The sequence below is a fragment of the Meriones unguiculatus genome, chromosome 14 (assembly GCF_030254825.1).
Source record: "Meriones unguiculatus strain TT.TT164.6M chromosome 14, Bangor_MerUng_6.1, whole genome shotgun sequence".
Classification (NCBI taxonomy): domain Eukaryota; kingdom Metazoa; phylum Chordata; class Mammalia; order Rodentia; family Muridae; genus Meriones; species Meriones unguiculatus.
Window position 1 is genome coordinate 70,594,189 of NC_083361.1, and position 288,358 is coordinate 70,882,546.

General features: G+C 43.0%; 3 protein-coding genes across 5 annotated transcripts in view; 2 read left to right on the forward strand and 1 right to left on the reverse strand.

The window, feature by feature from the left end:
* The window catches only part of Adamtsl3 (ADAMTS like 3), a 276,853-nt gene extending 208,712 nt beyond the window's left edge, over positions 1-68,141 (forward strand). The window contains exons 18-30 of one of the 2 annotated variants that reach the window (XM_060367463.1): positions 6,990-7,182; positions 7,287-7,466; positions 17,533-17,686; positions 24,330-25,404; positions 26,553-26,680; positions 29,233-29,361; positions 48,335-48,517; positions 49,950-50,066; positions 53,408-53,591; positions 54,941-55,145; positions 59,726-59,823; positions 64,958-65,186; positions 65,690-68,141. In XM_060367463.1, the coding sequence (XP_060223446.1) occupies positions 6,990-7,182; positions 7,287-7,466; positions 17,533-17,686; positions 24,330-25,404; positions 26,553-26,680; positions 29,233-29,361; positions 48,335-48,517; positions 49,950-50,066; positions 53,408-53,591; positions 54,941-55,145; positions 59,726-59,823; positions 64,958-65,186; positions 65,690-65,728 (2,914 nt within the window). In that variant the 3' untranslated portion in view covers positions 65,729-68,141. The remainder of the gene's footprint in view (positions 1-6,989; positions 7,183-7,286; positions 7,467-17,532; positions 17,687-24,329; positions 25,405-26,552; positions 26,681-29,232; positions 29,362-48,334; positions 48,518-49,949; positions 50,067-53,407; positions 53,592-54,940; positions 55,146-59,725; positions 59,824-64,957; positions 65,187-65,689) is intronic. The other variant, XM_060367462.1, reaches the window with a different exon arrangement.
* A 7,622-nt stretch (positions 68,142-75,763) lies between these two features.
* On the reverse strand, positions 75,764-93,854 carry Saxo2 (stabilizer of axonemal microtubules 2). Of its 2 annotated transcripts, XM_060367465.1 has the most exons (6): positions 93,389-93,524; positions 93,118-93,168; positions 92,275-92,422; positions 90,688-90,867; positions 88,686-88,888; positions 75,764-78,373 (listed from the first exon to the last, which is right to left on the reverse strand). In XM_060367465.1, the coding sequence occupies exons 4-6, from the start codon at positions 90,708-90,710 to the stop codon at positions 77,430-77,432; spliced, it is 1,170 nt and encodes a 389-aa protein (XP_060223448.1). In that variant the 5' UTR covers positions 90,711-90,867; positions 92,275-92,422; positions 93,118-93,168; positions 93,389-93,524; the 3' UTR covers positions 75,764-77,429. The 2 variants fall into 2 exon arrangements, with proteins under 2 accessions (XP_060223448.1, XP_060223447.1); XM_060367464.1 differs by lacking the exons at positions 92,275-92,422; positions 93,118-93,168 and having other exon boundaries at positions 93,389-93,854.
* Efl1 (elongation factor like GTPase 1) lies at positions 93,584-213,456 on the forward strand. The gene is made up of 20 exons (XM_021644397.2): positions 93,584-93,682; positions 94,423-94,535; positions 96,590-96,657; positions 101,036-101,120; positions 111,910-112,043; positions 113,538-113,675; positions 115,146-115,360; positions 123,310-123,433; positions 124,590-124,666; positions 125,251-125,387; positions 125,883-126,005; positions 128,287-128,386; positions 134,997-135,148; positions 135,348-135,514; positions 142,864-143,002; positions 189,038-189,169; positions 190,731-190,878; positions 198,336-199,306; positions 208,813-208,997; positions 213,112-213,456. The coding sequence occupies exons 2-20, from the start codon at positions 94,445-94,447 to the stop codon at positions 213,298-213,300; spliced, it is 3,375 nt and encodes a 1,124-aa protein (XP_021500072.1). The 5' UTR covers positions 93,584-93,682; positions 94,423-94,444; the 3' UTR covers positions 213,301-213,456.
* Positions 213,457-288,358: the final 74,902 nt, after the last annotated feature.

Consider the following 288,358-nt stretch of genomic DNA (forward strand, 5'->3'; position numbering starts at 1 on the left):
GTCAGCCAGGCCCACCTGGGAAAGGGGAGCATCATTTGAGGAAGTGCCTCCATCAGATTAGCCTGTGAGCACATCCGTGGAGCATTTTCTCAGTTGCTGATTGACGCAGAAGTTACAGTCTACCGTGGGCAGTGTCATCCCTAGGCAGGTGAGCTTGAGCTCTATAAGAAATGTGTACTGATTATGAGTTTGGAAGCAAGTCAGGGAGTAAGCATAGTCTCCTCCATAGTCTCTGCTTCAGTTCATGCTTCCAGCTTCCTGCCTTGGACCTGGCTTTCTTGCCCTGGCTTTCTTGCTCTGGCTTTCCTCTATGTGGGACTATAAAGTGGTAAGATGAAATAAAGCCTTTCTTCCCCAAAGTTGCTTTTTTATCACTGTGTTTATCACCAGGCTCATTATTTCTTGTCACTCTTCCCCAAGTAGTATAATACAGCAACTCTTTTTAAAAATGTATTCATTTCTGCACAAGCACTATGTCTGCATGTACACCTGCACGCCAGGAGAGGGCATCAGATCCCTTTTTTTATAGATGGTTGTGAGCCGCCATGTGGTTGCTGGGAATTGAACTAAGGACCTCTGAAAGAACAGACAGTGCTGTTAACCACTGAGCCACCTCACCAGCCCAATATAGCGACTAAAGAGTTACACAGCGTTCACATTGTACCAAGTGCTATGGGGAGCTTAGAGATGACTTAAAGTGCGTCGAAGGCTGTGCAGGTATACAAAGGTGATGCCATTATGGGTGTGTGGGTATACAAAGATAACACCATTTTATATAAGGGACTTGGGCCACCGTGGGTTTCAGTGTCTTCCGGGGAAGGTGGTTGTCTTGGAGTGCTTGCTGGTACAAGAACGACTTTATTTGGGGGATTGTAGACTGTGAATCTGATGAGAAGCTGCTCATAGGAATGATGCCTGGTAGTAAATGGGCAAACCAAAGTGATCCAAGAAACTTACCCAGTTTCTGAGTCTTCTTCTCATTCCAATAGTGAAATCAGAATCAAATATTTTTGAAAAAGCAGGGGTTTTCTGTGAACCCACAGGGACATCATTGCCCTGTTACTGTATGTAGACAAAAATGTTATTCTTACCGAATACAATTGAGTTTGTGTCTGTGTCTGTAGCCATAAAGTTAATCCCATATCTGTAGTGTTTTCCAGAAGTGCTCAGAGCACAGCCCTGCTTTCCACACTGTGCTCATCTGTAGAGGAGTGTTAAGGGCCTCACAACACATACAGAAATCTTCTACGGACCTTAAACCTGTCACACAGAGGAATGAATTTGTAACTACTGTCTGTGCTATAACATACATTTCTTTGCTGTTTTAGTCAATAACTTCATATCCCTTTAGAAATGTGATCATGAATATGGAACGTATAAATAACCTTGGTTTCTAAATATGAGAACAGAATTATGAGTTTTTAGATAGTTGGTAACTTGCCCAAGAACACACAGTAAATAAACTGCATGATACAAAGTCAAACACAGAATGGAGATTTTTTTATTAAATACTATCTAGTCCAAACGCTGTGTTTTCCAAACCACAAAAAGGAAGCTGCTCCTGGTGGGACTGAGCTCTTGGTTTCCAGAAAAACTTTGCTGCCTGAGATCTCTAATCTCTACATTAGCCAACTCTGTCTCTGTCTCTCTTTCTCTCTCTAAATTGAAAGATGGTTATAAAAGAAATTATCTACCTCTGTGCAGATCTTAAATAGCGACTACAGAATGATGAAGCATGAAATTCTCATAGCCATTAACTGAGACAAGTCAAAAGAGAAAAAAGACAACCCAAGACACTGGGGTCCTTTCTCTCTAGATTCACACATCATTCCCAACTGGCATGAATCTAGTTTTCACCAGGACTATGTTCTCTGTTTCTGGTCCAGGATGCCGAAAGAGACAATGTAGGGCAATAAATATAGACACAAATGTTATTCTTCATGAATACAGTTGAGTCTGCTTCTGTGTCTGTAGCCACACCAATAAAACTGAGTAAACCAGAATGTTCCACAGCTTGAAGGCACATCCCCAGAGAGCAATTTGCATTATCAAGGATAAGTGGAGGCCCCAGAACATTGACAAAATTCTTATTTTTATCTTTTAGAAGTCTATACGTGTGCTTGGAGGTGTGCACACTGAGTGATGTGTCCTCAGAGCTCAGAAGAGGGTGTCACACTCCCTAGAACTGGAATTACAGGTAGTTGTAAGCTGGCCAATGTGAGCTTTAGGAACTGAAGTCAGTGCTAGGAACTGAACTCGGGTCCTCAGCAAGAGCTGAAGGGTTGAGATGTTTCTTTCTTTCTAACTTTTAGGGGGACCACAGTGTGACTCTCTCATATGGAGCCCTCCAGTTGATTTTCTTTTACTTGGGCACCAAATCCACTTTGTTTCTTTGGCATAGGCTTAGATTCCCAGGACTGCCTCAACCAAGCCATAGACTAAGTGGCTGGAGGAACAGAAATTTATCATTTCACAGATCTGGAGACATGAAGTCTAAAACCACAGTCAGCAGCTTCGGTTCCTTCTGAGGAGATCCCTTTCCAGGCCTCTGTCCTCACTCACAGCCTCCAGCACTCTGTGGCTCAGGAAGAGCCTTCTTCCTGTGGTTTTGGATCACTTTTCCTCAGCGTGTCTGTGTCCAGACTTCCTCTTTCCATAAGATACAGCTCAGGTTGTCCAGGGCCCACTCTAATGGCCACCCCTTAACAACCATCTGCAAAAACCATTTGCAAATAAATTCTTGGTTACAGATATTAGAAATTATGTAATTTCAGCATCTTTGGGGGATGGCAGGGCAACTCATAGGAACATAAAAATTCTTTGTAACCTTCACCCTAACCCTTGAATCATATCTTCTATGGCCATTGCCCTAAACACACACACACACACACACACACACACACACTCACACTCACACACTCACTCTGAGTAATTTGCTTTGGAGCCACACCCTGCTTGCTACTCACTATGACCCCTGCTTCTTCATGCTCATTCATGCATCCTTGTCCTTTGCTCATACTGATTCCTGGACTCATGGACTCAGGGTCTTTCTCTACCAGGACATTAGTTAATTGTCTCCTTTAAAAGGAATCACTGACTCACTTATCTCATTGGCAAAGTGAAAGTCAATAGTATGAAAATAGGAAACCGACCTCAGACACTTCAGAAAGAGGAACTTTTGATGGTCCCCAGAAAAATGGAAAAGGGTGGGGACATAGCAGGTAGAGGATGGAGCTCCACACCAGCATTTCTGTCTCCTAAAGATCTGAATGAGAGAATATGAGTTTTTCTGTCTGTCTCCTAAAGATCTGAATGAGAGAATGAGTTTTTTTTTAATCTGAAAATAAAAACAAACAGTGTAGATTTTAGGATTACCAAAGCCCCTTGATCTCCAATATTCTTTTTTTTTTCCTCTGTGATGCTGGGGATGGAATCTAGAACCTCATAAATTTCAGGCAAGTCTCCTCCCCAAAATTACACCCTCAGTTTCGTGGAATCTTTGATATGGGCTGATGGTTTCAAATCGCATTTTGCTCACATTTTGCGTTGATTCGTGATCTCCTGTGGGTTTGATGCTCCTCAGCTTAAAGTGTGATTAATTCCTTCAAAACCTTCACTCAATAAGTTAAAAGCATCCCAGCTGGAACCTGCCAACCCCATCGGTTTAGCAGCACTGCCCATTGCATGCCTTCTGTCCCACTGTAAGCATGGGACTCAGGGAGCTGCAGCTCAGAGTCCGCACTCAGCATCAAGAGAATCAGGTTTCCTCCCACTGGCCCAAAGGAACATTCAAATCCAGAAAATACAGTATGTGCTCAATGAGAATCACATTGTGACCATAGTCAAGTAAAAGAGCTCATTAAATCAAATCCTGGAAAACTGGGCACTATGTGTGGGGGCGACCCAGTCAGATTTGGTCAAATTCTAAGAATAACAACCTTTGCTAGAACCATCCAGGAAAGAAAAGCAGGATGAGTTTAACGCATGGTGTCCTCCTTCATTTGACCACCAAAGCATGGCAAGACTTGACAGCTAATCTGGAAGGCTTTTTGTTTTGTTTTGTTTTTTTGTTTGTTTGTTTTTTTTTGTTTTTTTTTTTAAGGATGCTTGTCTGTTCCTGCATCAGTCCCCCCACACAGGGTCTCTTCTGTCCTCACGGCCTTAGCCAGAGTTGTCACTCGCCCCATCTTCTGCAGCACATGCCACGGAGCTTCCAAGCTCCAAATGGAGCAGATAATATGCACTGGCCACCCTGCAAAATTAAGATTCTGTTTCCTTTATACAAAAGGAAAGACTGTCCCTCATTTCAGAGTTGCAACTTTAATAACCTTTTCAAAGATTGAGAGTTATGTTGGAGAAAATCCAGGGGGAGGCAAAGGTTCCATGCCAAAGTAAAGGTAAGTTTACAAAAATGTTTTAGGTTCTAGAAACCAGTGGTGTAGGAATAACAGGGATGGGGGGTTGCATAATATTTTCCATATAAATATTTACTGACTCCAAGGGCAATAGCAGTAAAATATCACCCCAGGGTGAAACTTACCGCTGAGACTGGGATGGACTGTCTGCAGACCTTTGTTTACCTAAGGCAAACGCAATTGATGTATTAGCCTGGGGTCTCCCAGGGGGACGTTGTGTGTTTATTTGCTTTTGTGAGGTTGCTTCGCCTGGACTGTCCTGTAGCTGCTGCATGTTTGCTGTTTTACAGAGTTTGCTTTTTCCAGGAGAGAGCCAGAAGTCTGTAGAAACATAGAGGGTTACATAATGCTCCCACTAGTCTGAAGACAGCCTTCTCTATCAAGGGTCAGACCTTGATAGGGAAGTAGAGGACAGGCAAGAGTGATGTGTTTTTGAACCCACCTATGACTCATTTGTGGAATTAAAACACATACACACACACATACACACACACACACACACACACTATAGTTTGTTTTTAGTTGATAAGAAATTGTTGCCTCCTTCCTGGATAAAAATAGTTCCATATCCAATCCCTTGGGGCTATAATTGATTTTTCTAGTTGCATACTTTTGAGAAATAATCATACTGAAGTCATTCCTAATGCTTATAAGTTTAAGCTGAATAGTTCTAACAGTAAAGCAGATACATCCTAAATAATCAGGTATGTAGTCATGTTGTCAACAGAATGTTGCGTGTGTGTAAGCATGTGTGTAGTTTGTAGACTCTTCTCATGCCCAAGGCTACAGACACTTAGATATGGTCAATGATAGTCTGATTGATAAAACTTTCAGTTAAAATAGTGGTGAAGCCTCATTGTTTGCTCCAAATACAGGCCTTTAATAGAGCTGGTATAAAAGGAAGAAATCAAAATTGTATACCAACAGCAAACTCACGAAAACAGCTATACAAGCTTGCAACAGAGCAGAGTATGACTTGATGAGAAAATAGGCCCTGTGGGGTCTCTCTACAGACTCGGTATAGTTACAGCAAACGAGCGTTCGGTTCCTGTGGGGAAGAGAAAGGAGAAAGGAATGGGAGGAAGAAGAGGAAGAGGACGACAGAGAGAATGAGAAGTAGAATCTTACACTTCCTTCAAATCTCACCCAAAAGTTGAAATTCCGAAGCTCAAGAGGAAATCTAATACAAATGAAAATAGTCAACAGACTCAACGTCTGGGAGATACGTTTTTTTAGTGAACTTGTTTTCTGCTGATAATGGACAAATACATTGAACGTCAGGAAAGTATAAAAACAGATCTACTGTTACTCAGAGCTGAATGGTTGTGCGCTTATCTGGCATGTGGGAAACCTTTAATTCAGCAATGCAATAACACACACAATCAATGCATTGTGGGTAATTACTGCATGTCCACTTCAGCATTTAGTGACTGCTAATGCTGCATCACACGGTGGACAGGTTTGTCCCTTACCGCTTAAACCTTTATGGTCTTATTTCACTTTGTGAAATTCCTCATTTTTCTTTTCTGCATTACAAAACGCCCTGGAGTCAGCATCCTTTTAACGTCCATTTTAAGCATTTTAAAATTGTTCACTCCTGACGTATCTCTGTGGTAACTTGTTAAGAATTCATGTTCCCTAAAACTCAAATATCCACAAGTAAAATAACCATAGCACACAACATCTCACTAATCAGATGGGCGAAGACTTTTATAGATGGTGTTCTCCAGCAGTCAGGAAATGGGGCGTGTAAGCTTCGGGTGGGTGTGGAGGCTGCAAGAATCTTCACCCAAGTAAGCTGGCGATATGAATCAAAAGCTGCTGCTGTAGTTTTCATTTTTCCAGCTGTTTCCCTAGGAAACTTGATTTTTCCCAAGATCTTATTAGAAAAGAATCACATTATATATGTGCTGTAAATCCAATCCTAACATAAAGGAATTTTCTCAAGGATATTACAAGTAATGAATCCAGGTGCCCTGAAGATTTTCTGAGATGTGTTTGTAAGCATTTAAAACCCCTTTTGCCGACTCTGTAAATCATCTTTGCACTGGGGCTCAACAACAAGTCAAGGTTTTAGTTTTGATTGGATGGTGGCAGGGCAGGATGGGGGAAAAAGCAACCTGCTCCCTGTCACTCAGGACCCTGCCAAACAAGTGAGATCTTTAGCCACTTCCCTGGCATTTCATCCCTTTAAATATCATGTCTCTGTGTTTTAATCAAATGTATTTGTGGAGATACCACAGTGTGGAACCCGTGTAGAGGAATAAGGTCTAGTTCAGTGGTTCTCCCCTAATGCTGTGACCCTTTAACACAGTCCCTCATGCTGTCGTGGTCCCCAACCATAAAATTATTTTGCTGCTACTTCATAACTGTAATTTTGCTATTGTTATGAATCGTGATATAAATACCTGATGTGCTGCCAACTGGGGTCGCGACCCACACATTGAGAAACATTTGTCTAGAGGTCCAGCGAGGCGCTTGAGGTGATCTGTGATTGTTGTGTCTTACCTCATTGCAAGGTTCGCCTTTTATCAGTTGCTCTTGCCTTTTTCCCCCACTTGGCTTCTGATCCAGATGGCACACGGGCTCTTGGGGACCCTGCTCAGCTCCCTGCGGTGTTGGAATCCAGACCCGAGATGTATACTGCGTCCATCCTGAGGAGTCGCCAGCCGCTCCGGAGGAATGCAGAGAGGAGAAGCCTCACGCCTTACGAGCCTGCAACCAGTTTGACTGCCCTCCTAGCTGGTACATTGAAGAGTGGCAGCAGGTGCGGCAGCCTGGCAGCCCGTGGCCCGTTCTGCTTACGGCGGCGGCGGCCCCGCTTTGCGTTAACAGAAAGTAAGCCTCCCGCTTCACTGCCTCTTTTCTTAGTGTTCCAGGACGTGTGGCGGGGGAACTCAGACCCGGAGAGTCACCTGTCGCCAGCTGTTAACGGATGGCAGCTTTTTGAACCTGTCAGATGGACTGTGCCAAGGACCCAAGGCATCGTCTCACAAGTCGTGTGCCAGGACAGACTGCCCCCCACAGCTGACTGCTGGAAACTGGTCAAAGGTAAGAGCCATTCCCGACAGCACAGCCTCCTCCCATCTGCTCCTCCTTTGTTTCAGCTGCTAAATATTTCCCGAAGGGGTTCACACCAGCCCTAGCCGAGGCATGGTCACTCAGAAGCCAGTTGTGAACCTGGAAAGTGAAAGAGAGATGATTTCCTGCTCTTTCTCTCTCTCTCTCTCTTTCCCCTACCCTTGTGTGCATGCTTGTGTGTGTGTGTCTTTGTCTATGTATGTATATGTACCGAATCTTATGGTAGCTCATACTTAAAATGGACTTGCCCTCAAGAACTTTCAATTTCTAAATTATTTTATTATTTTAAATTTTTTTCAGAGAATTTTTTTAAAAATTTAAGTGTATTGTACAGTGGTGGTGGTGGCGGTAGTGTGTGTGTGTGGCGCACACACACAGGTGTGTACAGAGCCGGAGGTATCAGCTACCCCTGCACTGGAGTTATAGGCATCAGTGGTCCACCTAACGTGGTGCTAGAAATGGGACTTGGGTCTCAGCAAGAGCAGCATACACTCTTAACTACTGAGCAATCTCTCACCCTGCCCCCGAACTTCTTCGTTCTTTGTTACAAAGTCGAAGAAACTTGGTTGGGCTTCTCTTTTGCATTTTTAATCTTTATAATTGGTATTTGGTAGAGCCAAGGAAACATATGAGACCTGAATTCGGATATTTCTATCAGTATTATTTTATAGAGCCGTGTGTATTAACTATTTATAAAATGATAAATGTTAAGTTATAACTGTTCATTCTAAGTTTAATAGTCCTATTTCTGTAGCCTTACAAGCTTGGTCACTCAAAGAGCTGAACACTGCTTGGTCACTGAACACTGCTGTACTGCTTGCTGGAGATTGCAGGAATGAGAGACGACGTTTTAACACACGGTCTGAGATGAACTCACACTTTAAGAAGGCAAACAGATGAAATGATGCTCACAATCATGTAGGAGGAGCCCAGCACAGGTGCCATATGTATACAGATGTGGGAAACGGGGAGACCTCCATTTCTACTTCCGTACTAGGAAGAAGATGTGGCTTTAATATTGCATTTGAAGAAATGAGGGCCACTCTGGAAATGAGGCCAAAGTATATTCTGGATATTATCTGAGACTTTCAAGATTATGAGTCTCATGGGACTTTAGAACAAGATGCATTAAGGAAGTGGTGGGAGGTGGGATGGAAGCTGAGGCTGTAGTCAGATAGGAGAGGAGTCGGGTTATTTGTGTGGATTCCTGTTGTCCTTAAAGGCTTGGCAGAAGCATTTGACTGTTCAGAGGCTAAGACGGAGTCAGGCAGCCTGGGTCATGTGTTAGAGCCAGAAGACAGTGGAGACTGAAAAGCCACAGAAGTTTAAGGTTGGATTTAGAGTTCTAGGAGATAATGAAGCTGATGGAATAGAGAAGAGTAGACAGCATTTTTGTTTGTTTTGTTTTCATTAATAAATGATTCACTCAGATAATTTTGTGTACAACTTGAATATCCTTAAAACTAGTACAGCTGGAAATGTTTATGTAAATGCCACAGTAGTGCCAAGAGAAATAGGAAATGACTGGGAGGAGTAAATAGGAGGGGTTGGGTCTGAAAGTGATCAAAACACTTTGTACGAAATTCCCAACAAGTTAATAAGAATACCTTAAGTACAGTTTTGAGAGAGACTTGGGAAATGTAATGGGTACATTTGATCATTGACTTGACAGTGAATGAGCAAAACAGAAGGAAGATTCTATATCTCTGTCCTAGAGAGCTAATGGATGGAGTGGCACTAATATTAGAGTTAGCTAGAGAAGGAAAAATATGTTCAGAAGGTGATGTAAAAGGAAGAGGAAATAGACCTCATTTAGAAACACTTACAGCTTGAGGGTCCTTACAGATCATGGTAAATAACTGTAGCCCAGAGGAGATTTGTGCCGAAGTTGTGAATATCGGAATCAGCGACCTGTAAGTAGCAGCTGCAGTCACGAATCATGGATACCATGGCATCTAAATGTGTATTGTCAACAGTTCCTTTAAAATCACGTGTAAACTTTTCAAGAAGCAAAATTGTGGTAGCCGCCCTGTTGTTTAGTATCATCTAATCCCTCATAGAACACAAAATAAAAATAAAACAATTAGGATTACCAAGAAAAAGGGACACAGGTAATTTTTACATGTGACACAAGGGGCAAGGAAGGGCCAAACCAATAAAATAGAAGAGACTACAAACTCAGCCACTAGATGGTGAAAAGGAAGAGAAGTTGTAGGGCCACTGAACACGCAAACCAACAGCACGTACTCAGACAAAGAAATGATTCTACTCTGATTGGAAACCCGAGTGGAGACCAATCAGTAAAGCCAAGATAAGGATGTGAATGAAGAATGACCACACAGGCCTCCCACAGATCTTCAGAGACTGTGCTAGAAATTCACATCTGGAAGGAGGGTGACATGGGATGCTGGGAAAGAAGATGTTCATTTCCTTGGGAGCATCCAGAGAAGACAAACCTCAAAACTTTGGCTAAACTGTGGACTACATTTTAACACCAGAGACCAGAAGGAGTCTTCACCGTGAAGGCAATAAACATTCTGAAATACTCTCCCAGCTCACAAGGCTATTCTCTAACAGCACGGAGAGCTGACTGTTAATGTATATGAGAGCATCACACAACTGCAAAAAAAGATCACTACAAGGTAATAGTAGCATACCAGCGTAATAAAATTTTTGACCTTGAAGCACATGAAAATATAACTTAATGCTACAAAATGAGCTGAAAGAAACTAAAAAATAAACTACGGAAATATTAAAATATGAAATCTGATGGAGGAGATACATAGAAATAGAGTGATGCAGAAGAATAGCAAACAGGCTTCAGGAGAGAATGAGACATCTAAGGGCGAGTTTCTTTCAAAATGTATACTAAACTAGAAAGAACTTGGGAATGACTCGACATAAACAGTGTAATTAAAGATATGTGCAAAGAATCGAACAGAATAGAATCCAAGTGAAAATGATAGCTATGAAAAGTAAAGAGAAAATAATATAATGAATATGAAGCACCGAGAAGGAAAATCACCTAATAACAGGATAGAACAGAATAAGAGACTAAATTTGCTACATTGAAAGAATACGCCCTACACTTGGGAAACCTGGGTATAATGAAAACAAAACAAAACTGAAAGTATTCATTATTAAGACACATCTTACTAAAATGATTACATTTTAAAAATAAAGATGTGTTTTTTGAACCTGGACAAGAGGATCAAGTTGCTTGTTAGAGAAAGAAGATCAGACCGGCATCAGACACACAGCAATACTACTTTATCCTGGAAAAGTATAGAGTAACATATTAAGATACCGAAGAAACAAAAAATTTGAGTGAAAGATTTTACACCCTGCCCAACTGACCTTCAAATTGAAAGGCCTTAGACAAACATTTGCAGAGATACAAGAACTCAGGGCATGTCATTACTGCACTGTTTCCTGGGAAATCTGCTAGATATCTTCGGTGAAATCGTAGAAGTTTCAGCACAAGATTGAGGCCCTGAGTGTGATAATTGAGGACACAGATTATGTCACCTCTCCCACAGTCCTGTAAGTATTTTATCCAGAAAGCATGGGGGCTGGGAGAAGCATCAAACATACCTCCACAATTAAAAAAAAAATGTTCCATGGTTGTTTTACTACCATGTTGGTTCAGTGATAATTAATAAAAAATGATACATTTATTATATGGAAATTTTAGGTGTTTATTTTTTGTTAAACATGACAGTAAAGGCTTCTAAAAAATTCATCCCTCTCCTTTGGAATTCAACAACAACACCAAACCACAAAGAAAATAAGTAAGAGAGAAATTCTGTCATCAATGAACGAAAATAATGGCTGCAATTCCAAACCATAAGTTATGAAACACACCTGCCAAACGCCATAAAATTTGGGGTCAAAGTGAGAAGCAAAGTTGAATGATGACAAATATTTCCTTGGATACCAAGAGGGATACAGACTTCCACAAGAATAAGTATGGCTGAGCTCAAAGGCCTGTTCAAAGTTCCTTAGTTACAGAGATGGATTGAGAACCATGTGCCCCCTGTGTGAGCAGCAGAGACTGTCCCTGCAGAACTGTGGGAGAGCGAGAGCGGGAGGAGAAACCACACTTATATGCCTCCTTGTGGAGAACAGATGTCAAAGATGAAATGCTGTGAAGGGGGAAGTGGAAGCAGCAATAACTGACTTGTAGCAGCATTATGTAATTTAAAACCTCCTTTCCTCACAACCATTAAGATGCTGTCAACCCCAACGGAGCCATGAGTAAAGGAAATAAACCATTTGATGATAGGGTCGTGATGACAAGCCATGGGAAGTGTGTCAGCTCATCCTCCACGTGCATTCTGTTCACCAGCAGGGAGACGCTTTCAGAGATGAAATTTGTGCATGGCAACTATGAAAGCTTGAAGTAGAAAGACTCAGGGTGTAGGCAGAGCGAGAGTCACAAAGCAACCGCGTAAGGTATTTCCCTGAGAAAACTGAAAGCAGGTTCTGTGTTCCCAAAGGTCTAGGGGTAAAAGGGCTTAAAAGCGAGGTCTGAGATTTTAGGGTGATTAGAAGAGCATAGAAATAAGTGGAAAGGCAATGGGAACAGGTGAAGAGAGGAGGCCAAAAATAAAACCTTTTTTGAAAATTTTTCTTAACTTCTTTTTTATTTAAAATTTTTTGTCTTTTGCTCATATTATTTCCCTCCGCCTTTTCCCATTTCTTCCCCAATCTTACTCACCTCCCTACCTAACTTCATTCTCTCTCTCTGCCCTCCAAAAAATAAAAACAAACTAAAAAAATAATAAGTTCACAAAAACCCAGAGAGTTCATTTTGTGTGTGCTGTCTAATACATCTATGAAAGAAATGTAAGTCGAATCAGCATAAAACAGGTGAGACAATGTCCCAACCAGAAACCTATGCCACCACATAAAACCTCTAGTGCCAAAGGGTTGTCATAGAGCCCTTCCCCAAGCATCAGAAGCTACTGCCAATGCTGTTGGTTATTCTCCGCTACCTGACACTAAGTCCTCTGCTGAAGATACAACTTATTAAGTCGGTGAACATGGAGAAACTGAGCTGGTACCCACCGAGAAGCTTCACCCCTGCTGACTAGAATTCACAGTGCTGGAAGGTACTTTGCAGGCTACAAAAGAAGAAAAGCAATCCTTGATATCGTCCATCTACAAACCCTGTGACTTACAGCAGAGACCTCTGGCAAGGTCCAGTGGGGCAACAGTAGAAAAAAATCTCATGAAAGTAACCAACCACTTTTTGTTTGGATTTAAAGCCCACTGCAGCAGATGGAGCCCCCCACTCAACACTGCTAAGGTGGCCCAAAAAACTGAGAATAGGTCTGTCATAGGCCTTCATGGAAAACCTACTACTGCCATTCTGCTGAAGGAACATAAAATGATGCATCGTTGTATCGGTATACCATTGCCTCGCTCAACCCTTATCGGAGAAGATTCTTCTTGCAGGAGATGAAAATTAACAGAGACCCACAACTGGACGACGTGCAGAGAGAGACTATGGTGCACTCAGCCCTAAATGAAATGTCTAAATTTTGAAATTATATATGTATGTATTAATAATAAGTACACATTAGAAAATTGTACAATATCTAGTAACATTCAAAAATAATAAGAAAAAAAATAACGGAAACTAGCAGAACCGAAAGTTGCTTCACAAGCAATAACAACAAAATAAGAAGTTGTTGTCATTCAAGGTATGGTCCACATGCTAGAGTGGATGGCATGAAATGATTTTGAAAAAGAGCCACCAAGCAAGATGGACATTGCTCTTTAGAGGCACTGATGGGTGTGAGCATCATTCCTCACCAGTTTTTCCTAAGAAGAACGAAACTAAAGGAATGGGAAAATACTGAGTTAAAATAGGAACTATGTAGTTCCTTTATAAAAAGAAAAGTTTATTAGCAAATCATGGAGTATTATATGCTATGAAAATACAGAGCAGAAAAGGTAAACAGATCGATGACAAAAGCCCCTGTCAGGCCCTGTATATTGTCATGAGCATTCAACACAAGAAGACAAAGGAGCAGGATTTGGGGGACAGAAGGCTTGACAGGGAACAGGGGTCTTTCATGAGACTGTTTCTCCAACCAAGGACCATATATGGATATAATCTAGAACTCCTGCTCGGATATAGCCCATGGTAGCTCAGTGTCCAAATGGGTTCTCTAATAAGGGGAACAGGGACTATTTCTGACATGAACTCAATGGCGAGCTCTTCCACGGCCCCCCTCACAAGGGAGGAGCAGCCTTGCTAGGCCACAGAAGAGGACATTACAGCCAGGCCTGAAGAGACTTGATAAGCTAGGGTCAGATGGAAGGGGAGGAGGACCTCCCCTGTTACTGGACTTGGAAAGGGGCAGGGAGAAGATAAGAGTAGGATTGGGAGGGAATGAGGGAGGGGCTATGGCTAGGATTCAAAGTAAATAACCTGTGATTAATATAAAAATAAATAAATTAAAAAATAAAAATAAATAAAAGTGGAAAAAAATTTAAAAAGTAGGCTTGACAGGGTATTCTCTGCAGAGTGGCTACTCTTGATGTGAACAAGAGAATAAGGTGAATAAGGTCAGAGAACCATCTGGTATGCCTTCTTGATGAACCCGGAGGATGAAAATGGGATGTAAAGTTGACTTAGATCACAGACATCAGGAACTCGTTCACCTTTGTTTGTTTTTCCTTTTGTGTTTGTGTGTTTTAAGGGAAATAGTGGTAAAACATTTATGTATAAAATAAAACCAATCAACTAGGAGTTGATAGAGCAGAACAGGAAATAAATACCAGAAGTCCTGACGCCATCTGGATGATACAATGGAAGCAGCCATGTCTACACATATGGATCTTGAGAGACATTCAAATTACATCCAACCATACTTTTTCCCCCCACTTTATTTTGTTCACTGATACATAAATTGTGAAGTGTGTGTATATATATATGTTTAAGGCATGGTAAGCATATCTATTTCTTTAAAGGTACATCAAATATATGCCGTTTCTTTTCGGCAAATACAAGACAAACCCTTCTAATTCTGTTAAATGTACAGTCCATTATTGTTATGCATAGTCAGCCTACTGGACGAGAGCACCCCAGAACTTCCCGCTCCTCCCTGTCACTTCGCACCCAGTTATCAACCCTTCCCCATTCCTTCTGCCCCTGCCCTGACTCCCTGGGCTGCAGCATTCTTCTATGGTGCTTGTCATTCTGTGCTGGTTTATTTCGCTTAACACAGTGACCCCCGGTTTCATCCACATTGCCACAGGTGACAGGACTCCACCCCTTTGTGTGTCTGAGTACGTTTTTCGTGATATAGAGGTGCCATATTTTCTGTATCCATTTCTCAATGGCGGGCTCTTATGCTTTCAGCTGCTGTGAGCTGCACAAACATGGGAAGGCAGATTCCTTTTCAACATACTGATTTCCTTTCCTCTGGATAAATTTCTTTTGAGGAGCTTCCATACTGTTAGCCATAATGGTGACATTAATCGACATCCTTCTGGACCTGTAATCTGGCAGGGTCCCTTTTCTCCACACCCTCACCAACATTTGTTATTTTTTTGTCATTTTGAGGAAAGTCTGTCCTACAGGAGTAAGGTAATATCTCACTGTGGTTTTGCATTTCTTTGGAGTTAGTGATAGTGAACATTTTCCACGTGTTCCTTGGTTATCTGAACGCCTTCTCTTAAGAAATGTCTATTAAGCTGGGAACTATGGTGCATGCCTATAATACCAGCACTGGGGGAGGCAGAGGCAGGTGGATCTCTGTGAGTTTGAGGCCAACCTTGTCTACAAAATGAGTCCAAAAGAGCCAAGGCTACACAGAGAAACCCTCAAAAAACAAACAAACAAACAAACAAATAAAAATAAAGGAAGGAAGAAAAGACTCATTAGGACTGCCTGCATCCTCTTCCTCTGTGGTCTGGCAAGGCTGCGTCTTCAGGGGCGAGTGATCAAAGAGCCAGCAAAGGCTGCCCCTGCTCCCCTTATTCAGGAATCAACATGTAGACTGAGCTAAGCTGCCAGTTGGCTACGCCTGAGCAGGGGGTCTAGGTCCTCTCCATCCATGGTCCTTGGTTGGTGCATCAGTTTCTGCAGGACCCCTTGGGCTCAGGTTTTTTTAGCTTTGTTGGTCTCCTTTTGGGGCTTCTGTCCCTCTTGATAAGCTATGGACAGATGACAGAGGAGAATTCCCCCTTTCAGTGGACTAGGGGAAGGGGATGGGGGAAAGAGGGATGGAGGGTGGGACTGGAGGGAGTTGAAAGAGGGGCTCCAGTTGGGATATGTAATAAATAAAATGTAAAAAATAAAATAAAATAAAATTTGTGAGAAAAAAACAGCAAAAGAAAAGTAACATCAAATAATAAATTCTTTCATTGAAAAAAAGAAGAAGAAAGAAATGCCTGTCTAGAAGATGTTGACCATTTATGAGTTGTCCTGCTTGGATTTGCTTACTGAGATTTATAGTTGCTAATATGTACTGAATGATGCCCTCGTAACAAACACATAGTATAGAATCATTTCTCCTTTTGTTGTGGGTCATCTCTTTGCTCTGAGAATTGTTCCCTTTGCTGTGTGGAAGCTGCTTGGTTTGATAAAGTCTCATTTGACTGTAAAGCTGTTTTCTCTACATTTAGAGTCACATCCAAAAAGCTCTCGTCTATTCCAATGTCCAGAAATGTGTGTTCCCTTGTTTTTGCAGTTCCTTTCAGATCTTATTTTTTTTTCTTTAGTCTATTATGAGTTGAATATCTGTAGATGGTGAGAGGTAAGAATCTAATTTTCATTCTTCTGTATGTGGATAACCCATTTTCCCCTATACCATTTAGTGAGAAAATTAGCTGATTATATATGCACAAGGTTACTTTTATTCTGCCTCATTACTCTGTATGCTTTATATCCATACTGTCCTGTATTGACTAATACAGCTTTATAGTATATTCTGAAGCTGGGTACTGCAAAGCCTCTGCCCTTCCACTTTCTCATGTTTGCTTTGGAGATATCTATCTATCTATATCTATATATCATCTATCTATCTATCTAACAAGTTTTAGGATTTTTTACAGTCCTGTGGAAAGCATTCATCGACATTTTGAAGGGAATGACCCTGGGTGTGCAGATTGCTTGCTCTATTATGCATAATTGATGATATTCATTTTTCTGTGATCACGGGTTCTCTTTCCGGTTTCCCGTATCCATCTCAACGATTTTCATCAATGTTTTACAATTTTCATTGTGTAGGTCTTTTACCTTTTGCTTAAATGTATTGTTAACTGCTTAATCTTTGTAGCCTCTATGAACAGTATTGCAGCAATATTAATTTTGCATATCAGTTTTCCACTCCCCTTGTTATTGTTTTACCATATAAATATACAGTAAAATGTATATTAGAGGGCTGAGGAGATAGCTCAGTCAGTAAAGTATTTGCCATGCGAGCGTGAAGACCTAGGTCAGATCTCCAGAACCTACATAGAAGCCAGATGCGGTGGTGCACATCTGTAATCCAAGCATGGAGCGGGGGAGACAGCTGGATCCCCAGGGCCTCCTGGCCAAACTGTCTAGTCAATTGGTGATCTCTGGGCTCGGTAAGAAACAGTGTCTCAAAAAAAAAAAAAAAAAAAAAAAAAAAAGTGGAAAGCAACAGAGGAAAACACTTGACCTCTGACCTCCACAAGCATGTGCATACACACACACATGAATGCGTTTGTGTACACACAGAGAGACACATACTCACACACATATACACACATAAAAAAGGAAAATAAATTAGGCATCACTTCTAAGTCAGAAACAGAATCATAAATTCTGTCATAGATTACTGTCAGTCACTTGCTAATCTCAGAAAGAAGGGACTAAAGACAGGAAGAAGATAAGGAAAGGGGGAGATGGATGAAGAAGAGAGAGGAAGGGAAGGGAGAGGAGGTGGGGTGAGGGGCTCTCTGTGTAGTGAAAAATCGGCCTTGGAGAGGAGCTGTCCTGGCCAGGCTGGCCTGCGCATGCTCCGTCTGACCTGCACCCCTCTCACTGCAGTGCTCTGTCACCTGCGGCGTTGGGTTCCAGAGAAGAAAGCAGGTGTGTCAAAGGCTGACCGCCAAAGGCCGGCGCGTTCCCCTGGGTGAGGCACAGTGCAGGGGCCTGCCAGGCCTGCCCCTCGTGAGACCGTGCCAGATGCCCGTGTGCAGCGGTAAGTGTGCCGCGCGTCCGTGCTCCAGCCTCTGCCCTTTTTCTTTTCTCCTTTCCTCTTCTCTTCTTTTCTCGTCTCTTCTTTTCTTTTCTTTTCTTCCCTTTCCTTTCCTTTTCTTCTTTCTTTCTTTCTTTCTTTCTATCTTTCTTTCTTTCTTTCTTTCTTTCTTTCTTTCTTTCTTTCTTTCTTCCTTTCTTCCTTTCTTCCTTTCTTCCTTTCTTCCTTTCTTCCTTTCCTTCTTTTTTGGGTATCACTGTAACTTTTATCAAATGTATTTAATTGTACATTTTCCCTATTTATTTATTCACTTGATGACCTGATCCCAGCCCTCTCCCTCTTCTCCTCCCAGTCCCCACCCCCCCACCCCCTCACTGCCTCTTCTTCTCCTCAGAGAAGGGGAGGCCCCAAGGGCTACCAACCTACCTTGGCACCTCTCCCCCGGGGCCTGACCAGAGGAAAGGGAGCCAGAGGCAGGCATCAGAGTCAAAGTCAGCCCCTGCTGTCTTCTCTTCCTTTGCATCCTCAGCCCCTCTCAGCTCCACGGTGGAGAGCCGCCCAAGCAAAACTCCACAACTTGCTTTTAGTGGTGAATGGTAGAATGGGGGAGGCCTAGAAAACATTTTAGGGAAAATCTGTCTTAAGGAGTGTCTGCTCATAACTGTCCTTGTAGGGATTAGGCTAAACTTCTCCTTGGCTTTCTTTGCCAGAAATGTATCTGTATTCACAATATTAAAACTAGAAGAGCTGAATATTTGATAAGAAGTCCTTTCATGGATTTTTTAAAAATTCTGTATAATTCAAAACCAGGTAGTATAAAAAACATGCTTTACATAAATGGCAGTTTGGATGTCTTGCCAAATAATTATAAATCATAAGCTTGCTATGACGTCAATAGCATGCTTTCGTGCTACTTAAAGCTGATGTCATGAAGCATGTCAGTGTACGTGAAAGGATTATATCTACATGTGTGTGTATGTGGCATGTGGGAGGAGCACAACCAGTGAAATTAGGACTGTCATGGCAGCAGCCACAAACAGCAACAGTCAGGTGACAGTGAGAAGGGGTCCCCACGGTAGCAGCTTCTGGGGCTTTCCTGCTTTTCTTTTTATTGTCTTCATTCCCCTATAAAAGAGCACACAGATATGTCAGGGAGCCCCGCTGAGCTCGCCTGTAGTGAAAAAACAAAATAAAAAATAAACTATTGTCATTTTGCTGTTGCAAGTGTGTGTGTGTTTGTATGTGTGTGTCCTTAGTTTATTGATCTTTTTCCTGGAGAAATTCACAAAACAAAGCAATGCAAACACTGCGCTTGTCTCACTGATTTTCAGTGAGACTTGTGGATGCCCTTCCACAGAAAGAACCTCTCATGCTTATCTCAGTTAGTCTCCCTGGCAATGCTGAAAGTCAGACATTACCCTCCTTTAGAGAGAAGGCATGCAACACTGAAGTAAGGCCTGAGTTTTCCCCTAGACTCCAGGACTGCCAGTTGGACCCTTTGGCCTGTTTGACCACAAGTCTGTCTGACTCTTGAGCCCAAGCTCTTAGCTGCTGATTCATGGACACTAACGTTTTTCTCCCTGGGAATACTTTGAGAATATATTTTCAAAATCTTGACATCCTAAAACCCTGAGATTCCAAGTTTTAAAGCCTTTTGGAAATCAGGAATGTCTGCGGTAAATGGCACAGCATGGTGTTTGTTTTAGTCACTTACCTACCCGATTTTTATCAGTAACTAGGCTGTAAAGTGCCTTAGAGGAAAGGGAAATGAATGTCATAGCCAGCAGCCTCCTTGAAAATAGACAGAATACCACATGGGGATACATTGCGGTCATCGGGACTCGAGATAGACGGGATTGGATTATCAATCATTACGGCATTCGGGGGAGGGAAGAATTTCACAAGCATTAGGGAGGAAAACCAAACGAGAAAAATCAAGCATTTGTCTTAACCCTACTATAGTCCCTAGCCTGTTGACCGTGCAGGCCGTAAAAGCAACAGGAGACAGAATGACCCTCACAACAGCCAGCCACCCTGAGCTGGCCTGCAGTTCTGCCACTGTCTGCTCTCAGACCATCACCTCTCATAGATGGCTTAGCCGTGCTTGATCTGCTCCCTCTGAACATTGTCTCCCTCCAGCACTGCATCCACCATAGGGCCAGGGGAAGAGCAGCGCATGCACTCTCCCAGCCTCTTGTCTCTATTGCTTCTGTGTTTTCTCCCCTCATACGTATGCCGTCTTAAGCCTTCTCTTCAGACATTTTAAGACTCACTGTGTAGATCTTCAAGAGACTTTCTGCTTTACTGCAGGACTCAACCTAGGTCCTATCATCCTTACCAACATTTGCCAATACACAGGGCAATCAAGTTCCTTATTGGTGGCCTTTTTGATACTTAATATCCCCATTTCCCAACCTCAGCCGTTCCTCCATGCCATCACCACGGTGGGCTGACACTGAAACTTCCTGCCCTTGTGACTTATTCAGTTAATGCCTCACTGTGCCCTCAGGAGCTTCCATAGATCCCTGTTAGTGCCCAACCTTCTGCTTTTGAACTAGAAATCAGTCCGCTTAGCTGGCTGTTCTGGTCATCCGCTTCATCAACGCTGTTGCCTGATATATGCCTTTCTCTAACCTACTGTTCACCTTAACCTTAGAATTACTTTCAAGTGACTTTCTTGTCTGCTTTTGGTCTCCTGGCTTGAGTTACTGGGATTTAGAAGAATAAATAATGTGACCCTGCCAGTGAGGCAGGCATGTTTATGCTGTCTAAGAGAAGCTGGGAGATAGGGTGGACACCCCACATTTACTGAGAAATCGCTAGAAATTCTCCAGAGCGGCTGCTTTCCCATGACCACGCTGCCGTTTGGTTGAGAGTGAGCCCATCTTTTACCCACTGGAAACAGTGAGGCCACATTGGCACAACGTCCTTTTGACGTTCCTCCCTCTTTCACATCAGATCTACTCTTGCTCCTTCCCCCAAACTGGAAAATATCTGATCTTACATAAGCTTGGCCTCTCCATAATTGAAGGCTAAGGACAAGGAACGCCAAGCCGAGCTGTGCCGTGGCTCCTCATGAGACACTGTCTTTACAATATCTGCACTGAATGGTGTGCCGGGTTTAGGTAAAGTGCATGTTCTTGAAGATGCTTGCTTTTTCTTGCACTTTGTTTTGACCACTTTGGAGTATAGCAGGGTTGGAGATGGGTAGGAAGGATTTTCTGTGTAATACAGTTTCACTGGAGCTTCTGGACCCCTAAACATTCCCCACAAGGCACCCCCTCAGGCTCCTTAAAAGTCCCAATTCTTCACGTCACCGTGTCTATCAGCTGATGCTGTTTTCACCTTAGGACAACCCACACCCTTACCTAGTGTTTCTGAATTTGCAGTTTGAGCCTAGCCCTGTTTGTGAACTCTGTATAGTCAGTCATTCATGATCTTCAGGACAAGGTTGTGAGGCAGGGACAGCCACTGTTTTTAATTTTTTAAGAAAGAGACTGGCCAATGTCACATGGTGAGGCACTCGGAGACCTAGGCTCTGAACTCTAGTGAGTTACTCATGGCCAAGGTCAGACATAAACACAACTGAGAAGAGCTTATTAGGGAAGGAAGGATTGTGGGTAAGAATCCAAAAGAGAAGGTGATGAATTTACCATTAGAGGTCACTGGGTCACCTTTTCCTTAGAGTTTTAGTGTGATGATAGGAACAGAAGTTGGGCTGGAGTTGATTAAAAAATAAAAGAGAAACAAATAAGTATGAGCTATTCTTTCAGGCTGATTTGGGCCATTCCATAGTAGTGAGGTTTCAGGAGCATCTTAACTCATTTAGAAAGCCCCACCCACAATAGCCCTATAGCCTCTAATAAGTAACTGCCAAAGAAGCCTGGCAAGAGTCCAGAAACAAACTCTCCACATTCTTGACATAGCTTCAGATGAGCTTGTCCTGCTAGATCCCATGCCTAGTGGAAGGAGAGGAAACCAGTACTAGCCAAATGGCCAGACTGACAGCTGGAGGGCTCCAGCAGGGTGATAGGAAGGTTTTAAGGGCCAAATCATGGCCCAAGTGCATTAGGAAGTGGCAAGAGTCAAACGCTGGTGGAACCAAGTGTAAATTGCAGCTAAGATGGCATGGGACATAAATCTGGCATGTTCCTGGGGTTTAGAGTCATGGCAGGGTTACAACAAATAGTACAGGAAGTTACTGAGGCATGTGCCGTAAATATCATCTATCACCTGGAGTTGGCCTTTATATGAAGCTCCCTCAAAGACCCAGAAGGAGGACAGAGAGAAGAAAGGTATTCTTTTTTTTTTTTTTTTTTTTTTTTTAGAAAATCCAAAGATGTGATTCTTCTCACACCCTGAAATAATGGGACAGGTAGAGTGATGGGCTGGTACCATCACACAGAAGCTCCTCCAAAAAGATGCTGTCCATCCCTGACCACTCTATAGAGTAGATGGTAATGGCCTGGTTTCACTGGGCATGGCCAGTGTTAGCGTGTTGTATAGTTCCAGATGCGAGAGAGACAGAGAGCCCAAAGCAGATCAGCCTCTCCCCACCTCCGCCTTCAGAAAGGACATGTAGGTGGCAGGGCTTGACCAGGAAGCTCACAGACAGTCTAGATGCTCTTTCTTATTCCCCTTCTCTCCTCACCAGTAGTAGCTCATCAGCTGTCACTGAATAGAAGAAACTGAGCCAAGAGTGCCTTTTTCTACCACGTTGGTTTAATCCAGCAGGACACTGCAAGGCATCTGCCCTCAAGCTAGTTGAGCATTTAAGTCAGCTGAAGAGCTTTCTAAAACTCTGATGCCTTAACTGCACCCCATAAATTAGAATGTCTGGGAATAGAAACAAGAGTACCGAGGTAGGTGAGTAAATAACCAGCATCTGCTTTGTTGATGGGGTCCCCTGCGGGGCTCATTAAATCCTTCAATCCATCATTGCCCATAGCAGTGAGAGACTATGAAACCATGAGGGAAGCCTCTCTACCTTTTTGCTTTTGTTTTCCATCATTGTTAAGGGGCAGTAAGTTCAAAACTTATGTTGTCAATCATAAAAAAAAAAAAAAACAATTTGTATTCCTTGTTTGGCTATGGCCAGTGTGACATCCCCTGTGGACACTATTTCATCCCTGGGAGGAAGCATACAGACATGTGTGTGTGCATGCTGTTGCATAGAGGTGAGCTGAGGGTCTTGAACAGAACCAAGGCCATCTTGAGATCAGTAGGCCTGAACTTTTACTTGGCTCTGCATGGACTTTGCATGTCAGTTCTCTACTACAGAAATAACAGTCCTCACGAACCCCACCCATGGCCACCCACGGGATGCCAGAAGTTATTCTTATGAACCAACAGCCCCACAGGCACCTTACAGTTTGTCCCAAGGATATGAAAAGGCCATATTCTTGGATGGTTTTTCACCCAGAGTGACTCTGCCAGGGCTGGTAATAGGGTAATAGCTTTGAGTAAACCAGTTTCAAGATTTTCTGAATGTTGCAACACCTTTGAGTGAGTTCAGGCTCGCTGCCACCACTTGCCAGAGCTTACTAGCCCTCCATCCCACACCCTGTCATCTACCCAGGGACTAACATATCAGACTTCCTCCAACATCACCCCAGAATACCTGAGTTTCCCCTCAGTAAAACAAGGGTGAAAGCTGCTATCTTAGGGGACAGGTTTGGGGTTGTATCCCCTTTGGTCTCAACCCATTAACTAGAGTCAGTGTCTGGGACTAAATGAGGCTCAGTCCCAACCCTGGGTTCTGGGCTACCTTTGCCATCTGGCTGGTAGTTGAAGGCATCAAATACAAGAGCCCACGTGTGCTTGCTGCCAGGAGGTACATGTAGCCTAAGGAAACGGACTTAACTGCCACACTCCTCTGGTGAGTCTTAACATCGTTCTCGTTTGGAAGGTAGGACAGAGGAGACTCATGGAAACTTAATGGCATATTCTTCAGGCAGAGCCAGGATTCAAACTCAGAGTCATCTGGCTATATTTAAAGTGCCTGTTCTATTACACCAGTCTGATTTTGAACATACTCCTTTACTTCCTCAGACCCCCGAGGTCATTTAGATGACATATTTGGGTTAGATTCAGAATTTGGCTCACCCCACCCTCCTTCTCAGATCTTGGAAATGTATTCACTCATCATCTTTCATATCTTCCTCAGATTTGGTGTACCTGTGGTCCAAACTAACCCTGACATTTAGCGGATGGCCAACATCCTGCAGGAGCTTCCTGTTGATAGCGACTTGTACCTAGCCACTGGGGACTAGTCAAGCCATCCAGCACTCCATTGTGGCATAGAACAAACATCTGTCAGCTAGAGAAGTAACCTTCCCTTCGGTCTCATTGAGACGTTTAACCGTACGATTCCCAAACCCAGGCTTCATGAAATAACTTACATATTTTTAAGCGACATGTTCAAACATACATTCATCCTCACTAAAGTGACAGACAGCTGTGAAGTTACCCAAGGTATGGATGTAAGATATTTCTCATGTTTAAATCTCACATTTTTTGAATAATTAAAAGAGAGAGAAAGAGGCATTAGTGGGCCCAGATCACTCAGCCTCAGAAATTTTCAGTCAATAGCCTTTGTATGGGAGCAGTTTCTTGCAATTTCCTTCCTTTTCTTTTTCCCCTGCAGAAGCAAAACTCGGGGCAAAGACAAGACTTGGAGAGCGGGGTCCCCAGATCCTTGGTGTCCAGAGAGTGTATATTCAGACGAGGGAGGAGAAGCGGATTAACCTGACCGTGGGCAGCCGAGCCTACCTGCTGCTTAATACGTCTGTGATCATCAAGTGCCCCGTTCGCCGTTTCCAGAAATCTCTGATCCAGTGGGAGAAGGATGGCCGTTGCCTGCAGAACTCTAAGCAGCTTGGCATCACCAAGTCAGGCTCGCTGAAAATCCACAGTCTTGCAGCCCCTGACATCGGCGTGTACAGATGCATTGCCGGGTCAGCACAGGAAACGGTCGTTCTGAAGCTCATCGGGACTGACAACCGACTCATTGCACACCCGTCCCTCAGAGAGCACCTGCGGGGCCACCCTGGGGTGGACCACAATGAAGCCAACAGTTTGGGAGCCACGTGGCATAAAATGCGCCAGATGTGGAATAACAAAAATGAGCTTTACCTGCACGATGGTGAAATCAATAACCAGCCTTTCTTGAGAGCTCTGTTGGGGCCGTGCAGGAACTCCGCAGGAAACGCTAACTTCTGGGAGCTCAAGAACAGGCAGTTTGAAGCAGCCATGAAACAGGGAGCATACAGCATGGACGCCGCCCAGTTTGATGAGCTCATCAGAAACATGAGCCAGCTTCTGGAGACGGGAGAGGCCAGTGATGACCTAGCATCCCAGATGATCTACCAGCTCGTCGCTGAGTTGGCCAAGGCTCAGCCCATGCCTGTCCAGTGGAGGGGCATCCATGAGAAAGCTGCCCCCGAAGCTCAGCTCAGAGGGCAGACGGGAAGAGTTCCTCAAAGCCCCTCAGTAAAACACTCTGGCAAGCTGATTTTTAAGCCAAAAGGACCTGTGATCAGGAGGCAAACCCTACCCCCTTCAGTTTCCTTTAACAAGACAATAACTGCAAGGATTGGGAATACAGTATACATTACAAAAAGCACGAAGGTCATTAATATGCTTTGCAATCTTATCACTCCCTGCAGCGAGGCCACGTACACGTGGACTAAGGATGGAGCATTGCTGCAGCCCTCTGTGAAGTGAGTACACGAAGAACAGAGCCCCTTGGTGGCACCTTATTGCTGCCCATTTTAGTTTTCTTAGAAACATTTTCAAATGTCTTCTCCTAAGAGTGTGCTTCCTCCTATTCTTCTTTATCTGCCTAAAGAAGTTTATTTCTACTTTTGTTTTTTACGTGTGTGTGTGTGTGTGTGTGTGTTATGCAAGCACGTGCGTGTGTATCTTTATGTATCTGTACAAAATCTAGGAAAAACAAATGAGAAAATACGAGCAGGACATTTGGCTTTCTGAGACTGGCTTAATTCACATATTGCTAAAGAGTGAGAAAGGCCCATTAAGGAAAAACTCCTGCTCAAGAGAATAGTCATTGGCCTAGGTGGAGACCTCACATTCAAGTTTGGCCAGTCAACCACCTGAGCAACAAACTGTCCCTCAAGGAGGAGAGTCGCCCCCAGCAGAGCAGGCCCACCTTAAGCCATGGTGAAGTGACAGGCAGTTAATAATTGCTTATATAAGGTACATTACTTTCCTTCCCAGAATGCCTGTCCTCGAGGACACTTTCTGCAAATCCCAGTATGACTGCAGCAAAGTTCTGGGTCTGACTCAGAGAGGTGGAACTGTTTTTCTCTTACCCTGTCTCTGGCCAGAACCTAGCTGCTTCTTCTCCTTCTCCTCCTCCCCTTCCTCCTCATTCTTCTTCTTCTGATGATAGTTTACACTCTTTACTCTTTCCCTAAAGCCTCCTCTCTGCCACATGACTGCATCGTCCACCATGTATCTGACATTTGTGTCTGCTCAGCTTTCTCCTTCTCTCCATCATTCCCATTCCCCTCTTCCTGGCAGCTGCTGATAGGTACAGCTTGCCTTCCAGTGCTTTTTTGTTTGTTTGTTTGTTTCTTTTAAACTCTAATAAGGTCAAAATAGAAGCCAGTAAGTACATCCACATCCCAGCCTGCTGGAAGGGCATTCTAAGGCAAGAGGAAAGCCTCTCCCACTCTTCCAAATACACAGTTTCTTTGTCTAGGGAGGGGGCTAGACATGATTACGTTAGGGCTCCATGCCAGACCAAAGCCTATAGTTGTGCAGTCTCCAGTCTCCATAACCCGCAATGGCCCTACGGCAACCATGTATGTCGCTCGTGGACATTTTCGCTATAACTCTTCCACAGGGTCGCTTTGGATGAAACGGGGAGGATGCAGATACGGAATCCTACAAGGAACGAGCAAGGGATCTATGAATGCTCCGTGGCCGGTCATCTTGGCTCAGATGTGGAAAGCTCATTGGTGCTGTACGCGGGTAACGCCTCTGGGGGAAACCTAGAGCAGTGTCTGGTGGTCTTGTTGTTGCTGCTTTGTCCATCACCCAAAATGCTAGAAACTCTAAAACCTGAGTGTGTATCACAGTGGTGCAGAGGGCTCATTTAGGCACAGGTTGCTGGATGCTGCCTAGAGCGCTGCCTTAGTAGGTTTGGGATGAGTTTGACACTTGACCTTTAAACCTGTTCCTAGGTCACAGCAGAGCTCTGGAAACAGTGGCTCTGAGGCTTGCTTCCAACAAATTGGGGGTTAATGAGCTGGAGCTTAATTGGCAATGCCGGCGTTATAGACTTTTTAAAATTCCATCAGAGAAGGAATAAGAATCACTGCTCTTAAAGTTGGCCCTTTCCTCTAAGTGACATAACTGCCAATCCTTCACCAACACTGCCTACCTGTGGGCTGTAGCTTTGCACCAGCATATACCTTCCCGGGCACTGAACATTGCCATTTTGTGTCAAAATGCATTTTACGGTAGAAGATCTTTTTTTAACTCTTTAAGTTGTAGGCAGCAATTCCTTATGGCAAAATCATATTCTGGGACTAGAAATAAACAAGAGAGCCACTCCTTTGCTCTCTTCTCTCTTTTCTTCTACTCTTTGTGTCACACATGGACCAAGGTGAGAATAAAGACCCCGTCAGCAGTCAGAACCCAGTTTGGCCACCTAGATGCTAGCTGAGCTATGTGGCTGAGCTATGGCTCTTGTCATCCAGAAGCTGAGAAAGTTGGGCCTGTTGGTGTACAAAGGTTCTTTGAGTCTGAACAACCAGAAGCTAGCTGCCTTCCCAGAATCATCAGGCCTTTGTTTTCTCCTGGACTGTTGTGCCCTGTAATGATAAACTCCTTTTAAGCAGACACAGATTCAGGTAGTTTGTGTAGTGAACAGGAGACCTCCCCCACCAGTGCACCAAAGTCTGTTCTTCAGCTCATCCCCAGATGACCTAGACTTCTGAGAGAGCTGATATGAGCTCCTCATGAGCCAGAGGATGAGCTGTGACAACTGAGGACTCCTTCTGGCCAAAGGGTTCTCACTGTTTCCCCACTTCAGGGTCGTTTTCTACTGGCACAGGTATTCAAAGAAAGAATGGAACCTTCTGTAGCCCGGGCCTCTTGAGATCAAGAGTGCTTGTGTTCTTGTTCTATACTCTCCTTGTCCACCTCACACAAACATGCGCATAGATGGACAAAGCATATGTCCAGACCGAGCTAATTAGTGAGTCCATTAAGTAAGTATCGAATTTCTAGGAGTGAAAGTCCTTGACTGAAATCCTGACTCTGTCACTTTGCCTTTGCTTTTTTTTTTTTTTTTCTGTCCACGTTTTATGTGGCTATCGGTGTCACATTAATAAAAATACCAAATTCTGACTTCTCCTCCAAACAGTGGGAATGCACTTGAGATAGCATCACAGGATTTCATAAATGAAGAAACTCTGCAGTATAGAGAGGTCTTAAGGAGGTGCCCAGCAGCTTCCCATTTCAATAAAAAAAAAAACCTTTCAGTAGTGACAGTTTTACTGTGGATTTGAATTTATTTAGATAGTCTGGGAAGAGGTGTCTCTGAGCCATACGCCATGGGTGAACGGCTCTGAGATCACTGAGTACTTTTACTGGGATTCCTACTGAAGCCCAGCAGGGGAAAAACAATTGCACATGTACATGGTTAGAAGCAAGTTAACAAGAGGTGTGAGCTCTGCCTTTCCCAGCACAGCTTTGAATGAGCCTTGAACCCAACATTTATTCTGTAGTTAGCAAGTCAGTTCTAACCTGTCTCTGACCCTCAGAGAAAGCAGTATGCGCAGTGTTTTAGGAACTCCACTGTTGTTGAAGTGTCTGGTTGTACCACTTGTGCACTGGCAGGCTTTGTGATTGTTACTTACAGAGCAGCTCTGCTCTTGTTGCTACTCAGCAGCAAGCACCGTGTGGTGCTTTGTGCACGTGTTAACTGAGCAGAACCTTGGCTTAGTCTTACCTTAGTGGGAGAGGCCTTGGGGAGCCTTCTCCATCCAGGATAACAGCTACCAAGGGCAACAGATAGATCAGGATGCACTGTCCTCCCTCACATCCCTCCTTCCATGGAGTGGCAGACGGTCACATCGCTGGTGTTTTAGGCCTGCATCAGTTCAGCCAAGGCCACCTGTGACAAAAGCTGTTCTGCCTTGCCGTGACGTTTTATATCTTGTGAACTGAATCTTTGTTAAATTATCAAGGAGATGTTAACCTTAATTTTGGTTATGAGGCTAAAATATCTTCACTATGTATACAGTTGTTGCAATGTGCCTTTGAGTGTCTCCATCCATCCATCCGTCCGTCCATCCGTCCATCCATCCATCCATCCATCCATCCATCCGTCCACCCTTCACCTATCTGTCATCTCTGCAATGAGCAAATACCTCTAGCTGTGCGTGAGCCTGTCTGTGCAAAGCACCACAGGGGATGTAAAGGCCAGTACTCCTCCCCGATTTCAGTGAACCAATGATGCTTGTCATTGAACAAGAGCTTAAACCTAACATACTTTCTGCTCCCTTTGACTTAAGAGGCACCTGTCATCTTGTCTATGGAAAGAAATGTCACCAAACCGGAATACAACCATCTGTCTGTCACTGTGGGAGGCACTGTGGAGGCAGCCCTTCAAGCAAATGTGACAATCCACTGTCCAGTAAAAGGTAAGTATTATCATTTCCAGTTTTTTGGCCAACTAACTGCCAGAAGGTGACAACTAGCATTTTAGTGTTCCATATACCAGCCTGATGGGCACAGCATTGTGATTTCTAGTACACTCGCCATTTACCTAACTCTCAAAAGTGAACCCGTGTCACGGATAGAGAGATGGCTCAGTCAGTAAAGTCTTTGCTCTGCAAGCATGAGGACCCAAGTTCAGAGCTGAAGTATGCACATAAAAAAAAAAAAAAGGCTGGGGCACAGTGGCATGTGTCTGTAGCCTCTGCTCTGGGGTGTGGGGTAGGGGATAGGATACAGAGGCAGGTAGATTCCTAGAGTTTGCTGGCCAGTTGGTTAGCTAGGTAGCCAGTGAGAGACCCTGCCTCAAAAGATATGGTGAGGAGTGATTGAAGAAAGCACCTAGACTTCTACATATATAAGCACCTGCACACACACATATGAACACACTAGCATGTTCTCTCTCTCTCTCTCTCTCTCTCTCTCTCTCTCTCTCTCTCTCTCTCTCTTTCTCTCTTTCTCACACCCACAGGCAGAGAGAGAGAGATAGTCTGAGAAACAGGATTTTTAGATATGTCTTCCTAGTACACAAAGGCTCTACTGGGCAAGGCCAGGTTAGGACTAAGAATGTCGGTATCTTTCTACTCAGACGTCGTCCCCACTGTCCCTGAGTGGGCCTCAGCAGCCTGTGTGTCAGTGGCTTTTCCTGCTGTGTTTACTAATGCAGGCACACCTCCTTTATACAAGACTATTTGCAGTGCTAGGCATGGACCCTTGGGCCTTGCTCATGCAAGGCAAGTGTTTTACCACTGAGTCCCACCCACAGCCCAATAGACCCATTCTTTCACTAACAGAACTAACATTTTCAGCCCGGGTCTGCCTGAACTAGGGCTGTTTTGCCACTCTAAGCCAGACATCCCTAAGTTTTAACCTGGATTCTTGAGCCCCCAGAATATAGGCAAACAATATATTCTTCACACTTCTCTAAGTGTAAAAGGGGCAGGTCGTTGTGTGAGTAGCTTTAGATCACTTCCTTAAAGCGACATAAATGCTGAATTGAGACCTAATATTTCAAAATGAACTTTCTATATGCCCTTAATTTATGTATGTGCATTGACTTAGTTGTCTGAACAGTTTTATCACCCAGTTTCCAACGATTGTTAAGACATCCCTGTATTAGCAGCCATCTTTGATGTTCTCTGATGATTCGGGGAGCCTAGATGTGTAACTTTGACTCTTTGGCTGGGGAGTTGTGGAGAAGTGTTTACTAATCCCATATAGGACACCACACACACACACACACACACACACACACACACACACACAGGTTTAATTCTAATCTAGTGTGAGTTTAAACCATTGAGTTTCTTGGGGTGATTTACAGGAGCATGGAAAACTCAAGCAGTTACCTCACCCCAAAACCCATCCCAGCATGGCTGACCACTCACTGAAGCTATGGGCCAGGCGCTCTCTGCACAATGTGTAGGCGGTCCTCCCAAAGAGTCCCCGCTACTCTAGCACCTGCTTCCTGCTTCCGTGACCTTGGGCAGGGGACTTTGCTTCTTTTACTCTTCTGAGTGCCCAAGGTCTTGTAGGCTTGGTTAACTTCCTCTTCTCTGCCAGAGAATTCAGGAGAACCAGTTATACCATGCAGTGTGTCTGCAGGGGCCCCTGAGGCTGCCCAGGAGCATGATGGGTGTCTCGAAAGGACCCAGTCACACTCATCCAGCTCCCTTCTCTCCCTTCCCCATGATGGTCTCCTACTTGCCCTACTTCTAAAGGCATATCTTTGGCTCATGCACACTGGAAATTTGCTAACTCCCGAGCTATTAGTTTTCAACTCCTGGCAGTCCTTGCAGTGTTTGGCCCATGCAGACTTTTGACAGCTTTCCCAGCCTCCCGACTGGCTCCACCCACAAATATGGGAAATTTTCTGGCAACATGGACCTACCATTACAGAACAGGCCAGCATTCTCTAGCCAGGGCAAGGAGAAAAGCAGAACAAAACTGTTCCGATGCCAAGCCACAGACTTCTCCAATCTCTGTAGCCCTCCACCTGCAGAGGAGTCTGAAAAATAGACATGACTTCTATTAAGAGAAACCTCAACTTTTTGTGTTTCTTTTTAAATTTTATCTTCCCAAAATCAAATTGTGGGGGGTGGGGGAAGGGGCCATCAAAAGGCTTGTGGCCTGTTCTTTGCTATCTTAAGTCAGGGACTAGATAGAGTGGAAACTGTTTTCACACACACAAAAAGTCTCCGTAAAAGACCATTAAACACAGCTCAGGTCTGGTCTCTTATCCACTCAGGCAAAATGTGAGTTGTCTAAACTTCTCCCAACTTTAGTGGCCTCTCCTGCCCTGAACTATTATACTGCTGGTCTTCCTCCTCCTCCTTTGCCTCCTCCTTCTTTCCTTCCTCCTCCTCTCCAGTGAAGCTCAGAGTTGGGAGTGTTCACCTTTCCCCACTATTTACTTTTTTCTAGAAATAGTCCCTTTGGTCTTTAGTGCCTGGCAGCACTCTGCTTTGGACGCAGACAGCAGACACCCGTCCAGGGTCCTTTCCTTCTCACAGGGATCCTGCCCCTGGAGCTACCACAGTCGCATCGCGTTACATGCCATTTTAGACAAACCTGTGGTGAAGTTAGTGTTTCCTCGTGGGCAGAAGCTACAGCCAGCTTAGCTTTCTATGGGAAGCCATTGTTTTAAAGGCAGGTGGTGAAGCTCATCAGAAGTCAGAAAATGTGGGTTGATGGACAGTTCTGTAACTAGAGAGAATCCAACCAAGGGTAGCCTGGTCTACAAAGCAAGTCTAGGACAGCCAAGGCTACACAGAGATACCCTGTCTCAAAAATAAATAAATAAATAGATAGATAAATAAATAAATAAATAGAGTTGGAAAGAAGAAAGAAGGAAGGAAGGAAGACTTTCACCCCTTCCACCACCTTATGTTAAGGATTGGAAACAAAAAGCAGCAAATACCATTGTTGTCTAAATGTTTCTTTCACGTGAGCACATGCCATAAACACTATTTATCATATAATTATCTAACACGACTTGGGGGGTGCATTCCCCCCATGACATGTGAAGGTTGAGGACAAGTTCAGGAGTCAGCACTCTCATTCCCTAATGTGGGTCCCAAGGATAGAATTCAGGGCCTCAAGGTTTGGGGGCAAGCACCTCTGTCAACAGAGACATCTCACGAGCTCGTCCTGTAATGTTCTTCTCTTGTTTGTGAACCATTCTCTAAGCTCACCAGATGCAGCTGAGGGGAATTACTGGTGTGGAGGTTTTACTGTGTGTCGGTTCCTCTTTAGTTTCTAAGCTTTCCGGGTCCACAGACGAATGGGCATGAGCTAGAAAAATGATGTTCCCCAAATGGATGGAACTGTCAAAGCTCAATGGCCCAGACTCCAAAAGTAGAAAACCTCCAAAGTACCAGGTACACTTGACATCTGTTCCTCAGAGGAAAGGGAAATCCCTCAAAGGGTTGGATTTCCTTTGAAATTCAAAGTAAACTAAGAGTGCAAACAGCATAGGATACTAGTTAGGAGGTACAGTATAGACATTTGCTTAGGAATTCTGCAGCATTGGGCCTCAGCAGAAGGTGATCCAGGTGGGACAGAGAGGACACCAACAAAGGGCATAAGGGCAAATGTGTACAGGTTTAAGCTCCTTCTAAACTAAGCCCAATCATATGAGTGAGTAAGGAGAATTTCCATCAAGAACATAACGATTTTTTTCAACACCTACAAATAGTTGATTTATTGGGGTTATATTTGTTTGGGTTGGTTAAGGCAAAGTCTCAGGTTGCCCAGGCAGGCCTTGAACTCGATATGCCATCAAGGATGACCTTGAACTCTTGGTATTACTGTTTCCTCCTCCAAAGTGCTTTGATTACTACCATGTGCCACCGTGCTTACCTTGTAACTATCTATGTTAGACCATGCCGAGGCAGAGTTTGATGTCCAAGGTATTTACTAGTTAGCATTGTATGCAAGAGGGAAGCAAGCAAGAAAGGACTGGAGACAAAGGGAGACTGTGCAATCCCATGAAGCTTTGCGGGCCCCAGGAGGGCTCTAAGATAGAGGTGACTCACTAAGCGGCTGTGCTGTATCCCACAGAGGCCAGGGGGTCATTTACTTGCCTCCCTCAGTTACAAAGATGGGTTATAAAGCCAGAGGACTCAGAGCAGTGTGGTGCTGACAAGGGACAGACAGAAAATGGAATAGAATGTGGACCCCACAGCAGATTCAAGTAAATAGAAAAACCCAGGAGCTTCTAATGACAAAATGAAAAGGCAAAAGGCAAGTGGCTAAGAAAATGGTGATATATGATAATTGATTATAAATATATAGAAAAAAATTCTCTGCCCAGAGTTGCTGAATGTCTGAAATATGAAAAATTAAAATTTCAATTAAAATACAAGAGATATGTTTGTTATTTGGGAATGACAAAAATACCAGAAGTTCAAATCATAAATAAAATGCCTATTGCATTGTGGTGATTGGAAAACTTTATGAATGAACTTGAACTGCTTCATCATAGTTTTAAAGGTTGAGTTTCACAATATATGAATATTTGATCAAATTTGCTATTAGCATTTCAAGACATTGTCAACAAAATGTTTAAAGCTACATTTCTGGGAGGAAATATTTGTCATACAGTATCCACAATATATAAATGATTGCTATGAATCAAACTAAGTGCAAACCACCAAATTAACAGTAAGCCAGCCATAGGAACCAGCAGTGGTCGGAACTGAAACCCTAAGCTAGGAAGGATTTGCAGTGTCTCTGTTCTCATTGGTAATGAGATTAAGACAGAGATGATGCCCCTGTTGCATCTGTTACACTGGAAACTTTAAGAGTTTCACACTACCAAGGGTTGGCAAGAATATGGAAAAATCAAATGGCAGTTACGGCCATATGTTGGAAAAACAAATATAGAGGAAGTGGATGATCAGAACCAGAAATTCTTTTCATGAGGTTTGCCTCCTTGAGGCCAAGGGAGAGCTGTCAGGATGTTCTCCACAGCCCATTCGTAGTTGCGGGGAAGGGTGCAGAATCGTTTCTGATCTGAGAGAAGAGAAGGGAAGTGTATAGTTAGAACCTTGACCCTAGCTATAATGCTTACTCATTGTTTGAAAATGTCTACAAAACAGGTCCAAATATCCCTTCATCTGCAGACATGAGCATGTGAGTATCACCCATGGTTCTCCCAGCCCTGCCTCTGCCTGGCTGTCTCCCATGTGTCTGCCCACTGTCTCCCTGGCCATTTGTTCTCTGCTATAGAATGAGTCACTGGGTGTCCGGAAGGAAATTACCCTGGGCCTTGGGTCCTTGGCAGAAGTAGGACAAAATGATAATAAAGGAAGGAAAAGCACCAAGGATACATAGCCAGTTGGAACTGGAAACTGAGTATCCTTAGTTCTCACCTACTATTGGAAATTTTTGAGGAGAGAACCCAGGAGCGTGGGCAAACGCTTTCAAAAGAGGGGAACGAAACGTCCTTCATAGAAACAATTTTTGCAGCTAAACTGCTAGTCCACGAAAAACCCAATTACCTATGTTATGATTTGGAAAATCTGGTTGTAGTAAAAAGAAAAAAGAAGCAAATGATGTAAGAATCTGCAATTCAGTGAAGCCAGAGTTTGATAGGTTTGAAAAGGAGTCTTTCATTTATGTGAGAGCTGCTGTTTAAGACAAAATAACATGCTAGCGGGAAGTAGGTCAGTATTGAAGGGGAGGTTTGGGAGGTGTGGCTAGCCTTTGGGAAGAGCGTGTCTTAGATCCTCATGGTTAGATCCTCATGTCCTCCGAACATATAACTTGTACATGTCCAGAGGTCCGCAGGTAGTAGCGCCCTGTGGAACAGCCTGGCTCTGGCCCCCATCTTGCCTTAGAAGTGGATGAGGCCAAAATACATAAAGAAAGCTCTCTTGAAAACTAGTTAAGATGTGGCTGAGATTTCTAAAAGTATAAAGTTAAATATAAAAGGGTCTTGGCAGCCTGTGAGTCCAGAACTCCTCTTTTACAAAGCAGACTTGTTAGTTCTATGAAACTTGGGTCTCCAATGTATAATGTATTTACTTAAAATAGCTAGGTCTTCTTGATGAATTTTTATCGATATGTGGTGGTGGCCTCCTTTGCATCTTCTAACTTGGGTTAGGATTGTATTTTACCAGGGATCAGGATATCTATTCCAGCCTCTTAGGGGGCTTCTATTCACTTGACTAACTGACTCTCATCAGCAAGATGTTTCTTAGAGGTAACAGATAATTGAAGCCAGGGTTCTATTTTTTTTTTAAGAATTATTTTTCCTTTTATTTATGTGAGTGTGTATGTGTCCACATGAGGCTGTGTGCCATGTGTATGCAGTTGGCAACAAGAACCAGAAGAAGCTGTCCAGCCCCCTGGGGCTAGAATTGCAGGTGCTTGTGAGGTGTCCCACATGGGTACTGAGGGCAAAGTTTGGTCCTCCGGAACTGCAGCTAATGCTCCTCACTACAGAGCCATCGCTCTAGCAAAAAGGGTCAAGGCTTTTTTGTTTGTTTTTTTAAATCCAATCAGCCAGTCTGGTTCTTTCTATTGGTGAGAGTTGAAGCCATTTACAAGTAAAATTATTATTATTGAGAGATGCTTTGTAATTCTTCCAGCTTTTCTTGGCTCCTCTGGTTTGTTATTATTTGTTCTTTTCTTTCTCCTCATTATTGTGAGGCGCTTATACTGGCTTACTGGTTCGATGTGATAGATTGCCTCCTTGTTCTTTCTCGTCTTTTGATAATGCATTCGTTTCTGTACTCTGGTGGTTGAGACTGCCTTTTTTTTTTTTTATCCCACTCTGTGTACTAATACTTTAAGTGTCTTCCGCAGGGCTGGCTTGGGGGTTGTAAGCCACTTGTCTTGAAGTGCTTTTTATTTCTCCACCAATTTTCAATATATCTTTTCTGGATAAAGCAACAGTTGTGGTTGGCGGTTGTTTATTTTTAGGGCTTGAGCCATTAAGGTCCATGCTGACCTAGCTTTCATGAGATGTTTGATTCCATTCTGATGTGCTGTCTTTGTAAGTAAGTTGGTATCCTCCACCCACGCCCATACAGACACACACAGACACACAGACACACACACACACACACACACACACGTACAAGTAGGCATGCACTGAGAGAGAGAGAGAGAGAGAGAGAGCTTTGCTTTGTGTTTTTGACATCTTATGATGTGTTCTTGAGAAACGCTTTTTTGTGTCTGTCTGTTTGGGGTTCTAAACGCTTCTGTGTTTAAATGTCTATTTTGGTCTCTAGATTTGAGGGAATTTGTGCCATAATTTCATTGAGCAGATTTTCTTTGCCTTTAGTTGTCATTGCTCTCAGCTTGTGATTCTATCCTAATTTGGTCTTTTTTCCGCTAAGGGTTCTATTGCTGTGATTTAACATCATGATCAAAAGCAACTCGGAAAAAGAGGGTTTATTCTGCTTATATGTCACATCACTGCTCACCATCAAAGGAAATCAGGGCAGGAACTCAAATGTTCAGGAACCTGGAGACAGGAATTGATACAGAGACTGGCTTGCTCTCTATGACTTGCTTAGTCTGAGTTCTTTTTCTCTTTCTCTCTCCCTCCCTCCCTCCCTCCCTCCCTCCCTCCCTCCCTCCCTCCCTCCCTTCCTTCCTTCCTTCCTTCCTTCCTTCCATTCATTGCTTTACAGCCTGATCCCAGCCCCCTCCCTTCTCTCCTCTTAGTCCCACCCTCTTGCCCCCTTCCCCCATCTCCATGCCAACTGTGGAAGGATTTGCTGAAAGAGGTGGAGGCAGAAGGATCACGAGTTAGAGTACTGCCTGCTTTCTTACAGCACACAGGACCACCAGTCCAGGGATGGTACCACTCACAATGGGATGGGCCCTGCTAAACAAGCATTAATTTTCAAAAATGCCTTACAGACAGACCTACAACCCCATCTTGTAGAGACATTTCCTTAATTAATCAGATGACACTAGCTTATATCAATTTGATGTAAAAAACTAGCCAGGGCATTTTCTTGATCTTAGTGCAGAGCACATGCACATGGGTAGGCACTGGGGTTTTTTTTGTTTGTTTGTTTTTGTTTTATAATTTATTCATTTTATATCCCGATTGTAGCCCCCTCCCTCATCTCCTCCCAGTCCCACCCTCCCTCTTCCTCTCCCCCCTTATCCCCTCCCCTAGTCCACTGAAAGGGGAGACCTCCTCCCCTGCCATCCAACCCTAGCTAGTCAAGTCTCATCAGGACTGCCTGGATCCTCTTCCTCTGTGTTCTGGAAAGGCTGCATCGACTGGGAGTGGGGAGTGTGATCAAAGAGCAGGCAACCAAGATCATGTCAGAGACAGTCCCTGCTCCCCTTACTTGGGAACCACATGAAGACTGAGCTGCCTATGGGCTACATCTGAGCAAGGTGTTGAAGTCCTCTCCATGCATGGTTCTTGGTTGGTACCTCAGTCTCTGCAGGTCACCCTAGGCCCAGATTTTTTGGCTTTGTTGGTCTCCTTGTGGAGCTCCTGTCCCATCCAGGTCCTTCTATCCTCTCCTTCTTCCATAAGACTCCCTGCGCTCTGCCCAAAGTTTAACTGTGAGACTCAGCATCCGCTTCAATCCCCTGCTGGGTAGAGCCTTTCAGAGGACCTCTATGGTAGATTCCCTCTCTGTTCCCTCTCTTCCACCACTTCTGCTGTCTATCCTGTTTGCCATTCTAAAGAGAATTAAGCATCCTCCCTAGGGTCCTCCTTGTTGTTTAGCATCTTTAGGTCTGTAGATTTTTAGGTTTTGTTTTTTTTTTGTTGTTGTTGTTGTTGTTTTTTACATGTTAATCTTGATCTTATTCTTCATCCCTGATATTTTGTTTTGCAGACCTTACTGGTGAGATTTTCATTTCCAGTATTTCTTAGGTTTTCTTCTGTGTTTCTTTCCACTCTATGTTGCTTCTTCTCCAGACCTTAGATCGGCTTCATTTGCTTTTTCAGATCTCCTCTAACGTTACTAACTATTTTTATTAGTAAACTTCTGACATCTTTATCTAGCATCTTACCCATTTCAGTGTTTTGGAATTTAGTAGTTGAGGAATTTGATATGCTGGAGGAATCATGTGGCTTTGGTTTTTCATTATTCTTGTGCTTTTGTGTCATTATTTGCACATCTATTGATCTGACTATCTTTTCCGGTTTTAAAGTTGGAGAGTTTATTGATCAATCTTCTCTTCTGGACTCAGTCTCCAGTGCTGTTGCTCCAGTAATGTCTATATGGGTATGTTGCTGTGTGAGTATAGATTAAGTAAACCAGTTCCTTAATTTTGGAAACTAAGCTGGGCAGTGATGGCACATGCATGCCTTTACTCCCAGCACTCAGGAGGCAGAGGCAGGTGGATCTCTGAGTTAGAGGCTAGCCTGGTCTACAGGGTGAGTTCCAGGACAGCCAAGGCTATACAGAGAAACTCTGTCTCAAAAACCGAAAGAATAAAATTTTTTGGGAAACTATTGGAAGCTATTCCTACTTCGTTACCATTGTGTATAGCAAGAAAATAAACATTTCGTTCATAGAAATTTTACATTTCAAATTATTTTAAAAAGAAAACCAAATAGGTTATGAGAAAGTCAATGGTTTTGTAACTTTATAGGATGTTAAAATGTATATAATGTTTAATGCATCATTACTAAGATACAGTTCTAAAAAGTATAACCTTATCAAAAATGGAGGTTTAAGCTCTCTACCCCTATCATTACCTTTTGCTCCCCATTGATACAAGTGTGGGGGGAGGGAATGGAGGTAGAAGTTACCTACAAACTACTTAAGTGCCCAGTGTGTGTGCAAGCAATTGGGAAATGTGTACCTCATTTGGACTGAATTCTCATGCTTGGAGTTACAGGCGATTAATGAAGACAGGGACAGCCTCTCATTCACAGGATCATAGTCAATGCAAAAGATCCATATTATAAAATTTAAAGGTTTTTTTCTTAATTTCAGTTTTTTTTTTTTCTGTCCGGGTTAAAATATTTTGAATATGCCTAGGAATTTTGTTGTTAACTTGCCAAATTATTAGCTTTCTTTACTGGGTTTACTAATGCCTCTTTCAGGAAAGGATCTTGAGAACATACTTGTGGCAAGCAGGATTATAGGGCTAAATTCCTCAGATAGCCTCATCACGCCATCAGTTCTCGTTCCCATCGATTACTGGTTCATATTATACATGTGACTCTGAAATGTCTCTCAGTCACAGATACCTTTGATAAAAGAGTGGAGGGAGAACAGGAAAAGAAAGGAAAGGAAGTGAGGGAAGGTGAAAAAAAGAGAAAACCATCTTTATCAAAATACATTTACTTACAAAGTTTTATATATAATTTTCAAAAGACTAGAAACTTTGTGTATTACCTGCTTACCCCTATTTTATGAACTGAACATATTGGGGTTTTTTTGTTTTTTTGTTTTTTGTTTTTTGTTTTTTACTATTTTCTAAGTTAAGGTTAATTTTTTTTTCATTTATAAATTTTAAACATATACTTGAGAGTATTTTCAGCGTCAATTTAGAAAGCCATTCACAATCCTTAGGATATCTCCAAGTATGGATGCAAATAAAGCCTGTTTAAAACGAGTTCTTTGACTTCAAAAGCCCCTCCTCCTGCTTTCTATTCATACGATTTAGAATCCTCTTGCAGATCATGCCATATGCATTCTTTTTAAGGCAGCTTCTAAGGAGTGGATAATAGCAATTTGTCTACCTGTAGCCCAGCGTTAGGTGAGTAGGTTACCAAAATCGCCGCTCACGAGGCTGAGCCTTCGAAATGCCCACCTTTCTTAGCGTCTGAGCTTCCGTTCGGGATGTTCCTCCCCATGCTCAGCCCTTGGCGTCACTGGCTCATGCAATGCGTGCAGAACCACAATGCCATTCGTCCAGTGCCGTGTGCACTGCCGTAGCTCATGTGGTTGTGTCTGGCATGCACAAGCCCTTAACTTTAAATCTAATTCTTCAAGGGGTGACTGGAGGGCTCTTGCCTTGGACGTGGAAGGACTGCCATGGACACTTTGCGACCTGTACGCTAAACCCTGGATAATAGTCTGCAGCAGCTCATAGGATATGACTGGCAGTTAGGAAAAAGTTCCCAGTCCTGAGTGAAGCGGAAGCCCCGTGTCCTGAGAGTTCAGAAATGACCACGCCATGAAGAAAACTTGGTGAAATTTTCCTCCACAACACAAGAAAAAAAATCGGCAGCCTTTGGGGAAAGATCTTTAGTCTCAGAGTTGGGGAATAAAGGGCATGACTCAAATGATTTCTAAAACCTCAGAGGATATTGCTGAGGTACTGATTGCACCAGTCTGTTGGCATCATTTTTAGAAAAGGCAGCGTACATCAACATTTATTCAAAAATGTTCTGCAAACGGCAAGAGCCATAGTTTCGCAGTTTGAGTTTTGGATATAGCCTCTGGGATGGTTAGGCTCTTCACCACCAGAAAGGACAAGAGTTTGCAGTTAGCTCTCAAGGACATTCCTCGAACTTCCCCGGATGCAAGGGGTCCTGCAGCTGAAAACTTCTTTGTCATAGTTGTCTTAATGTCTTGTCTCTGATACCGATGCTGTGAGCTGCTCCTGTTTATTGTTACATTTATTGGTGTTGCCTACGCTGTGTTCAGTAAGTTTCTTAACTATACATTGACAGCATCATTTCTTTCATGACTCCCTGGGGACAGTCAACATTAGTATAATCCTTCATTTGTCCTAGAAGAGGAGGTAAAAAAGAATCAAAGGATATTGTGAAATCACTGAAGGAAACAACAGGTAGCCGAAACATTCAGGGATGCTATGTGTTTACATGAAGAGCCAGCATCTTAGAGCAGTCTGCCTACGCCAGGGATTTTATGGTGTGGAGTATTTCATAGGCCTTTCAAGGATGGAGGAAATTTGTTTTTGAACAGTAACTACTTTAAAGACGCCCTTGAGGTGCAGGCTCTGTGCAGTACAAGTTTCACGGCCTCTGCAGAGCTGAACTTTTTTTCCACGAGAGTTCACCTTCCAAAAGCGGGTTCAGAGTTGTAGGAACAGACTGCCAGGTATTCCAGAGCTGTGAGTCTTGTGGGAATGGCCTGTCTTTGAGGTTAGGCATATAAGTATAAGTCCTTTCTGACACGTTAGAGTTAGACATTCGTAGTTAGACATTCGTAGTTTTGAAAGACCGCAAAGGGCAGTAGTATGAAGAATCCTGCCTCCTGTCTGTCCTCTGGCCTCTTCAGTCCTTTGGAAACATTGGCAGATGTCTGATGTTTTTAAGTGCTAAGTCCCTGGGCTGGCTTTTTGGCAGGAGGGTTTTTTCTCTCCATTCACATCGAAAACCTCACCACACATAGCTCTGTTGTACTGTGCTCCTAGCAACTCTGGACGTTCACAGACTGCAGAGTCGACATCACGCTCTTAGCCAGCCACACAGAGGCTTATGTCCAAGTGTGTTTGCCTCTAAGCTCTGCCCTGTCAGAGTGTGGACACCGCAGCAGAACCTTTTGGACTCACTTTCTGACTGGTCCGCGCCTCCTTGTTTTGGGCTACTGCATTAAACTGCCCAGACTCTTCTGCCCCAGCCAATCGGAAGCAGAACTGGGCTGCTTTCCACAAACCAAGGCACTCATCAGTACAACAATTTAAAGATGGAAGAAGTTGAAGATCTGAGGATGGGGCAAAAGTATTCTATCACCTGGTCATCCCTGCTCTTGGCTCTCCTTTATCCATGGCCAAGCATTTAGATTGCAGTAGGAATTCTAAATTCTCTCTCTGATGTATAGGTCTTGCCTATCAAGTCGGTGCCCAGGCCTTCCAAGATGCTCCAAAAGAAAAGACTTTATCCTCCTTAGAAAGCCTGAGTTATTAATATAGAGCCCCAAGAACTTCCCTGGCTTCTCATTTGTTTTATTCAGGCTGCTTTAACAAGCCTCCCGAGGGAGGCCGCTGCTCCAGGACACCTGAGGCAAGTGAATCTAGCTGGTTTTTCCAGGGACTCTGTGTTAAATCAGAAGCTGTCAGCTGGAGCCCTATCAGATTGCTGAAGGAAAAAAAGAGCTGTTTGGGGGAAATCTCCCCCTGGCTAACCCTCTTGAAAGCCAGTTTTCAGCATCCCAGCAACATTTCAATCCAGCGTTGTGAACAGCACTGTTAACATGTATTCCTTGGAAAAGGTTCTCAAGTCCTCAAGGAGGTGTAATCCAGCCTGCTTTTTAGGAATTGTGGGATGGGTTTAAGTGTATGAATTTGGGGGAGATACAGATATTCACTGCTATTGAAGTGGTTACTCAGCATGATTCCATAAATACTGATAAGAAAATGAAATCAGAAATGTGAGTATTGGGAGAGGAAAAGTTACAACCCTCTCAAGCGATATGCTTACGTTAAGGAAATGAAATGCAGTGTTCCTAGTCCCACTTTTCTTTCTAAAGATTTATTTTTATTTACGTGTATGTGCCATGCATGTCTGTGTGTGTGCACATAGGTTCAGGTGCCCTCAGAAGCCAGAAGAGGGCAGCAGAGCCCTGGAGCTGGAGTTAAGGACAGTTATGAGCTGTTACATATGGGTCCTGGGACCTAAACTCAGGTTCCCTGGAAGAATAACAAACACTTTTACCTGCGGAGCCATCGCTCTAATCCTATGATTGTTACCTTTTTAAAATAAATAAGAAAATAATTGAAAACCCGCCAAAATTCAGTCTTCCAATAGCATCTGGCTAAGATGCTCAATCCTCATTCAGAAAGGCAAAGAGGATGGACATCAGAAGAGGGAAAAACAGGAAACAGCACAGGAGTCTACCACAGAGGGCCTCTGAAAAGCTCTACCCTGCAGGGTATCAGCAGATGCTGAGACTCATAGCTAAACTTTGGGCAGAGTACAGGGAATCTTATCAAAGAAGGGGGAGATAGAAAGACCTGGAGGGGACAGGAGCTCCACAAGGAGAGCAACAGAACCAAACAAATCTGAGCACAGGAGTCTTTTCTGAGACTGATACTCCAACCAAAGACCATCCATGAAGATAACCTAGAACCCCTGCTCAGATGTAGACCATGGCAGTTCAGTGTCCAAGTGGGCTCCATTGTAAAGGGGACAGGGACTGCCTCTACATAATCTGATTGGCCTGCTCTTTGATCACCTCCCCCTGAGTGGGGGAGCAGCCTTACCAGGCCACAGAAAAAGACAATGCAGCCACTTCTGATGTGACCTGATAGACTAGGATCAGAAGGAAGGAGAGGAGGACCTCCCCTATCAGTGGACTTGGGGAGAGACATGGGTGGAGAAGGGATGGTGGGATTGGGAGGGGAGGAGAGAGGGAGGTATGGGGGGATACAAAGTGAATTAACTGTAATTAATAAAAATAAAAAATGGAATAAATAAATAAATAAGAAAATAATTGAAAACTTGCCAAAATTCAGTCATCTAGTAGGGTGATGGAAACAAGATAAATAAGCTCCATGACTTCCTTTAAGTGTTTGCACTCAGGTACTACCATAGATTATATATTGATGACACATTAGGTAATAAATGTGTGTTCACATGTGTTTGTTTGCTACCACAGCCAAACCCTCCAGCAAGTATAAGCTGCTTCAGAGAGAACTTATTAAGAAATGCGTGAGAGCTGTCTGCTGCTGCTTTTAGAGATGTTCTGAATCTAGTTGCGTGGCTCTGAATCTCGCTTTCTGTGTTTAATAGCTATGACCTTAGGAGAGCTTGAGTTTTCTACGTGTATGTGTGCAGAAGAAGCACGTGTTGTCAGCATTCTTTGGCTGTTTAGGAGGCAGCCTCGTTTTCCCAACACAATTTAATGGCGATCAGTATATTCATTTTGTATTGCTGCTGTAACAAGTTACTGCAAATGTATAGGCTGAAGACGACACTGACTTATTGTCAGTTCCATAGCTCGGTCAGTAGAGTGTGGCTGAGCTGACTGTTGGTCTAGAGGATCAGAGGTAGGTGAAGGTATTGGTGGGAGCAAATCCCTGTCTGGGGACTCGGGGATACACCCCCTTCCCCTTGTTAGCAGAATTCAGTTCCTACTCACTGCTGGACCCAAGGTCCAACTTTCTTGTTACCATCAGCTGGAGGCAACTCCCTGATTTTAGAGGCTACCTGCATTCTTTGGCTCAGGGCTCCCTTCATTTCAAAATCATCAGTGGTAGACCATATCCCTCATCCATGTTCAATCTTCTCAAATGCTTCTTTGGCCTCATCGCCCCTTCTTCATTCTGTTTTAGACCTAATCATTTCTGCTCTGCTTTTTGATCTTCAGGACTCATAGGACTGAATTGTTCCGTCCAGATAATCATCTTCTTTTAAGGTTATCTAACTTGTGAACTTAGTCTTATTTGCAATGTCCTTTCACAACAGTATTTACGTTACATTTATTTGAGGGTGAACTCAGAGGATGAGAATCTTGAGGTAACACCTTTTAAAGTCCCCCAAACTCAGGTTGTCTAAAGCCACAGAATTAAAGATAAAATCCCCAAGAGCCACCAACTCAGACTCAGACGCAGGTTTTGAACCCCTCAAATATTACATCTAAACATGATAACATTCCTGTTTTTATTTCACATTCCTTTCACACTTAAGGCTGCTGGAATCCAGTGTGATATCCAAAGTTAACAAACTAAGAGAGAATGCAAGCAGCACCTTCCTTCCAGCAGCTTTTCCATTCTGTTCCCTTTTCTTTAAGGAGGAAATTTTTTTGAGAAATCTTTTTTTTTTTTCAAATATATTTTTCTCTCATACATCCTGACCACAGCTTCCTCTCCCACCACTCCCCCCAGGCTCCACCCCCTTCACACACACACACACACACACACACACACACACACACACACCCTACTCTCTTCCCCCAGATCTACCCTCCTTCAGTTTCCTGTCAGAAAACATCAGGCCTTCAAGAGACAAAAACCAAACATGACAGATCAAGATACAGTTAGACAAGGCAAAAGCTCTCACTTCTAAGGTAATGCAACATGAGGAAAAGAGTCCCAAGTGCTGGCAAAAGAGTTAGAGATATACACATTCCCACTGGAAGGAGTCTCACAAAAACATTAAGCTAACAGCTACAGCATATATAGAGGACCTCGTGCAGACCCTTACAGGCCTTGTGCTTGTCACTTCAGTCTCTGTGAGCCCATATGTGCCCTGCTTAGTCGATTCAGTGGGCTGTGTTCTAGTGTCCTGCATCTCCTCTGATTCCTACACTCTTTCCACCTCCTAACTCCAAGAGGAGAGACCCCACGGAGAACTTCAATTTAGAGTTTCTTTCCACATATTGACTGGCTGTGGGTCTCTGCTTCTGCTTCCATCTGCTGACAGAAGCCCCTCTGATGACAACTGAACAAGTCTCCAGTGTATGAGTATAGGAGAATATCATTAGGAATCATTTCATTGGCGTTTTGTTTTGGCCAGTTGTGTTTGGTTCTACCCTAGCCCTCTGGGCTAGCTTGGCTGACCAAGTAGTATCAGGCATGGGCTTCCCTCCCATGGAGTGGGCCTCAACTAGACATTGGTTGGCCACTCCCACAAGTTCTGTGCCACCATTGCCCAGCACATCTTACAGGCAGGGCAAATTATAAGGTCAAAAGATTTGTGGCTGAATTGGTGTCCAGGTTTCTCCTTCTGCAGAGTACCTTCCTGCACCAAAGAGAATAGAACTTAGGGGTGAGGGCTCCATGCAGACACACCAGCCCTACTTCTCTCTCCACTCAATAAGCTATGTATCCGTTGTCCTTGCCCATGGGGCCCTGCTGTCAGTTTTCAGAGAACAACCCTCCGTAACAAGGACAGGGAGTGGTTTGTTTGTTTGTTTTGCTTCTTAGCACTATTTAAAAGTTAAAACTAGATCTATTTTACACCCCGAGTGTGTGATATATGTATACATGTGTGCATGTAAGTGGAAAGGATTTGTCTTTGTATGCCTGTGGAAGCCCTGAGAGACTTGAATGACCAGCTTGGCATAGTGAATGGAACAACTAGCCCTGAATTCCTAAGGCTTAGTGGAGTCCCGGGCTGTAAGACAGAGCACACCGTGGCCACCTCCTAGGAAGGAGTGGCTAGGAGAATTTGAAAGTGCCACCAGGTTCTTGGGCCGTGCCTTCTGCTGTTGGGGTCCAGAATACACTGAAATAATGACCCTAGACTCGAGTATCATGCAAGCAATAAAGGGGGTTTATTCTGCAGCATGCTGGGGCCATCACCTTCGCAACATGGCGGTGGCCCCAAGGGTTGCAGAAGGCCTTTTTTTAAAGCCAGAGAAGAGAATTCCTACTGTGTCCATGTAACCTCAATTAGGATTGCCCAGTGCCCCATGGAGGCTACAGGACTCTGATCAGGACTTAGGTGCTTTTCAAACCATAATTAAGCAACGTTATCTTCCCCAGGCCAAATGTCATGGCTGTTTCTGATCATTTGCCCTTTTCCTGTGTTTTTTCCTGCAATTCTTAGGCCTGTTCTGTGTAGCAAGAAGATGAAGCCCATCATGGAGTTGGTCAGGCTTATGCAGCCAGGCTCTCTCTCTGTCTGCTGTAAGGTGTCCTGTAATATCATGATGATAGTGGCGAAATGGTTTTTTTTTTCAGGAAGTCACTCCATGTTCTCTCCACCGGAGCACTTTAAGAGGACAGGACATCCCTCAAGCCAGCTAGTAGTTCAGTACCAGGCACCACGTGAGGTACCCTTCACTCTTAAGTGTCACGTGAAGTTGTCCTAAGGTTAAATAGCCAAGAGAAAGGCTAAGACCCGTCAAGATGGAGATGGAGATTTTTTTTTTCAGCTCTTATATCCTCCCTGTGTCCAGGCTTCTGTGATATTAGTCCCTGAAGCCTCTGCCTCAAACTGGCCAGACTCAAACTTAACGCTTCCTTTTTGCCCTCTAAAATTGTACTTTTTAATAAAACTCATTAATGAAGAAAATCTGTTTCTCCAAGGGTCATGCACTCTTCTCCAAGGAGGTATGTTTCCATTGCATGTGCACAGTCATGAAGTTCTAGAATACATAGATTCCTTTCCAAAGTCTTCCTGGTAACAACTCAATAGTAACTCAACTTCGCCAACTGCTTCTTTTTAACCTTTTCCCACTGACTTCAAAACCCTCTCCATTCCCAGAGTGAAACAATCCCATTGGCTCCTAACTCCTAACATAATATGTGACCGATTACATGGTTGGTCCCACGGACCAACCAACACCTTTGCCGTACTACGATTCCTCATACATAAGCCATTAAAACAGAATCAGCCATTCCCTATTAGGTATGATTTGGGGTTAGTCTGATGCTTGTATTTTTATGCTAGTTACTGGCCCTCAAGATCTGGTTCCTGCCTGGATAAACCTCTCCTGTTGTGTAAACCTGCCTAAGACACTATACCTGATTGGTTTATTAAATGCCTAAAACCTGCGCAGGGCAGAATGGGGTTGGCATGGCCAACGTTCCCAGGCTTTGGGTTCAAAAGAATTGTAGGAAACAGAAAAATGGAAAGAGAGGAACCAGGAGAACACCCCATGGAGAAGCAACCACATGGTTAGGGAGGAAGGACTCTAGGGATGGTGTGGATGGAAAAAAATACCAAATAAAAGCAAGTATTTATAAGATTATGGATAGAAAAATAGTCCAGGTGAGGATGGTGAAGGAGGATGGTATTGGAAGAGGGTTGGGAGGTGGATGGTGAGGTTACTGAGACAGCTCAAGGTAAATAAGGCGATTATAGAATTTAACAGATGTCTGTCTTATTGTGATAGCGAGTTATGTAATACTGCCACGGTGAGCATAGGGCAAATAATTATAAACACTATTTAGCCCAACACCCACCTTTTTAGTTACTGCAACACTATGACTTGCCCATTTCCTGACCTGTGCTCCAAACGCTGAATGGTATTTGTCTCATAGTTCTACGTCCCTGTTCTTAAAGGAATTGCCTTTGTCATATTTGTTTTTGTTCCAAAGGTGTCCCTCAGCCTAATGTAACTTGGTTGAAGAGAGGAGGATCTCTGAGTGACAATGTTTCCTTGCTTTTCAATGGATCCCTATTGTTGCAGAATGCTTCCCTTGAAAATGAAGGAGCCTACATTTGCACAGCCACCAATGCTCTTGGGAAAGCAGTGGCCACCTCTGTGCTCCACTTGCTGGGTGAGTGTCCAATCCTAATTGTTCCTGATGTGTCCTGTAAAGTATAATAAGCAGGGCCCAGATTTGTTGATATTGGATTCAAAGTGTGAATGGCCCGGGTATTTCACAATTCTCACCCCAGCTAGCACAACCCAGTTAAAATCACTTCCAACACCCTGTCATACCAGGTGTCTTCTCTGAAGGTGGTTACTGTGAAGCTACTCTTCTGCTTAAGTGACATGTACTTTTCTGCCCAGAATTAAGACTTTTTATATCCTGCCTCTATGTCTGTTTAATTCTCGACCCTGATTGTATATGTACTATGTACTGAGGTTTGATTTAGTCAAGATGAGTTCTCATCTTGTGAAACACACACACACACACACACACACACACACACACACACACCCTTTCCTCTTTGGGGCCTCCAGGCATACTTCTCTCCCTGTAAGAAACAGCCTTCACTGCTTCTCTTACAAGCACCAACCGCCTTTATTCAGCAGGCGCCTGTAATGCCTATCTACTATGTGAATACTTAGCCAAATTAAAAGAAAAAATAGAGAAATGTTATGATCTCTATTTAATATCTGTCAGTTCTTGACACATAATGCTTTTCAACAGTCCCTTCCTTCTCACCTAGTTCCTTAACCAAAAATATAGGTCCCTCAGAGGTAGGGAGAATTCTGATATTTCCTTTGCATCCCTGAGGAAACAACACAGTATAAAGCAAGCTGTCAATCAAGTGTAGAATAACTTTATAATATTATGATGGGGGAGGCTATCATAATATAGATTCCCAGTGCCTTAAGCCCAATGCTAAGCACAGGATGTTAGACTGTTGCCTTTTCCTGCTGGGTATGGTATTTGTAGTTCATCAGCTCTTGTCAACAAAATGAGCTGTAAGAATTAACAAAAGACACCCTGTGTCCTACAGAGCTTGGAAAACGTTGAGAATAAACCACACAACTCAATCAGATGGGCATTGCAGATTATTTCTTATCTTGCTGTTTCTCCAGCACCTAATACAGGTTAAGCGTAAAGTATGAATTAGTAAGTGAAGCTGAACTACAGCATAAGACCATTCTCCTGTCTCAGAGTTCCTGGAGTGGGGAGGAGCTCAGTCTCATCAATCTGCTTCCTCTGGTTCCTTTTCTAAAAGGGATAGATGTATTTTTTTTCTGTCTTGTAAGGAAGGCCGACCTTATAAACATGCAGAAGTGTCTCATGCTTCATTTAAGGGTACATAACTCTACCCTTAAATCCACCCCAACACACACACACACACACACACACACACACACACACACACACACACACAGATACAGCACCTACTTCCAGACCTGTGTGAACACTCTATTAGAAGAAGTTCATTTTCTCTCCATAGTTCATTTTCTCTTCAAGACCACTCAGACTGCAGCGAGAATTTAAGATATGCTGCACATTGTTTTCTCAGAACGAAGAGGACAGGGCAGTAACAATGCGTTTCCTAAGGCACACAGAAGGCGAGTTCTTCAGGCATCCAACAACAGAGCAAAGAGTAACAGCTCAACAGGAGAGCCTCTGCCTCAAGGTCTGGAATTTTGACTTTTTACATATTTCCTTTCTGAGTCATGTATTTTTCTCTGGGGCACCTCTATGCTTTTCTTTTGTAATGTATTCCTGGACATTTACTCTGTTTGTTTTTTTGTTTTTTGTTTTTGTTTTGTTTTTTTGTTTGTTTTTTTTTTTCTTGCTCCTCAGTCTTTGGCAGTACAACCCATTCTTTTCTCAGTGGACAGTTTTGAAACAGGCAGCCCACTGAGCTCATATTCCTAATACACAGCTGTTCCTGCCTGGGCTGCTTCTGTTCCATCAGGCCAGTCCTCATGGCCTCGTGCTCATGGTCTGTGCTGTCCCATGGTGACTTACTTCTCCTCCTGCTTCTGCTTCCTCTCTCCTCACCCCTCACCTCCTAGTCTGTCTCTGACCCCAAGCCCAGGAACCTAAGCTCTGCCTACTTCTCTTCTGCCCAGTTACAGGCTTCTGCATCTTTATCAAACAATTAACTTTAAATTAGGTAGAGCAAAGTTTACACAACAAAAACCAGTGGAAGAGGTCTGTTATCTTGTTTCCTTTTGTTTTCTATAACCTCCCAAGCCCCAAGAATCATGTTGGCTAAGGACTTTCTCTCCCACTCTATTCTTGGCCCCTTGCACTGCTAAGCATTGTGACTGCTTACACAAATTTGAGAGGGAGATTTACTCATCTCGACTGCAGCCAGATATTGGGGACCAGTAACTAGCATTAGCATATATAGCACCAGACCAACCCCCAACTGTTAGCACAAACTACCGATTGAAAGTAGCCTGAAGTAAGAGAAGCAAAAGAGCATGCATGTCATGAGAGTCCAAGAGGGAAGGGAACTGGTGAGAACCAACCATCCGGGGCTTTGAGGGTCAGGTTAAAATGTCAAGGTCACCGAGGAGTCCTGTCTAGGAGTGTTGGGCTATGAGTGTCAGGCTTTTCAAATGCAACTGGAAAAAATTTTGGCAGAGCCTATTTCCTCATTCTGATGCCTTCCCAACTGAGCTATTTTGGCCTGTCTGTGGCAGAACATATTTCTGATGAAGAACTTATGAAAAACATAAGGAACTCCTTTAACAGTGGCCACCATTCCTCCACTGCAAAAGGGGATACAAAAACCCTCGACAGACAGAAAAGTGGCATACAAGTGTGTTGTATGGCCCTGTTCCTGGGGAGATCTGAACAAATGAATGTCTACTCACCATAGATATGGAACTGACCAGAGACCAAAATAAAGATATCAACAAAGTCCAACTTGGAGAGTCAAAGAATTGATTTACAGGAGCATGGGCGAGGGTTACTTGCAGAAGTAGGAGTGACTCAAAGGCAGCTGCAACACTGACCAGCCACCCCAGCATGGTGACAGCTCATGACAGCTGTTACCTTGGAGCTCACTGCAGGACTTTCAGGCAGCCCAACAGACCTGCATGTCTCCTCAGGCAGCCATACTGATGTGAGTGTCCTCGGCAGACCTTATTGCTTATCTAGCCTTGGGGGAAAAGGGACCTTATGCATCTGATTGATTTCAGAGACTTATGTCCCTTTAGAAGTTTCTGGGTCTCGCTGAGTTTAGGAAGAAATTGCTATACAAGGAAGAGGCAATGGAGAAAAGCAGATCAAAACCAGGAGATGCAAGTTCATGCCTACTAGAATAGCCAAAACAAAAATACTGGACTAAATTCCAGCAAGCAATATTTTAATTAAAGCTGCCATATGATGATGAGCTGAGACCACACTGGAAAACTGTTTGGCACTTTTCATAGGTATTCATTCAAATAGAATGAAAACATGCTCACAAAAAATATTTGTACATGAATGTTCAGCCTTATTCACAATAGCTGTTGACAGCAGAATGAAAGACTATGGAGTATTCAGAAATTGTGTATTATTCAGTAATAAAAGAAGATACAATATTGATATTCCCAATGATATTAGGGAATCCCAAAAATAGTGTACTAAGCAAAATACAGAACCCCAGGAGAAAGTAAAACTATGTAACTAATAGTTAAAAAAAAAAAAAAAAAAAGAAAAAGACAAAAAAAATGTAGTTGCCTGGGAGGGGAAACGGGTTCAAACAATTGTGAAGCTTATACAATTGAGATCTGAGCACTTTGTTGTACATAAATTATACTTTATAAAAGCCCAATGTCTTAAAAGAGAGGCACATGCATCCTGCCCTGTGACCTGGAGTTAGTTACACATGTAACTCCAGTTAGAGAGCTACTCCAGTCTCTCTGACACAAAATAGACATCGTTGAACTTGCTTAGCTTCATCCAATCTCTGCCTCTGTAAATAAAAACAAAATTAGTAGCCTCATAACAGAACATGAAAGAGTCAATAAAAAATTATTTTTTAAAGTGTCTAACCCAATACCTGTTAATCCTGGAGAAAGAGTTTCAGTAAATTAAAAAAAAAATGTTTTTAAATAAGCTGTAATTCTGAAACTCCAACTGGAGAAATAATTTATGGTTCTGCTGTGCAAATGATGCCATGTGCAATTTAAGGTAAAAACTCAAAACTCAGAGTGGAAAACAATAAGTTAAAGAAACCGTTCCATTCTGTGAGAGATCATGTGGACACAGCTGGTAGCTATCAATTATTCATGATTATTGCAGGGAAATTTGGCATTTTCTGTAGCCATCCACAAACCTGTCATCATTGTGTCCTACCTCATCTTTTACCAAGTGTCAGCCGGCAGGGAAAGGTAATACAAAAGCTGGGATTACTGGGGGTGCCTGGCTTGTACTTGTCTAATGGAAGCCTCCATTCTTCCCTTTCCAGATGTTTCCAGAGCAAATTATTTATTCAGTTTTAGGACCGATGTGATGTTTGGGTTAAGAATTAATGGAAAAGTAAGAGTGGAATTCAAATGCACCTCACCTTCCTGCTTAATCCCTGGCCCCTGTTCCTCCTGCTAAATCATCTTCCATTTTTTTGCTTGACTATTTTTGGAAAATGGATGATGGCATCAGGGCGTCCCTAGAGCGGCCTTCCTCCCTGTCCTGTTGGCCCTGCTGAGGGAAGGCTGGGGAAATGCTTCCTTGCTACACAATTCCTCCTCCCTTTCTCTTGGGTTTTTCTGGTAGACCTAGCTGACCTACAATGACCATTTCCCAGGCTGTGCTCCAAGGACCCCATTCTGGCCACCATTTCTGTTTGGCAAGTACAATAGTTACTCAAGAGAAAGCAAGTGTCACTCTGTGCAATGGTGTTCTCTGTGTGTGTGTCTTAAAATGCAGCAGGTAGCTGGCCACAGAACAATTTGTGGTGGTCTTTGGCCCTGTTGCCTCCAGCACATCATCCTTTCTTATTTGGGGTTGTTGTGACGTTTCATTTCCTTTCTGCAGAACCTTTTTGGGAACCTGGTAACTGGACGCATTGTTCTGCCACCTGTGGCCCCTTGGGAGTCCGCCTTCAGAGGCCCCAGTGCGTGACGGCTAGTGGGCAGGAAGTGAATGAAGCCCTTTGTGATCCTCACAGGAAGCCGCTGGCTGGGTTTCAGTCCTGTAACACCCGGGATTGCCCAGCAAGGTATGTATGTGTAGTAACTTCTTTAACAGTACATTAGGTTTTGCTGATTTTGGAAGGTCCGATAGAAACTGGAGAGATGGCTCAGTGGTTAGAAGCACTAGCTATTCTTCTAGAGGACCCAGGTTCAATTGCCAGAACCAAATGGCAGTTCATGACCATCTTTAAGTCCAGCCCCAGGGAATTTGATACCCTCTTCTGGCCTCTGCAAGCATAAGGCACACACATGATGCGTAGACATACATGCAGGCAAAACATCCATACACATAAAATATATAAAAACTTAACTTTTTAAAAAAGGCACAGTAATTTGGACTGTGCTCAGTAGCCACACTCAGAGAAAGTGTTAATATGAGATAAAGGATACATAGTGGTACATCAGTGGTACATAGCATAGCAAAAAATTGACCAAAAGACACAAAAATAAAAACTAAAAAAAAAAAAAAACAAAAAAACAAAAAACAAAAACAACAACAACAACAACAAAAAAAAACAATTAACAAGTGAAGAGGTGTTTTTGTAGTTTTTAATTTCAGATCCATGAGGCAGGTCTGATGTTTCAGCCCTAATTTTCTGATTTAAAAAATCGAGAGTTGGGGGCTGGAGATGTGACTCTTCTTGCTCTTGTGGAGAACCTTGTCCGGGTGCCCAGCACCTCTGTTCATGGCCTCACAACTGCCTCTAACTCAGCTCTCTCTGGTCTCAGTTCCCAGCACCCATGTCCACGGGCTTTCAACCTGTGTCCTCAGCTCCAGGAGATCCAATGCCCTCCTACACATCAGTGGTCAGCTACACACCCACAGAATGTGCATGTGCACACACACACACACACACACACACACACACACAAATAATACACATTTTAAAATAAATAGGAGAATCTTACTGTTACACAGTTCCATTTCCTATAGCAATGTTCACACCGTGGGCGGCTCCCATGCTTCAGAAGAGTGTGAGAAGCAGAGGACGCCATGGCCGCTTGGAGGCACGTGCTTTGAAGGACTGTGGGCGTCGCAGGCATTCTACCGGCCGTACCTTTTAGTAACCACTGTCCTTTCTAAATGGAGCATGTCATACTGAGAGCCAGCCTCCGGAAAGCAGCCATCTTACGATACAAAGCCCACAGGGGATCTGACCCTTCGGGGTGGACAGTGACAGCTCTCCATTAAGCCTTACAGGTGGCACACTCATCACTACACTGGCTCTCTCCACCTAGTGACACTGCGTTCCTCACCTGTGCTGCTGCCCTATCCCGGAGCGACGTGACTCCCTGACACCACCATAGTGCTAGGATCAACAAATCAGCCCCTTCACGGCAGTGTTCACTAAGGTCCTGTAGCTTCTGTCCCCAGGTGGTTCACGAGTGTGTGGTCAGAGTGCTCTGTGTCTTGCGGTGACGGATTTCACGGTCGGCAAGTGACATGCAAGCAGACGAAAGCCAATGGGACGGTACAGGCAGTGTCCCCCAGGGCATGTGCTCCTAAAGACAGGCCTCTGGGGAAAAAAACGTGTTCTGCCCGTCCATGTGCTCAACAGGCCGTCGGCCCAGGAAACCAGGTAAACTTGTGGGTTGGCAGTGTTATCTGTAATCAGTAATTTGTCACCAATGAACTTTAAAATCGTTTTAAAATATTTAGCTTGAAGTATTGTTCAATATTTAAATGAGAGATAGCTTATGTTTGTGATTACATGGATGAGTGTCATGGGCTGTATCACATGAAGTAATCCAGACACAGAATACGAAGACTTGTACATGAATCTAGTCAGGTATAGAAAGCAGTGAATAGAACAGTAGTTTTAAGTTGCTGAGTGACTGGGAATAAGGATGTGATCTTAAAGAGTCCAAAGTAGTACAAGATAAATACACTGTGGTGAGCTATTATGCAAAAGAATATTTATAGCTAATAATGCTGTATTACACCCTTAAAAATTGATAATGGGTCATATTTTCTCTTTTAGTGAAACTAGATTTCCCCCTCATATAATATATCTTAATTGTGGATTCCCTTCCTGCTACTCCTTCCATTTTCTTCCACATCCCCTTCCATCCAGATAAATAAAATATAAGATAAAACTAAAACATTGGAATAGGACAACACAAGCGGAAGGAAAAGAACCCAAGTAAAGGCATAAGAAACAGATATAGACACAGAGACCCACTCGTTTGCACACTCAGAAATCCCGTATAAACACAAAACTGGAAGCCATAATATACACACAAAGAACCTGTAGGGTAAAAAGAAAAACAAAAACATTTATTAACCTATTAAGATAAAAAATAAAATTGAAAAAAAAAGACCCTGATAAGACATTATGGGACATGGACTCACCAAAGCTTACAGTGAGGTCATTTTCTGTTGGCCATCCGCTGTAGGACACAGCCTAACCTTAAGAGGAGTTTGTTTCCCCAATGAGACTCTCTTGGAGAAAACTAAATTTTCACTCATCAATTGGAGATATCTTCTGGGTTAGGAGTGGGGGCATGTGTCCCCTTCTCCTTTCAGCCCTGGCACCTTATCTGGTGCAGACCTCTTCAGGCCCTGTGTGTGCTGTCTCAGTCTCTTTTGATTTAGAGCCTTGTTTCCTGGGTGTCAGCCACCCACTCTGGGCTCTTATACTTTTCATTTTCTCTTCCACAGGGTTCCCTGAGCCCTGAGGGGAGAAATTTGATGGAGACATCCTGTTTAGGGCTGAGTATTCTAAAACCTCTCAGTTTGTATAATGTCTGGCTGTGGGTCTCTGTATTTGTTCCCATCTTCTATAGGAGGAAACTTCTCTGAGAATGGTTGAGCAAGGCACTGATCTATGAGTATAGAAGAATGTCAGGATGGCAAATTTCAGACTAATCTGAGATATGAAGCCAGTCCACGCTACCTAGGAAAACACTATCTGAAATTTATATATATAAATTTATATATATAAAGAAAAATTCCTAGGAATTTTGTTTCCAATGTATAGAACCTTATAAAGAAAAATATAGTATATTGGGGCTGGAGAAATAGCTCAGAAGTTAAGAACACTGGCTGCTCTTCCAAATGGCAAAGGTTTGATTCTCAGAATACACATAATGGGTCACAACCATGGACAACTTGAGTTCTGCGTGATCCAATGTTCTCTTTTGGCCTCCATGGGGATCAGGCACCCACGTGGTGGGTGCACGTGTGCACATACACACATACACACACAGGCAAAACACTCTCTATGTCTATGTCTATGTCTATGTCTATGTCTATGTCTATGTCTATCTCTCTATCTCATATCTATATCTATCTATTTATCTATCTATCTATCTATCTCTATATATAATAAAATGCTAAAAAATAGCTGTTTGTTATTTCAATGAGTAAGTGGAAAGTTGGACAAATAGAAGACCTATTACTTTGGAGAATAGAAATATCAGCACTATAAAGACCCAGAAATGAATTTATGAATGGAATACAATTTTAATTAAAGTGACAGAGTGGAACTTATTATGATTCTGATCTTTATTCTGGGAACAAATAATGACAAAAACTTTCAGGAAGACAAACTCTGAGCAGCAGGGAGAGCCCTCTCTCATCCTATGCCAACTAGGATGCTAGTTTGTCTGGAGCAATCACAGCACTGAACCAGTTCAATCGATCAGTGATTTCAAAGTTCAAGGGCAGTAAATCAAGTAGGAAGATTAGTATTGAAGAAACTAGGTAGCATAAAACTGCAAAATGTTTTTCAAAGAAATTAAAGGATATCTAAAGAAATAGAAAGATTTCCTGTGTTCATGGGTGGCATGATATTGCTAATACCAACACTCTCCAAATTTATCTAAAGATTCACAGCATTGTCTACCAGAAATTGGTAAGCTAAATCTAATATAAATCCATATGGAACTAAAACCCATAATATCAAAAGCAAGTCTTATAGATTAAGTTGGAGGGCCCAAACTTCTGCTTTTAAAACTTTCAACAAGACACTGCTGTTTTAACAGAACACATACATATACACCTCTGAAACATAATAGAATCCAAAACTAAACCATTTGATTCTTGGTAAGCAAACATAATACTTCATGATGGTTAATCTCAGTTGCCAACTTGCTTAGCTTAAAAAAAGCACCAGGTACTTGGAGATGTATCTGTGATAAAGATTCCAGTGATTAACTGAAGAGCTGAGGCTTCTCCTGAATGTGGGCAGCAGCATCCTACAGGATAGGATCCCAGAAAGAATACAAAAGGAAAAGGGGAAAAGCCAGCTGAGCTTAGACATCCCCTGACCCTACTTTCTGATTCTCTGAGAAATCACCCCATTCTTGCTGCACCTGCCGGTTATTCTTGTTGCCTGCCTTCCCTAGCCTGAAGGACTGTACCTCCTAAAACATGAGCCAAAATAAGCCTTTTCTCCCCCAAGTTGTCTTTTGTTGGTGGTTGGTCTCAGCACTAACAACAGGAAGTGATCTTCTTTAACACGGGCTTCATGCAGGACAACTGTGCACCCACAGAAAAGCACAAAGTCATGCTCCCTGCTTACAGGGAGTGCAGACAACACGAAGATCACAATGACATTTAGGAGCCAACACTATAAAATTTAAGAAAAAATAGACATATGAATCTCCATACTGTAGGAAATGGTATTTTATGTAGAACACCAAATGCATAGGCAAAACAATAATGAATAATTTGAATCATATCAAAACTAAAACAATCATCAAGACATTAACAGATAACCTACAGGATGGGAAAAATATTTAAATGACAGGTATCTGAAAAGGAACTTATGTCTAAAATACATCTGAAAAACAATCGAATGAAAGCATGAATGAGGGGTTTAAATAGCCATTTCTTGATTAAAAGTGACAAACGGCCAAGGAGGATCAACAGGTGCTCATGACTAGTTATGTGAAGAAATTAAAACTTAACCCATAAGGAGATACCGCCTACAGCCATCTCTGCAGCATTAGTTTAAAAACAGATAGTTTAAGAAGAGGATTCAGAACCGGAGTCTACAGGATTGTAGTGGGATGTAAGGTGGGGCGGCTCCCTTGCAAAACAATCCCCAGGTTCTTAAGAAGTTAGACACAAACTTGAGGATGGCCCAGCAGGTTCATTGCTAGGTGTGTATCCAAGAGCGATGAAAACACCACACAAATATCTACGGATGAGTGTGTCCACCGAATGACTCACAATAATCAAACAGTAGAGTCAGTACAGCAGTAGCACCACTGCCAGAATGATGAAGCAAGCGCCAAGGTACTGCCCTGTGGCGCGTCAGCACAAGAGATATCATTTAAAGGAATGTGGGGCTGGTACACTCTACACTACAGACCGACCTTCGGGCTCTCAGGACAAACACAGAAGACAGACGCAGGACTCCACTGTTGTGCCCAGAGTAGGTAAATCTGTCAAACAGAAGGCAGCTTTGTGGGAATGGAGGAACTTCTGCTGAGTGCTATCGGGTTTCTGTGAGGGATGATGATAACGTTCCAAACTTGGCTGTGGTGTGGCAAATTTGAAAACCATTACAATGTGTGTTTTAAATGCTTGATCATTATATGGCGGGTGAATTCAGGCCCAGTGAAATATAGCTATGACATAAATTGATTGTCTGAGAAAAGCTGGTTCAGTAAGGTAAGAAAAATAAGCAAAATCGCAGACTGCACCACAAGAACATGCACCACAAGCATCTGAGCTGACTGGGGAGCTCACTCTACAGTAACAAAAGTGTAAAGGACTTTTCCATGCACAGTATGATTATAAGGAAAATGGTATGGACATTATGGCAGTATGAAAATTCAAGGGCTGCGAAGCAAGCTTGAGTTGTAGCTGAACTTGCCTTAGCACAGGTGCCTCCATCTTTGATCAGAGCAGAAACACAGAAACACAGATGGGCTTCACTGTTTTAAATATAGCCATTTCCATACTTAATCAATTCAGAGTTCGTCCCATCCTTTTCCCTTCTCTCTGAGGTGGTCTGAGTTTCAGATGATGAAGTGGGGGGGGGGGTTTAGGTCTGTCTGCAGAGCTATCATCCACCCCTTCTACCTCGCCACGGGGACAACTGGTCCCTGTAACTTGTGGCTGATCCACCTCAGCACAAATCTCAGTAGAGACCATGTGCCTGAGCATTCAGGGCGCCTGAGACACTGTTCTGTGCTTCTTTTCCAGTGTCCTGGACGTTGCGTGGGCCATGCCATGAGGATGCAGCAGCACCACACTGTTTGTGCCCACGACAGCTCCAACTTCAGCTGTGAGGGCAGAAGGAGGTACTGACCCCAACCCGGTGTAGCGTGCACCTCCCCTTGCATCTTCAGGAACCAGAACTGCCGGATATGGAATCTTTCCTAGTTTCTATCACTTCTCATGACTGAAAATTTCTATTCAATTAGGATTTATTCAGAATCATCCACAATAGTATACATTATACTGAAATACTATTTATAATCACAGTTATTTGGATGTTAAACATAAAGAGAAAGTACTCTAAAAGGAAAAAAGAAGTAGCACTCAAAATAGATTTTTTAAACACACACACACACACACATTTGCTCAAGCCTAATATTTAACTTGGGTTTATAGGTTAAATATTCCCGTTTTTTATTTATTCCTATTTAGAAGCTGTGTTGATTTGGCTATTAGCATAAAGATTTAGCAGAGAACAAAAATAAACTTTTTAGTTTTCAAAGGGGCTCTGTTTTCTCTTGCATGGAAGGCTGAGCAGTCATGTGGTAGAGTAGACTTGACTCATGTGAGCACCTGGAAAGCCAGCCTCCACCTGCTGGCTGGCTTTACTACCCTACAAGATAACATTGCAGTCATCAAGTGTGAGGGAACATGCAAGTTATACAGCACCAGGGACTTTTCATTCTTTTATTGTGTGACCTGTATAAATACCTGTGTAAATCTACACGTGGAATGTTACCATGCTTGTGAACTTGAACTTAAAATGTTATGACTAGTGAGTATACTGAGTAGTCCCACGCACAGGGGACACCTCGTAAGTGATTCTTTCATACTGCTCTACACACTGAGTCCTGCTGAAGAAAGTGGATGACCTTGACTGTTGGCTTGGTCACTGTTCCGAGCCTTCAGTAAGGTTTGGCAACATAGAGTCAGCAGCATTTCTTATCCCCAAAAGGTGATTCCAAGCCAGAACCATTCTCTTCAAATGGAAAATGTTTGGAGCTGCTGCCTTCATTCTCAACAGACAACTTAGTTTCCTACTTGCTGAGAAGATAGAGACCACACACAGATTTGCACCATCCCAGATGTTTTGCTTTGCAGTCATAAAGACATCTTTACAACATAAAAACATATATGGATGGAGCCTTTTATTTTAACATACCATACATATTTTTCTGAAACTTGGTTTTATATTTAAGAATGTATTGTAAACATGATCTATCTTAGCACACATACTCTATTTAAATATGATATTTAACATTCCATTATTTCCTGGATGGTGTATTGTTTCAATTTTTGCCCTTATAAACACAGGCTGCAGTAAACATCTTAGAATGTATGTGTCTTTATGCTCAGGAAGTTACATTTTTATGGGGTAGACATTTATAAATCAAAGTGAATTCATAAGCATGTTTCTTTGGACATTTCCAAATTACCATCAAATTATCTAAACAATATGAGAGTTATCCCCATTTTCATTGAAATTAGATAAGTTTTTAATCTTTCAATTTTTTCAATAAATGTGATGGAGTTGTTTTCTCTAACATTTTATATGCATTTTTGATCCCTTGTGTACTTTTCTTGAATCTACCTTTCATCCTTTTCATTTCACCCATTATCACCCTTGACCAGACCACCATCACTGTAATGCAGGCTTTACTTGCTCCCAGGGAGAAGGCTCACCAAAACTTTTAATGTGGGGCTATGCTATGCACGTAACTCAACTTCCTCTTTCACTGCATTCTCCTCTCTCTCTTTTTTCCTCCCTTTTTATCAGTCTGTCTCATATGTATGAAATATTATATATATATAATCTTGGTATACCGTACTTATAGCCCTTGAATATACCTTACAGGCTCAATCAAAGCAACAAAAACATGGTGCAGAAAATGTAAAAGGAGAAAAAGAATGCATGGAATGATCTATTAAGGAGATTCTGACTCTGATCAAATAGCATCTTACACAAAGGATATGGAAGTGAAATAGTAGAGTAGATTTGCTTTGAATAGTAGACAGAAATTTCCCAGAGCTGTGCTTGTGTGTGAAGTGCCAGGTGCCTTCCATTTGCTTTGTATGGCTTTTCTCTGCTAGAATGGCTGGCCTGTGTCATAACCTGGTGTTCTTCAGGTTCTGGTGTTATTTGGCCTCATATCTCTGGTGGTTTGTGAATAGGGTACTAAGCTCGTTCGTAGAGAGAGCTGCTGAGAGGAGTAGCTCTGAAGTTTTAGAACCATGTTTCACCTACAGATACCTGCTGGACTGGTATGCTTGCTCTCTGTGGGTTTAGGGAAGGTGTGAATTAGAAGGTCCAGAAGGTGGCCTTAGATATCCTTTCTAAAATGCTTAGAGAAGCAGATCTAGCAGGGACACCCAGAAACCACAGCAAGGCCTCAGTAGATGTGAGACAGTATTTTATAGGAGATCACGTTGGTGCCTGGAGCAGAGAGTTGGTGGTGGGTAAACTGTCTGTTGGTGCCTTCTGTAGCCCGGGAAGGCTCGGGAGGTGTGGGCTCCATTGAATGGCACTGTAGAAGGCCTTGGACCTGTAGGAGTAGAAGTAGCCCAGGCCTGTCCACAAGAAACATGAGAGTCTACGGTCTCTGAGGAGATGATGCAGACACAGAAAGCTCCTTAGAGTGATGTTTTCCAAATGCGCCCAAAAGTCAGAATTTAACGGGAAATTTTCCCAGGATATTTTCTGGCAGGCTACATCTTTGTAAAGCTGTCTGCTTCTGTCTATTCTTGACAAATAGCCAAGCTCGGGCCCCATTGACAGCCCTTCGAATCAATAGCTCCATCTGGCTCATGGTGCAAGGATTATTTGAAGTGAGGATAGAGCGAGAAATTGAGGCAAACTAGTAGAACCATCACTTCATGATTCCCACTACCATTATGTATATATCTGGAAACACATGAGGCCCTACTGCATTTATATTGTTGTCGTCTATACAACCTCCATCTGACTTGAATGTCCCTGCTCTCAAAATTCAGCCTTTAGCTGAATCAACTTCAGTCTTTGTTTTTCAGCCTCCAAGAGTTTCTGGCTTTGGCCTCCCTGTGCCCCTCATCCTTTTATTTAGGAAGGGCTTGCCTTCAACCAAGAGGAAACACTTGAATTACTTAAATCTCTTTAGGCCAGAAACAACAAAAGCCAACTTGGAAGGGTTTCGGCAAAGAGGAAAGGGCTTTATTAATAAGATAGGATCACCTAACACATGTTAACATCCATTTACTACCCTCTTAAATCTATTCTTCGCCTATTTGTTCAGTTGTTTTTCTGTAGGTATCTGAGCTCTACAGTAGAAGGCGGCCAGGGAGTACCCAGTCTGCTTTATTGGTCAGAGTGACTCAACTTTGGGGCGTTAAGATTTATACCCACTGGAGAAAACAAAAGAAGTTAACAGGACAATCCTCTCTGGCCCTTCTTCCCTAAACCTTATAACCAATTTAGTGGGACAGAATTGTTTTCTAGTTAAACCCTTTGATGGTGTCGCCGCCTACTGGGGAATCCAAGTATTGTGTCCTACTTTGTGTAACACTTCTTCACAAGCCAGACTTTCGCCAAGTTTCTCCGTTTTCTTACACACCCAGTCATATTTCAATATCCCTTCAGAAAGATGCTGTATAAACTGTAATTCAGTTACAGTAGTGACCAGGGAGTCCATTAGAAACAGATGGGTTGTAACTGGAAAGCAGGAAGTTGCTGCCTTTGTTTTTCTTCTCATCTCTGCAGCTTTTTTTTTTTTTTTTTTTTTTTGGTATTTGGCTTTATTACTGACTTTTTCTAAATGGCCTCTGACCTCTTTGGTTGATGTGGCAGACACTATTATCCCAAAATCATGTCTTGTTCCACATCTTCCAGATTTCAAAGAGAAAGACAACTACGGAACCACCTCAGGTTAGAACCTGGTCATCTTTGGAAACAGAACTGCCTCCTACCTTGCAAATGTACCCTCCATGGCAATGTGTCCTAGAACATGGGGCGGAGGGAGGGATTCCTCAAAGTAGATCTGCTGAGAGGCTGTCCTCTCAGGTCATTATCTTTCCAAACATTAGCAACCACTGAGCTTCTTTTCCATTTTAGACCCCACTTTCCAAATAAATTTTGTCTCTGAGCTCACTGGTGATGAGTCTAGGTGTGGATGCATCTAAATGTGCCTGTGACCACACACTCCTCGGCAGATATGCTGTCAGGTGTATACATTCCTGTTCACAGATGTGTATTTCGGGGCTTAGCAATAGCAACAAGGCTTGCTAGCAATTTTGAAGTGGCTCCGCACAGTAATAACTCTCTTCCTTGCCTAAACTGATCTGCTCCAGACTTCTAGGGTAGTCCATTCTTGAAATACGAACTGATTGGGTGTTGGAAGTCCCTGGGAACATGTAGCTTGTCAGCCATGCCTCTTTTGTGAGATCATGTTTCAGGGGAGAATGCACAGCCTCAGGTATTGGGTAACGATGTCACCGTTACTCTAAATGGTATGGCAGGAGATATCTTTCTCTCTCCCTCTCTCTCTCTCTCTCTCTCTCTCTGTGTGTGTGTGTGTAGAAGAGTTACAGGCCTGTTCCTGCATGTCCAGCTCAGGTCGTGGTTTAGGATAGAACCCTCTAAGATTCAGACAGTTTGTCCTCACCATCAGTGGAGCACCAAAATCCTTCCTGGTGGTGAGGATTTCTTTGGTGTAATTTCACACCCATTGATTCTCCTTGCATACACCTGAGCGTGAGCACTCACCACTGGCTTCTCACAGGGCACTCCTCATACTGTGGCAGCCAGCCACTTGCTGGTTCTCTTCATATACTTTTCAGCTGCATTTCGATACTTCATGGGGTGCATTTCTCCCATTTCTTCTTCATAGCCGTGTGTTTAATACATGAAGCCTTAAGCAAATGCTGATTGGCTTTTTCTATGTCTTCTTCTTTTCCTTGTATCAGTATCTTTGCCAATTTCCAGAGCCTTCCTAGCATATCTCGTGATAAATGGGTGGACTGTGGGGCCCTTCTCGACATCTAGAGCCCAGGTTGTATTCTGAAGTATCTGTCTTTATTCTGGTCAGATAACTGTCACACTGCTCTGCTTAGCCAGCCATGCACAGCACAAATTAGTTTTTGGAGGAAGCCTTTGGTAGGTAGAACTCATTGGAGGAGAAAAAGCTTGATTGGGGCAGGCAGAAAGAGGCATCTTCTCCAGTTTTATGTTACTTCTTTTTATTTCAGACGTGCCTTTGGGAGAAACTGCACCTCAGGGCCCTGTGAGGCATGTTGGCGTGTGGGGCCCTGGAAGCCCTGTTCAGCAGTCTGTGGCAGGGGCTTCCAGTCCCGCAAAGTCGACTGCATTCACACAGCAAGCTGCACGCCTGTGGCTGACAGATACTGTGCGCAGATGAAGCCAGCTTCCTGGAGGCATTGCCTTGGGCCTTCCTGTGATAGTACGTACCCATCTCAGGTATCACCAGCTCCCCAGAAGCCTTGCCAAAACTGGGACACTAATGTGCCTGCCTATCCAAGTCACATGGGAGGGCTGGGGGTGCAGGCAGCAGCACTGATTCTTCAGAGCAGTGGCAGCCGCTCCACACACACATTTTTTTAGCAGTCTCCTCTGCTAAGACTGAGCCAATGGGCTCCTATAAGTGAGCAAATGTCCTAAAATTACATAGTGAATGTAATTGTATGTTACTTTTCAGAGGTGAGGGGAGGCAAGTATGAGGTTTTCAGAAGTTTTCCAAGAGGCCTATGACCTTGCAAAAAGTAACCTCTGCCCTCAGCCCTGAGAGCTGTAGGACAGAGGGCCTGTGAGAATCTCAGGGAGTCACAGGAAGCCAGCTGACCATGTGGAGAAGGGATCCCACTGCTTTTCTGAAATCGGTGCAAATAGTAGCCCCAGGCATGCCTCGTTTCTTACTCGTTCTCTAATGAACGCCATGCTATAGATTCTTTTCTCTTTTGCAGGAGACTGCACGGACACAACTCACTACTGTGCATTCGTAAAGCACCTTAATCTGTGCTCTCTGGCCCTCTATAAACAAAGGTGCTGCCAGTCATGCCAAGAAGGATAAAGCTTTGGCAAGGTTGTGATGCTGCTGTGGTGAGAAATGAAAACTATCAAGGCTCTTTCCTTCATGCCCCTGGTTCAAAGCCATATACGTCTTAAAGTCTCTAGAGCCTGTGCTCGAGCAGAGGTTGATGCAGACACAGTGCCTGCTACAATTTTGTAAAGTTACCTCTTCCAGCAGTTGGTTTTTAATTCCAGTTTCCATAAACGATGCATTCTAGGATTAACATAAATTCATCAGCGGCCATGCCCTTGTACTTGGGCCCTCGTCATGAGCACATCATCACCTCCTGTGATTTGTAGACCAGCAAATAGTGGCCCATCCCAAAGAATCTGTAACTGAGAACTTCTCTCAAGTTGTAGAGTTTCAACACATTTGTGCAGTATTTACTTTTTAAAGGCTCTGGTCAGTAGCTGTTCAGATGTTGGCACTAACGGCATTTTTACAGATCCTTATGTTTATTATGTGAAGAAGAGGCAATCTCTCTAGACAGCTTGTAACACCAACTGAGCCAAGGATTCGCCACAGATGGCATCTTGTCTTCACTCTTAAAGCACCTATGGAAGAAAACATAGTAGACATGGCTGCTATTTTCATAACTACAGAAATCTATCTGTGACCAAATGAGGCATCTTGAAAATCAAAGAAGAAAACCTGACCTTTTCTACTGATTTGATTTGAAGTATATTCAAAGCTTCCTTTTAAGAGCTGTGAATGAAACTTTTTCTAAGTACTGTTCTCTTGCACACAGAGATCAAAGCCTTATTAGATGTAATTTATGCATACAATAATATTCCTGAGGATTTTATTTTGGAAAGTTTATATGAAAGTAACCTAAATAAGAAACATGATAGTTGAAAGAATTGTTTATGGTAAATGATTATTTTAATTTCAGCTGATATTGTCAATAAAAACAAAGTCCATTAGGATGAGGGTGGAAATGACAATTTGGGGGTTAGGAGCTCGAGCTGGGATTTGGGTAGTGCTTTGGGGAAGAAGGGCTGAATTTATTTTGGACTAGCACTCGGATTCAGTTAGGCGAGAAAAGAAGTTACACTATGGCTAGGACTAGATCTGACTTTAAGGTTAGGGCCAGTTTAGGAAGGGGTTGGCCAATGCTGGTGTTTGCAACATTGGAGTAAATTTTGCTGCTGAGAAAGGTTCAGGCTTGCATTCAATTTTAACTCCTCCAACTGATTCGACTATGGGGACCTTTCCATGGCATTTTCCCAGTTGTGGCTTTAGATGCTACACAACCCCAAATCAGTGATCCTGGCTTCTGTACCCAGTGTCTGGGATGCTCACACACACAGTGCCCACAGCCTCCTGGCACGCAACCTTTCCTGAGGCAGGTTGTGTTGGACCTACCTCCTGATCAGCATGTGAACAGCACACTGTGGCTTTGGGTCTGTCTGGAGAGAAGCTTGCCGAGCCTCTCTGCCATCCTCTAAACACAGGTCTCTCTCACATTCCAACTTCAGCCTCACCGACACTGGGATGAACACTACTGTAGGTGGAGGGTTTGGTGGTCTGGAACAAACAGGGGAAAGGAAAGAGCACACCAGCCCTTGAGTTGTTAGTCATCAATCACATTTGATTGCTGAACTTATTAAATTAAAAGAAAGATCACTTGTAAAATACTCTCTGTATATATTTATTATATGACTAAAAAGTGCAATATTTTATTTTGTACAATATGTAATAAAGACATGGGACATATATTTTTCATACTAACAAAATTTCTTATTAAACTGCTTTACCTTTGTATTTAAGGTTAAAAGAACGAATTTTCAGTTGTTATTGTACTTTTGTCTTGTTAACATCCAAATGGCATTCCTGTGTACTGTATTTTACTACTGTTTTTTATAACATAAGAGATAATGTTTCCCTTTGATGATCCTTAATTCAAAAATAAATTCACTTTTAGTATCCAATGGCATCCTTAGTGGCTTCTCTGTGTTGTGTTTTTGGTAGACGTTGGACTGCCCCTTTGTTAGTCCAGGAGGTCCCTTAGGGAGTTTGCTATTCCCGATTGTCCTCTGTACGCATTACAAGATTGAGAAAGCACAGAAATTCACACCGATTCCAAATCTCAGTCCTCTATGTCTTTGTGAATTTATGTCTTTGTCCATTGTGTCTTTGAAAAATGCCAATGGCAAAATAAGTAGAAACCTGGATAGATAACTGACAGGCAGAGAAGTAGGTGACAAGTCTGTCGAGAGCAAGGCATAGTAATTCTTTGTATTTTTGGAAGACTTGTTTTAGGCTCACAGTAAATTTGAGCAGGAAGTACAGATTTCAAAATATGCTTTATCTCATAACATGTGCAAACCTCCCCTACTAGCAATATCCCCTCCACATTTCTGTATTTACTGTAACTCGTGATCTATATGGATACATCCTAACTGAAATTCTGCAGTTTCTACTATGGTTTGGTTTTGGTGCTGCACATTTTATGGGTCTTGGCAAATGTAGAACATGTATACATTTTATTATCCTAAACATCTCTTCTTTTGCCTCTTTCCCTCTTTAATTTTTGTTTTTTGTTTGTTTGTTTTTCAAGGGTTTCTCTGTGTAGCCTTGGCTGTCCTGGAACTAGCTTTGTAGACCAGACTGGCCGTGAACTCACAGAAATCCGCCTGCCTCTGCTTCCCAAATGCTGGAATTAAAGTGTAGACCACCACCACCTTGTCTCACTTTAGTGTTGTGAAAGATGCCTGTTTTGTGTGTGTCTATCTTCATTTCTTGAATGTGTATGTCCAGGCGTTCTTGCCCCGGTACTACTTCTGGTCATTTTTAGAGATCACTTGTTGTATTCACATGGGTGTATGTCCCAGTCCTGTATTCTGCTCCATAGATCTATTGTCTGTTCTTTTACCGATGCAACGTTGTTGTCATTTTGGCAAGTCTTGAGGTTGATTACTGTCAGCCCACAATTTTGTTCTTTTCCCTCAATGCTGTTCCACCATTAAGGGTCTTTGGCCTCTTTATAGTAATGTTGAAATCATTTTTTCAGTATCCATTGTAGGGGTTCTCTGCAAACACCATAGCCAACAGTGTTGATCTGATCCATGTGAGGCAAGAAAGAAGTCTAGTACACCTAGACTCAGTAGCAGATAATGGTTCAAACTTAAAAAGTCTGACACCAAATTGTTTGTTTCAGGTATATTTAAAGACAGTACAATTTGGAAATAGTTTCCTGGTGATAATTAACTCAAAAAAATGTACAACAGAAACCTAAGGCAGGTTACTTTGAAACTCTTTGTAAACTCATGACCTCTTCCATAAAAATGGGTTCTGTTGCTCTGGGGAAGAATCTGGTGTGGTCTTAGTCACAACAACTGCACAAAGACCACCAGGCTATAAATTGCATCCGCTCTCATTTGTAAAGTATATGAGACATTTCCCATAAAGATGGGCTCTACAGATTGAGAAGGCAGGCTCAAAGTAAACAATGCTCAAGATAAGAGTCTGGGGAGGGTAACCTACAAATTAGCTGAAGTTAACATAGGAGTCTGGGGAGCCAGGTGGGGCCTGGCCATACAGATGTTATAGAGGTCACTAGGCTACTAATCACATCCTCTCCCAGGGACAACCCTGCATGTTTAACTTTTCCGGTTTCCCTAATGCTTATCTGTGAGCACACAGACTTAGTGTCTCCTACACTCCATAAAGTAACTTGCTAAGGTTTTGATGGAGATTATATTGAAACTACAGAATAAATTGAAAACTGTCATCTTGATAATATTGTGTCTTCCTATTAGTTAATGGAGAATATCTCTATTTGAATGTTATTTTACCAGAGATTTGTAGGCTTTTTCACATAGATCTTGAACACATTTTGTTCAGTTTATATTACTTAATTTTGAATGATTATAATGTAAATAGAGTTGTTTTTAAAGTTCAAATTGCACCTGCTTCCTGTTGGCATGTAGGAAATAAACCTTTCCCCCCAGAAGTACTGGGGATTGAACTCAGAGCCAGGCAAGTGCTCAACTGCAAAGCTACATTTATAGCCCAGTAATTGACTTTTGTATGTGTAACCGTATAGACAACATTATAATTATTTATTCTTTCTAGAAATTGTTGTTTAGTTTTGGGTGAACTGTTTTATGTAAATTAGTGTCATGAGTGAACAGACTTCCCTCCAATCCCATGTACTGCTGGCTGCTTTTTCTTGCTTTGCTACATTTGCCTAGAGTTCTAGTCTGTTAGAAATAAGTGTGGAGAGGAATTCTTGCCTTGATCCTAATGTAGTGGGAATGCTTCAAGTTTTTCATCACTAGGCATGATATTAGTTAAAAAGTTCCTGTGTGTATTCTGTGCTGCTAAAGAATTTTTCTTCTTGACAATTACTGAAAGTCTTATAATAATAAATGTTGAATTTTGATAAATGCTTTTTCAGAATAGTCTGCTTATGTCATAGATATTTTTGCCATAGAAACAAGCTTTATATTTTACTTAAATTTATTTTTATGTATTAAATAAAACTGACAAAAGAAAGAGGGAACAGAACTCCAGGTGTCCACGCAGTGAGAACAGTGAGAAACTCAGCAAGCCTTTTTTGATAGCAGTCTGGAAACTGTAAGTTTGCAACATCTCCAACAGTCAAAATATGTGGGGGGGAGGGAGCTGAGTACATGTGTGTGTAGGTAAGAGACAAACATTTTCAGAAATCAGCTTTCCCTTTCACTATAGGCTCCAGGGACTGAACTCAGACATCAGGCTTGCAGGACAGGAGCTCTCAACAGCTGAGCTAACTGGCCAGCCCTCATTCTAGGGAGTCTCTGTGAATACTACTGTTGAGGGAACTAAGACCCTAGGCTCAGAAAGTAGAAACAGAGACTTTATAAAAGAATGGTAGTCATGGGCTTCGGGTGCTGATGTGCTCATGGACATGCACGGTTGTTAAACATCACCTGTGTCAGCTGGGTTGGTGCTTACCTGTTTCCTCTGGTAGCATGCAGACTACCTTCTAGTACCATGAACACTAGTCAGTAGGGGTAAGGCTCTAGGTAGGTACCAACTTGACTTCTCTGTGTTCAATGAGATGCATAAGTATTACTTTCAGCAACAGGGCCTCACCATCAGTTTGTGGGAAAGAAAATAGCCTTACATGTTTAGGGGTTTCCATGGGGACTTTTTGGCCAATGACTCAACTAGATTCAACTCAACCCCCATTCATGGCATTGGGGGTTTCACTTGGTGACAAAGATGTCTAGTTGTGGCTTTGTCTCTTACATTATTTAGCAACTTCATTTGGAAGACTTGCTGTATATGTTTTAAGAAGATTCTACAGAGTAGATTTACATACGATCCCTCAAAATGGCCTTTACAAGTATGACAGCTCACACTCCTTGTATTCCTTCCCTTACCTCTCTCTTCCATCACCCTCCTTGTGTACCCTTTTGTTCCCATCTCTCCTTTTGTCTTCCCATATATATTCTATTTCCCATTCTTTGGGAGATCCTTCCCCCCACCCCTGGTTTTTCACTCTATACCTACCCTGTGTTTATATGGATTGGAGCATGCCTATTGGAGGTTAAAGGCTAACATCCACATGTAGTAGAAAACATGCAATATATGTCTTTGAGGGTATGGGTTACCTCAGGATAAGGTTTTTCTAGCTTTATCCATATCCTGGTAAATGTTATAATTTCATTTTTCTTAACTTCTTGTGGTAGTTTTGATAGGAATTGCCATCATACATCCATGTGCCTGAATGCTTGGCCACATAGAGAGTGGTCCTATTAGAAGGTGTGGTGGACTTGTTGGAGAAAATATCACTGTGGAGGCAGGCTTTGGGTTCTCCTATGCTTAATCTCTGCCCCGTGTGACACATAGTTTCTCCCTACTGCCTGCAGATCAAGGTTTGAACTGTCAGATTTTTCTCCAGAATATGCCTGCATGCTGCTGTTTCCCTGCCATGATGATAACAGATTAAATCTCTGAAACTGCAAGCTATCCCCAGTTAAATGTTTTCTTTGTACAACTACTGCTGAAATCAATCTTGAGGCTTCTCAGAAAATCAGAAACAGATTTAACTCAAGACCCAGCTAGATCACTCCTGGGCATATATCGAAAAGATATTCCACCGTAACACAAGGACACTTGCTCAACTATGTTCATAGCAGCTTTATTTGTAATAGTCAGAAAATGGAAATAAATTAGGGGATGAAGGAGGGGGCTATATAGCTGGGATACAAAGTGAATATATTTAAATAAATAATAAATAAATGAATAAAAGGGGAAAAGAAATAAAAGGGGAAGAGTAGATATTAGCCATAAAGTACAGGATAACCTTGCCACAATCCACAGACCCAAAGAAGCCAAGGCGGCCTCAAGGAAGGATGCTTGAGTCTCACTCAGAAGGGGAAATAAAATAGGCATTTAAAGTAGATTGAAGTAGAGAACTGAGTAGGAGAGGGGATGGGGAAGTAAAGGGGTGGAAAGCAGGTGTAGAGTAGTTACACAAGGGTAGGGGCCAGGAGGGAGAAGAGAAATCACTGGGTGGGGAGGCACCTCTGAGACAGGGGAGGCTCCCAGGAGTCTGTGGTGGTGACCCTGGCTGAGGCTTCTAGCAGTGGGGAATATGGAGCCTGAAGTTGCCACCTCCTGTAGCCAGGCAGGCTTTCCAGGGGAAGGGGGGTGGGGGGACGTCAACCCACCCGTAAAACCTTCAACCCAAAATTTGTCTTGCCTACAGGAAGTGTAGGGATGAAGATGGAGTAGAGATTGAGGGAGTGGCAAACCATGATTGACCCAGCTTGAGATGCACTCAAGGGATAGAGCTAACCCCTGTCACTATTCATGACACTCTATGATTGCAGGCAGGGCCCTAGCATAACTGTCTTCTGAGAGGCTTCATCTGGCAGCTGATGGAAAGAGATGCATAGACCCACAACCAAATAATAGGCTGAGCAAGTTTTGTGAAAGAATGGGAGGAAGGATAGAGGGAGACAGAGAGGTCAAGGTCACCACATGAAGACCTACAGAGTAAACTAGACTGGGCCCATGGGGTCTCACAGAGCCTGAACCATTGACAAAAGACCAAGCATGGGCTGGACTTAGACTCCCTACACATATGTAGCAGATGTGAAGCTTGGTCATCATATGGGTCCCCTAACACTGGGAGAAGAGGCTGTCTGTCTCTGTTGCCTGTCTTTAGATCCCTTTCCTTTCCCCTAGCTGGGCTGCCTTGTCTGGCTTCAGTGAGAAGGGATGTGCTTAGTCCTGCTGTGACTTGAGGTGCTAGGGTGGGTTGGCACCCATTTCTTGATTTTAATGATTGATATGGGAGATCCCTTTCCAGTGTGGGTGATGCTACCCCTGTGCAGGGGGTCCTAGGTTTTTTAAGAAAGTAGGTTGAACAAGCCATGAAGAGCAAGCCAGTAGGCAGTGTTCTTCCATAATCTCTGCTCTGCTCCTTCCTCTATGCTCCTATCTTGAATTTGTTCGTGATGGACTATAAGCTGTAAAATGAAATAAACCCCTTTCTCCTCAATTTTCTTTTGGTCATAGTGTTTACCACAGCAACAGAAAGCAAACTAGAACAGAAACTGGTATTCAGACCATATGGTATTGATGTGACAGACCTGGCCATGTGTTTGAATTCTGGGATGGAAAAGTCATTGATTGTTTAATGAGCTGTTCTGTGGGAGCTTGAACGATAAGAGTGTTAAGTACAGACGATGAATCCTGGCTTGTGAAGTTTCAGAAGGAAGTAAAGAATGTCAGGACTATTTGTGTGATATATTTGAATTAAAGATCTGTAGTTTCTGGGTCAGGTGAACTGAAGAATCAGCTTTGATTAATTAGAGACAAGCATCACTGAGGTGAAGGCTTCAAAGTGTTCTCTTAAAGTCAGTACAAGAAGCTGTGGTCCACAAAGGTCCAAGGCTGTATCTCAACCTGGCAGCTCAACTTGGTGATGTGTAAGAATGTTCCCATGTTGTGCTAGTTTGGGCCACGTAGAAGCTGAAAGACTGAAAGGGTTATGGAGAACAGCTGAAGCTTGGCCTTGTGAGAGCACAAGAGAAACCATTGGTTAAGCTGCAATCTCTGGAGTAGTGAAAGCTCCAGAATTAAGGATTCCAAGAGAAAGGCTAAGGCTTAATGTCATGTGACGGGCTTGGAGTCCTTGAAGAGAGGCCAGGAGGCCACTGGGGAAGGTGAAACAGTGCATGAGATCCCAGCATATTAGATATGTAAGAACTCAGGTATAATCAAGGATAGCAGCAGGTGTGGAGTAGAGCTGGCCTGGTCCAATGAGACAAGTTGGGTGTGGTGCAGATGATAGACAGAGACAGAGAATTTTGAAGCCCAGAAGATCATGAGTGAGTCGAAGACATTGGACACTGAGCTATTTCTACTGATGGATGTTGGTTTTGCTTATTTAATTGTAAATGTGCCCTGGATCTTTTCTCTTGGAATAAAAAGTATATGATTTCTGTTTAGCAGAAGCCCATAGAAACCCATAGTTGAAAGACTTTTGATTTTTAACAGATGCTGAATATTTTAAAGAGAGTGTTTGAATTTTTAAAGACTGGGACATTTAAAGTTGTACTGTTTTATATTGTGATACGAACATGAGATCTTGAAAATAAACAAAGAATAGGTTATGGTTTAATAGTAATGTATTTCTGTATAAAATTGGCAAGTGTTCAATTTCATGGTTTAGTTTTTTTACTTCTATATAGTATATTTTGATCATATTTTTTCCCTGTCCCCGTCTCCTCTTAGATCCTTCTCATACCACTACTCCTTCAACTTTATGTTCATGTTCTCCCTTCCCCATTCTCTCTCTCAAAAAAAAAAATCAAGAGAAACAACAACAACAAAAAACAGATTAAAATAATAAGAAGGAAAAAAAACAAGACAAAAAATGTATGGTTAGGGTTTTTTTTTTGTTTTGTTTTGTTTTATCAGCTTAACACAAACTAGGACCATGAAGAAAGAGGGACTCTCAGTGGAGGAAATGCCTCCATCAGACTGGCCTGCAGGCACTTCTGTGTGTATCGTCTTGATTAATGATTGATGTTGGAGGGTCTTATCTATTATGGGCAGTGCTTCCCCTGAGACTATCATCTAAGTTCGTAAGAAAGCAGGTTGAGCAACCTTCTGCTTCAGTTTCTGCCTCCAAGTTCCTCCTTTGGGTTTTCTCTCTGAATTCCTTTTATGATATAGACTATAAGCTGTCAAATGAAATAAACCTTTTTCTCTCCAAGTTATTTTTGATCATGGTCTTTTTTCACAGCAGTGGAGAGCAAACTAGGTTATGGTCCTTCCTTCTGTTCTTCATCCTTATTTCTTCCCATTTATCTTTCAAGATTCAGCTCAGCTGACGTTCTTTAAGGGAGATGTTCCTGAACTCCCAGCTGAATGTATTATGTTATGGCTCTGTTCCAATTTCTATTTTCACACCTATCATATTTGGTTACAGTGAGACAGACAGTATGCCATGTGTTCTAAGGAAGACTGCTTCAGAAAATGCCAGGAGATGTCTTCTTAAGGGTGACCTCTGCTCAGAGAGAAGACCAATCCAACCAAATTACAAAGGGATTTGAATATTAAACATTGGAACATGGGCCAGGATAATGAGAATGGTGTAATACTACCCAATTTTTAATTTTGATTATTATAATAGTATTTTCTATTCTAAAATAATTGGTATCTAATTATGTATAGGTATATCTAGATGGGAATTTATTTAGAAGTTTTATCTCAAATAAGATGATACAGAAATGACTTCATGAAAATCAATACATTTTATTAAGTGGATTACACATAGAAACATTTTTCAGATATTAATTTTTATAATAAATGCAAATACTGATGATTACTTTCAATTAATTAAAATATTTAATAAAATATTAAGAATTCATCCTTATGACATATTCTTAAATGACTATGAAACATTATAATTCATTTTAAATTAAAGTTAATCTTATTTTCTATACATGACCATTTATTAAAACACTCAGTTACAGCTGGATGTGGTGGCACAGGCCTTTAATACCCATACTTGGGCAGCAGAGGCAGGCAGATCTCAGTGGGTTCAAACCCAGCCTGGTCTAAAAAATGAGTTCTGGGCCAGCCAGGGCTACATAGTGAGCCCCTGTTTCAAAAAGCAAAAACACTCAGTTGATTTTAGTTCACTAAAAACTTTTGGCGTTACACTATTTCCATGTCCCTTACTGCCATCTCTTCCCCTTTTTTTTGTTGCACTTATCTTTACACTTTTAGTCGTGAAAAAGGTAGTTATGGCCCTTACTAATGAACAATGATTCTGGATATGGCCACTGTATGCACCTAGCTTTATCCTGAAGATTTTTGTCAGAGCTGGAAATCTTCCCTAAAACTGTTCCAGCAAATATTTTTTTCTTCTTTTGAAAATATAGCCATTAATATCAAAGTATTTAAGTTTTCTATTCTCTGCCATAACTTGTAGGGTACTTATGAAGCTATAGTGGGCAGATGCCTATTTCAAACACATGCTACTCACAAATGAAAAGCAAGTTAGATTATTTTACAGTCCTTGCTATATGGAGACTAGATAATAAGTGTTAAGTTTGTTAACGTCCTTATTTGGAAAGAAAAAAAAACTACAAAAAGTATCTGAGGGTTTGTTAATAGCCCTTTATGTTTATATTTTATGTATTCAAATGTATTATATGATTTGATGATACCAACAAACTTTTGTGAGGTACACAGAATGAATGTTTTTTATACATGATGACAGAGCTATGTATGTGAGCAGATTTCTTATAGTGACCCAAATAGAAACTGAAGATATTAGTACTTGAACTCCAGTCCTCTGATTCCTATAGGACCTATAGGACCTCTCCTTTTCAAGCCACAGTGCCTCTTGGTATCTTGAACAGGGCAAGGAACAGAGTAGTAGTCTCTGACTTGGGGAGGTGGGAGTTCCCATGGTTGGAAGCTGTCACGGAATTCAGTGCTTCCTTTAAACTGAGTGCTTTGGGTCACTCTAGTATAGGAAGGTCTGCAGATTTTTGCAGTTTCACCAGAAAGACCCTGAAAGTCATTCCAGTGAGTGGTGAGATCCTCAACAAAAACTTGACTTGTTCCATGCTCTGTAGATACGTTGAAAATGAATGAATGAATGAATAAGTAAATCCTGGATATTTTTTGGTAGAATAATCCATATCTCATCTTCAGTTTTGTTCTATACAGTCCCAATGTATTTGAGAATTGACGATGAGAACAGTGTATGATTGCAAAACTATAAAATGAGATGTAAATGATAACAGACCTAGGACAAGCTATGAGACAGCATGTGTAGATGAGCATGCATATCATTTAGCTTTCAGAAATGCCTGTTAAACAACAATCTTGGATTAGAAGACTGGCACAAATAGACTGCAAGTTCCAGGCTAGCCTGTGCTAAATAGGAAGGCCCTAGTTCAAAAAGCTAAACAAAATGACAAAGAGCATTCTTGGTTAAACTATTAGTTTAAAATGGACTTAAGAATTCTGATCTATATGTTCCAACTTGTTTTAAAAGCTAAAAATGATATGGCATAACTCTCATAATATTTTTCATTATAAAAAGTTTAAGTTTCTCTTAAAAAAACTGAACATTCATTAACTTTCTTTTAAACATTAGTTGATTACTACAAGGCTTCCACTGCAGGACTAATCTTGCGAAAGAATTTATGTCCTTGGGAATTTGTATTTTCAAATATATAACCTGGAGGGGAAGGATAGCTAGCCGGGCAGATCTCTTGGTTCTTCGGTGTGTAGTGTATAGAGTACATGGTGACATCATCAAGTGGAACGGAACTCTTAGGAGCAGCATTCGAAGGTTTGCAGCTCTCTGTTGGAATCAATTCATGTGGCACAAAGTGAGATCTGAAAATGCTCAAACCATCAAATTTTCCAGATGGGTTGGGAATCTGTTGCTGCTGCTTAATAGGACCTTGACGACAACTTTCCCATGCTGGAAAATCTTCCTTCATGGTGCTTTTTCCTTGGAAAGGAAAACTGCTTTTCCTTCTGTGAGAAACTGGCCTAATGGCAACAACTCGGCTCGTCTGATAGGGAACATAGTCAAGGTGGCTGGTGCTGTTTAACTGCATGCTTCCTGAAGGGGGCACATACTCTGCTACTTTCTTGACTTGGGGAGGTGGGAGTTCCCATGGTTGGAAGCTGTCACGGAATTCAGTGCTTCCTTTAAACTGAGTGCTTTGGGTCACTCTAGTATAGGAAGGTCTGCAGATTTTTGCAGTTTCACCAGAAAGACCCTGAAAGTCATTCCGGTGAGTGGTGAGATCCTCAAAAGGCTGGTCAGTTGGCTTATAAACTTCCTTTGGCCTTGCAAACTTGACTTCTAGCTGATGAGGTACATAATCTCGACGATGGCTTGTATCACCATTAAAAGGGCCTGCAGAACACTTGAGCACAGAGCAGGGCTTAAAGCTTTGCCTAGGCTTTATCTCCCGGGGAACATAGTCATCTTGAAATGTAGTTGAGTTTCCGAATTTCACATCTGGGGGGTGGTAAGCTTGCTCTGGTTTACAAAGTTCGCATTTCTGAATATCCCAAGCTCTATAAGCATCTTGAAAATTAGAACAAACAAAACATTTTTAAATACTGAACTATCTTCAAAGAATCCTGGTTCATTTCTCTCAAGGCTAACCATCCTCTGATTTCTTTTAGATCCACAAGCACAGCATCAAGTATGAAGTTTTCCTCATATTTGTTCTCTTTTGTTTTTTTTTCCCCCCATCATTTTCTACTCTCAGATTCATCTGACTACATACAAGGGCATTTGATACACATGAGTGTGACTTTGGATAGAAAGCTCAATAGACTATGTTGTGCGTGAAGACAGTATACTATGTATTGGCTAGGATTATCACTGTACCTCACTGTACCTCATATAAATCTAGGCCTTAAAATAAGAAGCCTCCAACAGGAAGAAGTCAATGCCTTCATTATGCATTTTAGAGCTACCCAAGTTTGCAAGGCCAAAAACATTTACAAGTCAATTGATCAACTTTTTAAGTATCTTACAACTCACAGGAATGGCCTTCAGAATCTTTAAAATAAAAATTTTAAAATCCTACATACTACACACACCAGTCGCTCAATCTGAAAGAGAATTTTCAAATTTCAGTGTGATTCTGGTCAAAGATAAAGATTCTATGGATTATTGAGCTTTAAAGCAGTCTGAAGAGATAGAAGATCATTTAGAGACCAGGAGCCCAAACTGAGTGAGTTCAAAACTGTATGTACAATTTAGAAGTGACTATCAGAGCTAAGATCTGAGAGTTAGAAGTTCAATATTGAGGAAGGGGGCTACGAACTGGATGTAAAGTGAATAATTAAAAAATAAATTTAAAAAATTTACCTCATCCAAAAAAATACATTTTAAAACGCCAAAATATAAATTATAAATGACAAGTATTTTACAAGCTAGATAACGTAGTAAGCTGAGAAACATAAAATTTACTGTATCCTGAAAAGCATTTTTAAATACCAAAAGTTAATTTATAAAAGGTAATTTTTTTTATGTATAAGGTAAGACAATAGAATGTGAACCAAAGTCTGGGGAATGACTACCGGAATAGTTAAACCTTGAGTGTTTACTATATGGCTACTAGCTACGAAAAGAATAATTCCCCATTCATAGATATTCCTGCTGAGGGTTAGGCCAAATGATTAAGCTACTGATATTTAGTGAAAATAGAAACCCAGCCAAAAAGCAGAGAATCTTTAAATTACCAGAATCCTATGAAGCCCCATGGAAAGAAAAGACCAGTCTTGTGACCCCAAGGTTTAAAATCGAGAACCAGATGGAAGAACATAATAGAATGGCATGAGGTAGTGTTCAGATTGATGGCAGATAGAAGTCATATTCTTACACACTTGTATAGAAACAAGTAACTGGAGAAGGCTAGTCAGGATAGCAACAAGAGAAGAGTTATGATGGAAGCAAAGATTATTATGAGTGAAATCATGTACACATTAGCTGGAGCACACCCCTCCAGCTACCTCTGTACCTGACAATGTTCCATTTTCAACTCACATGAATCTTGAGCTACCATGAAGGAATATATGTTCTTTAGAAACTACAGTATAAAATTATAGCACTATATTCCAGTAACTAAAAGGAAACCAGAGATGTTAGTGAAGATCTATAGTTTCACACAGTCATACTGGGAAAGCCTTTGCTGCCTAAGTGTCAATGCTTATTTTAGGTGAATATGTGAATGAATAAAGTATTTCCCAATACCAGAGTAACTTGAACTTTCAATACAGAAATTGTGGTACATTTACACAATGGAATATTACTCAGCAATTAAAAACAAGGAAATCATGAAATTTGCAGGCAAATAGATAGAACTAGAAAAGATCACCCTGAGTGAGGTAACCCAGAAACAGAAAGACACACATGGTATACAGTCACTTATAAGTGGATATTAGCCATATAATATAGGATAAACATACCAAAGTCCTAAAGAAGCTAAACAAAGAGGACCCTGGGGAAGATGCTTAATCCTCATTCAGAAGGGCAAACAGGATAGATATCAGAAGTGGGAGAAGACAGGGAACAGGAAAGGAGCCTACCACAGAGGGCCCGAGAAAGACTCTACCACCAGGGTAGCAAAACAGATGCTGAGACTCATAGCCAAACTTTGGGCAGAGTACAGGGAATCTTATGGAAGAAGGGGGAGATAGTAAGACCTAGAGGGGACAGGAGCTCTACAAGGAGACAAACAGAGCCAAAAAAGTCTGGGCCCAGGGGGCCTGCAGAGATGGATCAATCAACCAAGAACCATGCATGAAGAAGACCTGGACCCCCTACTCAGATGTAGTCCATTAGCAGCTCAGTCTCCATGTGGCTTCCCTAGTAAGGTGAGCAGGGGCAGTCTCCGCTCTTTGGTCACCTTCCCCTGGAGAGGTGGCCTGACTGGTCACAGAGAAAGAGGATTAAGACAGTCCTGATGAGGCCTGATGGGCTAGGCTCAGATAGTAGGGGAGGAGTACCTCCCCTATCAGTGGACTAGGGAATGGACATGGGGAGGGGAAGCCGAAGGGTAGAACCAAAAGGAGATGAGGGAGGAGGCTACAGTCAAGACACAAAGTGAATAAATTATAATTAATAATAATTATTATTTTAAAAATTTTTTTTAAAAAAAATAAGAATATGGAGGGGCAGAGATAATGCTTGGTAGTATGAAGTAGTATACACATTATTCTTTTAAGTTTCCAATCTCAGTAACAGGATTATCATAGAGCAGGTGTTGGCAAATGCTTTTCTATAAGAGCTAAATAGGAAATGTTTTGTGTTTAGGCTTTGAAGCTTAAACACAAGTCTCTAAATGTACGGTGCCTGTTGCAACTGCTCAATTCTATCAACGTAGCAAGAATGCAATAGTAGGTACTAAGGAAAAGAATGGGTGTGTCAATCCAGTTACATTCACAAACAGAAAATGGTGGGCTGGACTTGGCCTGCATGCCAGCTTGTTTCTCTTGCTTTAAAGTTTACAATACAGATTTTTAACAAATCATAGTCCACTTTTGAGAAATATTATTCTGATTTACACATGCAGGTTTGCACCTTAAGGATGGGGACGCACAGAATGAGATGCATCTTTACAGTTATTTCGCTATGGGAACACCAATGCTCCCCAGTGTCTATGAGCTCACTAGATGATTTCTTAGTGGATTATGGTTTTAAAAGCATACTACTGTTGACTGAATTGTTATGCCACATATGACTGAGGAGTAACAACTAAGGCACAGTACATTTACAATTCCTCTACTATGTACATTTATAATAGGTTAAAAAAAAACAGGGTGAAAACTGATAGCATCTTTGATCCAAAAAAAAAAAAAAAAATACTATGTTGTCATTGCACCTATATCTGGAGACTTTTTTTTTCCTCTTTGTGAAGGTCAAATTCTTTATGAAGAATTTCTCTTAAAACTTCATATGACATTTACTGATAATTCTTTTTACTTGTGTGGAAAAGACTTTATGAAATATATTTTCACTAATGTTCAATATGCTTGGGGGACTCCATGTGTGCCCTAGCCTTCAGCAGTTTCGAGACAGAACTCCACGATCTTCTGTTTCCTATGGTCTTAGTCTTCTTCTGCTTTTAATTTGTTTAATGTATGTTTTTTGTTGTTTTGGGGATAAGGTTTCATGCAGCCCAGGCTGGCCTTCAACTTCCTGTATAGCTAAGGATGTCTTTACCTTCTGATCCTTCTGCCTCTACTTGCAAGGTACCAGGTTTACAGGGGTGTGCCACCATGCCTGGGTTAATAGTGTCTTTCACATTAAGCAATCTGTATGTTTCTATGCAATTGTAAAATTACAGATATAACCTGCTTGGGATTTTAAAGCTTTCTAGGTTCATATTTTTATATCACTCCTTATTTTTGAATTTTTTTCTATTAAATATTCAGGTAATTCTTCCGTTTTTTCCCCCCATCTTCTGGTTTTCCAAGTACATGCACATTAGGGCCACTTCAACATGTTCTGAAACTTTGTGCATACCATGCTTTCCCCACCATACATTTGGTTTATAATGATTTATTTGAAGTCCACTGCTCCTCCCTGAGTGTACTCTTTTCTAATCACTTATTCAAGGCATTGTCATCTCTATCATTTTTTGGTAGATATTGCATTCTCCTTTTTGTAGCTTCCATTTCTTGGTTAATTTTTCCATTTACGTTTCTGACCATCAGTTATAACTTTTTGATTTTTTGATAGATCCAATATCTGGCTACTTTCTAGTTGGGTTTTCCTCTGGTCTCATGACAAGGTCTTTCTCCCCTTTCTCCTTCCCTTCTCACTCCCCCCTTCCCTTTTATAATTTGAAAACTAGACATTGCATGTACCATGGATACTTAATAATACCTATATTCAGAAATGAATCCACATTCATTTGCCAGAGCTTTATTGACTGCAGTTTGGTTCAATCCAAAATTAAGTTTGGGTCTCTTTGTTTTTAGTGGACCAGTAGCTTCAAATATCTTTGGTATTATTTCTGCGTTCAGGTTGAAGACTGGGAGGTTTCTCATCTGTTCCATTTTTATATTCTTATATATCAGGAAATGTGTATCTCCATATCCTGCCCTTTCCCAACAGTAGGTTGATGTTATTGAGTCACAAGTGAGGTGGTGTTGCTGTGTGTCCTGGGAGCAGTGTCTGTTGCTCTTCTCCAGCTTTGACCACTCTGAGTCACAGAGGCCGAGCTTTGCGATGCTCCTGTCCCTTTATAGTAGCTCTCTAGTGCTTAGTCGCAGGGACATCTCCTCCTTTCATGTTAACGAAGCTGTGTTTTGGGTCTTGTTTCCTTTCTCTTGTCACCAAGCTGCAACATTCACTTTGCACCAATGGCTCTGCAGTGGTACTCATGCTTTTGTTCTGTTAGTGGCCTTGTGATCTCAGCCTTCTCAGGGATTCAAGGCTAGTTTTGATTCCATACATTATGTACCCAGCTTTTCCTTGTTTGATTGAGAACACTCCATTTTTTGCATCTTAATCAGAAGTTGGAAATCCTAGATCATCTTTATCATTTTAAATTATACCTGCAATTCTACAAATTTAGTTCCTCTAAGATATCTATTTGAACTGTATTTCTTAAGCTAATTTTAGTAAATTATGTTTTTCAAAGAACTATGAAAATTTATGCAAATTATAAATTTTTGACATAAGATTTTTAATCTCTTGTTAATGTTTGAAGAGCCACTCTAAATGTTATTTAAGGCAATGAGTGATCCAGATGGGCTTGAATATATCACTGTTTGCTTTACCTCATCTTTCTTCCCCCTTCCATATGACTTATTCCCTACATGAGTGTGAATTAGTATAGGTTTTCATTATGCCTTTTTTATTATAATTTTGCTAAACCTTTCTGCATTTTTCAATAAAAATGCTTAATTTCACTCATTATGGGCTCTGTCTGACTCAGGTGGCTTGCTGTTTTGAACACTTGCAGAACATATATCAATCCTGTATTTGTTTGAAAACATACCATGAGTTTATGAAAGCAACATTAACTTTATCTATATATCCATATATCATTCTTAAATTCATGCATCTTTCTGAATCATTTTCCTCAACATGAGACCATCATTTACTCCTCTGTAGTTCTGCTCTATTGCTATTGGAATTTCTCAGTTTTTGTTAATTTAAAGACTATTTCACTGGTTATAAAAAGTTGAGATATAGCATATTTATACATTTTTCTTGTGATATTTTAAACATTTCTAAAGATTTTTATATGTTTGATCATATTATTTTTTCCTCCCCCAAGTCCTCCCAGATCCTCCCCAGTTCCCTGCCTATTCAACTTCATGTTCTATCAAAAAATGCAAAAACTACCAACCAATAACACACACCCACACACACCACCACCACCACCACCACCAATCAAATACTCCTGAACATGAGTCCTGATGGGAGTGTGGTTGATATGCCCTGTGTTACTCAATTGGAGAAAACTGATTTTATTTTACTCTGTAAGCAAGTATCAGTTGCAGATAACCTTCTCGTTAGGGATCTTTGTGCTCCCTTCCCCTTTTCCATGCTGGGATTTGTGTAGGTCTCATGAATGCTATCACAGTCTCTGTGAGGCCATGTATGCACCAGTTCCATCTGGAAGATTTGTTTCCTTGGCTCTTAAAATCTTAAAATCTTTCGGCCTCCTCTTCCAAATCAATACATAAAATTTGAGGGGAGGATTTGATATAGACTTCCTACTTAGACCTGTGTGCTACAAGATCACTATTCCACTGGGTTCCAACAAAAAGCCTAGTTCAATTCTCTTTCCAGAGATTTTTTTCCCCCATAGTTTTTCTTTGTGTTTATCTATTTGGAACTTAAATATATGATTCTACCACAAATTTTGATGGTTTCTTGTGCATTTATTTCTTCAGATATTTTCTAATGTTTTACTATTCACAGGATGTTGTGTAAAAAGCAGTAACAGAAACTAAATCCTTTTTAGTTTTCAGTAGGAAAAATTTTGTTCCTTTAGATACTTAGCAGACAGGGTGTGGAGCATATCCCCTCAATCCAATTAGGAATTGAACTAGGTAGACACAGTCATGCTCTGTGTTTAAATGTCTAGAGGACATGATTTGGGTGTTTGTGGAAAACTTTCATTCTAATGCGGCTGTATCTACCAAGTCTCTACTCCCAAAAAAAGGTTCTTGGGTATTTCTTTGAATTTTTGGCTCACTCTGTTAGCTCATCAAAGAGTGCAAGTTTCACAAAGAAACAAGCCATTTATATGGGAGTTTTGTAGATTGCAAACTGGATCTGCACACATACCAAGTGTTCATTGTTTTTCCTCATAGTAAATTGACTCTCTCTATGCCAAGTTCAATTAGACTTGGCAAATATACTCACAAAATTAATAGCTCATCTATAAGGTGGTCAGCACTGTATGAAATTTTAGTTCTTTTTCTGCACAGGCTGTCTACTATTAAAATAATTAATTTTTAAACATTTTTTATAAGTTATTATAAAAGCAGTGATTTCCTACTACTTACACCACACTTTTCATGTTCAGAAGAACTTATAAAAACGTGTAATGAAGGCAAGTTGGTGACACACATCTGTATTGGCAGGACTTAGGAGATGAAGAAAGGTGGATCAGGAGTTCAAGGACAAGCCTCTGTTGTACAGGAAGATAGAGGCTGTCCTCAAGCTCCCAATCCACCTGTCTCCATCTCCCAAGTCCTGCCATTTACAGGTGTATGTCATCATGCTCGACTACATTAACATTTTTATTTTATTTCATATTCTTATGATATATAGATATGCCACAACCAATTACTAAGTACAAATTTTTGAATTGTTCTTCTAACTTTTGACTTTCTTAACCTAGCCATCCACTAATAACATGTCATGGTTGTGAGCAATGCTAGAATCAACTTAAGAATGTATAGAATCTCCTTGAGGTAATTATTTTATTTCCTTCAGGTATAAATCTTGATTAGATATTGCTGGATCATATGGAAGTTCCATTTTTAATTCTTTGAGGAATTTCTAGATTGTTCCAGTAGCAGCTGTACCAATTTTCATTTCTATGCAGAGAAGTACAAAGTTCTTTTTTTTCTTACCAACAAGGGTTCTCTTTTATCTTGATAACATTCAACAGAATAGATGTGAAGTGTATCTTACCTTGTTTTTCATTTGCATTTCCTTATCTCAATGAATCTGAGTATCTTTTCATGTACTTATTGGTCATTTGTGTCTTCTTTGGGAAAAGGTTGGTTTATGTACTAAATTGTTTGAGTTTCTTATATATTTTGGATATTAATCCCTTATCTGATATATAGTTTGCAAATATTTTCTTCTTTATGTCTAGCTTTTTAGCTTTATATAACCTCCCCTTATGTGCTTTTGCTTTTGTTGTCTGTGCTTTTGGTTCCTATCTAAATCAAATCCCAAAGTCCATGTTTCTTCTTAGAATTTTACAATTTCAGGTCTTATATTGAGTCATCATTTACTTTTTTTATGTGGTATAAAGATCCAATTTTATTATTTTTGTATGGGGATTACTCAGTTTTCTTAACACCATTGAAGATGCTGTAGTATTTTTTCATTTGTGCATCCATAGCTCCCTTGTTTAAGATTAGTTGGCTGTGTGTCCTTATATATACTTTTGAGCCCTTGATTCTGTTTCACGGGTCTGTGTATCCATTCTCTTGTTTTAGCATACTAATATGGTAGCCTTGTAATACAATTGGAAATCAGGAAATACTATACCTCAGACTTTGTTCTCCAAACTACGTTGGCTATTAGTCTTCTGTGGTGTCTATGAATTTTAGAATTGTTTTTGCTATTTCTGAGACAATGCCACTGGAATTTTGGTAGGGAATGCATTCAACCTGTAGACTGCTTTGTCTGAGTATCACAGACCTTTTAGTGATACTATTGCTCCCAATCCATGGGTCCAAGAAAGCTTCCTTTTATCCATGTTATACAGTTTTCAGCGCACAGATTTTTTTTTTAACATCCTTAGTTATTGGCTATAAAACTTCCGAATGTCAGCAATGACTCTCCAGTCTAGATTTCGGTATTCTCCGTAGCAGCAAGCACAGAGCAGAGTTTGACCTCTATCAAGTCACAGTGATCTGCTCTGAGCTTCTACATTTTACTATAAATGGATTTCTAAGGACAGATACATTCATGATCCATGAAAGCTGTATTCAGAAGGTAAATCTACGCGTACTGCAGGGTGTGCTCCCCCCTACAATACTCTACTTCTGCCTTCCCTCTGCCCTCCACTCTTAGACTGTAGACATACCTGCTCTCTTCAGATTATACACACAGAATTACAATCACACATAATTAAGTACAGTTGAGGTAGTTGTTTCATGCCTGAAATCTTGGAACACTATAGTGTCTCTCTGTTACATATATGCACACACCATTGAAGGATATCAATACGACTGTTTTCAATATATATTACACAGAAGAAAATTACTATGGTTGTATAAATGACAAAGTAATTTTTACTTTTTATCTTTTAAGTCAAAATTATCTTTTATGCATATCAATATCTCAGTAATTTGCTTGTGCTATATTTGTATATACTTACTTACCATTCATAGTCTTTATAACTTGTCATTTCTATAGCAGTGTATGTACTCAGTTTTTAAAAAACCAGAAAGAACATTATTCCTAACTTCCCCATTCTATCATGGTATATTGTACCTTGCACTTACTTACCCATTTTATGGTAAAAGTTTTAAAAATAGCCATTAGCTTTTACTTAATTAACTATGTATGCCATTATTCTTGAAAAAGGTTTTATATTGAAACATATCCAATCAACTATTGCACATAACCAATGGGAATGTTATAAGCCTTTATGAGCAACTGTGTTACTAATGAGAGAAACAGAATAGCTCATATCAAGATGGTCTGTTTTTAAATAAAGACTTTCAAGAAAACTTTAAAAACTTTTAAAATCATGTAGTCTTTTGGGAAATAAAGAAAAAAAAAGAGGTCATTCAGTTGCCAATGCTCACACTTGTAAGTGAACTGCTAACAATGAGAAAGTATTCTCTAACTTTTTTCTTGCTGCAAGCAAGGCTTAGCGGAGGGGCCCCGTCATCGCCTGGCACTGCCTCCGTGGGGATGCACATGCTGATTTTATTTTCAAGCCCAGTATCAAGAACCACCTGCTTATAGATCAGAGATTTAGCCTTCATCTAGCCTTTGGAGCGGCAGTTCTCAACCTGCGGGTTGTGACCCCCTTGAAAAACTTCTATTTCCTAAAATATTTACACTATGATTCATAACAGTAGCAAAATTATAGTTATGAAGTAGCAACAAAATTTTTGGTTGGTGATCACCACAACATGAGGAACTGTATTTATTAGAGGGCTGCAACATTAGGAAGGTTGAGAGTCATTGCTTTATAGTATAAAAGTAATATTCTGGTTGTCAATCTATAATTTGTTAGTTTTACAGGTTGGTCTGGACTTTGAATCAAGAGGACGGTTGCTACTTTATCTTTTCAACAACTCCAACGGAGTTTCAACACATTATAGGATAGGAAAGGATGAAAAGGACAATATTAACTAAATGTGAAAAAGTGGCAAGTATAACATGTACTCTTGTTCAGTGACATCCTTTATTATTTAATATGCTTTGAAATATAGACAACTTAGTGGACACATTTGAAGAAGAGTCTAGGACTCCTAGCTCCCCAGGAGGCAGTTTCGTTTGTATATAACCGGGTTTTGCTAACAATCTTATTTTGATCAAGGAGAATTTTCTAACCATTGTGGCTAAGTATGACAGCACAAGAAGATTACAATTTGATCGTAAAGCTCAAAGCTGGAATTTTTAGGTATGGGGCACCTTTGTTTTTACAATGACAAGTTACCTTTATAAGTTGGGACAGTATCCAACTTTCCTCTTTTAACTTGTTGTCTTTCCACAGGCCGGACTTTTACCACAGGCTGTACTTTGTAAGGATTAAAATCTCGCTTGTAGGTAGTATCAAGATCAATATCCCCCTGTTTGGGTTTATATTCTTCTGGTATGTGGCGAGGTGGTTTGACTACTTCATAAGGGCGATAATCTGACCTGAAATATATATATGTGTGTGTGTGAAACACAGTCTCACTGGTTTATCTGTTTTGATTATTTCAGTACTGAAATCTTCAATTTTGTCTTGAACAATCTAAGGATATATTTAAAATGGTAATAGTTGATTTGAAAGAAGCAATTAAATTCTTTTATTCTTTTATCCAATAACAAGAAAAGATGCAAAAAATTCTAGTTCTAAAAAACTGAAACAGCTCCTCAATTTAATCTTAAGTGAGTAAAATTCTCAAGTATGTGGATTTTTAAAAACTATATAACATAGAAGGAAATATCAGAAGAAATATTTGATAAGCTGATAAATTTGCCAAAATTAGCATCATAGCCACTTTGTCAAAAGCCACATTTACCTACATAGACTGTACTTGGGCATAGTTTCCTCCGATGGAAGTCTTAATATCTTTCTGTTCATTGACAAATTGATCACCATCTGTGGTTGAGACAGATGTGAGCCTGCTAAGATTTTGGATTTCTCAGAATCTCTGGCTGTGGATGGGAATGAAATGATAATCTAGACATCCTGTGCCTTATATATATAACATTATTGTGACAGAAGTGGCACTGAAGGGGCTGAGACAGTTCTGTGGAATGAAGAAAATCAGACTCAAGGCTACCATGACTGCCTGAATCCAAATGTTGGCTCTGTCATTTAATGATTAGATAACCTTGGATAACTTAGTTAACCTGTCTGTGCCCTAGTTTCCTCATAAAGTTGTATAATAATATCATGTACATCATGGAGTTATTTTAAATATACACACTGTCAATCCCAACATTACCTAACTGTGCTACAATTATGCTGTTAAGATCAAACGTCTTATACAAGTACACACACACACACACATATATACACACACACCTGGTCTCTTCCTGTATTACAGAAACATGCAGTATATGATGACACTTATTCTTTGTACTACAGATAAATTACCCGTTTACTTTCTAGTCAATATGATCAGCATGAGCAAATCAGGCAAGAAAAGATCCCACTTTTAGGAATGTTGGGTACCTACTCCAAGTAATAGGTATTGTTTCTGAAAATGGAATAGTGAGAAAACAACAGATGTACTTATGTTGGTATAGAACACTGAAACAAATCTAATAACAACTAGAAAGGTAGTTTGAGAAGTTATAAGAAGGAAGTTTACTTGGCCTCAAAAGCTAAATTAACAAAAAGGTAGGGTGGCAGAGATGACATTACAAAAGAAAATTGAGTTGATATTTACAGACTGGATGAGTATTAGCTAGGAAAAGAGGGAGGGAGAATTCCAAATAGGGAAGAAAAACTGAAGAAGCAAGCAGGGTTTGATAATTCATGCAGTAATTATGGAAAGAATTGGGTCTATGTTAAACAACTGAAACATTTTAAAGTATTTCAATCAGGGTCATAATAGGAGTAAATCTGCATACTTGAAAGATTGCCTTGTCAGGCTAAAGTACTGGATACCAATCAGAGACGCAAAACTAGAACACACACACGCACACATACACACACATATCAGGAAGCAGAGGCATTCCTCTAGATGGTAGTAACAGTGCAAAATACATAAATATGAGATATTCTAAGCAATTAAAAAAATCAAAACTTTTTGTTTTCCCTTTTCTTCTCTTTGTTAAAGTAACTTAATTTTTATCTTTCTGCTTAAGTTGTGAATTAATTTCTTGCTTTTCATATTAGTTCAATTTAAATCAAATAGCAAGTTAAATTTAAATAGTAAGAGAACTTTATTAAGACCAGAAGAGTTGGGCAAAAAATAAGGAAACAATTTCTCAATATTTACTTAAATGTGGTTACTCCTTCCATTCTACCACGGTAAGCTTGAAATTCTTGCTTTGGTTTAAGACTCTGAGGTGGAAGAACATCACCATATTTTGGATATTTTTCCAAATACTCTGTCGTGGGGCAAGATATGCCAGAATGTTCATAAACCCTTGTGATTCCACATGGACAACGATGCCGTCTGTACAAACAAATAAACGGAAATATTATTTTTCCTTACAAATATCTCGTGTGGTTATTTCATGTTAACAGGATCCCAGTGAATTCACAACTTCTGAATTTTAGCAAGGCTTTCCCCTCTGCATTGGTGTTTATGAAAATAAATTACACTGTAGCCTTACATAGCAAAAACTGCGTTTGCTCATAATAGTTTAGTGACTTATGTTACTGAAGTAGAAAAGCTAACACATGAATTTCCTAGTTGTCTGGAAGATAAGTTTTCTGCTTAGGTTTCACCTACAACAGATACTCGCATGTGACTTTGAGTCAGAATATAGCTACAAAAGGAAAGAGACAGAGAACAGCATCCATTTTTGGTGGTGGAGGGCATGGAATATAGTAGAAGCCAAGAGAGACTGGAGCTGGGAATTGTTAGGCAGCATCGTGATTAGACATCTCCTTGTTCTCCCACGTGTCTAAGAAGCTGTAAAGTCAGAAGAGCCAAGAGACTCAGCAATGTCCACTGAAAATGAGGCTGTTGGAAAGTGCTGAAGTGATTTTGTCCTATGCAGAGTCCAAGATACTTTGAAAATCCAGGAGCAGAGTACATAGGTCATATATGTATATATACTGATAGAGCTGCACTGATTAAAAAACACAAGTCAAAGCTTTGGAATTTGTCATTGTTTTTATTGTCCATGAAAGCAATGATTTCACAGTGTAACATACCAAAGATTGTGGACAAGTATAAGACATAAAAGTGCAGACAAATTACAAGCCTAACATTTACAATCTTTAAAGGAAAATTTTCTTCCTTCTACTTTGTAGTTTTGCTAGCAGTTATGGCTGTTTACACTTGTCAAACTTTTCTGTCTTTTTGAAAAAGCGCTCATAGAAATGATAAAAGCAGGTTCTCTAATGGGAGATCAAAATAAGTGAATTTTAGTTTCATAAGAGAGAAAAGATGGTATTATGGTTTGAATCTGAAATGTTCACATGTTTTGAGCCTTTGCTTTCCAGCTGATGGAACCATTCTGGAAGACTTTTGGGAAGCTGGCACCTACCTGTTAGAAGTAAGTGGCTAACAGCAGCCCTTGAAAGATTATAGCCTGGCCCTTACTTCCAAAGGCTTTCTACTTCCTGTCGGCCAGCATGTAACAAGCCTTGCTTCATGTTCCAGGAACAAGAACTCCACCCTGCCTGACTGCCACGGACTGCACCCTCTGAAACTGTATGCCCAAGTAGACCCTTCCTCCTTTCTTTCTATCTGGTTTCACTACCACAGTGATACAAACGTTTCGAACAGATAATCTTCAACAAAAAGAACAGGGAAAGATCTTCTCTCTTCCCTTCCAGCAGCAGGACAGGAAGCAAAAGATAGGGGTGTGGTGAGGTGGGGTGGAATGACAGTGAAGAACCTTTCCCTTACCTGTCCCATGGAGGTAGTCACATTTAAAAACCATTGGCTGAGTGTAACTATGTATGTTATAGTAACTCCCTGTTTTGTCAAAGATCCTTGTACGGCAATTATGAAAAACGAAAGCAGCAGAGCCACCGCTCTTGAAGGAACTAAGCTTCTGCAAGAGACATTTCAGTAGAACTTATCAGTCATGGTTCAAAGCTTAAAGGGGCTTCCTATGACACTGGCAGTGCCCCCTTCTTTGGAAAGTGATATTAGTTAAAGACTGGAGAGCCCCCACTATAATGATTTCGTGATTGCTGGATGTAAAAATAACTTACTTTGTAAATTCAGATTAAAATACACTTTTTCTTACACTGCAGATTTTGCAGATTTATGCCTTAAAATTATTTTTCCATCCATGCCTACATACAAACAAGGTTTATTATGAAAGAGGCAGAGACACTGGCTTTCAATCCACATGTATTGTAGGTGGTTGCCCTTAGAAGGGGATTAGAAATACAAAGGGCTTGGCATTACTCATATTTACTTAGCAAAGGTGATCTAATGCCTGGGTCAACAGTAAGGCTGAGGAAAGGAAATGTGTTTACTGGCAGTGGAGGGTTGTTAGGCAGAACTTACAGAACAAATTCGAGATTTAGACCTTTTTTTTTTTTTTTCTGTCAGAGCCCAAGAGAACACTGTCTGGACAGGAATAAGAATACGGCTTAGAGGTTGGAGAGCCCTGGGTTGCAAACGGAAGCCCTTGGCCAGTGCTCTTTGAAATTAACCACTAGAATTGGTGGGTGGGTGCCTGAACTCTCCCAGGACAGAATCCATCACTTACCGGCCACATCTGCTCATACCACTTACCTGGCCTGGACTGTATTTTAGTTTAAATCTCTGGGTAGGAAGCCTCGGGGACTGCAAAGAAGAAAAGTTTTGCCCCAGGAGCCAGTACGTAGAGAAAAGGGGTGCACTTCGCAGAGGGTAAGCGGGAAAGGGGAGAGAGGGGAATGGTGGGAGGGGGGTGTCTTCGCCAGGCCCTGCCACTTCAGGCTAGAGGGTCCTGGGGCTGCGGGTGTGGGCAGCGAGGTGGGAGCTCGCGGCCCCGCCGACGCCACACCGGCCGGCCTCTTCTTACCCGCAGGTGCAAATCTGACACAGACACAGGGGCCTCATGCTCTCTGCTCCGGCGTCCCTCTCCGCCAGGGCTGCAGCCGGTACTTGAGAGCAGCCACGGCGTCCGCTGTCGTCAAGACAACCGCGGGATCCCCACGGGGGCGGGAATCGACGCCACTTCCGGAGGCGTCCTAGGTGCGCGCGGGTCAGAGGTCGCAGGCCCGCAGGCTCCGCCTCCCCCGGTGCCTGAGACTTCCGGCCTGAGCTCTTCCGGGAGCCCTGAAAGCGTGAGTGAAGTGCGTGCGGCGCGGAGCCGGTGAGTTGGGGGTCCTGCCAGGGATGCCGGCAGTTAGACGAGGATGGGGGCCCGAGGGGCTGTGTCGGTAGGGCCGGGCGAGCAGGGCCTGGAGCGGCTGCACCGCGTAAGGACCCAGGACCCCCAGCGGCAACGACTCCCAGAGCCGGAACGGAGGAAGGGGCGTGCAGATCTCCGTTTGCTACTGTGTTTTTTGTTTTTTTTTGTTTTTTTTTTTTTTGGAGAGAGGGATGGAAGTGTCACGCACCTGTTGTGTTCATAAGCACGTGATCCGAAACTTCTAAGGACACTCAGTGCAGTCACAGGGCCGAGGTTCTTACGTCCGGGGAAAAGCCAGTGAGCTGGATAGAAGGACAGACTTTCGGAGGGACTCAAGCGGGATGGCCACCTTTCCTGTGGTCGGCTTGGGCCGGAGTACCTGAGTGGGTGGTGTCACGTAGCAGGGCGTCTCTGCACCCGGCTGCCTCCCGGTCCCGGCTGCGTGATTCATCGCGGCGCGGACGTGGGAACTCCCAGCGCCCTCCACGCTCCAGTGTTTGCTGCAGGGGTGTGTGGACTTTGCCAGTCAGGGGCAGAAGGAAACAGATGGCTAAACGACACTGGGTTCTCCTTTGAGGACTGTCGGGCGGTCCGTAAGCCTCGGCATCCACCTCTCAGTTTGTGCGTTTGTTTTTCCATGGTGTTGCTCTTCCTCCCGCCACTGGATTTTCTTCCATTTGTAATTTGCATTTAATTTTTAGTCACAGATTGAAATAAGTGACCATGGTGCTCAATGGCATTGACAAGATGATTCAGCTTCAGAAGAACACTGCCAACATCAGGAATATCTGTGTTTTGGCTCACGTTGACCATGGTGAGTCTCTTCTACAATGGCCTTTTATTAACAGAGGAGACATGTTCTCTATGTGTTTTATCGGAATGATGGAAGGGACGCTTGCTAGGAAGTTGTGTGTGTCGTCTCAGAGAAGTGTGCTGTAAAACGGTTATCAGTGTTCTAAGAGGTCTGCCACACAATGCTTTTAGATTTGAGTTTTTGTTAAAATACGGGAACGTTTTTGAAATGGTAAAATGGCTTTGGTCTTGATAGAGTGTTTCTTCTATGGATCCTATTTAATTCATCACATCCTGAGTTAGCATCTGCTAAGTGTTTTGTTAGATTTTTTTGGAGCTAGGCATTTATGAGGAGGCCACCTGCCCAGCTGTAAAGGTTTTAGGAATTGGGGCAACATGATGAGATACAGCAGCAGGAGGTTGGGTAGGGGGGACAGGGACTGGATAAGAGTTTTGAGAACTGGAAGGTTAGGTAGCCAGGCTGGGTGAAAAAAAAAAAAAGTCAGATGTACCTCTTGAGGAGGAGCTGTAGGTGATAGGTGGGGACAAGCTTTGCAAGTAGCGGCAGGTAAAAGGGCAGAAGGGGACATGTGCTACTGACATGTGGGGTTCAGATGGCCGTTCTGACACTATCCCATAGACATCGTAAGCTCTGAGTTCTTTTTAAATTACTTTACCTATTTGAGCTTCCGTGTACAGCCTGTGTGAATGGTCGTTAACATTTTTATTAGCGTGTAGGGAGCTCTTAGGGAAAAAAAATAAAGCAAGGACAAAGTACTCCCAACTGTAGATTAGAATAGACTGGTAAAGGTGCTTGGGCGGGTTAAGAGGCAGAAAAGAGGCTTGGTGACTCTTGTCATTAATCTGAGCTCCAAAGAGAAGGCAGTACACAAACAGAAAATGGATCGCTTTGTAGGAAGCAACAACAGGGACTGAGTTTTATATACCAATGAAATCTCAGTGACCAGCTTACCCATGGGTTCTATGCAGATGTGTCCATGTTTGGGGAACGTGAGGTCCAGTCAAAGGTTTCACTTTGTTTCTTTTTCTTTTCCTTTTTGTTTCTGTTTTGTTTTGTTTTTGCTGTGGGAATTAAACTGTATGTATGTATCAAACTTTGTTGTCTAAGGGATTAGGCCTTGCTTAATAATGCAGAGTCCTTATTTGTGGTACATTCTAATGGGTGTATGTTTGCCATACTTAAAATGAATTCTACTCTATTGCACAGCAGGAAAGCGATAGTCTAGGATTATATACTAAAAGACATTATTTAAGATCTACAGAGGTCCTGTTGATTGGTCTTTGATACTGTTCCACAGATTGCACAGATTATATATTTACAGACTACAAAAAGCTGGATTTTAGGAAAAAGGCATTATTTGTTAGGCCTACCCAGCTGTGAAAATTGAATATGCACATGTCATTCTTTAAACACAGGTCCCAGTTTAAGCGGCTTGAAATTGTGTTAGCTTTGACAGTAGTATAATAAAGGTAACTGTAAATGTATATTTGATAATGCAAAGATTTTCTTTTATTATAAAATAGATTCCATTTTTAGTTTTTAACTGGGTAGCATTGGCTGCTCCAGTGTAGCCCTCTTAACAACAGGAAGACATTTTCTTACTATTAACTGGCAAATGTCAGCCAGGGTCACACATAGATAAATGTTACAGAAGACGACGTGTGGTCATTTCCTGGTGATGATTTACCCAGTATACCCTTCTGAGCTAAATACGGTGGCTGTACTTTTGTCAATCTAAGCTTTTAGGGCCTGTTTTAAGTATGACCAATTTTGTGGGATGGTTGGTAAATGATAATAAACTTGAATGATTTCTTAAAGCTAGACTTTAATAACTAACACAAACATTCTAAGACCTAGTTTATATTTTGATACCCAGAGTAGTTTGCCTCATCAATTAAGTTTTTAAAGTCCGACTATACTTAAAATTCCTGTGCTTCAAATTAATCTTGACAACCTTTCAAGTGGAACTGGTGGTGTCTACAGGAAAATGATAAAGCACTATAGAATGCTAGCCCATTTAAACTAATGTATTGTAATTAATGTTGCTTTAACAGGAAAAACAACCCTTGCTGATTGTCTCATATCTAGTAATGGAATCATCTCCAGCCGCCTGGCAGGGAAGGTATGTTGTTAGATTTGGAAAATGCTTGTTGCATTTTAATAAAAATTAACTATCTATAGTATTATGATCCAGTTGCTTTGTTCTTTAGCAATGTAAACATGTAGAAGGAACTGACAACCCATTAAGTTAAGATAAAATAGATATTGAGAAAAGTTCACTTCTGTATTGCTTTTTGTTGCGTTGTATGAATCCTATATTGTGTAAGTGCAGAAGTGACTTGTGACAAGTCAGCTGTTACATGTTCTAGAGATTTCATGGGTGAATGAGTTGGCTGGTTTGAGAATAAGGCAGAAAAGTCATTAAGTGATGAAAAAATAGCAAGAATAGCAGTTTCCATGAGTTGTGCTTGTTTGAATGGAGCTTTTGCTTTGAGATCAACAAAATGTGTCAAATTACATAAGACCTTGAAGATTAGCCTAAGTGACCCACGACCAAAGGAAGGCTTGAGGATCTTGTTGAAGATACTGATATAGGGACTGGTGAGCACAGTAGGTAAAAGTGCTTGTTGCGGGGCCTGATGCATTGGATTCTTCAGATTTATGTGGCAGTAGGGGAGAGCCACTCCCCCCCACTACGTCCTCCTCTGACCTCTATGCAAGGTGTGTGTGCAGGTACACACACACACACACACACACACACACAAAGAGTTTCCTAGCTCTCAGTTCAAAGATATTAGAATAGTTTTCTATAGATTAACAAAATAATGAGATATTTCTGTGTGTAAGGAAGGCATCTGGTACCTAGTCTGTAATTATCAGGATTGATTAGGTGAGATGGGAAAACAGAGAAAAAAAACTGAATCAACAAAGTAGATGCAGGAGACTTAGAAGATAGGAATGGAAATTTGAGACCATCTGTGTGGAAACCAGAAGGTTGGGTTTAACAATGAAGCACTCAAGTTCTCCCATCTTGAGACGGTAGAATGACAGTAACCAAAGTAAGAGGGAAGAAAATAAAGTGTAATTAAGTGAGGTAGAAAACAGAGGCTTTATAGAAAGCACTAGTGAAGTAAAAAAGATGACAACTAACTAAATAGAAAAATGATGGCCCCACTTAAAATATACACCCAACATAAACTGGACTTTAATAACCTGTCAGTGTTGGTTCGTCAGTCGGAAGAATGTAACATACCACACAGTAATGAAGATGGAAATATTAAGAGAAGTTATTGGGAGGATGTTTGTGGGAACTGCTATACTTATTAAATTTTCCGTAGACATAAATTGTTATAAACTATAAAGTTTACTAATTAATAACAGTGTAGTAAATTAGTAAAGTTTACTAATTAGTAACTGTTTTAATTAATAACTAATTAAAACAGTTTGTGTCACTGTAACCAAAAACCTTATTTTGCTTTTTTATTTTTAATTTTCACTGTTGAGACATATTAGGTATTTTGACCAGCTTAATGCTGCTTTTGTGACTCACTGTACTTAGGCAATATATGAAGTATAGCATATATAAAGGTTTTTTTTCTTTTCAAGACAGAGTCTTTTTTCTTTTTCTTTTCAAGACAGTCTTTCTTTTCAAGACAGAGTCTTTTTTCTTTTTCTTTTCAAGACAGTCTTTTTTCTTTTTCTTTTCAAGACAGAGTCTTTTTTCTTTTTCTTTTCTGCCTCCCGAGTGCTGGGATTGCAGGCGTGTGCTGCCACGCCCAGCAAGAGAATGAATGACTTAAAGATTAGTAGAACTGACAATATCAGCAAGATTGAGCAAGAATGAGAAAGAAATGATGGTAGGAAAGGAAAATGCTAGAGATTGAATAAAGGGTATAATGAACAACTTAGCATGTCCTCTTCCACTGTGGCCTGGTAAGGCAGTCCCGCCAGGGGGAAGTGATCAAAAAGCTGGCAAGTGAGTCTGTGTCCTATGCAGTCCCCACTTCCCTTACTAGAGGACCCACATGAAGCCTAAGCTGTAAGGTAATTGTAACTTGGTGGTTTGGATTGGCTGGGTATCGCAGTGGCTGATGACCCGGAAACAGATACCTTTATGAGAGCTTCACTGATTGTAGATCTGGCATTTCAGATCTGTAGAGAAAAGATAACTTCAATAAAAAAATCTTTGGGAAATTATTTAACTGTGAAAATAATACTGGACCAACCTGTACTTAATATCAAACAAAGCTACCTGCATGTACTTAAAATGCACAAAAGGAGGAACTGAAGCTTTTAGAAAATAGTAAGGGATGTTACTTCAGTGACCATAAGGTTAGATATATTGAGAAGGTAAAAAGTACTATATAAAGGTTGGTTAATTCAGCTACATTAATGAATAACATTTTTATCAAGTATGCTACAAAGTGAAAAAAGCAGCAAAAATGCTTTGGGATCAGGGAAAATGTAACATTTTTTTTTATTATACTTTATTCACTTTGTATCCCCCCATAAGCCCCTCCCTCCTCCCCTCCCAATCCCATCCTCCCTTCCCCTACTTCACGCATGCCCCTCCCCAAGTCCACTGATAGGGGAGGTCCTCTTCTCCTTCCTTCTGATCTTAGTCTATCAGATCACATCAGGAGTGGCTGCATTGTCATCTTCTATGGCCTGGTAAGGCTGCTCCCCCCTCAGGAGGAGGTGATCAAAGAGCAGGCCAATCAGATTATGTCAGAGGCAGTCCCTCTTCCCATTACTATGAAGATTCCCTGCTCCAAGGCCCAGAAAATATTTTCTACAAAATCATTGAAGAAAATTTCCCCAACTTAAAGGAGAGGCCAATAAGAATACAAGAGGCCTACAGAACACCCAATAAATTAGACCAGAAAAGAAAATCCTCCCGCCACATAATAATCAAAAGAGTAAGTATGCAGAACAAAGAAAAAATACTAAAAGCTGCAAGGGAAAAAGGCCAAGTAACATGTAATGGCAAACCCATTAGAATCACACCTGACTTTTCAACAGAGACTATGAAAGCCAGAAGGGCCTGGACGGATATCATGCAGACCCTAAGAGAGCACAGATGTCAGCCCAGGCTACTATATCCCGCAAAACTCTCAGTCCTCATAGACAGAGAAAACAAGATATTCAATGACAAAAACAAATTTCAACAATGTAACAAACATTTAACTGACAACTAATAATCAGAGACTCTAACATCTATCCAAACCAAACCTGTAATGGAAGCAGTCGATAGATGGACTTTACATGGGATACTAGCAGAAGAGGAATGCTCAGTAGCTAAGTGAGGACCGCAGACTGTAAAGATAGTCCCATTAGAAGTTGGGAAAGTGTATATTGAAAAGATAAAATGATTTAGAAATTTTTGAGGTCATGAAGAAACCAAAACAGTATTCTGCTGTTGAGTGTAGATTAGTCCAACTACTTTGGTGAAAAAAAAATTGGAAATATCCGGTAGCATTGAAGATAGGTGAATGTAGTAATTCAGAAATCATACTTTTGGGTAGTATGTAAGAGATATGATCCCAGATTCTTCTTCTTTTTTACATTTATTTATTTTAACTCTATGTTTATGGATGTTTCTGCCTATATGCCTGTCCTTGTGCCATGTACATACAGTGCTGGTAGAGGACAGAAGACAGCACAGATCCCCTGAAACAGGAGTTAATGAATGGGTGTGAGCCACCGTGGGGGTACTGGGAATTGAACCAGACAATGCTTTTCTCTCCATCTCTCCAGTTCCAAGCCAGATTTCTTATCAGCTCATTTACATTACTAAAAAGCAGTGAATCTACATGTCTCACTGGTAGACTGGATAAATAAATGTGGTATGTTTGTGAAGGAGAATCTTATAATAATGAAAGTGGTTGAGTGGGGTACTTAAGATTGAGCAATGAAAATGTGATTTAAAACTTCTATTTAAATAAGGCTTAAAGTTTGCATTTCAAAGTGGTATTTTGCCAGAGCTGTGGGAACGGAAGCATTTCTGAAAACTAGGATGGGAAAGCATGGCAATCCCATATCAGCATGTTATTCTCAAGTATGTTGAGCGGGAAAGCTACCAGCTAAGTTTTGATGTTGTAAATAGTTTCTACACACATTTAAAAGGCTCCCCGTGCCTCTGAAGGCCTTCTGATACTTTTGAGCATCATCAAGTACCTCTGGATAGGAAAGGAAGGCTGCAGTGTGATGCACAGAAAGAACTCTAGATCCCTTGGAAGATTTTCTTGAGTTACCTGATCCTTCCTGGCTGAGATGTAGATGAGCAACACTCTGGGGAAGCAGTGTGTGGACATTTGTGTCAATGCCTTTCCGTTTGTCTGTGCGTTCTCTTGACTGACCTCACTTCTCTAGCACCCTAGCACTTAAAACCCACAGAGGGCTGTATATAGCAGCTTAAATGTTTGAAATGAAACTAAGCCCATTTTAATGTTGCACTATAGTCACTGGAAAGTAAAGATACATATGTTCTATTTTTCTAGTTAAGATACATGGACAGCAGAGAGGATGAGCAGGTCCGAGGGATCACCATGAAATCCAGTGCCATTTCACTCCATTATGCAGAAGGTAAGCCCATCTGGGCTTTGTTGTTGTTGTTGTTGTTTGTTTTGTTTTTTCATCTTTCATGCCCTGTCCCTTCTCTCTGAATTAATCACATGCCTCGGTTTCTTTGCTTTATGTTCCATGAATTTCATTCTGGCCTCTTCAGATGATCTGTTGTCAGAGTCAGGCTTGGATGCAGATGGGGACCTCTGACTGGCTTGAGGGCAGAAGAACTGGCAGTTCACAGCTGCCTGGCTCCAGCAGGTGCCTGTGTGGATTTCTTCACAAAGAAAGTCAGGAACTAGGACTTAGCTGGCTCATCCTTAGCCTTCCATTTCTTGGCTGGATCCTTATTTTGCTCCATGGCCTGCATATGAGATTTGGAGTCTTAGTTATGTAACCGGGGGTTGCTCTGACCACTACTTTCTGTTACTCTACACTCTGTACAAGATAGCAGTACTATTTTGCTATCCCCAAATACGGATGTCATTCTGATAGTAACATGGGAATTCTCTGACAGAAATGTATGTTCACAAAAGGTTTATATTAGTGAAAACATGCCAGAAACTTAAAGGTCAAGAGGAGAATGCCCAAATGAATTGTTACATCCTTGCTGTGGAGCATTATATAGCTTTTGAATGCTTAATTACATATAATTATATAGGTCATATATTTATAATTATGTAGGGAATGGTCTGTTAAGAGACAGAAAAACAAATTGCAGAGTATTTCTGTGAGGTATAAATGTGTATGTATGCAGATAAAGGCTTTTGGGAGATACATGTTAAATTTCCACAGTAGATATCTTCAGAAAGTGGATTATGATAAAATTTGTGCTTTTCAAAATACTTACTTTTGTACCGTTAGAAAACTTTATACGAAATGTGTGTCTTGAAGAAAATAATAAAGAGTTATTTCCCCCATGGAGCGACCTGTGGTTCATCCCTCACCGTGTGTATCTCGGCCCCACACTGTGCTGTGTGGTGCTGGAGGCACTGATGGGTGTGAGCCTTTAACCCACCTCTGTATCAAACTAGCTTGACGACTTTTAAGCACACCAGTCCTCAGTGTTCAGTATTTCAGCTGTTGCTCACCCTTTTTTTTTATATGCGACCTTTCCTATTTTAAGGTATCTATTCCCAGTCTGTGGCCCAGAAATCTTGCCATAGTATTTTATAGACTTGAAGAGATTGTAACCTTTCATCTTCCATTCTCGTGTTTTTTTGCCTTCACAATTCCTCTAGTGTCAGTTTTAGTTGTTACGCCCCAACTTTGTCTCAATTCACTTTTTCTGCCCTTAGCTACTTTATTGAGTTTCTCCTTGTGTACTGTAAAATTTAGTTATTTCATATCTTCATTGTCTTTCTGTTAGAGACTGTGGGAAAATGGCTTATAGAACCCTGAGATTGAGCAGTCTTAACATGTTTTGTTAAACTCTGGCTTTGGGAAGCTTGATCTTAAAATGTTCTAGATACATGCTCCTTCCTAGGTTGCACAGAAACAGATGCAAGCTACCTTGTTTAGGGTAGGGAGACTTATTGAATGTATATAAACAATAAGTAGAGACACTTTTCATTAAAATTTGTTTTTAAAAAAATGCGAATCTTATTGGAGTCACATTTTGTTTGTTAGTTATAAGGTCTCTTATTGAATTTCCCCTGCTGGCAGTAAACTCAGTTTATAGTGGAAGCTAGACTTGAATTTCTTATCCTCCTCCTTCCTGCCTCTACCTCCCAAATGTGGGGATTACCAGCATGTATCACCATGGTTAACTGCATACAACACAGACTGACCCCATCAGGTTCAGTTTTTGAATGTTCCTTTTGGAACTCTTCTCTTTAGGTTCAGTTGTCCTTTCTTCGATCTGTGTCTTTATGCTGTGTATTTTTGTAGATTTGCCCTACAGTTCCAGTCTCCTTGTCCTTCCATGTCTCCTTGTCCTCACACTTATCTGTTCCTTCACCTCATCTGTGGTGCAAACTGCTTTGCTTTCTTGTGTTTTTGACCCACAGAATTAAGGTGTGCCTCAGCATTTCTTTTATGCCAGTCTTTGTGGAGCTTGCTCTGGTGGATTGGCTCTTCAGTTGGCTGGTCATCTAGTCATAGCAGTAAGAATTGAAGTCAGTAACTGTCAAACACACGTCTCTGTGAGCATGGCCTGATAACCAGCAGGGACTTTAAGGTAGAGCTCTCCATACTGTATAATAAAGAATTTAGTTTTCCTCATCTACCTATGGGTAGGAACATTAAATACATTTTCTCAGAACTGTATAAATTTCCTCTGTGTAGTTGAGAACTGGTTTTCCAGAGTGGTGTTCCGTGCTGTGAAGGTGAGACAGCCTAAAGAAGAACCTGGGTGGGGGAAGAGAATGCCGATGGCTAAAGAAAGACCATAGGTTGCTTTTATCCCCTCCTTCCCATCCCATTTGATTGTCTTCTGAGTTGAGAATTTTTACTAAATGTTAAATCCTTTCTAGGAGTCTGAAGCTTAATGAAACAGACTTTGTTTTGTTTATATTTCTCTCCTTTTTTTAGATTGAAATAGAAACTCTTAATCTAGTTTAAAAGGATAAACTTAAAACAATCTTGGAACACTCTAGAAAGGATTAAAAACCATCACAGTAATCCCAAGTTTGGCATCTTCCAGAGGTCCAGTTCTGCTGTGGGAAATGAAGTCTCTCGTATTTAGTTATGCCAGCTCTTGAACAAATACTAGTATTGTAGTTTCTTACCCATCACTTATGCCCCTTACACAAAGATATCATTGATGTATCTTGTCATTTCAAGAATTTGGAAACTGTACAGCAGTGGTTCTCAACCTTCCTAATGCTGCGACCCTTTAATACAGTTTCATGTTGTGGTGACCCCAACCATAAAATTATTTTCATTACTACTTTCATAACTAATTTTGCTAGTTAAGAATTACAGTGTAAATATCTGTTTTCTAATTATCTAAGATGACCCTGTGAAAGGGTCATTTGACACCAAAGGGTTTGGGACTCATGGGTTAAAAACCACTGCTTTTCAACGTCCCAAGATGATATAAGCCTTGGAATCTCTTAGAATGCATGTACAGTAACTATACTCAAAATTTAAATAATATGAAATTCATAGACTAAGTAGTCTGAAAAGGTATATTTCTGGCATTTCTAATTTATAGTCATTTTTGAGAAGCTGTGAGGAAATATTGCCCCTGCAGAGCATTTTTATTTTGTAATTAGTATTTTAAATATTTTAAAGAAATTTTCATGTTTTGTCTTTTTTGTGATAATAAATAGTATGTTTTATTATACGACATTGGGTAAAAAGATATTGGAATACAAATTACTCTTAATTTTATTTTTTTTTCAATTTTTATATTTAATACACCTGAATTTTATGTGTGTACATGTATATACACTGAAGTAAATCTATAACTTACCTTCACCACACACAGTTCATAGACTTCAATGTTAGATATCATTGTTATATATGATTTCATTGGTTCTAGACTGATACTAGTATTTACGTTACTGACTGAGACAATCTGAGTAGGACTGGGTGGACTAGAGAGTAAATTTCTCATCTCCACAGTATCTTTCTCCAAACCCCGAAGGTGAGGGCCAGCACCATTTCAGCTTCATTGGGAATTTGCTATAGGGCATTTGCATTTACAGGAATTTTGATAAATATTTTTAAACGTCAACTTTAAAAGTTATAAAATTCTATGCAGAATATATTACATATATTACAGTACACTTTAGTGCAGAAGTGGGTTTTTGTTTGTTTGTTTTGTAAATGTAGGCATGTAACAACTTGATTCCACTTATGCCAGGATTTACTTTGATTGAAGAGATGGGAGACACAGCAGCTTTCTGCACCAAGGGCCAGCTGCAGGGTCTTCCTCGCTGGGTAAGTGTGGTGAACAGGTTTAGACTTCACACCCGTGATGGCTTCTTCCCTTTGGCTTCATCTTAACTCTTCAGAGACTGAGCCATAGGGAAATAAACTTAGCCCACCAAGCTACACAAGGCCAGAGTGTACCAGGAAATGTTTGCTATTACAGGCTTCCCTTCCCTTCTTCCTGTGTGTTAATCTAGGGGGGAGGATTCCCTTGTTTCTCATTTGAAAGATCAGATTTTTATTTCCCTTTTTGTGACAATGGTTTGTCTTTGTTTTGTGAAGCATGTAGTTGATGGTAGGCTCAAGGTAAAACTTAGTGATGGTTGAATTCTGAGCTAGCTGTCTTATGCATGGCTTTGTTTAATCCTCCCAGCAACCCTCTGAGATGGTCATCCTGATTTTACTTATGTGCAAACTGGACTTCAGATATTAAGAAAGTTTATGAAGGACAAGTTTCTAGAATATAGTAGCAGACCTAGGAACCAAGTAATTACTTTTCCAGCCTGTTCACTTGGATCAGTAGTCTGTTGGAAGCTAGGCAAGGCCCCAACTAATTCTTCCTGAAGCTTTGCTTCTTCCCACTGAAGATTTACTGGGATTACTCCTGGACATCCTGTGGCCAGTGTTACCCACATCCCTGTTGTCCTTGGTCATTGCCCAAGATGTAAGCCACATGGTCTGGCCTCTCTTCGTCTCTTTTCCATATTTCTTTGTGATTCTAACACCTCCCTCAACCTCCTACTATTCCTCACCAAAACTTCCTCTGCGGTCTTTCCAAGGCAAATATCAGCACACCCTCAACATCACTAATGATGTTCCCTCTTCCTCATTCTGACCACACTGCTTTCCTTACGTTTCTTATGTCTGAAGTGGGACATGGGATTGCCGCTCTTGCCCAGATTCTCACTCCAGTGCTCGTTCTTTCCTATTTTAAATTCCTTCAAGACTCCTGCCATTTAGTTGTTCCTCTTTCTTAGTATAATGAACTCCTGATTAGGCTCTCAGATGATTTTGACACCTGAGTCTTTATTTATTTATTTTTTATGTAACTCCTCCAAGGTAGCTTTTACCATCCCCTAAAATGACTTCTGTTACATGTTGGCCTTTCAGTGACAATGAATGCTATTTAGTTTTCTACTTCCTTACCTGCTGTCTTGGTTGCTTTCTGAATTCCAGCTTTACCGGACCATCTTTGACACTTCAAATTTAAATGCTTATAGTTGAGTCTGGTGGGCAGACTTCTACCTACTCAGAAGCTGTGATAGGAGGACTGCTTCAGCCTGTGAGTTTGAGAGCAGCGTGGGTAATGTAGATCTCATCTCAAGAATAATGGAAAGTTCAACATGTGACCAACGGAGAAGTAAGAACTTAGTCAGTAATAACAATGAAACATCAGTACTCCCTTCTTTGCTGACTTGCTTTTTCCTATTCTTTTGCTCCTATGGTGAAGTACCCAATTTTTATTTCATAAGATTCTGAGTTTTTTCAGCCCCATTAGCCTCCGTTACTTGCTCTCTGCCTTCTAAAATACAGGGCCCAGGGTGTCACTTTACCAACCATTCTTCCTCCAGCATTCTTTTTGCTTCCTTGACCTCGGTAGCACTGCCCCCAACCAAACTCCATCTTGATAAAATTTGTTCCCTACATTTCTTCCTCTTCAGGCTTGCAGGGCAGCTTTCCATCTCTCTCCTAGGAGGCCTTGCTCACTCTCCCCAACAACTGTTTGAAAACTTAAAGCAGTCTTTAATAAACCCCTCAAAGTCCTTTTCATGAATTCAGCAGACTTTGCTATCTACTGTATTGCAGAAAAGAATTCTCAACTCTTTGCCCCCTTCCCTTAAATGTAATGGGATGGTACCGTTGCCTTTCTTCTGTCTTTAAGAAAGACCTGTCTCTGGATTCATGCTCCACTTAGGGTCTTTTCGTCTATGTCATTATCTTCTTTCAGTTCTGGCCTCTAAACATGCTCAAGGCTGCCTTGCTGCACAGTTGTATTACACAGTTTTTTTTCAACCTGACGTCTCCCTACATTTTTCTCCCTGGCCCAAGTTTAGTACTACTTTTATTCTCTCAGTTGCTCAGCATCTTATCATAACGACACACACTGGCAAGGTGACATTCACAAGAGGATTGGACATTAACCTATAACTCCCCTTCTGGGGTGGTGTAGCGGAGTGAAACACCAGCAAGTAAAGACTGGTGGTAATGTGGCGGTGCAGCTGCTCTTTACTATTAGTCCAACAGACCTTTGAAGAGAGGGCTCTTCCCTGTGCCGGCGCAGTCCACGATGTGGCTACAGGTCTGAGAACTAGTGTGGACTGGAATGCACACTAAGAAAAGCAAAGTGAATGAAGTAAACCACAGGCAGGCAGCGTTGTGTGGTCCAGTTCATTTCAGGATGGAGGGAGATCCAGAGAGGGCTTTCGGATGGGTTTGTGCATCCAAAGGAAAGGCGATTTGTTCATTACTCCTACGTCATTAATTTCTCCCCTTCCAGAACTTCACTTTGATGCTTTATCTCAGTCTATACCATGCCTCTTTTGGTGACCTGCTGATGGGGATGGCCCCAGTTGTCATGCTATGTTCTCTCACTTGAGAATGCCTGAGAAACAGGTCCATGGAACTCACTGGTCCGGAATGCAGCAGCAGGGATAAGTTTCACATACAACTTAAAGATTTCTGTTACAAATTGGGAAAATCTTTCGCCATATTTAAGAAATTTACATTATATATAAATACATATCACGTAACATGAAGAGAGTGTGTCTTAGGCTTTATAATTCTATCAAATAATCAACTGTTAGATTTCTGTTGTAGTTACCAAATAATTAAAGAAGAAGGTTTTATTTTGGATCAGGAATTCGGAGGTTTTGGCCCAGGCTTGTTTGGCTGTGGTTGAGATAGCACATCATGGATTCATCATGTAGGAGAAGAAATAAAAGAGAAAAAGGGAAGCGACTGGAGTCCCAGCAGCCAGTTGGAGGACGCTCCTGGGTGACTTAAGACTTACCACTAGGTCATACCTCTTAAGGGTTCTGCCATCTCCCTGTAAAGCCAAGTTGAGGACTAAGACTTGCCAGATCCAGGCTACAGAGTACAGTATTAGCTGCTTTGTCACATAGCTTTAAACACCGATTTGAAATACACGAGGACAGTGGTAACGTGGAGGGAGACCGGAGGTCAGTCACTCTGCAGGTGCCAAATGATTTATGTACCTGGTTGTGGCTGACATTTTCAGCGGTGTGCCTCAGATAACTGTTTCTGCCATTCTTGGTCAGTTAGATTCAGTGTTCCTTTTCTGATACACTCAGCTATAAAAAAGATGCATGCATGAAGTTCAGATCTTCATCTGAGTGGTGAGTTTCTCCTGGAGCAAAGTTTTCCCGTGAGCCTTCTTCGTGTGCATCAAGTGATCACCTGCCATGTTTTGGAAGTAAACTAATTCTGTACACAGAGGAGCTTTAAGCCAGATGCTGGTGACACCTTGGTACTTCGGGGACAACTGCCCATACCATCTTAAAGTGAAGTGTTTTCCCCATCACTCCATTAGCAGAAATTGAAAGATTTCTACCCTAATAAATTTCATATTGACTTTTTCTCAGGTGCCAGGAACATTAAAAAAAAATTTTTTTTTTTAAGTTGTTGTTTGGCTTATGAGATCAGTCACCTGAAATGAGGAGGTTTGTTCAGAATGCCTAGGAAAGAAGGCAGTGAGGTTTTTGTTCCCAAATGCTACATCACGGATTACTGTTACAGATTGGAAAATTCCCACCATCCTGCTCTCACTTTGACACTTACTCCATCAGCCGTAAGCTGGGGTAGAAGGATTCTGTTACAGACTGGAAAGATTACATTTGTCATATAATTCCTATAAAAATAAGTAAACAGAAGGGGTCGGAAACATAGCTTAGTTGTCGAGTCCTTACTAGTATGCATGAGGCCTTAGGTTCAATCTGCAGAATGCATGATGTTGTTTGTGTGTGCCTGTACATCTTGGCATTCAGGAGATGGAGGCAAGAGGTCAGGAGTGCAAGCCAGCCCTTGCCTACATAGATAGCATCTACAAAGCCAGCCTGCAACATATTAGATCTTGTTTTTAATGGTGTGTCTGTGTCTGCATCTGGGTACGTTTTTAGGTGATTTTTAAAATGTGATCCTCATCCACACAGTAGTAGAAGACATTTCATAAATAGACTCTTCTCCTCCCCTGCTTTCAAAATTCAGTTTGAAGTTACTTTGAAAAGGTTAGGCTGGAAAAGGCATCAGACAGGGAGTTGGAAGGCCTGGTTTTCAGCACAGCTCTGCCCGTGGCAGCTGCTGCTGGCTGGAGCACTGCTCCCTCAGCATGAAGTGCACTTGAGAAACGTCAACTTCAGCAGACTGACGGCTATTTTAGTACAGGCCATCTTTGGACACTTAACATGTTTGTGTGCGGTGTGCTGCCGGGTACCTGCTCATCTACTGTTAGTTTGCAAAATGTAGATTTTTTTCCCCCCAATAAAACGCCTGGTGTGTCACTGGTTTTCTATGCCCTTTCAGAACTCCCACCCTTGAGTGAATTTCCCCAGTCTAGAATTGGATGCATGATTAGGCACACGTAGCTAGGGCATGTTTGTTTCTCTCAGAGTTGCTGGAAGGTCTAGAGTCACACCAAAGGGTAAGAGAAGAGGTGGCCTGAGGGTGCTGTCTAACTTCATGCTGCTAAACAAACACTGTCTGAACCCCCGCACCCCCAGCTCAGTTCGGAGACTCCTCTCTGTTAGGAATTCCAGTATTTTACCTTACATATGAAGTTGTCTCTGCTTATGGAGACAGCAGGTTAATTACAGAAAACAAAGAATACCTTTCCTCAGCGAAGAATCAATTAATATTGTGTTAGAATTTTTCATTTTAAATATTGCTCTTTAAGGTATGACTTAGGTTTCCTAAGAAACCATTCAGTAAGTTTGGCTTGGGATTTAGACAGAACTCCCAACTATTTCTGAAGTGGCTTTAAGCATATTTCTGACATTTATGTGAAGTGATGTTTTCAGTATTGACAATTATGAAATCAGAATATTGATCTATTCTGAAAAAACACGGAAGATGCTATGTGTTGTGTATTACCAAGTTTTTACTCAAGATTTAATTCCTGATGTAAAAATAAATCAGTATAGCATCTCATTTGTATGCACATTTGTTTTAATTGTTAATAAGTAGTAAGTGTATATGTAGACTAAAGAGTCTTTCAAGATAAATTTGTTTATAAGTTATTGTTTGTGAATATTTGATCTGTACATCCCATTTATGTGTCCCTAGACTGGAGGAGGTCTTGGGTAAAAAGGGATGCTGAACGGAGGGTTTAGGAAGGGGACTGGAACGAGTAGGAAGCCAGCGGCTCACTACCGGTGGAGTTTCTGCATGTGGATGGCAACGTGCTGCCCAGATGGATCGGTTTAAAGGTGTCTCTGAAAATGAGTGGTTTTTGCAGCTCTCAGCTTGTATTTCTTCATTTAGATAGGGTTTAGTCCTAGGAACCTTGAACTTGAGGTTCTCTTCCCTGGCCTCTCAAGTTCCTGGCACATGCAACCCCACTTGCCTGCCTCCACGAGCTCAGAGTGAGATTCTAGCTGGATGTCTTAGGGGTAGATATTTTTATGTGCTCCTGTATCTAGCTCTCATTGGCTACTACCATGGAAGGGTGTAAGAGAACACTATGGACTTAGAAAACCAGCAGGCACAAATAGGTGAGCCACTGGCTATGTTACTGCTGTGGCACTTTGTCATTTCACCTAGGACAAGTCAAGTGTTTAGAATTATATTCCAGAAAAGTTTTCACATGGCCCATACGTTGAACCATTTAGCCCAATAGTAATTCCTTAACATGTTGAAATTAATAAACACAAAGCGAAGGGGAGGAACAAACATTTACATCTGAGCATTCATGTAATTAATTTGACTTTGAAATAAGATCATATTTGGCAGTGATGGGGGTTACGTGCAGTATTCTGTAGCATGATTATTTTTCGCATGGTTTACTGACTGTGTCAATGTTAAATCTGCATCTGCTGATGAGAGGTTGCCCTGGTGTGCCGGGGCTTTGTAGGGAAGTGGTGACTTTTAGTGGTAAAGTCAAACAAACAAACAAAACACTGTGCGCTTCCACTTTCTGGGAATATTTAAGTGGAACACATCCCGCACTACCTGGCACATAATAGAATAACTGCTCCTCACGTGTTTGTGCAGTTTAGATTTGTGTCTACCTGCTTTTTTTACATACACTGCTTCTTGAGAAGTTATGGGAGTTTCAGCTTGGTAACTGCTTTCTGTCTTAAATGGGCAGTCGAGACCCCCCTCTGAACAGCTTTTACTCCTGAGCCCATGGACCAGTGGTTCTCAACCTTTCTAAAGCTGCTACTCTTTAATACAGTTCCTCATGCTGTGGTCACCCTCAATCATAAAATTACCTGGTTGCTACTTTATAACTGTAATTTTGCTACTGTTATGAATCATAATTAAAAATTTGATATATATATATAAGATATCTGATATGTGACCCCTGAGAAAATGTCATTCAACCCACAAAGGGGGTCATGTCCCACAGGTTGAGAACCACTGCCTTAGGCATTGGTTTCTTTCCATTTCAACTGACGATGCGCAAAACGAGAATAGAGACACTTATCTCACAGGGATAGTTTAATGATCCAGTATGTATTTGGTGCCTTCTTCCCCACAGTGTCAGACGCGCACTAAGTTCTTAACACAATAAGGAAGTAGATGCTGTCAGATTCCACATACTCAGTGGTAAAGTTGGAGTGATGGCTGCTGATTGAACCTGTGGCTTCTGTAGCTTTGCTCAGTCTCGTCTTAGAAGCATCTTTGTTCTCGAGTCCCCAGGGAAGAGGATTGCTTGCCTGCACAGCTGAAAATGTATCCTCAAATTTTATTTCAGGCAATGAGGAGTACCTGATTAATCTGATAGACTCTCCTGGACATGTGGACTTCTCCTCAGAAGTATCAACAGCGGTTCGCATTTGTGATGGATGCATCATTGTGGTGGATGCAGTGGAGGGGGTCTGTCCACAGGTGAGAGCTGTGATCCGAAATGCCCTTCTATTTGACTGGCTGAAGAGGGTGTAGGAGGAGACACTGCTGATGCTGTGGGCTGACAGCATCACATCTGGCAGTGCGCCAGTCTGCGAAGACGTTTATCACCAAAGGCTTAAAGAGATCGTAAAGAAGCTGGCCACACTTTGATGGATGTGTCTTAGAATAGAGACTTAGCAAAAGCAAGAGCGTGTTGAGTTTGAGAGGGACCTGGAGGTTCTATTCCAGTGGGAAAGGTTTCCAAGTTCTGGAAGGCTGCTGACAGCCCAGGACAGTTCTCCCCTAGACAAGACAGGTCTCTTCTCCTGGAGACTCGGAACACACATGCACACGTGTTCTTCCTGCATAAGAAATTTCAATATTGCTCTTATTTTTTTAAATAAAGATCTATTTATTTATTATTTATACAGCATTCTGCCTGCACCAGAAGAGGCACTAGATCTCACTATAGATGGTTATGAGCTACCATGTGGTTGCTGGGAATTGAACTTATAACCTTTGGAAGAACAGCCAGTGTTCTTAACCTCTGAGCCATCTCTCCAGCCCCTCACTATTACTCTTATACATCCTTAATCAATATTTCTATTCTCAGCAAAGTTGGAAGAATTTGCCATTAAGGCCAGAGTCAACATGTAGTTCTTGTGGCAACAAAACTCAGAAAGGCTAGTTCATTTCTTTTAACTTGTTTTTTTAAATTTGCATCTGATCTTTAGAAACAGAGAAAGACCCAAAATCCCAGTGAGTTTTGAATTCTCCATAGCATATGTTGAGTCAACATGTAGTTCTTGTGGCAACAAAACTCAGAAAGGCTAGTTCATTTTTTTTAACATTTTTTTTTAAACTTGCATCTGATCTTTAGAAACAGAGAAAGACCCAAAATCCCAGTGAGTTTTGAATTCTCCATAGCATATGTTTTCTTTTAATACTTCTTTATATAATTCTTTAAAAATACTAAAAGGTGTAATGTATTTAAAAGGAGGAAATTTAGTATTGCAGGAAGATAGGCTCTAATTATTCTGTAGCCATGTGTGTGTTTCCCGAGGCCACAGGTGTCTCAGCCTTATCCTGTGCAGTGTGCAGTGTGCAGTGTCTGGGCTTTCTGACAGGGTGGGTGAAGACACCTGACTTTAGGACGGCAGAGTAGTGGTCACATACATGGAAGACCTATGACCAGGAGGTGAGCAGGGGCTTCTGGGACTGTTGTAGTTCTGACCTATGTGCAAGAGTGGTAGGTGTTTATTTCTTAATTCCGTTAAATCAGTCAGTCAATCTCTCTTTCTGTGTGTGTGTGTGTGTGTGTGTGTGTGTGTGTGTGTCCTTGCAGAACATGTGAACATGTGTGTCTGTGTAGTTTAGTCTGGGTTATAATGAAGCCTGAGAATGTGTTGTTTATTAATTGAGATTATCTTATGTGCCTTAGTATCTTTGCAGATCATGAGGTGTTTTTTGCTTTTTTTTTTTTCTTTAATTTAGACACAGGCAGTTCTGCGACAAGCCTGGCTTGAAAACATACGTCCTGTTTTAGTGATTAATAAGATAGATCGCCTGATAGTGGAACTAAAATTCACCCCACAAGAGGCCTATTCTCACCTCAAGAATATTTTAGAACAGGTATTGTATTCTTCAGTACTTTAAAAACTGGTTGAAAAGTTATTAAAAGACATGTTGACTATGAGGTGGTATTAAGGAAAATACATTTATGTGAAGTTTATCACCTAAGATTCCTGTCTGTTGGCACCGTACTGTGCAGAGGGAACACAGCTGGTGTGCTCGGGGGGGGGGGGGTCGGTCTGTTTGCCAGAACCCGTCGGTGTTGGGCTTGGACTGCAGGCTCTCACGTTTAGCATTCTGTAGTTTGGTTCCTAAGTGAAGTGATATTAAGAGGCTGTATGCTGTTTCTTTTTTTTTTTTTTAACTTTGAGATGAAGATTTGTTTAGGCATTGGTTTGTTTATTTAGCAAATATTTGTAGATAAATGCAGTGCCAAATGCTCATTGTGTGTGAAGGATAGATGATAAGATAAGATGGGTACCCAGAATCCTTGATTTCATAGAACTCCCAGTATAGTGAGCGAGACAGACAGTTGAGACATTTGAAGAGCAACCAGGTACCTCCCATGTGATTTCAGAGCCAGAAGAGAGCTACTCAAGCCAATCTGAGCCAGAGAGGAAAAGATGGTATCACAGCAAGCTCTTGACACGGAGGACCCATAAGCGTTTGCCAAGTTGAAAGTTAGAGGAAGAACAGGAGACAAAACAAATGTGCAAAGTCACGAAGCCTAGAGAAAGTATGGGCAGTGTTTCCATCAGGAAAATTGTTATAGTTGAAAAGTTGAGAGGTAATGATAAGAAGTGACAAGAAATGGGACCTGGCAGAGCGTGGGGGGAAGCAACCCTTGCATTTTAGTGAGGTTTATGTCATACAGAGGAATTTGAACTTCTTTAAGATCAGTATGGATTTTTTTTTTTTTTTGCTAAAGGGAGGAAAGACAGGTGTAGGCTATTGAAGGGGAATGGTTGCCCAGGACAGCTCGCTGCACAAATAGGAAGAGCTGTAGACATCTCCTGCCTTGCAGAAACACTGAGGAAACATGCTCACCACCACGAGGGGCAAGAGAGGAGCCAGCAGTGTTTGTACATGTGAGCAGGGCATAAGCTGGGAGAGGGGTGGGTTTGAGCAGCAGGCTTCATTGTTCTCTTTGGGGTAGGACATAAGATTACTTATTTGAAGATTAGACACTGGGAAGAAGGTTGAAGGATGCTGGGAACTTTTAACAGCTGATATGGGAAATAGGAGAAGGACTGATTAAAGTTTGGCGATTTGGGTAGGGTGAGTTTTTAGTGAAACTCCTCGAGATTAAAATACTCATAGATGGCCTTCTGGAAGCCTTCTTATAAGCCTTAGATTTGTTGGAACTTGAAAGACTAGGTTAATATCTTACTTGTTGATTATAGTGTCACCTTTAGTGAACTCAAACTCTGACAATGGTTTCTCGCCTTAGAAAAGGTTAGACAGTGTGTTCCCTCCCATGTGTGTCCTAAGCCTATGAATGACACTTTGCCATTTCGCCATCTCTCCTAGATTAACGCACTTACAGGAACTCTTTTTACTTCTAAAGTCCTAGAAGAAAGAGCAGAGAGAGAGACAGAGTCCCAGCTGAAGCCACAGTCTGAACAAGGTGATCAAGTGTATGACTGGAGCACTGGCTTGGAGGACGTGGACGACTCTCAGCTGTACTTCTCCCCAGAGCAGGGCAATGTGGTATTTACCAGTGCAATTGATGGCTGGGGCTTTGGGTAAGTCATCCTGAACCTCTGTCCCTTTGTAATTATAGACCCTTGGTGTTTTAACTGTTTTGCTGTAATTTTAATTTTATCTCGTTATGACAAGTAATAAGAGTTATCCTATATCTGTTCAGTGTCCTGCCATGCTTACATCATGAAAAAAAGTAATGCAGTGTCACATTCAGGACAGTAACATGGACATAGTCAAGCTAGAGAACATTTCATCACCAGGAAGCTTCTACGTGATACCCTGTGTAGTCACATCTACTTTTCCCCTAAGCCCCGAATAACTTCTGAAACCATTACTGTCCTTCATTTCTGTAATTTGCTATTTTAAGAATGTTAGAGAAATTAAATCAAAACAGTGGACTATAGAAATGGAGCCAAATAACTTAGTCTTTTTTAATTTGTGTTTTATTCAGCAGAATTTTCTAGATACTGATGTTAATTGTTGCACGTGTTTGAGTTGTTCTTATCTGAAGTGCTTAGGACACTTAGAAGTGTTTCCTATTTTTGATTTTTTTTCTTTTAAATATTTACATGTACATGAAGTATCTTGGGATAGGACTGAAGCCTCTATCCGTATTCCCTTGTATTAAATGCACACAGTCGGATTACCCAGCATTTTAAGTGCACCCATGTTTTGACTGAGTCTGAACATAAAAGGTCTTGGAGAAATTCTCTATCTTTGAGGTTGTGTTAGTACTTAAAACGTTTCAGAGTTTAGATTTTTGGATTGGGGTACTCAGCCTGTGTTAGTTGCTTTCATTTTGTCCCAATAGTATTCTACAGTGTAGATTTACCACAGTTTATCCATTCACCCATAAAGAACCTTTGGGTTTTTCCAGTTCGGGGACATTACAGGTAGATGTGAATGTAGCCAAGCACTCTTTATCCAACCAGTGATTTAAAGAAATCGCCACACAGCGTTCTGAAGCACTTCTCCGCTTTACGTCCCCAGGTGCTTCCTCTTATTGTCATCATGATTTGGTGCCATCACTGTTGTCATTTTGGTCTTTCTCTGGAGGTGTGCTGATAACTGTGGTTTGAATCCATATTTTCTGACTGCCAGTGTGGTCAGTCTTTCCCCACTGCTGATCTAACATCTCTGTTCTCCTAGGTCTTTTCCTGTCCATTTTGTCTATTGTGTTTCTGCAGCTGAGTTTTGAAGAGCTCTTTGTAAATTGTAGATGTTGGGCCTTTGTCTTGTGTGTGCTCGCAAATATTTTTTTTCTGGTCTGTGGTTAAGTTTACATTCCCCTTGGCTGTGTCTTTACAAAACAAAGGTTTTAATTTAGGTGAATCAGCTTACTACTTTTTCTAAGTTTTACATTTCGAATCAAGTTTAATAACTTTTTGCCTCCCTCAATACCCTAAGGATTTTCTTTCTCTTTTTAATGTTATTATTCACATATATTAATTACACACAGTGGGTTTCATGACATTTTCATACATGTACATGATATATTTTGATCATATTCACTCTCTCTTCATCCCCTTTCTCCCCCATTATTCCCCTTTCTCAACCAGCCTCTGTTCTACTTTCATGTCTCTTAGGGCTTTCCTTTTTACATTTAACTCTGACTCATTTTGAGTTAATAATTGTGTAAAGTATGTGGCTTGGGTTGAAGTTGACTACTTTTTTATTCTAGTGCCCTTGTTGAGAAGCCTGTCCCTCCATTGAGTTTCTGTTGTATCTTTGCCAGAGCCTCTTGGACTATTCTCCTACTCTAAGCATAGTTCAGTTCCTCTCTTAGCAGTTTCTTGTGTGTTTTAAAGCTTTTGCTCATCAATGAACAAGTACAGTTACTTTTATTCCCGTGCTAGTGGAGGTTAATATGGAAAAAAGGCTTTACCGAGTATCTACATATGCTAGGCATTTAGTCATTTTGAGTTATTTGATTAAATTCTCACAACCATCTATTATCTAAGTCTCAGAAGCACTGAAGATTGCTCAGCCTTGCTCAGCTGCAAAGGGACAGAGCTGACGGTAACATTAAGTCAACCTTACTGGGTCATGTGGTTTTTTTTCTCATGGTTCTTCTCTTGGGTCATCCCTGTGGGATAGAGACCTAACTCTGGAGAGATGGCTCAGAGGTTAAGAGGCTGTTAAGATGCCTCAGAGGCTGTTCTTCTAGTGGTCCTGAGTTTAATTCCCAGCATATGGTGGCAGGTGACTATAATGAGACCCAACCCTGACTCTGTGTATGCAGGGGCCATTTCTAATAAATTACAGTTTATAGGCGCCTTAGTCAACTTTGTGCCTGAAAGATTATAGCAAACCTAAATAAATGCAGATATTGGTGTACAGAGAGAATGGGAAATATGGACCTTTCTCCACCTGGTCAGTAGTTTGGTATTGTCACATTCTGAAAAATTAGAGGACTGGGCTAAAATGATTTCTAATTCTTTTTTTCTAATTAAAAAGATAACATAATGAGGCATAGTGGCTCGTACCTATAATCCAGCACTTGAGCAGGGTGAAGCAGAAAGAAGACAAGTTTGAGGGGAGCATGAGCTAGCTGCATAGTGAGTTCCAGGTCAACATAAACTTAGCTAAGCCCTATCTCAAAAAACCAAAAGAAAAGTAAAATGGCATAAGCCCAGCCCTCTTATACTAGTTAGTGAGCATTCTGCTAGTGAGCCACAAGGTGGAGGGCTTGTCCATAATAAGGATTTCCGTAATTTCCTGTTTTATCCTAATTTGAGTCTAAGTCTTACAAAGTGGAGGAAGTTTGCTGTGTGTGGAGAAGGAGGAGGAGTCTTGAATGGATAGAAAAGGAAGTCCCTTTCATATTTCTCCATTTTTACGTATTACTGGTCACTGTTCTCAGATGTATAGATGGGTGAACTCCTGCCTGTTCTCAACAAGGTTAAGTTAGTTTAGGAGGAAATTCTTACGGAAATAAAAGTACAGATGGCATCCTTACACTTGTCTTCTGTGGTATCAGTGAGTAGGGAAAGTGACAGCTGCAGGTGTCACAAAAGGTAGAAATGAGCTCATTAAAAAAAAAAAACTTAGATGAGGGTTCTGCATTGTACATGCAGTGCTACTAAGTATGGCTAGAGGCTGGACCCGGTGTCCTAGGTGGGACCTTTTTATCAGTTTTCATTCAGGAGAACTGCTCTGGGTGAGAATTCTCGGGAATCTTAAATTCCTATTTTAGGCTTACAGAATGAAGGCCACTGCCTATTGAATAGAAACACAGCAGAGACAATGAAAAAGCCCTTCCTCATAGATTAACTTCTCTGTGCAACAAACCCAAGATGCCTGCAATTAATGTTAATCCACAGGGATCTTGGAGGGCAAAGGGTATGTGGCTCAGTCACTTCCCACAATGGAGCTGTCAGTCAGTGAGGCTGACAAAAGATTTATAAATTTGGATTATGTTCACAAAGTATTTGTGGCACCTAATTTGAAATTATTTTGTAGAGGAAATTAGTTGGATTTCAAGAATGGAGAAATTGTGTTAGAAACTATCAATATTTTAAAAGTGTAACTATTCTGTTCATAGTACCAAAGCATGAATAAAGCCACTGTGTAATAATGGGCACTGGGTCAAGGTCAGTAAGCAAACTGTGCTTATGGTAGAGTAAAAACCTGAAGGAAGATTTGAAGACCTGACATTCCCTGCATGTGTCACTAACTGCAGAAAACTTTCAAGATGGTGGCCTGAGCAGCAGGGCAAATACCTTATAATTGTAGTTCTGACAAAGAGTATTTATGAAAATATTTACCACTTTTAGAATTTAAAATGGGGCACTTATGTGACAATATTAAAAAGTATAAAAGGAAATATGACTTGATTTAGGTAACATAAATTAACATACTTGAAAATCCTGAAAATATGAAATAAAAACTATACTGGATCTCTTACTGTGTGTGGTCTGAGGTCACCTGTAAAGGTGTTTCCCTAGTCTCTTGACTCTTAAGCTCTACAAAATCATGCAAATCAAGAGGTTCAAATCTTCATGTTCACTTTAAGAACACCAGTGAAACTGCTCAGGTCACAAGGTATGCATATCTTTCAAGCCACCAAGACATCACTTTAAAGAAGCAATGTGTGTAATGGTAGAAAGAGTAGGTGTACCCAGCCCAAACAGTGGGGCTTGACACAGGGTCAGTGGCCATAAAAGAGTGCTGAATTGGTGCTGCATATGCTTACTTAAAGGTTTAGTTGTAGATTCTGTAGTCATTGGGCATAGGCAGTGAACAGAGCTCCTAAGATGCAGTGGAACGGAGCTCATGGCTGGATTAACCCGTGCATGAGCTCCCCTGCCACATCAAGATGATCCTCACTGGGATTGTTCCAAAGCCAGAAGAGGAGGCTACCCAGAAGAAAAGGATATCTCTGAAGAAACAAAAGCTTACGGTAAGCACAGGAATAAATTAAATGCAGATAAAGGTAAAAAACTAAACAAAACAAAAGCCATACTGGTAATCCTCCTCATCTAAACAGTTTTGGCAAATACATAAAATTCTTCATTTTAAAGAAGGAAAAAAGGCATCCAAAGGTTTGCTACATGAAAGATATCAATGTAAAAACACAATGTACAGAGTCCAGCTACTGGAGGTTTGACCAGGATGTGTCAGTCAAATGGGCGCAGAAAAAGGAGGTGCCTTGGAGTGCTCCTGTCTTTGCCACCAGGAGCAGGCCTGACCCTGCTGGGCAGCTCTGCTTTTGCCTTCCTGCACACTGCACTGATAGGTGAAAGAAGCCAGGTGTTCTTTCCGTTTTCCTGGTTATGGGGCAAAGCTTTATTTAGACAAACATTCAGAGACCTTGTCTCTGTAGCTTTCTAGTTCTAGATACAGATTGTCAAGCAGGCTGCAGACATCCATTAAGAACTGCCAACGCAATCCAGGACCCATAGGCAGCTCCAAAGTTCCACTGTTGGAAGCCTGTAGCCACACAAAGTCCTGATTTCCTGAACACATTCTCCAACCTGACTTTTCCAGGGAATACCAATCCTTCAGGGAGAGACAGTAGCGATTTGTCTAGCAGTTCAGTAATGGAAAGCTGCAGAAGTTTCCAGGTCTTTGGAGTAAGACTTGTAGAGCGAAGAAGAGTTTTCTATTTCAAAAAAGCAAAAACAGTAATTAATAGTACAGATTTTATAGAAACTAAAATTTGGGGAAATTAAAAAAAAATATGAAGGAAACCTCTAAGTAAGTACCTATTTGATCAAGTTGAAAATGAAGTTTACACTGTAGCAGATGACAGAGAGAAAGAGCCTCTTGTAGCCAGCCTCAGAACCGCAGCAGCTATAGCTAATTTGGTTTTGGATCTCTGGCTCTTTTTCTCTCCCTTTGTCCTCGGTGAGAAGAGTCAGTTGTTACTGTTTCAGCTGTCTGTACTCTGCTTTTTTTTTTTTTTTTTTTTTTTTGAGCTACTGGGTGATGTTCTTAGCATTTCTCATTCCTGTAATTGTTGACGTCAACTCCTGTGGTTTCTTTGAATATCACTTAACTCATGTACTATTAACCCCTGCGCTTCCTAGCTGACATGTAAAGGCTCGACTGAAGTATGTTATCCTTGGATTCCTTCCTCAGTGAGGAAAATGGTAGATCTCCTCTGCCTCTTCATCCTCTTCTTATTCCTCCTTCTCTTTTTCTTTAAAAAAAACTTTAAAAAACCCTGCAGATTTGGGTTCACAACAAAATTGATAGGAAAGTACAAATCTCACAAGCTCATCCATACATAGGTTTACTATGACCTTCCTCCTTCACCAATGTAGCTCATTTGTTGTGATGGGTAAACACACACTGAAATAGTGTTGGCACCAGTGGGGTTCACTTTTGGAGCTGTGACCTGCATCATCACTCCATACAGAACAGTTCGACTTTTCCAGAAGCTAATAGTAAATAATAAGATTACAGAGAAATTAACCTTTTTGAAAAATTAAAAAAGAAAGAAAGAAAACAACTGCTAAATAAATAACTGTTGGATCGCACAGAAAACGAAGTTTTACACACTAGTAGGTTCATTCCTGCCTCCCTCCAGCCACGGCCAGCCTCAACGTAGGTTAGACTTCCCCAGGCTGCCACGCAGGAGAGTCAGCAGCCTGTCTCTCACAGCTTGGCCTCATTCAGTTAGCAACAAACATGTTCATTGCCTCTGTGTAATTTTGTGGTGTAATAGCTCGTTTTTGCTTAGTGCTGAGTCATATTCCCTCCTCTGGTTGTACCACAGCTTATGTGTTGACTTGCTTAAGGGAAACTTTGCTTGCTTGCTTCAAATTTTGGAAATTGTGAATTGAATTGCTATAAACATCCACGGACATATTTTTCATGGACATATGCTTTCAGTTTATGTGAATACTTAAAATACCATTGCTGCATCACATGTGAGTGTGTTTAGACATTTGAGAAACCACCACACTGTCTTCCACAGTGGCTGTACTGTTTTGCATTCCCATCAGAAATGAAGTGGCTATTGTTCTATAAACATGGAGCATTTCATGTTGTCATTGTTCCAGACAGACTTATTTGCCACCTATCTGTCTTTACTGGCATGTAGGGAAACATTGACTGTCTTTGCTAGCTTTGGCTGCAATCTTGCTTTAGTCAGTCATTAGTTCCATTCACAATTTTGTTGGCTCTTTTGAATTTTTCCACATGGATGACCATGTATGATTCATATGATTGTTAATGTGGTGGTTACTATCACAAAATAAAAGACACAGACACCTGTTAGATTTTTAATAACCCTAAAGCACTAGGACTGGGCAGATATAAACCCCTAAGCTACCTTGTTACCTCCTAGCCCCACAGCCAATGCCACTTGTTCTTATTATTCCTACCTGGGCTACTTCCCATCCAAATTTTTCCTTAATACTTGCACACGCTTTCCATTTGGGCTGCTTTTCTCTATCATACCAGTCCTCAGCAACCTCCTCCAGGCCACGTGCTTCTTCCTCACACTAGCCCATGGTGACCACTCCTTTCTTCTTTCTCCTCCTCTGTCTTTCTCTCCATGATCCTTCTACTCTCCCAAGCCCTCCAACCTTTGCTCTGCCTAACTCTCTTTGCCCAGCGTAGGTGTAGGCATTTTTATTGGCCAATCAGAGATAACTGGGAGGCAAGGTTACACAGCATCACTTGGTGTATGTGAGCACTTGCTTATAGAACAGTGAAGATCTCCAGGGACAGGCAATTAACAATTAAATACAGAGCACCAGACCAGCCCACAACATGACTGTGCCGCCTTCAAACAAGAACAGTTTTCCCTTTCTTATCACTGTGGTTGTAGGCTGTTCCTTCCTGCATCAGCTTAGGCTCTCATGTTGAAGAGCTGTGTCTTTTTGTCTTGTTCCGCATCTTCTAAGATGCTAGTTCTTTTCGAGCTCTCGACACAATGAGAAATACTGTTTACAGTGTGAACGTGGTTTCTAAGGCCTTTAACCAGAGAATGCCCTATACCTTGGTGCTGATTGACTCCTCTCCAGTGGGTGGAAACTGTGGTGCTAGCTAGTTTCTGTGTGGGTTGACAATAATAGAGTAAATGTGTGTATCTCTCTGATTATTCCGGAATGCGGTGTCTCTAGTTTTGGCAGATCAGGGGCTCTGGAGTCCATTTCCCTTGTGAATGACAACACTTACAGTAGAAGACCAAAAGTAACCTCTGTAATTAGTAGAGTTATAATGGGCAACTGGCACCTTTGCTTCCTTAACCTCTGCACAAATTTTACACATGCAAAATTAAAAAAGGGAGCTGCAGCCTAGAGAGTGTGTAGAATATACATTGACATGGACCTCAGAGTCACATGGCTCATCCCAGATTAACTGTGAAATATCTTTGTAGTATTATCCTTTTTTATAAAATGAGAAAAGTTTGTAGGATAGTTAAATATTAATTTAGTAATATAAAGCATTTTGAACAGTGTGTGGCAAAGAAATAGTGTCTTGTTAGCTGTATTCATTGTTACTGCTATAGCATGCACTGTTGATTTTCTTTCAGAATTGAGCACTTTGCCAGAATCTATAGTCAAAAAATTGGCATCAAGAAGGAAGTTCTTCTGAAAACCTTGTGGGGAGATTATTATATAAACATGAAGGCTAAGAAGATCATGAAAGCCGACCAGGTAGTGTGGTCTGTGTTGGTTTGGTTGTTGGCCATGGAAAGCTTTACCGTCCCAGCTGTAGTAGAAGAAACAGCTCGGCCTTAGTTTATGCAGCCGAGTTCACGGAGGCACAGAATTGGAGCAGGTGCACGAGTCTTACATCAAGCATTGTTCTGCAGGGCTCCATGTTTTTAAACACAGTTGCCTATGTGTGTTGTCCCAGCTCCTTGCGGGGGCCGTTCCTAGGAGTTTAAGGCCAACCTGAGAAATGTGATGCTCTGTCTCTTAAAAGTAAGTTACAGTAAGTTTCCGAGTACTCTAAATCTTAGATCCTAGGCACTGTGAAGACACCATTTTGCTTGTGTATTCATCTAAGTTTAGACAGTGTAGTTCTTTTTCATGTTGTGAGTAAAGCTGTGAAAGTCACATTTGTGTATATTGATGACTTTAAACTAGTCGTTCAAGGCCGTGGCTCTTAATTTCCCAATAAGGATGCCAAAGGCTCTTCAGAAAGGAGGTATTTGATTTGTTCTGTCTATATATGTTTATGCAATAGCATTCATACAACCAATAGTTTTCACAGCTCACATTTGATTTTTTAAAGACATTAATTTACATTTTTCCTTAAAGGAGTTGGTTTTCTCCTTTTACTGTGTGAGTTCTAGGGATTGAACTAGTTGTCAAACTTGATGGGTGGCAAGTACTTCTTAAAATTCCCACATTTGACTTTCTGTAGATATGGTGTGTGTCTATCTCAGTGGAACAAATAAAGTCCATGAGTAAAATAATGAACCGTTTCTCATGTTTAAGAACACAAGAAACATGAACATAGGAAATACAAGCCTGGGAAGAGAGCCCCCATGCACCCAGTGAAGTCCACTTGCGGCTTGGATATTGTGTTTTTTGGTGTTTGTTTTTTATGGCAGTTGTAGGGCAGCCCCTGAGATATTTCCCTCAAATGCTGACATTATTTCAGCACCCTCTGTTTACTAGAGGAAGAGACTGGTGGCGGCTTATCGGTTGTGAATTACTGTCTATTTAGACCACAACTTTTGTCTTTACCATTGAATAGCTATTCTGAGCAGAAATAAGCCACGCCGACATCGCCCCATTGGGATGAGGATGTGAATGTTGTGAATGTTCAGGAACTGAAGCTGATATGTTCTTATCTGTGCAGGCCAAAGGAAAGAAACCTTTATTTGTACAGTTGATCCTGGAAAATATATGGAGTTTGTATGACGCAGTCTTGAAAAAGTAAGACTATTGCGAAACTGTTTATCTTTGGGCGGGATCGTTTATCCACTTTGCAGTCTGAGTCTCTTAGACAGCTGAGCTTGATCTGGACAGTGAGCAGAGATCACAGACGAGCTAGGGTTGGGACTGGGAAACAACTTAAAGGGGTGCATGCAGCTGTAGCACAGGAAGGACTAACAGAAGTGTGTTGCAGCCCGCTAGGGTGATGCGAGCAGAGGCTGCAGGGAGCGCTGGGCCTTGTTTTATGTAAGCACGGTCTAAAGAAATAGTAATTGTGGTGGAGAGAAAGCTGGCTCTGTAAATTTATTATCCTGTGGGCAAAATCAGAATGCTAGCATTAATTTCTAAAATTGCTCCAGTAGATATAACTTGTTTTAGTAAATTGTAGAATGGTACTCTATGCAAGATTATGAGAGAGTCTTACAGTGTCAGGGTAGAGCTTGGGGAGTCCTGCTTGTCAGGATACCTTTACTTATTTTTAGCCTCTTCTGAAAAAAAAAAAGTGGTGTCAAATAAAATTGAACTAATTTTCCTTGCTACTCATACATATTATTTATACCTTTTATCTCTAATCTTTCCCATAGGGACAAGGAAAAAATTGATAAAATTGTGACTTCTTTAGGATTAAAAATTGGAGCCCGGGAGGCACGACATTCAGACCCTAAAGTCCAGGTTAATGCCATTTGCAGCCAATGGCTGCCCATATCCCATGCTGTTCTCTGTATCCTTTATTTTAATTGCTTTTAATTAGATGGATTTTATAAAATGAGATAAAAACAATATTTCGTTGGCAACCAGATAACTCTCTGGAAATAACCCATTCCAATCCAGTGTAAATCCTTTCTGTTTACTCAGTGTTCTGTCTTGAAGCAGTACTAAATAACTAGAAAAACTGATATGCTAATACTGGTTAATATTAATTCTAGGAAGTATTTTCAAAAAAAATATTTGTTCTCTAAAATAAAAATATAATAATAATAAAATAACCTATAAAGTATATGAAAAAAGTTTTCACTGGGACTTGGGAAAGTAGATATCTAGAGTCAAGGAACATTCCGGAAGCATGTGCAGACTTTGAGATGTGAGTCTGAAAGCAGAGTTGTCCTACAGCCTGGTCATTTCTGTAAAAATGTGCCTGATTGTCTCCCTGTTAGTGCAGTCTCTCTGCCTTGGTGAATGGCACCGGAAGTATAAAATCCTTAACACCAGGCCTCAGCTATGGTGTGTCAGAAACTGCCCAGTCCCCTTGACATGACATCTGAGCGAGTGGAGAAACTGATGTGTACAGGATCACAGACGTTTGAGTCTCTTCCACTGGAAACCCAAGCCCTGAAAGCAGGTAAGGAAAGACAGACACACTGCAGTATTCTGCACTATTGACTGTCCAGGCTGTCCTATTTTGCCAAATGTTAATTTACACAAATAACCACTCTCAGGACTAACCATGTCACCAACTCTTGTTCCGCTCCCCGGAGTTTCCCTTTTACTACGGCGTATTGTTAAGCCTTCTGGGTAGCAGCTGCTGACCCAGACTCCTTCCTGCCTGCTATTCTGGTCTCATTTTGTGCTCCCACTGTATTCCATCTTTATAAATAGCCAAGTGTGTATTCTCTGAGCTCTGAAGTCACTGCCATGCCTGTCCTCTAGGGACTGCAAGAGTGGTTCCTAGGACTTAGCAGTGCTTACGAGCTGCTGGTACACACTCTTCATATGAGGGCCACTGGCATACCAGGTTCTGTGGCACCAGGTTCTGTGGGCACCAGGTTCTGTGGACATCTGTCTGTTTGCGTTGTCTCCAGTTCTTCTTACAAATACTGGAATTTGTAAGCGCTGCAGCCCCAGTCCACAAACGGCCGTCGTTGGGCCTGCTGTTGACTCTCACTTTGTTACTCTGATGGGCAGTTTCCCATCCTCAACTGACACTTAGTGTCACTAGCATTTGACATAGTTGACTACTAATTCCTCCTTAGAACATGGTCCTCCTTGATGTCCACAGGCTGCTGTTTCTCATGTTACTTTGTCCCCAGCTTTTTGACTTTGGATGTCACATAGGATCCCATCTTTACACCTCATTTTCTCTGCAATCACTGTTGGTGCAGAAGCTCACCTGGCCTTCTGACTTCACATGACATGTGCTCATAGTTTCCCCATCTGTATCTGCATGCACAGGTACTCTGTGAACTCCAGACTCACTAGACTTTCATAGCTTACCCACATCGCCTCCACTCTGCTTCAGAAGCATTACACACTTGACATGCCCCCAACTCCCAAACTGCTTCTCCCAATTATTTTGTTATAGAGTTGTGTACACCCTTTCATCTGCTGAGCCCCAAGACCCTGGAATCATCAGTGGTTCTTATAGTGACCTCACACCCCACTACCCACTCTGTTGTCATATAATGCAAGTCCTTCCTTTAAAATACATCCAGAATCCAAATACTGCTCAGTGTTTCCACCTTCTCGTCTGGGCCAAATAACCATTGTCTCTCCTGCTCTTGATTCCATGTTCTCTAGCTGTAGTGTGAGTGATGCAATCAACATGCTCAACACTGCTCCATTCTTGCTTCCTGTAGTTTTCTTGTTTGATTTTTGTTGCTGTTTTTGAGACAGGGCTTTTCCATGTAGCACTGGCTGTCATGGAACTCGCTCTGAAGACCTGTCTGGCCTCGAACACAGAGATCCACCTGCCTCTGCTTCCCAAGTGCTGGGATTAACAGTGTTCACCACCACCATGGACCTTGTTTTATTTTTTTTAATGTTGCATTCTCTATAGAAATTATTTTGATTTGAGGTAATGAGTTTTTCTAGAAACTGATAACCAGTCTCTGTTATAGGTTATGAAAAAGACCAGAATCTCTGAGGTTGTGACATATTGATAAGGAATTGTGTTAAACTTTATATTCTTAGAGAATTGACTTTTTTTTATAGCGCTCAATCTTTATTTCTGAGTTTTGTTACTTTCCTGGTACATTATTTTACAATTTTATTATTGTCATCATCATCATTATTATTTGCATGTGAATGTTTTGCCTGCATGTATATTTGTATACCACATGCTTACCTGATGCCTATGAAAGCCAGAAGTAGGAGCTAGAGTTATAGATGGTTTGAGCTGCCATGTGGCTACTGGGAATTGAACCTGGGTCTTCTGAAAGCATAGTCAGTGCTCTTAACTGCAGAGCCATCTCTCCAGCCCTGATATCACATTATTTTTATGTATTTTATACATTAGTTTGCCGTTAGAAGGGGTTAGAAAAAATTGAAGGAACTCCATTATTGGCTTTCAGTCCTAGAGCAGGACTTTGTTCTGTACCTTCTCTTTTGGATATAGAGAAACATTTGAGTTGTGTTAGTGTTGAGGCCAAGCCCTATTGCCAGATGTCCCTCTGGGAAGAACCTCCCAGTACCTGCCCTTCAGCTTTGCTTCTTTTTCTTTATCTTCCAACTCTCGCTCTTCCTCTACTGTTCGTTCCTTGTAAACTCTTAAGTGGAATTTTTTTCATGTCTTTAAAGAGTTACATGTTTACATGATGCTGTGTTCTAAATGTGATTGCCATTCTCAAAAGTCTAAGTTTTCAATCACAGGAAAATGAGTGACACTTTGCTTCCTGTTTATTTAGCTTTTATGAAATGTGGAAGTGAGGATACTGCTCCAGTTATTATCTTTGTTTCCAAAATGTTTGCAGTTGATGTGAAAGTCTTGCCTCAGAATAAGCCAAGGTAAGAAAGAGGGCAGTTGGGCTGGGCTAGGGAAAAGGCTTGTGATTGGCTGGTGGGCGTATAGTATAGCTGGGCACAGATATTTCCTCTTCCTCACATCTGCCTTGGAATTGAGTACACTGTGCTAACTTAGAATCTGTTAATCATCTATCCTCAAATATTGACCTGAACTGATAAAAATGTAAAGGCTAGTAACAGCTGTAGTAATGACAGATAACCTTTTATAGAACATGTCAGGCATGACGTAGTCCAAGCCTACCCTGCCTCTAGGTCTGTCTGCCTCCGTACAGACTGATGTCTGACCATCAGTTCTCTGTACATTGTGTGTCTGCAGTGGTGGCAGGTTGTGGGGGATGTGTCAAGTTCAGCGTCTGGGGAAACATCTGTCCTCCATTTCCTGCTCTCCATGTGTTCTTCCCAGGTTCCTGCCTGCCCAGCTAGTTAGGTGCTGTTAGGTTTTAGATGAGGCAGGAGGTTCAAGAGGACACTGAGACAGATTACTAGAGAATAAGGAGTTTTGTTTTATTTAGAAGTTATTAATTACATGGACAGACAGAGGGGCAACAGCATGGGAAGGCTCTGAGAGAGTTAAGGCTCCAGGACCAGAGACAGAAAGTGTGGCATGGCAGAGGCTCTTCCTACACCTCTTGAGAAGTGGGAGGTTCACAGCAGGAGCTCAAGGCCAGGCTGTCTGATTCCTAGGCAGGAGGCCAGGAGAGGATGGAAAGAGGAAGTAGCACCTCTTTGAGTCACTTCCCAGATGAACTGTGCTAACATCAGCAGGAACACTAGCTCAGGGCTCAGATGGTAGCCCAGCAGGGTGTGTAGGAGAGGAGGCTTGAGCAGAGGCTGGACTCCAGCATACTTTGTTAGAGACCCTGCTTGTCTCTAGGAATCACTGATGTTACTTCTAAGCTGGTTCCCCTTCTCGAGACTCTGCAGTGTTCCTTTCACCATTCTCCAGAGTGATCTTTCTGAAGCCCTTTTTTAAAAGTTTTTTTTTGTTTTGTTTTGTTTTTTAATTTGTATGTTTGTTTTGTGGGGGTCACAGAGTAATGTGTGGGAGTCAGTTCTTTCCTACACCGTTGGAATCTTGGTGATGGAACTCAGGTCTCGGGCTTGGTGCTAAGCACCTTTGCCCACTGGACCATCTCTCTATCCTTTCAGAATAGTCTTTTCAGAGACTGAAGATTAGGTCTCCTGCACAGTTATTGATTCTCAACACCTAGTTTTTCCCAGAGTATGAAGTGTACTGTTAGTGTTCAGGAACAATTTTCATTATCATATTTATTAGAATGTGTATTTGTGTTTGTTGCTTTTTTATGTCATGATAGAGTTTTTCTTTTTGTATGAAGAGATTTTAAGTCTTGTAGGAGTTACAGTGGAGATAATGGAGTGACTGAACTTGGGGGAACACTGTGGAATAAGTCCTGTCAGTTAACCCACCCCAGCCACGTGTTTCAGGAGATCGTTGCTTCTTTCTCTGGAACTTGTGCTGTTTCATCAGCAGAGTCCCGTCCTTATGCTATTCCTCATCTTCGAGAGTCTCTTCTTTTTTCTTTTCAAATAAAACTCTGCTTATTCTTTAAAAGAAAGAATAAAATAAAACCTGTGCAAGGTTTTTGTTTCATTTTGTTTTATAGCGCTTTTTTTTTGTAGTGGTTTGAATACAAGAATCTTCTTCCAGAATTTTTGTTCAGAAGAGAAATGAAAGAATTAATGAGTGAATGAATGTGTGGAAGAAGGATGAATGACTGCCTGAGGAGGAAATGTGTGAGCCAGTGAGTGGTTAAAGTAAGGAGTTGGTAACCCAGTAAGTGAATAAGGGAGTAGTTGAAAATGCGTGTGTGACTGTATGTAGGCTCTTCCAGGTAAGGCTTCTGTGTTCCGTACAGCGTAGTTTTCAGATATACCGGCAGATTAGAGATGTAACCACTGAGAATATCTCAGATACTAGAGAATGCTGAAGAATTATAGAACATACTCCTGAGGCTTGAAATGCATGTATTTGTCACTTACTATCCCTCTGTGACACATTCTTTATCTTTTTCTAGAAAATAATGGTAGCTCTGCCTCTGCTGCTTCATTCTGTCTCCTGTGGGTATTTTTCTTTAAGAGTTTTAATATAGTAGTGTGTTTTGGTGGAACAATTAATTCTATCCTGTAAGATTGTTTTACTGATTTTGCTTTGTGCTCTTACTCCATTTTAATACTTACTTTTTACCATACAGTGTTTTCAAATATACCTGAGTAGAGTCGCCATCACCACTGTGTTCTTTTCTATCTTCTGGTTGATGTTTTTCATATAAGCTGTACTGCCTTTGTGAAGACATTGACCATTGCAGGGTGATCTGATCTCATTCTCATCTCTGCTGTCGTAGAATATTCTCCTCCTTTGGTGTAGATTAGTGTACATTAAATAATGACACATGAGGAGAAAAATGGAACAAGACACCTCTGGGCACCTGCTGGGCGCAGTTAGGCTTTGCCCTTGTTTCTCAGCCATCCCACACTGGTTGTAGACTGGGTCTCTCTGTGTTCTCTGTGTGGATGGGGTTGTGGCAGGGCTTCCTCTTCTCTTCTGGTCTGTTTGTCTGTCTCTGGGGCACAGGCCTGGTAGACGCGTTGCAGGCCAAGCTTTAACTCTGTCATGGAACTAGCAGTTGGTTTGGGCTCAGTAAGCCGTTAGGCTACTCCTGCAACACTACTGACTCTGTTCCTTGAGTCCAGCAACAGCTCTTGTTTCCGTTTTACTTGTGAGGAAATTAAAGAAGCTTAGGAAAAAATGGATAATGTTTTCCAAGTGACATAGCCAGAAGAACTGCACAGGAGTTTGAATGCAGCCTGCCTGGCTTCGAAGCCTGTGTCTTCTACAGCACTGTGTAGGCCCTGCCCTACAGCATGTCGGCACCCACCCGAACTCTAAGCAGGCAGCTCTAGCCTTTTGGCCCTGTGTGTATTCTGTCCTTTGCTTTCACTGGTACTTCATAAGAAGCTGGAATTTTCCAAGAAGACCTGCCCTGCTGTCCCTGGTTCTTTCGTGGCTCTGCTCCCTCCTTGAGAACCAGCTTTTAGTAGCTAAAAGCCACATCAGAAGGGTACCTCTTTTCTTTTGGGTCACCTTCTCTCTGTTATCTGTGCTGCCGTATGGCATGGTTGTCACCTGTACTGACTGCAGCAAGCTTCTCTGATGACCTATTTCTCCCGCCAGTGTCAGAGGCCAGAACATGGTCATTGTGCATGGTAGCTGGGTAGGCTTCTGTCACGGCCTCTTTTCCTTTCTCATCCGTGTGCCTACCTAACATTCATCTCCAGTCAGTATTCTCACCTCTATCTCGAGTGCTGGTGGCTGCTCTCAGTTCAGGAGGTGGTGGTTCTCTGTAACCTCGCTAACTCACCGCCCACAACTATTTCCGTACCCCCAGAGCAAGTAATTTCTCTTTGTTCTGAGTAAGTAGGGGATGTCTAACAGACACTTAAGTAACTCCTGCGGGTTCCCTCTGCCTGCTTTATTCTCTCTCCTATCACCAGTACTTGTTACAGTGTGAGCACAGTAGGTATTAATCAGTGGGTAACTAAATAGCGCGTGTTTACGTACTTTATGCTGACTGACCACTCTAAATGCTTACTGTTTTTGTCTGGTTTGCGTTTATCGAGCTATTTGTGTGTTTGTTTTAGATGAGATCTTATTCCATACCCAGGTGTCTTAGTTTTCTCTCTGTCACTATGATAAACTGTGACCAAGCAACTGAAGCAGGAAAGAGCTTTTCTGGCTTATATGTCTGTTCATTATGGAAGGAGTCAGGGCACAGACTCATGGCAGGAACCTGCAGGCAGAAATTAAAGCAGGTACCGTGGAGGAGCTCTGGTTACTGGCTTGCTCCCATTGGCTTGCTTCAGCCTTTCATACAGAACCCAAGACTGCCTGTACAAGGGAAGCGCTATCCACAGTGGGCTGGGACCTTCTCATCCCTTTTAATTAAGAAAATGCCCCCAGAGACTTGCATGAGTGTCCTCAGGTGGCATTCACTCTTCCCAGATGACACTGGCTGGTATCAAGTTGGGCCAACAACAGCAAAAACTACTAGCCTCCAACTGGCAAAGCTCCCACCTCAAGTGTCCAGAGCTCCAAGACTGTGTGTGTACACAATCAATGTCAACTTAAATGGTGACTCTATAGGCCATGTCATGACCTTGGGCTTTAGGGTTTAATAAAACTATACTTCTTTTCTAACCAAAGGTGAAATTAAATTTCTTAACATGCTGGTTTTTTAATTTTTACTGAGTGGAAGATGGTGACTGTGGAGTTTGGACCCAATAAACTGCACTTGAATTATGGCTCATGAAGTATCCATTTAACTTTGGCTCAACTTTCTTATTCTTTTTTTTTTTTTTCCTCTCTGAGATAATCTTTTCATTTTATTTTCAGTATTGTAGCTTAAATACCAGGATATGTTCCATGATTTGTAAACGATGTACCACTGAGCTACAGATTTTTTTTTTTTTTTTTAAATCTGGAGTTCCCACTATTTGGAGTATAATCCTACTGTGCACAAATTATCCCTGTTTCTAAGTGTCCGTTTTCCTGTATGTGAAGTGGTAGTATACTGTGCATTTTCTTTAATTGCTGTGATGGATATGTGCTGTAACACCTGTGAAGTTGTAAGCATGACGTATAGACCAGTGATGAGCCTGTTGGGAGAGCAGTTGTCTTCAGATTCTACTGGGGCTCTTTATTTTGCTATACTCTAATGATAATAAATAGTAACAGTGAGTACTGTGTTCTACATTTGTATTTTAATTCATGCTTTCAGATATTTGTGTGCGTGCATGCGTGTGGCCGTGTGTGTGCATGTGTGTGTGTTGTGTGTGTGTGTTTAACCTTGTGTTTCATTTCTGAGATATTGTCCACTTTGTTTTTGTTTCTGTTTTTAAGACAGGACCTCTCACTGATCTGGAGCTTGCCAAGTAGGCCAAGCTGGAGTCCTCTGTTTCCATTTCCCCAGCAATGGGATTACATATATGTACCACCAATCACAAATTTTACTTGCTTCCCAAGTATGTAGCTTGGGGTAGAAGAACAGGAGTGAAAGGTAGGGCTGTTGATGATGCCGAAGAAAGAGGCAGGAAATGAACAAATCGGACACCCCTGAACAACAGCAGCTGTGGCTTGGGGTTGCGAGGAAGCAGGGTGCATCGTGTATTTACAGGAGTTTAGAGGTTCCCATTAAGAAGAGCCCATTTCCTGCAGTGGTGGGCAGACTCCCTCCAGTACTCTCTCTCACTCTGACTGCCATAATGAGCTGGGTCTGACTTGGAGGGCCAGCTCTTAGACGGAGACACTCCCTGTGGAAGGCAGGCAACACTAGTTTCCATGCAGCTGGTGCCTGAAGAGCACAGCAGTGAGCAATCTGAATTAGAGTATCATTAGCTCCAAGAGCATGTGGCTCCTTAGAAGATAGGGGACAGTGCCTGTGCCCAGGGCCTATCTGTGTAGCCTCTGTTGTGCAAAGAGAAAAGAGAGAAAGGAGGCAAGGCAGGGTGCGTGATGCAGCTGAGGCTGTCTTCAAGGTCTAGATTACAGAGTAAAACAGAAATTGTAATGTCACAGGTGAGGGGAAGCATGGGAGGAAGGCACAGCGCTGAGAACAGGCACTGTAGTGCAGTTCCTGCCCCTGTGGTTCAAGGTCATACTCAAGGGTTAGCCCAACAGTCTAGATGCTCAGCCCCAATAACGGGGTGAATATGTCAGATTCTACCAACTCCAGGGCCAGAATTGGCTCTGCTCCTGCTCTTTGTTGGGGTTGAACATGCAAAGGGTTCATGTGAATTCCTACTTTAAAGGGAGACCAGTGCTGGAGACCCCTCACTCGCCTGGCTTCTTCCTTCCAGATGCAGATTCCTAAGGCAAATGCCATTGTCTCTCTACCATACCTTTTATAACGCTCTTTCCAGCATTAAAGCTCTCAGTACCTTCTCTGTGTCCTGATAGAAATTAAATTCACTTTTCATGAAGAAAAGGAAAGAAACATTATTCCATTATTGCCATTGGCCCCTCCCTCTACTCACAGGGACCTCTGCTAACACTCATCCCACCTATACATCGCCTTTTCTGTTTGAGTGTCTCCTGTGTACGACAGTGGCTGATAGTTTTAATTTGACCTTTTAGTGCTGCTGGGTTGCAAGTTCTCAGCCTGACATTGCAGCCTTCCTTGTGAACGTCCATTCTCCATGAAGATATACTTTTGAACTTAAATAGAAAACTTCATTTCTTGCAGTGACCGTTTGCATGCTTCTCTGGGTGTTCCAAGCCATGGTGCCTGTTAGCCATTCTCTTCCTTCTCCTTATTGGCCTATACTAGAAGAAATACTTAGTATCTGTTGAAGGATGCACTTGGGTCTGCTTGGGGCTATGGGCACTTGTGCACCAGTTTGCAAGTTCCAAGCCTCTGGGGATATAGCAGGCCAGAGAGCCCGATCCCCTTTCTGCTTTTGTTGGAGGGGTTTGGAATGGGTCATTGCCTCTGCTGCCAATGAGCACTTATTCTTGAAAGAGAGCTGAGAGGCAATTGGTGCCACCACATTGTAACATATCTGTGGCCTCCTGTAGGCCTCTCACCCAAGAGGAAATGGCGCAGAGACGTGAGCGCGCAAGACAGAGGCACGCAGAGAAGCTTGCCGCCGCACAGGGACAAGCGCCCCAGGCTTCTACCCAGGATGGAGGTGCCCTTGAAACAAGCCCCCAGAGAGAGGAGCCAAGAGGTACAGCATTCCTAAATAGGCTTTGGTGTGAAGTATTTGATACATTTTTGCTTAACTTTGTACAGTGTCCCTTTTATTTTAACTTTTTGTCATAGCTTTTATCCATATTGTTTCTATTCTTGGACAAATATTCACATTCACTATTTCTTCTCTATGTACAAACAGTTCATGGCACTGAATATCTTTTTGTGCATGGCAGGTGATGAACCGGATATGACAAGTGTAAGCCCTCAACCTGTGCCCCAGGAAGACAGCAGCCAAGAGGCCTTCATTGCATTTGCTCGTGTGTTCAGCGGCATAGCTCGAAGAGGAAAGAAAATTTTTGTCTTGGGACCCAAGTACAGCCCTGTTGATTTTTTACAACGGGTAAGAGTTAGGACTAAAATGCAAGGGCATTATTTTTAAGGGTCTGGTAACTTTCAGACTGGCTTGTTGTGGTGGCAAATGGGCAAAAGACACCCCAATTCCTGTGTCACCTATTGCCTTGCCTTGGTAACATTTTGCACAGATAAGTGGCTCCTTCAGCAGCATTTAGGAACCATGTAAGTGAGTGAACAGCTTTTCAGGCATTGTTTGCATATCCAGCAAGGTGAGAGTCACTTTGGGCTGGAGGGAAGAAGTAGATGTTGGTGATATTTTGGAGCCAAGGCATTGGTCAATCTTTAAGAGGTTACAGAGCCAAAACCTTAGTGACTTGAGCTATAGGAAGCAAGCAGGTGATATGTGCTACTTACATTGCCTACAATCTGTTCAGGGTGGTCTGAGAGCAGATAGATAGCCTGCATGGAGAAATGCCTGAGCCAGGGCCAAAAGAGTTTGTAGGCCAGAATTATCCAGGAACATAAGGCATAGACATTGGGATTAAATATGCGATGAGAAAGACACCAGAGGGCCAGGCAGGACCATCAGGAAGCAAGTCAACCACGAATGACATCACCCCTCAGGCACATAAGCACCTGGCCTCATGGGAAGAGCTTTGCTGTAGGTGACCAGGAGAGTGCAGTTAGATGCAGGCAGAAGGAGGGAGCAGCTGAAGAAAGCTTGTCCTCAGTTTCTACTGTTAGCAATCTGTTCTCTCTGGTGCTGCATGATGATTAGGCAGGCCTTGCTAGGCTGTGGGACAGAGCACACTGTTTATTGTATGTAGACCTATACTTTGTGGGAGGTTAAAGAGTTACGACCATCACATCTTGCTGGAACTTAGTAAATAGCCGTTTGCTTGCCATGGAGTGTCACGTACCGTGAGCGCCCCTCTTCACCTTCTATGTAGCTATGTCCAGTGCTTCAGGTTGGAATCGGTTGCTCATGTGTCAGACATCCAAGCAGGGTGTCAGCGGCAGAAAGGACGTAGAGTCAGAGCCATAATGTACTTTTTGAAAAGGCTGTGTGAATACTTAAGACCTACCGTGGAAGTTAGCCCTGCTCAGAACCTTCCTCTCTCCTTTGTGTTGTTTTTCTGCTGCTGGGTGTTCCAGATTATAACGTAACCAACAAATTAAAAGAGCACATGGTATCTCTAAGACTTGGGGGCCGGGGCTGACTTAGCTGAATGTCCTTGGGATTTTACCCTGATGTCGTCAGGGTGTTGATAAGCTGTTCTCTGCTGAATCAAGTAGGGAAGAGTAATCTTGAGAGAGAGAGCACATGTGTACATGCACTTACATATTACTAGGGATTGAACCCAGGGCCTTGTGTGTGGCAGGCACTGAGCTATTGCGACAAGCTTTTTTGAGACAGGGTCTCACTAAGTTACATAGGATACCCTTGAACTCCTCCTGTAGCCTAGGCAGGCCTTGAGTGTGTGATCCTTTTGTCTCAGCCTCCCAAGTACCTGGATTATAGGCCTGTGCCAGCAAGTGTTGTGTGTTCCTTGTTTTGTTTTTTAATTTTTTAAATGTATTCTCTGCTCGTATATTACATCCTGATCGCAGTTTCCTCTCCCTCTTCTCCTCAAAACCCTTCCCCACTCCTCTTCCTTTTTCTAGAAAAGGGCAGGCCTCCCAGGGATATCAGCCAAGCATGACATATCAAGTTGCAGTAGGACTAGGCACTTCCCTTCCTCCCTTCCTATTACTGGATGAGGCAACCCAGTAGGAGGGGAAAAGGTCCCGCAGGCAGGCAGAAGAGTCAGAGACAGCTCCTGCTCCCACTATTAGGAGTCCCACAAGCAGACCAAGCTACACAGCTGTAACATATAGAGGGCCCAGGTCAGTCCCATGTAGACGCACTGGTTGTGAGTTGTCTCTGTGAGCCCAGGTTAGTTGATTCTGTGGGTTTTCTTCTGCTGGTTTTGACCCCGCTGCCTCTTCAAATCCTTCCTCCCCCATCTTCCTCAGGTTCCCCGAGTTCCACCTCCTGTTGGCTGTGAGTCTCTGCATCTGCTCCCAGCAGTTGCTGAATGAAGCCTCTTTGATGATGATTGGGCTAGGTACCAGTCTAGGACTATATCAGAATATCATTAGAAATAACTTCATTGATTTTTGTTTTTGTTTTTGTTTTGTTTGTGTTCTTTTGGGGTTTTTTTTTTTTTTTTGGTTTTTTGTTTTTGTTTTTTTTGCTGGTTTGTATTCTAGGTCGCTGGCCTATACAGCCTCTGGGTCCTGGCCATCCAAGCAGTGTCGGTAGTAGGCTCCCTGTCTGGACAGTCATTGATTGGCCACTCCCACAATTTCTGCACCTCCTTTACCCCAGTACATCTTGAAGGCAGGACAAATTGTGTGTAGGTAGAAGGTTTTGAGGCTGGGTTGGATGTCCCAATATGTTCACCAGCAGTTTTGCTTGGTTACAGTTGGTTACAGGAGATGACGGTTCAGGCTCTGTATCCCTGCTTCCCAGGGGCATGGCTAGGCTCACCCTTACCAAATCCTTAGTTTTCATTGTACCAGGTTTCTCGGACATCCCTGAGATGCCCCCAAATTCTGTTGTCTCTCCCACTACTCTCCCTCCATCCTCTGCCAACCCGAACCCTCATGTTCCTGTCCCCACCTGTTCCCAGTCCATCCTTGTTACATAGCTTCTTTGGGTCTGTGGATTATAACATGGATATCATTGACTGTACAGCTAATATCCACTTAGAAGTGAGTGCATATCATGTTTTTCTTTAGAAGTGAGTGCATATCATGTTTTTCTTTAGAAGTGAGTGCATATCATGTTTTTCTTTAGAAGTGAGTGCATATCATGTTTGTCTTTCTATGTCTGGGTTGCCTCACTCGGTAATTTTTTTCTCGTTTCATCCACTGTGTAAATCTACTATGCTTTCTTTGTTTTTAATAGTTAAATAGTATTTCATTATATAAATGTACCACAGTTTCTCTGTCAATTCTTCAGTTGAGGGGCATCTAAGTTGTTTCCAGTTTTCGGCTATTACTAATAAAGGTGCTATGAACACTGTGAGCAAGTGTCCTTGTGGTAGGATGGAATGTCCTTTGGGTATATGCCCAGGAGTGGTATAGCTAGGTCTTGAGGTAAATCAATTCCCAATTTTCTGAGAAAGCACCAATGAATTTCCAAAGTGGTTGTACAGTGTGCACTCCCACCAGCAACAAAAAAGTATTCCCCTTGCTTCATATCCTCTCCAGCAGGAGTTGTCACTTGTCTTTTTGATCTTACTTCCTTGATGGCTAAGGATGTTGAACATTTCTCTTAAGTTCTTCTCAGCCATCAGAGATTCCTCTGTTGAGAATTCTCTGTACCTCATTTTTTTTTTTAATTGGATTGTTTGGTTTGTTGATGTCTAGTTTGTTAGGTTCTTTATATATTTTGGATATTAACCATCTGTCAGATGTGGAGTCAGTGACAATCTTTTTCCAGGCTGCCATTTTGTTCTATTGACAGTGTTCTTGGCCTTACAGAAGAGTTTCTTGAGGTCCCATTTATTACTTACTGATCTCATTGCCTATGGCAATGGCGTCTGTTTAGGAAGTTAGCGCCTGCGCCAGTGCGCACGAGGCTGTTCACTGCTTTTTCTGTTGTCAGGTTCAGCGTATCTGGCTTTAGGTTGAGGGAGATCTTTGCTCTACATGGACTTGAGTTGTGTAAAACGTGATAGACTAGAATCTGCATTCTTCGGCAACACTAGTGAAAACTGTATTGTATTGACATGGAAACGGACTGACTGATCAATAGAATTGAATTAAAGATCCAGAAATAAAGTCATATACTTACAAGAAAAAAAAAAAGAATCTGCATTCTTTTACATACTGACCTCAGCACTGTTTGTTGAAGATGCTTTCTTTTTCCTAGTGTATAATTTTGGCTTCTTTGTCAAAAATCAGGTGCTCATAGGTGTGTGGATTTACACCTGGGTCTTTGATTTGATTCCATTGATCAGCATGTCTGTTTTTATGCCAATGCCATGCAGTTTTTATTAATATTGTTCTGTAGTACAGCTTGAGATTAGGGATGATAACACCCCCAGAAGTTCTTTTCTTGTACAGAATTGTTTTAGGTATCCTGTTTTTGTTCTGTTTTTTGATATGAAGTTAAGTATTGTTCTTTTAGGTCTGTAAAGAATTGTGTTGGTATTTTGATGGGAATTGCATTGAATCTGTAGATTGCTTTTGGTAAGATGGCCATCTTTACTACGTTAATCCTATTGATTCATGAGCATGAGAGATCTTTCCATCTTCTGTTATCTTCTCTGATTTCATTCTTCAAGGACTTGAAAGGTTGTTTTTTTTTCATACAGGTTTTTCACTTGCTTGGTGGATTTACATCAATATTTTATATTAATTTTGGCTATTATGAAGGGTCTTGTTTTCCTGATTTCTTCCTCAGCCCATTTGTTTTTTGTGTATAGGAAGGCTGCTGTTTTCTGTTTGTTTGTTTGAGTTAATCATGTGTCAAGCCAGTTTGCTGAAGGTGTTTATCAGCTATAGGAGTTTCCTGGTAGAATTTTTGAGGTGCTTATGTATGATATCATATCATCTGTGAATATGATACTTTGACTTTTTCCTTTCCTATTGTTATCCCCTTGGTCTCCCTTAGTTGTCTTAATTGCTCTTGCTAGAACTTCAAGTACTATAATGAATAGATATGGAGAGAATGGACAGCCTTGTCTTGTCCCTGGTTTTAGTGGAATTGCTTTGAGTTTTTCTCCATTTAATTTGATGTTGATTATTGGCTTCTTGTATATTGCCTTTATTATTTTTAGGTATGGGCCTTTTATCCCTTGTCTCTTCAAGACCTTTTTCATGAGATGTTGGATTTTGTCAAGGCTTTTTCAGCATCTGATGAGAGGATCAGGTGTTATTTTTCTTTTGGTTTATATGGTGGATTACATTGACAGATTTTCGTATGTTAAACCATCCTTGGCCTCTCTGGGATGAAGCTTACTTGATCATAGTGGATGATCTTTTTGATGTGTTCTTGGATTTTGCTTTCTAGTATTTTATTGAGTATTTTTGCATTGATGTTCATGAGGGAAATTGGTATGAAATTCTCTTTTTGGTTGAGTCTTTGTATGGTTTAAGTTTTAAGAGAGTGACTGTGGCCTTGTAGAATTGTTTGACAATGTTCCATTTGTTTCTATTTTGTGGAATAGTTTGAGGAGTTATTGGTATTAGTTTTCTTTGAAAGTCTGGTAGAATTCTGTGCTAAAACCGCCCTACTCTGGCCTTTGTTGTTGTTTTTGGGAGACTATTAGTAATTGTTTCTACTTTCTTGGGTGTTGTAGATCTATTCAAATTGTTTATCTAATTTTGGTTTAACTTTGGTAAGTAGTATCTATCAAAAAATTGTCCATTTCTCTTAGGTTTTCCAAATTTGTGGAATACAGGTTTGTTTTTGTTTTTTGTTTTTTTCCTTCTCCAGGATTCCCTCAGTTTGTTTTCTTTATTGCTTCTGTTTCCAGTTTCATGTCTTGAACAGTTTTATTCATTTCTTTCACCTCTTTCTTTGTACTTTCCTGGATTTCTTTAAAGGATTTATTTATTTTCTCTTTAAAGGCCTCTATCATCTTCATAAGATTGATTTTTAAGGTCATTTTCTTGTACAACATCTGTGTTGTAATAGCCAGGGATTGCTGTTGTAGGATAGCTGGGCTTTGGTGGTACCTTATTGTCCTGGCTGTTGTTGATGTTTTTACACTGGCTTCTGGGTACTTGAGTTTGGGGTTATTATAGGTTTAGGTGCTGATTTCTGAGTTTGTCTTTGTTGGATGGATGCCCGCCCCCCTTTGGTTTCTGTTTTCTCTTTGGTTTTCTGGACTAAGTGGCCTGTGGTTCTAGTGACCAGCAAGTCTTCAGGTCCAGTAGGGTATCTCTGCTTAAGTTTTGGCAGCCTATGTGACCTCTGGGTTTGTGGGAACTCTTGTGGCCACTCGGGTTCCTGGTACTGGCTTGCCCTGGGGTTCTGGCTTGGCCTCTGGTAGGGCAGGGCCTTATGCCAGAGTTATGGGCCTGGAGTTCCTAGTATCGTGTGGCCTCCACTAGAGCAGGGGCAAAAGAGGCGTCTATTGGAGTTATTAGTTCCAGCATGAATTCCAGTAGAACTCCCGTCTTCTGGGGTTCCTTGTACAAATGTGTCCTCTGGTCTTCTGCTGGAGTTATGGGCTGGGATATGAAGCTGAGGGGATGTAGTGCTTTTGGGGACCACTCAGGAGAGTCTAAGGACTGTTTGTTAGATGGTGGTGGGCAGTATCTTACCTTGTCTTACTAATACCACTGCGGCTTGTGGGCCAAGATCCCATGTTCCTTACATTTTAGATTTCCTTCTGCGTTGTCTTTAGAGCTGCCCTTGAGAGTTGTGGCTGTAAAGAACATGTGCATTGAAATGTATTGTGTAAATAAGCCTTTCCTGAGGTTCCCAAGTCTTTCTTCTGAGGCCTCATGAGTTTTCTTGCTTTGTTCTGTCAATCACTTTGTGCTTTTGTTATCAGTTGTCTTGACATCATATGTTGGATTCAAGACATTTTTTTTTTCTATCTTAGTACTAGCTTTGGGCCTATGGGCACGAAAAGCACATTGGTAGATTGAAATACTTCCTGGGTACTCGGGTATGGAGAATATGTTTCTGAAAACCTACGAAACTCACACTCGAATCATTCATGACAGTTTCTCCTTAAGAATGAGTAAAGAAATTATGGGTGGGGGCTTATAAGTCCACTGTACTTGTATGCACTTTTCTGCATGTGTGCTCTCTCTTCTCATCAGTGTTCCTAATATTTCAGCATATGTTCCCTTTCGGATTAACAATGTGGCTTATATATACGTAGCAGATGCTCGGCTTTCTCATGGCATTTTTATCAGTTATCGTCATGTGTTTCAAGGCACCAGCACAGTTCTTGTTGAATGCTTTCAGAACTTTATCAGAAGATCCCAGTAATTTTATATAATAATGGTAATATTGTTGAAATAGAAGCATGGCATAGGCAAGAGAACTAGTGCATGACATAGTGCTCGTACATACTAGCAAGGGACTCTGGACCAGCAGAAGGGGAGCTACCAGGTCACAGAAGAATTCCTCAGCCTCAGAGCTTAGAGGTGGGGATTTAGACACATTTTAAATATTTGAGAGGTTTTAGTATTTCAGAACTTACTCATCATCAAATGTGACTTCTTTATATCCTAACTCATTGAAACTAATATTTCAGTTTTGTGCATTTTAGGAAGGGGCTAAAGGTCACTGCACAGTGTCTTGCTGCTAGCTAGAAACTTGTGGGCCCTGTAATACCTCACATGCTTCCTCACTTGGTTTCCCCCATTTTTCTCTGTCAGGTTCCCCTAGGCTTCTCAGCTCCACTAGAGGACCTCCCTCCTGTTCCCCACATGGCATGCTGTACTCTGGAGAACCTGTACCTTCTGATGGGAAGGGAGCTGGAAGATCTGGAAGAAGTGCCCCCGGGAAACGTGCTGGGTAGGGTGTTGCTGGCTACTCTACTCCATGCAGCCTTGAAGCTGTCCAGCATATCACGGAGCGTTAAGTGACATCTAAAGAGAATAACCTGCCTTTTCATAGTTCATTTTTTTCCTGGAGTCTTTAACTTAGACAATTGAATAACCAGTGTGTGAGTCAGTAATTTGGAGATCTAGTTCAAACTTGTTCATGCTGCTTAAGTAAACTATGACACTCTCTCCTAAGTGGGGGTTCCATTTGTTTGGAAGCTAAAAAGAGAATTCTTCCTCATATAAAGGCAGTGCAGATGACCAAACACTTCTGCATCTACAGGCTTAGTTTAATTTTTGGAAGCTTTTTTTATGTGAAGGTCTGTTTAAACTTTCTTTTTTCCCTCATCCTCACTCCCAAATATTTCTTACTACTGAGAATTGCTTCTCTTATAGTAATTGATTGGTATTACTTTTTCTGTAAATGTTGTTCCTTGCTTTATTCTGCTTTGAGGCACTCAGTGCTACTCCTGAGGCTACTCCTGAGCCAGAACATAAAATGCTGTGTCCCATCATGCACGTGGATTCTGAATTATACTGTCCTTGTCAACTGGAGAGCTGTTCATTCAGTGACTGCTTAGATGAGAAATACTCATTAAATCAAGAATAGTCTAGAATAGTTACTGGTTTGCCTGAATTCTGTGGGCTGTAATCTAAGAAATTTGCCAAAACATTTTGTCATGCTCCTGCTGAGATGGATTTTTTTTAATCCATTAAAAAAATTTATTTGACATGGAATTAGTAGAATTCCTGGCTTCTCCCTATTTCCTGTTTTGTTTCTACTTCTTTGGAAAATGGCACTGGACTTAGGATCTTGCTGACAATTGCTGTAGCTTTGTGAGTGATCACAGCCAACTTCATCAGAACTTAGAAAGAATGGGAAAACCCTGTCTCTGCTCCTAAGCCCTCCTTGGGATTACTGTGTCTTAGACCCCCTTGGGTTCTTAAATGGCCTTTTAACCTAGAGGAGCTCAACATGCGACGTCCAGGGCAGGAAAACGCTCTGTGGTGTGGACAACATAGGTGGCCTACTTGAAGGTGCCTCTGCCTGAGGCTCAGTATGTTGTCTTCTCCAATAGCAGTGTTTCAAACATTAAAGGCAGTGTTTTAAGTGATAGGAGCATGGCAGGTAGTAGTTTCTAGTTTTCTTCTGGCTTTCTAGGTACTGTCCAAGGTTGTGGTTAAGTGTTGGTAGAAGGGCTGAAATAATTTATTTTCTTCTGTCCCTCAAGGCAGCCATGGGTCTGCTCCCTGCTGTAGGGAGACCTATCATGAGGAAAAACTTCTCATTTCTTCTTGTGGAAAATAGATATATACCTCCTTTTATTTCCTAAAGATTGTGGAATTGTGGTAGAAGGTGGGTACAAATGACTAAGCATTGTTTGTCATGTGCCTATTAAAGAATATGCCAAAGGGGAACATCCCTTTGAGGCAACGTAGATGGAGTGGGAAGAGCCAGGTGAATTTCCTGTATGCCTTAGGACTGTATTTAGCTACTTAGATCTCAGTCCATACCTCTTGACTATTTGACTCTGGGCCATTGTTGAGACAGATCATGGAGGCAGGAGCATGTGGTATGAAGTTATGACAGCCAGAAAGCAGAGCAGATTGTCCCATACCATGGTGGATGGTAAAAGCCGAGACAGGAAGGGTAAGGTCAAACTCTAGGATCACTGCCCTAGGGGCCCATCTCCAACCAGAACCCACCTTGGGATTCTATTTCCCAATAGTCTCACTGTGTCAGAACCCGCATGATCTGTCTCTGGAAACACAGCTTGGGGTATGCTTCATTAAACCTCCAAGGCATTTCTCAAGCCAGTTAAGTAGATAAACCATCCCAGCCTCTTAGCAAGGTTTGGAGGTAAAAGGGCCTTCTTGTGTGACCTCTGTATGTGGTCTTGTTTCTTTGATTTTTGTCATATGCCCCAGTAACTAACTACAAGGGAGGCCCAGGATTGAATACACAGTATTTGAGCTATGAATGGTTTTTTTTTCCTTAATTAATTAATTAATTAATTAATTAGCTTTACATCCTGATCATAGACCCTCCCTCCTCTCTTTCTGTTCCCATCCTCCCTCCCTCTTCCCCTTATCCCCTCTCCCCTACTCCTCAGATAAAGGGAGCCCTCCCAACTCACACCTGCACATTAAGACACATCAAGACTTAGTGCATCTTCTTCCCCTGTGGCTTAGTGTGGTGGCAGAGCAAGTGATTGAAAGGCATGCAGTGGCAGTCCCCTCCCCTTTCTAGGGGACCCACACGATGGCCAAGCTACCCGTCGGCTATGCATGTGTAAGGGGCCTAGGTCATGTTCATGCATGGTATTTAGTTGATGCATCAGTCTCTTAAAGCCCCTCCGGGCCCACCATTAGTTGGCTCTGTTGGTCTTCTTGTGGAGCTTCTGTCCCATCAGGGTCCTTATATATTCTTCCCTCAAGATTCTCTGCACTCCACCCAGTGTTTGGCTGCGAGTCTCAGCATCTGTGGAGCCTCAAGGAGGACAGCTCTCCTAGGCTCCTGTCTACAAGCATAGCAGAATGTCATTAATAGTGTCAGAGGTTGGCTCTCTCCCATGGGGTGGGTCTCAGGTTGGGCAAGGCATTGGTTGGACATTCCCTCATTCTCTGCTCTATCTTTATCCCGGCACATCATGTAGACAAGGTAAATTTGGGGTTGAAGTTTTTGTGGGTGGGTTGGTGTTTCCCTCCCTCCACTAGGAGTCCAGTCTAGTTAGAGGGTGGTTTTCAGAGGTCAGGTTTACACTGCCAGAAAAGGCATTCCCACCCCTCATCTCTTGCCGAGCGATGCCTGGGCCACCTTTATTAAAATTATGTTTCTTCACATTAGCAAGCAAGATCATCCCCAAAAGTATTTTAAGTGTTAACACTGAAGGAGTTAGAGCCAGGCTAGCTACTTTGATTTGCCCTCTAAATTGAGACAGACAGTAATTGTTTCCAAATCTAACTGAGCTCCCTGTATAACTAGCAAGAACAAAGACACCAAGATTTTGTCCAGAGTTTCCCATCAAGTAGTTATATTGGCTTCTAGCCAGGCATGCACCCTTGTTGGGCCTAAGGATTTACAAATGATTTGAACTAGCTGCCTTAGTTACTAACATACTGACAAGTCTGTGTCTTGTGGTAGGAACAGAACAGCTGCACTTGTTTTCCAAGATTGTTATCTGTGAATTCCCATGAATTCATTTATTAAACTTAATCATTTAGCCAAAACGTGAAGGACAGAACATTAACTAGCAATATACAGAGTACATTTTGTTTTTCTAACCATAAAATACTAACAAAACTATAAAATACCTACAAAATTGAATTTGATGTTCCTGTTGTATTGCAGCAGGATGTTATCACAAGTCAAAATGCAATCTTTAAAATTCTTCATGTCTATATCATCAAAGTCTTTTTTTCTTTCTTTAGGTTTTTTTGAGACAAGGTTTCACTGTGTAGCCCTGGCTCTCCTGGAATTTACTCTGTACACCAGGCTAGCCTTGAACCCCTAGAGATATGCTTGTCTTTGCCCTTTTTACCTGGATTCTGACAATCCATGGTTGGAAAAGAACAATACTGTATCCAGGTTCCTTCAAAGCCTCTAATGTCTAAGGCCTGTGGTTCTTAAAGATAAACCTTATTTCAGTTATTAGGCCATTTGCCCTCCCAGTTTTCATTAGAAGGAGCAGTAACTGTTTTGACATGGTCAGTTGGGCCTGATGACCCATTTGAATGATTCCATCAGGACACCATGAACTGATTTGCAGCTTCAGAACCTAGAACAGCCTCTTCAGGCAAATTCCACTTATTCATTGATTTGGAGCCATACAGCATATGTTAGCAGTCACAAGGAAGTTCCCAAGCCAAGGTGTGTAATAAAAGCAGCTGTTCAGAGCTAAGAAGGGCAGAGGAGGCTCGCGTGCTTTCATCTTAGGAGGTAGATAGAACAGGAGGCTAGCTGGTAGCTAAGGACAGTGAAGGGCTGCGAGGGTACGTTGACTAAAACCAACTGTGTCCACACAGTTTTTCATTGTTTACAATTTGAAATGAAAATTAGGCTAGCTGAATTGGGTTGGATAATCTGCATGTTGCAGTTAGCCATGGCTGCATCATAAACCAAAAAGCCTACTGGCTTAAAATAAAGGTGGCTTTTTAAAGCAATCTGTAGTTTGCACGTTCGTTTGGTGTGAGTGGTATGTACATTCCACAGGTGTGTGCTGAGGGAGCTCAAAGCCTGAAGGCTAGAGTTGTAGGAAAAGCCTCTTAGTCCAAGTGCTGGAGGCTTATGCCATCTCTTGGCTGTGGCCGTGGTGGGTAACCAGGCTTTGCAGGTAAGTGGTTTGTTATACTTTGAATATGAATTATCCCCTCAACAGGCTTGTTTGTTGGGTCTTTTCTCCTGTTAGTAGTGCCATTTGGGAATTGGTAGAGACTTTCAGAGATAGGTCAGTCTGGAGACTGTGGGTCACCAAGTGTGTCTTTAAAGGGTATTAATCTCACTCAGCCATCTTTCCCTTTCCTCCATACCATGAAGTGAGCGCCCTCTCCTTCTCTGTGTTCCCACGGTCACCTTCTGCTTCACATGGACCTAGAATCAGTGGAGCCAGCACTTGGTGGAATGCAGTCTGTAGAATTGTGCTAAAATATTTCATTCCTCTCCTTAAATTCTTTCATGAGCGTGTCCCAGCATCCACTTGGGAACTCTGTCACCCTTAGGACATGGCCTTCCACAACCTTCAGCTTCATCCTGTTTGTTTGACATGAACTGTCACCCATATTCTTTGAAGGAGATACTTATTTATCTATCTATCTATTTTGAGTGTGTATTTTTTAACCTCACTTTTAATGAAGGGCCTGCTAGAATTTGTGGACAGTTTTTAAAACCACTACAGTGCTGTTCACAGATAATTTCCTGTTTCCTTTTGCATTTTTTATACACCTATCTATACACACCACAAATTAAGATAGAGATATTCGTGGTGATCAGGGAAGGCTGACGAGCTCTTTTTTACTTTGTTCCCTTAGAGAAAAAGTTATACCTATTTAATAAGAAAATGGTGGCAAATGACGTGGCCAGTGGCCATCTGCTTTTCATCAGAAACCATGTAGCAGTGAGTTCATTCAGTGCAGACGAAAATTGTTCTGTTGGAAGAGGAAATGAAAACATTATATAGCATTCTTGAACAATCAGTATTAGGTAGTAGGATTCTACAGCAAAGTTCTTTTATTGGAATACTTGCAAATGCAGATTTCACATTTGAACTCAGCTGTAACTCACTTCAGAACTTGTATGTGCTGATAAGTATGGAATAAATTTTCTAGTCTGGAAATAGTTGATTTCAAGTTTAAAGTCATTTAATTTCAACCTGATGTTTGTATAGTTGGTATAGATGGGACCAAAGAGACCTAAATGTGGCAAGCACACAATAGTCTTTTGTTCAGTTCCCCTACTGAAAATATCTCTAAAAATAAATGCTACAGGCTTGTACTAAAATGTGAGGGGAAATTGAATTAGAATTCCAAATCCTTGGCCTTTTCATATACTCTTGTAGATCTCTTCCATATGGTTGAGCCTTTAAAAGTTCAGGGACACATTCTGAGAGGAAACATGATATTCTTCTCTTTACAACATAAGGAAAATAATAAATATTAATTAGCCTTTTTCTGAACAGATTTAGTTCTGCCAAGGTTAGTTGCTGGGCCAGTAGGCAGTCAGTATGTGTTGGATGGAATGTGTGTGTGTCTGTGTTTGTGGGGTTGGATGGGGGATATATTCTCTTCCTGTGAAGTAACCTAGAAACAAGAATGATTGGAAGGATTTTACCAGTAATTTTGACTTGATTTATTTCAAAGGAAATCTCAGCAGTATGTGGTTGTAGTCCTTAAGTCTTGGTGATACTTTTATAATATTTTCAATTTATTTCTTGAGAAAATTTTATGGGTATTATTATCAGAATTTCTGATTGGTCATTATTTTAGTGAACAAAAATTAACAGCGTTAGCAGTTTTTTTACATTTAATAGCTTAACCTGATTTTCATAATTTTCCATTTACAGGTGATAATGATTTACAAATTTCCCTTTTATATAATGTTTATATCATATTTCTTTATGTCTTCATACTGCTGTAAAGGGTGACAAGTGACAGTGGGTATAGCTCTGTTCCTAGCTTTAATGGTGATGCCCCTACTGTTCCAGCCTCAGTGACTCTTATTTATCAGGCTGGGAATGATACTGATGAATCCTCCAACTATGAAGGCAGAGTAGCGGAGGCTTCCTGTTGTAACTAATGTCGTGTATTATATTTAATTTTCTGTGTATTAAATTGCCTTTCCAATCTTAGAGAAAATATCATGTTAGCCTTAACGTTAGTGTTTTATCCAGATTTTCATCATATAATGAGGACAACAGGCTAGTATTTCCCTAAGTATCATGAAAATACCACTTGGGAAACTTCTGTCTTCCCCTTCCAGAACTGCGCCTTCTGGCTGGCGGCCAATAACTACGTCCAGGCATTTATGTTTAAACAGTTTGAAACCAAATGACAGTACAATTGACTTCATCAGTTGTACTAGCTGTATTTCCAGTGCTCTGTAGCCATGTTGTAGGAGTGAAGCGTGTGGGTGTGTACATAATGTGAGGATTGTCTGTGGCAAGTGTGAAGCCCTCTGACCTGGTAAAGCCAGCTGTGCCCGGTGCATAATGTGTCTGCCTGTTTGAATTTGGGATGCTGTGTGTTCTCGGACCTGATTCTGCTTGTGTCTTCTTAGCTAACTTCTTGATTGTAAAACTGTCTTTAAAATTTTAATGTTATATATGGTTTAGATGTGATAATTAACCGTATATAATATTTAAAAAAGTGTTCTTAACTGGAGATGTAGTTCAGTAATAGACTGCATGCAAGGCCCGTAGGCTAAAAAAAGCCCAATGCCATATACATTAAAAATAATTTAAAACAGCACAAGCTATCCATAGGTAAACTTGAAAATTCAGGTAAGCTAAGCAAAAAGTCACCTCTTGATGTGTGTGGAGCAGATACCAGCATCAGGTAGACATGTGAAACAAATAAAGTTACAGTGCTTTTCCTTCATGTTCTGGGAAACAGTTCAACTGTCATAAGGCTTTTCTGATTCCCAAAATTTACGCTATTGATTTCCATGAGACCACCTGTCCCTAGCTGCTTATCAAATTTGTGGTGAAGTGATGGTGTCAGCCCATTGAGGTACCACCTGGATTATTTTCCTGGTCTGACAGTGCTCATGCTGTCGTAGATAATAGGACTGGTTGTCTGGGTCATAGAGACCTGTTAACATTGGCTATGACAAATACAATAACAAATAACGTGTACCCAGGCTCACCGTGTGCTAGACAGTACTAAAGAATTCCTCAGTGGCTGTCTCATTTACTCCTCTCCAATGAGAGAGGACTAATTACATACAGGGGATTGAAGCTAACAACTCCCGATCTGTCATGAGATCGTGTGCATTGTAAAAGCTGGTGTTTAGTTGCTGCTTTTGTCTGTGGCTGTTTAACTTTTTGTTTCCTTATCATTTAGATTTTCCCCCTTTGCTCCCAATTAGTCTTACTGATTGATCATTTCTGACATTACATTTTTCCATCTGCTTTTAAAGAATATGTCTTCATATGAAATTTGATCATTTTTTATTAAGTCTTCCTGTAAATCGGATTGTATTCTTTCTTTCATTCTTCTTTTTCTTGTTGTTTTTGTTTTGTTATTTATAGGACTTATTTCATTTAAAGCATGTATGGCCTGAATATTAATATGACTTTGGCTAAATGCTTTTGATTTTACATGTAGCTTTCTTTTTCTTTTGAGACAGGGTTTCACTCTGTAGCTCTGTCAACCAGGCTGGCCTTAAACTCACAGAAATCTGCCTGCCTCTGCCTCTTAAGTGCTGGTATTAAAGCAGTTTGTAAAATGGTTATTAATATGAATATAAATATAAAATTAGTACCAGTGGCAGTTTATCTTTAGCCAGCTATTTATCCAAATAACAACACAGGGAGACTATGATTTATTTAATTAGCCTTGGGCAGAATGCTAAGTAATTATTACTCCATCCTAAACCACAGAGCTGGTCTAGCATCCTCCCAGCCAAAATCCCCATCATGTTTGCATTTTTTCATCCTCACCTGGCTCCAGGTCTCTTCTGATGCTTCTTGGACCTCTCCTCCTGGCCCAGTCCTCTACTTCCTCCCTCTTTCTCCTCCCCTTGCTGGACCTGGATGTCCCACCTTATTCTCCCTAGAGTTCAGTATCGTCTGGTCAGCATTTTTATTAGCAAAGTCAGCATTTATTAGAACAAATGGTGGGCATGTTTACTCAAACTTAAGACAGGAGATACTTAGAATAAACATAACAAAGCCATGTCTGGATTGAAACCTGATAGTGAGTTAGGGAAAGCAGCATTTGAATAGTACAAGGGTAATCTATATATAGTGCACAGTAACATGCCAACACCTAGTCTAATTTTATTTCATTGTATGTGTACCCTAATTCAGCACTTACAACCAATGGACTACAGTTGCAGGTGGCACTGGGACATGCTCAGTCCCTTCAGCCCTGGAAACCACTGAGTAGGTTCTAGGAAGAGGGCATCTCTGTCACCTCACCTTTGATTGTTACTGTATATTTGATACAGTACTTGTCATGTAGGCTAAGTTGTGCCTCTTTGTTCTCATATTCACTGACTGAAGTGCTTGGCTACGAGCATGTATCTTTTGAAAAGTTAGTGACACTGCTTCCTAATCTAAAAATTGAGAACAAAAGAGCATTTGAGTGGGGACCCTTGCTCCATCTCCAAAGAGTATGTGTGTGTGCATATATATATATATATTCTTTTTTATTCCTTTTTTTTTTTTTTTGAGTGTATCACTATATATTGGCCTGGCTGACCTGAAACTTATGATCCTCCTACCTTAGCCTCTCACTGCTGGGATTACAGGTGTGTACGCTTCCACACCCAGCTTCCTCTTTTACTCTTTCTTAAGGAAGCCAGAAGAGCAGAGAGCAGATTGTGAGAGAAGATAAAGTATTTGGAGTTGTTGGTTAAAGATGCAAAGCAGGTTAATGAGTCAAAGTTGAGTCAATGAGAAGGGGGTTAGGCAAGGGGAAAGATGCAAGATTCAGTAAAATATTTAAATGATCAGTGATAGAAAGTGTATTAATCTCAACATTGCTGAAGACGGAACCATCTTGTGAAGAAGGAAGGAAGGAAGGAAGGAAGGAAGGAAGGAAGGAAGGAAGGAAGGGAGGGAATAACATTTTGAAACATAGTAGGTGGAAAGAGAAATAATGGTGAGCTCTTGCCAGCAGATCATTACTCTGTGCTTAAGTTGGATCAACACTAGGCTCCTACAAGAAGCTGAGGTGTGAAACCTAGAAAGCATCACACAGACGTGGAGTATAAGGTTGGTCTTAGCATAGTGCCAGTCAGGGACGGACTAGACACTGTTCCTAGACAACTGGAAGCTTTCCTAGAAGTGAAGTGCCAATGACACTTTCAGTGATGGAGGCAGAACAACCTCTTGAACACTGAGCTGGTTAGGCTTCTTGCACTGTCTTCAGCTGCAGCTATAATTTTGGTTCAAGTGTGATTTGGATTTAGTAGTTAAAGAAGTGAGTAGTTGCACTTAGAACATGGACACAATGACAAGTAGACTTAAAGCTGTTCTATTCCAAAGATTTGGTAGAAGCATAATTGTGAGGTCGATAATTAATAGTTGACTGGGCCTAGACTGACCAGGCTAGGGAAGCCAGAGCCTGGAATGTAGCTAAATTAACAAGACAACAGGTCAAGTGTCAGCTGTGAGGAAGCAGGGGGTGGGCAGTAATGGACCAAACAAAAGTCAAGCTAAGGAGGTAGGTGGTGAGATATTTGAACTTGGTTCTTCATATAGCTCATTTCAAAATGGGGAAATAATTTTGGCATTTGTAAAAGGCTTGTAAATATTGATGAGATACCATGGATGGTTCATACCCTATAGGCTTTTGGTAAAAACAGAATTTTCTTTTAAAAGGTTCATATGCATAAATTGATGCATTCATTTGGAGTACAATTTGACATTTTCTTAAAGATTTTAAAGATAAGTTTTACTGAAAGGTATAAATCTGTTAAGTTTCTGTTGGTGAGGTGTTTTGTTGGTTTTTAAATGTTTCTTGAGGAAGAGGTATTTCTTTAAGGCCCTGAGGCTAATTTATAGAAAGACTTTTGAGTAATCACAGTAAGAATGAGTTTTGAGTAGTGTCAGTTTTTATGAATACTTTACACAGCTTAATCTTTCAGAAAAAATAGTGTGTGGCTGAGAGAAGCTCAATGTTAGATGAAAAAGCATGTTTCAAATATGATCTAAAACATGAATATGTATGACAAACAATTAAATATGAAGTAACGCAGAAATGCATTTTAAAATCATAATAGAGTGTTCTTTTATAATCATTAGAAAGGCAAAAATATTAAAATCTGGTAACACCTTGTGTTCTATTTGTGGAAGTGTTGATATGCTTTGAAGGATGCATGATCAGATGCTGCAGTTTTAACTTGAGAAGCTTTAGCAGACTCTTAAACAAGGATGTTAATAGTGTTCATGTTCATGAGAGAAGAGCAAATTACATTCTCAGATGCAGATTATATTGTTATGAAATGAAGTGTTATACATGAGTGAAAATGAATGATATTGTATTAACAGTGTCGGACAGTCTAACAAATACAATGAATGAAAACAAGCAGATTGAAGAATTGCATGCAAAGGATAAGAGCTGTAAACACTGCACATTGCTTAGAAACAGATATGTCCCTAGTTTTGTTTTTTTTGTTTTTTTTTTTAAATAGTCAGCAAGTTTCAGGTAATTACTTAGAGAGATGGACCTGACAGGGTTGCTGGTAATGCTCCATTTCTTTGGGCAACGGGGTTATGTCATTTCTTTTGTTTTTCTTTTTACCTCTCATGTATGGGTTGTTTCTTACGTGCATGCATATATACATATATGCACATCACACATATGTTCATAGGTAATAGTATTAACGTGTTTTCTTTACCTTGCGGATTCTGGCCTGTACAATCAAGTCTGTGATTTGGAAATGGGATGTTCTCGGTTAAAATTCCAGTTCAACTGCTCTGGCTAGAGTGGTTTAGTAGCCAGTCTAGTAACCTGGCAGGTGCTTAACTGATCCTTCACTTTGTCATCTGTAAGATGAAGATCTAGAAAGGCTGCTGGAAGGTTCAGTAGAATATACAACCTCATCTTGTTTCAAAATTATCAAAAGGCAGCATGTTAATGAAGTCTCATGATCATTACCATTTTTATTTTTAAGATTTATTTATTTTATGTATATGAGTGCTCTGTCTGCATGTACACCTGTATGACAGAAGAGGGCATCAGATCCCAGTATAGATGGTTGGGAGCGTCCATGCGGTTGCCAAGAATTGAACAAAGGACCTCTGGAAGAGCAGGCAGTACCATTTATTTGTATAGGAAATGTTATTATTGGTAAGTAAGCCTCCAAAAATCACACCTGAAAAACAAAAATTGCAAAGGAAGCACTTACGTGTAAAGATTGAAAGACTTACAGTTCAGAAAACATGTCATTTAATTTGTCTATTTAAAGACTTCAAGTGGGCCATTCACAAACACTCTCAGGACAAGTACCCCACTCTAAGTCAGAAAGATGTTCTCCAGCAATGCTGGCTGCCGTTCTCAGACGCTCCTTCTCATGCCTGGTTATTCCTGGTTTCAAAGACCCTGAGCCTCTGGGAGTGTCTTCCAGAGAAAGCTTGAGATTGCAGCAAGAACTCCCTTACTTGAGAAACAGAACATAATGAACTTTGAGCTCCCGGAAGGAGCATTGGTGTCAGAGCCCACCCCAGGCTTGGGCTGGAGCTTAATTATGGAAGCAGGGCTGTGGGAGATGTCGGGGGCAGTGCTGCGGCTGGGCAGGTTGGAGGAGGCAGGGAACCGTGTGTACAAGCGTATAGACAGGATGGAAGAGGAGGCAGGCAGTAGTAACCCTGCTGTCCTGGAGCAGTGGTTCTCAGCTTTCCTCAGACGGAGACCTTTAATGCAGGTCCTCAGGGTGTGACCCCCAAACATGAAATTGTTTTCATTGCTCCTTCATAACTGTGATTATATCTGTGTTTTTGGAAGGTCTTAGGCTACCCCGTGACAGAGTTGTTCAACCCCCAAAGGGGTTGTGACCCACAGGTTGAGAACCAGTGCTCCAGAGTTGTCTGAGCAGCCACATACCTGTTGTTCTGCATACTGTAGTCTAAGTGGGGACAGATTTAGAATAAAGTTTAAATTATTTTTGTTTATGTAATGATGTTAACTATATAAGCCAGCATGTATTTCTAAAATGACATTCTGAAGAAAAATCTTCATAAACACAAAGACACAAATTTCAGTACGATTTCTCAAAAGGAAATCTATTGAATCATGTTTGTAAGCTGACAAGTAGCACAGGAAATCAGTATCTGTACTTCCAGGATTATATTAAGAGCAGTAGGCGTTGAAAGCACACAGTTAGTTCTTCTTTAGAATAAAACATACTGTGTTCTTTTAAAAAGTAAGTTCCCCTTTCCCAGTTTGGGGGGGGGGGGCGGTTTCAGTCAGTTCATCCTTGCCTAGGAAAGGCAATCTCTTTTGTAGGTGAGCACCAAGATTGGGGACTAATGACAGACTCCTTAGGGACTAGGCTTTGTGAGTCTCAATGCCTAATTGCTCTGTATATTCCATGTGTATTATTTGAGTGGATGAGATAATTGATAAGATACTGAGCTTAGGTGGGAGGAAACATGAGCAGCCAGAAGCCACTTAGTGCCCATCATCTGCTTTTTTAAAGTTTACAGTGACCTTAGGCACATAAAGAACAGAGAAAGGATGCAGAGTTAGCTCCCTATTATAAAGATACTAGAACTGGGCTGAGAGCTGCCTTGCTGTACCAGTATGAGGACCAGAATCGGATACCCAGAAGCCACAGAGAAGCCAGTTGGGCATGGCAGTCCACCTGTAGTCCCAGCACTTGGGAGGAACAGGTGGGATCCCCAAAGCAAGCTGGCTGGCTACACTAGATTGCTTTAATAGAGAGTGATTTCAGATATCCATACACCTATACACATACATACATGTCTTCCCACACACACTGGAGCACATACATGCACACACATAAAAATAAATACTAGACATTGTTGGTAAGGGCAAGGTCCTTTCTTGATGTGAACATTTCTTGTTGAAGAATCTTAAGGTACTTATGTAGCGCTGTTTTTCTTTTTTTCTTTTCTTTCATTGAGCCAGGGTATCAGCCAAAGCTGACTTCAGACTTGCTATGTAGCTGAAAGTAGTTTTGAACTCATTTTCCTGTCTCCCCCTCTCAAGTGCTGAGATGACAGACATCCATGATTGTGCCTGGCCAGCGTGTTTTAATAAGATAAGATTATGTAATCCCCAATTGGATACTAAAACTAATGCTTCTTCCTCCCGTGGTGTCTGGGCTGAGAGAGGCAAGCTTGTTGAGCAGAGAAATTGTGAATCTCCCTGGTTCTTTCCTCTTTCGCAGTGTCAACAGAAGAATGTGGTCTTGGGCTTTGGAAGCCTCCTGTTGTCCTAGAAGCCTTGGGGAGCACCCTTCGAGTTTTCTAAACAGAGTCCTCCCAGATAAAGCAAAGCACAGGGCTCACAGTCTGGAGTGCTAGTTGGCCCATGGTGATTATTTTATGCTATCTCCTCAAAGGGCTGTAAAGGTTAATGTGTTTTTCTTTCTTAAGTTCCCTAGCTGTCTAGCATGCATTTGGGAGTTGTATTCTTTCTTGCATTGCTCTTCTGACATTTTATGCAGTATAACTCACATGCTTGTTTCCACTCTTCCAGAGTGTGAACAAGATAACCTATAAACTTGGTGAGACTGATGATTTTCCAGACGCATGGTACCTCTGGGTCATCCTCCTGTTCCCTTCCCCTCTGTTTTACTACCACGTTCATTATTAGTAAATGTTCAGAATTGCTTGTGTTGGACCCTTGGCTCATTTTCCTGCTCTACTGGTGCTGCTGTTGGGTTGAATTTTCCATTCTGGTGTGTTTTGCCAGTCTCTTTGATTTTGATTATTTTATTGTCTCCGTTAGGTTTCTGTGCCGTGAAAAAAGGCCATGACCAAATGCAACTTGAGGAAAGAGGTTATTTGGCCTACATATCCTGACCAGTCAGTTTATCACTGAGGGAAGCAAGACAGGAATTCAAGCAGAGCAGGAACCGGGAGGCAGGAGCTGAGGCAGAGTTCATGGAGGAGTGCTGCTCACTGTCATCTAGCCATCTCCTTAGCCTGCATGAATTTACTTTTGAATCTGATTTATCTCAGCTGGATGTCATTTGGGGGCTATACTCTTATGTTTATTCTTGTCTGTGAGCTTGAACTCCTTTTTGTCTTTCTAGTTCATGTAATGTCTATGTTAAGGCATCTTATTTTGTTAACAGAACAGGGTCATGATCACATTCTTCTTTGAGAAGTCTCATACAAGTTTCTAGAAGTGATTCCTGCATGTGTTATCAGCATAATGCAATCCTTAGACTTTTATATATGCATAAGCACATTAATATACAGATGTGTATATATAGTAAATAATAATTTTGTGAGTGAAATTATAATTTGATTTGGTAAGATTCAGAGTCTTTACAATATTGAATCATTTCTAGTGACAGAACAAAGGTGTATAACTTAAACCCCTGCCTATGGTACTCTGGTCTCCTAATTTTATTATTTCCAGGTGAGTAATTGTAAACAGGTAACATTGACCTCGTGTTAATCCCTTTGGGGAAAGAAGGCTTTCCCATTTTCGTACAAGGCCCTTTTTTGTAGCTTCTTGGTGAGCTGTCTCTACTTGAGCCACCAGGCAGCAGCTTAAGCTCCTTTCAGGGGGCTTCCCTGAGATGTGCTTGCTTCCCTGTCTTGCTGCAGGTTGTTTGTGAAGCCCAGGGCCTCTTATTTTTAGCTTCTAGAGAGACCACCTGCTATGTTAGTGGCATGAATTAATTCTTAAGCATCTGGTGGCCTTTAATTTAGTTCTGTTTTTCGGAGTCTGGCATTTGCATGAGACCTTTTCCCGTGTTGACACAGCCTTTCCTTAATCCATACCTTTCTGTAGACTTGAGATTTGGGGTGGAGAGACTTCGAGGAAGGTAGAAAAGATATAAACCATCTTTTGTGTGTGCAGGGGTAATGTATGCATGAATGTGGGTCTGTGTGCCAGTGCAGGACATTGGGTATCCTCCTCTTTCACTCTCTGCCCTTATGCCTTTGACACTCTCTCACTGAAACTGGAGTTGGACTGGTGGCCAACAAGCCTCAGCAATCGTCTCCGCCCAACACAGTACTGGGTTGCAGGTACATATGCCACTATGACCAGGATGTATGTGGATTCTGAGGATTTGAACTCAGATCCCTACGTTTGTGTCTACCTGCTGAGCCTTCTCTCAGTCTTAGACCAGTCTTGGTATTTAGTCACTTATTTTTTTTCTAAGTCGTCTTTTCCATGTTAAATTCTGAAATTCTTTGTGGCTTACTTTTCTAACCTAGTATTTGCTCATACATTCATTTTATGCTCATTATACTTTTCAGTCCTATACTACCCACTAGAGTAGATTATTTTTCACTGTGTGCTTAGTCTTTCAAAGTATTTGTAGGTCATTCCTATTTCTGACCCCACCTCAGCAGCCAATTGGTAACTAGGTGCTGATAGGAGAAACAGCACTGCTTACCCCAGCTGTGGGCCCTTCAGCAAGCTAAACTTGGTCAGGTGACCAGACTGAGGACATCCATACAAAATAATGTTGAGCCAGGCAATTGCTAAGAACTCTCCATTTCTTGTAGTTTGGGTTCTTTAGGAACTATCCTCTCCTTCCCCATAGTTTGGGCTGTCCTCTTATCATTTAGTTGCTTTGCTGTTTTCAGTACCTTTTTGCCCTCTCCTGTATGTGTGGACTGTCTCAACGTCACTTTCACACAGCCAGAGGCATTTGACAGACAGGAATCGCTGTCTCTGGAGCTTTAAGAGGGCTGTCCTTATCCTGATTAGGTACATAAAGACCAGCTGCCTGTGGCTCTGCCTCCAGAGAGATCCAAAATAGCTGTCCCAGACTTGAGCAAATCAGAATTCCTGATGCTTCTCCAAAAGCCCCAACAATGGTCTCATTACAGTGACCCTGATGGGGACCAATGTTGAGAGCCAAATAACCTTGTGCTATCAGGCCGCGGATGGTTACTGGCACTAGTGGAGACCTATAAGGCACAGCTTCACCAGGATGAACACAAGGGGGCAGCCTTCTCCAGATTTTCATCAAATCAGAAGAAAGAACAAAGAACTTGGCAGGAGTCGGTGCTGTGCGGGATTCTCACCAGAAGTGTGGTCCATGTTTGCAAGTATACTGAGCTGTTGCCAAGGGCAGTAAGTGCTGATGGAGTCAGGCTTTGCCAGCCTGCAGTTCTGTGAGCACGTTCAGTGTCATTTCTATGAACATGTCCTTCACCTAACAGAGGAGTATGTAGAAAACAGACATTTTATTACTAGAGGCATAGATGCCAATCAAAAAATAAAATAAAATTTTAAAAAGAGAAAAGAAATGGCTGTGTCCATGTAGAAAAGCGGAGACTGATATAGCTTGCTGTCTGAATCTGAAGGATGATTTCAAAGCAGTCACTTAAGTCTTTTTGTGCCATGCCTCCACCCTATTCCTGAAGGAATGGTTTCAGTGGTCTATTTTCTTCCTCTGGCTGTTTCTAATTGGAAAAAGCTTTATGAAAATGCATGCTGCTTAGGAGGCAGAACCTAACATCTTGCTAATACGCAGTCTCTCGTGCGATTGAAAGCGCATTGTTACTGGCTTTGTTGTATGCTTTCCAGATGACTATGGTAATATGCGTAGTCCAGTCAATATTGCACTGAGGACCACATTTCAGAGGATTGAGGTCTGTTGACTCAAGTGCAGAGTAGAAGTCAAAATTGTTCTCCTTCTCTGCTATGTCTAAATCCACTTCATTATTTGACTCTGTAATAGCTGGAAGAAATCAGATATGTTTTGAAAATCAAAGGTAAATTCGCTATCACTTAGGGCTAGGCTGTGATGGAAGCAGAAATAGTTTCTTTTAGGTCTCCACAGAAGCAGCAATTAATTGGTTTATTGCACAATAGTTTTCCTTCAAAGCCACAAGCCTTCAATTTTTGAAAAAATAACTACTAACTTTTCACTTCCTAGCGATCTATGTAGTTGGTTCATGTTTACGTGGTTTTTGTTAAGTGATATTAGAAGTGTACTTCAGAGCGGTCTCAACCGTGTCCAGCCAGTGCGGTTAGCACCTCATGTTAGGTGTTCAGGGAGCCACTGTTGTTTTGCTTTCTGAAGCTTCACAAGAAACCGAGCGATGCATTTATTCTCATTCACAAAAGGAAAGATAAATGAGACAACAGGTTTTGCTTTCCCAACAAATTTCACTATTTTGTCCATCCTTTATTAGCTACCTACAGAATATAATGTTGGACAGCTAGGCTAGATATGTGTTGGTATGTGTTGCTTACATGCGTGTTTTATATACACAGTACACACACACTCGCGCACAATCTGACTAGGTGCAAGATGTTCCAACTCTGTTCTCCACCTTAAACATCTTTGTTTGCAAAGATACAACTTGGATGTCCTCAGGTATTTCAAAATTACTCTTTACAGAAATTGTGTTTTCTAACTTTAAGCTTGATATTTTAAAGTCACATTTGTGTATAATTTTGATACATCTCCAGGTTTGTTTTTGGATGACAGTCTGGAAATGCAACCTTTACGCTAAACAGGACTATAACTGGCATGAAGTATGTTAACTTTACTCCATAATATAAAAGTGTCTTTTAGTGCAAACAAGCATCCAGGTATAATGGCCCACACCTGTCGTCCCAGCACATAGGCCTGCCACGTGTTTTACTCCCGCCTGGTCTGTGTAGTAAGCTGCAGGCCAGCCAGGCCACCACCACGGGACCCTATCTCAAAAACAAAACAAAAGGTAAAAGGTGGCTGTAGCAAACAGAAATAAAGCGAAGCTGCAGATGTGGAATTCTAAATTATATAAAAATTATTCTATGACCCACAGAGTTGTTGCCAAATTAAAACTCTGACATGTAGCAAATCCATATAGCTCTGCTCTTTACATATATGTAGACATTTTGTGTATCTTGGTTTCCATTTTCTCCCGTGTGCTTTGTTGGTTTTTAGATTCTGAAATCAGGGTATAGGAATATGTAGAGAAAGCTGAGCATTTGAACCCACTCATTCATCGATGTTCTTAAAAACCCTGAGGCCTCATCATGATGTCTTGCTTAAGAGTACCTGGTTCGTGCCTGTGGTCCCGGAGACGTTATTAATAGTTTCCTTTTCACTCTTAAAAATCCTGCCCTGGATGATGAATTCTGTGTGATCACACTCGTTAGGGCTGATATATTTTGGACTTTTTTTTTAATAACTTTGTTTTACTTTTACTTATTTGTGTGTTATCCAGCACATCTGTCGAGATCACAGGGCAACCTCCTGGAGCCAGCTCTCCCCTCTCAGTATGGGGCCCCTGGGACAGGTAGTCAGGCTTAACAACGGTGCCTTTACCCACTGAGCCATCTTACTTAGACTTGATGCCTCAAGCATGTTTGTCTTAACTCTTAGAAGTCATTTTCTATTTGTATATCTATATTTAGCTGGGTTTTACATATTTTAAATCAATATTAAAATGTTATCCTTCATATTTCAACTTAAAATAATTAAGATAAAACTCCATAAGTTCTTAGAGACTGACACATCAGTCTTTTGTCTCTGTGCAAAAAGTTACTGATCAAGAACTTTAGAATTGGTGTTAAGAAGTATCTTGGCTTTTAAAGATTGAGATTTGGTGTCCTATGTGAGCCATATAGGAACCTCTCAGAGAAGGGACCTGAACTGAGCTTGGGCTGAGGATCTAGTCTGCCCAGTTCTAGTTCCAGCCTGGTTTGGCTGCTGTGGCGGCCACCAGCCGTGTTGGTGCTAGCAGTGTGTACCAGCGCTAGAAAGAGAAGACCTCGAATTGTGTAGGACAGAACAAATTAGACAATAATTTGAAAGATATGCAAAGAGTTTTTGATGCTGGAGACTTTATGAGCATATTTAGCTGATTGAGTGATGTGTGTTTCTCAAGAAGTTTGTTCTCCTTATTTGAAGCAGCATAATTATAGACAGCCAGGTGTATCTGGTAACCGTCAGTCAGGTATGTGCCCAAGGAGGGAAGAATGACCTTTTGTAGAATATGAGTTACAGAATCTGGTCTGTACTCTAATCGGCCATTTGCAACCCCTGATAAAATGAATCTTTTTACTTGGCCAGATTTCACACCAGCCAAGTGCCTCCAAGTTAGGGGAAATAAGGACAAGCTAGCTGCTGCTATACAAGATAAACCTTCAGGCTCTCGGCAGTAAGCCGGCTGAGAATGAGAGAGTGCCATTTTGTTTGACTGTGTTCTAAGTATGGGATTGCAGCCGAGATATGTAAGGCATACTTAGGCGGACTAGGTCCAGATATTCTGCAAATCTCAAGCCGCTAGGGCACTGTTCAGCGCTGCCTGTCATCTGATGTCACCGTAAGTGTAGGTTGAGTCTCAGACATCTCACTATAGGGTTCACTGTGCCTCGTTTTTAGGATCCAACAGTTCAACGGTCAAGTGTGATCCAACCACAACACAATCCCCAGGTGTCTCTTTTGTTTCCCACCAAAAGTATATAATGTTAGGGCTGTGTTTTTAAATTAACAGCAATTCTTTGTTGACAAGTTTAGCTAAAATACTCTTATTTTTATTTCACTGATGAAATGAATAGTATATTCTCACACAAATCCCAACAGTGGAAATACTAAAACAGGGCTGGGGTGATGTGTCCGTGTGTCAGGTGTTTGCCCATGAGGACTTGAGTTCGGGCTGAGAGCCCCTGTGAGGCTGGGTGCAGTACGCACATCTGTAAACGCAGCTCCAGTCCCCATACATGAGACCTAGAAACAGGAGGATCCCTGGAAGCCTGCGGGCAGCCTAGCCTAGCACACCGTACGTAACCACCTACCTCTCAGACACCGTAGAAAGCAAGGACACGTTCCATAGCTAGTTCTCTGACCACGCACACGCTGTGCATGCACATGCACTCAGACACACAAAGTTTTTTGTTTTGTGTTTTTAATCAGAATCCTTTGGTAAAATGAAGTCTGTCCTCATGCCTGCAGCCACTTCTCTGGCATCCTTTGTTTTATTAAAGAAAGTGGCATTGCATACATTATCCATTTGGTTCAACTCCGTAGATAGGTATTGAGCTCTTCTCACACAGTGTCAAGAGCCACTAAGCACTGAGTGTGTAAATTTTTGCTCCTGGGCAATTTACCACATTCTGTTCTGACACATACTCAGATTCATTACTGTAGTTAATCCCTTATCAGTATGCCAGCTTTCTAGTTCATGATGCTGCAAAGCCTAAATAAGGCGCTGTTTGTTCAAGCACTTAGTCAGCACTGAGACACTATCACAGTGATTGCTACCAAGTGATAGCTATGAACTTAATTGTTGTCATTTCTCTAAAAGGTTTGTCTGCCTGGCTTTGAATTATTTCAGTGGGCTTCATAAATCTTTAAAACACTTGGCTTCTCTTACTACTGTATTTGTTGCTTTTAGATGTAACATACCTAAAGCTCTTTGCCTAAGCAGCCTTAGTTTTTAAAGGTTTTGATGGAGTAAGGAGGTAGCTCAGCAACATTATACATACAGGGGTGGAGCGGTGAGAACACCGTTTCTCATCGGTTGATTTTTTTTTTTTTCTCTTCCATGTTCTTTCCCGCATCCGATCAATGAGAATAAACTGTACATAGCATTCAGTTAACGCATTGACGTTTCTTTTGTTTTATGTCCCTTTTTGTTACTGTGACTATTTTATCAATTCATTAGTTGCAGGCAAGAGGTTTTAAGTCAGCCACAAATATAAAGCTCCTCTTTGTTAGAAAGACCACACACAAAAGTTGCCTTCAAATTTGATCACATAATTTCCAACCGGCCTCTAAGAAAGGGAGCACAGTGGCCTTGAGTGAACAGCGGTGGCACGTGACCAGACCTCGGTTTGTTTCCAGTCATGTGTGGACGGAGCACGGCTTGATTAAAGTCGGCTGGCCCGAAATGATCCCTGTAGGATGCTGAACTGGGTCTGGATTAAAGTTTGCCTGCTTTCTGTTTTCTTCCAAGCATCAGGGAACTGTTGGAATGAGTGTGCTTAGGAGATTTCATGTCCAAATCCATTTTTAATACCCCCACCGTATGTTTTCATAGGACGGTATGCTTTTCAAAATGCTTTTATCTATAGTATTTGATCTGTCCAGTCTGCTTTTAGCTTCTATATTTCAAAGGCCAGTAATGGTTAGGTTGGAAGTGGTACCTATTAGGATAGTGACTTTGAAATCATTTCCAGGTGTTTTCAACTGGCTGCGTCTGAACGTGAAACTTCAAACTTTGTTTCCTATAAAGAAAACCTGCTGCTTGAATCATCCTAGGAATGAGCAGCCCTCAAGAGTTTTGGGATTTTGTTATTGTTCGCCCTTTTGCTCTTCTATTTTTAGTTGATGGCTGTAACTTACTGCGGTGGGAATGATGTGTGATACGTGTAGGTAACCCTGAGCACATAGCTGAGGAGGAAGAAGGAGCAAAGAAAAACTCGGGCATCCTAAAGGAGCTGAGGAGACCCAAGCTGGTTCCCACTTTGGAGGAGGAGCCATGATAGAGAAGCAAGGGAATTGGAGTGTAAAATAATACTCATGTTGCATGTGTTCAAGAATGGATACTGAGATTTTACAGTGACCGCTCGGATTTTAGAGTTAGCTTACTTTTTGTTGCTAGGAATTAAACCTATAGCTTTATTAGTGGTAAACACATGCTCTACCACTGAGGTACACCCAAGCCTTATCCAGTGTTACATGGACGTAAAAAATACAGTGCATACATCCATATACATATGTACAATGTGTTGTACATATTTGTAGAATGATGTATAGATACATGTAAAATTAGATATGCCTATGATACTGCTACTTATGTTACTGAAGGTGTAAAAGAAACACTATTTGGGACAAGGGTAAAACTCTTCTGCCACCGATCCTCATCACTCCCAAAACATGCAAACAGTTCAAAAGAAAAGAACCAAGTTCAACATTCAAAGCAAGGAGGCCCACATGAACCAGACTCCTGTAAAATGAGAAAAAGCCTAGAAAGAGATTACTCAGATTAGGAGGACATTGCATTCTATTAAAATTACAGCGGATAGCTGAGGAAAACAGGTACTTCAAGAAGAGAGGCCGCCTGGAGAGGTGGCTCAGCCGTTAAGGCTAGGCTCACAACCATAAATATAAGGGGAGAGCCAGCTCCTAGGTGGCCCTCTGACCGCCCCCAAACCCACTGTCCTCTACCGTCAGCCTTTACAAAACGCTGTGAAATGAGACCCTTGCACCATGCTCTGAGAGCAGCAACAGTTGTACCCTACAAAAGGCCCCAATGATCATGGTTGCTCCTATTTAGAGTTCAGAGGTTTTAAACAGCAAACATCAAGAAATTTACCTTCAGATGGAGGTTTCAGAGAGACTCAGAATCCACTCTCTGAGCCACTGGCTAGCTGAGATTACATTCACAGGCTTCCTTGAGGCACTTCTCTCATTAAGATGTGATCCCATGGCGTTGCGCTGGAGCTGACAAATGGCTCCAGCCTAAAAATATGGTAGCCATGGCAAACCAGGTATAACACGCCTTTCACATGTCTATGGTGATGCTGGTGTGAAGCCCAGCATGCTCCCAAGCACATAAAAGATGAAGCACACTCGGTTCCCTGTATTACATGGTGCTCGGTAAGTGACTGGACTTACCCAAGTCCTTTCAAACATTGTTTTAGCATGTACACCTGCTTAGTTGGAAGTTCACTGTGAAACAGTGTGTGGTGGTGTGACAGTGGGACTTCTTCTCAACCCTGTCGAGAAGCCAGGTCTCTAAATACGTGTAAGCTCCCTCCATGGTGTTAGCACAATAGCAGAAGGCCCATGAGATACACTTCTCAGTACACATTACTAAGAAACGACAGTGGTTTCCCCTTTGTGAGGCATGCAGGGCACCGCTGAAGAAAGCTTGCCACAGCCATGAGAGAGGAGGCAAGGATTGTAAATATTGTAAATCAGAAACGATGCCAAAATAGGAGCAAAACTAAGCCACAGACTGCAGCCTCCAAACAGCTGGAGCCACAAGCTCTGCTCTGGAAAAAATCTGATTGGCCCTGCAGAACAAAAAAGGGGGAGCTGTCAGTTCTCAAGAGCCAGTTGTTAAGTTTCACAAATTTTGCCAACCAGTTGTTAAACTTGGCTATTTTTAAAGACTAAATTATGCACATTTATTTAATTTTTTTTTGAAACACAGTCTGTCTCAGAACCAGGCTGGCCTAAACTTACAGCAGTCTAACTTCCTCGGCCTTCTGAGCGCTGGGATTACTGTAAAATTATATTAAATTTCATTAAATTCTATTAAAAACAAAGTCACTAAATGCCTAACTGAATCAGACATAGGTGGCTGCTTCTAACCGTAGCAGAAACTTCATGACACCAGAGCATGCAGAACCTGGAAACAGGGTGCTTGGCGAGAGGGCTTTCAGCCCTGGGAGCATCTGCTCTGCCGTCCCCGCTCAGCGAAAGCACATGCGCTTGCTTGCACAAGAGAGTCAAGTGCCTCAGGCTAAAGTATGCTGGTGTTTCTTTAACTTTTCCCCCTGTTACCTTTTGACCTCTGGCCTTATGTTTTTTAGATACTAGCTAAGGTAGGATGGAGGAATTTAAAGATGGGGAAAAGTAGGAATTACGATGATCAAAGCTTCCTGATAGAGATGTGCTTCAGCACCCTAAGTGGGAATCTGTCCCTGCTGCTGAGGAAGACGCGTTCCCCTTGTCAATCGCAGTACAGCTACCCTCTAGAAAAGAAGAACAGCAAAGGCCAAAGCCTCAACTACAACATGCACTGGAGCTAACACACAGCAGATCTGGCGAAGGTGATTGTTTTTCTTTAAGACGGTACCACATAGCTCTGGTTGGTCTGGAACTTACTATGTAGATCAGGCTACCCTCAACCTCAGAGATTCACCTGCTTCTGCCTCCTAAGTGCTGGGATCAAAGGCATGTGCCACCATACCCAGCATGGCCTATATTCTTTCCTGTTCTCCTTTACCGATAAAAAGCTTCTTTTTATATGTTGAAGCTATTCTACTTTTGTTAAGTACTTTATTATTTTTTTCAATTTTTTTTTTTTTACTTATCTTTTCGTGTATTGTAACTTTTGCCAGAAAGGTGAAAACAATTAATGGATCTGTCTGGAGATTGAGCTGTATGATAGAACCCTTGTCTAGAATGCAGTTTCTGGATATGGTCTGCAGCCTAGGAAAAGGGGACAGCGAGAGGACACGGAGAAAGAGTGAGGGTTATGAGTAAAGTCAGTTTTCCCAGTTTCCCCTTTCATTCTTTTGAAGACTTAAAAGCGGTATAGTTCTTTGTAGACTCTCTTCTGTTTTTACAAAGGTAGCAGTGCCTGCCATAATGAGCACGTGCAGCGCGACTTCTCAGCCTACCTCGGTGTTTAGCTGCGTAGTATGGAATCCAGCTCCATATGTTGTTTAGAAAGTGGGCTCTGACGAATGAACTGAGAAACGGGGCACACCACACGACATTGCCGTAAGCTGTGTCTCCAGGGAGGTAAGGGCCTGCTGTGAGTTCCCATGTGCAGCAGACAGACAGAGCCCACCACCGTGGGCATTACAGGCAGATTTCATTTGCTTCCTGGTAACACAGTCTGGGCAAAGAAACTCCTGAATGTTAGCTCAACAGTAAGCTTCCTATTTGTTCCAGCCTCTGAGCTCTCCTCTCTAAATGTTGAGAGGAGAAACTGGCTGGTTCTTCCTGTTAGGATGGCATATGGTTTTGCTGTAGATAGTTTCCTGCCGCTCAGCCTGTAACCCACTGGTCAGCATGGCAGCAGTCTGTCTTTCTCACAGAACTGTGGTTCCGAATGTGAGGTGTGATTCCCCAAATGACCCGAGGGCGGTGTGCTAGAGAAACAGCTGAACCTGCTAGCTCTGCAGTCTGTGCTGGCTGGCCTGCTACTCCATTTGGGAATGTGGATTTAGTCTGCCGCTGTGGTTTGTCCCTCTAAGAGGGTACAACTGGATCCTGACTGACAGTGAAAGCAAGTCTTTCGGGGTCATTCCTCCTGCTTGAGCTTTGCTTTTCCATGGGTAAAGTTACGGTCCTGAAGCAGATTAGCACTTGTAAGTCACGGAGAGTGAGTAAGCATGTGACAGTCTGGCTTGGTCAGCCATCACTGTGCTTCCATGGCTTCCTCTGGGTACCCAAGTACTGTTTGCTGATCCACTGTATTTTAATACAGATCGGTCTTTCTGAGATAAGACAAATTAGGACTTTTATAATCTTCAAAGGTGATGAAATACTTCATTAAAAAATAATTATGAACCACGGTATAGCCAGCGCGGGTGACTTTTCTTCCACACTGGTTTAATATGCTTTCTGTCTTTTCCCACCTCTGAAGGGGCCTATAGAAGGTCAACAGCTGTCGCAGGGACAGAGGCATGACCAGCCCTGTCAGTGAGCCCCACTTAGGTTGTGTGTAGCTCCTGTGTTTTGCTCTAGGGCTTACTAGATAACGTGGCAGGGCTCTCCTGGGCAACCTTCCCAGCACTTTGCACTTTTTAGGGAATCCTATGCTTGGTTTTATTTCAATGTTGGCTGCCATAACTCCCCCCAAAATGTAACAGCTGCCAGCTGACCCTATTCACAAACAGCACAAGAGCCTATTGTAAACTCAGGAATGATCCTCCAAAGGGCTTGACAGTCAGCCCTGCGGAGCTGCCGGACACATTCCCTGCCCATCCTGAGTTCTTGTTGTTGTTAACCTCTCTCTTCATTCAGCTCCTTCCATCAGATTTAGGGAGGGCACCACCAAACCTGCTCTCAGCTGGCCTCTGCTACTGCCTGAGGAGCTGGTGAGTGTTAGTGATGAAAGCTGCTTAAAGTGGTGTCATGACAGCTCGTACTAGAAAGATAAGTATTTCCCTGAAAATAAGATCAACTTTCCAAAAAAGAAGTGAAAGCTGCCCTCAAAAAAAAAAAAAAAAATTTACTGCCAAGTTTAGTTTTTTCCCATGTGCATGAGTAGCAACTTTTCCTTCTCCCCACATTTGAGGTTCATACTTTTTGCTACTTAATGTATTTCTAAAGGACTCCGTCATAAAATCCTCTGGACAAGGCCTTGGTTAGTTTTCTTGTTTCCATTCCCTCTTAACCTTGGAAATAAGTGGCTGTTGCTTCCTGCTAGCTGGTCTTTTCACCAGTGCCCCTTCTTGTTTTCTTTCTACCAGGTACCTACTAAAAATGCCAAGATTTAAACAATCTGACTTTGGCATCAAGCTGGCTGTGGTTTGTGTGTGTTTGTTTTGTTTTTTCTTGCAGTTGTCTGCCTGCTGTTGCCTTCACTGGCCAGCTGCTCTGGTGAATAAACCTGACTTCATCCCACATTTGGTTCTGTGTCCTTCATATCTATAAAATAGGATTTACAAGCAGCTTGTCATTCCCTTCTGCCAAACTTGTCTTTTCTCATAGAGTAACACTTCAGATTCAGGTGACCACTGTGGGAACCTCACATTGCTTCAAGAAAGAAAACCTAAGACTGACTTAGCAGCTGCCTCAGACTGTGAGCTCACAGCAAACATGCTGCCAACCTCAAACTGAAGACCCATTAACAGCTACCTGGAGATGTACCTGTGATGGAACTAATTTTCTTTTAACCTAAACATCCTTTGTTCAATTTATACACAAGGCAGGAAGGGAGTTGGACTTGGGTTGGCACCTAAAAACTGAAGCGTTATGGAAATAGCATTTAAGTGGTTAAAAGCTAGCAAAATCTGACGGTGGTGATGTCATGAGGAGTGTGAGTGGAATCTGCAGATGAAAATGAGAAGAACCTGGGTAGGTACATTGATGGTTTGTTTGCTTACCAGAAAATGTGGCACAGGAGCTGTGTAATAACTAAGGAGTATTCATGGGTCTGTGGTTTAGAATTGCTGCCCCTCATCATCAAGTCTCTGAGCTGCCAGAACCTCTTAGGACACCTGCAACATTGCGGGAGGTAGATTGCTAAATGCCTTCCACCTCAGAGCTTGGCTTTCCTATAATGAACTGCCCTTTCACCATTGCCATGAGGCTAAAACTCTGCTGTGCATCAAGTAACTGCTGTGTGTGTGTGTGTGTGTGTTCAAGTACAATCACAATGACGTTGTCTTCAATGGTTACTACGGCTCTAGAAATTGTTTTCCTGGACCAGTATGTAAAATGCAGAAATATGAACTTGCTTGCCTTTGGTTGGTTACCATCAGTTAAGCTGAGGACAAAGCTATTCAGAATGTCCATAGTGCATGCCATGTATGAGTGGAAGGAAACCTGGCCGGCAGAATGATAGGACCCAAGCGTACAGCAGTTTAAAACTTAAGGGAGCTTAGAATGCTGCATTGTTCATTCCATATTCTTTAGCAAGAACCTGCTTTCGATTTATAAATTTCTCATATGTAAAATCCAGTGTCGTCTTTTACTGAAATTTTAATTCTATGAATGTATTAATAATTTTAATAAAAGAATCTAGCTGGTATTTTTTTTCCCTCCTTTACTCTCCCTCTCCAAAAGTGACTGTTGAACTCAGGGGTGCTGGGGAAGCACTATTACTATCCCCAGTCTTTTTTTTTTTTTTTTATTGCAAGAGCTAACTTGCCCAGACTCAGACTCACCTCAGAGTCACCTTGTAGCCTAGGCAGGCCTCACACAGAGCCAAACTTACTACCTTGTGCTACCAAGCCTGGCTCTAGCCAGTAACTGATCAGTTGAGGAAAAACTTTGCCAATGACCCATGTGTTTCTTCTTGCAAGTAAACAGTGATAGACAAGTGTGTGTCCTTACATTTAAAGGGGAGAAGGGATTTCATTGTTGATATTTTATTCTACCTTGGCTTTTAAAATATTAACATTGTATTCTAGAATTTATGATCACTGTCAGATTTACCATATTCCTTATGGTAAAAAGAAAAAAAAAATCTATGCAATAGCATAGTTTTAAACCAGTCCCTCTTACCAGTTCTATGTGCCACCATTTTCACTTTTTCTGTGTCAGTGGTTGTCCTTTACTGTGCCACATCGACACCTTGTTTGTTTTTCCAGCTTAATGACCATTTCTGCTTCTCTTTAATCAATATCTCATACAAACGAGAATCACCCAGCAGTATCAATATTGGGTCCACAAGTGCCAAGGGTAGCCATTTTGGGGAGCTAATGAAGAAGAATGGCCCTAGTTAGAAGTGGAACTGGGAATACTTGCCTGAGCAAGATAGGGAGGGTGGTGTCAGCTGCCAGAGGGTCAGCAGTGGCGGCTGCAAGCTTCAGTGAATGAGCGAGCTAGTGTTTTCTGGGCTTCCTTGCATGTTGTAGTTACCTAACCAAGGCACTTTGCTCCCACTTGTCCCTTCAACGTTCCAGTTCATGCTCACTCACGTGCATGAAGTTTTTTGTAGGCAGGGTACCCAGAGCTTCTTTGCCTAGCCCTTTTCACTTCTCTGAAGAGGAATCTGGGCATAGGCCTCAGAGCTTTTAGGAATCATTGCTTCAGTATCTCCACAGGGAACACCTGTCCTTATGTACTCTACCTGTGGCCTATGGCTCTTTTGTCCCTACCACTTCCTCCTCCTTTTTCCTTTTCTCTACTATCCACATTTAGGCATTCTCTCTTTCAATGGAGAGAAAGCACATAAATTCCAATAATTGCGGAAAGGAGTAGCAATATGTCCCTAGGAAACATAGCCCTCTTACTAGAAAACACTGAGGAAACAGTAGAGGGGACTAGCCCTGGCTTGGCAGTAAGGTAGTCTGCAGAACCGTCAGGGACTATGCAGTGGGGGCAGCCTGTGCCCACCCACTCCTCGATGTCCTCCTCTGTAAGATGGACAGACTGTGGGTTTATAGTCAGTGGTTATGCATTTAACTTGGGCACAGTGCTGTTTTACAAGGCAGCTATAAACGCTGTTTCCAGAGCTTTGAAGAAATCCCTTCACTAAAACAAAGACTAAGAGAAGATTTTGATTCCCTGTATATGATACTGGATCTGGAAACCTGGCTGCTTCCATGGCTCCCTGGAGGTTCTTCTCGGTTTCTGAGGATGCTCTGTATTATTGCCACAGTGTCCTCTTCAACCTGAGCCAAATACCATAGGCCATTTTCTTAGTGTGAGGAATGAAGTTCCAAGGTGGTTTTAGCATGGGTTGCATTATCTTCTGGCACTCAGAGGTGCAGCAGGTCCAGAGACTAGGTAGAGGGACCCAGGATGGTTATTCAGGTGCTGAGGAAGAAGAGAGCAGGTGCGCAGGGCAGCCCTGCACTTGTGCAATAATCTCAAGAGTCTGCTCTTTGTTTGTTTGTTTGTTTGCCCGCCTGCCTTTTGGCCCAGTCCTACTGCTCCTGTGGCTGAGCCCTGTGGGAGATAGGAGTAAGAGGCCTCTGGAAGACGGTGGATCACAGCAATGTCCCCTATACACAGAGAGAATCCAGAATCTTTGGTACCACTGAGCTCATCCGCTCATGGGAACCAGCCCTGGGGATTCCCAGGTTAGCTGATGAACATATTCCAGATTCCACCCTATATAAATGGGCAGACTCTGGTATCTGTTAAGCTAATGATGGTGCAATAGACAGGCTTGGCAGTCTTGAGAAAGTGTTTTTGCACTAGTCTGCCTGATGAGAGTTTCTTCACAGATACTGCACCAGCACTTCTGACTTGTGCTGCTGCAGATTTCCTGTTTGCAACAGGCTGCACTAGGGACAGTTCACTAATAAGTCACAAGTCCTCCAGTTCGAGCAGACACATCTCAGTGTCCCTGATGAGGTAAAGGAGCCTTCTTCCACTGACACTCCCTTCTCTGGAGTCCCCAGACTTGGATCAATTAAAAATGACTGTCCCCCCTCTCAGGATGTTGGCTGTCTTTGCCTTGAAAACCACATATGTAAGGCTGCCGGTGTTACACCTGTGGAGGTTTTCCATTTGAAATGACCTTCACTTTGTCCTACCAACCTGTGTTTTGTGGAGATGTTCCCTTCGATAGAGGCTGAGGTTTTTAACCTCACTATGGCTGGATCTTAACAGAGGTAAATAGTAATGTAGATGCAAACACAGCAGTTCTTTGGTGATGTGTTGGATGTTAGCAGTAGAGAAGTGTATTTGCCAGAACATTGTGTTGCTTTCTCCAGAAATAAAGACTAAAACAATAGCACAGATATCTAAATTTTGTTGAACATCTTATAATGGGTATCTGAAAGAAGTATGCTATACATAAACCAGAGCATGTCAAGAACCTGAGAGTGGAGAGGAGATGGCAGACAGGAGGAGGGAGACTGCACAGATTTGAATAAGAGGAATTCCCAGGCATCTTTAGGAGAGGCATTAGTGTGAGGACTTGGAAGACTTCTGTGTCAGCAAAGGAGAACTTGGAAGGAAAGGAAGAGCAAACCAATCGGGTGTTTTTTCTGTTTTGCCACCAGCTCATTTGTAAAGACTCTGAGATGGTCTTTCTTAGTTACAGCTATTCACATCTCTAAGAAACTCAGAAGCACTAAAATATTCTTGTAATGTGTGTCAATTAAAGTTGAAATAAACTTTTACTAATGCACATGTGTATATAGAAAGGTGTATAGATTGTGAATGCAAGGCTTGGTGAATTTTCATAAACGGAACCTGTGCCAGTGTAGTTATCATCCACGCTCAGGAGCTGAACCTTAAGAGCACCCCAGAGGGTGAGCTGCTTCGTAGGTGCTGCATCCTGCTCCCCTGTCCAGTGGCAGCAGCGCCCCAGGCTTCTCATATCAAGGGGTAGATTTACTTGGTTTCTAAGCTTTATATAGGTTGATCATATAGAAGAATGTGCTTTGCTGCTGGGCTTCCTTCACTCCATATTCTGCTGGTGAGATGCAGCCATACACGTGGTTCTCATGTGTTCATTCTCATTGCTGTGTGTACATTCTCATCGCTCTGTGTGTGCCTCCCGTACTTTATCCACTGTTCTGTTGAGAGATAACTAAGTGATTTTTCCAGTATTTGCCTGTTGTGAATATTATTGCTTTGAATGTTCTTATTAATGTATTTTGATAATTATATCTACATGTTTCTATTGAAAGAGAAATTGCTAGATTAGTGACTAGACATATGCTTGTGTTTAGTGAATAAGAATCTAGTTTCCTATATTTCCTACAGAAGTGTCTGAGAGTTCTGCCTACACCAAATCCCTGCCAACACTCATTTCTGCTTTTGTTCTCTATTGAGCCATTCGTGTCCTTACGAGGTATGCTATGTTTTAGTTTCCCCAATGACTAGTGAAAATCAATGGCTTTTACTTGTTGAACATTGATTTCTGTTTGTAAAAGCCTGTTGCATATGTACTTTTTATCCCTGCCCTTTTTCTATATTGAGCTGTAAGCATCCTCTCTGCCCTCTTTCTACAAAGAAGTCCCTGGGCGTGTAGACTGAGTGTGCAGACTGCAGACACTTCCTCCCCTGTGAGTAACCTTTGGCTCTCCAGTGATGTCTTTCATGAGCTGAAGTTTTTAATTTTCATATAGTCCAAGACTTTATACTTCTTCTGTAATTAGTGCTTTGAATACCAATTTATAAAGTCTTAGCTTACTGTAAAGTCAGGGGTTACTCTTTTTTGTATTTATGTAATTTTTTTCCTCATACAATGTATTTTTGTCATGTTTTTCCCTCCCCTAACTTCTCCCAGACCCTCCTTATGTCCCTAAGCCCCAACTTTGTTTTTTCTCTCTTAAAAAAAAATCAAAACAAACAGAATACCAATAAGATAAAAAATGCCAAACAGAGGAAACAACCCCCTCCCCCCCACACACACAGAAACCATCGAGTTCATTTTGTGTTAGTCAACTTTGGGCATGGGGCCTGTCCTGGGGTGTGGTTGATTTACCCAGTGACACCCCACTGGAGAAAACTGACTTTCCTTTTCTGAGGGGGTATCCATTACAAATAGCGCCCTTGTTAGGGGTGGGAGCCCGCATCCACTTCCCAAGCTCGTTGCTGAGACTCTGACTTGAACCTGAGTAGTTGTGTTGGTGCTACCATGTGCCACTGTTTATTCTATTTACATAAAATTGTGTGTTTTGCTTTATCTAACTGATTGTCCAAATTCAGTTGATTTAGTAGCACGTTGTATTCTTATGATATTAATTTTAATTTTTTGTATTAATTACAGTTTATTCACTGTGTATCCCAGCTATAGTCCCCTCCTTTGTTCCCTCCCAACCCTGCCCCTTCTCGCTCTTCTCTACCCATGTCCCTCCCCAAGTCCACTGATAGGGGAGGTCCTCCTCCCTTTCCCTCTTACCCTAGCCTATCAGGTCTCATCAGGAGTGGCTGCATTGTCTTCCTCTGTGGCCTGGTAAGGCTGCTCCCCCCTCAGGGGGACGTGATCAAAGAGCCAGCACTGAGTTCATGTCAGAGACAGCCCCTGTTCCCACTTGGAGACTTAGCTGTCATGGGCTACATCTGTGCAGGGGTGGCTCATATTAGTCTTAAAGGCATACATATTTACTCAGTGTCTAGGCATTTAGGCTGGTCTTATCTAGTTAGGAAACACTGCTGTCTTGCAAAAAAATGTATTGTACTGAAAGGTAACATAGAATAGCCATATCAATTTTGAGCCCTATCGTTAGTTATTTTCCCTTATTTTTAATGGAGTCAACATTAATCCGGCCCTTATAGTACCAGACCTTTTGTTTTTATATACTTTGATTGCTTTCACACCAGTATTAGCCACTGTGTTCTTACAATACGTAATTAAAACCCATACATCTATAGTGTAGCATCTTTTTAATATTCAGGTTAATATTAATCTGAAAAACTGAACTTGGGGTGTTTTAAATTTAAATTTGTAAATAAATTTACTTACTCAAAGGCAGGCACTTGTGTGCCACAGCACTCATGCCACGCTTCCTGTGTGGAGAGAGGGTGGAGGACAGTTGTGGGAGTGGGTTCTCTCCTTCCATCCCATGGGTCCTGGAGATTAACCTCCTGTCACCTGGCCTCCACTCAGCTAAAGTTCTCATAAGACAGAAAATCTGATGTCTCCTTTATTTTTAGGCCAGAGGAGCAGAACTGTCCTGCAGGCCGCTGCTGCTTCTGGGAAAGTAACATAGGCTCTTGCAGTGGATACCTACTTGAACTAAAATTGAGGGATGTAGTTCAGTGGCCGACACCATACCACAGCAGACGCACGGGCACAGGAGGGCATAGGAATGCAAACTCAGGATAGCGCTTCAGTAAGCAAGCTGTAATGGACTGAGTTCTAACACTGCTCCAGCAGTCACCAGCAGGGACCAGGCTCCTGGTGTGCCCCTTCACCAAAGAATGACCTCAGGGATGATGATATGTAGTGCTTTCAGAAAACTCTCACTGTACAAAATGATTTTTTTTTTCATTGAAGGCTAACCACATATGATATGCTGGGTAACACTCTAAAATTGTCAGCTTTTGTAAATTTATCTAACCATTCCTTCCTAACAGCTTGGGATTGGCAAATGTTCTGCTTTCCTCTAGTGTAAACAGTTTAAGTAGGGATGACCATTTTACAACAGATGAATCCGTCACGGTTGGAAACATCCATTGAAAGCTTTGCTTTCTGTTTAAAAATACCAACAAATCAGAATGTTTAGGGGGGTAGATGTGCTTAACCTGATTTAAATATCACAAAGTGTAAACATGTCCAAATATTACAGGGTGCTCCATCAACATGTAAAATTTTTATGTTTTTAACAGACAAGTTAAAGGTGTATTTTTAAAATGTTGTAGGAACAGCTACACTAACAAAACACAAGAAATGATCTTGCCTTGTTCTGCCTCCTATGCTCTTCTTCAGTGAAATAAATATCTAAAAGTACAGAAATTCTTTGAAATGCTCCGTCAGCAATGGGTTTGGGCTCAATCTCTAATCACTGTGCTAATTAACCACAGGCTATTCCAAGTTCCATGGCTCCTGAAGAGACTTTGAGTAAAATAGTACCATTAGAAAAGTGCCCAGTACTCGTGGTGAAGGGTACAGGAGTCACTGGGTGGTGCAGGCCACTAACAGTGAAATGATACGATGGCCTGCAAGTAAGGCATAGCCTGGACATGAGGGCCTGGGGGTGGGGCCGAGCAGCAGCACGGCCTTCAGTCCTAGGCTGTTCAGCTCCTCACTCTCAGGAAGGACCTCAGTTAACCTAAGGAACAGGCCATTCCCCATCTGATAGGAACCCAAACCTCCCTGTGGACACCAGGTGCTGAGAGATCCAAGTCTGACAGTCCCGAGACCAGTTTCAGTTTCTTGGCTCAAATTGATTAATACTAATGTAATCCTCCCAAGACCTAATCCCAGGGCTTGTTACTTTGTGATCACGCACACAATGGGAGCATTCATTCAAGCTCCAGGAGCAACAAAAGGCTGTTTTTGTTTTTTTAACTCGTGCTTTTGAAAATGTTGTTGTAATAAAAGTAGGACTTTTGCTGGAATCGTTTGTTTAAACGTGTGGGAACAAAAGGGATAAAGCACTCTTGATGTTCTGAACTCATCTTTTCCTGTGCACGTGCTTATATATCACTGTGCAGTTAAGGTTGTAATGTTAAAGTCTGTGTATATCGTGTATGTTTTAATACATGCATGTGCAGGAGCACATGTACATGTGTATTGTCACGGGTAGACGACAACCTCAGAATTGATGCCTACTTCCTTTGAAACAAAATCTTGCATTGGCCTGAAGGTCATTAATTAGGCTAGACTTGCTGGCCAGGGAGCCCCAGAGTCCTCCTCTTTCCACTTCCCCAGGACGGGGATCACATACTTCCACATCCATCCATCACTTTTACATGCCTTCTGGGGAGGACATGCGGGTCCTCATGCTGTTGAGGCAAGCTCTTTACATACTGAGACCTCTCCCCAGCTCCCAAAAGATGCACTTGTTAATTACCTCAGTAAAAACCAAAATATTACGTTACAGAAATAGGAAAAATGGAAAAAGGCCGCCAAGATCCTTATCGGCAGTGTAAAGTCTGCACGACTTTAGTGGTGAGTAATGCAGTGAGCGCCCACGTACTCATCTGGGTCTAACTGATCTGGATGTTTTCCTGTAATTGTATCCACTCTTCTTTTAATATCGAGTGGTCACCCAAGGTGCCCTTGTTGTGTCTTTCCCTTCTCTCGGCAAGAGCTCCCCCTGCCCTGATGGGAGTCCCTTCCTTGAGGTTGCCATGTGTTAGCCATTTACAGTGTCTATGCTCTAAGAGGTGCCTGCAGCCTGATCACAACTCCAGTGGGTGTATGTAAGATAACGTACATGCCGAGCTTTTAAGCTTTGAAGAATAACAGCATATTGTTTGTGACTTGTGCATTTTCTTAGACTGTTTCATGTTGCCTCAGCTTGGTGGATGTGAGGAAAGTTAATCTGGTTTTCTGAGACAGGGTCTCACTCTGTAGCCTACGCTGTTCTATATATAGGTCATGCTCCTGTCTGCCTCGAGCTCTGGAGTATGGGGATTCTAGGTGTGTACCACGGTGCTCACTAACCTTCAGGGTTCCCCCTCATGTTGGTTCCATTGTCTGAATTTATCATAAGGTAATTTTTCTGGTCTTCTGTTAATAGTTACTGAAAGTGGCTTTCAAGTTTTGATTGGTCTTTTCCCCGGGACTGGAGATACATTTTAAGACCTGGACTAGGTTAGGCAAGTGCTTTAGTCCAAGTGAGCTCCCCAGGCCTTTTGCTTAGGTATTTAGACACAGGGTGTCTTAGTCAGTTCTCTCGCTGTAAAGAGCACCATGACCAAGGAAAACTCTTATAAAAGAAAGCATTTAGTTGGGGCTGGCTTCCAGTTTCAGAGGCTTAGTCCATTATCATCATGGTGGGAAGCATAGCAGCAGGCAGGCAGAGTGCTGGAGAAGTAGCTGAGGCCTACATCCTGATCCACAAGAGTGGGGAGGGGTTAACAGAGAGAGACAGACAGACAGACAGACAGACAGCCTGAGCCTGAGCCTGGCTTGGGCTCGTGAAACCTCACAGCCCGACTGCCAGTGACCCACTTCCTACAACAAGGCTGCACTCCAACAAGGACATACTTCCTAATCCTTCTTAACCCTTTCCCTGGTGACTAAGTAAGCATTCAAGTATTAGGAGTCTCTAGGGGGCATTCTTATTCAAACCATCACATTCTATTCCCTGGCCCCCAAAGACTTTAGAGCCAAATCATAATGCAAAATACATGTGTTCTAACCTCAAAAGCCCCCATAGTCTTCCACTGTCTCAACACTGTTTAAAAGCCCAAAGTCTCTTCTGAGGCTCATGGCAGTCTCTTAACTGTAAGCTGTAGAAAACCAAAATAAAAAAGCAGATCACATACTTTCACCATTGGCACAGAATATACATTACCATTCCAAAAGGGAGCATAGTGAGGGAGTATTGGACCAAAGCAAGACTAAACTCAGTGAGGTGAACAGCACAAATTCTGCATCTCCATGTCTGACGGCAAAGCGTTCTTTGTATTTTTAACTTCTTGCAGCTTTGTTGACTGCAACATGGTTCTCTCTCTCTCTCTCTCTCTCTCTCTCTCTCTCTCGTTCCACACCCAATTAGCAGCTGTTGTTAGCATGTATCCCCTAACTCCAGCATCTCCAACATCTTGGAGTTTTTAAGGTATCTATGCGTCTCCTTCATAGCTTCACACCGCGGCCTCTCTGGCCTCCAAGCAGTTCCACAGCCAGTTAGAATCTGCCTTTAGCATGTGTCCCTTAACTCTGGCCATCTCCAGCATCTTGGAGTTTCCAAGGCATCTATGTTATATATTTAAAAATGATGCCATGCAACAACAGATATTATATGAAAGATATGTATTAGATGGGGGTGGAGAGAGAGGGGGAAAGAGAGAGAGAGACGTGCTGGGGCCCCCCAGGAAAGAATTCGAGACAGAGAGTATAAGGGGGGAGGGAGTAAGAGGCAGGAGTCCTTTTATCCTGGGCCCCTGTCGGCAGTGACCAATGATGACATCACAGGTGGCTAAGCAACAATCTATGCTTGTCCTTCGTAGCACAAACAGCCCTGATAAAATCCTGCTCTCACTCAGTGCTTTTCTTCATTTCCCTAGATGTAGGGGGAGCTTCTGTAACCCTTTTCTTGTATCCTTGACTCTAAAGCCAGAACCATGTGGCCAAAACTGCCAAGTTTTGCTGAATGATGGGGCTGGAACTTGGTCCGCCTCCTTCAATTATATTTACATCAGTTTTCCGTTGATGCTTTCTTTCATTGCTTAAGCGTTTCTTTAATTTCTTTTATAAGTTGGAAGTTTAGCTGCATGGAGTCTTGCCCTGGGGCCACCACTCCCTTTATTCCATTTAGCATCAGGCTTTTAATGTTTTTAACTGCTTGAGCACTGGACTTGGCTTCATTATACTTCCTGGTGCTCCTTTAGTCCTCAAACTGTACATTTTATATTCTTAGTCCAGCCTGCTTTTTTTTTTTTTTCATTCTACATCTGTATAAGAGTGATCACTAATAACCATATGACAGAGTCAATACTAGGCTGTCTTGAAATGTCCTGTGCCAGTGTCATTAATCCAAAACTCTTCAATTAAACCTCAGGCAGATTTTTAGGACAAGGGTAAAAAGCAGTCAGTTCTTTGTTAAAATATCACAAGAATGTTCTGTAAGCCATTTACTAATGAAACATTTTGAGCTGGGCCCCCACAGTTTGAAAGACCCTCAGAACTGTCTTCCAGGCTCCATGAGGATAACCTATTAAGCCCCCACCTAACGTGTCCAACTTTTCTAGTCCAAAGCCGCAAAGTGTTGCATATCCTCCAACAAGCAGCATGGTCAGCCTTGTCACAGCAACACCCTGCTCCCTGGTACCAATTTCTTTCTTAGTCACTATGCTGTTGCTGTGAAGAGACACCATGACCAAAGCAACTCTTATTTAAAAAAAAAAGAAGAAGAAGAAGAAGAAGGCATTTAATTGGAGCCTTACTTGCAGGTTCAGAGGCTTGGTTTATCTCATCATGGCAGAGAACATAGCAGCAAGCAGGCACGGTGTTGGAGCGCTCCATCCTGATCCACAAGCAGAGTGAGGGGCGGGGGTCATTACTGAGAAGGCAGGCCTCCCCTGTCCAACCCTTCTGCCGCCAGTTCTCTGCTGTCACAGTGTAACAGCGAGCACCTTTAAGCATGTGGGTGCTTGCTGGGTAGGGAGTCTAATCCTATCAATCCAAACCTGGTTCTAATAGCTAATCTAACACCGCCTTTCTTCCTGGGAACAAAATTCAGAAATAGAATGATCTGCCTGCCTGCCTAACCTAATTTCAACAGAATCTAATAATTTACCTATGATATAGGGTCAACAGAAGAGAAGTAACCTGCCATAGAGCCCAGTGCCCTTTGGAAGGTAGATTCTTTGTGACTGTGTCAGAGGTGGGATTAATTTAGTTACTTACACACATGGTGTTCATATCATGGTTCCACAGGAAGTTTGATAGAATATAGGGACTTGATGCCTGCCCTGATTGGCCGTTGATGAAATGGTGAATATTTTGTTTTCACAGCAGATTCATTCTTCCACTGTTTTATGTGGTAATTCCAGTCTTAAAATTCTAGTGTGCATTTAACTGGAAAAAGAAAAGAGAGCAACCACTGTTGCTATTAAAATGGAATTTGACTTGAGCTCAGATTACTGTTGGCTCGTTATCCAGCATAGTACCCATAAGCCATGCATAAGGGGCTGATTTCCTTGTTCAGGACATTTGTACTGACAGGGGTCTGGCCCAGCCCACTAAATTCTTTAATATACAAAACAACCTTTTTTATGCACATAGTCACCAAAACCTGGTTCTTCTGTACCACTTGTATAGATGTGAAATGGTGTCTTGTTATATGTGTGTTTATATGTGTGTTACTGTTTAATGAGATTAAGATGTGGGTATTTTTTATTTTTTGTTTTTTACAACCAGGACTTCTCCTTTCTTAGAGTCTATTGTAGATATGCACATATTCATCATTTACATTCCTGCTGCTATATAGGACTCAAGTCCTATAGCTAGCACTTAGTGCTTAAATGTTCTGATTCTAATACTAGAACCATTTGTGTCACTTTGTTTTTGTATCTTTTGTTACAAAGTGTGTATTTTACAATATACTGAGGTTTATGAGTGTAGTGTTATAGAATCTTTGGGATTTAAGATTTTGTTGTTGTTTTATATTTCATCTTTGCTCCACATGAAACTTACCTTTTTGTTTTTGTTTTTTAATTAATTTATTTTTTTAATGTATGCATTTTCTCTGTGTACACATGCATGCCTGACAGAAGAGGGCACCAGATCCCATTATAGATGGTTATGAGCCACCATGTGGTTGCTGGGAATTGAACTCAGGACCTCTGGAAGAACAGCCAGTGCTCCTAACCTCTGAGCCATCTCTCCAGCCCATGAAATTGACTTTTAAGAGCGTGTGACACAGTGGGCTTTTGTTTTCTGTTTCATCAGCTAATCGTCTCATTGCTGCTTGCTGCCTGCCACCTTGGGCTTATCATCCACATGCTTATACCTGTTAGTCTGTGTCTGGCTCTCATTCTTTTCCACTGATCTTGCATCTAACAGACTGTCACTACGCTGTCTGTGCATTTTCCCCCTGGAGTTGTGCCACTTTCTCATGAAAAGGGTCATGAGCTGACCCTTCCTAGCCTTCTTTAATCTGGTCCACAATGAACAGAAACAGCTCCCAGTTGGAAATGCCCTTCTCTGGTTTCACCTATTCATTCAGCTTTTTTCTGGCTTTCTATTTCTCTGCTTATTTTGGTCAGGATCATTTTGAACGTGAGCTACAGTTGCCATTTCATCCAGAAGGAACTCATTTCCTCTTCCTAGTCAGAAATATTTGGGCTTGCAAAACAGAAGGAGTAAGGGTATGTTTTCTTGTCTTAAAGGGCCATAGGCCTTTTCTCCTTTTTCCCTCTAGCTCTCCCTCCTTTCTTTTTCCCTCTGTCCTTACGTTTTATCTTGGCCAAATGGACAGCACTATTTTTACTCTACTCTAAGCTTTTATGCTGACCTTTGTATGTTCCTCCATTTATTTAAATTATTCCATTTGAAAATCATCCTGGACTATTATCCAAAGCAATGTGTTACACACAATATGTGTAAGTCAGTGGGAAAAGGTACGGAGTCCATAAATGGATGATCGGATTGTGAATACAAATCTGTTACTCTTTGTAGCTTAGTCTTAATGTATACTTGTGATTGATTAATATAGTTCATAGACTCCAAATACAAGTTCAAGATCTGATGAGCATATCTATTAGCACAACAGCTGCTGCTGTGACCTTTGTAATTATCACTACTTCGTTTATTGCACAAGGTTAGAGCTGTAATTAGGTTCAAATCCCCTGGTTCCACATCAAATATAACAAAACACACATGTGGACTAGAGAAAAGAACTGATAACATGTGCAAGGTTCCAGAGAAGTGGGAACACGAGTGAGATGTCTCTTCAGCCCTGCTCCAGGCTCCACACTGCGTCCATCAGTAAGGAACGCGTACTCTCCTCTGGGCCTTCAGTGGTGCCACAGCAGCGCTCCAGCACACCCTCCCACGTGCTCTGCGTGGCTCCCTCCTTATCCCTCTAACTCAGCTTCTCAGGGAAGCCTAGATTTTGAATTCTCTTTTCTGTAAACAGAATTTGCTTGCCCTGTTCCAACATTGGTCTTCTTGTACTGTAATTTCTTGTTTCTCTGCATTTGTCTCATCAGTTCTTATGCTCTGTGAGGACAGGAAGTGCCCACATTCATTCAGTCCTTCGAGAATCATTATGTAGTGCCTGTTTTGTATCCCTGCCCTAAAACTCATATTATTGGAAGGCTAGGGGAAATTTGTTTATTGATCAGTTCTTTGTATTCAAAGAACTGAACTTTGAAGCGTGGACACCAAATAGGAGAACACACACACACACATATATATATTATAGAAAAAAATTAGAAGTGGGGAAAAGGATAGAGCTAAAATGTTCATTAAACAATTAAAAATGTAAATAGTTATAAGAAATCACACACCTAGAAGAAGAGCTTTGGACTGGTAATGCTCCCCTTTCCTGCCCACAGCAGAATCTGCATTTCCTCCTTGTTTACCTCCTTTCTTATTTCCAGCCTCTAACAGCCTTCACACTAGAGACTTCATGCCGTCAAGTCCAGCCCCTTGGCCACCTGTCTGCATACAGTACCTGCAGTCTTGCGCTCTCTTGCTGTGCCCCCCCTGAGGGTCAGGATTAGGGCTTCTTTCTGTTTCAACTACAGCGAGAGTCCCCTCTCTCACTTTACACAGCCAGCCTACCAACCATCCACAGCTATTCTGATCTGCTAGAAAACATTGTTTCAACTGTCTTCCTGAAGTACTTGCTACTCTGTTTCCTGGGCTAGCCTGCAGCCCTCCTTTGTCCTGTTGTAACAGTAGGCTGTCTGGAAGGCATTTGCCTTTGACTGGTGCACTTAGGCAGCACTCTGATGTGGCCACCTCAGGTTCTTCCAGTTTCAGTCCCCACGGCCCACGCCTGGTATGTCAGTGAAACCCCATTGGGTCAGGATGTTTCCCCAGGGGTAGAGTGAGCTGGCTCCCCGTGATAGCATCTTGGGCCTAAATTGAGACCCTCTGGTGGTAGTTATAACTCTCTTACCACACTGATCATTTTGCTTCCTACTCTTAAATACAACAAAACTAGAGATTTACAAATCTTTAAACTATTAGGTGTTTTTTTTTTTTTTCATTGTTCTCTTCTGAGGGCTGGGCTGCCAGTTCTTGGTGTAGCCTGTGTAAGAGCTATTTTTAGCTTTCTGTTCCCATGAGAAAAAGAAAAAAATGACACAATGATATCATTGTTGCAAGACTTCTCTCCAGGGCCACCTTTAACATCAGGAAGCTGACAGGCCTCTGAATTCATGGGCCTGCCTAGGATAGCTAACCCGCCAACCAATCTTGTGCACCAATCTTAGCTAACCTGTACCCGCCCCTTCTTGCCGATAGAGGCAAAGCAGGCTTGGCAGAGGCACCTTTGTGTTTCTGGACTTACTCCCCACCCCTCATCTTCATGATGCGGGTTGTAAAGTGTGGGTTCACCATCACTCTTTGCAGCTGAGTCAAACTGCTGAGTCTAAGTTAGAAGAAGTAAAACCGGAGCATAACCTGGGGACAGATAAACTGGATTCCTTGAGTACATAGTGACATCAGGATAAGGCAGATGGTAGCCTTCCACAAGCAAGGACTCTGCATCCCACCTCCTGAGGCGTCTGTACTTAAAAATAGAGACGTTCCCATGTTCCTTCCAAAGTGGCTCTCTCTGGAACAGACCTGAGGACGTGTGCAAGTGGGCTTCTCCAGGGTGTGATGGAATCTATCAATCCTGCCCAGCCAGCATGGGCAGGGCAGGCTGGGAGTCTTTCACTGTGGTAATGCTAAATGTTAGGCAGCGTCCTCTCACTAGAGTGTTAACATGTTTTCCAACAAATTTGAATCCCAATAACACTTTTCCGTTAGGCAGCAAGGAGTACTTTACAAAGCTGAGCTTTCCTTAAGACAGTAATGCTGTTTTCTGTACAGACAGCTGGCAGGCTTGTCCCCAGAAAGCAGTATTAGTATTTAGTGCTTTACTCTTCCTGCCTGTGGGGCAGCCTCCTGCCAGGTTGATGCAACCCATGTAATAGCCAACCCACTCCTCAGCCTGTAAAGTATTGCCAGCAGGCCTTTTCATATGTGTCTTATGTATTGTTTATGTCTGAGCTACTTCATAAAGGGATATTAGGGACAGCTGGGGGGGGGGGTTGCTAGCATTATGAAATGTTAACATTTGATTTTAAAGAATCAAATGGATGGTATAGCTCACCCAGGGCCTCTGTGCCCAGTTGAAGAACTCAGCATTTCCTTGGTTCTGGTAACCGTCATCCTATCTGAGTACAGCTAGAGTGCAGATTCATTTACCTTCAGTTGGTTACAAAAAACAAGCTGGAATTTTTGCTGTTGGCATCAACTGTTTTTATCTTACTTATATTCCTTAATCTGGCTTTTATGCTTTTTTTTTTTTTTTCTTAAAACTTAGAAGTAAGTATAGGGACTAAAAAATGGCTGCTATCACGCGGAAACAATCTCTTCCTAGTTCCGAGGTTCTGAAATGATTCCTTGGGAGTATGCCCCAGTCCTGCACGTCCTAGCTGAAGGAAATAGTGAAGTTTGGGTTTCTGTTTTGAGAAAAGATCTGTATAGCACTAAGTGGCTCCAGTTCATAATCATCCTGTTTCAGCCTCCTGGGGAGGCAGGGGGAGTTTCATATTTGGCTAATTGTTATAATAGTGACTGAATGATTGAGGTGAAAAAAAAATCATGATTTAAGTAAAGAAAAAAACCCCAAGATTAATAAATGTTATAATAGCATAAAGGTGTGTGCCTAAGAGGGAAAAACAGGAGATGAAAGGAAATAGTAGCAATGTGAGGATATTAGATAATGTCTGTGCTGTTTTTTGTTTTCTGGTTTTTGGTTTTGGTTTTTTTTTTTTTTTTTTAGAACTGAATTTGATGGCATTATTTTTAAGGGAAAAAGTTTGTTTCAAACTGTATTTGATATAAAAACTAAGCTGCACACTCCATATTGCCCTGTATCCTATCAAGAAATTCTCCAAGAGATTTTAAGTCATTCTATTGCCATTTGCCCAGATAACCTTATTGGTTCTTTTCCTGTGTCTTTAAATTATATTTTAAAATAAATAAAACTGGTAACCTGTAATACAGGTGACAAGGGCCTGATTCTCCTTGGATCATTTCCTTTGCTATGAATTCTGCAGTGTTGGCTGTTTTCTGTCTGGGGAACTTCACGCCAGCATATCTGGGCAGCTTTAAATAGCAAGAATAGGTTTGGCTGCTGGAAGAACAAGATGTAAACCGTAAGTCAGAGACTTGTCTTCAGCTTCACTGACCATCTGCAGTTTGCATCCCTGGTGGTGTAGAGGAAAGAGCAGCGTCTGTCCTCCCAGTGAAACCGTGTGCTGTGTGTGCAGGAAGGAAGTGCTGCTGTCAGAGGTCAGAAGCAGGGTGAATGAAGTTTGAAAGGCGATGTTTACTATGGGGTTTTCCTGATGCTTTGCCTCACTAGAGATGAGGCTATTTCTGGTAGCCCTGCTGGAGATTTTGCCAGCCCCAGATCTGTTAGAGCCTGATCCCAGGGAGACAAACAGGAAACTACAGCCAGGCACACTTGTGGGTGCTGGGCCAATGGGTGTATTAAGGAATCATGACTTCAGCCTCAGGGGTTTGCTGGAGTGTGTAGATGTGTATGGATGGGGCCACAGGCTTGATCATAGCAAAATGAACTCTTTGTCCATCATAATTGGTACTGACTTCATGAGATGGTGAATCTGAGTGTGCTCGGGTTGAGGCATCAAAGGCAGGTTTCCATAGTGTAGTCCGAAAGGAGAATCCTGTAAACTGCTTTCGCAGTGCATGTCTGAAGCCCTGGTCTCTGGTCTCCTCTCCCAGACTGGCTGCTGTCCTAGGTTGAATGGTATGCACTGCTCCTACCCCAGTGCTTTTACATCAGCTTGGCAGGCTTTCCTTTCCTTGGTTATTTCTAAGCCTATAGGCACTACCCTTTTCTCTATATCACCTTTCCCTGAAACAGCTACCCTCTCCTTCCCATTTAGCCTTCTCAGTCTTTTTTATTTCAACACCATGGCTCCCAAGTGGTCCTTGTGCATGCTTCTTAATATGTTCTAAATCCTCTCTGACTCTGGATGTGAGCTCAGAATATCCTTCCATCTCTCTTTGAAGGATTTCCTCTTCACTCCCATCTATCCAGAGACCCTGGTGCCCTTCAGAGTCTCATGTACCCACCATTCAGGAGCCTAGAGAGGGAACTGGGATTCTCTGTAAAACTGGAGTAGAATTCAGAATAGGAATTCTAGGAGGTTCAGTACCCAGTAGCCACATCACACTTACAGATTTCTAAATTCCCTCTGTCCGCCTGTAAATATATTTAGCAAAATGACTTTTAGCAGAGATTCATATTCATTAAATTAATATACATTTTAAAGAGTGACTACAAACTAAAACTTGGAATAATCATTGTTTCAGACAAAATATCTTGAAGTGGGGCCTGGAGAGATGGCTCAGTCCGGAAAGCACCTGCTGTCTAAGCCTGAAGACCTGAGTGTGGCTCGCCAGCACAGGGGAAGGGAGACAGGCACATCCTTGGACTCACTGGCCCTCAGTCTAGCCAGGTGGTGAACTTCAGGCTCAGCCAGGAGACCCTGTCTCAGAAAATGAGGCAGAAAGCAACTGAAGAAGATGCCTGGGGTCTAGCTCTGGTGTCCGCACACATGCTCACGCTCATGCCCATGCCCCCCAAGCACACATGGACACATGAACATGGACACACACAACCTAGAAGTGATCGTCTCTATCCTCTCAAATAACCTGATATAACTGAATTTGTCTATCTGAAAAAGAAAAACTGGCAAATTTCTGTTTTTGGTTTATTTTTTTGAGACAGGGTCTCACTATATAACCTTTGCTGGGCTGGAACTCACAGAGGACTGCCTACCTCTGCCTCCACAGTGCTGGAACTAAAAATGTGTGCCATCACACCCACCCAGAATTTAACACACACACACATACAGTGTGTGCCAACCTCATTCCTTGTCACTTTGGTAGTGTGCTAGGTCTGTGTTGTTATTTTCCTAACGTAAGTTCATAATATAAGTTCAGCTCATACTGTACTGATCCTGTGGATCTTTTTCTCTCTGCAGGAATTGGAGGCCTCCAGGACTTTGTGCTGAAGTCTGCAACTTTGTGCAGCGTGCCGTCCTGCCCGCCGTTTATCCCACTCAACTTTGAAGCCACCCCTATCGTGAGAGTCGCTGTTGAACCAAAACACCCGAGTAAGATGACCTTGTTTTTAGCTGCCTATGACACTGGCATGGGGTTTTTGTTTGCTTTCTTGCTTGCTTGCTTGCTTGCTTGCTTTGCCTTGCTTTTGAGGCAGGGTCTCTCTACATAGCCCTGGCTGGCCTAGAACTTCCTGTACAGACCAAAATGGCATCAAACTCACAGGTTTGCCTGCCTTTGTCTCCTGAGTCCTGGGATTGAAAGCCTGCATCACACTCAGCTTGTCCCTCTGTAACCTAGCTATTCCTGGTACCTAGTAATGGTCAGTAATGATGCTCTAGACCTTCCCTTAAGGGAGCAAAGAGCAGTTGTGTAGAAGGAAGGATTTAATGGCCTCGTTACATCTGTACCTGTGTATCCTTCCTGTCCTTAGATATGAGACCTAAAAACACTTCTTCTTCCTTTAAGTTCTAAATCATAGACTTAGCTGTTCACTCTCTCCAGCTGTTTCCTCATCTACACAATGAGAACATTAATCTGTCTGCTTCTTCTATGGGATCCACTTCTAAAATGCTTGACTGGCATTTTAACACTATAAATACTGTTAGTTATTTTTGGAACTTTAGTTCAAAAATAAGTGAGCATTGAAGTTCTTATAATCGCTCCCTGCCCTTTAATTAACAAGCTTCCGTAAGGCCTTTCTGCCTCCAGAAAGTTCCCGTGCTTTTGCATGTTGAAAACTGAACACTGGAGAACTGTGAGGCAAAGTGTTGAATCAAAGCAATACCATATAAGAATGCCCTCAAAACCTTTACACAGCATTAAGAGATTTGCTCTGGCCTATTGGGAGGACAAAGTGGCAGCTGACTGTAGGAAGGAGTGAAAAGGCAAATCCCAAATGCAGAGCTCAGTCCCCATCTGTGCCCTCTCCTTGCATGTACTCTTGGGTCAAAACAATTGTATAGCAAGCCCACACGCAGAACAGAATGCAGAGGGTGCAGTAGCTAGTTTCTGAGGATCTTGAACCCCACGGTTCTGTCATGTGCTTTAACAAATAGATTTGTCCTGCTTTGTTTGTTTCTGAGTGTCAAAACCAGGGCCTTGTACATAGCAGAAGCACTCTTCCACAAAAAGAGACCTCTGACAACCCTGTCAGTACTTTTATTTGAGACAGTGTCTCACTATATTGTTCAGGTTGGCCTTGAATATATTCCGCAGCTGGAGCAAACACTGAAGTAGAGATTCTCCTGCCTCAGCCCCCTGAGTAGCTGGGATTGAAGGTCTCTGTCACCAAGCTTGTCTTACAAAGTACTATTTTAATATGAAGTTCTAGTAGTTTCTCAGATATCATTGTAAATGCTTTGTGTATCTGTGTTAATTTTATATATACTATGACATGTTACATACATACAAGTAAATTTGCAGGCATGATGATGGTGAGTCAGTTTGGACCTCGTCTTGGCTGGCTGGCTCCACAAGTCAGTTAACAGAGGGTGGCTTATTCCAGTTCTGTGACCTAGGAACTTACTTCATTGTAACGTTCCAGTTAGCAGCCACTGCCTAGGTCATCCTGGTTCCTCTGTGATTGTTAACTTGTTTTATTTTGTCATCTAGGTGAAATGCCTCAGCTTGTGAAAGGAATGAAGCTTTTGAACCAAGCTGATCCCTGTGTCCAGATTTTAATTCAGGAAACAGGAGAGCATGTTTTAGTCACAGCGGGGGAGGTCCACCTTCAGCGATGTTTGGATGACTTAAGAGAAAGGTCAGATTACAATGCTAGAGATAGAGAAATGATAACTCTAAAACCAATGAGATGTTTTAATGTTTCCCAAACAGGTCAAACTAAGAGTGTGGTTTATTTTGGGAGAAAAATGCAGTGCCCTCAATTCAGACATAAAACTGCTATTGAGTCATAAATTTAAATTTTAATAACTGGAAACTGACATGAATTTCATGCACTTGAATAATTTTGTATTTTAGCTTAAGTCATAAAACATTTTCATATATATATATATAAAGTAGATTTTAAGCATCCACACAGCACATATCAAAGCAACAGAAATCTTATTTTGTAAGTACAGGCTGTGATTATGACAGACTTCTTGTGAATACTATAAATGTAAGCCTTCTAGAAATTTCCTATGAAGGTCATATGTAAGTCATATGAGCATACCCAATCACTTTATAAATAATGTTTTTTTCTTTGTTTTGTTGATAATATATGTTTATTGCAAAAAAAAGTACACAAGAATAAGGATTATTGGTTGTACATAGAAATAACAGTTATGAACATTCAGGTTCATAAACCCACCTGTCCTGTAGGCATTTCCATATGTACAGCTGTCGGTGCTCCAGCTGTTACTGCTAACTCAAAAAGCGCATGCCATACCTACCGTAACTACCAATAGTGTGTGAAAGTGCCTGCTCACACTTTGTCAACCTTTCAATCACAAAAGGTGTTTACTGTAATACATATTTCTGTGTTTTCCAATGGAAACAATGAGAATTTTCCTGCAATAGCTCTTTTTTCCTTTCCTTTTTAAATTTTCTGGGACAGTAATAATGGTAACCTAGGCAGTTAGAAGTGGTTGTTCTCTCACATGCTGGTACAGCATGTGGTCTCTGTGTTTGTCACTCAACCACGCATTGGCCCCATAGACTGGATAGTGGCAGGAGGGCACCACAGCAGCCGCAGCAGGTAACTGTGGACTGGGGCGGCAGTGTGCAATGGTGTCCTTGTGGGATGAGGCAGAGCTCCTTCCAGATGGAGTCCCCCATGCCTTCTTCACTGGAGAATGCCACCATAGCTTTTCCTCGTTCCGTGTTTGTACAGCCACGATCCACACAAAACTTGAAGGTAGATTTCCATCTCTTGTCACCGTTTGCTCAGAGTCCCTGAAGTTCTGTTTGGGTAAGAGATAGAAAAGACTTCCAGGAAGGACAGCTCTCAAAGGGCTCCTCCCATTGAGTACTAACCAGGCCCAGCCCTGCTTAGCTGATGAGATCACAGCCAGTCAGGTGTGTGAGGAGGTGTGACCCCAGACTCAGGATTCCCTACAAAGCTCTAGAAGTTTTATTTGCTCAGTTTGTGTATTTGGTTATTTCCCCCATATCACTCTCCCACTGACAAGGTAAAATCCATATTATAAGCATAATTTATAGTTACATTGAATGGGAACAATGAAAACTCTAACATCTTTTTTTAAAGTATATACTGCTTTATTAAAATACCACAAGAGTTTTCTTTCTCTCTCTTTTATTTAGAGTTTCCCTGCATAAAACACAGTTTGGCCTTGAAGTCACAATCCTCCTGCCCATGCACTCTGGGGCAGATATGGGTTGTAATCCCATTTAAATTCTGACGTGGTCCTTAACTGTGTGACTAAACGTTTCTGAAAATACTGCTTACCATCCCCTCACTTAAGACAAACAAAACAGTTCAAACAATTTTCTTCATGCATCCCCCGGTGATAGAGGAATGACCCCGAGCCCATCCTTCCCTGTCAGATCTCAGAACTTACCTGGCTCCCGGAAGAATGGAATCTCGCTCCTCCGTACAGAAAGGTGGTCGCAGAGCAGTCAGCTAAGCTGAGTGCAAGTACGAGAAGACTGGGGGCAGGTGCACTGGCTCAGTTGGGTCGCACTTTGTGGCTATAACAAGTGCTGCTTTTGAACCCCAAGAAACAGAACTGAGTGGTGTTGGCAAAGGGCCGTTGTATTCTGCAGTACCCCAGTGCCCTGTGATAAGTAAGGACTTGTTTGGGGGCCAAGTGTAGTGAGAAGAAATTATCCTGAATTCCCTGTCAGGTGGGGTCTGATTGAGGGATGTATGTCACTGGGGGCGTGTCCTTGAAGGAATGTCCATTTCCTCTCCCCTTCCCCACATGTGTAGAACTTTTCATGCTGAGGTGAAATTTTGAAATTTTCACAAAAGAGCCAATAATAACCAAAGAAGAACTCCCAGGTGGGTTCTTGTGCTGGGACTGGAACTCAGTCTTCTTTAAAGCAACAGTGAGACTGTGATGTTGACCACAAAGGTGATGGACTAGTGCAGGCTCCAAAAAACAGGTTGCAATGCAGAGCAATGGGGGAAGGACAGATTTTCCAGTAAGGAGTGCTGCCCAATTAGATATCCAGAGAGAGAGGGGGAGAGAGAGACAGAGATACACAGAGATAGAGACAGAGATAGACAAAGAGAGAGAGAGAGAGACAGCACTCATTTCATATCTTACTCAGAAAAGTGTGTTAGGTAGGTTGTAGGTTAAAGTGTGAAGACTGAAAACTTCCTACTGTCTAGAAGATACTGTAAGGGAACAGGTAAGTGAGGTGAGTAAGAAAGTTTGGTATTAAAGGCACAAATGGTGGTGAAGATTTAGTTAATCCTCAACAGAGTCCCCAGAGTAAGAAAGCAAGCACCAGTGTGCTGTAACCTTTGTAGGAGCTGCAGCACGTGAGACCTACATCCGCATATCTAAATAATGCCTAAAAATACTCAAGAAACGCTGCAACCCAAAGGTCCGTTACCAACACCGACAGGCACACCACAACAGGAATCTGAAGGCAAAAAGGCACTTTAAAATGTACTGAGCCAGTCAACACTTGATAAAATGTAAGTTCAAACATAAGTGAGGGGCTAGGATCATGGAGTAAAGGTTTGCCTTGTGAGCGTGGAGACCTGAACTTAGACCCATATTAAAGAGGCAGAAACGCTGGCGCTCACTTGTAATCCCATTGCTGGGGAGGTGGCAACAGGCCAGTCCCTGGTGGCCAGAGAGCCTAATCTACGCGGTGAGTACCAGGCCAGTGAAAGACCCTGCCTCAAAAACGGGAAGATGGCGTCTGAGGCACAACAGCCAAAGTCGTGCTGTGGCCTGCACATGTACGCACACACACATGCATCACAGGCACACAACATGAGATACCTCTATATACCCACTGGTATTCACAGTTTTTAAAGACATCCTCAAATGATTGAGATTCAGAATGATATGCTTGATACATGACTAATGCGAGTAGTAATTGAACACTATTGGAGTTTGGTTTGTTGTCTCCTACAAAAACAGGCATTTCTCTCTGCATGGCAAATCTTCCGTTTCTAAATCTCTGCATGTGTAACAAAGCTGGGCAAATGTTTGTCAAGGCTGAGTTCTCTTGATACATTTTTGTTCTAGGGTAGGTTTTCCACTGCATGGCCTGGGATGGCCTGACACTCCCAGGCTCCAGGCTCCCTGCCTCAGCCTCCTAAGTATCTGGAACTATAGGAATGCACCACCATAAGAAGGTTGTCACTAGTTATAGTGGAAAGTGATTGAGGATGACAGCCGTTGTTGAGCTTTGGTGTACACACACTTAAACTACAGAGTATAGAAATTTGCCTTTAAATAGTAAAAGCAGAAAGGGGACTCAGGTTACAGTAGACAGTATAGTTGCCTGTGAGGGATTTGGAAGAGATGGGAAAGTGCCTTCTTATGGCTAGAGAAGCTGGGCCGTGGTTTGCGTGGGTGTTCACACTGAGCTAATGATCACAGAGCAGTAGAGTCTTTGTGTACTGGTTTGTGACTACTGCATTTCACAGGTATAGTAAGAACGTTTATGGCCAATGAGGACTGTTTTTAGTTGTCATGGAGCATGCCTCTTATTTCAACTTTTTCAGAAGAGGGAGAGGTGAAGTGTCAGCTGTTGTCGCTGGGCTAGAGGAACTGTCAGAGTTCTTAGCATCCAGATCTTAGATACAGAGCAGATGGAGCAGAAACCCACATGAAGCACTATCACAGCTATAATAGAAGCCTACTGCACTTTTCTATCTATCTATCTATCCATCCATCCATCCATCCATCTATCACACATCCTCTTTTGATCTATTTATTTATAAGTAGCAGCAGGCTCTGAATTGCCATGGTTTACAAAGCTTCTGCTCCTGGTGCCTTGTAGGTTTGGCAGCCCCATACTTCCCTCCACATCCTGGGATGGCTTTAATCATAGGGGCAATCTCTATAGCAGACTTCTTAGGACCTCAGAAATCCAAAGTAGTGCATAGATTTTTTTTTTTGTTATGTTATAATAAAAGGTAACTATAATGTTACCGTTGCATTGTCTCAGTTCCCACAGCTTTGCAGTTGGCTTCCTTGAACTATATACACATATATTCTCTAATAATTTAAAAACTTTTTTTCCATTGCTATGATTTTTCTATTTAAAGAATTCAGCTGTAAACTGGAGAGATGACTCAACAGTTACGAGCACCTACTGCTCTCTCAGAGCACCAGACCAGTCCTAGCACCACCGTTAGGCAGCTCACAGCTCCAGGAACTTTATGCCCTCTGGTCTCTGCGGTCACTGCACACACACGTTGCACATAAACGCATACAAGTACACATACATATACAGAAATAAAGAGTAAACCTTTTTCTAAAAACCTGCAAGTTAAAAAATTAAAGACATCTTTAAAACAGTGTAATGAAACATACACACACGTTTAGATTGATGTTCAGCACAGGCATAGAGACTTATCTGAAATAAGGCTGGAAGTCACAGTTTTGGTTGGTTTGCCTTCCTTCCTTCCTTCCTTCCTTCCTTCCTTCCTTCCTTCCTTCCTTCCTTCCTTCCTTCGTATCCTCCCTCCTTCCTTCCTACCTTCTTTCCTTTTGGTAATTTCAATCTGCTTCTACTCACCCAGCCTCCAACAGTTAACTGATAAATTTAAATCTTAGACCATTGGCAGTTTTCTTTGCTATGTGGCATTTACTTGCTCTGCCTCCTTGTATAACTTATTTTATTAAACCTAGGTGAAAATAAGTGATTTTTAAAAACCTACAAGATTTCTCAAAACAAGGAATTTTATCGTGATACTGTGGGTTTTTTGTTACTGTTGTTTGTTTGTTTGCTGAAGTGCAGACTAATTATTACTTAGCCACATGAAATTGTGAATTCCAGTAAATGCTTTTCATAAGTAGTCAAGGAGCTCTAACATGAATTTGGCTTCTTTTTCTAATGACATGAAACAAAGAATGGTTTGCGCTTTCAATAGTAAGATTTCAATAGCTCCTAAATCTGCATAAAAAGGAATTAAGCCCGTGCCGGGGCAGGTGCTGACTGGGATAGGGTGGGATGCTCAGGCCCATGTGCCCCACTGTCCACCTAGCAACAAGAATGGCTCGTTAGCATTGATGCAGTAGTAAACTACACCCTCAGTGGGGAGAACCACATGCCTAAGGGAAGACCAAGTTAGCTATTTGGGGCTAGTCAGTGGCCGTTGTTATTATTTCAGAGGTATCTAAATACTTTTTTTTTTTTTAACAAAGAATATGTATTGAATGCAGTTTTGACATTTTAAATAATGATTTTATATAGATTACCTTGACATTTTTAACATATTTTGTTTTATATCACAATTTCAATTATATGGACAGACCTCATACAAATTAATATTACATTCGAAATCATTCAGCATTTTGAATTTTTTCTTTAACATGCTGTTGAATTCAACTTTTCACTATAGTGTAAATGGCGGGGAGTGTGAATGCTAAAGTTAGACTGAGATTTAGATCTTAGATTCTCCACTTTCGAACCTCTTAGACAACATGTATATGTACCTGATTTTCTCCTCTACACAGTAAGGATCGTGGTCTGTTAAGGAAATTACACATTTGTGAAGGACTTGGCATAATGCTTCAGGGTAGTAAGTGACATCACAAAGCAAAATACACATGAGTATTCTCAACACGTCATTGTTATTTTATTTCTTTTCCGTCTGAATTATTTCTTGAGATTAAACTACAGTTTCATCTGTATGTACTCTCAAGTTTGGCCATCAAAGTAATTTTTAATTGGACAATGTTGGGTAGTCATCCATCTTGTGTATCCTGGAGCAGACATGTACACTTGAAGTAAGCTAATCCTTGAAAGAGAAAAAAACCTTACTGGTAGAGCCATAGCTCTTAGTGGAAGAAACCTTCTATCATGCGTTGTTTTTTTTTTTTTCCTTCTTCTTCTTCTAAACATTATAGTCTGTTTTGGGTTCTATATGCTAAAATGTATTTGAATATCAGTTTCATTTAAAAATGTATTTATTGAATTTTCAAATTTATTGTATAAATATGGCCCTATTTACAAAATACTAGAAAGAGAAAAAAATCTAGGGAGAACTGTCATCATCCAGTTTTCGTATGGAATAAATTTCTCAGGGAAGGCTTCATTCCAAGATTCCAAAAATTAATATAATGTATTTGTACATGCACGACTGTGCGTGCACACACACAAACACACAGATGTAAAGTACCCAAGAGCTTTAGTGTGAATTGACAATGGCGTAAACAGAAAATAAGACGAAATGAAAGCTTGCCCCATTCTTCAGCAGCAACAGCAGAGTCAGCCCATGCTAGTTCCAGTGTCTGTCCTAGGTGAGCTCATACCTGAAAAGAAAGAAACTAAACCTAATATCGTGTGGAAAGGGAACTGTCTGAGCTCTGTGCCAGATTAGGGCTCAAGTCCTGTGCCATTCAGTACTGCACACGGTATCTATGTGAAGCCGCAGAACTGTATGAAGCTGTTTAAATAATAGCAGTTAAAATCCAGTGAAATTGAAATTTCAATGCTTCAACAACACTAGTCGGATTTCCAGTGCTGAGCCATGTATGGATATTTACATTTAATAAATTTTAAAATTTTTTTCTTCTGTTGTACTAGCCACCTTTCCAGTCCTCAGTTATCAGAGAGAAGATAGAGAGCTTCTTGTCACTGCAGAAGGTTTGTGGTGAAATTCGAGTCTAGACAGTCTTGTGTCATTCTGGCTTCATGCGTACCTCCTTGTCAATGCCAAATGTATCATGCAGCTCTGACAGTCTCTTCAAAGCTGTGGTCACTGGGCTTCTCTTCTCCAGATGGAGGTGTGGCAGATTTGATCTTAAAGGAGTCCTGTGTCAGATGCCACTACAATATTTCTTTTCCACTCAAAACCATTCGTACCTAAATAGATGGTTTGTTTGTCTTGAGAATAAACAAAGCAGCGACATCCCAGCACAAGTAGGGAGCTCCCTGGAGGTACAGTCCCATCAGAGGTTGTCTCTCAATCTGAAATGAAAACACTGTGTGAATCGAAATAGAATGTAAATTACAGGCTCTTGTAGAAAATGATTTTCATGTTTCTGTGTTTCTCCACTATCTCCATGTCTGATGCAGTGCTATGATTCTAACCATCTATTATTTCTCTTGCTCTCATAGGTTTGCAAAGATTCACATCAGTGTATCCGAACCCATTATTCCATTCAGAGAAACAATCACAAAACCTCCCAAAGTTGACATGGTCAACGAAGAAATAGGCAGGCAGCAAAAAGTTGCTGTGATACACCAAACAAAAGAAGAGCAAAGCAAAATCCCAGAGGGAATCCAAGTGGACTCGGATGGGCTGATCACCATCCCGACGCCCAATAAACTGGCCACACTCAGCGTCCGTGCAATACCGCTGCCAGAAGAAGTCACTCGGATTCTGGAAGAAAACAGCGACTTGATTCGTTCCATGGAGCTTTTGACATCCTCCTTGAATGAGGGCAGAAATACGCAGGCGATTCATCAGAAGACCCAAGAGAAGATCTGGGAATTCAAAGGGAAACTAGAGCAACATCTAACAGGGAGAAAGTGGAGGAACACTGTTGACCAGATCTGGTCATTTGGCCCAAGAAAATGTGGGCCCAACATCCTTGTCAGTAGAAGTGAAGATTTTCAGAACTCAGTCTGGTCTGGCCCTGCCGGCAGAGAATCAAAAGAAGCCAGTAGATTCCGAGATTTCGGCAATAGCATTGTGAGTGGCTTCCAGCTAGCAACGCTCTCTGGCCCCATGTGTGAGGAGCCCCTCATGGGTGTCTGCTTTGTTCTAGAAAAGTGGGAACTAAATAAATGTGCAGAACAAGGAGCAAGTGATAAACAGAGCCAAGGTCAGTGTGACCTGGCAGGAGAAGGACAGGGGGGATGTCACATTGAAGATGAAAACCAAGAGCAACAAGATGGCTGCCCAGAGCCTTCTGAAGTGACTTCCCAGAAAGGAGACTCTCCCATCACTGACTGCTATGGACCCTTCTCCGGGCAGCTGATCGCCACCATGAAAGAAGCATGCCGCTATGCTCTGCAGGTGAAACCTCAACGCCTGATGGCAGCTATGTACACATGTGACATCATGGCCACCAGCGATGTCCTCGGTAAGGAGGGAAGGATAAAGAAGAGAGATGCCCTGAGTAACAATGTCTGCTGTATCTTAAACCCAGTTAATGTTTTGTTGGAGTCATATCATCTGATTTACTACTAAAGAATTAAGAGGTTTCTGAAAGCCAGAGACCTTATATGTTAAAATCTTGAGAGGGAAAATACATGTCTACTCTAAGTCTTTTCTTTTGGAGCAAATGTATCTTCTTTATACTTTAAGGTCAGATCTTTGATTAAGTTTGGAGTGATTTATTTGTGTGTGTGCAGGGTAGGAGAGACAGATCTAATTTTATCTTTTGCAGTTGGATATCCAGTTTTACCAGTATCATTTATTGAGTAAGCTGTCTTTTTACCAGTTTGTGATTTTGGTACCTTTTTCAAATATTAGATGTCCTTAGCTGTGTTGAATTTATCTCTAAGCTTATATTATATTCCATTGGTCTCCATGTTTGATTCTGTGTCGGATATCATGCTATTTTTGTCACGGTGGCTCTGTCATATAGTTAGATATCATGTAGTGTGATGGCTGAGTTGTGTTCACAGATAAATTGTTTTGGCTGTCCCAAAACAATTTTATATTTCCAAACAGATCTCAGGATTCTTTTGTCCAGGTCCATGAAAAACACCACTGGAATCTTGATGGGCGTTGTATTGAATCTGTAGACTACTTTGATTGAATACCCATCTTCGCTGCATTTTGCTAGGAACTTGGAAGGGCTTTCTACCATCCGGTGTCTTCTTCAGTTTCTTTTATCAGCTTTTTAAAATTTTTCTTAAAGAAGTCTTTCACTTCCTTGGTTTAATTTATTCCTAGACTTTTTAAAAGCTTTATAAATGAAATATTTTCATACTCGTTTTGTTCTTAAGTTTTATGGTGAAAGCTCTGGCCAGTAAGGATAGAACCCCAATTTGGCAGCATTTTTGTCCCAGTTGAATAAGCATTTCAGCCGGTAACCATCCAAGCCATCCGGGCAGTTGTAAGAATAAGCCACCATTCTTGCACAAGTAGCACAGAAATGATATTGTAAATGCTCAGTCCTGAAGAGGAATCACTTGGGCTTTCTCAAACCCTTTAATTACCAGCTGTTAAATCAGATCGCTTTCTGAGTTCCCTCTCTTTAAATGTGTTGGGGACCTCGGGACACGTGGAAGTTGGGTTCAAGGTGGCTGTTTTGGTGTTTGTTCAGCACTGTTTTACTTGGGCTTACTTTCTTTTATTAAAAAGGTGGTGGTACCAAGGAAAGTCAGGCTTTGTGGTTCTTGAAAATTCAAGTGAGCACAAACACCATTCCTCGAGGTGTCCTGTACATAGTATATATCTTTTCTATAGGAATCGTGAAACTGTCAGTGGTGGTGAAATTATAAAAGGTGGAAGTTAACCTGAGAATTTATTGTCGGTCTTCTGCCTGTAGGGCTCTTTGAGTCAATATATAGTTAATTACATTCTAAGTAAATTTGCTTTACTGATTAGTTCCCAAAAGAAGAATCTGAGGTTCTTTTTTTTTTCCTCTCAAAAGAAGTTTAGGCTTCTATCATAATAAAGTTCTTTGAGACAAACTGAATATCTGTGGCAACATTTCAAAACAACATGGCTAAGCAAGTTAGGTAGGTGTAGTCGCAGCGGCTGCTGAGCAGCAGTGTGCCCTCTGTGGTGGAGCTCCGTGTGTGGGGGCTGCACACAGTGACCTCCACTCCTTCTGCCCACCCGCACCTCAGACAGCCTGCCACCTGTCTACTCTGCATTTCCCCTGAGAGCCTTCTTAGGGGTACAGATGGAGCTGAATGAAGTCAAGTGACCTGGAGCCCTTCAGATCCTGGGCTACTCGTTTACTTTGGCAATCTGCATGCTCCACCTATTTCTAAATGTCTGGCAATGGGCAGCTCAGCCGATTCCATGACTAAGACTTCCCAAGCAAGGAGTGTGTCCACAACCTGAGCAGAGCTCGTGGAGACAACAAGAAAGCACCCACTCTTTACACCTACCTGCTCCACTTTCAGAGAGAAAGGAGAGCAAAGACAGCTAGTGTGACAGTTCCTAGGGCGGTGCAGACCTCATCAAAACACTTGGTTCACTGACAGTTGACTTCCACATGAAAGAAACAGAAAAGGAATCCATGTGTTGAGATTATTCTTGGTTTTTTTTGGACTTTTTCTCCTTTGCGTAGTTATATTGCTTATTATAGAATAGGTAACAAGAAAATTAATTGTATATACTCAGATTATTGATACGTAAATATAGGAGAGCATGAGACTACCCAATTTTTGCCGTCTAGGCAATCACCAGAGCATGGATCCCCATTTTGGAGAAACAGAGTGGGAAGACATGTCTAAGAAAACAAAAAAAATGGGGCTAATAAGACTCAATCCCTGAACACCATGAAAAGAATTACCCACATGAGAGGTAGCAGTGTGTGTCTGGGCCGGTCCCTTGGGTAATGGGTTCAGACATGGCTGCTTTATGTAGGAAAGATACTGGCCAATGAAACGTGTCCAAAACACCACTGGAATGGTGAAAGGGCACAGCCCACAGAAACACCCGAAGGATCAGGGTAGCCTCCTCCCAGAAATAGAAACCTAACGCTCACAAATACAAAATCACTGCTACTGAGAGGCTAAACCAGGCTCAGTAAAGTGGGGAAGGCATCTCCGAGTTGTCTCAGCGCTTTTACTTTGGTAGCTGCAGCCTGTTGTGAGCATGGGGGCTTGTCTCTGCCTCACAGCCTCCACTCACCACACCCCACCAACACTGAAGTTAGGTGCGGGGTCTCACCTCCTCTCCGAAGGATCATTTGCAATTGATTTTCTTTTCACTTTCCTACGACTTGTTGCTTTTCATGCTTGATTTTCTTTTTCTCTTTATGTGTTTGAAATGGCCTTTCTAAAGCTCACAGTTCGTGGAGGTCTTCACCTGTGTCTCCGCTCACACTAAGAGAAGCCTGGTTCCTCCCCAAACCAACAGTTCTATGCTCAGCATTCCAGGTGGTGCTTGCCATTCTCCTTCTACACAGACCCTAGATTACAAAGCTGTATTCCTATCTTTTGTCCTTTGTTTCCTGAAAGGACAAGTTTTCAGTGTAACACAGGAGTCAGCAGCAGCTGTCCTGTGACCGGGTTGAAAGCCCCAGCAAGCTGGTCACCCGAAACCACACCCAGTCCCTGTGCTGACTCATCGTCCCTAGGATGACACGTCAGGGTGCCACCTGTCATCCTGTTCTTTTGTCTTCACACTGGCACACCGTACCTGGCTGCCATGCACAGCTGTGTGACTTCCCGGAGCCAGCCGCTCATCTGGACCCACTGGTTGGCACCCTTTCTGCGGAGTGAAGTGTGGCTTTCCTTTGTCCCCAGTGCCAGTCTTCGCATGTTACGCATGCAGACGTGTTCTCCAAAACCAGCTGGCTGCCGTCCCCACCGCTGGGAACCTTTCTGGATGTTTTCACTCTTTCCCCTCCTGAATTGCTCTAAGTCCCGTTCCTGGAGCATCTCCTCAGGCCCGTTTTCTCCTGCCATTTGGGGGACTCTTTGGTGTGGACAGCCAAGAGCTCGGGGTCCATCAACATAGTCAGATGTTGATATGTTTGTGTGTGTGTGTGTGTGTGTGTGTTTGTTTTTTCTTTTTCTTCCAAACTCCACAACTTCAATTGGAAAAAAGAAATGGAGGAAAAAAAGAAAAAAAAAAAGAAGGCTGTTTCTAAAGCCTTTTTTGCTTCTTTCCTGGATATCTGGAGATCTTCCAAGATGACTTCAGACTTTGGTGACTGTGCCTTTTAATTTTCTAGGAATCAATACAAAGTGATTTTAGGTCCTTTTTATTTAGAAAATGAATTTCCTTTTTACATCTTAATTCTAGGTACACAGATTATTAAAATATATCCTTCTATCCTTCTTTACATGGACAGAATTACATATAATCAAAATGGGAAGCATTGTAGGAAAATAACAATTTCCAAAGTATTTTATCTTTGGGAAAAAAATCCCCCAAAAATAGCCTTTTTTTTTTTTTTTAAGTTTTAAAATGCTTTTCAAAAAGTATCTATGGCTGTATCATTATTATTGTTCACCCATGAAAATTCCCTTTAATGGGCATGTTTGGCCATCATAAATACCGTTTACTTTGTCACGTGACCAGTAGTTGTCTGTCTTTGTCTTTCTTCAGACCTGTTACTCTCTGACATTGTCCTCAGCTATAACGGTACCCTTTTGTCCAGCAGTGCTAGAGTTTAATCGCAACTATGATTATTGGATTAATTTGACATGTAGGTGTTGGCGTTGTGAGCGCATATGCACTGGAACAAGCTGGAAACACTTGATTATCTTTGCTTTTAAAGGCTTTTTTTTTCCTCTGCATTTGAAATGCTTTGTATGTTTGACCAGCATCTCATAATTTTCAACAAGGTCTTGTTGGGTGGCATGTGTTAATCTTTAAGTCAAGCATGGTTCTTGCCTTAACAGAGGAGGATGTTTTAGAAAACAAAAGGTATTGGCCTAATAATGTTTATTAGTAGCCCTGTAATTATTATGGTGTTATATCTAACCCACTGTCACAGACACCTAATAGATTTTAGAATAACCTTATTTCACTTGGAGCAGGGCAGATATTAACCCTCTAAATTACCTTTACTTCCCAGCTCCTTCCCAGGCTGTCATTCCTATTGGAGCTGCCTCCCATCCATAATCCCAAAATACATGCTAATGTTCTTCATTTGGGCCAGTTTCCTCCATCCATGCTTATCTGCCATGTTCTTTTCCCGTGGTAACCCATGGAGGTGTGCCTCTTCCTTCTTCCTACTCCTGTACTTGTTTCCTTCCCAAAATCCTTCTCTTCTCAAAGCCCTAGAACTTCATCCATACCAACACCATTCTGCCCTGCCCAGGATTAGGCCTTTTAATCAGCCAATCAGAAATAATCTCTTAAGCAAGGCTTCAAACATTATTTTGAGGTTTGTGAGTTTCTACTCGTTAAAGACAGCAAGCAGGCCATGGGGAGCAAATTAATTAACAATCAAATACAAAGCACCAGACTAACCCCCAACAGGAGGCGACAAAGTTTAGTAATATTAAGTGAATAAAGAATAAAATCCAGTTGTTCAGTGTACTGGTTTTCCGGTGGCTTGTTATGAGAAATTAGGATTGGTGGAATGGAAGATGGGTAGAAGTCTTTGCAAAGTGATAGGTTGTTGAAATGGGCCTGGCTAGACTGAATCATTCCCGACTCGGCCAGCCAGTATTTATTGCACAGCACACAAAAGAGCAGTTGATCTGATGCTCATTCAGATTGGCTTTAGGGACTGTGCAGTGCTCCCTCTCTGAGCCCAGACACTGCCAGCACTGCCAACTAAACCCCTACAAAATGACACTGTGTTAGCTCTGTCCGGTGTAACTGGGGTCCTTCGCTAGTTCTCTCAGAGTATGCGTTACCCTGCCAGCTCCGTTATCACCTGTGGGTTTGATTTTGCCTTCTGTATCTGTAGGAAGTTGACAAGGACAGTACAAACACGAAGCTCTGCGTGGAGAGTCACTGAAGACCTTCCAGGAATAGGTCAGCCTGCTCTGCAAGCAGCCCACAGGCTCAGTGTGTCTGCAGCTGGCTTCAGCTCAGCTTCATCATATCCAGCCGGTTAGCTGCAGTTACTTGATTTCGCATTTGTAGCTCTATGACAGGAAAAAACTTCCACGTGACCTTGTTTGTAAGACTTAAATGCCCACAGTGTCTATGAGTCTGTGTGCACGTCTGTGTTTGAAAGTTGTCCACACGTGTTACCAACAATAACAAATCATGAGATGAAAAGAAAAAATATCTCCTTTGGAAATCAGCCTTTTATTTTCTATTTTATTTATTTATTCGTTTATTTATTGTCATTACTTTCCTTAGAATGCTGTGCATAGTTGTAACCTTATGGTATAAGTATTTTTACGTTTCTTTTAAAGCATGTGCCTATCTGGCCACTTATTCATAATTTTTATTTTAACCTCTGCATAATTCCTGTGAACTTGATGTGCTTTAATTTACTGACCTATCATCCTCAATTTGGAAATTCATTATTTCATCGTTGTTTATTGTAGAACACAATATGCTATGAATAGCTACTTTTTTCCTATATTCAGACATCGGGTCTTTCTTTGCTTCCCATCTTTAAAGGCTGTACATTAATCTTAGCTGTTACATGAGAAGATGTATGTGAATCTGAAAGGCTGTAAAGACAGTGCTCAGTGGAGCCGACACAGAGAGAGAATTTTTAGCTTTCAGTATCAAACAGTACAAGGTGTTCGAGAGAGTCCTTGAATCTGAAAAGGGTATTTATAGGGCTGGCCTAAGATGACATATTCTAGGCTGAAGGAGCTGTGGCCCTGGCATACGTTGAGCTGTGAGCAGTTCATTGGGGCTGAGGAAGCACACAGCTTGTGCTCTCAGGGCGGGGTAACCACGAGGCCAGGGACAGGCTGAGGCGTAGATAGTGTAGTCGTGGCCAAAACTGTTCACGTTGACTTGCTGCTTTTCTTTCCTGAAGAATTTTCTCGTGTCTTGCGTAGAGCTCAGAATCTGAAGGTGCGTGAACAAAGGAAGGACTGACTGTTGTGATGCCCCCAGCCCAGTGAAGGAATAGCAGAGTATTTACAGTAGGCAGCCCGGGTCAGAAGCCCTCGTGGATTTCCCGGTGACAGTGATGGCAGGGTTAGCAGGTGTCTAAAGGCTTGTAAGCTTTAGGCCCAGCCATCACAGGAGCCCAGTGACTATGGAAAGTTTTATTACAGTGTTTTTCTTTCTTCGGCGATCCATCACTGTGCCCTCAGATTTAGAATGTACTTCTAGCAGAATTAAAATTGAACGGCTCAAAAGTACATGATTAATTACCTTCAGTTTCAATTACAAGTATTGATCCCAACTGTTGGTATGGCCCCCGAGGAGAGCAGTTGCCAGCCTGAGCAGCAGCCGTCACCAGTTGATCCTCATTAGCCCCTGTCACGATTCATTTACCCGTTTCCCTGTTCTCTCCCATCCCTCCTGCTTCTGTTCACTGTCATAGACTACCTTAATTTTTTTCTGAGAATGTGGACCGAGCAGATGGCTCAGTGGATTCAAGTGCTTGCCCAACAAGCCTAAGGACCCAAATTCCAATCCCTGGAGCAATGCGGAAGCCAGATGTGTGCGCGCTGAAAGCATGAGATCCCAGCACGCCCATGAGGGAGTGGAGGTGGACATAGTAGGACTCCCAAAAGCTCATGAGCCAGCTACCCCGGGGTACACAACACAAAAACAACAAAGAGACCCTGTCTGAAACAAGGCGGATGGTGAGGACCTACTCCTAAAAGTTGTCCTCTGACCACAGTGCAAATACTGTGCCATGTGCAAACACAGGCACGATAATAAAGACTAGAAGGTTTTTCCTAGATTAAGATAAAGATGACTTGTTCATGTGCACTGGATGTTTTGGTAACGGGGTGTGGGTAGGGGGTGATCTGTAGAGCAGACGGAGATTATTTAATAAAGTAATAGTTCTGATTTCTTCAGCACTTACAGACCGCTCTTAAAATACTGTGTTGTGAGAGGCAGGGGAATAAGCCATGTTGGCTGATTTAGGGAGATGGCTGGGATACAGCAGGGAATTCACAGCCTGTCCGGATCGCTAGGCTATATATCTGTCTGCAGGTGGCTGAAAGGCTGACTTAGGGAAGAGGGATCACACGTGTCCTACGTGGTAAATCGAGGCCTGAGAGGTAAGAATTTCAGGGGATCAGGTTTCAGGCTTGTCTAGCTGTGGAAGATAGACTGTCTGCCCAGGAGCAAGCCAGTTAGGACATACACTTCGCGTTTACCTAACTTACCTGGTCAAGTTCACTAGCCCTCAAGTTCAGTCTTAACTCGCCATTTCGGGATTTGAAAGCTGACGTTCCCAGCACTGCTGGCAGGGTAGGCGCTGTCACTGGAAGAATACTTTGCCTCTTTGCTTGGACTTGAGTTTGGGAGGAGATCACCTCCACCGTGACGTGCAGAAGGCATTGGAAAGCTGGGGTGGGGGGCAGGTGAGAGGCCCGGTGTGGACAGTCTTAGGAATCTGCCCTAGGAGTCGCTTACCACACTAACAATATTCAAACTGGCTCCCTGACAGTTTGTTCAAAGAAGGGTGAGCGTCAGGGAACACTCACAGGAAAGTTACATCCTCAGGAATTACAGAAATAAGCAGAATGGTGGCCCCGGGCCAGGTGTGTGAGGGCGAATACTCATCAGGGGCCTCCGGTGCAGCAGAGGCCAAGACAGCATGGCTGAGAAGCACGCTGGTTAGGAGCATGCAACTCCAAGAAGCAACTTAGTGCTCAAAGAACCTGGCTGTCACAGAGCCTTGGAGGAAGAAGTTAGAAGTTGTCTGCCTCGGGAATGTGGGCCGGGAGGAAGTGGTGGCAGACAAAGTGGAGAGCTGTGCCCTTCCGTGGCTAACGGAAGGGTCGCTATTTTAATCATCAAGGCCTTGTGGAACGTTTCTCTGCCCTTTGCCTCCGTTGCTCCTTCCTAATCACTGGCAGCAGAGGGAATCTGCAGAGAGGAGGGTGCGACGGAGCGCTGCTCTGAGCCCTCATGGGTGGGTAGAGGTGGCTGCGCCAGGCACATCCCCTTGCACTGAGGAGAAAAGGTCAGCACTTATGGTGGTGTCTGAGGAGCCTTGAACACTGCCCAGCCGCACCTGCGCACTTACGAATGCGCAGATCACGTCTGCAATCAACGGCTTTTTAAGCTGCAGGTGAAAGGTGAGGCTCTAATGAGCTTGTCTGTGATTTATCTGTCTTCCTTTCCGTCGTTCTGCTTACTGGTTGAAAGGGTGCTGAGCACCCACAGACATATGTGCAGAGTGCCACTCCCAAGGGGCAGATGTGTCCCTTCTGAGTGTAAGACCGAATCTCACCTCAAGACGATTGTGTCACGCAGAAGTTGCCAAGACTCAAGATTGTTAGACTTAGAGATTGTTACCAGACAGTAAAGATTCCAGGCGTGATCCAGCTCCAGGGGATCACGTGCATCAACGTTAATAGTATTGGTTTAGGAAAAATATGAGCAAGTGTTTACACAGATGTGGTTTTTGATTGGTATAAAAATGCCATTGTCAGTCACTTGGTTACTGAGCTTAAATGGTCTCCTGTCACCGTTTGGTCATCATATGAAGAATACTCATAATTACTAATGCGTTATAATACTTACAAGATTCCAGTCACACTCTTCTCATTGGAGAAGTTACCCAGAGGTAACTCTGCTTAGAATTCCAGACATCATGCTTCTCACACTGCATTGTGGGAATTGTCACTGGGGGACACAGTTTGGACTCTTGTTTTCTTTTATATGTAAATTTTTCTCATTTTGCCCTCTTAATTAGCAGTAAAATATTCACGGTCTTGTAAACCAGGATTATTGAGAGCAGACAGAGTCACTGGTGTATCATTACTGGATGTGCAAATCACTGTGGCTTTGGGTCAAGTCATGGTTGGTGGATGAACTTAAGTTTCCGTTTTGCAGGCCGAGTCTACGCCGTGTTGTCCAAGCGAGAGGGCCGAGTGCTTCAGGAAGAAATGAAGGAAGGGACAGACATGTTCATCATCAAGGCCGTGCTGCCAGTGGCGGAGAGCTTCGGCTTCGCCGATGAAATCAGGAAGAGGACCAGCGGACTGGCGAGCCCGCAGCTGGTGTTCAGCCACTGGGAGGTGAGATGCAGCCCCCACCCCTAGGACTGGGCACCGTCTGAGTGAAGCTGGCCTCTGCCGGTGTGGTGGCCCAGGCAAGGATAAGTAAAAGCTGACTGATCATGCCAACATGCATTCTGCTTCTAATGTAAAACTGAAGAGACGGAGCATTAATCCATCTTCCTTCTGCTAGAGGTGTATGTTAAGTTAGAGAAAAATGACAGCTCTTTTGAAAGTGAAACTTGAAGAACTCTTTTCCCTCAGGGGTAGAAGAATGGGGAGAGATTCTTGCAGAGTTTGGAGGGACGAGCCACTGTTTGTCCTTATAGCTTTCTGCCATTCTGGGAGGTGCAGTTCCGTAGCTTCCCCGGAGGAACGGCGTAGCTCACCACAACCCTCCCCCGTCCATATGTGGAGTCAAGCAAACAGCAGATCCTTCCGCAGTCACAGAGGGACACTGTGGTCTCTGCAGGGAAGAGAAGGGGGTTGTGAGGAGTGTTCTGAGTGTGTGAGAGGGGTCAGGTATGCCTTCCTGAAGAGATCCTTAAAGGGAAATTAGCCATTGAGTGGCAAAGAGAGTGCCCGATCAGAGGAGCGAAGGCCAGGAAAACTGCGTAAATGTTGTCTGTGCCTGAGTGGGATGATTCTGCTTATGAATAGTGACCTTGAGAGGTGCGGCACTGGCCTCTCTGGTGCTGCCCTTGCTGAAAACAGCTTTCAGAACTCAGGCCGCCGATATCACAGTTGACAGTCATCCAGCTCACAAGGGTGGCCTTGGTCAACACTGGCACAGAAAACTGGGTTATAGTGTCTCTGATCCCAACAGAAGGTATTGGCTACATAATGCCTGGGGCTTTCTATAAACAGAGCCTAAAATAAGCGTTCAGAGCTATTATACCGCATCACCGTTGGATAAGTGATACATCATATATTTTAGTTTTGTTTTAAAAGCTCATGAAAGGAGGAAGGCACGAAGTAAGTTTCTGAGGTTGACCTTAAGTTTGCTCTGCAGCTGCAGCTGGTCTTGAATCCCTGGTCCTTACCTCCACTCCTCAGTGAATAAGGCTACCTACATATTTACCCCGCCAGGCCTGCTGTTGTATACTGAGTGTTTTTTTGAAAATAATTTTATTGAGTCTCTTTAAATTTTTGTGAATGGGTCTGGGATGGGGGCTCAGGGGTTAAAAAAGCTTGCTAAACAGACATGAGAAGTTGAACCCAAATCCCCAGCACCCGTGAGAAAAATCAAGTATGGCTGCAGATGTCTGCACTCCCAGCGCTAGGAGGAGAAGATAGCAAATTCTGGCTCATTGGCCAGCCAGCCTCAAAAAGACACCAGCCATCTTCCTCTGGCTTCCATGTACACATTCTGGCCATGCACCCACACATTCATATGCATGCAGCATGCACACATTGAAAGTTGTCTCTCATTTCCGAATTGGCAACTATGTTACAGAAAGGGGGGGTAAGAGTGCGCTAACAGAGCTTCTCAGTGGGCCACTCAGGCAGAGGGTATCCCTGCCAGTCTGAAAATGTAGTGCAGAGTTGGCACATGGCTATGTGATAGCCCAGGCTTGTCCTGGTTTTCCTTGATGGTCACAGTCACTGTCCGACCTCCCATCCGAGCTGAATTCTAGCTAGGAGTGCTGGGGCTGAGGAAGAAGGCCCACTCCTCCTGCTGTAATACACATTGCATTTTGCTTATTATGCCATGACCTAGAACTAGTCATATGACCACACAAGGTTCCACTAAGGACGCTGGGAAATGTAGTCTAACTAGGTCAGGCGTCCACAGATTGCTGCCCATTGTCTGTTATTAAAATACATCCTTAGCAGCTCATCCAGTATTTACAGTAGCTGGTGTCAAAAGAGTGAAACAGTTAAGAGAATATTTTTGAGGTGTTTCTAGCTCTTACAGAAGTATCCCTGTACCCCCAAAACCCATGTGACTGTGTGCCCATCTGTCACTACAGAAGCAGGAGAATAAACATAGTGTAAGAACAGCCCTCCTGCTAGGCCACAGAGGAGGACTTTACAGCCAGCCCTGAAGACACCTGAGAAAACAGGGTCAGATGAAGGGGGAGGAGGTCCCCCCTATCAGTGGACTTGGAAAGGGGCAGGGAGGAGACCAGGGAGGGAGTGTGGGGTTGGGGAGGGAATGAGGGAGCGGGATACAGCTGGGACACAGAGTTAACAAAATGTAACTAAAAAGAAAAATAAAATTAAAAAAAAAAAAAAAGAACAGCAAGGTTTAGCAGTCAGTGAGTCCTTACACGGGAGCCATGGCGAGTTTTATTTTATCCTTTGTGTCTCCATTTGGTTTTGGTTTTTTGTTTTGGTTTTTATTTTTATTTTTAGCTGGAATTGAACTTGACTCTTAGTAATGTGTAAAATCTCTAGTGTCTGGAGCAGCTGCCGACAGTTATTCAAAGCAAGTCTCTTAATAAATAATTAATGATTTTAGAGAAAAAAATATTCGTCAAGGAAATGTCTGTCCTGGTTGTAGTGCCTTCCTTCTGTCCTTATCTTACCACCTGCTATGGTCCTATTTCCAAAAGCTTTAAATCTTTAAAAGCCTTTAAAACTGTATCATAATTAAATGCTACTGATCTGGTGCACACACACACACTCCCCCCACGTGCACCCAGTTAGGTTTAGAAATAACATGGTTGTTGAGCTCTAACTCCAAGGAGTTTGTTCCATTTGTGTTCTGGCATACCATATAATTTACAATCAAGAGCTTTTGAGAGAAAGTGCTTCAGAAAATAGAGGAAATAAAATTACAGGCATTTTCCACGAGGAAACCTTTGAAGTCAGCGATCTCATAATTTCTTTCTAAGTTTTACCCTTCTGCGAAAGGGGGAAGAAAAGGAGCTATAACAGACAGGGAGGGAAAGTGTTCTCAGCCAGTGCTGCCGCACACGTATGTCAGCCCAACCCCAGATCAACACTTCATCCTGAGGTAACCCCGAGGGAGGCTGCTAGACCAGAAGCACTCCCAAGAGGTTATTTTGGGTGTGGTGATTCCCACCTGCTAGACCCAAATGAAATGGAGCCCCTCGGCTTTCCCTTCTAGGGGTGTGGGTGTGTGTGTGTGTACTTGTGTCTGTGCATGAGTGTGTGTGTGTGTATGCTCGTGTGCATGTTTTTCTGTACGTGTGTGTGTGATGACCAGACAACGACTATCCTGGGTGCCTCCTTGTTAGTTAAAAGACATTATACATCTCTAGCCCTTGAACTGGAAAACTTGGTCTGAGGAGTGAGCTCTGGGCAGTCAAGTTCTCTGTGAACCAATGAGGATGGCAATCCGATGGCAATCCCTGCTCTGTGGTCTAAAGGTCAGAGACCTTTCTGTGCTTCTAAATGGACAGCCATAGTGGACTGGGCTTCTCTTACCCATCTCCCCTGTTGGAATTTCTTTGGCATGTTGATGCAGGTAGCTTAAGGTTGTCCACACAGGTATGAAAGTGGTAATGGTGAAGGCAGAGACCCTGGCCAGGTCAGACCTTAGCACACAGCACAAGATCATTACAACCAAGACCCTCAAAGAGTCCCCAAGGGAAGAAAGTGCATACAAACAGCAGCCCTGGGAGCCTCTAGGGAAAAACGGAGCCAACCTCAGAGGTCTTTAGCTGAGGCTTAGCAAAATGGGACAAAGTACACACAGAGTCCGGGGGTTGAGTCCTCACCACCATATGAACCAGACGTGGTAACATGTGCCAGCAGTCACAGCACTTAGCAGGTAGAAGCAGGAGAATCAGGAGTCATATTCCACTGCCAGTGATTTCTGAGCCATCGTGGGCAAACACAGTCAACAAGACCAAGTCCACATAAGTCGATCATTATTAGAGACAAAGGCAAAACTGATGAAGACATGCTAGTCATATCACTTCTCATTTTCAGTAAAGATGAAGACTTTTTTCTTGCTTGTGTTGCAGAATGTTTCCATGAGAAGTCAGAATGGCAGATGTTACAAGTTTGTTGAATGGTCACCGTTTTTCACATGATTTGTATTTGTATATTACTATTCTGAGGAAGATTAACTTGTTCATTGCTGAACTTGTTTCATTAGCCAGAGGCTGATGAAATTTAACATCTGCCTCACCTAGCCTATCCTGTCGCCTCTTCTTTCAAGGTCATTCCCAGTGACCCCTTCTGGGTGCCAACCACTGAGGAGGAGTACCTGCACTTTGGGGAGAAGGCTGATTCCGAGAACCAGGCCCGGAAGTACATGAATGCAGTGCGTAAGCGGAAGGGGCTCTACGTAGAAGAAAAGATTGTGGAACACGCGGAAAAGCAGAGAACACTTAGCAAAAACAAGTAGCTAAAAAGAAGTGGCTACTGCTGGTGGTGGGGCTTTTTCTTTTTAATGAACTAACAAGTATTATCAAGGGTCTAGACTGGGAAGATCTCATTTTGATAAATTATCTGTGTGGATTCACTTTTCAGTAATAAACCTCATCTATATATTTTAAAGTCATCAGAGAACATACTTTCAACGTGTTTCTTTAATTGATGCTCTTTCACGGTTAGGGTTGATTGCATTATGTAGAGTTATTCCCCACCCTCAGCAGTGAGGTGGTGCTGAGGTCAAGGCCACCATTGGTGCTGGGCAGACCCCATAGGCAGGCCTTCATCCGTAGGCCCTGAGCAGCTACTCAGCCAAGAATGCTTTCCTGTGACCTGCCCCGAGTTACTGACTTAGTCCTCACTCACGGAGTTTAGCATCATTTGGAGAGACCACTTATGTAGAAATCGGCCCCTTTTCCAATAGTGTCAGTCCGCTGCAGTGCTAGCCAGCACAGCTGCCTCCAGCCTGTGCTTCATGACCCCCCCACCCCTCCACAGCGTGCACCACCCCTTCTTAAAATAGACTTGTGCCCTGAACCCCTTTATTTACCAAAAGAAGGAACCTCTGTAGTTGTCCTTGCCGTGCCTTAAACACATCCAAGAGCTGTAACTGAAAGCTGATGTGTGTGGCCTCACTCACGGCCATGGTTTAGATGTTGTCCCTGTCACCTCAGGTGTCTTATTGAGGTATCCCCGTCTAAGGAACAAGTGCAATTTAGCCAAAAGTCACTTCTGTAATTTCTGCTACTGCATAATGACTTTATAGCCACATGAAGGATTCTTTGTCATAAAATTATCACATCTAACTTTGTTATTGAACTATCTTTAATGACTATTCTTAATAGCCTATGTCACTCTTAATAGTGGTTGTGGATATTTTATCTCTAGTCTTCAGAGCCTTGGCATAGCTGGTCATGTCTAATTGACCCAGACTTTAGAGAGAGTATTCCTAGATAACTCACTATCTGTTTAAAATTAACAGATAATGGTATCTGGGTTAACGTAGGAGAATAGCATCATGTGTTGGCTTAGTTAAGCAATCGGATGATAAGAAAAGCTGGCTCATTGACTGATAGCATATACAGACAACATCATTCAGCAGTGCCATGAAATGTTCCCTTACCCTCCACTTGATCTGTGTATGAAAGAGACGCTAACCGGAATGGTTTTGTCCTCTCTCTGCAGTTCTGTTTAGCACAGAAGCAGGGCTGTTAGAGTGGCAGAAGGCTGCTTTTCCTTCCCCATACCTAGGGGACACACACAGTGTCACAGAGAGACCTGATCAGCAGTGGGGCTGAGTTGCCACCTAACCTCCCCATCTGTATTAACCTGCCTGGGGTCTCCGGTCTTGAAACACTCTGTGACCTCAGAACAAGACTGTCTTATTATGTGTCCCATACCATTCTCAGGTTCTAGCCTCCATCTGCTAAGTTCACTGGCAGCAAACCAAGAAGTTTGCATGGACATGGGAGTGGTTCCATCAGCACTGTTTTCTCAGAGTCATTTCTGAAGAGGCTTCAGAGGAAGCCAGGAAGGGCTAGCCTGAGAAGTCATGGAACCAGGCCCTCTCTTGGCCTGCCTGCTGTGGCTGCTACGGAACCTGCCTCCCCTTTCAGATAGCAAAAGGACCTTTGGACAGCCCTGAAGAGAAGACAGGTCAGAGGCAGCTGTGCTCCTGTCCACAGACATAAGGTCAGCCCCGCTGTACTTTCCCAGCCAGTTCTGAGCACAAGCAACAGGGCAGAAAGGCCAGGAGGGACCAAGCTCTGGAGCCTCCCTGAGGAAGGAGTTAGCAAACAGCCCAGCTCTACTCTTCTTGGGATGCTAGAGGGGCCTGCTTCTGGGATATAGTCTCTGTAGGGCAGAGGGGAGTGCCCTTCTGTGACCCTCGGAGGGGGTCTGGCACTGAAGAGGAAAGGGCTGGGCCCATGACTTCTATGATCCTTTTATATGTTGACACATATAATCAATTGTCCCTCATGGCTATTAAAATAGGAATAGACATTATTAGGACCTGGTAGAGGCAAGAACGTGCTCATTCAACTCTTTCTTAGCAGCTGTGGCTAGGAAAACCTCTGCCATCCTTGTCTCCCCTTTCCAAGAGCAAGACAGCCTTGGAGGGCTAGAGAGAGGGCTCAGAGGTTAAGAACACTGAGTTCAGTTCCCAGCAACCACACGGTAGTCACAACCATCTCTAATGATACCTGGTGCCTTCTGCTCGTGTGCAGGTGTACATGCAGACACTGTATTCATAATAAATAATAAAAAAACAAAGTGTTGGAGAAGGCAGTCCACTGTAACCCGGAGCTATAGTGGCCCAGCAGGGTTAGGTCCAACAGGAGTACCCATGACAGTGCAGGGGGACTAGAACCCCCTATGAACATGACAGTGGCCTCTGAGGCACTTTAAGGCAGAGGGGAACATCTGCACTGCACCTGGGCTGATCCTGCCTGGCCTATTTTGCACACTTGGAGATGACAGTGCATCACAGGTAGCTGCTGAGGTCTGGAAGGGCTAGCCTTTGACTGTTCTCTCCCCATCTCATAGGCCAAGGCAAACAACAGACCTTAAAAGGATTCGCTACTATAAAGAAATCGTGGGTGGAGGTCAGAATGTGAACCCAGATTATAACAGAACCATTAGTGAAGGATTGGGGGCGGGGAGGCAACTTCTGGGTTCCACATTTAAGCTGTGACTATGTGCTCAGACGGCAGCATCTTCTGTGCAGTATCCAAAAGGGAAGAGAGACTCTAGAAAAGAGCCCCACACTTGCCTGTCAAGAAATAACTGAGGAACTGCAGTACAGGAAGTAGAGTGGATTTGATCTTTCCACACTCTCGCAGTCAGTGTGCACAGGTCTTTAGCCACACAAGGATGGAAATAGGACCTGGATCATCCAATGAGTGTTGACCTTGGAGCTTTGACAAAGAAGCAGGATTTTTTATTTTATTTTATTTTATTGCTATACCTATAGAAATGAAGCTAGGGGCTATAGGTGGCCATCCTTTTCACATGACCAGGCTACCCCAGAGCGTCACACTGGGGATCAGGAGAGACTAGTTTATAATGGCATTGTATAAGCATCTAGGTTTCAGATCCTAGACTTTCCACTTGATAAAGGAATTAGCACCTCCACACACACACACACAACTTTTGTTTAAATCCCAGTCTAGTTTCAGTCTGGGACTAGCAAAGCACCCTGACTAGTCAAATACCTGAGATCATGCCACCGTCTTGCACAAAAAATGTCCAGTGGTTCCTCGTGATCCCCACATTCTTTGTCCCTTTCCAGCATCTGTAGCCTGTCTCTAGGAGCTGAGAAATGGCTAGGTGAGTAGGAACGCATGCTCTGCAAGGCTGAGGACCCGAGTTTGAATCCTCAGCAAGCACCCACGTTAAAAAAAAAAAATGCTGGGCATAGCTGCACAGGCCTATAACCCCAGTATAGGGAAAGGCTGAGACAAATAGATCCAGAGAGCTCACTGGCCAGCTAGTCTAGCTGAACAGACAGCATCCGGTTTAGTGAGAGACGTGAGAGACCCTGCACCAAAGCATTAAGACAGATCAGTAGAGGAAAATGAGTGCCGTGTTGCGTGTGCCCGTTCTGGGCTGCCACACTGAGAGACACTTTGTGGTGGGTGGACATACTGCAAGGCAGTGGTCCTCCAAACCGGTGCCCTGGACCAGAAGCCCTTCCTGGAACCCACAAGTGAAATGGAGCTGCCCCAGCCATCTGTCTAAAATGTGGCCCTGGGGATGGATACTCACACCCAGGTTTGAGAGACACTATACCTTGAAGATGTGAATTCGGATATGTTAAAACTATATACGTTATGTGTTTTGAAGTCTGTATTTACCTTGTGACTTGCAGAGAAAAATGCACACTTCTCATCCTATACTAATCATGACAGTGGTCATTCCTTAATATAAGCAAAATTTGGCTAGGCATCATTTGTATATTCTTCTACTTTACAGTAGATTCAACATTTTTTTTTCCCTCAGACAGGGTTTCTCTGTGTAGCCTTGGCTGTCCTGGACTCGCTTTTTCGAACAAGCTGGCCTCGAACTCACAGAGATCCACCTGCCTCTGCCTCCATGAGTACAGGCATTAAAGGTGTGCATCACCATACCCAGCTGATTCAACAGTTCCTCAGCCTTCCAGATACGTGCCCTGTTTTTGTAGATTGGGATTCCCAAGTGAAAGACGAGAGGACAAAATTAACAAAAGAGTAGTTTAAAAAGGAAACATCTATAGAAATTTATAGATCACCCTCCTCCCACATCTCCAGGGCATGCAGGGCCAGTGGGTGCCACTACAGTGAACAAATGTGTGATGGGGAGGCGGGGAAGATGGAAGAGTGGAGCAATGCTTGTGTTGTGGAAAGAGGCTGAACTGGGGACACGATGACAGTGAGAGGTGTGGGAGAGGGCTGAGGTTGACAGTGTAACAGATCATTGTCCAGTGTGCTTGGGTTGGGTAGTATGCAGCGGCCTGGAGCTCAGCCTCAGAAACATGCTGCCTGGCCTCTGGATAACCCTGGCTCTAGGCAATGACAGAAGCTGAGATGAGGATTGGACCTCCTGGAAGGACCACCGTGGTCCATGATGCCACTGAGGGACGTGTGGGTCAGTGGTCCTGACGCAGCTAGGGGGTGTTCTAGATGTCTGTGGTCAAGCCATGTTGATGTCCAGGACCATGCTGTCCCCAGGGGCCATAAGGATGTGAGTAGCCTGTGTTGCCACCTGAGGCCATGGTGATGTCGGGGTCCCTGACAACACTGAGGCCCAAGTCTGGATCTGTGATCCTACAGCAGCCAGGATCCATGTTGATGCCAATAGCCCGTGTTGACTACCTAAGGCCACTGGAAGGTCCATAGTCAATGCTGTAGCCTGAAGCCATGCTATTGTCTGAGGCCATGTTGATGTTTATGGTCCAAGGCTGCCTCCAAGGGCCTTGTCTGGGTCCATGATCCTACTGCAGCTAGGGACCCATGTTCCTGGTCTGTGCTGTCACCAGAAACCATGAGGAAGCTCATGGTCTGAGTTCCACCTGACTGTAAGAGCAAGGAAGCTCCTTGGACAGTGACATCGATGACTACAGATACCCAACTGAGAAAGAGGGACATGGAAGACCAGTGACAAACCCAACTCCCCACCCCCCACCTCAAAAAAAGTAACCGTCTAAAAAGGAAGCCACCTAAAAGCACTCTAAAAATCATGATAAGGATGCTGATGCGTAGATCTCCACAGTTGATGGCTTCCAACAGGGGTGCAGGTGGAGAAGGGCTGTCTTCTTTAGGAGCCACCCTAAACTGGAGGCCTCCACGGGAGTCCAACCATGCCGGGGTAAGTACATAGACAACACAAATGACATTTGTTTTTGTTTGTTTGTTTGTTTGTTTGTTTTTATTTTGTTGGGGCAGGTCACAAGGGTAGGGGTGGACATGGAAGGACTGAGAAGTAAGTATGATCTGATTGGGGTATGAGGTGAAATTACCAAGGAATCAATAAAAATGTTATTTAAAAAAAGGAAAAGAAAGAAATTTCTGGATGAAGCAAGGGCAGATGGAGGAAGAGTATGTCTGTCTTTCAAGCCCAGTAGAAGCCAAGGGAGGAACAGAATGTCTACAGCTTACAGATCTGGGGCGCTTTTTTTTTTTTTTTTTTTGGAGAAAAGACCAGATCAAACTGGAAAGGGTTGTTTGAACATCAGATTTAGATGCTTCCTTTTTTATTTGCCCTAATTCAAAAAAGATATGACCTTCTGAGGTGTCTAGTTGTGTTTCCTCTTTTCTCTCTCTCTCTCTTTTCCCTCCCTGCACCCTGCCTTCTCTTTTCTCCCAGAAACACATGCAGACTTTTTATGTTATATATATGTATCCCGTGAGGTCACTGGAAATACATGTTTTATAAAGCTGCCCTTATCCAAGATGGCGGTTCTTCAAGCGGCTTCCCTGTAGAGAAAGCAGATTTGAGGCAAATTTATTACCCTGCTTCCAGAAGCTCTGAAGTTTTAACTTTTCCACTGTCACCCTTTAGTCCTTCGAAATAAATAGGATTTGGCATTTGGGATGGAGTTTGATGCAGAAAAGATGTGCTCCCTGATCAAATAGTTCTTTTAAAATGACCAAAGTAGCCTTATGTCTGAGACTGCAAATGGTACCCCAGTTTCTGTTTAAAAGCTGATTCCCTTCTTCAGAAAAGGTGGGGGCTGGAGAGATGGCTCAGCGGTTAAGAGCACTGTCGGCTTTTCCGAAGGTCAGGAGTGTAATTCCCAGCAACCACATGGTGGCTCACAACCATCTATAATGTGAACTGATTCCCTCTTCTGGCAGGTGTAAATGCAGATAGAACACTCAGATACATGAAATAAATCTTAAAAAAAAAAAAAAAAAAAAAGGAAGGAGAAGAAAAGGTGGATCTGTAAGCAGCTGTCTATGGGAGGTACCTTTCTCCAGCAAACTAAGTGAATTCACCTGTCCAAAAGCTCCCCGCTGCTTCCTCCAGTGGCCAAATGTGCCAGGGGTTCTCAGGGACTCCTGCAGAGACGGGGGACCAAACTCACTTTGTCAGTCTTCTGTGGGGCCCTGCACCCCCAACCTGCTCATTTCCCCCTCACCTGCACCCCAGCCCTTCACCAGCTACCACTGTTCATTTGAGCCACACTACTGTCAACACCTGAGATCGTGCCAGCATCTTAAAAAGTCACCAACACCTAGATCTTGTGCCCTAGGATTTCTGACCTGATGAGTTTGAGCTGTGGCTTGGATATCGAGGGCGTAAAAGCCCATAGGTGACTGCTGTGCGGTTCAGGTGAACAGCCACTGCCCTGTGCACATACACCACTAGCTTTGACAGCCGCCCCGCCAGCTCTGCTGACACCCCTCCTTGGAAGAAGCTAAAGTCTAAGATACTGTGTTTCCCTGAAAGGTCTACAACCTGTAAGTGGTGGGGTGGATGCCTCTGTGCTGCTCATAACAGAGAACCAGGTAAGCTTCAGGAAGCCTGGTGTGGTGGTGGCGCACGCCTATAATCTCAGCGCTCAGGGGGCTGGGACGGGAGCACCCCACAAGTTGTAGTCCAGACTTGATCACAAGAACCAAAACGAACAACAGAGTTATACCCATTACATCAGAAAACCCACTCAGGGAGCCGGTCCCCAGTTGATACAATGACTACAGCCATCCAAGACCTGGGTTCCCAGATAAACCACCTTACCCACAATCTCTGTGCCCAGGTTCGCCCTTTTTCTAAAGTGTACTTTTAAACTATAACGGCATGGGCGGGGCGAGTGGATGGGCATGTACATGGAAGAGTGGGTGCCTGGGGCAGCCATTTCTGGTTCGGCAGTATGTAAGGAGGTGGAGAATGACCATACGGTTTGAAAATCTGTTTAGCAGTCTCTCCTTCAGAAATGTTCACCAGGGTCAGAGATGCCCCACTGAGGCTGCACAGAGTTGCTCCAAAGGAAATAATCCCGGTGCCTGCCAGTGGAGCATTGCTTCAGTCAACATTGTGAGCCACTGGTGTTCCTTCCAAAAAACTGGAGGTTTTTACTTACTACTAGAGAATTCCAGGATGGATGAGAACGTGAAAGATGAAGCCACACAACCGGGTTTATTTGAATTCGTCTTGGTTATGCACTTATGTATACACTGTTGGACCATGCTAGAGCATCTGAAGGTATCATGAATCTATTGACTTCATCAGCTCTGTTGGCTTAAGGGATCACTGTCACTTTTTCTATTGTTTTGCTGTGAAGTTGTACTTTTTTGTACACCTAAGGTGTGTTGGTTTGCAAATCAACAAAAATCATCATACAGAGTTAAAATGAGGAAGTAGTCCTGAGCCATTGTTTCTGGACAGGGTTGGCTGCTTAATAAGGACTATTCATTGACACCTGAGCATTAGAATATGACAGCGAGGGACACTGTTGAAGTGGAGAAGAAAGAGGTGTAGCTCCGAGTGTCTGGCCAGCCGACAGTCCTGTGTCTTACGTAGACCAACACAGTGCCAACCAGACTGAAGACAGATCTGTCACAGTGCCTGATTGATAACTCTCACAGGCGTGGAAACTGGATGCTTGTGCCAACCCCAGCTCTCCAAAGGAACCCACTGTCTCTACAGTCTCTGTGGCTTAAAGCTCCAGTGTACTCGCTCTGGAACACTCGTGTTCGGAGTCATGTGACTGTGTCACAGGCCAAACAGCCTGGCAGGATTTCTTAGGAATTAGAGTGGGAAGCCCTGGGGATAACCAATAACCAGCTAACTGGCAGAGGACACGAGGAAAAATGAGGCAACACACACAGATGCCAGCACACACACACCACCTCTGCAATGGAGGAAAAAACTGTAACATTATGACATTTCTGGCCTGAAACATAGTGTCCGCACCTGCTGCGGGTCTTCTAGCCTCTTCCACCTAAGCACATTTTGCTTCAACCTCCTGGTAACCTGTCCTGAGGCCCTGTAGTTCTTTTTTTATCCAGAATTTCTGGAAGTTTTGGCCACTAGACTCAGACCCTGTCCTCCTTGTTTCTGGCATAAATGTAAACCACCTCTACCATAAGGAAACCTAAGGGATAGCTTCTGGGTCAAAACAGGAAAACTTAATTAAGAGTTGACTTCATCCTGATACTCTCTGGCCAACTTTTAGCCACTCCGTGTTTTCTTTAAATGGACTATGCCATGGAAGAAAAAGTTGTCAAGGCCAAGGCAGGTAGAATAGGGGACTTCAAATCCCTCCCCGGGATAGGCTGGAGCTCCTGGCAAAGACTGGGGAATGCCTAAGGGCCTGGAGCCCATCTGAAGTGTGACAGCTGATATCCTGATGAGAAGGTCCCCCAAGGCTTCTTTGACTCTGCCGTCCTGCTGCTGACTTTCCAGGAGTGCAGACAGATAAATCCTGACTGCTTCTACTGTCACCAGGCACAGATTAGGGGCACGGAGTTCAGCAGGCTGCCAGTGGATCTCATATCCAACTCTACCCCTGTGATGATAGGAGTTCCATTAAGAGTCTTACCTGTGTTTTCCCCAGACCCTGAGTCTACCCTAGAAAAAGAAGAGAGTGAACCTCACTAACTCCAAAGTCCTAGACCTGGCTATTCACATCACGAATAGCCAGTCATCAAACCACGACACTCAGTCATTCTTGGTTTTGCGACAGACCTACTAGATCAGAAACAGATTGTAGATGTCATTGCTCTTGTGATGTGATTGAGATCCATCCCCTGGCATAAAAAGGAAAGGGGGAGTAAGGAGAGTCCACCCGAGGAGCCTGTCTTCCAGATCTGTCTTCCAGACTCGCCTTCTTGGCATCTGTGTGAGAACCTGAGAGCTGAGGCAGGGCAGGCCTTCCCTGGGTACAAAGGGAAAACAGCAGAAAGAGCAAAGGCATTCTGCACTGGGTAGTTTCTGCGGAGTGCGCCTTCCCTGGACACCTTCAGGGACCCCTGCTAACATGCTCAGGAAACTTTCTGGAAAGCACCAGGTGACCTTTGGGAGAAGAGGAAGTCATGTGATGGCAGAAGCACAGAGTCCGTGGGACAGGTGTCACTTTGCTGTGGGAGAATGTCTGTGGAGCTTTTCTGACATAGGAAATTCTCAAATCCTGCAGTCCTTGGGACGCACCGAACACCCTTCTGATGAGCTGAACATATACAGCGAGCGGTGACCACTTTCCCGCTGGGGCTCAAGAATCACGAATCATAAAGGAGAAATACCCTCTCACCAAGTGCTGAAGACAAAGATGACAAGAGCACACTGGTGTTCCCCATCCGAGAGACCCCTTTAGAAGCAGCAGCATACCCAACGCAGAGTCCACTTACTCCTCGGTTATGACGCAGCCCTTTCATTATAATGCTACTCAGGTCAAAAATATAATTTTGAGTTCTACCATGCCCCAGACATCACTGTAAACACTCTACAGGATCTCTCTCTCTCTCTCTCTCTCTCTCTCTCTCTCTCTCTCTGGTAAATGTCATCACACCTCCCAGACAAACTCGGCTGGTAGCTAAAAGTCCCGAGACACAGACTGGTTAAAGGATGCGCTTAGCACGTTGTCACCTCGCTTTGTTCTAGGGAGGAAGGTTCCTGTGAGCATCTCCCTTGCCCATCCTAGTGTGTGAGCTGGAGTCTGTGGTCTTAACGCTGCGAACGGGTAGAAAGGAGATGGCTGCAAAGAGCAGCCAAGCACGGCAGCACCACACACTTTGTCTGGAGACTGGCAAAGTTCAGATTCACAGCCAGCCACCCTAAGTTCCGAAAGCAGGACTCTGGCTACAACCTCCGTGATGAAGCCCTTCTGGGAACTGAGGAGAGAGATGGCAAGGCAAGAAGTGTGTGGCAGAGCCATTCTGCCTGTGTGCAGAGAGGCTGTGGTCCAGCCAGCATCCCCGGAACTCTGTGAAGTGTGGTGTGTCCGAGAAAAAAAAGACAGGAGGGAACATGCGTAGGCATGCTTCTCTTGGAAGTGATTCATGAGTCAGCACTTCCAGGAGGAAATTACCCATACTCTCTGCGATAGCAATGTTTCCTGCAGATCACGGGCCACGTTCTGGCCCTGGGACCCCAGTCACCCCTGCTTCCTTGACCTGAAAAAAAAAAGAAAGAAAGAAAGAAAAGAAAAGAAAGAAAAGAAAACGGCAGAGGGGCTTCACCAAAGCAGAGACCACCAACATCTCCCAATATTATTGGACTCAACTTTATTCTTCGTTCTTCTGACACCCTTGTGCCCTCTGTGGAATGCCTACTGGTAGGGTCACCTCATCCACTGGGCCAGGTCCCTGGTTCTCTTGATCCCCTACATCCTGAGGGAGTTCTAACTCGGGTCCTCCTTCTGTTCCAGTCATCTGGTCTCCATCCGTGCTCTGGGAAGTTCCTCCACAGAATGGCAAAAGGATCCACACTGGGCATCCTTAATTTAGAGTCTGAACTCCCTAACCCAGAGGGTGGGGGTGGAGGACCAGCCCAACTACTGTACAGCTTTCCCTCTACTCCTCTGCATACCCACCCCACCACATCCTGTGACACAGCCTGGAAAAGCCAGGCTGGGTATTTCTGATCCATTCTTGGTCTCTTCCTTTCCACTGAGAGGAGATAGCAAGATTCCCACTTCCTTTTCCTGCTTGGAAGAATAGCCCATAAAATTCCCCCACACTAGGCTGTTTGTGGAGCCTTTCCTACATGCCAGAGAAACTTCATAACTGGAGATTCCTGAATGCGGCACAAGACACTACCTGTGGTAGAATAGATCTACTTGGCCTCCAGCAAATAAAGGCCTTATTGTAGCAACAAACCCTATTAGTGTCAGCCATTGCTGTTAACGCTGTCACTCCTGTGTTAGAAGACCCCTCAACTCTCTTACCTCTCCTGCAACTAAAGGCCACCATCATCTACCTCATTGTCTCTGTTGGTTTCGATTGAGTGACAATAGCACACATTACCTAGTCTTTAGCCTCTAATGAGATGTCCCCTGCCCCTCTGTACTACCTGAACCCTACTTTTGCTTTTGAACTCTCCTGCTCAGGCTCACGATCCCTAGGACTCATCTCTCTGGTGGAACCTGCCTGCCGTCTCTCTGCCCCTCCATCCTCCTACCTTGCTTGGACTGATTCATTCCCAGAATGGAAACAACTGCTGGAGCAATTTGACTCAATCCCAGATGAGTCATTCCCAGAATGGAAACAACTGCTGGAGCAATTTGACTCAATCCCAGAGGTTCAAGTCCAACAAGGTTTGCCCCGTTGTACAGCACAGCTTCTTCAGCTGTGACTTGAACCTCCACGTAGGCCATATAACGAAATGTGGGGTTTGCAAAAAGTATGGACAACAGCAAAAGTTTCCAACTGCAGAGCAAAAAATAATAATAATAATAATAATTAACAATGCATCCTGGGTGTTCTGGTAGAACCTCTCTATGCTGCGTCTCCCAGTTTTACTGCAGCCTTGATTCTGAACATGCAGCTTTGCACTGCGCATGCCGTCATACCATACAACACCAAGAAGGACACCGCACGTACGCTGGCTCAGATAGAAACTATTATGTATATGAGGTGATTTGTTTTAACTGCACACATGTTGTACATGTGGAGTTTTCTGATCCTAAAGAAGCATCGTGTTTTAATTACAAAGAACAAAAGCTTTTAGTATTTTCTAGTTGTCATTCCTCAGCATGTAGCAAGTATGTGTATCTTTGGGTTGTATTGTGATAGAATATTTGATTATAAAAGCTAGCTATTTGAGTTGTGGACTTGAAATTCATTTAAAAAATATTTAATGAATTCTGCCTTGGGATTAGGGAAATTCAGATATTTTCCAACAGCTTCTGAGATAATCCCAAGCATCCTTTTGTATTCTGTATTTACGCTACAGGGTATTTTCAACATTGTTGGTTATACAAAATATCAGTCAACCCTGAAAAGCATAGAAGGTACCTCCATCCTATAGTGCCAAATATTCAGCCAGGACTTAGTTCTTTATATGGAAATAAGCAATCCCATCCATCTCATTAGTATGCAAATTTTCCTTCATTCATTAGTAAGTGTAAAATTATATGCATGTCAAGAATTGTTCTAAAGTCAAGTCTTTATGATTTGGTACATATCCACCTGCCTCTGTCTCTGAAGTGCCAGGATTAAAGGTGTGCACCACCATGCCTGGCCCTAAACTTTTTAAAATTATTATTATTAATCCCTTTCCACCGTTTGGAAGCGTAGCTGGGGGGTCTTGTCCCGTGGTCACCATTCCCTTTATTCCACTGAACTTCAGGCTATTCTTTAATCTGTTTAGCTCCTTGAACACAGGATTTAGGTCCATTCCCCCTCCTGGGGCTTTCTTTCTCCACAAACTGCACATTTTGTATATTTTTCTTGCTCGGCTTCCTCCTTTTCATCGTAGATCTTGGTTCGAGTGAACACTAATAGCCAGCAATAGTCAATACTAAGCTATTTTGAGATTTCCACTGCCAATGCAATTAATCCAAAACTCTTCATGTTAGCCTCAGGTAATTTTTTTTTTTTTTTTGGACGAGGGCAAAAAGCAACCACATTCTTTTCCAAAATATCAAAAGAACAGAGTCTCTAGGCCACATACTAAAACTCTCCTTCTCTGAAACCTCTTGAGCGGAGCCAGTTGAAATCAACCTTAGCACCACTGTCTTTCACGTTCCCACTAGAATGGCCCATTAAGCCCCGCTTAAGCAGTTAATTGTTTTTCTAAGTCCAAAGTCCATTCCAGCCTACCACAGCAATACCCAACTCCTGGATTCCACCTTCCGTCTTAGGGTGTCATTCCTGTTGCTCTGAAGGGACACTGTGACCACCGGCAACTCCTATAAAGGAACACATTTAATTGGGCTGGCTTACAGTTCAATAGTTTAGCCCATTAGCATCATGCTGGGAAGCACGGTGGCATGAAGGCAGATGTGCTGCTGGAGAGGTAGCTGAGAGTTCTACATCTGAATCTGCATGCAGCAGAGAGGGAGAGAGAGGGAGAGAGAGAGGGAGAGGGAGAGAGAGAGAGAAGGAGGAGAAGGAGGAGTTTTTGAAATCTCAAAGCCTCTCCCCCCAACTGACACACTTTCTCCAACAAGGCTACACCTACCTAACAATGCTACACCTTCGAGTAATGCCTCTTCCCATCAGTCTGAGGGGCCATTTTCATTCAAACTTGACGTTTGTTTGTTTTCCTGAAAGACAAAACCATATGTGCATGAGAAAGTGGTGGTCAGAGTTGGGAAAGAGAATGGCCTGGCTCCTGGTTGTGTTTTTTTCTATGGCTTTGTGAATATTCCTAGTATTCTTCATGAATAGATGCCATAAAATGCTCTAAAAATTAATCACCAGGCATGCATGCCTGTGCATGAAGTCACCTTCAAAATATTAATGGCCTACCATGTTTCATGAGCCCTAGGCTTGCGTGGATTGGGGGCAATTAAATATATATTTTTTACTTATTTCATGTACATGGGTGTTTTGCCTGTTTGTTTGTACTTGGTGCCCACAGAGTCCAGAAGAAGGCACTGGATTCCCGGGAACTGGAGATTTAGTCAACTGTGAGCTGTCCATGTGGGTGCTAGGCACTGAACCCAGGTCCTCTGGAAAAGCAGCAGTACTCTGGGCCACTGACCCCCTCCAGATGCTCTGGACAGTTTTAACGTGACTTCGGTCCAATGAGGTTTCACAGTAGGAGGACAGGCCCAGCTAAACTCCTCTGTTTGCCCTACTAGAGCCTGTCTGTGTCCTTCCCTCCTGCCCAGAGCCCCAGGAGTCTGCTCAGGAGACAGATGGCTGCCTGTTTCCCTATCTCAGCCTATAGGAGCATCGGGACAGCTTCTGTCAGGTAACCCTCTTCTGAAGGTGGTGAGGCCTTGGGGTAGCCAGGGTGCATCTCCACCCACATTAGTTTCCCTTAATCCTGCCCACACTTCTGTATAAATAGCTACAGTTACTAAGCTCTCTTTGGATGCTCTTTTTGAGTGCCTCTGATTGATAAGGCTTGATTTGGATAATTGTTTCTGAAAGAAGAAAATAAGTGGCCAAAGAGAGGCATGCAGTGTTAAGAGAGGACAGTGGCAGAGGGCTTTCCCCGCTTTGACCTCAGTGATGGCTTTGGGGGTGGGGGAGGTGGTGCGGACTTAAAAGCAGAGGTCACATGTGAGAAAAGAAGAAGAGCAAATTTCTCCTGGGGACCATATTACTGAGAAGCTGGTGTGAGCTGATACCTAGAGAAATGGCCTCCATATGGCATAGACATGAAAGTTCTGCTCCTCGGCTCATTCCTGCCAGAGTGATTCTTTTATATGCCCTTTGGAGAGTGGCTGGGGTGCAAAGATCAGTTTTGTTTTGTGAGACAGGGTTTTTCTGTGTAGCCTTGGCTGTCCTGTAATCGCTTTGTAGACCAGGCTGGCCTCCAACTCACAGGCTAGCCTCAAACGACCTGCTTCTGCCTCCCTGAGGGCTAGGGCAAAGAGAAGTTTTGAGACAGGAGTGGAGCCAGAGGGCAAAGCTGGAAAGATATTTGTGGCACGATGCAGAGCTGGGGAACTCGGGCAGTGTCATCTCAGGTAAAGATGTGAATATGTGTATGTGTATGTGTATGAACGCCTCCTGGGGTGTGTCACGGACAGGCGTGCTGTTAGGAGAGAGGCCGGAAGGAGAAGGATCATCCGTGAGTCGAGTTTGATTGCCAAGGAGCCAAAGCTGATTGATGGGTTTTCTGCATCAGCACTGTGGACATCTTGGCTGAGAAATTCCATTATGGGCTGTTGTAAATGATAAAACATTTAGCAGGATCCCTGGCTTCTACCCCTTAGATGCCAGAGGGCAATGACACTGTTTCCAGATGTTGTCACATGACCTCTAGACAACAGCTACACTAGGCTTCTGTTTTGGTCACAAAGATGAGATGAGAGGCACCTATAGGCCTGGCTATAAAATCAGCTGCGCTTGGCAACTGCCTGAAGCAAAGGCCTGTGGCAGTCATAGGCGGAGGATCATGCCATTGCCAAATCCAGGATTTAATTGGAAATTGCCTGCTAAAAATTAAATAATGATCTTCCTAAGCAATCTGCTTTAGAGAACTTGCCCTAGTGGTAAGTCTGTCCGGGTGACACTGGTTCCAAGGACTGCAACCTCAGAGTTCCACTGCTGGTGAATAAGCCTGGATGGGGTGGGACATAATTCTGTTTCTTCTACTGTCTTGCTAGCTGACTTCCCATATCTTATCAGATTTGCTCCAACTGTCTTCACTGACACTGACATGATGACACTTTGGGACAATAAGTCTCTTGTACCCACTCCCTTCTCTTGCACTCCCCGAAGGTGCACAGAACCTTAGACCGTCATCACTTGCTGTTATTTTTCTGCTGCTGTGATGAAATGTCATGATAAAAAGGAACTTAAAGAAGACAAGGTTTGTTTTGGCTTACGGTTCCAGAGAGATACAGTCCAACATGGTAGATAGGCCGGATGGTAGCAGGTGCAGAAATCTGGCTGTTGTATTTTCATGTGCACACAGGGAGCAAGGAGAGAGAACACAGAGCCAGGCAAGGCTATGTACCCTCAAAATCCATCCCCAATGATGTATTTCTTCAGCAAGTCTCCACTGTCTCCTAGAGATTTCAAAGTCTCCCTATCACTGTTAGCTTTAGCTTCCAACTGGATACAAACCAGTGTCACCTGGGAAGAAAGAACCTGAACTGAAGACTTGCCTACATCAGATTGGTCTGTGGCCATGTCTGTGAGGCATTTTCTTAATTTCTAATTGATGTAGGCGGGCCAGCCCACTGTGGGCAGTGCCATCCCTAGGCAGACACACCTGTCCTGTATGACAGTGCTAGCTGAACAAGTCAAGGGAGCAAGCCAGTAAGCAGTGTTTCTGTTTAAAGCCCCTACCTAGAGTCACTGTTTTGGCTTCCCCGGACAATGGATTGTGACCTGCTATGTAAGCCTAATAAACTCTTTTGTCCCCAAGTTGCTTTTTGTTATTGTGTAAGCATAGCAACAGAAAGCAAACTAGGACGCTCCCCAAACAGAGCCAGCAACTGGAGACCAAGTATTAAAATACATGAGCCCATGAATGACATTTCTCATTCAAACCAGCCACTTGCTGTGCCTTCTGGGGCTATCTTGACCCAGTCAGGCTGCTATAAGAAGATACTATGAAATGATAGATTGGCTTAGGGATTTATCAAAGTTGAAATTGGAGAAGAGCCAAATTAACAGGACACCCATTGTCAGTAGTCAGGAGTTCAGCCAAGAGTGCCGATCGATCCTTCCTTAACTTTTCCTGAATTTCTACTGTCCCACCGGCTGTCTCTGTTTATTTTCCTGCCTATCCAGCCTGGATGTCATGAGATGGAGTAAGTTAGACCAGGCCAGCTTCGACAGGTGCAGGCAGGTCTGAGTTTTCACCCAGAGTGAGCGGCTGCCATGCTTCTCTCAGTCTGTGAAACAGGAAGTCCTGGGAATTTATCCTTTCTGGGCAGTTGGAAAAGCCATCTTGTCTTAGGCCCCTTAGCTTCAAGGGTTATAAAAGAAAACTGAGGCTCAGCTGAGCCATTGGGAAATACCATTCGAAAGAAGCTATTAACTTTTATTCCAGAGTGCTTAAGATAATATAATCAAGGTAAATATCTTCAGAATGGGTGAGTCCCACAGCCTGCTCATAGCGGAGATCTATAATGACCTCCAGATTGACACTTGAAAGACTGAGGGAGTCAGAGCTTCAAGAAACACAGAGGGAAGAAGAATGGGAGATCAGGTGAGAATGGACCACCCCACCCCCACCCCAACATGAGCTCTGCTTTGGGCTGTTACTGAGTAGATGTGCTGTGTCTGTTTTCTTCTACCTCTAACAGGTGTGCATAAAACAGGACACCGAATATGGTAGAGACATTTTATAGAGAAAACTGCCCAATGCCAGAGTTCCTAAGGGGTGTGTGTGTGGAAGATGAGAGGTCGCTGCAACAGCTCTCCAGGGTCACTGAGGAGCATCCATGGGGGCAGATGGACCACAGGCCAGCAGTGGCCCAGCTCAGCAGTGGCCTGAGCAAAAGGCTTTGCTAGTAGCTCCTAAAACCTTACCTGACACTTCTTTTCGTCAAGATGTAAAATGGTAGCAGGATCATCAGGGGTTTTGTCACAGCTATTGGGCGGCTCCAAGTGGTTTTTATTCTCAGTGTTGGTAGTTCCTGGTCCTTCTCCCAAGCTATACATACTTGTCCTTAAGATGACCCCTTTGAGGTGGTGAATATACTCTTCTTCCTGAAGGTCTCACGTGATGGCCTCTAAATTTACATCAAAAGGTTGGGAAGGACCCAGTGTTTCTCACCCACAGTAGGCAGAGCTGGCAGCCAGTGAGGGGTGGAGCCTAGTAGGAGCCTGTTTTCTAGGCACTCAGTTACACTGGCATTTCTATGGGACATTGTTCCAGGGAGGAAGGCTTTGGAGGCTCAGGGTGGAGGCCTGCTTTGAAGACTCTCCAGCAGTCATGCTTCGGGCTGTGGATACCTCCTCCCTGCAGACTGGTCCCTCGATGTTTCCAAATATCTCAAATGTGAATGTACAGGGATGACCAATTATGCTAAATCTTACGTGATAAACTTCTGACGTACTAGAGAGCAACTCGTCCATTGTGCCCCCCTAACCGTTTTTTTTTTCCCAGTTTGTGTCCGTTGCACACATACAAGCTCTTCTGTGCAAATGCGGGTGTGTGCACCCCACAGTAGGCATGTGGGGGTTGGGGGAAAGACCATTGTGTTACCCTCACTTTCCATTTTCTTTGAGATTTGGCCTCTTACTATTTGCTGCTGTGTCCAGCCTGTGCCCACAGGCTTCCAGGAATTCCCCTGTGTCTGCTTTCCATCTCTGTTGGAGCACTGGAATTACAGGTGCACTAGGCAGGCACTGGTAGTTTGAACTTGTGTCCTCGTACTATGAGGCAATTGCTTTACCGCTGAGTTATCTTCCCAGCCCAAAAAATGTTCCATAGAGGAGAAAAGTGAACTTCAGAGGGTATGTGACCTGCCCTGCCTTCACACAACAGGTACTAAGTCCTGAGTAGAGCCAGGTTCAGTTGCCTGTTGTGTCACTAATCCAGAGAACAAGAGACGGAGGGCAGACGGGAGGCGAGAAAGAAAGAGCTTTGCCATAAATGAGTGCCTGCTACATTCCAAGCAAAGGCCATGTGTTTTCAAGTTCATTCCTAACTTTGAGGCTCCTAAGTCTTTACTGACTCAGTTTAAAACTCCAAGGCCACACCACCGCCAACAAATATGCAGGGAGGGATCTTACGGAACTCTGTATTTTCACCAGAGGGTGATCCGCAGCCTAAGAAAATGAGCGCATCAAAACGACACCTGCCTCTGCATTTAGATGGCCTGCAAGACTGCGGGGCTCAGAGCACAGACTTGTGCTTGGGCTAAAGCCTGAGGGCGTGCCGAAGCAGGCCTCTGGGAGGTGCTGCCAAATGAGCCCCTTCACCTTCCCTGTAAAGAAAGTCCTTGTCTATTCCCCCACAGCTCACTTTCAAGCCCTATGTCTGTTCTTCCTGTCCTGCTCTGCACAAGTCCGGCCAGGACATGGGTAGACAGGAGGTAAATAAGGGTAAAGCCCAACAAGGCTTTTGCTGCTAGGCCCCTCAACTTCCTTCTTAGTCCTAAGAGCATGCCCAACCTTTGACTCCTTATTGCAGCTTTGGAGCCTACCCCAGGGAAGGACCTGATCTCTGGAGGATGTGGAGATGGCTCTGTCAGGAAAGTGGTTCCTGGGCAAGCATGAGGGCCTGGGTTTCACATACAAAGTCGTCCTGGAGGAAGGTGGAGACAGGAGGATCACAGGGCTCCTTGTTCAGTCAGCCCTAACTGAGAAGATGAGCCCCAGATTCCTGTGTCAAAAACACAGTGAAGAGCCATTGAGGGTGATACCCAGCATCAGCCTCTGACCTCTACACAAGCATGCGCGCACATGCACACACACGCACACACAAACGCACATTCACACCCTTGCACTTGCACGCGCATCAATAATTAAAACATGGCAAACCTTCATAACTGAAAAAGTCATATCCGGTGCCATCTAAATTGTCTTAAGGAATGTCTGATCTTAACTGTGTGACTAATGACGGTGTTACCAATATCGGAACAGGTCTACCTCACACATGAGCTGATATCAACACATCACTTCTGGGGGATTTGCACCCACAAAATGCCCACCCTGGATCTAATCTTGAAGAAACAATGGACAGCCTTACTTGAGGAGATCCTGTAAAGTAACCGGCCTATGTGTTTTAAAATGCCAAAGTCATAGAAGTCAAAGACTGAAAAACTGTTAGAAAAAGGGAGACATAGGATGAAGGACAAAGTGTTTGGATTGGGTGGCAGGGATCCAGGAGAAACCCTGATTAGGACAACTGCTAGAGTTTGCATCTGGACTGTAGATTATTTAATAGGAATGCTAAATCCCCTGATTTTGATGCTGCCTCAGCAGTTATAAATAAGAACTACCTTAATTTTGGGAAATTAACATGGGATGATTTTTTTATTTTTGTTTCATTATTATTATTATTATTGTGTGTGTGTGATGGGGGTACATGTCAAGACACCTTCATGGAGTCAGCTGTCTCTTTCTACCTTTATGCAGGTTCTGAGGATTGAACTTAGGTTGTCAGGCTTGGTATCCTTTAACCATGGCAGCCTGGCACACGATCCTTCTAAGTCCATGAAAGGATTCAGAAAGTAACTGTCTTTATTGGTCAGATTAGTACTTGAACCATCCTTTAGCCGTACATGGTTCCTGGAACCCACCTCGGCATGGGGGGCTTTGTAGGTCTTCACCCCTATGAAAGGTCTTCACACCTTGCCTTTGCCTGCACACTGACTGACCAGCATTCTCATGGTCCAGGCCATTGCCACCTTCTTTAGGGGACTTTGTCTCTCTTTTCTAGAGTGGCCTTCCTAAGTGGCAAGCAGAATACAGCGTTTCCGAATTAAGGTGCCCGTCACCTGCAGGGAACAGAGACGAAACTCCTGAAGACACTAAGAAAGTCCCTTCAAAGTCTTCCTCCCATGTAGCAAGAGTTTGGGTTTCTTAAAAAAAAAAAAAAAAAGACTCAGTAGTTACGTTATGTGGATATTTGTTTTTGTTTTAATCCCAAGTGTGGGATATGGGATAAGTGCCATGAAAGGGATGCATAAGGCTTGTGGGACCTCCATGACCTCATGGACCATTTGAACACACAGAAAACAATGCCTCTGGGAACCAGAGAGCAAGCATCATTAGACACTGAATCTACTGGTATCTTTGTCTAAGGAAAAAAATCTGATACCTATCTCTAGATTTTTAAGCAACTGTGTTTCTCAGTCCCTCTGTCTATGGCATTTCTTTTTACCATGGCCTTGATACCACACAGACATCCAGCCTCTGCCTCATTTTCCATCACACCGATTCATTCCAGCATGCATGCTGATCTGTGATTTCAAACCTTTGCTCTCCTTTCCCAGCCCTCCGGAACACACGAGCTACTCATGGGAAGCCCTTTCAAGGTCCACCTCCATGCCTTGCATCCTCTAAGCCCTTTCAGAGAGAGACCCCTCTGTGTTCAGAGAGCTGAGGCCAGTTTGGCCACTCCCCTTTCTGAGATTCAGCTTTTTCTGATTGGTCAGCAGAGGTGGGTGCATTTTTATATGTGGAGGTAGTTGCTCACACTATTGAGAGTCTCTTAAAGAAAAAGTCACAACATCTGGGCTAAGTTTGGAAGAGGGCTGGGAAAGCCCGACCCTGAGGCTTGGTCCATTCATTCCCAGCCGTAGGCTGCTCTGGGGACATCCATGTGTGTCATTTTCATGGACACCGGTGTCACTGCTGGGGTTGGGAGCCCAGAGTTTGGCAGGATGCAACCCAGGATCTGGTCTTGTCTCTTCTACTTACACCACATCTAGAAGGTGATTTCAACTCATTAAACCTTGAGGTCCTCTCATGAGAGAAGTGGGGAGTGCTCCCGTCATTATTGTGAAGGCTCCCTGAAGCAGCCTCAGAAATGAGTCACAAGACAGTCTCTGAGCTTGGTCTCCAGCAATGGAAGGAGGGACTGAGGAAGGAGAGAGAGAGGGAGGAAGGAAGGGGAGGGAGAGAGAGGAGAGGGAGCTTTGAGGTTTAAGAACCCAGGTCATAAAATGTCGTTTAACTTCTCTCCCCACTTGCAGAGAGTGCACTTAGCGACATGGGTTGGAAAATTCCTTTCTTGTCTCTAGAGATTCCTTCAGCAACTGTGAGTTGTGCTGCTTGGGGAGGGGGTGGGGTGGGGCTCCACGGTTCTGGTATGAAGACGCTGAAGGGTCAGAAGAGCTGGAGTAGGGAGGAGACAGAGAAGAGGGTTGTTATCAGTTCATTTTCTTTTCTACTTTCTTGAGGCCTTAGAAAGTGAAATTCTGACGTCAGCACAGTAAATTATGACTCACCATTTTGTGACTCTGTATTCCACTTTCTCTCAGGAGTTCCCTCCTTTGTCCCAAAGGCTTATCGTGTATCCTACCCTGTAGGTCTTCCCTCTCTGCAGGGTCACCCTGACCTTCCTCCCACCACACAGCTCACCCAACCCATCTGTGTCCTGATGTTTTCCATTACTGGGATGAAATACCTCAGACAACCAACCTACAAGGAAGAAAGATTTACTTGCCATCGGTTTCCATCTGTGGCAGGTTGATGGTGTTCCTTTGGGCCTGTGGCAGCAGAGAACACCTTAGTAGGAGCACATGGCTGAAGAGGCTGCTCGCCACGAACAGCCAGGAGGCAAAGAGAGAGAAAGTGCGGAGGCCCTGACGTTCCCGTCATGACCCTACTTCACCATCTCTCTCAGTCACACCCCAGGCTGGTGACGAGCCTCCAACACCTAAGCATTTGGGGGACATTCAGGATCCCGACTACAGCGCTGCCCCAGCCAGTCCCTAAGCACATACCTCTGCTGCTCAGGGTTCTCGGGGAAATATTTGCCCTTAAATTAACCTTTATCATCCACCATGTTGATCCTTTTAAATTTTAATTGTATTTTATGTGGATGGATCTCTGCCTTTTGTGTGCCTCGTCCTGAGGAGGCGTCGGATCCCCCCAGAACTGAAGTTACAGGTGGTTGTGATTCCAACCCCTAGGTCTTCCCTCTATGCAGGAAATGTAGGTGCTGTAAATCAAACCTAGGTCCTCTGCAAGGGCAAGAAAGTGCTCTTCACCACTGAACCATCACCTCAACCTTCATACTAATTCTTAAATGGTGGAACAACATTTGTGGGTGAAGAGATCAAAACAGGAGCCCACAGCCTGCCAGAGTTAGAGATCTGCCTCCACAGTGTCTGCCCTCCAGGTAGGCCAGGAGCTTGTGCTCTAAGTCTAGCCCAGGGAGCCATCAGGGACGGGTGTCCATCAATAGGGTTGGTATGGTGAGTGGGGCATTAGACAGAGCTGCCATGGGCTATATCTGTGCAGGGGTTCTAGGTTATCTCCAAGCATGGTCCTTGGTTGGAGTATCAGTCTCAGAAAAGACCCCTGGCCCCAGATTTCTTGGTTCCCTGCACTCTGCCCAAAGTTTGGCTATGAGTCTCAGCCTCTGCTTTGATATCCTGCTGGGTAGAGTCTTGATTCCCTGCACTCTGCCCAAAGTTTGGCTATGAGTCTCAGCCTCTGCTTTGATATCCTGCTGGGTAGAGTCTTTCAGAGGCCCTCTGTGGTAAGTTCCTGTCCTGTTCCCTGTTTTCTCCCTCTTCTTTATGTCTATCCTATTTGCCTTTCTGAGTGAAGATTGATCATCTTACCCAGGGTCCTCCTTCTTGCTTAGCATCTTTAGGTGTACAGATTTTAGTATGATTATCCTATATTGTATGTCTAATATCCACTTACAAGTGAGTATATACCACGTGTGTCTTTCTGCTTCTGCGATACCTCACTCAGGATGATCTTTTCTAGTTCCCACCATTTGCCTGCAAATTTCATTATTTCCTTGTTTTTAATTGCTGAGTAATATTCCATTGTGTAAATGTATCACAATTTCTGTATCTATTCCTCCATTGAGGGACATCTGGGTTGTTACCAGATTCTGGCTATTACAAATAAAGCTGCTATGAACATGGTTGGGCAAATGTCCTTGTGTACTTGAGCATCTTTTGGATATTTGCCTAGGAGTGGTATAGCTGCATCTTGAGGAAGCGCTATTCCTAATTGTCTGAGAAAGTGCCAGATTGATTTCAAAAGTGGTTGCACAAGTTTACATTTCCACCAGCAATGGAGGAGGGTTCCCCTTTCTCCACATTCTCTTCACCATGTATTGTCACTTGAGTTTTTGATCTAAGCCATTTTGGTGGATATAAGGTGAAATCTCAGGGTCGTTTTGATTTGCATTTGATTTCCCTGATGACTAAGGATATTGAGCATTTCTTTAAGTGTTTCTCTGCCATTCGATATTCCTCTATTGAGAATTCTCTGTTTAGCTCTGTACCCTATTTTTTAATTGGACTGCTTGATTTTTTTTTTTTTTTTTTTTTTATTTATGATAAGAATGGCTGCATCTGGACCTCAGAAAGGAGGAGTATCTGGTTTGGCAGCCAAGAGCACAGGCTTTATAAACTCCTATGAGGCAACAGAAATATCAGCCACAGTGATAAAGGGGAAGGGGCAGAGTTCATGTCTATACAGTGTTGTTGCTAGACCGCTGACCCAGACCACAGACATGTGACAAGAGACATTCTGCTGGCGTTGGCCACAGCTCTAGAAGGTAGAGCTGAGGATGCCCTTCTCTCTGCCTTGCTATGGTGGGTACCCCTCTGGCCTGCTGAGGCCCACACCCTGACTGAGTCAAGGCTCTGATCTTCTGCCAGGGTCTGCCCAGTCCTGGGCCTGACTCCGAGGAGTCTGACCCCTGCAGGCATGGTTTGCACCAAGATAGAGGAGGAGGGAAGAGCTGAGCTGGGAAGTGTGGGTTAAGGCCCTAGGAACCAGAAGGACAGCCTGTATCTGCCCTAAAAATCTCTAGCCTCCACAGGAACAAGAGGCTCCATATTCTCCCGAGCCCCAGAGGTTGCACAGGCTTTGGCACACATTCTGCTCTTGGGGGAGGAAGAGCTCAGCTCTTTTGATGCTTGGAGTATTGACAACAATCTCCTTTTCCGCTGATAGTCTTTCCTTTCGGATGGGCCCTGTAAATCCAGAGCAGGGCTCACTTCTAAACAGCACATATACCAGCTCTGCCCTTGCTCTGATAAATGACTACGACAAGAAGTGCTCCTGCACAACAGGCAGTCTGAAGCGCCCTACAAGCTGCTGTTATCTCACCGGAGCTCGGCGGCATCCCAAGGTACAGAGTCAAAATGAGGGCTCTAAGGGGCTTATAAGCTGTACAGCTGGACTTGCCTGATTCACCTCGCTCCATAGTTCTCGTCCTAATTTCTGGGTTTAACACTCTATAGGGTCCAACTGAGGAATCAGAAGATCTGAAACCCCGCCCATCCTTCTCATTAAGTGGCTGGGTGAACATGGGTAAATCCCTCTTCCTTTCTGATCCTCTGATTCCGTTTGAGTCAAATAAAGGTAATACTAATACCTACCAGGACACGTTGAAGAAATCATATGGGATCTGTTAGGTTTCAAACCCAGAACAAGTGGCCTAGGTGCCTGCCTATTTAACATTTCAAAGTGGACGTGGCCTCCAGGTTCTCCCAGCATCCTTCAGTCCATATCTGTTATAGGGTATGGCTGCCATACCCTAGCATACCTCTACTCTGAACTTTTCAGCCGGGGGCTGGGCTGTCCTTCCCCCAGAGCTCTTCCCTATATAATCCAGGCATTTAGATTACCTGCCTTTTGCTCCTTTTGCACTTTTGGTCTCCTGGCTGCTGTGCCTGGTTCTTCTCTATTCCTTCTCCCTCCCCTTCCAACTCTCCCCACATGGCTAAAGGTCATGACCATTCTGGACTCTCCCAGATGTTTCTGCCTCTGGCTATGCTCTCTCCTGCACCATACCTAGGAGCTGGGTATATAGACCTGCAATGCTACCATTTGTAGAAAAAGGCAGTAGACACACATATTTGTGTTATTAGCATAAATATTTTTTAAGGTGAGCAAGGAAAAGGCAAAAGCCTTTTATGAAGTAAAAGGGAAACTCACTTGATCTTAACTTTTAGTATAAGCATACACATTATGGAGGCTTACAGTCTTGAGCTTAGAACCATAATAGTACGTGGTATAGTGGAATGTTTTTGTATCAGAGTCAGATTAATGAATTAGAGCCCTATTGATAAAGGTTAGAACTCTGGACAGTCAATACAACAGTAGCATAACAACAGGAGGAAATATTAAGCCTTTTTACCTACTTTGGATAGTCAATGCAACACTAGCATAGCAACAGGAGGAAATATCAAGCCTTTTTACCTATTTAAGATACCTTAAATTACCTTAGACCTTGTAACCTTTATAACTTGCATTTACCAACCTTAAAACATTTTTTAGATCCTCAAACATTTATAAGTTGCATTACCAACCTTAAGACACATTTTTTAGACTCTCAAACATGTATAACTTGTATTTATTAACCTTAAGACATCTCTCAATTAAGTTTTTCCAGAGGGACTTTTGTATTTAGTTATTTACCATGAGACATAGTTGAAACTGCTATGAACATTTATTGTCCTTTAGCTAAAGGGATGGTAAAAGGTTTCATTTAGGCCTGTTTCTTGAGTCTGGACTGTGTCTAGGCCTGAAAAGAGCAGCTCTAGGACTTAGGCTTAAGGCCTAGTCTCCTGCATATGAAGAGAACTGGGAAGGGACCTGAAGTCTCCCAACACAGAAGTAGGCAATATGTCCATGGGACCTTATTCTGAGGTCAAAAACAGGCCTGTGTGAGAGCTGTGGAGGTTGCTAAGTCAAGGAGCCACCTGTCCTCTGCCAGGCCAATGAGCTAGAAGGCTGGAAGTGTCTGTGGCTCTTGTGCTGGTTGAACCTCCATGGCTGGGCACAGAGGACAAGCCTGCTTGGGAGCATTTTGACTTCCAGAGGCCAGTTTGCCAGCAGCCAGCTTTGGCATGTCAGCAGCGGGACCAGCATCCACTTGGCTGCATTTGAAAACATCACCTGGCAGAACGGACTTTTGGCTATGCAAACCTCTTGCTTTTTTACGGGAACACCAGCAGTCTCAGTACAGCTAAGGTCTAGAGCCCATTGGGATGGCTCACTATTTTTACCAACTCCTATATGGTGACTCAAGGACCTTCCTCAGCTGTTTATTAAAATTGCAATGAGACCATGTTTGCATCTGTAGGACTATAAATATGTATCTATGAGATGACTATTAACTTGCATTTGTTAAATATTAGGACTTTAGATTTTGTTCTTGCTAAGTTGGAGTCTTAAAAGTCATGAATATAATTTATTAAAGTGAGAGCACAAGAGTTTTTGTATGATTTAGTATATAAAAGTTTATAGCTTATAATAGTCTAAGGCTATACTACAGATTAATGACATCATTTTAAGAGAACAAGACCAAGCTTATATTAACCTTTTGATAGTAGAGATACAGTAAATTGAGCCAGTTTTAACATAAATAAATACCTCTAAAATTAGTAGATCTTAATTTGGAATGTTGGTAAATAACTCGTATGTAATAATGAACCCCTGAGCAGATGCACCAATATTATTAAAAAAGCCTGAGGCTGGTCAACCGATCTTCTATGCCAGAGGTTTATTAAGTGGGTATGGAGGGAGTGGGAGAACAGGACATGGTGGGGAGAGAGAGAGAAAGGGGAATGGGGCTGAGAGAGAGAGAGAGAGACCACGTGTTGGGGTAATCCCTTTAAGGGGCAAGGTAACCACGTCTTCCAGATGTGGCCACCTGGCCGAGGACACATGATGACATCATAGGTTGCTGAGTAACCCAGGAACACGTTGTATTCCAAAATACTAACACTCACCACCACGCCTGCAACCATGGGAGAGCAATCCTCAGAACCAGCTGCGGGTCTGGTTGGACCCTACCCATGTGTGCCCTCAGACTCTGCTTCTGCTCCAGTGCTCAAGGCAGTCTGAGCCCTGTACCTTCCTGTCACTACTTCCATCTTGAGTGTGCTGGTGCCCCTGAGCATCTAGGGAAAAGATAAACAGGTGAGTATCAGGACAGGGAGCAGGAATACACAAAGAAGCTCTGATCAGAGGAGTGAAAACTGGTTGCTTTTATTCTTCATGGGGAGGGGGCTTCTCACTGGTTAAGACAGAAATAAATCAGCTTGAAAACTCTCCCACACCCAGCAGACCGAGAGCATCAAAGTGCCTTGCACTCGCATTGGGCAAGAACATTTCAGCTGTGATGTAAATGACGGAGAAAATGCAGCTTTCATGCATCTGAGATCAAGGCCACAGGCTTCTGCTGCCTCTGCCGGGTCAGACAGAGGGTTTACAGAATTCTCCCAGGGGGAGGGGGGATCTTCTCGTGGTGAAATTGCTTCAAGGAAGAATGTAGCCAGTATCACCCACAACCTAAACATGACTGGGCCAAGCAAGGAGGGGAGGGGGGACAGACAGGAGCGCAACTGCTCCAGCCATCAAACTTTCTCTTGTACCTCAGCCTGGAGTTACGAGGAGCATGAGCAGTGGTGAAAGGGAACAGGGCCTGGGCGGGTGGTGTAGACAGATATGTTGTTCTTAAGAAATCAAAGTAAACAAACCCAACTCGACGAAAGTCTCGGCCGCCCACAGCCTCCTGGGAAAGTCTTGCCCCCATGACTGGGACACTTCCTTGTGATGAAAGTTCTGTCTCAAGACTTAGCTGTGGTGTTAGGCTTCGGAAGGGAGGAGTTCCCGCCCCTGCGCTAGGTCATCTCTGCAGAGTCCTGGGATCCAGCTGAGCTAGCTGCCTTTCCAAGGCACCTTCTTCTCTACGCCCAGAACATCTGTCTTGTTGGCATCCCCCTAGCCCCCCGCCCCCGCCCCAGTAAAACCTACATTTCCTGTTCTTTGCTCACATGGCGATGACAGGGAAATGTAAGCAACAGGGGAATCATTTGAGCAGGTGAAGGGGCGATTCGGATGAGAACTACAGCTCTGTGTCTTCCTTTTTCCCTTAGCTGACTGGAAGACATCAGATCCCGCGCCTTGTGATCATCGCCAAGGTGATTGACAAGATGAACAGAAGCCTGTTATGGGTTTGGTTTTTAAATTTCCTCACAGGTTTGTGTATAAAACATGTGCTCTCCAGCTGGTGGCGTTGTTTTGGGAATTTGTGGAACGTTTGGGTACATAGTCCAGGGTCCCTGGTGGCCGGCCTTGACGGTGATACCCATTTCTCCTTCCGGTCCTTAGGCTTTCGCTCTCTGACTGTGACAGGGCTCACTCAGCACCTGCGGCTCCTCCCAGCACCTCTCACCCTGCCCTCTGCCCCAAACCTCCCCAGGCCAGGGGCTTCCTCTCCTCCCTTCCCCTCCCCCACTCCAGCTTCTGATTTCTCTATGAACTTGCTCCTCCAGCCTTACTGGACCACTATCATGTGGAAGGGACTCGTCTCCTCTGTGACAAGGAGTTTTTCCTCTCTGATAAGTCTCTCAGTCCACTAAGGGATACCTCGGATTGAAATTCTCATCACCATGAAGTTTGAAGCCTCCTTGCCCCCCACCCCCACCCCAACTTCTCCGAGCCCTCCCAGGTCTCTGTGGTACAGGAATCTTTCCTTTAGCAGAGTTCCGTTCCCCTTTCCTCCTTGGACTCAAAAATTTCATTAAAGCCTCCCCGGCATACGGCAAATGGCTTGGCCTCCCTACAGCTCAATGGCTAGAGATGGTACACTTGATTTCCAAATTCTCCCTTATGGTAACAGCTCCTGTCACTGCACAATGACCCTAAAATCTTATATCTAAACGTTTGCTGCTCAATACTCCCAAGGTCTCTTATATCTGTCTTTTTTTCTACTTTTCGTTCTTCAAAATCTTTTATCTCTATGATTTCTCTGCACTCTGCTCTCAAGAAATCTGTTAATACTATTGTGCAAATACTATTTATCTCAGGATTTATAAGTTCATTGGGTTTGGTTAAAGAATCTGTAAAATCTGTAAAAAAAAAAAAAGTTAGTTTGAAAATTTTAACAAAAGGTTGAATCTTAATTTGCTGTATGTGATTCAACTCTCATTTAGAAAAATAAATCTACTTACTGTATATGTAACTTGAATTTGGGTCTTGTTTGGGAAAACAGATGCTTTAAAGAGCAACCTTGTGGCTGGCAGCCATCTTTACTAAGGTTGGAGAGTACATGCAATGTTACTTCACCACCATCTTAAGATGACCATGTTGTAGAAAACAACTAAACAAACATTTATAAAATTGATTAATTCTACTGTGCTCTCTGCTTAGCATTGTATCTCCCTTTTAGACTAAGGAGGCAACATCAGGTCTCCAATATCTTGGATTAGGATGGATCTTCACATGATGGTAAATTTCTAAGTTTTTAAAGATATAACATGTTTACAGAAACTTACTTATAGATGTATATCTAAGCATTTATGTCTTTGCTAACTGTTCAATACCAGGCTTCTAGAAAATAAGTAGAAATAGATGTTTGATGAATAAGGTGTGTTAGTAAATAAGGTTTATAAATTGCTACATCTACTCAGGTTAACAGTAAGTAAAATAAAGATATATGTCTAGCCTCTTTGTCATTGCTAACTTTGTTAAGTGTTAGCTATTTGGGTAAACTGAGTCATGCAAGAAACTGTGACAGTCTATGCACCATGAAAGGATCAAAAAGTAAAGTTCCCAGTCTCTCTGTTCACTGTATTTATGGTTTAAAGTTTTATTTTGATGCTGAAGGATCTTCAATTAGATTCTCTACTCAGATTTTTAAGGTTCAAGCTTACCAGGGAAAAATCTCTAAAATCCTCATCTTATAAAAGCCACCAACTTGTTGTAAACTGTTAAAGATAATTTAGATGTGCAGGTTAGTGGTCAGTTACCTAACGCATGATCAGATTCTTTAGTGTGCTCAGAACTATGCTCATAGTCATGCTAAGTACAAATGGAATTCATTTACAGGGTCAAACTTTATTTAGCCTCTTGTGTATGTTTTCAAGGCTAAGCCTAAAGCTAGTAACTAAAAAGTAAAGTTTGTTTAAAATCATGTATATTTAATAGATAATGGTTCTCAAACTCTTCAGAGATATGCTGAATGCCACATTTAGGTTGTTTAATGAAAAAGCTTCCCATGAGAGTCAGAAACGCCAGCTCCAAGAAGCAACCCTAAGGTCTCCAAAGGAAATGATGGGGCACAGGGAATCCACTTGGATTGTGGCAATGTTAACCAGTGTCCCATGACATGTCTGCAATCAGGGCCCTGCACTGAAACTGTGTTGACTACCCTACCCTGCCTCATCAAAGTAGGTCAGTTTTCCCAAGTTTCTTCTCCACAGGAAGCTCTCCCAGACCTTCTGGGTCTGACAGCTGAACGCTAAAGATGTAATGCTGTCCTGAGCGATGGCCAAAGACCAACCTCTGCCCCAACAAAACTATCTAGGACCCTAGAGTGCCCATTCAGGTAATGGTAAGTCTTTGCCCTTTTAACTGATACATAGACCGTTTGGATTATAATTTATCCTTCTCAGATCTCTGCGGCTCACTGTAGCTTTGTCAGTTTGCTAGCAAGGAGCACTCAGCTCCTTCTCCAAGGCTGCAGCTGCCTGGTTAGTTCATTTCATATGGAAAAAAAAATCAGACCTCGCTTCTGGTAGTTAGAACTACTAACTATAGACTTAAAAATGCTTCTCATTGTGCTAAAAACATCTGTGACCAGCCCTTGGATATACAGAAAAAGTGTTCATGCTTTTAACCATGAATCTTTTTTTTTTTTTTTGGGGGGGTTCCCAAGCTTTTGCTATGACTCAAAAAAGTCTACTGCTTTTTTATACCATGTGGATTTCAGTACAGGTTACAAACAATGGTAATGCTAATATGCCTAACACGTTTATCTGTTTTGTAGGCTTAAACAAATTCTTATAAGCTTCAGGGGGTCATGAGACTTGAATCCACCTGTCACAGGTCAAATGGACTCCAGGTAAGTACCCTTGTCAGTTAATTAACAACCTAAGCTTTCCCCTCCTACTGCCTACCCCTGAGGGTAAGTTCCCTGTTTTGTTGGTCTTGGTAACCCCTTCCCCAACTACTGGAACCTGTGTGCCTGGAGGTTTCAAATGTACACCCAAGATAAATATTTTTTTCCCAAGCTCCTTCACTTTACCTCTGTCTGTAGTCTCTATCTGTCCTAGCATATTTCCAATCAATGGAACAGTGCAAATGGCTCCCAAACCACTTGGAACTTGCAAGCCCCGGGTGTTCCTTTGGAACCTGCATCCCAGACTGTTCTGAAGTGGCCCACACTTCACTAGCCCCAGGTGGTGCTGCAGAACCTGGGCAGCTAGCAAAACATGTTCTCCAGCCTGCACTCCTAGCTCCCTTCCCAGTTTTGACCAACATCACAACTTTCCTGGGTCCCGTGACAGCTGAGACCTAATTTCAGCTAAGAAGCAGTTTCAGCGCACACCTTTAATCCCAGCACTCAGGGAGGCAGAGGCAGGTGGATCACTGCGAGTTTGAGGCCAGCCTGATCTACAAAGGGAGTCCAGGACAGCCAAGGCTACACAGAGAAGCCCTGTCTGGGAAAAAAACAAAAACACAAACAAACAAACAAACACACCTAAAACCAAACAAACAAAAGCAATTCCAGAAGTCATTATATGCTGTTTATCACCCAACAGAAAGACTGGAATGTCAAGTCCCGTAGAAACCCTGGACAAGGCTCACTCAGTACTTGTGGCTTCTCCCAACACTTCTCACCCTGCCCCCTCCCCTAAAGCTCCCCAGCTCAGGGGCTTCACTGCCTCCCCCACCCTCACCCCCACATGAACCTGCCATTTCAGCCATATGCTCTCTTGGCTCCTCTCTTGGTTCATTTGCGCGCTCTCCTCTCTCTGTTCTCTTCCTCTTTCCCCTACCCTCTCTCTCCCCTCATGGCCTGGTTCAGTCTGGGCTCTCCCTCTGATCGTTCTGTCCCTCAAATCTACAATAAAACCCTTGGCCTCCAACATATCTTGGAGCAGTCACACTCTTATTTTCATCCACTGACCTTGCTCCGTTTGAAAAGGCCGTGTATAGCTAACTCCTGATGCCATGGATTGAGATGCTCAGTCTGCCTTTTCTTCCTGCCCTGGTGGCTCTTAAACGCCATGACTGAATCCAAACAAACCTCTCCTGCCTCAACTTGCTTCTGCCTAGTATTTTTGTCACAGAAACAAGGAAAGTAGCTAACGCAGAATCAATACCCCTGTTCACGATGGACACAACCCTGTAGCTTACTGACCTTTGGACAGGTTTGGAAGAGGATTGTGGGAAGTGGTAGAGTTTGGAGTTAGTCCTAAGATGCTGGAAGCAGAGCTCAATGGACCACCCTGCTAAAAGTGCATGAGACCAGAATGGTGGTAGAAATGTGGATGGGACTGTTGTCAGGAGAGTTCCAAGAGGAAAAGAGCATCAGCAACGGGCAAGAAGCTATTAATGTCACATTCTGGCAAATAGCTGGGCTATAAGATTCTGCCCATGTTCTGAAAATTTGAATAAGGTTGAATTCAAAAGTAATGGGCTAATTCGTTCAGTGGAGAAAACTTCCTGACAGCCTAACATTCAGGTTGCAGTGTGATTACTGCTGGCTGCTTTTAGTAGGGTTTGCAGTGGGAACTTACTTAAAGCACAAAATGGAGCAGAGAGATACGAAAAGCACGATTAAAGCTGCAGACAAAGCAACTGTGATTGTTAAAGAGGTTACTGCCGTTGAAGGGAAACTTCCTACTTGTCACTGGGGTGACAGGACAATTATACCTTGAGGGGGAAAAAAAGAGTCTCACCTATGAAAGGCCCAGTGGGTAAGATTCAAATTCATTTGGAAAATTTCTATAACGGAAAGTATCTAGCTGGGTGTGGTGGCACACACGTGTAATCCCAGCACTCTGGAAGCAGAGGCAGGAGGATCTCTGAGTTAGAGGCCAGCCTGGTCTACAGAGTGAGTTCCAGGACAGCCAGGGCTATGCAGAGAAATCTTGTCTCAAAAGATAGAAATAAAATAAAGTAAAATAGAGGACTTTGCATCCCACCAAGGTGGGGCTGTGTGCCCACCACATGGTAGTGCCACTGAGGTCCTGGGAAGGATGTATTTGGAACAGCCTCCTGTGGCCAGCAATATACACTAACACCTGCTAGATCCATCAGCTGGGATGGCTCAAGTGGGCATGTTAAGGCAGTGAGGACTTTGGGGCCCTCTTGATTCATTCACAAGAAGAGAAATAAAAAGAAAGTAAGGAAGAAAGACACTCTGGTTAGCTTTTTCGTCCACTGGATACAAATGAGAGTCCTCTGGGAGGAGGTAGCCCAAACTGAGAAAATGCCTCCTTCGTACTGACCTGTAGAGACGACAGGGATGGGGGGCATTTTCTTGATGAATGATTTATGTAAGAAAGCCCAGCTCACTTCGAGCGCTGTCACCCCTCACTAGGGAGGCACAAGGAAGGTAGCTGAACACTGGAGAGCAAGCCAGTGAGCAGCCTTCCTCTGCGGCCTCTGCTTCAGTTCCTGCCTCCGGCTTCCTGCCTTAAGTTTGTGCCCTGACTTCCTTCAGTGAAGGGAGACAGGGTGTGACCTGGGAGTTGTAAACTGAAATAAACCTTTTCCTCCCCATGTTGTTTTTGGTCAGTGTCTTGTCACAGCGACAGGAAGCAAACTAAGACAAAAGGAAAGGAAGGGAAGGGGAAAGTAATGCAGGGGGCGTGGCAATTCTAGAAAGCGACCAGCACCCTCTGCACAGAGAGACAAATCAGGGTGGACAGCAGACAAAGTGGACATGTGGCTGTTTCCCAATTAAAAGTACCGTTTGTACCATCGCTGTGCTTTTGTGTAGTTTCACCTCATGCGTGAAGTTTCTAATTTAGCTATGGGGAAGGGAGAGCGAGGCTTGAGAGTGAGAACAAGGGCCACACAGAGAGCAGACTATACGGAGTGTACACAGGGAATGCCCAGTCCCAAGCTGTGGTGTCTCCTTCAATCTTTTCAAGGAAGATCTGCAATGAGACTTAGAAAAGATGCCCAAGTTTTGGTGCACAGGAGCAGTGTGTGCAGTTGCTCCAAGATGGCGTATGTCCTGGGGCCCCTGTGCTCCATGGCCACGTTTTCACAGCCAGAAGTTCACAAGCGCTGCAGTTTGGAATCCTGGTTGCTCCCGTGTGCACATACAATGTCAGGAAACGGCCCCTCCTGCCAGTCAGGAGCCGGGCTTCCAAATGGAAAGAAGACCAAAGGGGAAAGATGGATTCCTGACCTGCTCGCTGGGCAAAGCGGTAGGAAACAGAGCAGTCGCAGACCCGGGCCTGGCTGGAGAAGGAAGGCCAAGGCTGAGCGTGTCTGGTCTGTGTGACCAGTCAGTGTGTGAGCTAGCTGTCCCTCGCCTCCGCCTTTTCCACCTCTCTGAACACTTGACCCTCCTCCTCATAGCCCAGCGGTGGAAAACTAAGAATGAATTGAATTTTTCCAGTTTTCCTTCTGCCTCCATGTGTGTTCTGTGTTCAGGTTACCAGTCTCTGGGGATGTGCAAACTCTGTGGGGAAGAAATGGAGTAGATGCTTAGATGCTTTATTTTTTTTTTAATTTTTGAAGTTTGATTTTAGATAATAATTTAATTACGTTTCTCTATTCCCTCCAAGCCCTCCTTGCTCTCTTTCAAACTCATGGCTTTTCTTTTTCATCAGTTGTGATTGTATGCACATATGTTTTTGGATCTACACATTTATTCCTAAATATAACCTGTTGAGTCCATAAATGTTACTTGTGTGTATGTTTTCAGGGCTGACCATTTGGCACGGGACCACCAACCGGTGTGCTTTTCCCGGGGAAAGACCACCTCTCTCATTCTCAGCTTTACTCAGTTGCCTGAAGTCTTTTGTGGAGGGTTGAGGCTTTGTGAGACTTTTCAAGTCTGGTTTTGATTTTATTTTGGGCAGACAAAGCGACTCACATTTCTTTGGAACAGTAGACAGATGTTAAGGGTTGTTTAACTATTAGCGTTAATGAAACATTTTGAAGTTCTCATTGTGGGGCCAAGAGAATGCCCAGTGGTGAGGAGTGCTTGCTGCTCTTCCGGAGGCCGTGAGTTGGGCGCCCAGCACCCACTCTGGGCATCTCACAACCTCCTGTAACTCCAGCACCCAGGGGTCTGAGGGTCTCTTCTGGCCTCCAAGCCACACACATGTTGTGCACAACACATAAAAGAAAACTTAAGGGCACTGGCTGCTCCTCTAGAGGTCTGAGTTCAATTCCCAGCAACCACATGGTGGCTCACAGCCATCTATAGTGGGATCTGATGCCCTCTTCTGCCTGATGCCTTCTTCTGTCATGCAGGCATACATGCAAAGAGAGTGCTCATATACACACATAAATAAATCTTAAAAAATAAGCAAAAGTCCTGACAAGCACCCCTGCTGATGTCCATTTTCCAACGAATAAACAAAGACTTTTAGGAACTAAGGTAATTTAACTTCCTAATCTGTAGGTGATGGATTCTGCCTTATTCCCCTGGCTGCTTTGAGTAAAAGTCCTGTCAGTCAAACAGCAGCCTGGAACACACTTTTCAAACATTTCCATGCTGTCTTAGCTACTCTTCCCTTGCTGTGATAAAACACCATGAGCAAGGCAGCTTATGGAGTGACAGCTTTAAGCTGGGTGGTGGTGGCCCACACCTTCATCCCAGCACTCAGGAGGTAAAGGTAGGCAGATTTCTGAGTTTGAGGCCAGCCTGGCTTACAGAGCAAGTTCCAGGACAGCCAGGACTGTTACACACACACACACACACACACACCCACACACACCCACACACACACACTCTGTCTCGAAAGAATGAAGGGTTAATTTGGGATTATGATTTCCAAGAGTCCATAGCGTCAAGGAAGCCATGGCAGCTGGTGGCTGGAGCAGGAAACAGACATCTCATCTTCAATGACAAACGCGAAGCCCCACAGTCTCTCAAACAGTGTCCCCAACTGGGGACAAAGTGTTCAAATGCCCGAGTTATTGGAAACATTTTTCATTCAAATCACCATCTATGCTCCCCTTGAGAAAACTACATGACAATTGCAGCTAACGGCTCTGGCTCCTGAAGGTGCAGCTTTAATCAGGGCTGTTTCAGGAGGTGTTTTTACCTTGCTTTATTGCTATCACAAGCCTTGGTGAACAGCTATCCTGCTACTATTTCCATGTGGGCCTGAGGGAGAGTACTTCTGGGCTTACAGAAAGGCTGTTGTAACTGGTGCAGAGACAAATCAGCATTTGTAGGCCAGATGTGTTGTGATTGGTGCAAGCATAAATCTTCATTTGCATGTGAGGTACATCGAGATAGGGTCAAACCCCCTTTCTCTGGGGTACATAGACTGGCTTTCCAGGCTTCATTGCTCCTTTAGCTGGGAGGCATGCTCCTGGACCGCTTTCCCTGGTGGTGTTAGACACAGTGACATCTCTTGCTTGGGTTTAGTAAAATGAGTTTAGCGGTAACATGAAAGAGGAAGCAGCAGGGCCAGTGAAGCCGCAGTGGCTTTCACAGCTGAGCAGCCACAGGCTAAGTTACACAAGTGGAAAGGCAGCCAGCTCCTAGCAGCTGACAGAGAGGCGGGGCTGATGAAGAAGAGGCCGCTGAACAGGAGGGTGGCCAGGACAGATACAGGAGGGATGACAGAAGCAGAGAGAAGAAAGAGCCGAGGCTGAGGAAGGATAGATGCATGCAAGGATCTACAGAAAAGAAACTGCAGCCCGGCCACTTGCAGAATTCCAGAGAGCTATGAAGCTCTCTGAAGCCTGGGAATCCTAATACTGGTTACTACCAAGGGCTGGGAATTGCAGGACGGAAGCACAGCCAGACTTGAGGCTGCAGTGCCTGCTCAGCCAGGGACTGAGGAATCCTGACCTAGGCCAGCTCCTCAGCTTTAGAGTATCAGGGCTGCCCAATGCTGGAGAGCTGTAACCCTAGCCGGCTCCACTTGCTGCTGCTCTCGCCCACTGCTGCCTCTCCTGCCGTCACCCGCCAAGGGACAACAAAGCTGCCAGAAACAGCACTTGAGAGTATCTTATGTCCCAAGATTTCCATCCAAGTAGAGCCCAAGAATCTCAGCCAGCTGGTTGGTGACAGTTTTACTTGATTTGATTTCAGACCAGCGTCTCCTTTTCATTAGCTTTAAAGTTTTTGTCATTATGACTAATATTACAAAAAGTTGTTGTGGGGCCTGGAGAGATGGCTCACTGGATTAGAGTGCTTGCTGCTCTTCCAGAGAATCCTGGTTTGGTTCCTAGCACCTACCCTGTTCAGAGCATAACTTCCTATAACACCGTATAACTTCTTCTGACCTCAGAGGTGCGCGCGCGCGCACACACAGACACACACACACACACACAAATAAAAAGATAATTCTTTAAAAAACTGTTGCCCAGCTAATGAGGCAGAAGAGCTTATAATAAGCAGACACCTCTGTTCCGCACTTCCTGCCTACACAGACAGAGTCTTTCATTTTGACAAGCTCTTTTGGAGATCTTTTTCTGGGCGAATGCACACATAACCACCATGAGATTTACTATATAGACTACTAATCTACAACTTAAAAAGAACATAAAATGTGGCTGTCTGTTCACCATAGTTCACTTTTTTTTTTTTGTCACTCCATCATATGCCATTGTATATGTTTGATAATTTGACAGTTAATTCCTTACAGGAGAGATTTGCATTGCCTCCAGGGTTTATGATTATGGGAAATCATGTGGAGTGTATGTGAACAGAAATGATTGCTCATATGTAACTGTTCAACAGTTACTGCCAAACTCCTCAAAGCCTCAGTGAGTTCGTTCTCATAACTGTGCGTGGTAAATAACATGAGTGTCTTAGTTGTGCTTTTTTAATGCTATGAGAAGACATCATGACCAAGGCAGCTTATAAAAGAGTTTAATTTGAGTTCATGGTTCTAGAGGGTTAGAGTGCACGGCCAACAAGGTGGGGAACATGGCAGCAGCAGTGGACAAGTAGACAACCCTGGAGCAGTAGTTGAGAGCTTACGCCTTTAACCACAAGCAGGAAGCAGAGAGTGCTAACTGGGCATGGCATGACAGCGACAGACCTCCTCCAATGAGGCCACGCCCCCCCAATCCTTCCCAAACGTTTCCACCAAGTTTGGACTAACCATTCAAATATATGAGCCAATGGGACCGTTCTCATTCAGACCACCACAATGAGTGATGAGATCCTGAGCTAAATGTTCCTTTTCTTCTTCCTGAGCTATGCTATGTGTTAGCTGACAGCTTGATCCTTGTGTTTTATTTTCTTTGTGATGAGATCTCTCCCTGCTGGCTATGCTGCCCTTTAACTCGAAGGCTCGAGAGATCTTTCTGCCTCAGCTTCCTAAGCTAACCTTTATAATTGACTCCAGATACCATCTCTTGAGTGTTTGTGTCTCTGAGATGTGTAAATAGGAATAGTTCAAAGGATGCTGCTCACAATGAGAGTTACTTGGATGCCTTCTCAGATTGCCTTCCTTCTGAGTCCTATAGGACATAGTCCTTGATATAAGTATAGACCCTAGCTTCTCTCTAGGGGTCCCATTGCAAGGTGCCAAAAATTATTTACTAACATGTCTTTTTGTTTTGTTTTGTTTTTATTCCCAGTAGTCAGGGTGTTCATGAAAGGACTGAATCACTTTGATAACCCAGTTACCATTAGTTGGCACTTTCTATTTTTCATGTTGATTTTTTTCTTGTTCTCTTTTTCCTCCCATCTCCACCACTCTTTTCCCAAGTCCCTTCTGTCTTTTCATAATACAGGAGCTTACTATTTTAGTACAGGTTGGCCTTGAACTTGTGACTTTTCTTCTTCATACTCCCAAAAGCTGGGTTTACAGTCCTGTGCCACTAGACCTGTCCAAACATTCTTAATGCTATAATTGTACTCTTGCCTTCTGATAGGTGCCTGGGTATCTGAGACCCTTAGGCATTTGCTTTTACAAACACCAATCTTGGAAAGCAAGAGCAGATTTCTGTATCCCAAGCTGTCTGCCCACCTGTTAGTTTCCTCTTGATTGGATTCATACCTTGCATCTTTCCTTCTGCCTGGAGCAAGCTCAGTTGAGATGCACAAATGAAGTGCAGTTAATAGATCTTGGGTAATGTCTTCCAATTCCCTCAGGACAAGTTCGCTCTCCAAAGCCCACTAGAATTTTGCTCCCATGTCTACAAGGTTGGGTTTCTTTCCAGTGCTGAGTTCCCCGTCTCTAGTGTGGGTGTTCCCTTGTATTTGTTTGGCCTCAGACTGTGACTATTCTGAGCTCATGACATTTGTTGTTGAGTACAATTCAGAGATCTCTCTCCAGTAGAAAAAAAATATCTTCCATTTATAGAAGCCACTGTCTGAAAGATCATGAGCCAACTTGAATTTTTATTAAGACCAAGCTATTGCCCTGGGGGCATTCTGATCCTACACACTCTACAGAGTAACCATTGCTCATTGTTTCCAAAAGGGGCCAGCAAGGTTTGTCAGGGACTGAGCAGAGTCCTATCGGACTAGAGGGTGTCGTCTCTGTGCTCACGGATCTCCCTTGAAGGAGTGGAACTCTCTGGGTGACACATCTTAAGATCAAACCTCAGGGACAAAACCACAACACACTTGAAAATGTCTGGCAAACACTGTCCCACAAAGAATGTTCTGGAATGGGCAGGTCCACATATGCTCTGCAAGGGCCCTCCTGGCAGCCATCTGGCATGCTCTTCACTGACCGTCTGCTTTTGGCTCCTTTTCAGCCTTAAATAAATAAAGATGATTTATCATGTGAGACCAGGGAGTCTGCCATTGTAAAATGAAAGTCTAGCACACTGGGAATACAATGAGGGAGGGGCTGTCTGGAAAGGGAATGGACTACTGCCTGCTATCATTGCTGGAGAATCTCCTCTTGTACTCTGTTCTCCAAGAAGGTTCTGGAAACAAAGGCCTCCCTTCAACTTCCTGTAGAATCGCTGCTGAGAGCAGTGTTGTTCTGTGTACATGGTAATGGGGCAACAGCTAAGCTCAAGCCCTTGGAATGCCATGACTCTCCTTGCATCTCTCCCCTTCTCTCTCTCTCTCTTCTTCCCTCCTCTTTTGTGTGTGTGTGCATGCGCGTGGGATGAAGATAAGAGTTTCCTCTGAGCCAGCCCCAGCACTTACCTGTGGCGTTAAAAATGATCTATAATTTTTCCTATGCAATACTAGAGTCGCTAGTCGCTTGAGCCCTTGATATGTGGCTCATGAGGTGGAGTAGGGGGTGACTTCTAAACTGCATGGAATTTCCCTGAGCTGTAACAGAAGTTGCCCAAAGTGGCAGTGGCTACTGTGTGGATGGTGGCGCTATAGACTGTTCTGCTACTTGTGGTTTTGCTGCCTTCACGGCCCACGCATGCTCTTCCTGTTCAGCCAAAGTTTCCTGTGCAACCTCAGGATGCCACCTAAATGCTTGCAGTTGCCAAGATTATGGAGTCACACTATCAGTCTTGTAGGGCAAAGGAGGATTCAGTACAGTGTGGAAGTACACTAATGAGCTTATGCAAAAGAATATTCCAGAAAATGGGTCAAGTTCTATTTCCTAGGAGCACATGTAATAGCTTCTCCAAGTGGTAAAATTTAGTGATATGTTCTGAAATTCTGGACCTTTATCTGTTTTTCATAAGGAGAGCCTTGGCCCTCAAGCTTGAGTGAGTCCCAACTTTCTTCACCAATGTAGCTTTTCATCAGGTCCAGGAAACAACCCAAGAAACATCTCTCTGTTTTGGTATCATAAAAAAATCCATTCATCGGGCTGGAAAGATGGCTCATCAGTTAAGAGCACTGTCCGCTTTTACACAGGTCCTGAGTTCAATTTCCAGAAACCACATAGTGGCTCACAACCACCTATACTGGAATCTGATGCCTTCTTCTGACATGCAGGTGTACATGCAGTCAGAGATTTTTTAAAAAGTCTTTTTAAAAAAATCCATTAATCAACCAATCACCAGTCAATCCATCAGTTAACCAACCCAAGCCAACAGAAAACATGTTAACAAGGATATATCAACATTCCCACAAGTCTGACAGTCATATAATCTAATGACTTTTTAAAGGAAACCGAGGCACAGAGGAAAGCAATGCAGGCCTCCTTAGGGCGGGCATGGGTAGAAAGAGTCAGAACGGATTGGAAACATATACTGCCTGAAGACAGTTTTAGCAAAAATTCCAATTAGATTTATCCGCGTTCTATTTTCTCTGCGAGTGTTTGCCTGTAGGTAGGTATGTGTGTGTTCTTGTACGCCTGTCGCTCTCAGATGTCAGAAGAGGCTATCAGATACTCTGGACCTGCAATTGCAGAGGGTCCTGAGCTACCAAGTTGGTGTTCGGAACGTAGTCAATGTCCTTTGGACAAGCGATTGCTGAGGCATCTCTCCAGCTCCAAGTCAAATTGCTGTGTCTCTTCCTTGAGTTCAGTTGAGTTGAAAAAGCATAGCTTAAAAAACAGGCACCTGGGCTGTCAAGGTGGGGAGCGTCCAGTACAGAAATGAAAGGCGGAATTGTTTGTGTACTGCCAGGGATTCATGTTTCCCAGAAAGACTAACAATATTGCCACAACTGGACAGGACTTAGCAGTTAATGCTATCAAATGTTTCAGCTGAAGAAGAAAAGAGGGTTCCTGTCATGCCTCAACCTTCACCTAGGAACACCTCCCTTCTGTACCATCATCAGCCAAGGAGCCATGGAATTCCAACTCCACTTTTGCCTTCTACTAAGCTTAGAGCAAATTATGTCAGAACCTCTAGTTTCATAGTTTCTAGTTGCTTTCGATAACTCCAGTGACTTAAGCAATGGATAGAATAAACCATGCAAGAAAGACTAGAAGGCCATCCTTCACAGAGGGCACAATATCAGACCTTAGCCGATACCAGATAATTACATCCAAAGATAATCACAAAATCCTGTAAGGAAAAACTTGGAGAACATTTTTGAAAAGAGTATCATATTGCTTCTGGAAATTCCATATTGTAAGGGAAATAAATACTTCATAGATTAAGACGGGGTTTCTCTGTGTAGTTCTGGCTACCTTGGAATTCACTCTGTAGAACAGGCCGGCCTCAAACTCTGCCTGCCTCTGCCTCTTAAGTGCTGGGACTAAAGGTGTGCGTCACCGCCACCTGGCTGATTACTTGCATCTTTTTGCTTTGTTGGGAAATATTTTAAATATACAGTTGGCAATATATAAAACATAAGAAGATAAAAAACAAAATGAGGGAACTGAGCTTCAGAAATACAGAATCTGGGCCAGGTGTGGTGACACACACCTTTAATCCCAGCACTCAGGAGGCAGAGGCAGGTGGATTTCTGTGAGTTCGAGGCCAGCCTGTTCTACCAAGAGAGTTCCAGGACAGCCAGGGATGTTTCACAGGAAAACCCTGTCTTAAAACCAAAACCAAAACCAAACACAAAAACAAAACAAAAAAACCAAACCAAATAAAAAAACAAAACAAAACAAAAATGAAAAACCAAAACCAAACCAAACCAACCAACCAAACAAACAAAACCAGAATCTGCTTGAGATGCAGATGCAGACAGATGTCTGAATTTAAGCCCAGACTGGTTTATAGAGGGAGTTCCAGAACAGCCAGTTCTACACAGAGAAACCCTGTCTTAAAAATAAGTAAGTAAGTAAGTAAATAAATAAATAAATAAATAAGAAAAGAAATACAGAATCTTCAGGAAGAAAACAATATAAATAAAATTTTTAATCTTGGTTTGGTTCCTGCTGCAGTGATAAATGCCATGACTAAAAGCAACATGGGGAGGAAAGGGTTTATTTCATCTTCCACATCCAGGTAACAGTTAATCACAGAGGAAAGAGAGGCAGAAACTGCAGCCCAGACCACAGAGGAATGCAATGTATCTTCTTCACTTAGTGGCTTGCTTCCTCTGGCTCGCTCCCCTACCTTTGTTAAATGATCCAGGCCCACTTGCCCACTGACAGAGCCCTCCTGCATCGATTAACAGTGAAGACAATGCCCCACGGCATGCCCACAAACCCACATGGTGGAGGTGATTTCTCAACTAAGATTCCCTTTTCCCAGATATGTCTAGCTTTGTGTCAAGTTGAAAATCCTATGACAAATATACAAAACATCGGGTGCCTTATGCTTGAGAGCTGAAAGTTATTGTAAGACAGCTTTACTGAGTGAAACATTTTATGGGATTACTATGATCATGACAAAAAAGTTATCAGTTTTGAAATACTTCAAGTAATTCAACATTTTATTTTGAAAACAAAAAGAAGCATTTACAATGAAACAATTAAAAATTTAACATCTATAATTTGTTCATGAATGTTTGTTTCTGTTCCAAATATAGATCTTTGGAACAGAAAGAAAAATCCCAGAAACAGACTCAGTTAAATACAGAGTGCAACATTTCACATGATGCATCGTTGCTGGGATACCTAGACAGGAAAAGCCGACAAGCCCATTCATGCCATGCGCTGCCTGCTTCCTGGTGCCGTAAGCACAGGGGTTTGAAACGTGCGCGTGCCTGTTCCGTGGCTCACCATCGTGAAAAACAGAGACGGGTGCAGAGACCATATCACAGTGTGGAGAGACTTCATTCCAGACTGGGGCGGTGGGAAGAAGAAAGGACATCTTGGAGAAGGATAACTCTGAACTGGCATCAGGCTTGTCCTGACTTCTCATTCACAGAAAAGTGCTATTTTTCTAAAGTTTTGATGAATGTTGATATTACACACACACACACACACACACACACACACACACACACACACGATTTTACCATTTTTTATTTTTAAGGTTTATTTATTTTTTGTGTTTGAATGTTTTGCTTGCATGTATGTGTGTGCATCACCAGCATGCCTGGTGTCTGCAGAGGCCAGAAGAGGGCACTGGGTCCCCTGGAAGTGGAATTACAGGTAGCTGTGAAACATGGGTGCTGGAAACCGAACAGGGTTCTCTGCAAGAGCACCAAGTGATCTTTACTGCTGAGCTATCTCTCCAGCTCCGCAGCAAGGATCTTTAAAGAGCGCTAGTCTTCTCCCTCAGAGACTGAGAAAGACAGTAAACACTTTCTGAGAAAGGAAAACCACGGCCCAGGATTTCACTCCTGGGCAGACTGACATTTGCAGGGACACAGGGAGCAGAGGGAGTAAGGTCAGAGGGGAGGACCCATGTGACACATTTGGGGAGCGTGTTATGGTTATAAGAGATGTACACATTTTGCATGATGAGTCAAAAAAAATGTAGAGAGATCTGACCGTGAAGGTTAATGTGACTGCAACCTGACTGAACGGAGACACACCTAGGAGATCAGCAAAACACAGGTCTAGATGCTTCTGTGAGGATGTTTCCAGGTTAGAGGGGAAACGCCTCCCTTGCATTTGGATCACAACAACCTATCGTCTGGGGCCTGGATGAGATAAACAAGGAAAGAGGAAGGCACCAGGCTGAAGCATTCACACTTTATGTCCTGAACATCACAAAGCAGCTGCTTCTGCTCTGCCCTCTGAAATCTCTGAAGCTGGGAGCTAAAACAGATTTTTAGTTTGGTAAGTGATTGATTGTAAGAGAAACATGCGAGTCTTTCTGCTGAGGTGGAAGACACAAGGTATATAACAGAGCAATACGAAACACGCGGGCTAAGAGTGGACAGTGTTGGAGAGAACCTGATTATGACTGAGTGCCATGGGGCCAGCTCTGTCACTCCTGGGTATGTATCTGAAGGACTCTAAGCCAACATGACAGAGATACTCCTATACCCACGCTTATTGCTACACTCTCCACAATAGGTGGGACACGAGATCAGCCCAGATGCCGGTCGAGAGATAAGTGAATAAAGAGAGTGTGCTGTGCACGCATCCCTGGGGCTTCAGGCACTGCAGCTCCTTTATTCTGATCACCGACCTCCATTTCTTTCCCTTGAGATACTCCAGGGTGGCCCTCAGAGCAGCGCGTGCTCAGGTTAGCTTTCCACTCAGAATATGAGACAGAGCTTCAGGTAGGCCAGGCAGGCCTCAAACCTCCTGCATAGCTGAGGTTAGTTATGAATTTCTGATCCCCTTTCCTCCACCTCCTGAGTGATAGGATTACAGGTGTGCACCCTGACACCCACTCTATGCAGGGTTTCCCGCGTGGGCTTGGCAAGTACTCTATCAACTGAATTATACCCTCAGTTCCAGAATATGAAATTCTTTTTTTTTTTTTTTTGGTTTTTATTTTTCAAGACAGGGTTTCTCTGTGTAGCCCTGTCTGTCCTGGACTCACTCTGTAGATCAGGCTGACCTCAAACTCACAGAGATCCACCTGCCGCCGCCTCCTGAGGGCTGGGATTACAAGTGCCACCGTGCCCAGCAGAATATTAAATTCAGAATATTAAATAATGGTAAAAAAAAAAATAAAGAGTACAAAATCATTCGCCAGATCTAAATAAAGTCTACTTGATACTATTATAAAAGTACAAGTGGACAGGCAAGATGGCTCAGTAGTAAGGGCACCTGAGACCTGTATGGTAGAAGAAGAGAGGCAGAACCTAAAAGTTTTCCCTGACCTGCACGCACACATACACACAGATACAGACACACAAAGGACACAAACAGATATAACACACACAGATGCACACACCTACGTACATATACAAAGACACACACACACACACACACACACACACACACATACACATACAGAGATACACACACCAAAGATACACACATGCACACACAGAGATACACACACACACACACACACACACACACACACAAAGACATACAGACAGAGAGATATCCACACAAAGATACACACACCTACAAACACATATAGACATATATACAGAGAGGTACACATACATAGACATGCAAAGGGACACACACGTACACACAGACACAATGTATTTTTAAATCTTTTTGCAAATATTGAACAGTTTTGCTGACAGTTTCCTTAAGATGTTAGCAATAGGCAACATCAGACAAAAGGTATCTTGTCCATCTCTGAAAATTGCTATAAATTTAAAATTATTCCAAAATTAAATTTTTAAATAATAAGTTGAAAGTTTAAAACATTAAGCTAAAAGTCAGCCATCAAACAGGGGATAATTTAGGAAGTGTATGCATGTATATAGCACAATTAAAAATCTCAGATTTTGGACAAACCTGGCTTCCCACCCTGTGAGTGCTGATAACTGACTGCCATGCTGGAAAATCCCTTTTTTTCTTTTCCCAAGGTCCTCATGGGTTTTAAGAGGTTTCTGGGAGGAGCAAAGCGTAAATAGAAGCAGAATGCTTCCTCACGGCACTTGGCACGCAGTAAAAGCTCAATGAAGGTGGCTTTCCCGTTCATTCTTGTAGTTGATCAAAGAAACGCAGATGGTGGCGAGGGCATGCGACTTCACACCTACCAGGGCAGCAACAACCACAGTCGTCAGTGCCCCAGAGTGTGAAAACAGCAGTGCCGCACCAGCTCCGGTGTCTGGAAAAATAACAGGGAAGTATATATGCAGCAGGAGACAGTAGAAGCAGCACGTCCTTCGACCTGGAACTTCCTTTAATCCTCCAGGGCTCCGGGCACGAGTTTAAGTGGAGTATCATTACCGTAAGATATCAAAATAGTTGAGCGCTCAGCAAGAACATGCTCTACCCTCCTATCTTGACCAAGGTGCCCTCAGAACCGCTTAGAAGGATGGGTTCATGGTTAGCGTTTCTGTGTTGAAGCGGCTAGCTTCAAGACCATTCTCTTTAAAGGCCCTGCGTCTGCCTGGCCTTGGGAGAAGACCGCAGCCCACATGTTCCACACTGAGGGACAGGGAACAGTTGTTCCATTCCTCGGGTCCAGCTCTGTGCCCACTGTTAGCGCAAGTGGTTCTCAGGAGGGGAGACCCTGAAAGCAGAGCTGTGCAACCCCGGAGGTGAGCAGTCAGTGACTGGGTGAGGAGTTCTAGTGGCCTGAGGTATCTGGAACCTAGTCTGAAGAAGGGTTGTGCGTACGGAGTGAGCATGTTCCTCTGGCCAGGGGGTTCCTCATCAGGAGGGTGGGATTCGGGCTCAGGATGGCCACACCAGCTGCTCTTGGCTGACCCAAGCTCACGCTGCTCCGAGTCCCTCCTTCGAATCTGGCAAAGGAAGAAAATGGAAGTCAGTCAGCAGAGTAAAGGAGCTCCAGTGGGCTGCAGCTCCAGGGAGGGCTACAGAGCACATTGTCCTTATCCGTTTATCTCTTGATGGGCGTCTGGGCTAATTCAACGTCCTGCCTATTGTGAATAATGTAGCAATACGCATGGGCATGTGAGCATCTCTGTTGACTTAGAGTCCTTCAGATACATACCCAGGAGTGACATAGCTGGTCACTCCTGACATGGCACTCCTGGTTGTAGTCTTTTGAGGAACCTCCACACCGATTTCCATAGCGAGTAGACCAATTCACATTTCTACCAGCTCAACGGAGCATGATTTAGTCAGAAAGATAAATCAAAGCTTGTCATTTTCATAGATGAAACTGGAGATCATCATGTTAAATTAAAAAAAAAAATAGCCAGACTCAGAAACACACAGACTGTGCACATTTTCTCCCGTAAATAAATCAAGATGAAGGAGGAGGAGGAGAAGAAGAGGAAGGAAGAGGAGGAAAAGAAGAAAAAGTAGAAGAAAAGGAGTGACAGGAGAACGTCACCGTCACTAAGGATGGTGAGTCTGATCAAAATATATATATATACAAGTATCATAATTGAATCTGTTAAAATGAAGCTATTTAACATTATTTAAGGGGCACACCGCCACGGCATGCCTAGGTGGATGGCAGAGGATATCTTGCTGCAGTTAGCTCTCTCCTTCCACCGTGCAGGTCATGGGAATTGAAGTCCTCAGACTCGCTGGCAAGCATCTTTACCTGCTGAGCTATCTCTCAGGCCTGAACCCACTATCTTGTATAATTACTACTCAGTGATGAGAATTAGAAAAATTAAAACCTACACATTAGAAAAAAAGACAACGGTACTCTAGAATGGAATAAAAATTATACACAAAATAAATTAGGAGCACCGCAAACATTAGGCTGTTTCGCAGCTACAACTTTTCATATCTGTACCTTCTAGGAAGACTCTAAAAAGGCAGACGACAGTAAATGAATACCATGCAAATGATCTTAAATAAAGAAAAAAGGAAGCCAGCCATTTATTTAGCTATTTAGTAACGGTTGCCTGTCTTTGGACTAGTTATCACAGCATTGTATCTGACACCGGTAAAACCAGCCTCATGAGTGTCAGACAAGATGGCCAAGCTACTCAGAGACAAGCCCTGTAGGCACTCACGCTGGTAACTATTAATAGGTGCAAAGCAACATGGCTGTGCATTTAACTTTAGAGAAACGTTGACAGCCGAGTGAGCCTGCCCCACTCAGACCCGGATGGTAGGCTGCCGAGGGGAGAACAGCTTCATCAAGAGCCGAGACTTCTTCCTCAAACTTTGTCTTTCTTAGGGCAGGGGCTGGAGTGGCAACAGTAGGGGTTATGCTGGGGGTGCTGCATTTGCGTCAGTTACTCTGGATATCTCTGCTGCATTTCCTGAGCATCTGTGTTACACCGGGCATGGCATGCACCTACTTAACGATGTTTCAGTGAGCCCTCATGACCACCTGGGTGGGGAGACGGCAGCTTAGCTGCGGAGGCCTTGAGGAACTGGCCACGCTGTTGAGGAAGCCCTGAGACATGAGACCTGGACACGCTCACCGACAACCCAAAGGCCAGTACATCCCTCTTTGCCCTTAGTCTGCGGTCAGTGTCCACACTTTCGGGAGACCCCAGCTAAAGCAATATCTCCCTCCACAGATGTCAGAGAATGGTGGCACCAATAAACTAAGCATAGCATGTCTGGGCCCAAGACTGACTCTGTGGTTCTAATCATGGGGTTCATATCCCATGCTTAATTTCCTTTTGGTGAGAGTGGAGATAAGTTTGACAGAGGTCCTGGGTGTGGGAGAGCCGCTTGAAACCTAGAACGGGAGACGGCAGACCACAGCCTGTCAGAGCCAACCTGCTGCTCCTTTTCTGATGCCCACAGCCCAAGATGTTTGACAGTTTTAAATGGCAGGGGAGAAATGTGAAAACGAGCCGAGATCCCAACCACCACGCCACCGAGTCAGTTCACTATTGTCACTCATGTGTGAATTGTCTCTGGCCGCTTGTACACCATAACAGCAGAGGCAGGTGGCTGCCACAGATGCCACATGGCCAACAAAGTAGAAAACACAGGCTCTCCGGTTCTCTAAGGAAAGCTCCTGTCTGCTCATTTACTCTTAATGGAACCCAGCACCCATTTTGTGAACACCTTCTCCATGCCTGTTGTTAAGCCTCACTCACATGGATTACCTCAAGGCCTACCAAGCACTCACTGTTGGTTCCCTAAGAAAACGGAAGCCCTAAGCTCACGTTCTTTTCTAAAAAAAAAAAAAAAAATGTATTTTGTCTCTCACAATTTCCTGTAATGTATTCTGATCTCGGGGCTTGCATCAGTCTGTCTTATCTCCCTCCCCTCCCACTGAACGCTTTCTTCTTCTTCAAAAAACAAACAAACAAACAAAAAAAACACAACAAATCCCTTCCTACTTTCCCTTCCTACTTGCATGTCTAATTTTTTTTTTTTTGCACCCATTGCCTTTAATTAGGGTTATTTGCATGAACTCAAATTCTTTTTGTTTTAATTAAAAATTTGGGGGTGGTCATTACTGGAGAGATGGCTCAGTGGTTATGAACATGTGCTGCTTTTCCAGAGGATGGGTGAGAGTTCAGTGCCCAGCACCCACATGTCAGGAAGTCTGATGCCCAGGCATGTAAATGGTACACACATGTACATGCAGGCAAAACATTGCATGTACATAAAAAATTAATAAATCTTTAAAGAATTTTGAAGGTGGGACAGGATCTCACTATGTAGCTCAGGTTGTCCTGGAACTTATTATGTAACCCAGGGTGGCCTATTGGTGATCCTCCTGCCTCGTCCTCCTGAGTCCTGGGATTACAATGATTAGTTATCACACTTGCTAAATTCAGACTCTTCTATTTCCTAACAGGGAAACAGTCAAGCTGCTTCAGAAATATGAGCTCTAACCAACACAGGAAGTACAGATTTAGAGGTTCCAGAAAGGTATGACATTCTGTCTTCAACCTCCCCTAATTTAAAATTCAAAACAGCACCAAGCCCTCAACAAAATGGAGAAAGCAAGCTCGACAAACTTCTAATCGCCATGCACACACATAGACACAGACACACATACACACAGACACAGACACACACACACACACACACAAATACACACACACACAGAGCCTTACTGCTTCTTTTTTCTGGCCTGTGGTGCCATTTCTCTCTCTGATCGGCAGCAGGGATGACCATGGGGTGTGGGTCAGGGACATGGGGGAGGCCTAAAATAGTGCTTTGTTAGTGGCTAAAGACCTGTGCGTGTCCCTGCTCTAGCCACTGACTCTATTTCCAGTGCGGTTACCTCAAAATGCTGTCTAGAATCTATGGACCTTGCCAAGTATGGCATGCAGGCAGATAAGGCAGCCCACACTGTCACACTTGCCTGCACTGCCAAGAAGGTTCAGACCTTCTTCTGTTGACCGGGGACAAGCTGTCCTTTCCTACTCTTGAAAGATCAGCTTATTTCCCTGAAAAGCCAAATCCTACCAGACTTCTCAGGCCCGTGTCTCTCGAGGCTAGGTTATGATCGGAGAATCCCTGCTCTTGCTCCGGAGTCCAGCTCACCTTGTACACTGAAGAGCAGACTTGTGCATCCTTTCTCAGTTCCATGTTTTTGTTTGTTTATTTTTGTTTATTTTTTTTTCCAGGATAGGATTTCTCTGTGTAATAGCCCTGGCTGTTCTGGAACTTGCTCTATAGACCAGGCTGGCCTCAAACTCAGAGTTCTGCCTCCCTTTGCCTCCTGTGTGCTGGGATTAAAGGTGTGGGCCACAACTCAGCACTTTTTTTTTTAAGTAAAACACACCATTTTTAGCAACTCATGAAGTGGTCCTTAGACTTAGTTTCCATATCTATGAAACTATAGAGTCAGGACATTAGTCTATTTGAGCCATAGGGTGCTTCAATGTGCTGCCTTCTCTCTTTCATTTCCCTTCCTGCTTGAAGGTTGTTCGTTATACACTCCTTTCCCCTCCATTTCTGTGTTATTGAAGTATCCAAATTCAAGTGTCTAATGAGGAGTGCCAGAGACGGAGGCAACTGACTCAGTCAGGAAGTCATATTCTGTGACAGGGAAACAATTAGCTCCTCCCTCTCTCTCCTTCTCTTTGGGGCTAAGGTAGGAGACTGGGCAGAAATGATGCCTGTTGCCTGGAGATCAGACAATATCAGACTCACCTGGCACCTGCCCCCAAGGAACTCCGAGGGTATGAAACCCTGAAAGGCTGAACTAGGTAGAAGAAAACGTGCAACAAAGGTGAAGACTTGTCTCCCCCTCCACAGCGACTCCTCACATCTGCATCTCCTGACTCCAAGCAAGGCTGGCCTCACTTTGCTTGCTGCTCTGGCCCTTCCTTCTCCTGTGACAGCTCTCTCCTACCCAGGCTCTTTTAAGTGGGGAGACTCTGAGGCTTGGCGGCTGACCCGTTCTCTTTCACTGTTTCATTGTTATGAGATCATCCAGGCTCTTGCCTTTCAGGCCACTCCCAGATTTCTCACTCCAGCTGTGACATTTTTCCTTTGTGACACACATAGAGGATCCATAGAGGAACTCCGGGAGCAAATGTAGGGCAAGAGGGAGCCACAAAAGGAAAGCGAGAAGGAGTGTGTGTGTGTCCGAGTGCCTGTCACCTCCCTGTGCTTCTCTGTGTTTCTATGCCTGTGTACCTGCGTGCACACGTGTTTAGCCTTCAGATGTTAAAATGAAATAATAAAACAAGAAAAGAAGAACAATGTCTTGGAGGGAAAATTTGCTGTAACTAAGAAAGACCAAGAAGTGATGTCTTGTATAGTCAGCCCTTATGCAAGCATCCCTGAAAAGCACTAAGGCACTGAGAATTAATTAAGAGGCAAGAAATGATCAGAGAGCTCAATACAGTGAAAACACAATTAGTATACCAACACAGCCAAATGTTCAGCTCAGTGGGAACTAACGGCGATGAGAGCCGGGGGAGGCAGGTTCAACCAGAGGTAAAGCTGAGGAAAGAGGCTGCTGTGTAGAGGAGAGCTGTGGAGGGAGGCTGTCCTGGTGTTCCAGCATGGCCAGGGTCCATAAGCCCAGGCTCCAGACTTAACAGGACCATGAACTGATGTGTAAGGGAAATGATAGAGACCATCTTACCTGCTAGACCTGCCTTTCTGGGAAGCTGCCTGGCTGACCCTGGCCCCGGGGAGCACTTACAGGCCATGAAGAAGATGCACTGAGAAGAAGGTCTCTAAATGGCCTCTGCAGCCCAGGATAGTCTACACTGACCAGACCTGGAGAACTCATTTGTCCAGTGATAAAAGCTGAACCTTCCAATACACACTCCCCTGTATGTCTGCAAGCATCCAAGTTTCATGTATTAGCTTCCATGGGTCCTTCAGACAACATCTGTCTTTCTCCCAAAACGTTATTCCTTCCTGTAACAGATGTATAATAATCCCGAGACGTGAGTCCGTGCTGAATAGCTGTGAGTGCAAGCATTGACCCTACAGAGCCCATCAAGGAGATCCATGAACATAATTTCACTATTACACATACTTTTGAGAAATCAGGAATTAAATGCATTGCAGAACCAGGTGGCAGTGGGGTCCAAGGCCAAATCAGGATAATTTTATTAAAGGGGCTGTCTCACGCAACCATATCCTTAGCTGATGGGTCCACAGGAAACCTTATCTTGCAGTAAGGGACAGGATCAACGATGTTGGGCAGCAACTCTCCCTGCAGCCCAGTAGCCCTTTGTTGAATCAGACAGTAAGCCACATCCAAAATGTTCCATGCAAGTTCAGAATATAGAAACTATAGTCAAAGAAACCTATCCATAACGTGGTAGAAGCCAGTTCATGTCTTGAGGGGGCAAATCAAACTACTATCTCTCATGTATGACATTACCCCAGAACTTGCCCTCAGACCTGGGCTAGAGGGAACCAGGGTTGGTTAATTTTTGTCGACTTGACACAAATCTACATAGACTGAGGAACAGGGGGGCTCAGTTGAGGAACGCCTCCATCAGATTGGCCTGAGGCGTGTCTGTGGGCATTTTCTTGATTAATAATTGATGTTGGAGAGCCAAAATACTGCAGGCTGTGCCAACTCTGGGCAGGTGGGCCTGGGCTACATAAGGAAGGGAGCTGAGCGAGCCAGGAAAACAAGCCAGGAAGCAATATTCTTCCGTGGTCTCTGCTTCAGTTTCTACCTGCAGGGTGACATCTTGAGCTCTTGCCTCGCCTTCAAGCCTTGATAAAGCTAACTAAATGGTTTCCTCCCCAGCTAGTTGCTTTTGCTCAGGATGTATCACAGCAACATAGAAGTAAGCTAGAACAGGACCCTTTCCAGTCTTCTCTTTTCTGAGTGTAGTTATATGCATGTGGGTGCACGTTTGAGCACACATGTAGTTGTGAGTGTACATATATGAGTGTGAAGGCCAGAAGTCAGTCTTGGGTGTTGTTTCTCGGGTACTACTGACATGGTTTTATTTTTATTTTTATTTTATTTTTGAGCCAGAGTCTCTTACTTGGCAAGTAATTGAGGCTCTCAAGACCAATGATCTGCAGATATTTGCCTGCCTCTCCAAGCTGGGGATTACAAGTGTGTAATTAAAGATGGCTTCTGGGGATTGAACTCAGGTCACAGTGTTGGCACAGCAAGCACTTTCCCAGTTGAGCTATCTATCATGTATCTCACCCCCCCAACAGCCCCCCCCCCCCCGGATTCTTCTCTGAAAAGGTGTTCTGCTGTGGTTGTTCTGCAGGCTTGTCTCTCCTCTCTGGGGAAGAAAACTGCAAGGTCAAAGAGGGCATTGCTCAAGGCTTGTGCCTCCTTATTTTAAATCACCCTCATCTTAGGTTCCCAGGATGCTAGAACTCTCTCATGAGATGCTCCAAGGCAATTTCTGGAACCTCCCAGGCTTCTTTGCAGAGATGGCCTGACAGACCAATCATAAGGCTGAGCAGTGAAGCTAGGGCAGCTTTGAATGTGCGGAGAGGGCTGGCTGCCCTTGGCTGAGTGGCTGAGCTCTACATGTACCTGTGGGAATTCCAGAAGAAAATGGAGGTGTTAAGGTGAGAAGGGAAAAGAGGTTGAGTCCTGTGCTGGCCTCTGCATCCTCCTTATCCCTCTACCCCACCCCCCCAATTAAAAAAAGGTTTAATTACTTTGGCAAGAAAAAGAGCAACATGTCAAATTACCTTATTATCTTCAAATGCACATTTCTCCCTTTCTCATTAAATAGTTCAAAACAGTTCAGTATTAACTAGTTCAGGAGACAACAAAATCAACTCTCACGTTTCCAACCCACTAAAGGTTGGCTTATTTTAATGGTTTTTGAGCTGCTTTATGTAAGGGTTAGTTTGAAGGCATAGTTTGAAGCATCAAAGATTGAGAAATGAGAAAAATGGAAATATCCCAAGTCTTCTCATCCCTGAAAGTTCTGGTATAGAATTCTAAGAGGCCCAAGGAATTTAGATTTGGATCATGCTTCCTAGGTAAGAAACAAGTGTATTCATATCTAGTGATGGGATAGTTTGCTTGTTAAACTTTGTTAATTTCACTAGCAAAGCTTAAAAACTTTGATGTATAGTATCTGGGCCCCCACTGGAGTTTTTGTTGTTATTGTTTTGTTTTGAAATAGGATCTTAATGTTTACACACTTACAATGGAGCCTGGGCTGGCCTCATACTTGCAGCAATCCTCCTGCCTCTGCTTCCAGAGCGCTGAGGTCCCGGGGTGGACTTCTGTTCTAGCCTCCACTTCAATAGTTGCCTGCAGTATATCTCAACCTCCAGGACAGAATCTCCTCTCACCCTGAAGTCTGGAACCCTCACCACTGAGGCCTGGGAAGCTCTTTCATTCTCTGTACAAGACTGAAGAGGCTGACATGAAAAAGAATGCAAGTTTTAGGCTGCAGAGACCACTCTATGGTTAAGAATGTGTGTGCTCTAACAGAGGACCTGAGTTCAAGGCTCAGCACCTCTATCAGCTGGCTCACAAGCACCCGTAACTCTAACTCAAAGGATTCCATGCCTCCAGACTTTGGGGACACCTAAACTCGCACGCACATAGCCACACAAAGCTATGCATATACATATACATAATTAAAAGAAAAGAATGTATAATTTCTTCCCACAGAGTTTTTCAGTGGGATTCTTTTGGGTACAAGGATGAAAAACAACTCACATTACCTTGAGGGGAAAAAAAATAGAAATAAAACTTTTGCACACAATAAAGGAAAGAAACTACTGCTAGCTAGACATCTGACAAAAGATTACTATCCCAAATTGCTATCCAAATTAATATCCCAAATATACAAAGAATGCTCAAAGAGATAACACAACAACCTAAATAAAACAATAGGCTAATAAAAAGAATAGAACGTTCTCAAAGGATGGGGCACAAATGTCCTATACATATATGTATTATACATATGCACATATACAACGTTCAGCATTGCCAGTCATCACGGAAGTATGAGCTGAAACTACATGGGGGTCCATCTCACCCCAGTCAGAACGGCAGTCAAGAAAACTGTAACACCGACAAAGATGTAGAGAAAAGAGAACCCTTATACATTGTTTGTGGGGATGCAAACTGGTCCGGCCGTTATGGACATCTGGAGGGTGGATTCTAAAATAAATAAACAAACAAATAAACAACCTCTCTTTATCACCTGGCCCAGCTGTAGCACTCCCAGGTATTTGCCTGGAGGACTTCAGCACATCCCAGCGATGATTCCGTGTGGGTGTTTACCGCGGCTCTATTCACAGGGGCTAAGCCTTGGGAGCAACCTAGATGTCCACCAACAGAAGAATGGCGAATGTGCCAGCGGTACATCATGGAGGTTCATTCAGCCACAAAGAGGGACTCCTATCACTTGCAGAAATAGGGGTACAACCGAGGACAATCACATGGATTAACCCAGATTCTAATACGCAAATACTACATGTCTCTTCTCATTTGTGATTTCCAGATTTATATAAAAAAATGGCACTTAGTTTGTGTGCATTGGGGTGCACACCTCACAGCATGCATGCAGAAGTCAGAGAGCGGTTTGTAGGAGTTGGTTGTCTTCTTTCAGTCTGTGGGTTCAGAGACTGAACTCAGGTTGTAAGGCTTGGTGACAAGCATCTTTGCCAGCTGAGCCATCTTAAAAGCCCTGGTTGATACATAAAATCATGAAAAATACATACATAGACACATATATACATGTATAAACACACACATATATATGTATATATATACATATATGTACACATATATGTGACTTGAAAGTAGGAGAGAAACTGAGTAGGGAGCAAAGGAGACTAAAGTGAGGGGAGTCAAAATGGAGAGGGTTGGTTGTGTATATAAAATTTATACACTAATAGGAATATGTCATGTGGTCCACCCCATGTTTCTATTTCTTAATTCTGTCTTTTTTTTTTCAGCTGGATTTGGCTTCATTTTAGGGGACACTCAAGATGGCCACCAGAGCTCCAGGCTTAACTTCAGCACCTCCAGCAGAGAGAGAGAACTCCTTTTCAGAGAGGACCAGCAAACCTCCTGGCTTAGAGTTTCATTGCCTCTGTCTGCTCACTGAATCAAATTCTGACAAATAATGGCGATTCTAACCAGGAGGGTGGGGGAGTGGAAGCTTGCTAGCTTGTCTGGGCCACATGAATGTGACGGGGTGCTTCCAAAAGAAAAAAAGAGAGGTTCAAAACTAGAAGACACTGGGTAGGCAAAAAAGAACAAGTATTTCTCCAGCAATAGTTATCTCAGAGAGTGTGAGGATAAAGGATGCCGAAGTGTGTGAATATTGTAGCTAGAGCGTGAAATGTGGCCCATAGATTTGTGTGTTTGATGGCTTGGTCTTCCTTGGGTGACGATGTTTGGGTAGGTTGTGAATCTTTTAGGAGATAGAACCTTGCTGGAGGAAGTGGGTCACAGGAGGCAAGCCTTGAGGTGTTACAGACCAACCCCACCGACTGTCCACTTTTTGCTTTCTGATTATTGCTGACACAATGTTCCCAGATGCCTCATACTTCTGCCGCCATGCCTTCCCTGGGAGGATGGACTGTGTCACCTTAAACCATGAGCCAGAACGAGTCCCTCCTTCCTTAAGTTGCTTCTTGGTCACAGTAACAAGGAAAATGACGAACACGGATGCTCTGGAAGAAAGCGCGAGTGGAGATGGCCCGGTGGAGAGACAAGATCAGTCCTCAACCACGCTGAGCAGAAATGGGGGTCGGTCTACCCATCTCTTGACTATAGCCAGTGGGACCCAAGCTGGATCAGATTTTTATAACATTAAACACAGACTTTGTGACTCCGGGATACTGGAAATCTCTGTCAGGTATTTGGACTGGCGAACTATACAGAGATATACAAAGAAGAGTGATTATGAGAGAATGAGGCAGAAACACCAAAAGACGTTGGGGACCAGACAGCCCCAGAGAGGCGAAGACTGAGCCACCACCCTCCTTCGCCAGTGTCACCAGCTCCATAGGAGGCTTGGATGCATTTCTTGTATTTGGGTGTGACTCCTGGGCCTCTTCAACATGTTTTCTCAATGTGTGTGTGTGTGTGTGTGTGTGTGTGTGTGTGAGAGAGAGAGAGAGAGAGAGAGAGAGAGAGAGAGAGAGAGAGAGCTGGATTTGTAGTCAGGGCCTGGTCACCAGTGCTTTGGGGAAAATGTAACCTTTCTGTGAGGAGAAGATATTCTAAAGAGAGACGTTTGTGCCTTTCTCTTTGACTATCTGACTATGGAAGCAATGGTCAACAAAGAATTAAAATCTCATCAGGAAGCCCACCCTGGGGGAAGGGAAAGTCTTCAGCCAGAAGGGAGATTTCACACAGTTCTGATAACTTATTTGACCTCCTTGCTGGAGAGACTAGAGCCGGACAATTGCTTAGCTATGCTGCCTCTTACTTTCCATTTAAATCTAAGTCTTACGGGAGGACCCTGAATATGGATTTGGGGTTACTGGACCCCTTTATTTGTTCCTCTTTCTAATGTGGCCACATTGAATACATCTCCTTTTTTTTTGCTTTTCACCGTGACTGTCTCTTTTTTAAAATTATATTTATTTATTGCATATGCGCATATGCACAGGCATGATACAAATATGAAAGCCTGAGGAAGAAATTTGGGTCTTCCATTTTGGTGGCAAGTGTCTTGACTTACTGAGCCATCTTGACTGCCCTCCTTGTGTCTTTAGTAAACATATTGCCGATGCCTGAGCAAGGCTAGTGTTTCGAGACAATCAGAATCTAGACTTAGTCCCTTCAACAGAAAGGTCACTCTCATATTTCTCTTAAAACCCATTTGCAAGGTGACAGAAACCGCCTTACGTTAACACTAGCATGAAGCTAAATTTAAAAAACAATAATAAGAAAAAATCTCCCATCCCCACTCCCCACCCCCAGAAAACAAACAAGCTTTCCTGTGAGTAAACTGAAGGAGCCACATTTCCGCTCTGTGACATCTTCCTTAATGGCCACCACAGCCAAATCGAAGCCCAATTTTAGAGTTCTGCTTCAGCTCCCTGAACCAATCCATTACTGGAAGAAAAGGAGCCAGCACTTAAGTCTGAGAGCAAGGCATTTCCCAAGTGCCAGGGGACCAGTCTAGTCAAAGAACAATGGGGTGAGTAGAGCTTTAATGAGGGGATTCCAGCTTTGGGGCTTTAGCAGAATGGTTTCCCTCTGGGGCTACCTCTGCTGAGTGTCAAGCAAGTAAACACACCCTGTGACAGAAAGATTTTTCTCCAGGGCTTATCAGTCTCACCTGGGTAACTGGAGACCAACGTGCAGGCAGGCACTGAACCCAGGCCTGGCGGGACTGATGAGCAAAACAGCGGTGGGCCTGTGAGCTAGGAAAGTCCCCAAGTGGTGCTTGTGGTAAGCTTTGTGGCAAACCTGAAGGGTCTTATTTAAAAACTCTAGTCTCTGTGCATTCTCTCCTTTTCCCTCTCCCTCCCCCTCCTTACAAGCATGTATTCCTGCGTGATGTCACTTCGGGTGCTGGAGTACTGTAGCACACAAAAGTGCAGCAGACCTTGGGTATCTGTCTTTGGCATCCACATTTTCTGAGACAGGGTCTCGTGTCTGGGGAGCTGGCCCCCAAATTTTTGTGGATTCTCCCATCTGCCTGCCATCGAATTTTAGGAGCACCGATAGACTACAGACATGCACCAACATGGCCGACTTTACATGCATTTTGAGGATTCAAAGTCACATCCTTAAGGTTGTGCTGGAAATGTTTGACCCACTGAGCATCTCCCCAGCTCCAAAGCCTGTGGTTTTTAGCCATCAACAAGATGTATTGCTTTAAAACTGCGTCACCTTTAGGGACCCAGCAAGGCTGTGCACCACGTTGGGTCTTTTCTCTCCTGGGAAGAAGAGTCATCAAGAATCAGGCCTGAGATGAGGTGTTAGCACCACGTGCAGGGCGTTGGTTATTCTCCAGTCAGAGGATGCTAAGTCCAGTCATAGGAGACTGCAAGGAGTTAAATGGCTTAATGCTCTACTAACCAGCCCTTCAACCAACTTGACATGGGAAATAACGAGGCTGTTACGAAGTGAGCACTTCTCAATTGAGAGGGGGGGAGGGGAAAGTTGTCTTATATTTTCAGAATCCTCTGTCATGAGCATTGTTAATTTCACAATCAGAATCTTGCAGAAGCGTCTGGCTATCCAAAGCGTCGAGCCATCCAAAGAGATGAGTGAGTGGATCGGCCCACGGGCATTTAGGCAGCTCTTGGTCAACTCACCTGGTAGCCTGGAGTGTGACAATGCATAGCCGAAAAGGCTATTGTGGTTTTGCCCGTGCTGTTGTGTCCCTGATCTTTTCCAGCTTCAGCTGCTGCTGACCTACTCTTTCAGCTCGGAGCCTACTTACCAGCAACTCACTTGTAAGATCCCAGTCGTCCCTGTTTCCACGTGCAATGCTAGGCCGTTTTCTCTGTGTGGCATACTAAATACCCTTACCCTTTCATTTCCCTTCAGCTTCCGGACTCTGCCCGGTGAATTCATAAATCACCTTTAAAATCTCCGTTCAAATACCTCCTCTCTGAAGATCTCTGGGACTTCACTTGAAAGACTCATGGGCTCCATCTCCTGGGGTCCTCTGGCCAGGCATCTGCACTGCCATCTCCTGCCATGACAGTCACGGGATGGTTGCCAGTCCTGCTTCACTCCCGTTCTTACTTGGTCCCCAAAGCACCCTGGATGGCAGCATCTGCGTTGCGGGTAGCTCTTTATTTACAATGCTTCCACTTCTTGACTCGGAGCCCACGACTGTATGAAGGTGTACCCATTAGAAGCCGTCCTTTCCATGTCGACCCTTGATCTCTCTTCATCTCTTTTCAATGGTGGGTAGGTAGCAGCAGGCTTCTGCCTCCCGTGGCCGCCGGGAGATCACAAGGGGAAGCTGCTAGCATTCCAGAACGTTCCGTGCCACTAAGTTTCCTGCTTTCGTAGGTTAATGTGTAACGGGCCAAGCGTCTCTCCTCAAAAATCTGAATCTGAAATGCTCTGAACTTGGAAACTTTCTTGAGCGCTGAAATGACGCTCCAAGTGGAAAAATCCCATATGTGGCCTCATGGATCAGATGGCAGTCAAAATGCAGGTGGACTAAAATATTGCATAAAATTACCTTTAGGCTGTGTGTGTAAAGTGTATAGGAGACACGAGTGAGTTTTATGTTTGAGACTTGCGTGCTATGCCCCGGATATCTCGTTATACATATGCAAATGTTTCCAGATCTAGACCAATCCGAAGCGGTCCTATAGACCAGCTATTTCACAGACGGGTACTCAACCTGCGTATTCATTCTGAAGTTAGAATGTTTTCAACGGAGGGGTTCGGGGGTGATGTAACCCCATCCTCAGTCAAGGGGCGTCTGCAGATGAGGAAACAGACTCAGGCCAAGTCTCCTAGCGAGTGGAGGGGGGTGGCGCTGCGCGGGTTCAGTGGCGAAGTACCCTCCAGGTTGGACTCACTGCCGGGTCCGGGTTCTCAGCTGACACATCTTCAGGTTTGGATCAGAGGCTTTGTGCCCCGTGTCTCTGATGTCCAGGCTAGGGAGGTGCTCCACGGATAACTGTCGGAGGTGTAGATTAACCTGCTCAGCCTCCCCTCCAGCCAACCATTCCTGAGGCCTTCTTCAACTGTGGGCTATCCTGATTAAACATCCGGGACTCCAGAAGCCAGTTAATAACAGACACTGGACTCTCATGTCATTTTTTGACAAAAAGAAGAGAATAATGAAAGGATATGGGGCATACCTAAAAATATGCATGACTTAAATTTAGACATGTCATAAAGCTAGGAATTTTTAAATCTATATGATTCTATACAATATAGTGGTTACTTTTTCTTTTCTTTTTTTTTTTTTTTTTTTTTTTTTGGTACAGAGTCTCATTATGCAGCCCAAGCTGGTCTCAAATTCTGCCTCAGTTTCCCAAGTGTTGAGATTACAGGTACGAGCTATCAGGTAAACTGTTTAATGTAGCCTTTGTGTGTGTATGTACATACATACATATATGTATTCGTGTGTGTATGTACATACATACATATATATTTTAATTTAAAAGAGAATTTTACAAAGCTCTGACCTTACGGACAATGTTGGAACCAGATGGCGGAATTTATAAAATCCCATCAGGCTTGAGTTTACCTGATCCCTGGATCTTTTGAACGAGAATACCTCATTCTTATACTGAAGAATTCCAAGTTCAAGGTCCATGGTGTGAACCTGGTTCTCAGATGTTTCAGGAAGAAAGTGTAAGTGTCTGGTACGTGTATATATGACTGGGAAGAAAGAGAAACGAGAAGAAAGGTGAAGAGGAAAGACACCAACGGCACGGCCAGTGGGAGACATGTCGGACACTAACAACTCCAGGTAAGAATCTGAATAGACGTGTGAGTGTTCTTTGTATTATTTTTAGTTTTACAAATATTCTGTAAGTTTGAATTACACCCCAGTGAAAAGCTAAAAAACAACAACAACAAAAAAACAATACTACAAAACAAACAAACAAACAAAACAACTAAAGCTTGAGTGTGAACGAAGTCATCATTCTGAGAGGAGATGTAACGGCCTGGAAACTGTGGAACACGGACGGTGCGAGTCTGCAGTTGGGCCTGCACAGCCGCTGTTCTGGACCTATTCACGGAGCTTGAATATACTCACAGTTCAGCTGGCCCGGTTCTACCAGAGGCAAAGAGTTCCCTCGCAGATGTTAGGCTAGGGGGACAGTCATGCTTGTGCTTCCAGGAGCTCCCACTGCATTCTGGGCCAGAGACACAGATGGTGCCTGGACTCCAGCCACAGAGGCAGCTCCTTCAAGAACAGTGAGGCCTGCAACTGGAGCGTGCCCCCTCTGGGTCACGGGCCTGAGGGGACAGTAGCATCTGTGTGACTGCAGACTTGCCCTCTGTGAGTTGAACAGTTGAGGCTATCTGTGGCCTCACATCTGCTCATCCCATTCACTACGGCAAGGCGTCTGACCTTCTTCTCCAGTGCCTGAGCTCAGCACGAAAGCGTCAGCCACTAAGCCCTGGACCGTCTTTCTGCATTGCAATCATCCCACAAACATCTTCAGATCACTTCCTTTATACTAGGGTCTTGTGTGGCTAGTTCCTGCCAGTGGCTACAGTCCATCCTAGAGAGGTTAACCTCACAGCAAAGTTATGAGAGCTCTTAAGAACATGGCATGACCCATGAGGCCTCACCCCCGTGAGGCACTTTCCCCGAAGCAGTCAACAGTCATTGGGGAGAGGAGGCTCTGTCTCCTGTGAACTTGCCTGCAAGTTGTGAAGGGAGTCTTAGGAAGGTAGCTTTCGTAACATGTTCACCCTTGTTGGGGTGGCTTTTTGGTGAGGTAGCTGCCTGAGTCACCTGTGTTCACCTGTGTTCCTGTAAGTGGCCCCAATAAGCTCATTGGCTCACCATGTTAAAATCGGGTTGGGGCCCTATTTGGGGTCTGTAGATATTTGTTCACACCTCTGGCAGCACCATGTTGAGAGTTTATAAGTAACTTACTATTTTGTTCTCAGGCTGACTCTGCTGGGTGTGGTAAAATGAATATCCTCACATTTCCCAAAAGTGGAAATTGAGACACAAAGTTTAAAGAGCTTCTAAAGTGGCATGAAGAAGTGGAGATTTCCCATTTGACTAGGAAAGTGGGAAGGTCTGCAGTCACCAACAGGCCAGAGGAAAAGGGTGTGGACAGAGACCCAAGGTCCTGGTGAAAGATGAAGGCAGCGTGTGTGTGTGTGTGTGTGTGTGTGTGTGTGTGTCTGTGTGTGTCTGTGTATGTGTGTGTGGTGGTGGTGGTGGGGAAGCGGCACAGGGGAAAACAGACATCAGGGAAAGCATCATTTGCCAGAGTCCTACCCCAGTAAGAACTGTGAAGCGAAAATAATTTAAAACAAGGGCACATAGGATGGAGTTGCAAGTGTGAGCAGTGTGACATCACTCTGGTTAGAGTCCCATGTGTGAGCAGTGTGACGTGTGAGTGAAAAAACATAGTGCAAGTTGTCTTCAGAACTGGTGTTGGCTGAGTCCCTTCTGGGAGTTTGGTGCCTCGCGACACTAGATAAATAAAATTGCTTGAAATAAGCACTTTCAGGAGCAATGTGTTACCTACCCTTTCTGATTCTCCAGATGAGTAAACGGAGGTGTCTCTGAAAATGAAAAGGAAGGGGGGTGGGGAGGAAAGGAAGAAGAAAAGGGAGAGAGGGGAGGAAGAGGGGAGTTGAGGGCTGGGGGTCCGTTGGGAAACATTTCAGGGGAGTTTGATTTCTACCTCGCTCCGCCTCAGCCTTGCCCGAGATGACATGTTTTAGTACTCACACCTTGCTTAGAGACACTTGACAGATTTATTTTCAAAAAAGAATCACAAGCTTTTAAGATAAAAGATGCTTTGGAGATCGCCTTCCTGGTCACCTTCTCAGCCTTTTCTCAGCTCTGATTCTGTTGTGTGATGTTTCCCTGAATCTGGCGAAGAAAGATAAAATCCAGTGTGCAGTGCATAGGTAACTAAAGGAAGCAGCCCAGGTAGCAAAGCAGGCAGTGTGGGGGTGAGGGCTGGGTCTGTAGGGTGCATACCATATTTCTGAGTGGGGCTGGCTCTTCCTTTCACAGCCCACAGCACAGCCTCCCCATGGCAGAGCCTCAGCTCAGCAATGGACTTGTGGCAGGACCCTCTAGTGAGTGGAGGGAAGGAAAGGTGAAGGAGAGCATGTATGAGTGAGAGAAAGAGAGAGAGAGAGAATGTGTGTATGAGTGAGCGTGTGCACAGGTATGCGTACCAGACAGAACTTTAAAATTAAGAATTTCTAACGTTTAGTGCCAGGAGAGACACTCTCCAGGGAAAGTTTACATAACTGTGAAGGTGTAATGGTTCCTTTCTCAGGGCACTGTTGCTGGGAATTGAATCCTTACTAGAAACAATGAAAGCTATTAGTGAAAATACACAGTCAATTCGAAATAAAAAATCGAGGTTAACAGCCAATGTTAACAGCATATGTGAATTTTCTTTTTAGGCTTCTTGCCCCTTAATACAAAAAAAGCTATTTTAACATGAAATGCTGTCTGGTTTCTCTATGTAGATCCACATGAGCTTAGGATGAGTAGCTGCATTTCCTTCAACTGGTTATGGCTGTAAGATGCTGGAATCACAAAACCCTTCCTGTGTTTTTGTTTGTTTGTTTGTTTGTTTGTTTGTTTGTTTTTGTTTTTGTTTTTTTCAGACCCAGGTACCCCATGCACTTTTTGCCTTGTTCTAAAAGGAGCACTCATTCACTAGAAATGGTCTGGATCCTGCAATCTGGAAATACAAAGTAATGATACAGGAAGCATTATCCACCACACTGGCCTGTCCCATCTCTCCTACTTCCTGCTGCAGGCTGTCAGGAGGGACAAAGAGCAGCTCTCTGCGCTGAAGCTCACGGTCCACCTTCTCCATCCCCACAGAACCTGACATCTTTGGGACAGTCAGCTTTGTAACACTGCAGGAACTCGGGTCTCCGAAGTTTTTAGTAGGCTTTTACTGCAGTAATAAAGTAATACACTGATTTAATCACAATGGCTCCTGCACTTGTGGGAGGCGCTTCCCAGTTCTGGCTAGTTGTCTGAAATGCATCCATAAGGAGGAGTGTGAAAATACGTAAGGCCCCAGGCTTCAAGAGGAGGGCATGTTTACACCCCGCCCCTTCACAGCAGGAAGCCTGGAATCAAAGGCAACTAACGGACCAACACTTGCATATCTGTCCCTGCCATTCTCCCTGGGGTGTGATTAGTGTAATGGTGCGTTTATTCGTGTGTCCTCAAGGCTAGTCTGCTCACTGGTCCCTAAATTCCTACCAGCTTTCTGCCCTGATTGCTCTGAACTCGGATACTCGGATGCCCAGAGTGCCTGGCACACACACACACACACACACACACACACACACACACACACACACTTTCTAAACATCTGTGAAAGGTAAGGAGAGAGGGAAGAAGTTGCAGGAAGAGGAAAAAATTTTAAAAAAGGAAGGAAGGAAGAGAGGAAGGAAGGAAGGAAGGAAGGAAGGGAGGGAGGGAGGGAGGGAGGGAGGGAGGGAGGGAGGGAGGGAGGGAGGAAAGAGTCAATGAGAGATGCTGCACTCAGAAAGATCCTCAACAGCTATGGCATCCAAAGCTTCCCAGGTCAGCTTGCACTTTTCTCGTTTGTGATATGGAGAGACTGAGCACACATCTCAGGAGCACACATCTAACTCATTTGGCCAGTTAGATTGTGTTAGGTAAGAGAGGCCCCTTCCCCAGCAGGTTCTATGCTCTTACAGGTCTCGCTTCACTGTTTTAGCAGTAGTGTTGCTATGTCAGTAGCTATACATACAATTTTGGTGCCTCTTGGGGTACCGCCTAAAGGGTGGCTAAGACCCTTTAGGCTTAGAGTATGTCCTGGAGGCACTGGGCTGACAGCTTGCAGTAAGGAGAGATACGGAGGGAGACCCGGGCAGGGCCTGCAGTCCAGAAAGGCTGGCGATGTTCATGCATGTGCATGTTTCATAAAGATCCCCTCTCTTTATAAATGAGACTGCAGGACAGTTTTGGGGGTGGGATTGTACTAGAATAAGATAAAACCTTGGGTTTACATGAGGTGTTAAGACATGCCTTTTACCTCTGATGAGGTTTCTTTTAAGAGTTCTAGAAAAATCCCAAGTTCACATTTGGGGAAGGAAAAAGGCTCGGGCCTTACGTGTGGCTCACTGCTATATTACACTTTTATTTGGAGCCTCTCCATAAGAAGAATGTGGTGTTATTGTAGCAGTCCTTCAGAGGAAGCGTTAATTGTGCTGGCATTCATGACCCTCAGCTGGTGAGGGACTTCAACTGGACTCCAGGGTGAGTGACCGCTTTCTTTTCCATGTCCCCTTAATTTTCTATCCTACCACTTCAGCCGGTGTTCCCCTTTCCCTGGAGAGAAGGACCCGGCATGGGTCGATGTCTCCCCCCCCCCCCCCCCCCCCGACAACTCATACAGAGCCTTTACTGCAAGTGTGTATATCCCAAATCAGAGGTATCCAAGGGCTGATTGCTTTCGGGAAGTTCCATCTTGCAAATGGAACTGTGTGTGATGTGCCCTTGGGGTAGAGGGAGGCAAAAGAGGAGAGTTGGGGGTTATGGCTCAGGGTCCCCTCAGTGACCAGAGGCAGCAGGGGAGGAAGAGTTCTAAATTCTAACCCAGAGTTTCAGGTCATCGAGTTCTGTTTTCAGCCTCACACAGGAATCCTCTTTGGCCATCACCAACTTCTTCCATAACTTTTGAATTTTTAAATATACAGTTATGCGGGTTATTGTTGGGAAAATGTATATGTGTGCGTGTGTGCTCGTGTGTCACGTGTTAGGGAAGCACTCTACCACTGAGCTATAGCCTCAGCCCTCACAGTATATTCTCCAAAAATGCCGGGTGGCTTAAGGAAGTCAGTTTAAAATAATTTAGTTGTAAAAAGAAGTAACAGAAACAAACACCATTATTTCTATAAATTTGTAGTAAAGGACAGGCTTTCTAAGCATGATTCTAATGGTGTACGCAATTTAGGGAAATACCTACAGAAGCAAACTTAAAAACTTCATCTAAAAAGTACCTTACAGCAGGGCTGTCCAAGTGTAATGTACATAACCCCAGGTGTACTGGTGGAGGGATCATAAGAAGTAGAAAGGAAACATTTTTTTTTTTTTTAATATATGAACTTGAACTAAAACATTAGACAAATAATGCTATAGCTGGCTCTCAGATCAGGCAGATAGATAGATAGATAGATAGATAGATAGATAGATAGATAGATAGATGAGGTACTGAACAAACAGCTAGTGATTTGGTATAGAAGGTGTAGACGACTTGACATCCTGATAAGACTATATTTTAAAAGCATTCCTATTCAGAATTTATGTAGTTCTTCTCAAAACCTATCTTATCCCACAAGACAAATGAGATGTGCTATCAATGCCATGGAGTAGAAGAATCAACAAATACTTAGAGGGTCTGTCCTGGAAGCACTGGGCTGGCAACTTTGAATAAGGAGTGATCCAGAGACAGACCTGGGCTCTATCTGCAGTCTAGAATCTCGATGAAATTCATCTGTGTACAAAAGGTACATACAAATCTTTCCTGGGTGTATGGGTGCACGGAGGACATGCCTGTCCATCAGTAGTGAGCTGGGCCACCCACCTGCAGACAAGTCTTGGCTTAAGGAAGTTATTATAGCGTTTACTTTCCAGGAATATCTACCCTTGTTCTGTCCTATATAGTTTCTAACCATTCTTCTCAAATAGTTCTTTTTCTTTAATAAAACGGTTTAATTCAAATGGTTCTTTAGATATGGCCAAGCTCTTAACTCCTCCCATCATGTACTGTCCTTCCCTGGGTATTTTTGTTTTGTTTGTTTTAAGCTTTGGCTTTCTGAGAACTTGTGGTCAGAATAAAGGCTCCCGTTTATTCTGTTCATTTACTTTTTATTACCTCTTGGTATCTCGCTGACATCCATATCTCTGAATAACCTCATCCGCTGCCCGTCTGAGGAGTGACTGATATTTCATTATTTTCACTATTGTGGTTTTTAGTATTCACAGTTAGCACTGTATTTTCCTGGACATCAGCTTATTTCAGAAGGCCAGCGGGTGGTCTAGATGATGAAATTCTAGCCTTAACTCTTCCTAGAAATGTCAACTTAGGAAAGTTGGTTTATGGAGTAATAACGGTGATGATGGTGATGATACCTACCGTATGGATACCTACAAAATTTAAATAAAAAGATGTTTGCTTGGCATCAGATGCTGATGTAAACTGCTTATTTCTTTTGACCTCCGTGGCAAGAGCAGCTAGTACGACCATGATGATGTTTGTACCACCACCAAGCGTGCAAGCAGGGCATACGGTCTCTGGAGATGTCTTCTTCACCCCGAGGCAATCTGGTGCCACAGAGGGAAGATGGAATGGTGAAGGAAGCCACAGATGGTGCTTTTACAAGTCCCACAAGACCCCTCCTTTTCTTATTTTCCACTCCCTAGATTGAGGAGCAATTCCTTAGTTTGAATTCCAGCAACATTAACTGCAAAGCTATCTCAGTGAAAGTATCTGACAGGGAGATGTTCACAAGACCAGATTTCCTGAAATGATAAAGATGGAGAACTTCACCGAAAGCCTCTGATTCTGGCTTTGTACTCTTGCTTAAGACTGCCAGTGCCTACAGTGGCCTTCAGTGTGCTCGCTGTCAAATGAGGATACTAGAGACCCCAAATCTGGCCTCCTGCGTGGCTCATCAACTGATAAACACAGGACTCTAACATGAGATTCTGGGAAAGGCAGCATTTCCTAGAGGCAGCATTTAATTGTTGCAAATACTGAAATTCTGTAGTCTTATCTTACCTCTCCTGAGAAAGAAGAAAGCCATGCCTTTCTGCTGAGGACTGTGAACGTTCATTCCAGGAATTCTGCTTTCTTTGACAGATCTTCTCTTTCTTCTTTTCTGGCATTGCAGAATGCTGATCAATCACTATCAACTAAGTGATACTAAATTTTAGAAGCAAAGTTACTTTATTATAGGCCGATTCAATAAATGTTCTGGAATTTTTGCCCTTTCTACTCATAATTCTAACAGCTTTAAGAAACATAAATGTGCAGTAGGATGTGCTTTAGATAATTCCTTTTAAAAAAATTGAAAATAGATTCTTCTCTTATACAGTACATTGCCATCAGTTTCCCCTCCCTCTACTGCCCCAAGATCCCCTCATCTCTCCTCCACTACCCCTACATCTCCCTTCAGAAAAAAACCAGGCCTCCAAGAGACAACAAGCAAACATGACAAAACAAAATACAACAAGGCAAAGCAAAAGCCCTCACTCTGAAGCTGTAAAAGGCAACCCAACTGGAAAAAAGAGTCCTAGGAATAGGTAGAAGAGTCAGAGACACACTTGCCCCCACAAAAGCACCAAGCTAACAGTCACAACATCTACACAGAAGACCTTGAGCAAGTCCATGTAGGCCCTGTCTTTGCTGCATCAGTCTCAGTGAGCCTATATGAGCCCTGCTTAGTTGGTTCAGTGGGCCACGTTCTCCTGGTGTCCTCACTTAGTCCCCTCTGACTCCTATAATCTTTCTGCTCCCTCTTCCACAGGATTTTCCAAGCTCTGAGGGGAAGGACCTGATAGAGACCTTCAATTCACACACACACACACACACACACACACACACACACACACACACACCTCTGTCTATCTCTCTCTCCTCTGTCTCTCTCTGCACAATGTCTAGCTGTGGGTCTCAGCATTTGCTCTCATCTGCTGCTGGTAGAAGCCTGTCTGATGATGAATGGATAAGGCATGGATCTATGAGTGTACAGCAGAATATCATTAGAAATAATTTCATTGATTTTTTTCTTTTCTTTTTTTTTTATTTTTTTTCATGTCTGGTTCTCTAGGCTATCCAGTCTATGTTTGGTTCTATCATGGGTCTCTAGGCTATCCAAGTCTCTGCTGCTTCCTGGACATCCAGGCAGTGTCAGACATGGGCTTCCTCTTGTGGAGTGGGCCTCAATTTAAATCATACATTGGTTGGCCACTCCCACAAGTTCTGTGCCACCATTGCCTTAGCACATCTTGCAGGCAGGACAAATGGTAGGTCAAAGAATTTGTGGCTGAGTTGGTGTCCAGGTTTCTCTTTTGGTAGTCTGCAGAGTACCTTCCTACACCAAAAAGAATAGAACCTAGGGGTGAAGGCTCCATGCAGGCACACCAGCTCAACCTCTTTCCACTCAATGAGCTGTGTCTGTTGTCCTTGTCTGTGGGGCGCTGCTGTCAGTTTTTGGAGAACCACCCTCCGTAGCAAGGACAGGGAGTGGCTTGTTCACTTGTTTTGCTTCTTACACTATTTAAAAGTTAACACTAAGCACATTTTACACCCTGAGTATGTGTTGTAAGTATATGTGTGGTCATGTGTATGGTAAGTGCTTGCTTGTGTATGCCTCTAGAAACCGGATATCAACATTGGGTCTTTTCCTCAAACACCCTCCAGTTTATTTTTATCATTTGAGACAGTGTCTCTCATTGAACCTGCAGTTTGCCACTTATGCCAGACTGACAGCTGGCTAGTCCCTGGGGTCTGTCTGTGCCTGCCCTCCAAGTACTTTCAGCAATGTGTCATTAAGTCAGGTTTGTTATGTGGGGGCTGTGGATCTGAACTCCTCAGGTCCTCATGATTGAACCAACACCACTTAATTCACTGAGACTTCTTTCCAGATTCTAGAAATTTAATTGACTAAAGATTGTGCATACAGGTCTTAAAACACACAGAAAATAAAGGAAAAATAGTTTTTGCTAAACAAACAAACAAACCACAACAACCATTAAGATTTTGGTGCATTTTTAATGTTTATTCACATTTCAAATGCTTACTTACTGCTCACACAGACACAGTTGAACACATGCACACATGAACATAGACACACACATTCCTTGTTGGCTTTCATGTTCAGTAAACATAAGGAGAGGATTTCCTACATCATTAAAATATCTTACTAAATAGATGGGGGTTGCATGAATTCCATCACTGACATGTTAACAGTACAGAGACAATGGAAAACTATAAGAACAACAAAGAACTTTCATATCCCTTCCTGTGTGTGATCTTTACAACCCTGTGTAGGATTTGGGTCTGCAAATATTTCCATCTTCTAGCTGAGGACACATGGTTCAGAGACAGGAAGGAACTTAGGATTGGTCAAGATCACAGGCCCCAATGGCACTTGTCAGCTGTGTGGCCTTGGAGACAATAGTTTTTCTATGATCTGTTGGTCCTGAAGCTTACATCATCTTAGGAGTTCTCCCTAAGAAAACAAAAAACATTATTGTTAAAATGTTACTGAAATGCATGTGAAATACCGTGAAGACAACTCTAGGTCCTCTATGGGTGTCTTGGGAGGGTACTGTGTTAGGTGAAAGGTCTCTGCATTAAAGTGTCATCGACTTAGAGCTCTGCCTCCAAGTTTGCCTCTGCTGGGATAGGAGACTTAGCTAATTTTCATCTGCCAAATGGGTACATGGACAATCTTTGATGCCGGGCAATTATGAGGATTAAACCTTACATTATATTGAGAAGCATTTATAAACTGTCTGGCACATCACATGTGTGTAATAAATATTTGTGATTACTAACATTGCTCAAAGTCATGTTGTTGTAGCTGGAGTCATTTGGACTGCCTTCTAGAGACTGAATTATTCATGTGTGTACTTAAGGAAATTATGCCTTCAAGGCTATTCCGCCTGTTTCAGTCATTCATCTAATAAGCAGGCATTGAGTTCCTTGGTAGATGCCACATCCTGCAAAGCTCTGGTCTCCAGAAATTCTTGCACCTCCTCCTCTGAAGCACAACACTTTATCTCCTCCTCTTTGTAGCTCTCCCAGGACCCCAGTGGATTCCCTACCCTTGGTGTGACTGGTTTGCACATGAACAATGGCTTAGGAAAGAGTCCTCTTCCTGTTACCTCGATCATTTTCGCACAGATGCTTTACTCATGCCCAGTCACATTGATGGAAGTGAGCTTGCTTTCTTCTATATGGAGATTTGCATTCCTCTTGCCATCTATTCAGTCTGCAAGATGTGTGCAGAACAGCCTTTGAAAACTCTGGGAATGAATACAGGCTGTCTTATTGTTTGCTTTTGGGAGATAACTTAAACCTTTCATATCTTATAGCAACCGAAATGCTCGCTGCCAGCCCATACTCTGCACACTTTTCTCTTTTAGTAATAATAAAAAAAGAAAACATAATAGGGTTGCATGAGGAAGTCCTTGGGGTATTGTCCTGTATCAGGGAAGGCAGTTAAGCTCCGGTGTCCAGTAGAAGCCTGGAACAATCTAAAAACAAAAAACAAAAACAAAAACAAACCACCACTAACAAACCCCCCCCAAGGGATTAGGATGTGTATTTAAAACCAGAAATAGGCCTTGCAAGTTGTATGATGTCCTGACTTATAAGACATTAACTGAAAACGAACATTTCTGAATTAATTCTACAAAGATTCTTAGGGGTCTGAAAACACTCCAGCACTCGGTATGCTGTGTTGCATGCAAGCAGAGGAGGGCGGTGGCTGGAGGAAGGCACCAGCTAGTGTCCTGTCTTCCACAATGAGTTAGTTCCCTTTGTCCTCTTCTCTGGCTAAGACAGCCCACTGGAAGCTGGATACCTGTCTTTTCATAGTCCACACAAAAGTCCAGCTGGAAGTGGGGACTGGCATTGTCAGAGGTTACAGTTTCTATCATATCAGTCATCCCACAATGCTCTCAGCAAAGTATTCAGTGCTGTGTCTTCCAGAACACTTATCTTCACAGGTTTCACCAAACAGGCCCCCAGTCTGGATTACCTGGACCTGTCAAAACTGGCCATGAATTCCTAAGGTCAGACTTTCCACTTTTCTTTCATGTGCAGCAAAAAAGTGTGATTTCATCCACCTTTCACAGTTCTAAGCAAGTGCGGTTCCCACTTTCATCCGGCAGGGAAGAGTGACATTAAACATGTCACCTTGGTGAAGCTTTGCATTCACCTTCCTGCTAATGAGCCAGGGTCCCTGGGGACTTCCGTGAAGAGCCTACTCCTCCAAATTTTCAGGAGTAACTCATCTGAAATCTTATTACAAGCAGGTTCCACGGGGAATAGAGTTATGGCAGGCTTGCAAAAAAAAAAAAAAAAAAAAAAAAATTCTGTGGGCAAGCTTCCTGCAGCAAGCATTCTGAGGGACTCTCTATCCCACTTCCAGGCACACCATCATGATCTTTTTTAAAGGAACCACAGTGGGCCCCAAACAGAAGCTAAAATGTTGTGCTGGCAACGTAAAAATGGGCTTTTTTGTAACTGCCCCCTTTGTTGACTTTTAAAAATCAGGGTGTCTCATTGTAGCCTAGACTGGCCAAGAACTCACTACATAGCCCAGGCTGGCCTGCAGCTGGTTGAAATCCTCCTGCTTTATCCTTTCAAGGGCTGGGAAGACAGGCAGGAGCCTCTAGGCTTGACTCTTTTGCTTCCTGCCCTCATGCACCTCCCTTCTGTCACTCTTTTTGCTCCAGTACTCAGGGAAAGGATCCTTAAGGGCACTCCTTCCTCCTTCTCAAACCAATCTGACTCTGAGTTCCTAAACCAGAGAAGTCCCGGCTGGAACTCCAGGTCAGCGGACTCGGCACCACCATCCTCTTACACCCGTTCCCCCCCCCCCCCCCCCCCCAGAGAACTGCTTCTTTGAAGAAGAACTGCTTCCCACAGCCAGCTTAGGGAAGCTGACGTAAACATCCCGAGGAAATAGCCAGAGTGGCTATTTCAGCCTCATTTCCCCAAGGAAGTAATCAGCACCTCTGTCCCGAGACAGTTCCAGGTGAGCCTGTAAGCTCCGGATCACTTTCACAGGCTCGAAAGTACCGGCGCTCGCAGAACAGTCCGCTCCCAACCATTGTCCTGTTTAATGTTCAAAACCACCCAGCCATCGAGCAGGGGAGGCATTGTGGATAAAAGCCGGGGTCTGGGGCGCCCGCTTCCCTTTTCTGGGTGGGTTCCTCAGATCTGCTTTGGATCCCCGGGGTCCCTCCACCCCCAAGTGGGGGTAGGGTGGGGCGTGCTCTCCAGTAAACCAGTCTGCGGCGTAGACAAGTGGCCCCGCGGTCACCGGCAGGCGTCCCTCCGGGTGGACCTTGGCAGGATTAAAGAAACCCTGGACTACAGGCCAAACCGCCCG

Excerpts from the sequence above, each read along its gene's own strand:
- Efl1 (XM_021644397.2), top strand. The coding sequence starts at position 94,445 with ATGGTGCTCAATGGCATTGACAAGATGATTCAGCTTCAGAAGAACACT. Across the intron at positions 128,387-134,996 it reads TTGCCTCAGAATAAGCCAAG|GCCTCTCACCCAAGAGGAAA; the intron begins GTAAGAAAGAGG and ends GGCCTCCTGTAG. Across the intron at positions 199,307-208,812 it reads GGCCACCAGCGATGTCCTCG|GCCGAGTCTACGCCGTGTTG; the intron begins GTAAGGAGGGAA and ends TCCGTTTTGCAG.
- Saxo2 (XM_060367464.1), bottom strand. The coding sequence starts at position 93,426 with ATGAGGCCCCTGTGTCTGTGTCAGATTTGCACCTGCGG. Across the intron at positions 88,889-90,687 it reads GAAGGAGTAACCACATTTAA|GTCAGATTATCGCCCTTATG; the intron begins GTAAATATTGAG and ends TATATATTTCAG. Across the intron at positions 78,374-88,685 it reads TACTGTCCCAACTTATAAAG|ATGCTTATAGAGCTTGGGAT; the intron begins GTAACTTGTCAT and ends CTAATTTTCAAG.